Source organism: Pelobates fuscus, chromosome 6, assembly GCF_036172605.1.
Source record: "Pelobates fuscus isolate aPelFus1 chromosome 6, aPelFus1.pri, whole genome shotgun sequence".
NCBI lineage: Eukaryota > Metazoa > Chordata > Amphibia > Anura > Pelobatidae > Pelobates > Pelobates fuscus.
The window spans coordinates 212,637,904-212,926,261 of record NC_086322.1 but is presented as its reverse complement, the minus strand read 5'-3'; the positions used below and the strand labels follow the sequence as shown (position 1 = coordinate 212,926,261).

Here is a 288,358-nt window from a genome sequence, read left to right as displayed (position 1 = left end):
AATAGCCTTTTGTATAACATTTAGCAACCTTTTGTAAGTAATATGTTGTAGTTTTGTATTGTATAATTATTGTGATAAATTGACATTCTGCTAGCATCTGTTTATTTATTATAGTTATATTAAATATACATTTAATATTACAACGTTTTGTGTATTTTCTATCCACATATTCGACCATAATACCATGAACTATAAAAATATTAATGTTGTTCCGTATTGCTCAATTATTATGTATTAAGAGATTAATATTCATTTTTAAGTCACGACCACAACACATACACACATACATACTAACATAAACACAGACATACTGACATACACAAAGACATACTGACATACACAAAGACATACTGACATACATACAGACATACACACACTGACATACATACATACACACATACTGAAATACTGACATACATTCATACATACAGCCATACATACATACATACACACATACATACTGGCATACATACATACTTACATACAGGGCCGGACTGGCCCACCGGGATACCGAGAAATCCCCCGGTGGGCCGGTGCTCCTGGGGCCGGCAGTGCAGCACATTACTCTTTTTTTCCTCCTCTGACATCTTTGTTTGGGGCTGGAGCCTGGGGCAGAAAGTTTGCTGGATGGCTGCCGGTAAGAAAAAAAAAGGTGACAGCTGGTTTGCAGCAGAGAGCAGTGAGAGCACTGAAAGTCTCTCTCACGCTCTCACAAAAGCAGCTTCTTTCCAGCTCTGCATGGACAGTCTGCAGATCCAGCCCCCGCACTGGAGCTCCGCCCCCAGCCTCTCCCTGGTGACCTTTCACACAGGAAGTGGAAGAGCTTCATGAAATACTCACACTGCACTCAAAGTCCAGGTACAGTGAAGGTACATGTACTTATATATCCACTAAGCAGCCCAGGATTGATAGAGAGAGAGAGAGAGAGTATAGAGCTTGTAGTGATCTAGTGTGTGTCAGTGAGTTTGGTGTGTGTGTGTATGTATAGAGCTTGTAGTGAGCTTCTGTGTGTGAATTAATCCCTATGGAAAACACTGGCAGGTTTTTTCATTAAACTGATAATTGACAGGAATTTAACACAGACTTTAAATTTAAAGGGACACTTGTGAATTTCACACAATCCACTGTTTAAATCAGGGCTGCCTAAAATGTAAATCCCCAGATGTTGTAGAACTACAACGTCTGGGGATCTACCTATTGGGCAGCCCTGGTTTAAATAATAAAACTTTGTGGAGTATACACACTAAGCACCAGTTTATAGTAAACTGTAAACTGAAATTCGAAATTGATAAAAAACAATTTAAATACCACAACTACTACAGCATGCTACCATGCAGATTGAGGACAGCACTGATACTCTCAGTTTATGACTCCAGTCATAGTTTGTTCTAAGCAGTGAAATATGGCTTCTCCTGCTGTAGAATACCAGATGTAACAGTTGTGGGATGGGCGCCCACTGCCCAGTAAAACCTAGATAAATATAAATCCATGCTAAAAAAAAAGTTTGACACCTTAGTATGAATGGCAGCAGGGCTCTCCTGGCACCATAACCACTACAGAGGTGTGTAGTTGTTAAAAAGCATTTGTTTATGGTATTAGATGATGTAGACAAATTTTCCAACTTAGCAATAGTCCCAGCGGGCTGTAGTGGTTAGGATGCTTGGAGTGCTCCTTTAAGACACTGATAGATGTAGAAAAACCTAAAAAAGTTAATAATTATTTTCTAATCACCCGTTGGACGCATGTTACCTTTTATATAAGTATTAAGGGGCTTATTTAATAAAAAGTGAGTTGTGCTGATGAATTGTCTTTCAATACTTAGGACAAATATCCAAGTTGTAAAAAAATATATAGATTTTTTTAAATAGAATTGGATTTTTTTCCCCAACTTTGCTATTGTGGTCTTAAAATCACCAATAAACACCTTAGTGAATAGTCCTTTTTTTAATATTAGATAAAAGGTTCAGATGTAGTTCACAATTTTCTGGGATAGTTATCAACCTTAACCCCTTAAGGACACATGACATGTGTGACATGTCATGATTCCCTTTTATTCCAGAAGTTTGGTCCTTAAGGGGTTAAATTTAATGTCACATATTCTTTTCCTAGAGAACATGTGAATAATAATGTCAACCAATAGCTTATGTGTGTGTCAGTGAGCTTGTAGTGAGCATGTCTACTGCGCTTGAGTGTGTGTCAGTGAGCTTAGTGACATTGTGTATGTCAGTGAGCATGTAGTGAGCATGTCTGTAGTGAGGTTGTGTGTCAGAGAGCTTGTAGTGAGCTTATGTGTGTCATTGAGCATGTAGTGAGCATGTGTGTGTCAGTGAGTCTGTAGTGAGTTTATGTGTGTGTGCTTTAGGGAGCTTGTAGTGAGCGTGTCTGTAGTGAGCTTGTGTGTGTCAGTGAGTTTGTAGTGAGCTACTGTGTGTGTGTCAGTGAGCATGTCTGTAGTGAGCTTGTGTGTGTCAGTGAGTTTGTAGTGAGCTTATGTGTGTCAGTGAGCTTGTAGTGAGCATGCCTGTACTGTGCTTGAGTGTGTGTCACTGAGCTTATAGTGAGCTTGTTTGTGTCAGTGTGCTTGCAGTGAGCTTGTCTGTATTATGCTTTTGTGTGTTTTACAGAGCTTGTCTATAGTGAACTTGTGTGTGTCAGTGAGCATGTAGTGAGTGTGTTTGTAGTGAGCATGTCTGTAGTGAGCTTGTGTGTGTCAGTGAGTTTTTAGTGAGCGTATGTGTGTGTGAGCCTGTATGTGTCAGTGAGCATGTCTGTAGTGAGCTTATGTGTATGTGAGCCTGTGTGTGTCAGTGAGCTTGTAGTGAGCTTATGTGTGTGTGAGCCTGTGTGTGTGTCAGTGAGCTTGTAGTGAGCATGTCTGTAGTGAGCTTGTGTGTTTCAGTGTGTTTGTAGTGAGCTTATGTGTGTGTCAGTAAGCTTGTAGTGAGCTTATGTGTGTGTGAGCCTGTGTGAGTGTCAGTGAGCATGTCTGTACTGTGATTGAGTGTGTGTTAGTGAGATTATAGGGACATTGTGTCAGTGAGCATGTCTGTAGTGAGCTTGTGTGTGTCAAATGAGCTTGTCTGTATTTGTGTCAGTGAGCATGTCTGTAGCGTGCTTGTGTGTGTGTCATTGAGCTTGTCTGTAGTGAGCTTGTGTGTGTGTCATTGAGCTTGTCTTTAGTGAGCTTGTGTGTATCAGTGATCTTGACTTGAGTTAGCTTGTGTGTGTCAGCAAGCTTGTCTGTAGTGAACTTGTGTGTATCAGTAAGCTTGTCTGTAGTGAGCATGTGTATGAGTAAGAGAACTTGTGTGCGTTGTGGAGCTTGTCTGTAGTGAGCTTGTGCGTGTCAGCCTGGAGGGTGGGTATTACAGCACTGTAATACCCATGGATCATATGGAGTGAGGGACTGCGGGTAAGAAACAATATTACAGCTCCCAAAGCACATCGAGATAAAAAACATAAACACTCTGTGCACGATGAATTATAAGGCTGGAATATTTTTTTTTCCAGGGCTGCTTTCTGTTCCCAGTCCGGCCCTGCTTACATACATACACACATACATACTGGCATACATACATACTTACATACATACACATACTGACATACATACATACATACACACATACATACATACATACATACACACACATACTGACATACAATCATACATGCTGACATACATACATATTGACATACATACATACATACTTACATACTGACATACATACTGACATACAAACATACTGACATACAAACATACTGACATACGTACATACACACATACTGACATACATACACACAGAAACACATAGCTAATGTTGCTTACCTTTTTTTGCAGGCGGGTGGCTGTGGCTGATGGGAGTCGGTGTGGCTCCCACGGCCTGGCTCTCTTCCCTCCCGTGCAGAGGGAGCTGGGAGGAAGGGACCACCGGCCGTCACTTCCTCCCAGCAGTATTTTGCGGCTGCGATTTTGTAAAAGGGGCCCGGTTGCGCTATTGCACGGCCACAGCGCTGACCGGGCCACTGAAGATATAGGGCCCATCAGGTGGCCCTGGGTGTTTGGGCCAGGTTCCGGACCATGGTGGGCCGGATGCGGCCCCCGCGGGCTGTAGTTTGAGAACCCCTGGACTAGATTATGGGTAGGCAACCTTGTAGAAGCACTATGCCGAAATACGATTGTGATGTCCCATAGCGTGCCTGTCCTATTTTTTTTAAATTGAGATGTGTATGTTGCCGTATTCTGCTTGTGTTATTTATACTGCAGTTGCTTTGTATCTTGTATTTCTGCGTATATAAGCTATTATAGTGTATACGTTCATGAATAGTTTGTGGTATCGTGTATGATGCATATAATTATGGGCTGTGTATGGGGGTGGTTTGTGGAATTGTGTGTATGGATGGATATGTCACATTGTGTGTTTGGTAGTATGTGTATGTGTGGGGCTGTTTGTGGTAATGCATGTGAGAGGCTGCATGTGGGTTTGTGTGCAACTATGTGGATTGTCAGTGGTGTTGTGTTTGTGTGGATTGTGTGTATGTTTGTGTGTGGGTTATTAGGCATTTCTGTGTATATCTAGCAGTGTGGGTGGCTTCCCCTGGGTTCCAGTAGTGTTGTGGATCCAAATAATGATCTTTGTTATATTCAGAGGAAGCCCAAATTATTATTACAAGTGCACTTGGAGAAGCGAGAATTAGACACCAGACACCTGTTGGTATTCAAAATAAGCCTCTGCCGTTTTATTCATCAGCTGGGTTTTATACATTAAAAAGTAAGTGCTTACGTGCAAATACTCATAGAACAGTAATAGGAAGGGAGTACAGATAAGATATAGGGATGAACGTCATGTACACATAACAAATAAGTTCCAAGGTAAGAAAGAACAAATAGATTAGAGAAGAGACACCTCAGGTGGGGTCTCTCTGCTCCCGGAACTAGACATATATGGTCTTAAGTGTTGTGTTACGCATCAAGCATTTCCTGAGTCCAAGTTAGCCAATTTTAATATAGGATATCATTATATGACACCAATAAGCTTGAGCCTTGGAATCAAGATAAATTCTATCACAATCCCCTCTTTTGATTCAAGGGTCACCCAAATGTCCAAGGTATTTCCAGGACTGCTAGCCAAAGCCTGTGGGACTTTCATTTATTGCTTCACCACGGTTCCCTTGGACTGAGAGACCACCAGAATCAACAGAGGAGAGTTCCTTCATTTGTTAGGTGAGGTAACATCATAAAACCCTTCCGAAGTCGAAGCTGGAATGTAAGTTAAGGTACGACAAACAGTAGGTTTGTTGTTGCATAGAGAGTTTAGTAGACATGAGAAAAACCTAAGGTTAGAAAAATGGACATAACAACAAATATAGCTAATAGCAAAAAGTACAAATTTTTCTTAATTAGTAAAGTCAATGGCTGCTCTATTCTCTTATTTGCCTGGTTGTCCATAAGTAGCTCTTCTAGGGCCTGTGAAGGGGCATTTAAACCCTTTGCAAGGGAACAGGCTACAGCATTAATTACTCGGGTAGATATTTATGGGGTCTATGGGTATGTAGGTACTTCCTCAAGAGTGAGATGGGGTAGGGACAGCTATAAGACAAGATTCTATGGCGTTTTCAGTACTGAGGAGAGGGTTGAGGCAAAAGGAGGTTAAATTAAAAGCCTTTGCTATCTGCAATTATATAGGATAAGAACAGCTTCATGTCGGTGGATCAGTCGGGGTGACTTGTTTACAGTGACTGGCGTGTTTCACTGAGGTAGCTGTAGTCAAGAGCACTTGGAATGGACCGTCAAAGCGTGGTTCAAGTCCTTTCCTCACATGCCTCTTTATCACCACCCAATCACCAGGCTGCAGTTTGTGAGTTGCAGAATCAGAGTCTGGATCTGGAATAGAATCAAAGACTTGTTTATGCACCCTGTCTGATCTATGGTGTAGGGCCTGTACATAGGCAGTCATACTACCATGCTGCATCTGGAGGGTCTGGGGAAAATAGAGGCCTGTCTTTGGGGCACATCCAAACAGTATCTCAAAAGGGTTTAGGCCATGTCTGGAATTCGGTCTGAATCTCATAGATAAGAGTGCTAGGGGAAGGCATTCAGTCCAGGGCTTCACTGTGTCTTGCATGGCTTTTGCAATCTTGTTCTTTAAGCATTTGCCCTTTCTACTTTCCCACTATTCTTGGGATGATAGGGGGTGTGGAAGGCCTGACTGATCCCTAAGGCTTTCATAATTTCTTGCATTATTTCCCCAGTGAAATGGCTACCTCTGTCACTTTAAATCATTTCAGGTACTCCATATCTACATACCAGTTCCTTCAGAAGCTTACTTGCTGTGACCTTTCGTTGTGGCTTTCAACACTGGGTAGGCCTCAGGCCAACCTGAAAAGAGATCAATGCACACCATCACATATTCATACACTCCTACCTTAGGCAGTTGAATATAGTCTATCTGCAGTCTTTGAAATGGGTAAAGTGGCCTTGGTGTGCTTACTTGGTGTTTTGACAGCCTGTCCTGGATTGTTTCTAGCACAAATCATGCAAGCTTGGGTGTGTTTAGCTGTAGTGTTGTCGCGAACTTCCGCAAATGTTCGCGAACCGGCGAACCGCGCGAACCGCCATTGACTTCAATGGGCAGGCGAATTTTAAAAACAACAGGGACTCTTTCAGGCCACAATAGTGATGGAAAAGTTGTTTCAAGGGGACTAACACCTGGACTGTGGCATGCCAGAGGGGGATCCATGGCAAAACTCCCATGGAAAATTGCACAGTTGATGCAGAGTCTGCTTTTAATCCATAAAGGGCAGAAATCACCTAACATTGACACCTGTCCTCAAAGCCCAGCCCTGATACACACTGACACAGAGCAGAATAGAGACTGTTCCCCCTACATAGGGTCACTTGGCAGATATGGATTGACACCTGTCCTCAAAGCCCCTGATACACACTGACACAGAGCAGAATAGAGACTGTTCCCTGTCCACAGAGACCATGATACACACTGACACAGAGCAGAATAGAGACTGTTCACCGTCCACAGAGACCATGATACACACTGACACAGAGCAGAATAGGGACTGTTCCCCCTACATAGGGTCACTTGGCAGATATGGATTGACACCTGTCCTCAAAACCCCTGATACACACTGACACAGAGCAGAATAGAGACTGTTCCCTGTCCACAGAGACCATGATACACACTGACACAGAGCAGAATAGAGACTGTTCACCGTCCACAGAGACCATGATACACACTGACACAGAGCAGAATAGGGACTGTACCCCCTACATAGGGTCACTTGGCAGATATGGATTGACACCTGTCCTCAAAACCCCTGATACACACTGACACAGAGCAGAATAGAGACTGTTCCCTGTCCAGAGACCATGATACACACTGACACAGAGCAGAATAGGGACTGTTCCCCCTACATAGGGTCACTTGGCAGATATGGATTGACACCTGTCCTCAAAACCCCTGATACACACTGACACAGAGCAGAATAGGGACTGTTCCCCCTACATAGGGTCACTTGGCAGATATGGATTGACACCTGTCCTCAAAACCCCTGATACACACTGACACAGAGCAGAATAGAGACTGTTCCCTGTCCACAGAGACCATGATACACACTGACACAGAGCAGAATAGGGACTGTTCCCCCTACATAGGGTCACTTGGCAGATATGGATTGACACCTGTCCTCAAAACCCCTGATACACACTGACACAGAGCAGAATAGAGACTGTTCCCTGTCCACAGAGACCATGATACACACTGACACAGAGCAGAATAGAGACTGTTCACCGTCCACAGAGACCATGATACACACTGACACAGAGCAGAATAGGGACTGTACCCCCTACATAGAGTCACTTGGCAGATATGGATTGACACCTGTCCTCAAAACCCCTGATACACACTGACACAGAGCAGAATAGAGACTGTTCCCTGTCCACAGAGACCATGATACACACTGACACAGAGCAGAATAGGGACTGTTCCCCCTACATAGGGTCACTTGGCAGATATGGATTGACACCTGTCCTCAAAACCCCTGATACACACTGACACAGAGCAGAATAGGGACTGTTCCTCCTACGTAGGGTCACTTGGCAGATATGGATTGACACCTGTCCTCAAAACCCCTGATACACACTGACACAGAGCAGAATAGAGACTGTTCCCTGTCCACAGAGACCATGATACACACTGACACAGAGCAGAATAGGGACTGTTCCCCCTACATAGGGTCACTTGGCAGATATGGATTGACACCTGTCCTCAAAACCCCTGATACACACTGACACAGAGCAGAATAGGGACTGTTCCCCCTACATAGGGTCACTTGGCAGATATGGATTGACACCTGTCCTCAAAACCCCTGATACACACTGACACAGAGCAGAATAGAGACTGTTCCCTGTCCACAGAGACCATGATACACACTGACACAGAGCAGAATAGAGACTGTTCACCGTCCACAGAGACCATGATACACACTGACACAGAGCAGAATAGGGACTGTTCCCCCTACATAGGGTCACTTGGCAGATATGGATTGACACCTGTCCTCAAAACCCCTGATACACACTGACACAGAGCAGAATAGAGACTGTTCCCTGTCCACAGAGACCATGATACACACTGACACAGAGCAGAATAGAGACTGTTCACCGTCCACAGAGACCATGATACACACTGACACAGAGCAGAATAGTGACTGTACCTCCTACATAGGGTCACTTGGCAGATATGGATTGACACCTGTCCTCAAAACCCCTGATACACACTGACACAGAGCAGAATAGAGACTGTTCCCTGTCCACAGAGACCATGATACACACTGACACAGAGCAGAATAGGGACTGTTCCCCCTACATAGGGTCACTTGGCAGATATGGATTGACACCTGTCCTCAAAACCCCTGATACACACTGACACAGAGCAGAATAGGGACTGTTCCCCCTACATAGGGTCACTTGGCAGATATGGATTGACACCTGTCCTCAAAACCCCTGATACACACTGACACAGAGCAGAATAGAGACTGTTCCCTGTCCACAGAGACCATGATACACACTGACACAGAGCAGAATAGGGACTGTTCCCCCTACATAGGGTCACTTGGCAGATATGGATTGACACCTGTCCTCAAAACCCCTGATGCACACTGACACAGAGCAGAATAGGGACTGTTCCCCCTACATAGGGTCACTTGGCAGATATGGATTGACACCTGTCCTCAAAACCCCTGATACACACTGACACAGAGCAGAATAGAGACTGTTCCCTGTCCACAGAGACCATGATACACACTGACACAGAGCAGAATAGAGACTGTTCACCGTCCACAGAGACCATGATACACACTGACACAGAGCAGAATAGGGACTGTTCCCCCTACATAGGGTCACTTGGCAGATATGGATTGACACCTGTCCTCAAAACCCCTGATACACACTGACACAGAGCAGAATAGAGACTGTTCCCTGTCCACAGAGACCATGATACACACTGACACAGAGCAGAATAGAGACTGTTCACCGTCCACAGAGACCATGATACACACTGACACAGAGCAGAATAGGGACTGAACCCCCTACATAGGGTCACTTGGCAGATATGGATTGACACCTGTCCTCAAAACCCCTGATACACACTGACACAGAGCAGAATAGAGACTGTTCCCTGTCCACAGAGACCATGATACACACTGACACAGAGCAGAATAGAGACTGTTCCCTGTCCACAGAGACCATGATACACACTGACACAGAGCAGAATAGAGACTGTTCCCTGTCCACAGAGACCATGATACACACTGACACAGAGTGTCCGCGTGAAATAGGGCCGTGAGTAATGACGTCACGGGTAGCCTGCCCATAGTATCGCATAGGGTGGAAGAGCTGATAGGACATCTGAAACGTATTGGGATGGAGATGCTTAATTGTTCTCCAAAATGCTTGACACCACCCCATAGTGAATCTCTGCAAACTTTAATACCATCAGAGGAGAAAGAATGTGGCAGCCCACTGGGATTATTCGAAAAATGTCAAATTGATGATTTTCCAGACCCTGGGGTTGACATTAGTCCAGATTTACATCTTGTGACCCATGAGGATGTTCCAGGCCCTACTTGTGAAATAAAGACAGATAATAAAGTGAATGATCCTTCTCCTTGGGACTTGCACCCTGTCGTTGAAGGTGGAGGAGGCAATGGCAAGAGCATGCTGTGGGTAGTCAGTGCAAACACTCTCTTCCCGGTGAATAATGAGGAGACTAACTATGATGACGTTATTTGCGTTGAAAGTAATGATGCCAGAGATCTTTTGAAACCATATGGAAGGAACGAATTGGTTAAAAGAAAGGCAAGAGACCACCTGCATATAGACAAGAATACGCATAAGAGAAAGAAGAGAACAGGTGAAAAAGAGAAGCTGCAGACTGCCTATCTGCAAATAGTTGAGTTATGTCCTGAAGATGTCCGTGTTACCACAGTGCAGACTCTGTTTGATACACTACTGAGGAGAGTCAGAGAAACCCCAGATCTTCACGTATTGGATGAGTCGGTGCGTGGAGTTGCAGAGAACGTAGAACAAGAAATATTTAAACTTTTCCTGTGTACTGACAGCAGATATAAGAATAAATACCGGATCCTCCTTTTCAATTTGAAGGACCCTAAAAATCAGATCCTGTTCCGTCGTGTGGTCCTTGGTGAAATCACCCCACAGTGTTTGGTTCTAATGAGTGCAACGTAAATTGGCAATGTGCACTGGAACAGTTCTGCAGAGCACACGCTGAAGGAAGGACTGACAGAGCCGCTTGAAGACAAGTAACTGCTATTCAATCTATAACAGTGAAAAACAAATTTTGGTTTTAAAAGCACGCTATAGAGACACCAGATATGATTGGCAATGTGCACTGGAACAGTTCTGCAGAGCACACACTGTAGGCCTGAGACACCCGCTTGAAGACAAGTAACTGCTATTCAATCTATAACAGTGAAAAACAAATTTTGGTTTTAAAAGCACGCTATAGAGACACCAGATATGATTGGCAATGTGCACTGGAACAGTTCTGCAGAGCACACACTGTAGGCCTGAGACACCCGCTTGAAGACAAGTAACTGCTATTCAATCTATAACAGTGAAAAACAAATTTTGGTTTTAAAAGCACGCTATAGAGACACCAAATATGATTGGCAACTGTCAAAGCACGCTGGAACAGGTCTACAGAGCACACGCTGAAGTAGGCCTGACACCCAGACGCTTGCAGACAACTAACTGATCTTCTATTACAGTGAAAAAAAATGATTTCTTTAAAATCTAAAGCTTAAGCTATTGTTAAAACAGATATGAGTGGTGGCACTGGGCAAGTGGGCACAGTATCCAATGTGAACCTCACACAGAAGCTGGCAGGCAGGCAACTGCTCTTCTATTACAGTGAAAAAAAAATATTTATTTTAAATGTAAAGCTTAACCAATTGTTAAAACAGATATGAGTGGTGGCACTGGGCAAGTAGGCACAGTATCCAATGTGAACCTCACACAGAAGCTGGCAGGCAGGCAACTGCTCTTCTATTACAGTGGAAACAAAATTTTGGTTGTAAAAGCACGATATAGAGACACAAGATATGAGTGGCAACTGTCAAAGCACGCTGGCACAGGTCTGCAGAGCACACGCTGAAGTAGGCCTGACACCCAGACGCTTGCAGACAACTAACTGATCTTCTATTACAGTGAAAAAAAAATATTTATTTTAAATGTAAAGCTTAACCAATTGTTAAAACAGATATGAGTGGTGGCACTGGGCAAGTAGGCACAGTATCCAATGTGAACCTCACACAGAAGCTGGCAGGCAGGCAACTGCTCTTCTATTACAGTGGAAACAAAATTTTGGTTGTAAAAGCACGCTATAGAGAAACCAGATATGAGTGGCAACTGTCAAAGTACGCTGGCAGGGTTGTGCAGGGCACACGCTGAAGGAAGACCTGACAGAGCCGCTTGAAGGACACTGACTGTCTGCTATTAGCTTACACTGGAAACCTTTTTTCTTTGTAAAAGCACGCTAAAGAGACACCAGATATGATTGGCAACTGTCAAAGCACGCTGGCACAGGTCTGCAGAGCACACGCTGAAGTAGGCCTGACACCCAGACGCTTGCAGACAACTAACTGATCTTCTATTACAGTGAAAAAAAATGATTTCTTTAAAATCTAAAGCTTAAGCTATTGTTAAAACAGATATGAGTGGTGGCACTGGGCAAGTGGGCACAGTATCCAATGTGAACCTCACACAGAAGCTGGCAGGCAGGCAACTGCTCTTCTATTACAGTGAAAAAAAAATATTTATTTTAAATGTAAAGCTTAACCAATTGTTAAAACAGATATGAGTGGTGGCACTGGGCAAGTAGGCACAGTATCCAATGTGAACCTCACACAGAAGCTGGCAGGCAGGCAACTGCTCTTCTATTACAGTGGAAACAAAATTTTGGTTGTAAAAGCACGCTATAGAGACACAAGATATGAGTGGCAACTGTCAAAGCACGCTGGCACAGGTCTGCAGAGCACACGCTGAAGTAGGCCTGACACCCAGACGCTTGCAGACAACTAACTGCTCTTCTATTACAGTGAAAAAATGTTTTTTATTTTAAATGTAAAGCTTAACCAATTGTTAAAACAGATATGAGTGGTGGCACTGGGCAAGTAGGCACAGTATCCAATGTGAACCTCACACAGAAGCTGGCAGGCAGGCAACTGCTCTTCTATTACAGTGGAAACAAAATTTTGGTTGTAAAAGCACGCTATAGAGAAACCAGATATGAGTGGCAACTGTCAAAGTACGCTGGCAGGGTTGTGCAGGGCACACGCTGAAGGAAGGCCTGACAGAGCCGCTTGAAGGACACTGACTGTCTGCTATTAGCTTACACTGGAAACCTTTTTTCTTTGTAAAAGCACGCTAAAGAGACACCAGATATGATTGGCAACTGTCAAAGCACGCTGGCACAGGTCTGCAGAGCACACGCTGAAGTAGGCCTGACACCCAGACGCTTGCAGACAACTAACTGATCTTCTATTACAGTGAAAAAAAATGATTTCTTTAAAATCTAAAGCTTAAGCTATTGTTAAAACAGATATGAGTGGTGGCACTGGGCAAGTGGGCACAGTATCCAATGTGAACCTCACACAGAAGCTGGCAGGCAGGCAACTGCTCTTCTATTACAGTGAAAAAAAAATATTTATTTTAAATGTAAAGCTTAACCAATTGTTAAAACAGATATGAGTGGTGGCACTGGGCAAGTAGGCACAGTATCCAATGTGAACCTCACACAGAAGCTGGCAGGCAGGCAACTGCTCTTCTATTACAGTGGAAACAAAATTTTGGTTGTAAAAGCACGCTATAGAGACACAAGATATGAGTGGCAACTGTCAAAGCACGCTGGCACAGGTCTGCAGAGTACACGCTGAAGTAGGCCTGACACCCAGACGCTTGCAGACAACTAACTGCTCTTCTATTACAGTGAAAAAAAATAAATTATTTTAAATGTAAAGCTTAACCAATTGTTAAAACAGATATGAGTGGTGGCACTGGGCAAGTAGGCACAGTATCCAATGTGAACCTCACACAGAAGCTGGCAGGCAGGCAACTGCTCTTCTATTACAGTGGAAACAAAATTTTGGTTGTAAAAGCACGCTATAGAGAAACCAGATATGAGTGGCAACTGTCAAAGTACGCTGGCAGGGTTGTGCAGGGCACACGCTGAAGGAAGGCCTGACAGAGCCGCTTGAAGGACACTGACTGTCTGCTATTAGCTTACACTGGAAACCTTTTTTCTTTGTAAAAGCACGCTAAAGAGACACCAGATAGGATTGGCAACTGTCAAAGCACGCTGGCACAGGTCTGCAGAGCACACGCTGAAGTAGGCCTGACACCCAGACGCTTGCAGACAACTAACTGATCTTCTATTACAGTGAAAAAAAATGATTTCTTTAAAATCTAAAGCTTAAGCTATTGTTAAAACAGATATGAGTGGTGGCACTGGGCAAGTGGGCACAGTATCCAATGTGAACCTCACACAGAAGCTGGCAGGCAGGCAACTGCTCTTCTATTACAGTGAAAAAAAAAAATTTATTTTAAATGTAAAGCTTAACCAATTGTTAAAACAGATATGAGTGGTGGCACTGGGCAAGTAGGCACAGTATCCAATGTGAACCTCACACAGAAGCTGGCAGGCAGGCAACTGCTCTTCTATTACAGTGGAAACAAAATTTTGGTTGTAAAAGCACGCTATAGAGACACCAGATATGAGTGGCAACTGTCAAAGAACGCTGGCACAGGTCTGCAGAGCACACGCTGAAGTAGGCCTGACACCCAGACGCTTGCAGACAACTAACTGATCTTCTATTACAGTGAAAAAAAAATATTTATTTTAAATGTAAAGCTTAACCAATTGTTAAAACAGATATGAGTGGTGGCACTGGGCAAGTAGGCACAGTATCCAATGTGAACCTCACACAGAAGCTGGCAGGCAGGCAACTGCTCTTCTATTACAGTGGAAACAAAATTTTGGTTGTAAAAGCACGCTATAGAGACACAAGATATGAGTGGCAACTGTCAAAGCACGCTGGCAGGGTTGTGCAGGGCACACGCTGAAGGAAGGCCTGACAGAGCAGCTTGAAGGACACTGACAGTCTGCTATTAGCTTACACTGGAAACCTTTTTTCTTTGTTAAAGCACTCTAAAGAGACACCAGATATGATTGGCAACTGTCAAAGCACGCTGGCACAGGTCTGCAGAGCACACGCTGAAGTAGGCCTGACACCCAGATGCTTGCAGACAACTAACTGATCTTCTATCACAGTGAAAAAAAATGATTTGTTTAAAATCTAAAGCTTAACCAATTGTTAAAACAGATATGAGTGGTGGCACTGGGCAAGTAGGCACAGTATCCAATGTGAACCTCACACAGAAGCTGGCAGGCAGGCAGGCAACTGCTCTTCTATTACAGTGGAAACAAAATTTTGGTTGTAAAAGCACGCTATAGAGACACAAGATATGAGTGGCAACTGTCAAAGCACGCTGGCAGGGTTGTGCAGGGCACACGCTGAAGGAAGGCCTGACATAGCCGCTTGAAGGACACTGACTGTCTGCTATTAGCTTACACTGGAAACCTTTTTTCTTTGTAAAAGCACGCTAAAGAGACACCAGATATGATTGGCAACTGTCAAAGCACGCTGGCACAGGTCTGCAGAGCACACGCTGAAGTAGGCCTGACACCCAGATGCTTGCAGACAACTAACTGATCTTCTATTACAGTGAAAAAAAAATGATTTCTTTAAAATCTAAAGCTTAAGCTATTGTTAAAACAGATATGAGTGGTGGCACTGACTGTGCAAATGGGCAAGGCATCCAACCTGACACAGAAGCTGGCAGGCAGGCAACTGCTCTTCTATTACAGTGAAAAAAAATTATTTATTTTAAATCTAAAGCTTAACCAATTGTTAAAACAGATATGAGTGGTGGCACTGGGCTAGTGGGCACAGTATCCAATGTGAACCTCACACAGAAGCTGGCAGGCAGGCAACTGCTCTTCTATTACAGTGAAAAAAAATATTTATTTAAAATCTAAAGCTTAACCAATTGTTAAAACAGATATGAGTGGTGGCACTGACTGTGCAAATGGGCAAGGCATCCAACCTGACACAGAAGCTGGCAGGCAGGCAACTGCTCTTCTATTACAGTGAAAAAAAATTATTTATTTTAAATCTAAAGCTTAACCAATTGTTAAAACAGATATGAGTGGTGGCACTGGGCAAGTGGGCACAGTATCCAATGTGAACCTCACACAGAAGCTGGCAGGCAGGCAACTGCTCTTCTATTACAGTGGAAAAAAAAATATTTATTTTAAAGGTAAAGCTTAACCTATTATTAAAACAGATATGAGTGGTGGCACTGGGCAAGTAGGCACAGTATCCAATGTGAACCTCACACAGAAGATGGCAGGCAGGCACCTGCAATTACATTACACAGGAAAAAAAAAAAAAAGCTGCCTGATGTTATAGCCCTAAAAAGGGCTTTTTGGGGTGCTGTCCTTACAGCAGAGATCAGATGAGTCCTTCAGGATTGTAGTGGACACTGAATACCCTAGCCTAGCTATCAATTTCCCTATCTAATCAGCAGCAGCTAAACTTTCCCTCCTCTCACTAAGCATGCATCTTCCGAATGAATCGAAAATGGATGCTGGGAGGGAGGTTGGAGGGTGTGGAAGGGAGGGAGTGCTGCTGATTGGCTGGAATGTGTCTGCTGACCGAGAGGCACAGGGTCAAAGTTTGCCCAATGATGACGAATAGGGGGCGGTTCGAACTGCGCATGTGTCCGCCCGCCGCGGCGAACGCGAACACGCTAATTTCGCCGGGAACTGTTCGCCGGCGGACAGTTCGGTACATCACTATTTAGCTGCTACAACAGTAAATCCAGGTGCTACCCAATGGGTGTTTACTATGCTGTTCATGTGCATCTTGGATAGATGTGTAGGTCCATGGGCAATCTGTGCCATCATGGGGTACAATACTCGTGGCAAACACAGTCTTTTACCTTTCCTCCACATTCTGTCATCATTAGGTTCTGCATCTTGTTTCCTCCAGAGGTCATGTTCTTCCTTGCTTGCCTGTCTTTGTAAGCTCAACAGTAAATTGTAGTCAACGGCGTCATCTGTAAGAACAACTTGTAGGAATGTATTACCTGTAAAGGGATGAACTTGAATTTCTGCTTGCTTGGCAGCTTCGTCTGCTTTGTGGTTTCCTCTTGAGACTTCATCTGTGATCTTCACGTGAGCTGCCACCGTGATGATGCCTACTCGAGTGGGTAGCAGGATAGCGTCCATAAGTGCACTCACAGCTTCAGAGTTCTTGATTGGAGTTCCTGCTGAGGTGAGAAAATCACGAGCCCGCCATATGGGGCCAAAATCATGGGCTATACCGAAAGCATAGCGAGAGTCTGTATAAATATTATAGCAGTCTTACCAGAAGTCATTTTACACGCTTCAGCGAGTGCCTTCAGCTCTGCCTCCTGTGCTTAGCAGTGAGGAGCGAGTGGTTTAGCTTTTATTACCTCATGTGCAGAGACTACAGCATATCCAGTGTGGAAATTACCATTCTCATCAGCATATCTGGAACCATCTACACAAAACTCAAAGTCTGCATTAGATAATGGAGAATCAATTACATGCAAAAAACCTGTTTCTTGTGCCATTAGTGCTGCACAATCATGCCTGGGCGTCATACCTGGGCGTCAGCTAACTCATCTGGTGAAAGTGAATTTACAAAAAGATCAGATGTACAAGTACCATTCCCACTATCTCCACTCCCCTCTTTTAAATCCAGGGGAAGTAATGTAGATGGATTTAACATAAGCAAGGCACATTGCATTCTGAGATGCCTTGCAGTGTGTATGTGTTTTGGCTGAACTTGTGACAGTATGCTGTTGATGTCATGCGGTGTGTATATGGTCACTGGGTCACTGTGTGTGGGTTATTCGGCATTTCTGTGTATATCTAGCAGTGTGGGTGGCTTCTCCTGGGTTCCAGTGGGGACGAAGCTGGTCAGGTACAGATCAACACACAAGCTGCAACAGCAGCTGCGGGCTGCTCTATTACAGTGTGGATTCCCATTCACATTTATCCAATGCATAAATTGAGGATTGACCTTCACCACCTTTTCGTATTAGCAGATATCTGAAGTTTAACTGGGACTCCTGATAGGCCAGAGTCTGTTTTGCTATAGGAGCCTTGAGTGCCGTACAAAGACACCTCGAGTGCCATAGGTTGCCTACCCCTGGACTAGAGCAAGCTTTTAGTCAAGTTCGTTAGTGCTGGCAATCAGCCAGGCTAGTTTTTAAAGGTAATGCCCAAATGTCGTTGAGTTTTCTAAACAGTCAAGAATATATTCAAAGAAATAATAAAAGGTTAATTAACCAGTGCAACAGCTACACCCTGTCCCAAATTATTAGGCAAATTCTATTTACGTACAATAAGTTAGAAGTTTGTACATTTGGTCTCATGGAGACACTAATTATTCTAATAATCAGATTCGCTCTTTCAATAAAAGAAACATCCCAGATAATACCACTTATCAATCCTCTAACACTTATCAAAACGACCATGCATTCAAATCACATTCCAATTATGCTTCCAGAAGAGAATCACAATATCCACCTATTCCTCTTGTAAGAAAACAATCTTTTACTTCATCACGTAATCACTATTCCAACCGATCACATACTATTCATAATAATCATAACTATCAAGCCCCACCTAGGCACCCACACCCACTCCAACAATATCGGAACTCACTTCCAATAACACATAATCTCTCCAATCACACTAGCAATACACCTTACTCTCCTGGGATGTACCAAAATGAGAGAGGAGCAATACCTAAGACTCAAAGACCGAGATATGCACATAGACACTTTTAAGGCACAAAATCCCCTGTGAACTCTGTTCACAATAACAGATACCAAATGTTATCTGTAGATTCTGAAACAGATAATGATGACTATTTTTTAGAGCTGTGTACACAAACCAATGCACAAATACAAACACCACACCCTATAAAAACCAGAAAACGAAGTCTGAGTCTAGAGGAAGGAGAAGTGACAGAAGAGTCCAAAAGAGAAAGGCTAGAACGACAATAAATCAGATAAATGAGAAAGAACTCTGAATTTTTAATCTATCCCAAAAGGCGCTAACATCCACCCAAATATCAGTCCTACAAAAAGGGCTTAAATTTGTCCCTACGAATCCGTTTAAACCATTCAAAGCATTCATAGACGTTAACAAATTTGTCAGGAAAGCCACGCTTAAAAGTTTTTTTGCTTGCAAAAATACAGAAACACCCACTTCACAATCCCCGGCTACTCCACCACTAGGATCCCCCAAAATAAAATCAACCTCACTAAAGAAAAAAAATCTACATTCTATGCTTCAAGTTTTAAATCAGGCCCTTTAGAAGTCTTTGAAAAGTTAGTCACTAAAGATTTAGAAAAAATTCCAAAAAATAAATTTGATCACGATAATCTCACACAATTAGAACGTGAAGCATTACAACAATTGCAAAAAGACGAAAATATTGTTATCAAACCTGCTGATAAAGGGGGAGGTATAGTAATATTAACTAAGGACATGTATTTAGGAGAGGCTATGAGACAACTCAGTGAAACCAATGTCTATGAAAAATTAACACAAGACCCTACCTCAAAAATCCAAACAGGTTTTAACTTCCTTCTTAACTAGTGGCCGCGATCAGAATATTTTAAGTAAACAAGACTTAGATTTTTTTAAATTTTTCTCACCCTATAATTCCTGTTATTTATTTTTTACCCAAAATCCATAAAAATGTTACAAACCCTTCAGGTAGGCCCATTGTGTCAGGGATTAATTCCATTTTATCCAATTTATCTGAATATTTAGATATTCTTTTACAGCCCTCAGTGAAGTGTATGAAGTCGTACTTAAAAGACTCAATGACCCTACTTCGGTTTTTAAAAAAATTTATTTGGAAAAATACATACTTTTTAGTCATATGTGATGTACAATCTTTGTACACAATCATCCCTCACGACAAAGGGTGTTTAGCAGTTGAGAATATTTTAAGAGCCAAAAATAATATTTCAGATCAACAAATAGATTTTATTATCCAAGGTATTAGAATTATTTTAAATAACAACTACTTTTGGTTTTTAGACTCGTTTTACTTGCAAAAACAAGGTACCACTATGGGGACCAGGTTTGCCCCCAGTTATGCCAACCTTTTAATGGCAGATTGGGAATACACTGCCATTCTAGGGGGTCATGACTGGCAGGCAAACCTGGTCACATATTTTAGATATATAGATGATCTGATTTTTATCTGAGAAGGCACTGAGGACTCCCTCAATCAGTTCCTGCAGCACTTAAATCTAAATGATAGAGGTATTATTTTAACTTGGGAGTACAGTAAATCTTCCATCCATTTTTTAGATTTAGAAATTTTCATAAAGAACGACAAAATCAATACAAAAACTTTCTTTAAAAAAGCATGTACGAATAATGTTATTGATGTTTCTAGCTGTCACCATAAGCCTTGGCTCCATGGCATACCTAAAAGTCAGTTTCTTCGTCTTCGAAGAAACTGCTCTCTCACCCAAGACTTTGAAGAACAATCCCAGTTGTTGTTCAACAAATTCTCCCAAAAAAATTATCCCAAGAGTGGTTTAGATCTAACATTAAAAAATATCAGTGAAAAAATAGATCAGAATTATTAGAATACAAAAGAAAAAAAGACACTAAAAGTGCTCCACTATTGCCAATTATTTTCGACTTCAACAACAAAAGTAATGTTATGAAGAAGATTATAAAGAAACATTGGCATATATTAAAACAGGATGAGATTCTAGCTGGAATTATCCCTGACAAACCACATGTTATATTCAGAGGGGCACCCAGCTTCAAGTCTATCCTCACAAGCAATTATACTAAACAAAAATATAATACCCCTTCCCCTAATCTCCCCACTTTTTTTATCTAAACCTAGCGTTTTTTTTTAAATGTATTAGGTGCATAGTATGCAAACGCACGAGTGACACTATTAAATCTAAAACCACCTCTTTCAAATCATCATCCACACAGACAATACATCAGATAAAACATTTCATTCACTGCAACACGAGAAATGTAATTTATTTATTGGAATGTCCGTGTGGGCTACAATATGTGGGTATGACCACTAGGGATTTAAAAACCAGATTGGCCGAACATTATCGAAACATTCTAAAAGGCTATGAGAATCACGCAGTGTCTAAGCACTTTTTAAAGCATGGAAAGAATCCAAAACATCTTAAATGCATTGGTATAGATATCTGTAATGTCCCATGGAGAGGTGGAGACATTAAAAAAGTTTTGGGCAAAAAGGAAATGGAATGGGCTTACAATCTGAAAACCCTTGCCCCGAGAGGTCTTAACATAGACTTCGATCTTTTACATTTTTTATAAACAACACAGTATTAAAAAATCTTTTAGTATAATTGCTTTTGTTTATATATGTACCTTCCATGCCCTTTTATATATTTTTTATTAATATATTTTTATTAATGATCCTTTTATTTAATTTTTTAGCCTAATTTTTAGCCTATTTAATATTTTTTTAATACATATATTTTTTTACTATAATGCTTCCATGTTTCATATAAATCAAATTACCATTTTTTATTTTAATATACACAATACAATATACATTGCCTCTTTAAATATTTAGGTTTTTACATTACTCAATTATACACACCACTATATTAGTTATATTTTTATTTATAAACTCACAGTATGTAAATACCCCTTTTTTAATATTTACTGCATGTGTATTCTTATGAATATTTTTATTTACCATTATTTTTTAACATGCCCTCTCTGTGCTTTGAACTTATGTCCCTCAAAGGGCTGGTACTGTCTTAATGACAGCTTGATTTACACAATTTCATCGCTCCTCTTTAGGAGATGACGATTTTCTTAGGCAGCCCATCCCCTCTGCGTCATCCAAAAGGTTTACACATGTGTCCCATTGAAACGGGACTCATGCGTTCCATTCGGCATCACGTGATGCGGAAGTGTTTTAGCCGCGTGTCACGTGACTTTCTTTTACTTCGAATTACACATGTTTTAAGCTTCGTTTTGCGGCGGAAATGGCCGCAATTTCTTATTATTTCATACTTCTTTACATTACTATGTTCAAAAGTGTTTTTTATTATATGCATTATGCTAATGTGATTATGATGACGTCATTATGGCAGGCAATTCAAATGTTATCAGTATTATTGTACCCTATATAAACTCATGTATGTCAGGTCATGTTCTTTTTATTATTATCTACTTGAAGAAGCCTTTTTAGGCGAAACGCGTTTATATATTGTTTTTTTACTATATTGTAATAAAGGAATTATTTTGGCACCAAAAATTCTGATTGCCATATTCCTTTTTTATTATTCTTTTATATTTAACTTATTTTTACCTGGCTACATTGATATTCAGCACTCAATAAAGACGCATAAAGAATCCATAGGTGGGGATTATACCACCCACACGCTTACATCGAGCAGTATAGCCTGCTCTACATATCGTGAGTACATTTTATATTTCTTAAAATAGTTTTATCCATAAAACAGAGAGCACTATATTTTATTCTTTTTACCTGGATCGTACCAACACTGGACTTCTGATTCACCCTATATACCTGCCAACCAGCGCCACTTCACACATCCTTGAGTGGGGATTATTCCACTTCACGCATCCAATATCAGAGCTGGATTTTAGCTCTGTAAAGTGTGAGTAATACTAATTACTACTATTTTATTATTTTATTTTGCCTACATACTGTACCATTGGAGTCCTGTTCTTGTTTTCTTTCTGCATATGTTTCACCGAATTACAAGTACATATCCGTGAAGACTTGCTCCATTTTTCAAGAGCCCTCCATATAAGCATGGATTGCATCATTCTGGACTTATGATAAGTTACCTGGACGATTATTAATATCTTTACCATTTGTTTTGAGGCGCACCCTCTCTTCTGTTTTGTGTCATTTTTGTATTTCATTTACTACTAGGGGATTAGAGGGAACTCCCCTTCTTCTTTAAGGTGTGCAGCTGTTTACTGGGTATTATATATTTCTCTGTGGCAGTCTAGTGCTGACTCTTCTCTTTGTTTTCTCTCAAATTCTATTTAACCCCTTAAGGACGGAGGACGGTTCAGGACCGTCATCGGCATTTTTGCGTTGCCGACTGGTGACGGTCCTGAACCGTCCTAACCGTCCAATGTACTTACCCGATCGCCGTCGTTCCCCCGGCGGCGATCGGCGGTGCTCCCGGTGTGGGGAGACTGCCTGCAGCCCAGACAGTCTCCCCATGGCGGTTTAGGACCCCTGTGGCCATGTGATCGCCCAACAGGGCGACCACATGGTCACAATAGGTGTCCTAGTCTCTGCCTGCAGGGGGACTGTCCATTGGCGGATCCAGGGGGGGGGCAACGGGGCAATTGCCCCCCCCGAGATTCTCCCCTGCCGGCTAGTGCAGGGCTGGCATTGCCCAAGCGCCAGCCCTGCAATGTGCCTGCGGACCGGGGAGGGAGATCAGTGACCTCCCTCCCCGGTCCGTAGGCACATTACTGACAGCCGACCGGAAGGGGAGGGTGAGAGGACCCGGGAGCTGTTACCAGCAGCTCCTCCGGGTCCTCCTCTCGCGAGCCCTGGAGCGCGGGCTAGAGTTCACTGGAACCACTGGACCACCAGGGATTCCCCACTGGGACCACCAGGGATCCAGAAATGTCCCCCCTCCTCCTCAATAAAGGTAAGAAGGGAGGGGGGACATAATATATTTTATTAAATACATTTTTTTTTTATTTTTTATTAAAAAGCCTCCCTTCCCTCCTCCCCTCCCCCCATACACACTGCCCCCATACACACTGCCCCACATACACTGCCCCCATACACACTGCCCCACATACACTGCCCCCATACACACTGCCCAACATACACTGCCCCCATACACACACTGACCCCATACACACACTACACACACTGACCCCATACACACACTGACCCCATACACACACTACACACACTGACCCCATACACACACTGACCCCATACACACACTACACACACTGCCCCCATACACACACTGCCCCCATACACACACTGCCCCCATACACACACTGTCCCCATGCACACACTGTCCCCATATACACACTGTCCCCATACACACACTGTCCCCATACACACACTGCCCCACACACACACTGCCCCACAAACACTGCCCCATACACACACTTCCCCCTTACACACACTGACCCCATACACACACTGACCCACAAACACTGCCCCACATACAAACACTACACACACTGACCCCATACACACACTGCCCCCATACACACACTGCCCCCACAAACACTGCCTCCATACACACACTGCCCCACAAACACTGTCCCCATACAACACTGTCCCACAAACACTGTCCCCATACAACACTGTCCCACAAACACTGTCCCCATACACACTGCCCCACAAACACTGCCCCATACACATACTGCCCCGCACACACTGCACACCTATACACACACAGTGCCCTACACACCCTGCTGCCCCCCCATACACACATTGCCCCAAACACACACACACACGACCCCCCCATACACACAGTGCCCCCCATACACACACTGCCCCACACATACATACAGTGCCCCCCATACACACACTGCCCCACACAGACATACAGTGCCCCCATACACACACTGCCCCCTAACACACACACTGCCACCCTTACACACTCACACTCACTTCACCGCTCACACACACACTGCACCTTTCACACACACTTCACCCCTAACACACACCACTTCTCCTATGCCCTATATCCCAGCAGACCCCAGGTAAGTTGTCAAACTGTTCTTAAACGGTATGACTACTTACTCCGGGGTGGGATCCTGGCACTACTGGCACCATAACTACTACACTGAGCTGTAGTGGTTATTGTGCTAGGATTATTTTTTTTAAATAATCTTTTTTTTAAATAATCTACAAGTGCCCCTCCCGAGATCAGGCTCTGGATCCGCCACTGGGACTGTCTGTGCTGACAGGCAGTCTCCCTGCAACTGTAAAATAAAAAAAAAAATTTAAGTGAAAGTTAATAAAAAAAAAATATTATTATATATGTGTATATATATGATATATAGACATATATTATACCTATATAATATATGTCTATATATCATATATATAATGTCATAGTAAGTGTATTTTTATATTAATATGTACATATATTAATATAAAAATAAACTTATAATTAATTTACACACGTATATATATAATATATATATTAACTATATATATTGTATATATATATATTATTATAAAATACGAATAATAAATAATTTAAATTAAATTTAAAAAATTAAAAATAATAATAAAAATTAAAAAAAAATTATATTATATATTTATATCAAAATACACTTAGAATGAAATTGTATATATATCTATGTATATATAAATAAATAAAAAGAATGCGAACTATTCATATGTCCATATACAAAATTACATAAATAATTATATAAATATACACGTAGACTTCAAATATATAAATATGCATATATATTTAAATTCTACGTGCGTATTTATGTAATATTTTTACATAATTAAGTTATTTTATTGATTGCAATTTAAGGGACCTGACTGCCAACCCAGGCCGAAAGTCCAGAGAATTTAATTTGCTATCACTGTATTTTACCCTGTAACGTTCTACGACACCCTAAAACCTGTACATGGGGGGTACTGTTTTACTCGGGAGACTTCGCTGAACACAAATATTAGTGATTCAAAACAGTAAAACATATCACAGCGATGATATTGTCAGTGAAAGTGACTTTTTTTGCATTTTTCACACACAAACAGCACTTTTACTGATGATATAATTGTTGTGATACATTTTCCAGTTTTGAAACACTAATATTTGTGTTCAGCAAAGTCTCCTGAGTAGAACAGGACCCCCCATGTACAGGTTTTATAGCGTTTTTGAAAGTTACAGGGTCAAATATATGGGTCAAATATTTTTACATTGAAAATGGCCAGGTTGGTTACGTTGCCTTTGAGAGCGTATGGTAGCCCAGGAATGAGAATTACCCCCATGATAGCATACCATTTGCAAAAGAAGACAACCCAAGGTATTGCAAATGGGGTATGTCCAGTCTTTTTTAGTAACCACTTAGTCACAAACACTGGCCAAAATTAGCGTTCAGTTTAGTTTTTTACTTTTTTCACACACAAACAAATATGAACGCTAACTTTGGCCAGTGTTTGCGACTAAGTGGCTACTAAAAAAGTCTGGACATACCCCATATTGTATACCCTGGGTTGTCTACTTTTAAAAAAATATGTACATGTGGGGTGTTATTTAGCAATTTATGACAGATAATAGTGTTACAATGTCACTATTGATACATTTTAAAAATGTATGTTTTGAAACCGCAATATCCTACTTGTACTTATAGCCCTATAACATGCAAAAAAAATAGCAAAAAGCATGTAAACACTGGGTATTTTTGAACTCAGGACAACATTTTGAATCTATTTAGCAGTTTTTTTCATTCGCTTTTGTAGATGAGTAAAAGATTTTTCACATAAAATTCAAAAAACGTGTATTTTTTTTCAATTTTTCATCATATTTTTTAATTTTTTTAAAATTAAATTACATGAGATTATATAAATAATGGTATGTAAAGAAAGCCCCTTTTGTCCTGAAAAAAACAATATATAATTTGTATGGGAACAGTAAATGAGAGAGCGGAAAATTACAGCTAAACACAAACACCACAAAAGTGTCAAAAAGATGCCTGGTCGCAAATGTACAACATCGCAAAAAAAGTCCGGTCCTTAAGGGGTTAAGTGTCACAAAGTTGAAATATTTTGTTTTTTAGTTTAACTCATGGATGGCATTGTGTCTCAGGGCTCTTTTGATCACTGAAAACAATCTCGGACACCTGTGATAATTAGATTGCCAGGTGAGCCCAATTTAAGGAAAAACTACTAAAGGAGGGTGTTCCACATTATTAAGCAGAGCACCATTTTCATGCAATATGGGGAAGAAAAAGGATCTCTCTGCTGCCGAAAAGAGTGAAATAGTTCAATGCCTTGGACGAGGTATAACAACATTAGATATTTCATGAAAACTTAAGCGTGATCATCGCACTATTAAGAGATTTGTGGCTGATTCAGAGCACAGACGGGTTTGTGCAGATAAATGCACATTGAGGAAGATTTCTGCCAGATCCATGCATCGGATCAAGAGAGCAGCTGCTAAAATACCAATACATATCAGCAAACAGATATTTGAAGCTCCAGAGTCTTGCAACTGTGCATAAAACTTCTATTCGGCCACCACTAACCAATGCTCACAAGCAGAAATGGCTGCATTGGGCAGAAAAATACATGAAGACTAATTTTCAAACAGTCCTATTCACTGATGAGTGCCGTGCAACCCTGGATGGTCTAGATGGATGGAGTAGTGGATGGTTGGTGGACGGCCACCCTGTTCCAACAAGGCTGCAACGTCAGCAAGGTGGTGGTGGAGTCATGTTTTGGGCCGGAATCATGGGAAAAGAGCTGGTCGGCCCCATTAGGGTCCCCGAAGGTGTAAAGATGACCTCTGAAAAGTATGTGGAGTTTCTGACTGACCACTTTCTTCCCTGGTACAGAAGGAAGAACTATGCTTTCCATAATAAAATCATCTTCATGCATGACAATGCACCATCTCATGCTGTAAAGAATACCGCTGCATCAATGCCTGCTATGGGGATAAAAGGAGAGAAAGTCATGGTGTGGCCTCCATCCTCCCCTGACCTCAATCCTATCAAGCATCCTAAAGCAAAAGATCTATGAGGGTAGGAGGCAAACAGCAGCTCTGGAAGGCTATTCTGACATCTTGCAAACAAATTCAAGCATAAACTGTACAAAAACTCACAAGTTCAATGGATGCAAGACTTGTGAAGCTTCTATAAAAAAAAGGGGTCCTATGTTAAAAATGTAACGTGACCTGTTAAAATGTTTAAAAAGTTAAAATGTTGTTATAAGTCTGATTGAAATAGCTTTTGATTTCAATAAATATGCTTCAAACGCAACAAATTACAATTTTTAGTTCTTTACAACCTATAAAGTGTTTTGAAACGTACTGTGCGTAATAATTTGGAACAGTGCATTGTAAGTTTTTTATGTTTAAAAAAAAATACTGTAATCATTAGGAGGTTTGTTCAATAAAATTTGAATTGTACTCTTAATAGTGGATAACATGAGAATTATGCTGACTGTTATTTACATCAATTATTTAGGTAAATGAGAAAAATATCATCTGCATAATAATTTGGAACAGGGTGTAATTAGCTAGAGCGTTAGTGATCCAGATAGTGTTAACGCTAATTTTGGCCTAAAATTTGTGACTAAGTGGCTAATAAAAAAGACTGGACATACCCCATTTGCAATACCTTGGGGTGCCTACATTTGTAAATGATATGCTATCATGAGGGTAATTCTCATTCCTGGGCTACCATACGGTCTCATATATATATATATACACATGATCTAAGTATATATTATTTACTTTTAAACAGTTTTTAAACTTGTCTACAGGCAGCAGAGGGACTGCCTGTCATTCCAGACAGGCCCCCTGCAGGCACGGCTGTAGACGGCTTTTTTGTCTATGTGATCGCGACCTCATCACGAGCACATGGCTCGGGAGGGCCGGATCAGCAGCACTGGGACTCCCTGGGATGCCAGGCAAGTCCCACCATCGCGATCCCCCGCCGGCGAGCAGGTAAGTGCATAGGAAGGTGAGGACGTACTATCTTAAAGGGGTTAATATGTCAAGGTAGTTGGACTGAAACACTGGTTATATGCAAATGCACGTCTCCTTAAAATAAATTTGCTCTTTTGTTTACTTTGAATCCCTACGAGCTTGAGGACATCCAGTGTCAGTTAGGCAGCTTTTTTTATACTGTACTTTTTTAAATAAACCTACGTTTCTATGAAAACTTAAGTTTTGTTTTGTTTTTTGCTGTCCATCAAAATACGGAGAGTCTCATGAAGCCACAACAGCATGTATGAGAGCAACAATACTTGACATAGATAAACAGATTGCATTAAATTTTTTGCTGGGAGCATTAAGTTTTTTTCTGATGATGAAGCACAATTTTTTAATGTAATGATAATGTTAAGCGGAAATGTCCAAGTAGTTAGAGAAACAAAACATTCAAACAGAAAATAACTACTGGACATGGTGAATAACTAATAACTGAGTAGTACCACTGGGAAAATTGATTGGGGGATTGGTATACAAGGTCAAACGGAGAAAGCAACATGGATTACTGCCTGCAGTAAGGTAAAGAGCTGTGGCTACAGACATGATAAAATTAGTTAAAGGGCTCAACCTACTCCTCTCATATAGTGGATTCTACCACGATAAAAGTAAAGACTCATGTCCCACTTATCTTCACCCCACCAGCCCCAGGCTCCCATATAGTCCAGAGCTCTCGTTGCACGGGTTCCTTCCTGGGTGACTATCAGGATCTGTTCTCGAGGCCTTCTTCCAGGATACTGTCTGACATGATGCATGATGGCCGTCCAAGGGTGTGAGATGTACATAGTGCTTTTTCCCTGTCTGGACCGTGGCTCAGGTAGATGGTGGTCCACAGCAGAGCCGAATAAACCAGTACTTGCTGATAATACTCTTAAATTCTTTATTCCTACCTGAATAATTAAACATTAATGGGACTTCATTTGTCTTATTCTTGGTTTGGTTGTTTTTTCTTTTACCGTTTTTTAGGAGATCTTCCCTATTTAATATTTTAACCTCCTTAAATGTCTGCTTTTGGGTAGTGTTTAGCTGTGAAATCGCTAACTAGTTTATTCGCTTGAATCTCATATGATTCAATATTAGTACAATTCCTCATCATTTGTTCCTTAGGGATGTTATCCAACCAGGAACCATAGTGACAGCTATCAAAAAAATAATGTAGTTGTGGTTGAGATTAGAGGTCTCAGATTTGGAGTAGATAGTATGGCTAGAGATACTACTCTACTGGAAATGACAGGGCTCCCACTAAAAAAAAACAAAATGCAGAATGAGAGTAAGGTATTAGCTATAATCTAATTAGTATCCAGGACTAGTGAATAATATCTGCCTTTAAGAGTAAGAGCAGTGTTCCATAAATGTGCACAACAAAATATTTATAAGACGGTATATAACTTAATAAAACTTAATGCAATTCTATTAAAATACCAATGTATGAAATAGTTGCAGTCTCAGTTTGATAGAAGTATTATAACAATATGTTGATACAGTTTGTGCAATGTTAGCTAGTATCAGTTAGCTCCAGCTATTAGACCAGCTGGGGTTTATCTACTGAATGAGCTATTTTTATATAGTACAATAACAGTGATATCTTCTTCAACTGGTGTGGTATCAGCTATCAATTGGGGTGCACAAACTGTATCAACATATTGTTTTGATACTTCTATCAAACTGAGACTGCATCCAGGGCCGGCCTTAGGGGTGTGCGAGCTGTGCGGCCGCACAGGTAACTATGTGTGACTGTCTGTGTGTGACTGTCTGTGTGTGACTTTGTGTGTGTGTGTGACTGACTGTCTGTGTGTGTGACTGTGTGTGTGGGAATGCCTGCCTGTGTGTGTGTGTGACTGTCTACCTGTGTGTGTGTGTGTGTGTGACTGTCTGCCTGTGTGTGTGTGTGTGTGACTGTCTGCCTGTGTGTGTGTGTGACTGTCTGTCTGTGTGTGTGTAACTGTCTGTCTGTGTGTGTGTGTGTGTGTGTGAGACTGTCTGCCTGTGTGTGTGTGTGTGTGTGTGGCTATCTGCCTGTGTGTGTGTGTGTGTGTGTGTGTGGCTATCTGCCTGTGTGTGTGTGTGACTGTCTGCCTGTGTGTGTGTGTGTGACTGTCTGCCTGTGTGTGTTTGACTGTCTGCCTGTGTGTGTTTGACTGTCTGTGTGTGTGTGGCTGTCTGCCTGTGTGTTTGTGTGTGTGTGTGACTGCCTATGTGTAACTGACTGGGCAGACTAGATGGGCCGAATGGTTCTTATCTGCCGTCACATTCTATGTCTGTGTGTGTGTTTGTGTGTGACTGCCTGCGTGTGTTTGTGTGTGTGCGTGTGTATGGCTGTCTGCCTGTGTGTGTGTGTGTGTGTGACAGGGTGTGTGGGAAGGGGGAAGGAGGGAGGAGAAGGGGACGGGAAGGGGGGGCACTGTGAAGATTTTTCGCACAGGGCGCCCAAAGGCCTAAGGCCGGCCCTGACTGCATCTATTGGAATCATTGGGACTTTCATACATTGGTATTTTAATAGAATTGCATTAGGTTTATTAAGTTTTATCAAGTTATATTTAGTCTTATAAATATTTTGTTGTACACATTTATGGAACACTGGTCTTACCCTTAAAGGTAGACATTATTCACTACTCCTGGATACTCATTAGATTATATCTCATACCTTACTATCAAAAAAATAAAAATATTCACGTCCAGGTTTCAGTGCAGATCTTACCAACTGAAAAAAAATCCTTAGATCTAAAAAATTGACCTGGCTTTCACTATAGTCCATGGTGAGTCTAACACTCCAAGAGTTGGAATTGAGATATGTCATAAATAGCAGTAGCTCCTCTTTAGAGCCCCTCCAAATCCAAAATAAATCGTTGATGTAACAGCGATAGGTGACCAGATTATGCACCCAGCTATGGTCCCCATAGATGTACGACTTTTCCCAATGGGACATGAATACATTTGCATATCTAGGTTCAAATTTGGTCCCCATCTACGTTCCAAGGATCTGTAAATAAAAAAAGAATCCAGAAAATGAAAATAATTGTTGGTCAATATAAGGTTAATACCCTCCAAAATAAATGCTTGATGATCAGAAGATATATCTGTGGATGACAATTTACCATTAAGTATGTCTTATTATCATATATTATTTTTTGTCAATCTTTATTGTTATTGTGCAAGTGAATACAAAACAAGCGTGCGGTGCCATAACAGCAACAGCATGCATTCCAAGAGCAAACATAATATAACATTAGAATGGCATGCCGCCACACAATTTTAGTAAAAAGTAAGAAGAGCAGGCTAGAGGTACTTGTCTAAAACCACAGGGTTATGGTAGGCTGCCCTCATATGAGAATGCTTTAGCTGGGCACACATGTGTTTTAGCTGAGCTACATTTATAAACTGTGTAATAAATCCAGATAGTGCAAGTCATAGTAAAAGGCTTAACGATTAAAGCCTAAATGAATAAGACTAGCTAGGCATATAGTGTATAAGGAGTGAATACTGCTGCAAGACAAGTGGAATGATTAGAAGAGGAAATGCCCATTGAAGTCGTACTTGCGTTAAACAAAGCTTAAACGGACTGTATGATAACTGCGTCACATAAAATAAAATATGAAAACATATTGGAAATAAAAATAAAAGACATATAGAAAAACACAGCTTTGGATAACAGTGGTACTCCTCTGCTGATAGCTCTCCATGCCTAGCTCGTTTATCACATATATATTTAGCCTCAGTCCTTGCTCACTGCTAGACATGTTTGACTTAGCCTGCAATAATTTGTTACTACTAAAAACTGAGCTGTTTTCAGGAATGCTCTACACTACACTACTAAGCTATGTACTTTGAAAATCTTGTTGATGTTGTTGGGGCATTGCACAATTGTTTGTATTATCTTTAATGCACAACAAAAATAAAGATTGACTATATATATATATATATATAAGCCTTTGATCCTCCATTAATTCTGAATTATTTTAATTATTAAATGCAAATTTTTCACATTAGTCTAGCAATTTAAACCTGTTATTAAAAACAAACACATATAAATTGGCAGATGGAGACAAAGCACTTTCTAACCGGTAGTAATATTGTATACACATACACACCTCAATCTGCCTGGCCGACAACATTCCAGCCTATCACAGCACAGTGTGCAAATTCACAATTAAACCAACATAAAGATCTAAAGGAGATAGAAAGGGGCACAGTCATCTAAAGGGACAATGTAAGAAAATGTTATTTAGGATACCAAAACAAACAGAATTCAAGTGAGAATTGAAAGTGAATTTTAAATTGGCCAAAATAGCCAAACTGGAAACATTATCTTACTCGAGCTACGATTCCATTTCAGTTACTATGACCTAAAGTTTGAAATTCACTTTGAATTTTCACTTTAGTGAACAACCCTGGAATTTAAATTGAACTTTAAGGGTAAAATCAAGTTATATTTGGTGCCTTTAAACCTGCAGTGATTGTCCTCCTCTGTGACATTCTATGACATCAGAGCTGCACCAAGACTCAGCTACTAGTGCTGTCACTGTGAAAGCTCTGGACCTAGTGTGCAAGGAATTGCTGCAGGTCTGCTGAGAGACAGAGTTATTTCAGGTACCAGACACTAAAACTTGATATTGTACAGAAGAAGAAGGGTTTCCACACCGAGCAATTCACGTTTTTTGTTAAGCGGAATTGATCAGGTAAAACAATGGAGCCTAACTTCCCACTGACAGCGCGTAGCATACGTCTGGCAACCAGACCTGTTAATGCCAAAATTAACCTCTCGGTTCCTATCCCCAAAACAAGGAACCCCAGCATAAGCTCTTCGAGGACTATTTCAGTCAATGTAAGCCAGAAAGTGCTCACAAACAAACACAACATCGATTCTGAGAGGAAATACATCTTATCCAACTCAACTGAAGGTAAAGTGTTGCAGGCTTTCAAACTGCCACTTGCTGCCAAAATGAACCTTTCAGGTCCTACCTCCAACACAAAGGACTCTGAGAGACAGAAAGTGCTCACAAAAAGGACAAAAATCTATTCTGAGAAGAAACACGACTTACCCAGCTTGACTCAAGGTAAAATGTCGCTGATCTCTACACCACCACTTCCTGCCTATAAGGACCTTGTGAGTCCTAACTCCAGCAAAGGGAACACCAGCATTTTCAGCTCAAAGAAACCGTCGGTCAATAATAAACAGAAAGTGCTCACCAATACACCAAAACTTGATTCTGAGAGGGAACATTTTCAACCCAGCTTGACTAAAGATAAAGTGTTGCTGGTCCCCACACCTCCAGGGAAGGGTTATTGTAATCCAAAATTAATGAAGCCTTTAAATTTGAAAAAAGAGAAGGATAAATTTTTCAAATCGAACTTTATGTACAACCCTCAGTTTCAATATAACAAAACTCCTCTGCCATCTGCCTCAGCCCAGCACAGTCATGCCTCCAACAGATTTCTTCAAGTGGCCATTAATATCATACAAAACACACTCAAGAAATATAACAATTATGAAAATTATGAACAAGCTACAGGAGGCAATCTTCTACCAGCAAAGCAGATCTATCAGGAAGTACGCAAATACATGGAGACTGAAGGTTGTCAAGGGGAGATTGCTGTTAATCTCACTGAAGATGTAATTTCACAAGCCTCTATGGGAACTGTGAAAAAGCAACCAACGATGACAATAAATGTCTCTATGGCACGAGAAAAGTGGCTTCAAGGTACACTGAGACATGAGATTGGAACTCATTATTTTAGAACAGTCAACAACAGTAAACAGCCATGGAATAACAGCAAAGGTCGAGAAGAGTATGGTCTGGAACCAGCAAATCCAACTGAAGAAGGACTGGCAACCATCCACAGCCTTTTATATCATCCTGATCCCGATTTGTGCAGAGTTGCCCTCCTGTACTATACCATCTACAAAGCAAGCTCAATGTCCTTCAGTGAACTATTTGAGCATTTGAAAATATTTGTCAGAGACCCAGAAGCCAGATGGTATTATTGTGTCCGAGCAAAGAGGGGTTTGACAGACACATCACAGCCAGGATGTTGTAATAAGGATCAGGTGTACCTTGAAGGTGTTCTACAAATCCTAAGATGCAGACATACCATAGATTTCAAGCTGCTAATGGCAATGGGAAAGGTTTCCTACGAGGATATAAACCGTCTAAAAAAGACTGCCGTGCTTAGTAAGCCGAGGATCCCTCAATTTCTCAAAGACAGGGAACAGTACATGATGCGTCTGGAAAAGATAATGCAAGTCAACGAACTAACAGACACATTACTAAAAACGCTTGTCAATTGAGCGGTGAATGGTGAAGCATAAAGTTTCCCAGGATACTGTCAAATTCCACCATCCTGCAAACCCTGGCCGCCTACCACCAATCATCGAATACCACCATCATGACTACTCAGTAAGAATATTTCCTACATCTACCTTTCTTTCTAATGGCATTTTTTCTTTTCTAATAGTTTCTTACATGTCTATTGTACTTTTTTTTTCTTTACCCTGCTACTTTTTTCTGTATTATATTTTACCTTTATGGTATCTTACCCTTCTTTTCATTTCTTCCAGCCTGCCATCAGGTTAGGACACTCCAATGAAAATAGGAAGTGGAGATTCCCAGGATACTGTCACAATTCCACCATCCTGTAAAACCTGCCTGCAACAAGTCATCGAATCCTACCCTCATGACTACTCAGTGAGTATATTTCCTACATCTTCCTTTTCTTTGTAATGTCTCCTTTTCTTTTTTTAATGGTTTCTTACTGTATCTATTGTCGTTCCCTCCCCCCCCCCCCCCCCCCCCACCCCTTTATTATACTTGACTTTTATGGTATCTTTTTTTTTTCTTCCAGTCTGACATCAGGTTAGAACACGCCAGAGTAGAAGGAAGTGGAAATCTGGAAATTCAGCCACATCCAGGTACGCCATCAGCTAACTATATGTAGAGTTACAATCTCATACAGATCTTAAATGTACCCCGTCTAAAAAAGACTGTCGTGCTTAGTAAGCCAAGGATCCCTCAATTTCTCAAAGACAGGGACCAGTACATGATGCGTCTGGAAAAGATAATGCAAGTCAACGAACTAACAGACACATTACTAAAAACGCTTGTCAATTGAGCGGTGAATGGTGTAGCATAAAGTTTCCCAGGATACTGTCAAATTCCCCCATCCTGCAAACCCTGGCCGCCTACCACCAATCATCGAATCCCACCATCATGACTACAATATTTCCTACATCTACCTCTCTTTCTAATGGCATCTTTTATTTTCTAATAGTTTCTTATATGTCTATTGTACTTTTTTTTCTTTACCCTGCTACTTTTTTCTGTATTATATTTGGCCTTCATGGTATCTTACCCTTTTTCCCATTTCTTCCAGCCTGCCATCAGGTTAGAACACTCCAATGCAAATAGGAAGTGGATATATGCAAATTCAGCCACATCCAGGTAAGCTTTCAGCTAAGTTTATATAGAGTTACAATCTCACAGATATCTTCCATAAAGAAAGCCTTAAAAACATGAAACACGTCTACATAGTGCAAGCAAGTAAATTGTTGAAAGTAACTCACAAAAATACTGGACACTGGGGCATTGCAAATCTTTTGCAATCTTTGCAGCATTTTTCTCGGTTTAAAGAGATAGTCTAATGGTGACTTTTCTATTACAATGGTTTCTTACTGTGTCTACTGACCCTTTTCTCTTTCTCTTTACCCTGCTGCTGGTTTTTTTTTTCCATTATTGTATTAGAATTTTATGGTATCTTAGCATTTTTTTTTTCCCAGTCTGCCATCAGGCTAGAGCAAGCCAGGACATAAGGAAGTGAAAATCTGGAAATTCAACCACATCCAGGTATGCCATCAGCTAAGTGAATATACAGTTACAATCTCAAAGATATCTTAAATGTAGAAAACCTTAAAAACCTTACAAACACATATACAGAATGCAAACCAGTAAACTGTAGTATTTCCTCATATGAACGCAAAACAAAGTGGCTCAGATTAGACGTTGGATATTGGTGCATTGCAAATCCAAATAGAAAAAAAATAATTTGGATACAAGTTTTATCATATTGAAAGTAATTTACTGCAAATACAGATTTCTCACAGTGCTTGTGTATTCCTGGCATGTCCCCTGTGCACTCCTTCCTAGTTGTATATATCCATTGTCCGATCCTCCTTAATATAACCAGCTAACTGATATATTGGTGCAATTACACTCCTTCTGTTACTCAGGAGCAAATAAGGACAGGAAGCAGTACACAATGCATTTGGATCAACAAACTAATAGACGCTTTTCTAAAAACGCTTGTCGATTGAGCTGTGAGTGTTACGCCGTCAGGTAGATTTACATAGTGTAGTATAAAGATTCCCAGGATAGTCTCACAATTCCACCATCCTGTAAAACCTGCCTGCAACAAGTCATCGAATCCCACCCTCATGCCTATTCAGTAAGTATATTTCCTACATCTTCCTTTTCTTTTTTTAATGGTTTCTTACTATATCTACTGTCGTCGATACTTGACTTTTATGGTATCTTTTTTTTTCTTCCAGTCTGACATCAGGTTAGAACACGCCAGAGTAGAAGGAAGTGGAAATCTGGAAATTCAGCCACATCCAGGTACGCCATCAGCTAACTATATGTAGAGTTACAATCTCACACAGATCTTAAATGTAGAAAACCTTGAAAACATGAAAAACACATACAGCTGTGCTCAAAAGATTTCCTGGCAGAAATTGTGACATTTTGGCATTAATTTTTATTGAAGGATAGTGATCATATTAAGCAATGTATTATCATATAGTTGTTTGCCTCCTTTTTAAATCATAATGATAACAGAAATCACCCAAATGGACCTGATCAAACGTTTACATATCCATGTTTGACTTTGTTCCAGCACACAAGGTGACACACACAGGTTAAAATGTCAATTAAAGGTTAATTTCCCACACCTATGGCTTTTTAAATTGCAATTAGTGTATGTGTATAAATAATCAATGAGTTTGTTAGCTCTCACATGGATGCACCGAGCAGGCTAGATACTGAGCCATGGGGAGCAGAAAAGAACTGTCAACAGACCTGCGTAAGAAGGTAGTGGAACTTTATAAAGATGGAAAAGGATATAAAAAGATATCCAAAGCCTTGATCAAATTCCAGTCAGTACTGTTCAATCACTTATTAAGAAGTGGAAAATTTGGGGATCTCTTGATACCAAGCCAAGGTCCGGTAGACCAAGAAAGATTTCTGCCACAACCGCCAGAAGAATTGTTCGACATACAAAGAGAAACCCACAGGTAACCTCAGGAGAAATACAGGCTGTTCTGGAAACCGGTGTGGTTGTTTCAAGGAGCACAATATGACGATACTTGAACAAAAATGAGCTGTATGATCAAGTTGTCAGAAAGAAGCCTTTACTAATGCTACAAAAAAGCCTGGTTACAATATGCATGACAACACCTTGACACGCCTCACAGCTTCTGGCACATTGTAATTTGGAGTGACAAGACCAAAATTGTCAGGATTACAGTTGATTCAGCACGCAGAACTGTGTCACACCTAAGACTAAGGGTAATGTCTAACCGGACCTTAGAATGGACGGACTTAACGTACCTAAGAATAGTCAATATACTAGCTGAGGTCAGGGACACAGAATGGGACACAGCGATAAGGGAAAGCCAATAATCAAGGATACCAGAGAAGTCAGGGAAGTCAAAACAAGCCAAAGTTAATAACCAGAAATAATCGATCAGGAACGCACTCTCGGATAGCCATCTAGGGGAAACCACGACATGGCAATGAGAAAAAGTTAAAATGAGTTTAAATAAGCCTCCTACAAATCCGATTGGATGGTTTTGTGACGTCACACGCACATTGAAGTCGTCATTACTATGGGCGGACGTGGGGCTATAAAATGGCGTGGATCCGTAGCGGCCGGCGTCCACCAACATGTTGCAGGAGTCAGGTATACTGGTGCAGGGCTGCTGAGTGGCACTTTCTTTATTGTCAGGAAGGCAATTACTACCGCAGATACCACAAGGTGAGGATGAATATGTGACATTACCCCCTACCCGATGACCGCCCACGGGACGGGCAGGACCAGGTTTGAGAGGAAACTTGGTGTGGAAAGAACGAATCTTGCGGCCATCATGAATGTTGGAAGCCGGAACCCAAGAACACTTGGCAGGTCCATACCCCCTCCAATCAACTAAATACTGTAAAGAACCACGAGAAAAACCTGGAATCAATTATGGAGGAGACTTCATACTCCTCCTGTCCAGAAATAACCAATGGAGGAGGGGGAACACTTGCGGCAGTATACCTTTTGCAAATAAGCGGTTTGAGTAAGGAAACATGAAATGTATTAGGAATACGTAAGGAGGCAGGAAGTTCCAGAGAATAGGAAGCAGGGTTAATTCTCCGAATGATACGAAATGGACCAAGGAATCTGGGGGCAAAATTCATGCCAGGAACTTTTAGTTTGATTTGGTGCGATGATAACCACACCCTTTTACCCACCTGGTAAACAGGGCTGGCACCCCGCCGTTTATCAGCATGAAATTTGAAACGAGCAGCCACAGTTTCGATAGCGGAGTGAACCTTGGTACAAGTCTCACAAATAGAAGCGAGGTGATCATCCAGAGCAGAAATAGCTGTGTCACAGAAAACAGCCAATAGGACAGCAGGATGACGACCGTTATTGACAAAGAATGGACTATATCCAGATGAGTAATGGGTAGCATTTTTCCTGGCAAATTTGGCCCAGGGCAACAAATCGAACCAGTTATCTTGTGTGCAATTCACAAAACAATGTAAATACAATTCCAACGATTAGTTAGCCCTCTAAGCCGTACCATTGGTTTGGGGATGGTAGGACGAAGAGAATGACAATTCATTACTCAACTGTTTATTGAAAGCTCTCCAAAATCGAGACACAAACTGAGAACCCCTGTCAGACACAATATTTTGAGGAATACCATGTAGTCTGACAATGTCTCGTATGAAAATGAGAACCAGGTCCTGTGAGGATGACAATTTTCGGAGTGGAATAAAATGAGCCATCTTGGAAAAGCAGTCAACCACCATAAGGATTGTGGTGTAGCCATTAGAACTAGGGAGTTCCACAATGAAATCCATGGACATCTTTCCTGAGTGAATCCCACCAAAATGATCTCAAGATAGCGGATATGGACTTATTAATGCCTGGATGCCCAGAAGTTACATTGTTGTGGAACACCCTAATTCCCTCCTCTCTTTTTATCAATTGAACAAACAATTTATCTAGAGGTTTATTGCAAGGTGCCTGAGATTGAGCCTCCATGATAGCACCAAGCAGAGGGGATGATAAGGAAAGGACAGTGGAAGCAATGATACACTGAGGAGGAACACTAGGGGATGTCTCTTGTTCTTGTTGCGATTCAATGTCAAACTATCTAGATAAGGCGTCAGCTTTAACGTTTTTGGGACCAGGTCTGTAAGTTATAACAAAGTTAAAGCGAGATAAGAACAAAGACCATCTAGCCTGTCTAGAAGACAGTCGTTTGGCATCACCTATATATGCCAAATTTTTGTGGTCAGTTATGATCAAAATGGGGTCCTTGGAACCCTCTAAAAGATGTTGCTATTCTTTAAGCGCTAGTATAATGGCCAACAATTCTCTGTTACCAATATCATAATTAAGCTCTGCTGGAGACAACTTTCTAGAGAAGTACCCACACGGATGCATCCTGACTCTCCCTCTGAGAAAGAACAGCCCCCACCCCAGTTGCGGAGGCATCAACCTCCAGTATGAAGGTTTTGCTAGTGTCAGGATGTACCAAAATGTCAGCAGAAGAAAAAAATTTTTAAGAAGTTCAAAAGCTTCTTTAGCTTCCTTAGACCATATCATACAACTAGCCCTCTTACGTGTCATATTGGTGATGGGTGCTATCACAGAAGAGAACCCTTTGATGAATCTCATGTAGTAATTAGCAAAACCAATAAACCTTTGAATGGCTTTTAACCCACTGGGTAATGGCCACTTTCGTTATTGTCAGGAAGGCAATTACTACCGCAGATACCACAAGGTGAGGATGAATATGGGACACAAATAAAGCTTTATGGTCACAACCATGAGGGCTATGTTTGGAGAGGGGTCAACAAAGCCTATAGTGAAAAGAATACCATCCCCACTGTGAAGCATGGTGGTGGCTCACTGATGTTTTGGGGGTGGGTCGAACGCTAAAGGCACTGGGAATCTTGTGAAAATTGATGGCAAGATGAATGCAGCATGTTATCAGAAAAAACTGGCAGACAATTTGCATTCTTCTGCACGAAGGCTGCGCATGGCAAGCTCTTGGACTTTTCAGCATCACAATGACCCTAAGCAAAGGCCAAGTTGACCCTACAGTGGTTACCGCAGAAAAGCATTAACCGCACGTTTGAGAACTCCTCAGAGTGGCTCGATGATATTAAGGTCAGAAGACTGGAGTGGCCCATCACAGTCTTCTGACCTTAATATCAATGAGCCACTCTGGAGATCTCAAACGTGCGGTTCATGCAAGACGACCAAAGACTTTGCATGACCTGCATTTTGCCACAGTGAATGGGCAGCTATACCACCTGCAAGAATTAAGGTCCTCATAGACAACTATTACAAAAGACCTCACACTGTCATTGATGCTAAAAGGGCAATACACAATATTAAAGGGACACTATAGTCACCTGAACAACTTTAGCTTAATGAAGCAGTTTTGGTGTATAGAACATGCCCCTGCAGCCTCACTGCTCAATCCTCTGCCATTTGGGAGTTAAATCCCTTTGTTTATGAACCCTAGTCACACCTCCCTGCATGTGACTTGCACAGCCTTCCATAAACACTTTCTGTAAAGAGAGCCCTATTTAGGCCCTCTTTATTGCAAGTTCTGTTTAATTAAGATTTTCTTATACCCTGCTATGTTAATAACTTGCTAGACCCTGCAAGAGCCTCCTGTATGTGATTAAAGGACCGCTCTAGGCACCCAGACCACTTCAGCTTAATGAAGTGGTCTGGGTGCCAGGTCCAGCTAGGGTTAACCCATTTTTTTTATAAACATAGCAGTTTCAGAGAAACTGCTATGTTTATAAATTGGTTAAGCCTTCCCCCTAATCCTCTAGTGGCTGTCTCACTGACAGCCGCTAGAGGCGCTTGCGTGATTCTCACTGTGAAAATCACAGTGAGAGCACGCAAGTGTCCATAGGAAAGCATTGTAAATGCTTTCCTATGCGACCGGCTGAATGAGCCCAGCACTGGAAAAAGATAAGTTTTACCCCTTTTCCCCTTTCCAGAGCCGGGCGGGAGGGGGACCCTGAGGGTGGGGGCACCCTCAGGGCACTCTAGTGCCAGGAAAACAAGTATGTTTTCCTGGCACTAGAGTGGTCCTTTAAAGTTCAATTTAGAGATTGAGATACAATTATTTAAGGTAAATTACATCTGTTTGAAAGTGAAACCAGTTTTTTTTTTCATGCAGGCTTTGTCAATCATAGCCAGGGGAGGTGTGGCTAGGGCTGCATAAACAGAAACAAAGTGATTTAACTCCTAAATGACAGTGAATTGAGCAGTGACATTGCAGGGGAATGATCTATACACTAAAACTGCTTTATTTAGCTAAAGTAATTTAGGTGACTATAGTGTTCCTTTAAGAACTAAGAACGAAGACTTTTGAACAGCAGTGATTTCATTTTTTTCTTTGTTGCCATGTTTTGTTTTATAATTGTGCCATTCTGTTATAACCTACAGTTTAATTTGAATCCCATAAGAAATAAAAGAAACGTGTTTTGCCTGCTCACTCAGGTTTTCTTTCAAAATTGTACATATATTACCAATTCTCCAAGGGTATGAAAACTTTCGAGCACAACTGTATAGTACTCAGAGTAAAAAATGCCATGATAACATTTCTTTATTTCTCACACTTATTTGGATTTTATTCATATTAAATTATGCTTCATATATAGATGTTTGATGCCAAATGAAACCGATATTTGTCCTCAACAAAATAATATAGAAGTTTGGGTGAACTTAATGTGAAAGAGATAAAATTTGGTTGAACAATCATATAGCTCAAATTCCAGTTTTGTTTCAGAACTTGGACAATTGCCTCTGTCCTTAAAGGGATCCTGTAGTGCCAGGGAAACAAACCCATTTTTTTCCTGGCACTATAGGCTCCTGGGTGCCCCCCACCCTCGAGGGACCCCAGCCGTGGGGCTGCAGGGGATAAAAAAAACTCCTTCAGCCACTTACCTGAATCCAGCGCCGATGTTCCTCGGCGCTGGGTCAGGCTCTGCCCACGGCCGGGCACGCATTAGACCTTTTTTCAATGCTTTCCTACGGGGAAAATCTGACGCTGGAGGTCCGTGGAGGTCAGTGACTAAAAGTCCGTTTGGATTCCAGAAGCCCTCTATTGGCTGTTTGTTAGATAGCCACATAGGGCCGACTTAGAGCTGTAATGTAAACAAGCAAGGGTCACAGCACCCAGACTACTTCAATTAGCTGAATTGGTCTGGGTGCCTACATTGTCTCTTTAAGATGTTAATATCATTTACACATAAAAGATTGTTTGCACAAATACACTTTATTTACTAATACAATATTTTATAGCACCCTCAATTAGCGCCTGTATATCACATAATTCTAAGTGTATATTCGAAAACATTATTTTGGGGCACACATAAACATGCATTATTAATTGTGATGCTGCTAGCGCTTGCAATGACCAAAGTTGAAGGGATTCTATAGTGGCAGGAAAACAAACCTGTCTTCCTGGCACTGTAGAATCCTACAGTTCCCCTCTTCCTGGTGCCACCTCCTCCTGCATAGCTGAAGGGGTTAAAACCCCTTCGGTCACTCACCTAAATCCAGCTCCGATGTCCCTCGGTGCTAGATTAGGCTCCGCCCATGCTCCTTCCCTGCCGACGACAGCCGGCGGGGGAGACCTAATGAGCATTAGTATCTCCCCATAGGAAAGCATTATTCAATGCTTTCCTATTGGGAAAAACTGACGCTGGAGGTCCTCATGCATAGCGTGAGCTCCGTTTGGATTTCGGAAGTCCCTCTAGTGGCTGTCTGGTAGACTGCCACTAGAGGAGGAGTTAGCCCTCAGAGGTAACTGCAATAATTACCACTGTAGGGTTAAGGGACATGGGACATTGCACCCAGGCAACTTGAGCTGAAGTGGTCTGGGTGCCTACAGTGTCCATTTAATATAAAATACACCAATATGGGAGGCGGAGCCTGGCTGTGTAGCTGCTCAGATGCATGTAGCATGAGCTCCCGCCTGAAATCTAACTTTACAAGAAATAAACCTAGCTCTCATGCTGCAAAATCAAACAAAATTGCATCACCCACAAAGGGGCTACAAGCGAGACCAAATAGAGACTACTCCCGAAACGCTGAGCCGCCGAGAACGCTAGCTACATCGCTGGGGCCTACCGCAGCAACAATGAGCCTGTTTAGGGGCCTACACAGAGGTAAGGGCGCGGGTGAGGCGGCCGATCACCCAGCCCGGGACTCCCTGAAAGCCAACACTAAAGCTGCGGAGGACCACTCACGAGCCTTCCCTCCTCCCCCCCCCAGCCGGTGGGGTATATCCCGGCACTAGCAACAGACTCACTGCTGACACCCACGTCCCAGAGACCGCATGCATCAGGAGATACTGACCCTAAAATAGCGGATGCCACACACAAGCCGGCAAACAAGGGGGCGGGCGGGGAGCGGACAACAGACACCCTGACCAAGCTGGACGAAATTCTCGCTGTCTTCTGGGCCAGGATTTCAGAGAAAACAACTGCAGCCAAGCAGACTTCTCCTGAGTCACCACCCCTGGCACTCTCAGGCCCCAGGGGCAAACTCAGACTGATGGGCACCAGAGGCTCCCCAAAAAGGCACCGAAGACGGGACCAGGGGCACAAACAGAAACGCAGAGCCTGCACCACGTCAAGCACTCACCCCCATCTTAAGTCGTCACAACCCCACACCAGACGGGAAGCACCACCGGGACAAAGCCGACCACCCGACAAAACAAGCTTTCACCATCACAAGCAGCGAACCTGGCACCCAGCCAGAGACTTGCCTTTGTTGTTCCAGGCAGCAGGGACTCCAGGAGTCTGCACCTGGCGCCCAGAAGGGATTGGATGAGCTCAAGCAGAACACCGCAGCCTGCCAGGCATGTCCCGCCAAAGCTGATCCTCCACGCCATGCCTGTAATCAAGTGAACTGCTCTCTGAACACTAACTAATTGTAAAGTAGCAAGCGTTTAATAATAAGTGTTGATATGCAAGTGTAGATAATGTCATAATTTCACCTCCTAAAGAGTTTATTGCAGGAGCTCCTCACACGCCTATTACCTTAACCGTTCGTGTGTAACGATTATTCACTAGTCTCATGGGGCAACTCACACTTGATTTTCAACCGGCGGTGGAGCTGCTGATATACATACACAGTTGATAAAATGCAATCTACACCCTAAACATGACCGCTAAATTTCTCAACAGTGTAATGCTATATACTCATAAGCCTCAGTACAACTAGCCATGATATATGCACGTCAGCCTAGCATGCTAGATTAAAACACACTTCTGTCTAATTGCCTGTATCACACATGTTATATAAAAGAAAAATGTGCTGTCTAAACTACAAAATGTTATGAAAAATGCCTGCAGAAGCTGTTGTGGCTCTGCATGATTGTTGTTAATCTAAGCACAGAAAAAGAAAGAATTAAAAAAGAAATAAATACACCAATATGTCTCAGCGTGCACAGACAGACACACAAAATCTTTTAAAAATTCTTACAGACAATCTTTTAAAGTAATATTGAGCACACCTACTTCCAAACTATGGCAATCTAGTCACATAGTATTGTTATATTTGACACTTGAAGCAGCAAAACAACTTTAGCTTAAAGGGAGACTATAGTCACTAGAAGAACTGCAGCTTAATGGTGAGTATAATCGTTTTCATGTAAACACTGTCTTTTACATTGCCCCCTAGGGACACCTCCTGTGGCCACTCATCAGATGGCCACTGGAGGTGCTTCCTCGGGCAGTGCTGTAGTGTCTACACCCTCTGCATGAAGGCGCTGAACTTTCCTCAAGGAGACGCATTGATTCAACGCATCTCTATGAGGAGGCGCTGATTGGCTAACTCTCTGGCAGTCCTGGGCCCCACTTTCCCTCCCTGCACACATAGATAGCGAATATCGCTATCTATGTGTGCAGCCGCGGGCCCCCGGCTCCCTGTTACCGCAGAGGGGGCCCAGGCAGCACACAGCTTCTTCTCTCTTGTAATAACTCTCGCGAGACCCGGTTGCCATGGCAACGCTCCGCGGGTCTCGCGAGAGTTATTGGAACAGAGGAGAGAAGAGAAGCTGTGTGCTGCCTGGGCCCCCTCTGCGGTAAAGGGGAGCCGGGCCCCCCCCCACCGGACCACCAGGGATCATGGAATCTCCCCCCTCCCTGGACAAGGTAAGCAGGGAGGGGGAGAAACATGTAATTAGATACAAAAAAAAAAAGAATTATGCCCGGTGGGCCGCGATGGCCGTGGGGCCGAGGCCGGCAGGGGAGATCACAGGATCTCCCCTGCCAGCCCCAGCAGGGCCAGCGCTATCCGAGCGCCGGCCCTGCTCTGAGCCTCCATGGGCCGGTAGGGAGATCAAAGATCTCCCTCACCGGCCCAGAGACACTGACAGGCGGCCGCCGGCTGTGGGGTGTGAGGGAAGCAGCAGAGAGGACCGGCGGAGCTCAATCCAGCAGCTCCGCCGGGTCCTCTCGCGAGGTCTGAGCGTTGCCGCGGTTACAGCACCCCTCACACTGCACCACCACACACATTACGCTCCAGATACACGCTAGATCCCTTACCCTATATGCACTCTTAATCCTCTATATATATATACACACACACACACACACAATCTCCTATACACACTCTGGGTCCTTTACACACTAGATCTCCTACACACACTACGTCACCTATACACACACACACACTACAGCCTGTATGCACACACTCGCTACATCCCCTATAACACTATGCCCCCTATACACACACACTATCTACAGCCCCTAGCCACACATATTACACCACAAACACAAATGAAATTGACCTATTTACACAATACCACACCACACTCAACACACACGCAATTTCACAAGCAGGCTCCAAACACATGCACCATACACTTTCCTGGCCCAATTGTCCTCTGGTATCCCACTTGTGGAGACACCAGAGACAATTTAAAAGCAAACACAGCGCAAGCCTTTTTCTAATGCCAGAGCTCTTCAGCGCGGCTCTGCGCATTGAACCAACTTGCTCACTTTGAGAGGGGGTGTGCTTGTCATTAGTGATGACAAAACACACCCTCTCTGGCCCCGCCCCCTTTTTAGGGGGCCGCTCTGATTGAAAAATGCCCGGGCCTAATTTTTTTCCCAGTCCGGCCCTGCACACTGCATACACTGACACAACACACACACTGCATACACTAACACAACACACACTGCATACACTAATACAACACACTCTGCATACACTGACACAACACACTCTGCATACACTGACACAAGACACACTCTGCATACACTGACACAAGACACACTCTGCAAACACTGACACAACACACACTCTGCAAATACTGACACAACACACACTCTGCAAACACTGACACAACACACACTCTGCAAACACTGACACAACACACACTCTGCAAACACTGACACAACACACACTGCATACACGAATACAACACACACACACTGCATACACTAACACACACACACTGCATACACTAATACAATACACACACTGCATTCACTAATACAACATGCACTCTGCATACACTACACACTAACACACTCACTGCATCCACTATACTGACACACACTCTGCATTCACTACACTAACACACACTCTGCATCCGCTACACACTAACACACTCTCTGCATTCACTACACATTAACATTCTGCATTCACTACACTAACACACACTCTGCATCCGTTACACATTAACACACACTCTGCATCCGCTACACATTAACACACACTCTGCATTCACTACAAATTTACACACACTACATTAATTACACTGACATACTCTAAATTCACTACACCCTAACACACACTCTGCATTTATTACACACTAACACACACTCTGCATTCACTAAACTATGCACACACTCTGGATTCACTATACTGACACACACTCTGCATTCACTACACTAACATACACTCTGCATTAACTGTACACACAGCATCCACTACACAAACATCCTGTATTCACAGTACACACACTACATCCACCATAAATTGAAACACTCTGCATTCACTATACACAGACACTGTGTCTAATACACACACTACATCCACTACAGACACTGCATCCACTAAACACATTTCATATAGTACATACAAACACTACATCCACTACACAAACACACACTACATCCACTACTCAACACACACTCTATGTTCACTATACACACTGCATCCGCTACACAAACACACACTCTGCATTCACTGCACAAACAGTATCTAATACACACAAACACTACATCCATTACACACATTCTAATTTACTTCCACCATACACACCACATTGAGTCCTGCATCATTGTCAGCGAACTAGGTAGGGCATGGGCGGGCCCGGGAGGGAGGGAGGGAGGGGGGCCCAGACCTTGTGCTTTGTCAGGGGCCCCAAAATTTCTGATGGCAGCCCTGGCTAACTCAGCAATTGGGCCTGCCCCCATCCTACCACCTTGCAGATTTCAGCCAAGCCAATGCTTTGGATTGGCTGAAATCATACAATCTCATGATGTCAGCAAGGAGGCGGATCAGGGGCGGTGTCAGCCCAGACAGATTTGCGTGGGGCTGGAAATAAGGTACTATAAGTTTTATTCCCTTTAACATGGGTTAAGGGAGTTTTAACACTATAGGGTCAGGAATACATGCTTGTGTTCCTGACCCTACGGTGTTTCTTTAATGAAGCAGTTTTACTGTATAGATTATGCCCCTGCATTCTCACTGCTTAATTATCTGCCACTTAGGAGGCAAATCACTTTGTTTATGCAGTCCACACTTCCACTAGCTAACCTACATTTTTAATTTTAACTAAGGAGAAATATAAGCAGCAAACGTGATTACCGGTTTAGAAATGATAAATAAATGAGTTAAAAAAAAAAAAAAAAAATCAAACTATAAAACAATGTTTTCGATTATTTTTGAAAATAACAAATATATTTTCCTGTGCAGGATAGTGAGCCCCATGAATCCTGGCACAAAAGATGATAACGCAGAACGCAGAGAAGTTTTTAAGAATTATTGTATGTTTCAGATAAGGATACGTGTGAAACTGCATAATCTCGTGAGAAGGAGAAATGGAGTGTTGACGGAGGAGTGTGAACTCGAGAAAGACTGTGAAAATGCTCATGGGTACCATCGACCATTGCCCAAAGAGCTCTATTACAAAAATATTTTACTTGCTCAATTAAATAAATATTTCCAATCCTAAATACCTGTGATTGTATCTGGATCAATGTTTGAACATTTGGAAGCCCAGACTAGCCATCAGGCAAACCGGGCAAATGTGCTGGGCTGCGATGGCCGTGGATCGAGGCCAGCAGGGAGATCAGATGACCTCTGCTGTCCCATGCAGAGCTGACACTATCCAAGAGCCGGCCTTGCAGTCTGCCATGACGGACAGTGGAGAGATCAAAGATTTCTTTCTGTGGCCCAAAGGCACTTTAATGCCAGAGCATGCAGTGCAAGGAGAGGACCCAGGGCTGTAGCATGCAGATCCGACCAGATATTCCAAGAGTAAGCTCTAGCCCCAGGAGCTGCAGGCTAGAGTTCAGTCACCACTAGGACCACCAGTACCCCCCAGGTCAATGGTAAGTAGGGAGGGGAGATATATAGTTTAAAATGTTTTTATAACAAAAAAATAATACATTTGTTTGTATTACAGTAGATCCCCTGTATGCAAAAACAAACACACTCTCATCAATCCCTACACACACTACATCACCTATACAGTCCCTAATAACACTCTTGATACATCCCCTTTACACACTATGACTCTTATACACACGCACACACCCTCTCATTCTCTACAACCCCTAGCCACACAACACGGACAAAACTGACCTATTTACAGAAAATACCAAACCACATTCAGCTCACTCTACACACAAATCCCACAAGCAACCTCCAAACAAATATACAATGCACTTTCCTGGCACTTTTGTCCTTTGGTATCCCACTTATGGAGACTCCAGAGACAGGTCACAAGCAAACACAGAGCAAGTGTGTCATTAAATTTGCTTGTGGTGCACAGACCAAATACAGGGCTTTTTCACATCCAAGAGCTTTTCAGCAGGGCCCTGCACATGGTCTGCCCTGGAAGAGCATTGAACAAATATGGTCACATTGAGAGGGGGTGTGATTGTCATTGGTGATGAAAAACACACCCCTCTCTGGCCACAACCCTTCTGACTGGGCCACTGTGATTAAAAAATGCTCGGCCCAAATGTTATTCCCAGTCCGGCCCAGGGAATGAATACATTTATATTAATATATTTAAAACATTAATAATATAAAGAAATAAAATCATAAAGAAATATTCATTTTTAGAAACAACCACCAATTGGTGGGCCACCAGCTGGACTTTGGAACTTTAAAGGTTAAGGAGCACAAACCAATGTGGACAACACGGAGTTAACGTTGAGTGGGACTAGTGTAGTTTACCAAGGTGTACTGTATTTCAAGTGGCAGGACTAAAAGAGTTAATTGTTTACTTCCTCTAAGTTTAAAATACAGTTTACCATCTCACAGTTCTCTGAATGGGTAACCATGATAAGTGCTGCTGACAGTTAGTGCACCTTTCCCGCAGAGCCTCCTGTCACCTATCGGTAAAAGTCCTGTAGCTTTACCAAGGTTCTGTGGATAGCACCAAGCAGCTGCCACGCAGAAAACTTAGCTAGTAATGTTGTGGCTACTTGCAGGGTTGGTGCAACGATATTTGGCTAAACAGGCAAAGATACATTTTATGCTGCGGTAGAGACTGTGTCATGTAAGCTAGTCATGTATCTCTTAGTATGACACACGTCTTACCACAATGTATATATCTACTGAAGCCCCTAGTATAATTATATATTAGTAGCATTTATAAAGTGCAAACCTACTCCACGGCAAATTTGCCACTACCCAAAATTTCTACAGCAGTCCCTTAATACAAACTACACTGGTCGTATCCTAGTCATATCTCATACATACACACATATGTCTACACACTTATACATACATATGGTCATTCCAGCATACTCCCATAGATATACACTATGATATCCATATTCTGATACATACAGATGGTGATACCCACTTGCTACAATAGTTTCAAGGCTTAATATTTCAAGCCCTGTGGTACTAGCTTTGTCTAGAAGTCAATTGCCACCACAATTGAGTATATGTACAGCTTTGCATTCAAATACAGGGATCTGTTGTTGGGAATAAATTCAGGATGCCTTCTTGCCATGTCCATATGTTCACAGGTGTCTACTTCTACTTTGGCAACGTTTGGAAAAAGAAGCAGTGGATGTTACAGGTAATAGGAGATACATTAGAGCAAGCATGTCAAACTCACATGTCAAATTTGCGGCCCACAATGAATATATTTGCTCGTTTTCCTGACACTATATAATCTTTAGTGATTAGGGAATTTGAGAGGGTTGGTAAAAAGAGAACACAAGAGAAAACCCTTAAGTGGAGTGCTGAGTAATATGTACCCCTAAACTTAGGGGTATCAGGTATATCAAATGAAGTTGAATATGCAAAAAAAAGGGGAAAATAATTTTCCAATAGCGGAGTATGTCGGATACTATATATAAACAATGCGATGGTAACAATTTACACTCACAAGTGTAGAGCCAAGTAGAGGACTGGCTCAAATCACATAAGCCTTGGTGTATATTGGGAGACACCTTCCCTCTTTATTTTCTTTCTTCAGTACTCAGAAGAAAACATGTTAACATCTTTCTGGTGAAGTATGGTAAGAAAGATTTATACAAATAAATGTACTTAGTGGTATATTGCTCACCTTTTCCAGAACCAAATTTGTATACCTGGCTCTGGTTTAGACAGCCTTTTACCCACTGAAGGGAGTACACCTTCTTTTGGAGGTAGATGAAGATAGCAGCAGGTATAAGTTAAAAAAAGATCCAATTGATGAATTTATTAATATATAAAAAATTGTACATATATCACAAAATAATAAAAAAAGTCCTTTATGCTGCCAGCCTCTTTGAGACGCGTTTCGCCTTTTCCTCTGGCTTTTTCAATCGAAGTTCATCTCCTCCTTGTTACCTCCATCTTTTTAAATCCCAGGTCTGATATCCCATTCGGCATTTCGGGTCCTAATTACCCAATCATGTCTGCCGTTGTCTTTGGTGTCCTTTTTACAGGTGATTGTGCTTGCTGTACTGATTCCCAGAAGTGACATTGCGTCCATTCCGGTATTCGTATCGCCATCTTACTTACTGGCTTCTCCGACCTGCTTCTCCGTCCTGTGTGGAGGATATCCAATGTCCATACTTTTGGGCATAATCGCCCTTATGTCAGATATAGCTCATATACAAAAATAAGAGATAATGATAGATAATAAAACGTTAGGATATACATAGAATAATACTCTTTCAAGTAAAATTGAAACATTTGTAGTTCAGAATGGATACAATATATATGTGTATAATAGGGGTATATATCTACCCACAATAAAAAGATATACTTTATTTGAATTCTTGTTTCTCACTAACCTAAGTACCTGTTAATTGAATGCTTCAAAGAATCAATAGGAAATACTATGTTAGATATATTTATTAAATCAGTAGCTTGTATAAAATGATGATAAAATTATTAAAGAATACTAAAAGATTGAATGTTATGAAAAAAGATATATATTATTTTTATTAAAAAAATCATTATTTCATAAAAAAAATTAGCTCAAAGTCACTATTAAGGCCATAGGGGAGGAGAGAGTTTAGATTAAAGATCCATCTCATCTCCGCTTTACCCATTGCGGTGATGAGATCTTCTCCCCTCCAATTTGTTACAATTTTTTGTATTCCAAAAAATGTACGTTGGGTTGGGTCCTTATTGTGTTGTAACTTGAAATGATTAGAAAGACTGTGTTTTTCAAACTCTATTCTAATGTTACGAACATGTCCTTGAATTCTCACATACAGTGTCCTAATAGTTCTTCCTACATAAAACAGTCCACACGTACAAACAATTACATAGATAACTCTTTTAGAATGGCATGTAATAAGCTGTTTGGCAGGGAATCTTTCTTTATCATTTTGTGGATGTGCAAATTCCTTAATGTATCTTTTCTTGTTTTTCGTATTAACACATGCCCCACAATTGCCACAACCATAGAAAACTCCTTCCTCATTAAACGGGTTCTTTGGGGGCTGTTTTCTATGTAGATGGCTAGGGACTAAATTGCTTTTTAAATTCGGTACTCCCCTAAAAATTATTTGTGTTTTTTCTGGGAATATTGAGTATAATAATAATTAATAATAATTTTTTTTAAATTGGCCAGTACTTATTTATAATTCTTCGGACATAATTATGTTTACAGTTAAAATCACAAATACATGAAATTTGATTGTTTCTATCATTGTTTTTAGATTTATTCTAAATTAAAAGGTCATTTTTGTTTTTTAAAACAGTCTCCTCAAGGGCCTTATTCAGGAGTTCTTCCTCATATCCTTTATCTCTAAAATCATTTTAAAAAATGTATAGATTGCTGATTAATAGTCATGTCCCGAACGGTTAGCTGGCGAATAGTTCCTGGCGAACATCGCTTGTTAGCGTTCGCCACGGATGGCGAACAAATGCGATGTTCGGTCCGCCCCCTATTCATCATCATTGAGTAAACTTTGACCCTGTACCTCACAGTTAGCAGACACATTCCAGTCAATCAGCAGCAGACCCTCCCTCCCAGACCCTCCCACCTCCGAGACAGCATACAATTTAAATTAATTCTGAAGCTGCATTCATTTTTTTTGTGATCTTTCAGCCAAATTTACTAATACAAAGTAAAAATTACTTAGTATTAGTAGTATTAGTAAATTGTGCCCCTACTCGCAATACTGCGAGTTGGGGCATGTCTATCAAACAGTGAGCAGCCTATGGCTGCTCACTGTTAAAAAAAAAAAGGGTCCCCCCTCCCTGAGCGGGTGGGGGCCCTAAAGTAAAAAAAGGGGGGAGGACCTATTGTCCTCCCCCTGGCCCCCACCCCTGAGCGGTGGGTGGGGGCCCTAAACACAAATTGGGGGGGGACCTAATGTCCTCCCCCTGGCCCCCACCCCTGAGCGGCGGGTGGGGGCCCTAAATACCTATAGGGGGGGGACAGTATTGGTATTTAGGGCCCCCACCCGCCGCTCAGAGGTGGGGGCCGGGGGGGAGGACATTAGGTCCCCCCCTATTGGTATTTAGGGCCCCCACCCGCCGCTCAGGGGTGGGGGCCAGGGGGGAGGACATTAGGTCCCTCCCCCAATTTGTGTTTATGGCCCCCACCCACCGCTCAGGGGTGGGGGCCAGGGGGGAGGACATTAGGTCCCCCTATTGGTATTTAGGGCCCCCACCCGCCGCTCAGGGGTGGGGGCCAGGGGGGAGGACAATAGGTCCCCCCCTATTGGTATTTAGGGCCCCCACCAACCGCTCAAGGGTGGGGGCCAGGGGGGAGGACATTAGGTCCCCCCCACCTATTGGTATTTAGGGCCCCCACCTGCCGCTCAGGGGTGGGGGCCGGGGGGAGGACAGTAGGTTCCCCCCCTATTGGTATTTAGGGCCCCCACCCACCGCTCAGGGGTGGGGGCCGGGGGGGGAGGACAATAGGTCCCCCATTGGTATTTAGGGCCCCCACCCGCCACTCAGGGGTGGGGGCCGGGGGGAGGACAATAGGTCCCCCCCTATTAGTATTTAGGGCCCACACCTGCCGCTCAGGGGTGGGAGCCAGGGGGGAGGACATTAGGTCCCCCCCAATTTGTGTTTAGGGCCCCCACCCACCGCTCAGGGGTGGGGGCCAGGGGGGAGGACATTAGGTCCCCCCTTATTCTTGTTTAGGGCCCCCACCCACCGCTCAGGTGGGTGGGGGCCCATCACTATTGTGGCCAGAAAGAGTCCCTGTGGGTTTTAAAATTCGCCTGCTATTGAAGTCTATGGCGGTTCGCCGGGTTCGCCCGTTCGCGAACATTTGCGGAAGTTCGCATTCGCCATTTGCGAACGGAAAATTTCATGTTCGCGACATCACTACTGATGAAATTCCTTTTCTTCTGTACAATTACGTTTAATCCTTAATAATTGTGACTTCGGTACATTTCTCAGCCATGGAGAGAAATGACAGCTGCCCTCTTCTATATAGCTATTAACATCTACTGGTTTAAAAACCTGAAATTAACTTTTAATTTCGAATAAATCTAAAAACAATAATAGAAACAATCAAATTTAATTTATTTGTGATTTTAACTGTAAACATCGGTAATTCTACCTGTTGGGTTCTGATAGTAGATTTGTGTTTATTTAGTCTCTCTCGGACCTTCATTGTGGTCTCTCCAACGTAGAGGAGATCACAAGGACATTTAATAGTGTATACTACATAAGAGGATTCACATGTGTAATATCCTTTTATGTAGTAAGTGCGACCAGTGTGTGGATAGAAAAATTTGTTACTCTTAATAACTGAATTACATGAACTACAATTATGGCATGGAAAAGTGCCAAAAGTTGGTGTAGACAAAAAAACACTGCTTTTTTTTGTTTTAGAGGACCAATATCTGCTCGAACAAGAAGGTCCCTTATATTTTGTGGTCTTTTATAAGAAAATAGGGGAGAAGTCTGGAATTCAGGGATTTCTGGAAATGATTTCTTTAAAACACCCCATTGTCTCCATAAAATGTGTGCTATTCTATGACTCTGTGGATTAAACTGGGATTCAAAAGGTATTCTAGGTGAATTATTCATAATTTTTCTCTTAGGTATCAGAAGGGAATCTCTCTCTCTATACTAAGTATCTTATTCTTTTCATTATCTAGAAGCTTGGCTGGATAGCCGCGATTCTTAATTATTATTTTTTTTACCCATCCCTTCCAAACGTTCTAAACGTGTGACTGAATTTGATACATTCCTAACCACCCAGGTATATTGACTATGGGGTAAAGATTCAATGGTATTTTTAGGATGGCAGCTTGTTTACTCTAACAGATTATTATTTCTGTTCGTTGGCTTTGAGAAGAGGTCTGTGGAGAAACCATTTCCCTCATGTACAATCCTCAAGTCCAATAAATGGATGGCAATCTCACTGCTATCCATAGTAATTTGGATCTCTCTGCTCACCATGTTCATTTGTGTAAAAAATGTCTCAAGTTCCTCCTTGGTCCCACAACATACGCCAAACACATCATCGATGAATCTCTACCACACACGCACATGTGCAACGCATAAATTGTACGTATACATGTGTGAGGTTTCGAACCCATCCATGAGTAGGTTGTCGTATGATATCCCATTGTGGTACCTCTCAGTTGTCTGTAGTGACTGTCTCCAAACAAAAAATAATTGTTATCCAAAATATTGATATCCAAAATATTCATAAAAAATTATATTTGTTAATGGGTGTATTCACTTTGGTTAACGATGTTTCTAATAGCATGTATGCCTCCCTCATTTGGAATGGAAGTGTATAAACTTCCGGTTTTCAAAGCTTAGTTTTCTAAGTAGCAAGGTAAGTTTTTCTTGTGAAATATATTTCTTTGTACTACTCTACCATAATCATATCTTATATAATATATTATAAATAGTTTCTTTCTCATATTTTTCCTGCCGGTATAGCGAGTAGGGGCAGAATTTACTAATACTAAGTCATTTTTACTTAGTATTAGTAAATTTGGCTGACAGACTTAGGGAGTTATCTACTTACTCATTCTCATCCATTGACTGGCTGAGTAACTTACATTTATATTTATGTGTTACTTGATTGTTGTAAGTGTTGCAAATGCTTACAGCTGAATCCTGGCTGTGTTTATATACTTTTTATTTAAACTGATATACAGTGTGACATTCTTCATTATTCCACTCGGTATATTAGTACTTCGGCAATTCAGCTATTTAGACATTCTGAAGTATCCGGAAGTATTGACATTTGGAACTAAACGAATTGCACATCGAATGATCTCCAGGCACAGAAAACATACATTTTAACAACATCCCAAAAGTACCCCCAACCTCCTACTTGCCTTGTATATCATTGGATCATGGTTTTATTGTAATGGGTTTTATTGTAGTTGCATTGCATAATTATTGTCACACGACTTGTCACATTAATGTTTGTTTCTGTATGACTGCCAATCTACCATTCAAAATACAAAAAATCAAGTAAAAAAAGGGCGCTACTGAATTGATACTAGTGAAAAAACTTATAAAATATCACAAAAAAGCTAGCAAACACTTAAAACAAGTGTGCTGTGCATTTAAATGCTAAATAAACAGTAATATACAACCTTTGAGGAGTAAGTGTTCTTTGTTTATTTTCAGAAAGTGCACAAAATTCACACACAGTGTGCTAAATATTAGATAAATATTTGCACTTTAATTACTGCATTGCATTTTTTCACTGTATTTTTATTGTGTATGGATATATCCATAGGTAGTATATTACTGTTTATTTAGCACTTAAAGGCACAGCACACTTTTTTTTTTCTTATACAATCTACCATTCAGCCCATATTTTCACACATTTTCTTTTCGTTCTAGTGTGAAGTTTCTTCTTGTCCTTCACGGCATTCTTGGTTCGTCTCTTACTTGGTTGACCACACTTTGTGTTTTGCGGACTATTTTCTGGTTTACACGGTTGACTTCAAGTTTCATCTGCATCAAGAAAGAGGAGTTGGGAGGAGTCTCATATTACTGTCTAGATGTCTTCTGATTGGTTGATTTTGTTTTCAATTGTTTAACTGTTTCTTTGCTGCTGGGAGGATTCAGAAAAGAAAGTAAAGCAAATATTTGCCTCCTGTCTTTAATAAAATTTGGATTATTCGGTCACTGAAGCTAGAATAATCCTTAATTAATTCTGTCACTTACTCTTACCTGGAGTCCAGAAGATGCAGTAGGAGGAGTGTCACTTACTCGGCTGCATACATTTCTCAAAGCTCCTATGAGTCTCAGGTCCCTCCTCTCGCACCCTGCACTCTGAAAGCCCCGGCCCTTACACTTAGCAGAAGTAATGCATTGGGAAAGTTTCTCTATATATTGCGCTGTCTGTATTTTACTACTGCCTGCAAATCCCTAGTTTTATAGTTGTCAGAGTTAGCGCCCTCTGCTGGAGTGCCCAAAAGCCTTCTGGTAGCGCCGGCAGTGGATACTTGCTAACACTATGCAGCAGGTCGCTCTAACCCATTAACCGGAATACTTGAAGCTGACAGTATTCCTTATCCAGTGCTGTAGAATGGGTTGCCAGCGTTCAGCTAAAGGCAAGCATTGTTCCCCCTAATCCGGGGACCGTTAGTACTCCTCTTATCCCTTGACAGGCGCCTAGATCGTCTCGCTCCTTCTTCCCGCCTCGTCTCTGTGATGTGTGTGACACTGATAGTGTGTGTCACCACACCTAAAGTAACATGTATAGACTGTACACATTACTTTAGGCGTGAGGTGGATTTTAAAAATTACGTAACCCAACTATCAGTGTCACACTCATCACAGAAACGAGGCGGTAGGGAAGGAGGACTGAGGCTATTTAGGCGCCTCTCACTGGTGTACTAACATAATACCACTTAATAGGCATTTACATAATGCCTACAAATAGTGTGATTTCCCATTTTTAGATAAAGGTGTTATTGTCAAACAGGAAAACACGCTATTGATAGGCATTATGTAATTCACCAATATGAATTACATGGTCAGTCGGGTTATAATTAGCAAGTAAAATACTGTAAAATGTTACTTTATATAACACCTTGTACTGTATAAATACACTGCCTGTTGTTCAATAAACCTTGGTTGTCTTGTCCTTACATTCAGTCTTGTCTACGGTGGGAAGTGCTATTCATCACGCTATCCAATCTCTGTGTGATGATTGGGCAATATCACTGGGGAAGTTCAGGATGCTACTTAAGTAGCCATAAAGTTCCAGGTTGCTGCAGGATCTCCTGGAAGTGCCCAGTGGCTTGGAGAAGGGACAAACACAGTAGCAGGTCCAGGTCTGGGTCTAAAGCCAGGGACCAGGCACATTGTTCCCATTAACATACCTCTCACCCGTTGCCAATGGATGGAAGAGGATAGGAGGGGATATTACATAAATTAGAAGTAGAAAAATTCACATACAGACATATATTTATATATAGGGGTAGGGCAACTTTTTAGCAGACTGTGCCAAAACAAGACTTTGAAATCTCTTGACGTGCCAGTCCTTTTTTTTTTTTTTATTAACATGTATGTACATTGCTGCATGCAGCTTGTGTTATATACACACGATGCTAAACACACAGTCACAATGATAGACAAAAACAAACTAAAAAAGCACAGACACTGTAACACAGACGAGTACATCCATACATTGAAGATGTTATTTTTAGCCACCCTCTTTTTTTGCTTACAATTTAGCAGTAGGAGGGTGACTTTCCTAAGGTTCAAGGGGACCGGTCTGGCCAGGTACATAGCAAGGTGCTTCCGATTGCTCCTGCATGGTTTTACGTTCACAAGTTCTGGAATAGATCTTGGATCACTTCCTCCCAGTGCTGCTACGAGTGAATTTAAAGCTGCCCCTCACCTCCTGCTCCAATCAGGTACTAGCAGATATCTGAAGAGGTCCTTCTGGTAACTCCGCCAGGCCAGCTCTTAGTGATATTCTCATATAATCTCAGCCTGTTTGGGTCTGGCAGCCTTGGGTGCTGTCGAATGATAACTCACGTTATATATACATATACAGTTTTCAATTATGTCTAAATGTTTTGTTTTTTGACCTTATATACCCGCAATGTCCAGTTAGCAAATTAACGGAACTGTATGGGAACCATAACAACTTCATCAAAATTAAGTTGTTATGGTGCCCAAAGGTTTAACTCCAATGGTTGTTCTTCATTTTTATCTTGTTTTGTCACTGATACATCCAATATTTAATAATCCCCCGCCCCCCATAGGCGTGCGCACAGGGTGTGCCTGGGTACACCCTAATCAAGCCTCAAAATTGAGGCTCCATGCTGCACTGCAATGCCGGCGCCAAAAAAAATTTTTCAGCCCCTGCCCACCCCTTCTATAGCACATGTGCCCCTTTGCCTCACACCACAGCCCCTGGCCCCCCTTACAGCTTCTTTGCCTCCCACCATTGCCCCTATCCCCTCTCTCCCTGCCCCCCCCCCAACAGATCTTGTCCCTTCTTGTACATACCCTATTCCCCACCACAGCCCCTGTTCCCCCTTTCCACCAGGAATAAGGTGGTCTCAACCCCTGTGTTTGGGGGGGGGGGGGGGGGGGCAAATGCTACTTTGCCTGTGTAGCTAAATGTTAGTTTATATTGATATTTTATATATATATATATATATATGAGACACACATACACGCAGCATGTGGGTTTGTGCTTTAGGGTTCACACCCTAATGCAATAGGCTGCGCACGCCTATTATCCCCTCTATTCATAGATCCTAAACCTCAATGAGCTACGGGCCACTGTGATTTAATAAGGTGTTTTTTGCCTATTCAACTGCAATTCACCTATTTCATATTAAGTGCACATATTATTGCCATTTATATAGCGCCAACAGATTCCGTAGCGCTTTACAATATTATGAGAGGGGGGGGGGGGGGGAATGTAACTATAAATAGGACAATTATAAGAGAACTTACAGGAACAATAGGTTGAAGAGGACCCTGCTCAAATGAGCTTATAGACACTTATAATATATAATTTTGTTCAGGAGAAACCGGTATTTCATATTACACGCATTTTAACTGTGAACGTCATAACACTGTTAGTTTTTACTGCAATAAAATACACATATTTGCATTCAGCGATGTCTCATTAGTACAACAGTAGCCCCCATACCCAGGTTTTCTGGCATTTTGGAAAGTTACAGGGTCAAATGTAAGGCTTGCCCATTTTAGTTTTTACACATCACAATTTCCCAGATTGGTAATGTTATCGTTGAGACCGTATGGCAGTCCAGGAATGAGAATTACCCCCATCATGGTATACCATTTGCAAAAGTAGAAAATCCAGGATATTCAAAATGGGGTATGTCCTTTCTTTTTTTTTTTTTAAGTATCCACATTTGTTTTTTTGTCTTTTTCTAGCACATGCACTGCACTTTTACGGTTATTGTTGTGATACCGGAGAAACTGACGGAAGCAAAGCACAGAGAGATGGACACAGGTTTCTTCAGGAAGGAAGAGATTCTTTATTGGATCACCGATCGGGACTCAGAGGGACTAATGTCACCAAAAATACAGCAAGTTCTGAGCCCCGGACAATAGTGCAGGCTCCTTATATAGGCACATAACTCCTCCCATATTAAGCTCCACCCGCACATTCTCTTGACCAATCAATACAAATAATAATTAACTTCCTGCTTGACCGCATGGCTTGTCCAGCACAATGGAGGAGGGGAATACTACATCCTGTATTCTTGCACATGCTCCGTACACTACTGATCGTATCTTGCCTCGTGCAACCAACTGATCGATACGTCAGCATATGCACGTACACATGCCACGTGGTAATCTCGGCCTACTAAATTTATTTTTACCGAGATTCCACCACATTCCCCCCTTTGATGCCTCTTGATATTTCACAATTACTTGAGGCATCACTTAACCTTAGTTTGCATACACCGCAAGTTACCTTGAACCAGACCAGACTTATCTTATGATGTGAATCTTCAACACTCATCTTCCTGCATTGGTTCTCCCTGATCTAAAACCTTATATTTATAAATTGCCATTATCTGTGCAGCAGCCTTCCTCTCTGCTATATTTTCTATCAGGCTTTGCACAGACCTAACTACTAAGGGTATAAGACACGGCAGGAGTAGACACAAAATTAAAATCAGTAAGACTCCACCTACCACTGCCTTAAGCCCTCCAAACCACTCATACCAGCTACCAAACCAACTCCTTGGATTATACCCTTTCCATACCTGAGTAGGCACATGCGCTAGTTTAACCATATGGCTAGTAAGCTCAGCTATTGCTTGCCCTTCGTCATCTATTTGAAGACAGCAATTGCTCAGGTTAAACTTCCCACATACACCTCCCTCTACTGCCAAAAGGTAATCCAAGGCTAATCTATTCTGGTAGACTGCTGTCCTCATCCTGGTATTATGCTTCGCTAGACGATTGAGCGCTTGTGATGTCTCGTTAGTAATAATCTCAACCACCGCCTGTAATCGTATAATACGGTTGAGCATATAAATAGGGGTTCTATAACCAAAAGTACCATCCTCTGCCCACGTGGCTGGCCCATAATAATCTATAATACGCTGGGGAGGCCATTCATTATCTTCCCAGGCGCCTATTTCTATGGGTCCCCTTTTCTTCCTATGATTCACATCATACACTTTAACACCTAAAGTCTCACCTGTTTCAATAGGTAACAAGAAGAAGGATGGTTTGAGCATACCCAACACACATGCCCCTTCCCAGTCCTGTGGCAACTCCGAATAGGCTTTCTTACCACAGATCCAGTACAAATTTGCTGGGGCTCTCCAGGTAGATGTGATGGATAGGTCAAACCACACATCCTTTAAATTGGCGTATCTAGCAAACGGGTTAGATGGTTCTGAGACATTTGAAGCCGACCACCAAGTTGTATTCTTTGTATCATCATCATAAGCTTTTTGCCCTAGACAAGTTAATTCTCCTACAGAAGTATTATACATCATTCCTTTCCTTGCTATGCAAACATAACCTATGATGGAGGTCTTTAATCTCCACTCAGATTTACCTCTAACACTCATATGATAATCGGCTTGCGTAGATATTAATTGGTCAACTGCCTCAGAACCGGACATTACCTCCTTTGCTTCCCAAGGCCATTGGTCTCCCATGTTAGTACCTCCACACACATAGCAGTTGGTAACATTAAGACTACCGGCAATACTTTTGGCTAAATCAATGAACAGGTTTTTAGCATTATGGGGGATCTTATTATCTATACTCATCTCTTCATAAAAGGAATGGTATACTTGATGAGACAGTGGAGTTGGTATACTCCATTGAGACAGTGGAGTTGGTATAAGAGCAGCTATATGCCCCACATACTCCTGTCTTCCCGATTCAGCGGCACGCTTAGCTGTACTGTCTGCCATCCGATTTCCTTTAGTTACATCACCATCTCCTCTCAGATGCGCTCGACAATGTATGATACCGACTTCTTTCGGCTCCCACACTGCTTCCAATAGTTGTAGGATTTCAGCTGCATACTTGATTTCTTTGCCTTCTGAATTCAATAATCCTCTTTCTTTATACAAAGCTCCGTGGGCATGAGTGGTTAAAAAACGCATATTTGGAGTCCGTGTAGATGTTCACTCTTAAACCTTCAGCCAATTGTAACGCTCGTATCAGTGCTATCAATTCTGCCTTTTGTGCTGATGTTCCTTTCGCCAGTGGCCGAGCTTCTATCACCTTGTCTATTGTTGTTACTGCATATCCTGCATAGCGGATCCCTTCTTTCACATAACTACTGCCGTCGGTGTAATATTGAACATCTGGGTTCTGGATGGGAAAATCACGAAGATCTGGTCTACTTGAAAATACTTCATCCATTACTTCCAAACAATCATGTTGACTTTCAGTAGGTTGTGGCAAAAGGGTAGCTGGATTTAAGGTGTTTACAGTCTCTAAATGCACTCTTGGGTTTTCACACAACATTGCTTGATACTTGGTCATACGGCTATTACTAAACCAATGATTTCCTTTGTAATCCAACAACGTCTGTACTGCATGTGGGACTCGTACATAAAGTTCTTGACCCAGAGTGAGTTTATCGGCTTCAGCTACTAGCAGGGCGGCTGCAGCTACGGGTTCTTAGACAAGGTGGAAGTCCGCTGGCCACTGCATCCAGTTGCTTAGACATGTAGGCAACAGGTCTTTGCCATGATCCCAAGTACTGTGTCAATACTCCCACAGCCATTCTTCTTTGCTCATGTACATACAGGTAGAATGGTCGTGTGTGATCAGGTAGACCTAATGCTGGGGCACTCATCAAAGCCTTCTTCACATCTTCAAATGCCGTTTGCTGTTCTTGAGTCCATAAGAAGGGGTCGTGCTCTGTACCTTTGATAGCTGCATACAGAGGTTTTGCCAGTATCGCGTAGCTGGGAATCCTTATCCTACAGAAGCCTGCTGCCCCCAAGAATTCTCGCACTTGTCTTCTATTCTTGGGTATCGGTATTTGGCACACAGCTTCTTTTCTCTCTGGCCCCATAATTCTTTGACCTTCAGAGATATGGAATCCCAGATATTTGACAGTTGGCAAACACAACTGAGCCTTCTTTCTAGACACCTTGTATCCTGCCTTCCAAAGAATGTGTAGTAGATTGTGCGTTGCTTGCTGACATATTTCCTTTGTAACTGCTGCTATCAACAAGTCATCTACATATTGTAACAATACACACTCTCCTGGGATGGACTCGAAATCCAGTAGATCTTGACTTAGAGCTGAACCAAATAGGGTAGGTGAATTTTTAAACCCTTGGGGCAGTCTTGTCCAGGTCATTTGGCGTTTTGAGCCCGTTACAGCGTTTTCCCATTGGAAAGCGAAGATACATTGACTTTCTGCGGCAATTCGGAGGCAAAAGAAGGCATCTTTGAGGTCTAAGACTGTAAAATAAGTAGCCCCGCCCGGAATTAAAGCAAGCAGGTTATATGGATTGGGTACAACTGGATGTATACTAACAACCGCATCATTGACTGCTCTCAAGTCCTGCACAGGTCGATACTCATCTGTACCGGGCTTTTGAACAGGCAGCAATGGGGTGTTCCAGGGGGAAGTACAGAATTTTAGGATACCATACCGTATGAACTTATCCAGATAAGATTGGATGTTCTTCTTAGCCTTCTGCGGGATGTGATATTGTCTTAGGCTCACTGGATAAACCCCAAGTTTTAGTTCGATTTTAATAGGTGGAATATTGCGGGCCAGTCCTGGTGGGTTGTTCTCTGCCCAAACTCCTGGTATGTTGAATAAGGACTCATCACTCCTAGGGTTTTGGCTAGTCAACGCTGTATAAAGTTGCCACTCTTCTTCCTTTGGTACGGATAATGTCATAATACCTGAAGGTCCATTAAACTTTAAGGATGTTGTTCCATTTGGTAGGAACGTAATCTGCGCTTGTAATTTAGATAGCATATCACGTCCCAGCAATTGGACTGGACATTCAGGCATATAAAGGAATTGATGTTTTTTTTTTTTTTTTTTTTAAATTCTTTATTTTTGCGTGCATATGATTCACAGACATTCTGTCAATGCCCCAACAGCAGTGACAAACAAGTGATTAGTAGACATAGCGTAACATTCAGAAGGCATTTAAGTATGTAGCACATTTTTTTTGTATAATGTAGATATCAGGTGAGATCTAACTTGCACATTTTGTTTATGTAGTGGTTCAGGATCTCCATAGGATTACTTAAGCGAGTATTGGGATGTATGTTTAACTGTTTGTACAAACCATCAGTAGAGTAGTGTAGTCTAGAGTTAATCTTATGTGTCAGGTTAGCGTTGTGGTACATGAGGTGTAACTGCAGATTTACTTACTGACATTTTGTGGAGCGATAGGGTAGCAAGCTTAGCTAAGGTAAGTGTGTAGGTAAGGTACAACCAGGCAGAGTGGAGCGTACTAGGTTGTCAGCATTAGGCATAAAAAGAAAACTTATATTTAATTCAAGCAGTCCGCAGCAGATGATATGTTCAGCGGTGACAGCAGCTTGGGTGCTGTGAAGGAGCTGTGAAGTGGCGTAAGTCCTCGTGGGAAGTGGGCTACGGGCCCCTGGTATCGTGAGAGTCAGCCCATGCCCTGTGTCGGTGCAGTCGGGGTTGCAAGATCAGAATGCTAAGGGAGTCTCTGGGGACTTAGAGTTGGTACAGCAGACACCGAGGTGGGAAGTTGATGTGAGCCCTCTGCCGCCATTTCAGGGGTGCCTCTGTGTGGCTGCTGCAGGGCTGTTAGTCGACAGGCCTTGCTTTGCTCGGGCCGCTTGTTTATTTTCTGCCTAAATCTGCCGCTCCCATCACGCTGATGTCTTCCCCGCGTGGTTGTTCGTTTCGGTGAGCGGCTTGATTGCTCTTCTCTGGAGCCCCATTGCGTAGGAGCTGGTGGAGCCGGACTCAGCGGGGCCGCCATCTTAAGGGGTAGGCCTCTGGTGCGCTCCGTTGTCCATCCTCCACACCTCTCGGGCCCCTTGTAGTGGGGACCGGGATGACCCCCCCGGTCCAAGGGGGGGGAAACGGGGCCGGCAGGCGTCTCAAGATGTCGGCTTGCAGTGTCCGGGAAGGGAGACAGGGCAGCGGCCGTCTACCCCGCATCCCACCCGAGTAGGCCGCGGCCCCCAAAGCCTCTTACCCCCTTCTGGGGTCCTGAAGCTCCCGATCTCGGGGTCCGCCACCCCGTCCACAGCCGTGGGCAGGTCTCCTGGGCTCTTTGCGAGTGTCCGGGCTGTGTTAGTAGCCTGAGAGGCCAGATTGCTCCAGAGCCTCTCCTGCATGCGACCGGTCAGCATGGCGGGCCGGCCCCGCCCCCGGAATTGATGTTTTACTACGTGGCCTCCCAATGTACAGAGTCGACTTTTAAGAACCGGTTTTTCAGCACTTCTTCCAGTTGCTCCTATTACAGTAATAGTCCTTCCAGATGGAGGAGCAACTAGATTAGTCACCACTGAATGTTCAGCACCAGTGTCGATCATGAACGCACTCCTTTTTCCCCCTATTGATACATCGACCATAGGCTCCGCTCGACCAAGGGGGATGGAGCCCGGTCGGTATCAATAGTCCTCCATGACCGTGTCAGCCAATCCTACAAAGTCCCTGCCTTCTCTATCGCGGGACCTTTGCGCTGCTGGAAAATACCTATCTTCCCTAACACTTCCTCTGTTCCCATTGCTCCCTCTATTACCATTACTCCCTCCGGGGCCTCCTCTACCTCTCGCTCTGCCTCTAAAGTTTCCATAACCTGTCCTAGGTCTGTCCCTCTCATACTGTTCTCTTCGCGGATACTCATTTCTCCAATGCCCTTCTTCCCTACAGTATGCGCACTGATTTCTACTCAGAGGTTCCTCATTCCACTTACTGTCGCCTCTATCTGGGCCCCGTCTATCTAAGCCTGCGATCGCTACCGCTAGCATATCTGCCTTTCTACGCATCTTGCGCTCTTCCTCTTTCTTACTTTCTGTTTCCCTGTTCATGTATACTTTATTCACTACCTCCATTAGTTGGGTGATAGACATACCTGCAAACCCTTCTAACTTCTGTAGCTTGCGCTTAATATCTCTGTAAGCTTGGCTGACAAAGGCGGAGTTCACCATTCGGGAATTATCTGCGTCTTCCGGATTAAAAGGGGTATACAAGCGGTATGCCTCCAATAATCGGTCATAAAAGACACTGGGCGCTTCATCACTTTTCTGAATCACCTCAACTGTCTTCGACATGTTAATAGCTTTCTTTCCTCCGGCTTTCATGCCAGCAATTATAGCGTCTCTATAGGCTCTGAGTTGAACCATATCAGCACCATTTACATTCCAGTCGGGATCGGTGTTAGGATAATGTGTTGCGGCCCATGCTGCTGGATTGGCTTGATTCAAAGCACGGGCTCTATCCTCTAGCGCTTTAATGGCCGCTTGATTAATCCTTGTCCTTTCCTCATTGTTAAACAAAGTCATTAATAACTGCTGGCAATCAGCCCATGTCGGTTTATGTGTCTGAACTATCGAGGTGAACAGATCAGTCATAGCTTGTGGTTTCTCAGTATACGAGGAATTATGGGTCTTCCAATTCAAGAGATCAGCAGTCGTGAACGGGACATATACGAAGACTGGGTCAGCATGTGCCATTTGACCTGCGGCATCAATATAGGCTGACCCGGGATTCAGACGAAGAGGCATCTGATAATGTTTTAATTGTTGGGTACCGGTCAGTTGTCGGGTTAGTATGGGGCTACGTAGAGGGGCGTCAGTTAGAGGTTCCGGTCGGGGGGTAATAAAGCATGAGGATGTGGGAGCTTGGTTTTGGGAAAAGTTAGTAAATAGAACACTTCGAGCCGAGCTAGAAGAAGCTTGACCGGAAGTCTGAAGTGGCGCCAAATCAGGATATTCAGATCTAATGGGGGTTGGTTCTGGTTCCGGAAGGGGAGATTTAGTACGAGAGGGGGTGGATTCTGTACTGGAGGAGGAAGCGTAAGTGGATGGGGGCAATGGGGGAAGGGGTGCAGGACTTCCTGCATTCGCGTCACTTCCTCTTAAAGGAAAGTAAGGGGGCGGCAAAGGGATCTCGGACTCAGGGGGCGTGTCCAAAATGGGCCTAACGCCAGTCCTAGTGGACAAACAAGTCCTAGCCACCATGAGGCGACATTTCTCCTCGTGGCATGTCTGAATCCATTTTGGCGAGTCATTTACGGCCTGTCTCCAACAATCAATATAAGGAAACTGCCCGTAAAGTTCAGGCCTACCTGATACAGCCACGTGTAAGCGCTGTACCAGAGTTGGATCCAAACTGCCACGTGGCGGCCATGCCGCAACCAAAGTAGGCCACTCCCTAGTACACAAAGTGACCAAACGTACAGGAGACATTTTAACCCCAAAATCACATGTTTTGAATCCCTTTTTAAAATTCTTCACCATACAACCTAAGGGATCCGGAATCGTTGACTCCGACGCGCCCATACTTATCAATGGAACGTCGTTGACAACGAATACTATGGACGCGTACTATTCAACAGTCACACCCGTTTCCTCTGGCAACAGCACCACGTGGTACGGTTACCAAGTGAAACGTACACAATAACACAATAAACACTCAGGGAATTCCCGTACACGCACAGCTGTTACACCAGTCACTAAATAATCAATATTATGCCCTTTGGCGAAACTATACAGTCACCCACGCTATAATTCTCTATATATGAATTACCCGTCTATAACACACCCCAGTAACATCGTCTTTTACAAATAGCGGTTACAGTACGGTTAGCATAGGTCAAAGCACAATTTAAGGTCACAATACAATTATTAGTGGTTATGGTGTTAAACATGCAATGGACGACAATGATTAGTAATTATATACAGTGTCAGTAAATATACAGGGTTATGGTACCGTGCACTATAATACAGCAACACACTATTAACACTCTCGCTAGACGGCTGAGCTTGCGCTATCTAACAAGATATACACTTTACTAAACAATCTTTAACACATTTACAATTCCCAACTAAACTATTGGCCAGTACCTTGAATGGACTACCTAAAACTATGTACACCCGTTTTGGTTAGCCACACTGCCCAAGCACCACATATAGCGAGCTAGAGGACCGAATTTACACAGACGCCTCTTAGTCGATTACTATCAAAAATCTAGTGGGTTCCAAATTTACACGCCTTCCCACTTAGCCAAGATAGGTTGAGAGCTAGCGAACCGAATTTACACAGACGCCGCTTAGTCTCCCGGTCCCTCCGACCTAGCGAACAAAATATACACCCTAGAACGCTAGTCTAGACAAGACACCGGTGTCCGGCTAGGGCTATTTACACCAGAACCCCGCCTGACTAAAAATCAAACGGTCTGACTAAAGAGCGTTCGATCGAGCGGTGCGCCTTCGCTCCTTCCCTCCGACAGAGGGGGCAGATTCCATACACAAATAACCCCTTATGGGCCTACCGCACAATCGGTATACCCCTAGTGGGTCTGCCGTCTACAACAGCAGTTGTCTTACCTCCTCGTTCCTGAACCTGAGTTCACACTCATCGACGGGGACACCCCAGCACTTCTTACGTAGAGGCCGATGATCTCCTGGACAACAGACCAGTGGCGCCGAGACAAAGGGATGTCCACGCAGAAGTTCAGGGGTGCAGCCGTAGAGAACGTGGGCAAAGATAGACCGTCTCACGCCTCTGCCTCTCAGCTACCGTTGAACGATGAGCTTCCCGGCCAATGCACCAAATGATACCGGAGAAACTGACGGAAGCAAAGCACAGAGAGATGGACACAGGTTTCTTCAGGAAGGAAGGAGATTCTTTATTGGATCACCGATCGGGACTCAGAGGGACTAATGTCACCAAAAATACAGCAAGTTCTGAGCCCCGGACAATAGTGCAGGCTCCTTATATAGGCACATAACTCCTCCCATATTAAGCTCCACCCGCACATTCTCTTGACCAATCAATACAAATAAGAATTAACTTCCTGCTTGACCGCATGGCTTGTCCAGCACAATGGAGGAGGGGAATACTACATCCTGTATTCTTGCACATGCTCCGTACACTACTGATCGATACGTCAGCATATGCACGTACACATGCCACGTGGTAATCTCGGCCTACTAAATTTATTTTTACCGAGATTCCACCACAGTTGTGATAAGCTTTATTGTTTGGAAAAACTCATTTGTGTTCAGCAAAGTCTCCAGAGTACAAGAGTACCCCCCATGTATAAGTTTGTAAATTACTACCAACGAAAACTGGACAAAACCATTTTGAACACCTTGGGTTGTCTACTTATGAAAATGGTATTCCATGATAGAGGTAATTTTCATTTCTGGGCTACCCTATGTTCTTAAAGGCAACATAGGCCCATCAAACCAAACTGAAATGGGCAAGCTGTTTATTTGACCCTGTAACTTTTCAAAACACTATGAAACCATTGTTGTTCTCGTCGGACATCACAGCATACATATGTGTTTAGTTGCAGTTAAAGCAAACAATAGTATGACATTAACAGTTAAAATGCCATGCAGAATTTGGAAAATTGATTTCTCACAAAGTTTTTTTTAGATTTTATTCAAATTACATTGTTTCATATATAAATATTTGGTGTGAAATGAAAGTCATTTCTCCTGAACAAAATGATATATGTGGGTGTGCACTTCATACAAAGAGGTAAAATTATGGTTGAACAAACCAATAGTTCAAAATCTAGGTTTTGTTTTGGTTCATGTTTTTGGACATTTGCCCAAGTCCTTAGGAGGTTAAACTAAGCTTGTTTTTAAAGTTGTACATACAGAACTGTAGTAACTATTTTCCTTATGAATAACCTTCATATTTGGCTCAAACTGGGGACTATTCTAGCCACAGTCTTAGATTTCCCCTGTCAAAACTAAAGTAGATGGAGATATGCTTCAAGTATTGGTAAATATTTATTCAAAATACTCTTAAGTGGTGCACACTGTGTGTGTGTTACTCATTGTAGTCTCTAGGTTTCAGCAGTTAAACAAAACAAACAGGACAACACACACGCGCAAAAATTACTTTTGCTTATTTATTCCACTGTGATGAACATATAAAACAATGAAAGTACACTCTTGAAAAAAAAAAAGAAAATAAAATGGTACATTGAAAACCGTTTTGGAAAATGCTGCAGTTATATAGAAAAAAGGGCCCGTTTAAACCATCAGTTTTAGATGTGCATATGTTTTCAGTGCTATTATGGCTCCCATAATAGTTTGGCATCAAACCTTGATATACCCTAAGTAAGGAGAGGCCCTACATCTGAAAAACTGACAGGAGTCCTTATATTTTTATATGTAATATGAATCCAATGATCTAGCTTGTAACAGGCTGCAGACTCAGCAGACTATGGAGTAATCGTGCCAGCTTCTTTGTAGAATGACATTGCTCAAGGTGTTCAAATGATTTAGCTTCAAGAGAATCAATGCCCTCACATACCTCTGACATACCAACCAGAAAACACTACACATTGCTGCATCACTGGCTGGCTCTAATCAGAGGGCAACATAAAAAAAAAAAAGTCTGACCACATATTTAAACTGCTGTGGTCCAGAAAAGAAAAACTGGCAAAGAGACTTTCTTTCTAATTAATCAAGCCTTTAACGGTTACGTGAGTAGCATTTGTTTAACGTACATATGCATACACACATCTCCTGAAATGCTGATTTACCTGTATGTACCTGAGAATGCAGTAAAGCAAAAAAAATAAATAAAAGGAAGATAAGACCCATGAGTCCTGCCGTTATTTCTTGCTTATGGATGAGCACCTGGGCGTAAACAAGGTATTAATGCCATTGAGTTTTCGGTTTGTGTACTATATAATCATAATAATAATATTACACAGACACTGCTTAAAAATTCAAGTGCTACACCATTATTTAGGCCTTAAACGTTCCTCACCACTTTGAAGCCTGGAGTGTGAACACCCCAATAGACAGAATTAATATATCGCTTCTGAATATAGTCGTAATCATTAAAGAAATGCACAAACCAGAGATTCCGTGTTCTTTCCAATTAAAATTGAGTTGTTTGTACAATAGAACGTCTGCTCTGTTTAAAATTAGCTTTAAGGTGGTGCGTTATGTTCCTTTAGCAGTTAATTTTTAGATGTTTATTTGTTCTTATTCAATACAACCTTTCCGAACATAAAAGAAATAGCTAGAAAAACAGATACAAATACATCAGCACAAAAAGTTAAATTTACCAATAAAATAGGAAATATCCACATTCTGCTGGCATTTCTTATCACCGTTAGACCTTGAGCAATTCCATTCCAATGTAGTTCCACAGGATTAAAAATAAAAGTCACACACATTCATATTTAAGACAGACAAGTAAAAAAGCCCCCCTATTTACAATGGCAGTATTAAATTAATGTTTTCGTAAACAGGACCGTGCACAACTGCTTACTCTGTTAATGTAACAACCCTTCTCACATGATGAAATTTAAGGCTGGAGAAAGGTCCAAGTGTGAAAATGTCTTATTACACTGAGTTGCTTGGTCTTTGGCACTGAAAATTACATGCAAAAAGGCCGGAAGCCTGTTCCAGCACAGGACACGAAGACTGAAAGACGTTCTAGAATTCACGAGTGATGGCGCAGCCAACGAATGGTTTCAAGAAAATCTGAAAAAGTGCTTTCTTTCAGACATAAAAAGTACTACAAATTCTCATTTACGGTTGAATTGAAAACGGAATCTTTGCCGGACTTCTTTGTGATGGCCTCCTGCAAACAGATTGAGAGAAACATTTAATTACAGTGACATTTAGCAAAGAATTACAAAGATTCAGTTACAGGCATGCAAAAAAGAGTTTATTGGGAAGTCATTTCTTATTAAGTTCTGTTAATAAAAAGCACAGTAATAAACATGCACTTATGTCAATAGATGGCATGCAAGTAGAACAATTGCAAAAGAGAAGGCTGGTAAAGTGCGATTTTTTCCAAAAGGTGACACATTGGAGAGCTTGCCATAGCATACATTTCCTGGAAGTTCATCTCAGTAGTGTAACATAGGTGTTTGTTTTTTTCCCTCCCCTCTTCTTACTTAAAAAGAAAATACAAAAAACACTTTCTGCCAATAGGTGAAAGTGATGCTTCATATGAATAAAATAAAACACATTTTATTTGGATATACAACCTATGTCAGACTAATCACACTTTCATACAAAGTAAATCACAAGACCAAAAAGCAGAAAAAAAAAAAAAAGAAAAAAAACTTCACACAGTTTCAACGACTCCCAGCAGATTCCTATAAGGCGTGAGCAGTCATTTAACACCTGCACAGCTAATCATGAACCGAGAGATAATTTTAGACTTTGGATTGTACAACAGTCTACTAAAGGACATATATAAATCATAAAAGCCACATAAACATATAGGCGCAACCTGACTTTTCTTAAAGAAATGCTCTAAGCACCAAAACAACTTTCACCTAATGAAGTGGTTTTGGTGTATAGATCATGCCTCTGCAATTGAGTGAAGTCACTTTGTGCAGCCCTAGATATACTTTCCTTTGCTCAGGCTCGGCCTCCATGGGAGAAAGAAGAAAATAAAAAGTTTTGTTTTTATCGCACAGCCCGTTTACTTTACAATACATTTTCTCCTTGGTCTGATAAATGGTGGCTCCTGGAGGGACTCTGCAATAAAGGGAGTTAAAAATATATAAACCTTTTCAGCATCTGTGTAGAGAGGCTATGAGAGTCTTATCCATAGTAGGTGTCGCTAGGGCTTACTTCCATTAAAGGAAAATAATTGATCAGTGAGTGTGCACAGGCATAATCTATACATCAAAACAGCTTAGTTAAACTAAAGTTATTTTGGTATTTCAAGTAATTCCCTTTAAATTAACACTATAGCATTAGGAATACAAAGCTGTATTCCCATCCCTATCGGGTGCCTTTATCACCCTCCTTCTCCCCCCAACCTCAGTCAGGAAAGTGTTAAAAATCCCTTTTCCACTTACCTCTTTCCAACGTTGAAGTCCCCACGCATTAGAGCTCCCCCATAGGAAAGCATTGAATCAATGCTTTCATATGGAGAATTTGAAGACGTCAGACTTGCTCATGCAAAGTGTGAGGACGTCTAACATAATTTCATGGAATAAACTGTGGTAGACAGCCACTAGAGATGGTTTTAACCCTGCAATGTAAACAGTGCAGTTTCTCTGAAAACATTGCGAGGTTAAGGGGACATGGCCTCTGCACCCAGACCACTTCAATGAGATCAAGTGGTCTGGATGCCGATAGAGTCCCTTTAAGGAGACAGAAAAGGCATTTATATTAGCTACAACAAAAATGTGGACATGGAAATTTCTAGCAGTAATGACTCCCTGGTGTTTGTTAGGCCTTAAAGCTTTGGATCCTACTGTATGAATGACCGATTCCCTGAAATCCCTGATTGCAGATATATTTTCACAAATCATGTTCACATAGGAGCATATACATACAACAAAAAAACAACAACGCAATGGTGTAGACAAAATATTGGTTCAAAAAACAAAACAAAAAAAAACTAAATAATTCCACAAGGAGAAATTAAATGAATGGTAATTTATACAATTGCCCAATCTTTTGGAGTTCTGGGCAAGAAAAACTGCCATGTTACAATGTGTTTCTTCTGGTCACAGTTTTATGGAATGAACCCTGTGACCAAGAAAAGATATCAGCAGCACTGCCCTTATTCATGTGCGGACCAGGTTTAGTACATTCAAAGGGTCAGTCCAACCACTATGATCACTTCAGTGATTCTGCTCGAAACGCTGCACATACAGGAGTCATCTGCACTTTTATTTTTTTTTTGAAGGCGGCTCATTATAACCCCCAAACCATTGTCCTGGAATGACACATGTGCTACCGTTGCCCATTGCTGCTCAGGCCAATTCTGGGGCTGCTGGGGATTCAGTTTAAAGCTGAATAGAGGAAAGGCACCAGGAGAAAAAAAAGCAGAAACTAACCACTTCAATGTGAAAGCAGTTAGAGTGTCTACAGTATACCATTAAATGCCTACAATAGGAGTATACTCATCTGATGCTGTGCACGAGGTATTTGTGCTTTGCCATTTGCAGAACACAACCCAGTTTTCAAAACGGTTCTGCTGCTTTCAGTGTATAAAACAGATCCACTAATCCTACGTGACATGTAGACAGCTGCAGGAAAGGAGCGTATGTGTGAGGTGCATTTTATAGTATTGTAGCAGTTACAGACCACATGATCTAGAGTAAAGGTGCTCCTTTAGCATACATGCTCATGGCATTAATTAAAATCACCACTGGTGCTGGTGGAACAAATGATTAATTTACGAAACAATGGGGAGATTTGAAGGACAAAATTAAGTCAGATATTTAAAAAAATAATAATAATAAAAAAAAAAAAAATCACAAGTTCCACAAAAGGAGAAAACTGTGCATTTAAAGAAACCATATGGGTCAACACAGTTTGGAAAGATGTGGCAGGCCCAAAGTGGTCCAGATATCTCAAGTTGCTAATCTCAAAATACGGTACTACAAACGTTATGATAAAGATGTTTTATTTCTCCTCCACACGAACTTAGTATCTACACTAACAATAATTATGTTCCCTCCCCCACCCCCATGTTAGTACTGCACGTGTTCCCCCCCATTACCTTTAGAGATAATGTTATCTTACAAGCTGTAGTTTTCAAAGATCCTTTAATTGTAATTCTATATTCCTCGTATGAAATTTTAACCAACAGATGATTTTTGCTTTTTATTCTAAACTTTAAATAAATTAGTGCTTGCTCATAATACCCCATATATATTATGCAGATATTTTTTTTTTTTACATGATAAAGGGACATTGTTTCAAAGTAGAATTAATTTTACAGCCATCATGCTAAAGATGACTGAAACATTTTGAATCATGTCAGATGCAGAGCTTATGCAAAAGATACAGAAACCACTTTAGCCGTTCTTCCTTCTCTCTCACTTCCAAGAAGACTACCCAAAGAGAGAAGTACAGGGTTTTAAGAAAACCGTTTATAAAACACATCTTATTTGGGACAGCTTCTCCTTCAGGTAAGCTATAGATCAAGCTAGCACAATATGCAGAAATGGCATAGATCTAAATATATATATGGAGATTACAAATACAAAAATATAAGTCCTGCGCTCACTCCCATCACTCCCGGGCAGCAGCAATGACCACAGTACACATCAATCCCAATATATAGTAAAAACCAAAGAAAAATAAAGTTACCTGCACTCTCTCCTTAATCCCTATGTATATTTAGACAAATGGAGGTCATTTAGTTACTCCAATGGCCATTGGAAGGAATACCCGCCTGCCAACGTCAAGGCAGACCATCCCATGTGTTCCCTATAAAGTGTTCCCTATATAAGTATATAAGGGTGCATATAAAAAAAAAAATACCCCTCTCTGTCTCATTAGAGATATCTTTGCCAGAAGCTCAGGGAAGCAAGGTGAAAGGTCAATGTAGGACTTGCTTAGGGGAGTCTGCCTTGACGTTGCAGGCGAGCATTCCCTCCAATGGCCATTGGAGTAACTAAATGATCTCCATTTGTCTAAATATACATCGGGATTAACGAGATATATGGAGATTAATTAACCCATACTGAGCATGGTGTCATGGCATAGATCAGGGGTGCCCAAAAGGTAGATCCCCAGATGTTGTAGAACATGCCTTTAGAATGACAAAGCATCTTGGAAGCTGTAGTTTTAAAATATCTGGGGATTCACCTTTTTGGGCAACCCTCGCATATATAATGCGGCTGCACCTGTTTAAGATGTACCTCCAAATTTAGTGGCATGTACCTTCTCCCCCCCACTACCTACATATCTGTTACATTTTATTATCGATCATTAAATTCCCATCATACAGGATTTTGCCAATGATTGCGGATAACCGGTGCGGATGTTCTGAACAATTTAAGTTTTGAAATAGCAACACGATTTCTACAAATCTGGCTTTCACTGAACATTCTCACACTTCTATCACTCTCAGGCAGACAGTACATGCTGAAGTATCTGGATGTGAAATATGGCAAGCTGTGAGTTATCGGTGAATTACAAGACCAATACAGTTTATAGGAAAAATGCAAAATATTGGCTCTAATAAACCGCAGAACCAATAAAATTTCAATCCCTAGTATTCACACAATTCGCTAAAATAAAAGTGCATATATTGGTCTAACAAATGTATAGATTTTTAAATAAATCTGAGTAAAAACATGTGCTGATAGTATACTGATCAACAACTGAATAACAGGAAAGCACAAGAATACAGTTCATGTGCTCTCTGACTGTGCAATACATCTAGAGCAAACATGTCAGACTTGCGACCCGCTGGCCGCATGCAGCACACAATTAATATATTTGCGGCACGCCTGGCGTGGGGCCGCGTTGTGCTGTGGCTGCAACCAGCCGCAAAACAGTAAAGATATTTCCTGTCTCATTCTGGCCTTCCCTCCTGCGGCCACAAGAGGGCAGAGTAGCTTCTGTCTGCAGAGCAAGCCACTCCCCCTTTCCTCCTGCTCATTCCCAGAGGAGCTTCTGGTCTGCTGGAGCAGAGCAGGGCTGGAACTGGGGCACGGTAGCTCATTTTAAGGTAGGACCTTCCTGTGCATTGTGTTAAATTGGGGAAAGGTATTAATTTGAGGGAGTGGGCAATATACTAATTTGGGAAGGGTGGGGCCCAGTGTATTAAATTTAGGGAGGGAGTGGGCAGTGTATTAATTTGAAGGAAGGGGGGAGAGGAGGAGAGGGCAGTGTATTCATTTGAGGGAAGGAGGGTGAGCAGTGTATTCATTTGAGGGAGAGAGGGGGCAGTGTATTCATTTGAGGGAGAGAGGGGGCAGTGTATTCATTTGAGGGAAGGAGGGTGAGCAGTGTATTCATTTGAGGGAGAGAGGGGGCAGTGTATTCATTTGAGGGAAGGAGGGTGAGCAGTGTATTCATTTGAGGGAGAGAGGGGGCAGTGTATTCATTTGAGGGAGAGAGGGGGCAGTGTATTCATTTGAGGGAGAGAGGGGGCAGTGTATTCATTTGAGGGAGAGAGGGGGCAGTGTATTCATTTGAGGGAGAGAGGGGGGAGAGAGGGGGCAGTGTAGTCATTTGAGGGAGAGAGGGGGCAGTATATTCATTTGAGGGAGAGAGGGGGCAGTATATTCATTTGAGGGAGAGAGGGGGCAGTATATTCATTTGAGGGAGCAGCATATTCATTTGAGGGAGAGGGTAAGTATTGAATTGGGGGATGGAGAGGGGCTGTGTATTAGAGTCGTGGGAGTGGGGGCAGTGTGTTAAATTAGGGGGAGGGCAGTGTAATAATTTAGGGAGGGAGGGGGCCAGGTATTAGAGTGGTGGGAGGGGCAGTGTGCTAAATTGGGGGAGGGCAGTGTATTAAATTACGGGAGGGAGGGGGCAGTGTATTAAATTGGGGGGATGGAGAAGGGGCAATGTATAAAATTGGATTTGGGAAAATGTATTGGATTTGTGGGCAGTGTGTTACAATGGAGGAAAAGGCAGTATATTCGATTGGATCTGCATGGAGGTGCTGAACGCTTCCCATGGAGATGCGGATTGGCCTCGTAGCTTTTTGCCATACATGCACAATAGCCTCACAATGTTTTGTTTTTATACAGGAAAGCATTGGATTGGCTGAGATTATCAAGTTTGATGATGATCTCAGTCAAAGTGAAGAACACACTCATAGGAGTTTAAAATCAACAAGTCATTTGTTTTTTACAGCTGTGCGACAGCATACATTCATCATTTCAGTCCCATTACCAAACTTTTCGTAATATGTCAAGGTAGCAGGACTGAAACATTGGTTACCGTATATACTCGAGTATAAGCCAAGTTTTTCAGCACATTTTTTGTGTTGAAAAACCCCAACTCGGCTTATACTCTAGTCAATTGTCTGTATTATGGCAATTTACATTGCCATAATACAAACTGGGGGCTGGCAGCGAGCGCTTACCTCTCTTGCAGCTCCTGTCAGCTCCCTCCTCCTCCGCGCCGGTCCGTTCAGCACCTCTGTCAGCTCCCAGTGTAAGTCTCGTGAGAGCCGCGGGGTCATAGTGCGGCTCTCGCAAGACTTACAGTGTGAGCTGGCAGAGGTGCTGAACGGACCGGCGCGGAGGAGAAGGGAGCTGACAGGAGCTGCAAGAGAGGTAAGCGCTCTCTGCCAGCCCCCCCCCCACTGAACTGCCAATGCCACTGGACCACCAGGGAGTGAGAGCGCCCCTCCCTGCCATGTATCAAGCAGGGAGGGGGGGATGAAAAAAAATAAAATAAAATATTAAAAATAATCTAATAATATTAAATATAATAATAAAAAAATATATATATACATATATAACAAAAAAATTATAAAAATGCCCACCCCCCACCAAGGCTCTGCATCACACACACACTGCACTCATTATATACACACACTGTAAATAAATATTCAATTAACAATTTTTTTAGGGTCTAATTTTATTTAGAAATTTACCAGTAATTACCAGAAATTTTCCCACCCTAGTCTTATACTCGAGTCAATAAGTTTTCCCAGTTTCTTGTGGTAAAATTAGGGGCCTCGGCTTATATTCGGGTCGGCTTATACTCGAGTATATACGGTATATGCAAATGCTCGTCTCCTTAAAATAAATTCACTCTCGTTTACTTTGAAGCCCTACGAGCATGATGATGTGTGTCAGTTAGGCAACTTTTTTATACTGTACTTTTCTATAAAAACTGAAAGGTTATTTTTTGCGGACTACATAAACTTAAAGGACCACTATAATGCCAGGAAAACACACTTGTTTTCCTGGCTCTATAGAGTCCATGGGTCCCCCTCACCCTCTGGGCCCCCCTCCCGCCGGGTTCTAGGGGGAGGAAGGGGTTAATCCCTTACCGTTTTTCCCAGCGCCGGGCTCCCTCAACGCTGGGGGAATCTCCTCCTCCTTTCCAGTCATCGACTGAATGCGCATACGCGGCAAGAGCCGCGCGCGCATTCAGCCAGTCTCATAGGAAAGCATTCTCAATGAAAATCACAGTGAGAAGCGCGGAAGCGCCTGTCAATGAGACAGCCACTAGAGGCTGGATTAACCCATTTGTAAACATAGCAGTTTCTTTGAAACTGCTATGTTTACAGCAGAAAGGGTTAATTAAGCTGAAGTGGTCTGGGTGCCTATAGTGGTCCTTTAAACCTTGTTTATTTGGCCCGTGTTAGCCTTTCAGTTTGACATGCTTGATTTAGGGGAAAACAGAAATGAAAAAATTGACATCACTCTGTTCACACTACTATGCAGGCACTGAAGTCAATGTGTCAGTGTCACAGGGGAAGATGGCCCTGCTCTGGGAAGTATTCCCAAGCAAGGCAAATCAAGCAGGAGAGGGGTGAGAGCAGGAGAAGAAGATGGTTGTTACATAATTCTCATGGTTTTAATATTTCCATGATTGGTAATATAACCGCTCCTAAAGCAATAAAATTAAATTTTTATCTTTTTGATAAATTATATAGTCATTGCTTTGTTATAGGTTTAGATTAACATTTGGTGACTGGGTCCCTTTAAAGACATGCAAACAGGAAATATCAACAGGTTCAATTTAAAGGGACACCAAGTCGTGTTAGGCCTGTTATTTAAAGCTGTATGCTTACATTAAAGCAGACTAGTGTGTACAAGGAACAATTACGCTCACCAATAACAAGTCAAAGCAGGCAGCTGAAACCATGATAACTGTAGGTGGCTAACATTAGGCAGGAAAGGAGCAAGCAGTCAATACGAAGTGAAGGAGGAGGGTATGGAAGTATGGAATTGTAAACAGTGAAGCCTATGAGGCTTTTAGGGAAATAATAAGCAATTTATAATGGCATCCTAACACTGGAACAACTTATTTAACCGATGAAGCCTTTTTTGCAATTATTGCCTATATTGGTTTTATTTAATCATGCAAGCATTTTATCCATCAGAAAATTGCCTCCTATTCCAGTTTTCATACTGAGAATTCTGAACAGTGATTACCCAACATTGGCACTGCATACGATCGTGAATTACATTTTGTCATCCAGCCCTTAGAAAGGTTAGCAATCAGTCTGCGACACCAATCTTGTCCAGATCTAATCTATTCACACGTGGTCAGCTGCCCTCTAGTGGCAAGCACACTAATCAGATGTCATTTGTATGGAGTAGGTGAGGATCTTGCTTAAAGAAGCTAGTATATAGAAGCGTACAAAAGAGTAAGCCATACCTTAAATTCTGAATAGGTGCCAGGGTGAGTGGAAAACACACTTGTTTGTTTGTTACTGTCCTGTAAAGGTGTTCCTACAGGAGTTTCTCTAGCTTTCGATGGAGTCTGCAAAGCAAACTGCATCATTACACTTTGCTCACAAGTAGAATTCAAATTGCTTACTGTACAGCAGATACATTAATTTGATGAGCCAATTACTGATCATAACTAACCACACAAACTATGATTAAATGATAACTAAATATTTGTTTAATAAATTATAGAGGGGAACAGGGAAACAACAAACACACAGGAAAGTGAGTCACAAGACATACAAACTAAGGATTTAGTAGATCTGCACCCCATTAACAGCTTCATCGGCAATAGTTTACATTTAACGGAAACAAAAGACAGAACAAAATAAATAAATAAATACAATTAAATTAATGGCACCCAAGAGAATCTTGGAAAAAATTAAAATCACTTGTAGTTTAATTTTTAAATGTGAATGTTGTGAACATTTATATTTTCTTTTATAGCTCAAGACCCTGTCAACATGAATAAAAAAAAAAAAAAAAAAAAAAAAAAAATGTAAAAAAGCCTTTAGTGATTTCTATGGAGAATACATCCTACAGTTGGAACAAACATAAATCGCAAATAATTCAGAAAAACTTGCTATGAATATGATCTGAGGACTCGATTAAAACAGTCAAATAAGACTACATGTAAGGAGATAAAAATGAATATGCCAGGACAGCAGTTTTGTTTCCCCACTGGTAGATGTTATAAGCTCAAAAACAGCAATTTTACTTACCGTAAATTCCTTTTTTCTTTGTATAGTGGCAGTACTCACAGCTGGGATGTTCCTTCCAATCTGGGACAAGAAGCTCCCCCTTCTTCCGGGTTTTATGCCTGTGCTCCGCCTGCTGTCTCCATAAATCCTGTATGCCCTGTACACATGCCAGTAATAAAAAAAGAACCCAAACGGAGACCGAATCATGCAAAATTCATTTAATCTATACAAAAAGCGGAGGGAAAGCCAGTACTGCCACTATACAAAGAAAAAAGGAATTTACGGTAAGTAAAATTGCTGTTTTTCCCTTCGTATAGTGGCAGTACTCACAGTTGGGATATATCAAGATCCCTGTACAAAATAAAGGGTGGGGACTCAGCAGGCCACAGCTTGCAACACCTTACGCCCAAAATCAGCCTCAGATGATGAGAATATGTCCAGCCTATAATGCTTGATAAAGGTATGCAATGAAGACCAAGTAGCCGCCTTGCAGATGTCTTCAGGCGAAGCCGCAGCTCTTTCAGCCCATGAGGTAGCCATAGCCCTAGTTGAATGAGCCCTTAATGGGAATTTAAGGGGAATCCCTTTGGAGCGATAGGCCAACCTGATGGTATTTGTCAGCCATCTAGCTAATGAGGGTCCAGAGACAGCATTACCCGCACATTTGCCTTGAAAGTAGATGAAAAAATGATCTGAGGATCTAAACTCCTGAGTTTTCCGAAGGTAGCATTTCAGGGATCTCCTAACATCTAGGAGATGCCATTTTCTTTCTAGCTCAGATGTGGGTGATTGACAAAAGGTTGGCAGAACAATAGGCTGGTTGATCGTAGCACTCGAAATAACCTTAGGCAAAAAAGAAGGTCTGGGATGTAGTACCACTTTTTCTTGATGAAAAATGGTGAACTCCGGCGAAGATGATAGAGCTCGGATTTCACCTATTCTCCTAGCGGAGGTAACCGCCACCAGGAAGGCCGTCTTAAAGGTAAGGAATTTGATGGAGACTTGAAACAAAGGTTCAAATGGTGGTTCACAAAGGGCCTGAAGAACCAGAGACAAATCCCATGTAGGAAAGGAAACCAGCCTGGGAGGCCTCTTCAACCGTACGGACTTAATAAACCTTCGAACAAGAGGGTTAGATGCAATATCCTGAACCAGGAAGTGACTAAGAGCAGAAATCTGGCCCTTGAGGGTAGATACCCCTAGGCCGGCTTCAAACCCATCTTGCAAAAAAGAAAGAATTTTCGGAACTGAGGCTTTGGGACAAATTTTCCTGAAACCAGCCCAGGAAGGATGCCATATCCGACTGTTTTGTTTTTTCAAGTAATTCAGAAGCGTCACTGGTTACATGTCTTTTTGCGACATCCGTCAGGTAGAGGAACAGCACATTCCAGACAACTTAAGTGCTTAGACTTGCTTGTGGCTTTTTTGGGCACAGAAGTAGACATCTTGTCCTTATCTGCCTTGTCCGGAGCTATAGGGCTGGACATATCTGTGAACCAGAATAAGGAAGCAATTAATAATAATTTAAAGAAAATTAACGCATGCATTATAATAGGTGATAAAGAGGAGAGTTTAAAAAGTTAAACCTCACCTTTATCCACCTGAGATCCGTGTAGGAGGGCTGGTGACACGGAGAAACCGAACTGTACACCCACCCTTGGGGTCAGAAGGGTTCAGCACCGCTTATATACCCATTTTGAAATGTCGCGCCAAAACTCCGGATCGCGCATGCGCAGTAGCGAGATATCGGGTTTGGTGGAACGCAACGCCACCCGGGCGTGCGTTCCACTGCTGTGCGCATGCGTAAAGTCCCACGAGGAGGACCGCCCGGGAACTCCTGAGGAAAACCACATAAATTGCCCTACCTGGTCGCGTTCCGTAACGCCAGACCGGAAAACACTCTGCCACTCAGCTCCCGCCCGGGGAGCTATCGGGCGCACACCTCCTCGATCAGCAGCCTGTGCTAATCGCACCTTCTCCACCAGACTGGGGAACCTGTCCGTCCCGTTGTCAGGACAAGAAGAACTGGCATGTTTACAGGGCATACAGGATTTATGGAGGCAGCAGGCGGAGCACAGGCATAAAAACCGGAAGAAGGGGGAGCTTCTTGTCCCAGATTGGAAGGAACATCCCAGCTGTGAGTATTGCCACTATACGAAGGGAAAAACATTTGATTCAAAAGATGCATAGACCACAGTTTGACATATTTTCCTAGAAATCAGCAGTCTGGTAAACTTTTCAGTTAGCAGCACACATACATTAACCAGTTGCCTCTATATGTATAACCATGTGTCTCTTTGTGAATGATTGACTAGTTAGCTATTCACACATAAGATATAGGCACAGGAGTGCAAAGGGTGCCTGGAGTGGTCTGTTGCTAGACCACATGATTCTTGCATAGGGTAAGATTTTTATCTGTCTCCTGAAGAACAGGGAGACAGATTTTCATTTATGTCAGGTAAAATTTCTATATCACCATGATATAGTGAGCCCTGACAAACACGATAAGTGGCACTAAAACCGATTATTTTACCAACCTTGATGGTGGGAAGAGGGGTCTTTGCGGATGCAGTCGTTTTTGTACTTGCAAGTGTACTTGTTCCAGTAAGCTGGAAGAAAAAATAAAAAAAATATATATATATATCCACACACACACACTTATTTTAACACAAACAGGATCTTCCCATCTAAAGGGTTAATTGGGCATTCAATCAACAGGATGCGTAAGGCAGGTTGAAAGGACATTCTGTGCACCATAACTGCTTCAGAATTGTTTATGGTGCAAAGAAACTGTCCTTGCAGTTGCTTTTTCAAAAATGTTTCATTCCCAAGATCAATACATTTTCGTATCCTCGGTTTGTAGTTGCAGACTGGCAACATCAGCTTTGTGCATCTTTTGTATATGGTGTACACAAACATGCCAACTACCTCAGGAGGGAGGAACAGATACCCTGCTGGGAATTTATATCCCATCAAAAGGAAGAGTTGTCTGCCCCTGCCCAGTGATATTACTGATGAGCTAAGATATAAAATCGGAAGCAAAGGGTAGTGAGATAACCATTTATTAACCAGCTTACGTGGAATATAACTCCAATCAACATCATCCAGTGGTTGGCTGAGCTAGATAAGAACGTTAGCTTTATATAGCAGGACACCGTTTTCATGGACACATACTAAGGAATACTTAAAAATCGTAATTGGACCAATACAACTTTATAAAATGACTGGACAATCCCAGCACTAACGATGATTTATGTACTGGGCAAAAAAAGGACAGAGCGTCATTAGCTGTAGAGACCAGTTCTAATGAAAAGCTTTTAGTGCAGATTTCCGTTAAATAAAAATATGCCCTTTTGAACAGAGTTTCTCTTTAACTACTGGTAGTTATACATTTAAATAACATGAACATACCTGAAAACAAAAGAAAATTCTATAAATTCGTAAAGGTAAAGACCGTATATAAAGTAAAAGCTATGCACATTTGAAAAGACATTTCATTACACCTGCCTTTCTAGTCTTGTTTAATGGAGTTCCTTGTGAACAAGATAATGCTGGACGTTTTACTGGTGTCTTAAACGGCATATTGTCCTCCTTTTTCGGATTCTGCAAGAAAACCAAACAAATGTAGAAGTGAATACATACAGAGTTACTTTTAACTTTTCATTGAATCAAGCAATATTAAGTAAATATAAATGTTACATATAAAATTGTGTGGCTGCACTTAAATACAAACATAGTAAAGCCAGAATGAAGATACTGGCAAAATGAATACAGATGAAATAATTGAAGGTCCAAAAAGCTGGCAGCAACATATAACTAGAAAAAAATGGGCCGGCTGTCATCCACAAAATACGTTCTAAAGTGTGCTGGTACAAAGATACCAAGCTGCCAATGTGACTGTTTTAAAGTAGCTGCGGTATTGGCAGCCAGAAAGAAGCATGCACAATCCTGCAAAGTTTCTGCATACTAGGAATTAAGGTGGGTGGGTTCACAAGCAGGATAACGCAAACTAAAGAAGGTCAATTTGCAATTTAAACCTACATTTACAAACAGTGCGGCTATCACAAAGTATAGATGACAGTGTCACTGGTATTCTTTTTCATCAAAATATAAGCGGCTATTTTATAACCATCTATTCTGCCTGGTTACATTACATAATCCACATTTCCTGGAGAAATGTGAGATGGGCAGCAGTTGAGTAACAGGTTTCTTTTGCCTTGTGCTAGTGTACAAGTAAGGGTTAAGACTGTACTTTCATTAGGGAGTTCCCCCCAAAAAACAGAAAAAAAAAAAAAAAGGATTTTCGGTCACAGGAGGGATACACACCCGAACTTGCTTTTCACGATCTTTTTGGAGTTTGTGGTTCTCCCACTGATCTGCCACATAATCCATAAACTTGCGCCCCTTAAATAGAAACGGACATCCTTGCTCTGCCTCCCATGATCCGATCCAGGATTTTAGTTCCTCTTCAAGCTAACGAAGCAGACAAAATGAGCACATGAAATAAAACCGCAAATTTATAAGCTCCATTATACCCATCTTGACACGGAAATCTCACCTTTGAAAGAAGCTTTTGGAGTTTCATACGTTCCTTCTCTTCTTTAAGCAAACTCCCACCTCGATTGGAAAATCGGTTGGGGTCTGTTGCCTTCTTCTATAGAAATTTATGAAAGAGGAAAAATTGATATCTTGGCATTTTCAAATTGAGAAAAACTGGGTACTGGCAAGGTGGCTCTGTGGCATGCATCTACACACAGATAGCCCATTAATATTATAGCTTCTTATATGAGCACTTCAGGCTCACATTTATTAACGGCACACACACTGACCAAATACATTATTTAAATATATACATTCATCCACACAAGAATATAGACATGGAATCAGGAAATAACTTGCAATAACTTGCAACACAATCATTAATAAAAATGTTTCAAATACACATGCATCAACTTATTTACTTTACTAAAGCAATACTGGGCGATACTCAATATACCAGGTGCAGTGACAATTTGTTTTAATAAAGATGTTAAAGGGACACTCAAGGCACCCAGACCATTTCTGCCCATTGGAGTGGTCTGGGTGCCAACTCCCACTACCCTTAACCCTGCAACTGTAAATTGCAGTTTTCTTAAACTGCAATATTTACCTTGCAGGGTTAACTCCTCCTCTAGTGGCTGTCTATCAGACAGCCACTAGAGGGACTTCCGTGTTCTTAGAACACGAAAGGTGTTTTAAGCAACGCTGGACGTCCTCACACTATGTGAGGACCTCCAGCGTCGCCGAAATCCCCATAGGAAAGCATTGAATAATGCTTTCCTATGGGGAGGTCTAATGCGCGTGACACAAAATCAATGCATGTAAACAATTAAAAATAAAAGAACTGCCCAAAGACAAGGCAACGGTTATGTCTGTATGTAATGAAACGTTAGGGCAATTTGGTGGGTAGCTATGCAACTGTTTAAAGGGGTTTCTTGTAATCATTGTGTCGACTCATTTAAATATCACAATTCTCAACAACCACTTTAGCCCCAAGCCACCTGATCCTAAAGTGTGAGGTACACTGCTGTTCGTTGTGCATGTTAAACACAAGATAGATGACAAAACAAAATCACAAGCACATCACCTCCAGCACAAGAAACTGCTCCCAGCTTGATTCCCATTTATTTACTGCATCAAGCATATCCTTGCATTTTTCATAGTGGTGCTTGAGTCTCACCAGCTCTTCATCATGCTCACTGAGCAGTTCTTCAGTAAAGTCATCTACAGTACAAAAGAAAATGGAGATTTTTGCCAAAACCTTTTCACAATAATGTAATGTCTTTGCCTGCCTATGAATAAAATATTGTTTCACCATAGACAACTTGAATCAACAATTACATCTTTGTAAACAAATTAGATCAAGCATCTATTTTTCTCTTTTTTTAAAAAAAAAAAGCAGTTTCTGCTGCCATAATATCAACCCTTCTAATCACCATAGCAAAATTTCAAGTTTTAAATAGACACTACACTGCCCAAATTAAAACAACCATTTTTAGATCTACCTTTAGAGAAGAAAAAAAAAAAAAGGGCCTAATCTAATGCATGCATGTTTTCACTGGGGGTATATGTACTTAACAGCTTTCAAAAGCTGCAGATTTCTGATGTGAAGACTTTGAAAAGACTTCAAACCCCACCTAAAACTTCTGAGGCTGTCCAATCTCTAACTTCCCAATGAAGCTTACATTGAAGCATTCGGATTGGCTGAGATCATCACTTTTGATGAAGTCTGGCTGATCAGGGGCAGAGCAAGCACCAGCAGACCGGAATAAAGGTAAGATTTTACTAGATTAAGAGGCGCAGATAATGTTTTTAAAAATTGTATCTATCATTTGTGCCCCTTAAGTCCTGCAAGGTTGGGCCTCCATGGATCAGACTTGTTGTCCCAGCACATCCAACAGATGCTCAACTGGATTAACATATGGGGTATTTGAGGAACATGACAAAGAGTTCAAAATGGTGCATTTGACTCCAAACCATTCGTGAACAATATTTAGCTCTGTATCAGAGTGCACTATCCTGCGGAAATAAGCCATCAGGGAAGACCATTGCCATGAAGGGATGCACATGGTCTGCAACAATCTCTAGGTAGGTGTCAAACGGACATCCAAACGAATGCCAGGACCCAAGGTTTCCCAACAGAACATTGCCCAGAGCATAATACTGCCTCTGCCGGTCTGCCTTCTTCCCATAATGCATCCTGCTGCCATCTCTTCCTCAGGTAAATGATGCACATGCACCTAGCCCTCCACTTGATCTCAAAGAAAAAGTGACTTAAGCATCAGAACTGGACCACTGCTCCATGGTCCAGTTCTGATGCTTAAGTCCCCATTAAAGGCATTTTTGGTGGTAGACAGGGGTCGTCATGGGCACTCTGACTGGTCTGCTGCCATATACAGCAAACTGTGATGCACGGTGTGTTCTGACACCTATCATAGCCAGCATTAAAGTTGTCAGCAATTTGAGCTTCAGTAGCTCTTCTGTTTGATAAGTGCAGATGGGCTAGCCTTTGCTCCCAGAGTGCTTCAATGAGGCTTGGGCACTCATGACCCAGATGCCAGTTCACCGGTCAAATAAAGACAATTAAATTATAAACCAGACACAGAATTGAAAAGTTGAACAGAGGGATGTTAAAATAAAAATGCAGACAGAGAGTTAATAAGTGAACTGTGGATTAATGGGATTTTAAAGAGTAAGGGAAATAAAATGAAAGAAATGCATTAAGGGTCAAAGAACAGATGGAAAATAAGGGTATGAGAATTTGCAGTGCAGCAGTATAAGTTTTAAAGCACAGTTATTAACAGGGTAGTTAGGGGGTTAATTTAACTCTTATCTGTGCTGGCTGCTTCCTGAGCAGTTTATAAAATTTGTGTCTGTTATCACTTTGGGTAAGGCGCTCAGACTAACTTGCCTTGCAGATAGCTTGAATGTGCTTCTGGCACATAACCCCTGGAACACTGGCAAGGCATACTCAACACACTCCAGGAACAGATAGATGTCCCTTTCAGTCCCTCCCAGAGATGTAGCAGGAGGGAGGGGTGAAGCAAACTGCACATTCTGCTTAATTTCTACTGTTTTAACCTTAAATTTGAAGTTCACCTTGAATTCTCACTTTAGTGAATAATCCTGTATATTGGAAGACCTTTAAAAAAAATAAAATATTCTGCATGGAAATTAATTTTCTTGAAAGGGACACTAACTGCTTCTTCTCATTAAAGTAGTTATATCATCTGTAGTCCCCTGGTGCTGTTTTTGTGACAAACTGAACCTCATCACGGGTTCTTGGAGGGGCCTGCTGGCCAGCCTCTTGCCTCAGGACTATAGGCCTGGCAATATATCTTGCCCAATGCACATGAAAAGGCTCTGTATGTGAGTTATGTACTTTTGTACTACAGACAGAGACCGATTGTTATCCCTGATTCCCTAGAACTGTTTTGGGCATAGGGTCATGTGCACGGTCGGTAAAAAATAAGACTTCCAGGAAATTCCAAAAATCACCCATATGGGTTCAGGATATGTTGGTCACCCAGATCAGGGATACCAGGCGATGTAATGTTTGTGGGGGTTTTGTGTGTTTAAAGTATTTTTGGGGCTTTGTAGAAATTTGTGTTTTTTCTGTGCTTGGAGATAATTGGATTAGATTAATACATCCAATTATCTCCCAGGCACAGAGGAGGGTGTATCTGTTTTTGTATGGGAGTGTCCTGCACCTGACAGCCAATGTGCTTGTGTATTTATTAATACTGTGGTTTACTCTCAGGTCCAGAGGGGAGTGCCCCTTGCATGGGGACTGTCATAAAAGACCAGTTGTTGCTACCATTAAACGGAGATTCGTTTTACCCTTCATGAAGTCTAGGCTCATGTTTGGGAGATTGGAGAGCTATATTCACACTCTAGGGGTTTGCAATAATCACTATACTCCCTTGGATCAAAACGATTGCTCTTGTAAGAGCAGGCTGCTTCGCTCTCTGGACTAGGAGAGGTCTACCCACTGGAAGCTGGATCCTGGTCTTGGGTCCAGGGTGGGTGGAGGACAGCGAGACCCCAACCAAGCTGCGGCGGTTTGTGAGATTTACGGTGGTTATGGTGTTCCAGTGCAGTGCTTATGGTGCTCGCAAGTACTAGGAAGCAGCGATTGACGGAGGTACCCGGTTGGGGTGCCAGGCAGACCACCACAGTATTTGTCATGTTTTAATGCATGACAATACAGCTCATCCCACTATTTTACATGGCCTAATGGGAAATTAGTAGCACTGGGTGGTTGTGATTTGCCAAGTGTCAGCTGACCCTTTTTAGCCTATCAGAGCACAGATTGCTGGTATGACGTGGCTTTACCTATAACGGCAGTAGGGGGGCAGGCCGTAGCTGGCCAAGGACCCTTACTTAGTTGAAACTACTCACAAATAGTTTAACACTAAATGAATGGACAGCACCAGGACTCCACACACTGTATCCAATATTTAATGAGATGAAATGGTTACAGTACTTACAGTCTCTGTTTAAAGGGTATAGAGTTGCATTCCATTGATAAATATAGAACATGTTTTGCAAAGGTTAGAAAACAAAAACCTAAAAATAAACAGTAATAAATGCTTACCACTGAAGTATGGAGAGAAAGCATTTCTTTGCTCTGCACTATAAAAGCATTTGTCCCAGTACATTGCCAACTCCTCTCTTATTTTCAGAATGATATCCTTAATGCTTGCTTTCTTCAGCTCATCTAGACGAGCAAGTTCAGTTTCCCACTGAAAGTAGAGATATTGCATGCATTACAACACAATATAGAATAAAGTTTAATCAATGCTATGAGTAGCAATAGTTAAATAAGTTACATTTAGTCTGGAAACAAGGCATGACTCCAGTATGCTGTGGAATTTGACTTTTACATTATTATAAGAAAAAACAAAACGCATGATGTCTAAAAAAAATGTCTTGGTATTAGTACAAAATCACACAGCATTAACCTCGTTGGTGTGACAGATCTGCCTCCGAGCACTAGACAAAGCAAAACACAGCTCCATTCTGTCAAACAGAAATCAATGCTGTAATTTTGGGGGTCTGGAACAGATTAATCTAATGTACATAAATTAATATGGAAAATTTTGTAAATGTTATTTTTATTGGTGTATCAAAAGGTAGTATGCGAACATATAGCAGGATATGGATACTCGCAGTTCTCTCATATTTCAAACAGCAAAAATAGCAGTAGTAGATGCATGGGTAGACTCGCAGGTCTGTAAGAGTAGAAACAATTAGGAGACAAGCGAATCCCAAACCATATATTAAGCAACTTTTAGTAACTGGGATTATGAGGTGTAACTCGGGATCTAATGCAGTTACAGTATCGAGACATTGGTATATAGTCAATATGCTGTGTTAACGTATCCGGTTTGTCTATACAGTTATGGGGATTGTATACATGGTGTCTCCCTGAGCTCGGGTGTCAACATGACAGGTCTTTCCACATCCAATGTGTGTGTTTTCCAGAAACTTCTTTACATTTTTGACTTAGTTGACTGTTAGAAGTTATATAGATCAGACTCTCAAAATCTACATTAAAAAAAATAAAAAATGGCTGGCTTGTCTTTTATGAATGGATTTCAAACAGTAATTTTTGTTTTCATTCAAGAATGGAAAATACTGATTAACCCCTTAAGGACTGAGCCAGTTGTACAAGTTGTGATCAAAACAAAACGTAAACAAAACCTGGCATCTGTGCTATACGTCTGTCCAACCGTAATACACCCCTTTCATATTAAATGCACCCACACTTATTATATATAATATTGTTCAGGAGAAACAGGACTTTCATGTCACATTAAATATTTATATATTAAACATTATTTAATATGAATAAAATGTAAAAAAAAAATAAAAAATGAAAATTTAAGATTTCTTTTTCTTTAGTACTGCATGGCATTTTAACTGTGAATGTCATAATGCGGTTAGCAGTTACTGCAATAAAATGCACGTTTGTGCACTCGTGAAGTCTCACGAGTAAAATAGTATCCCCCCCCCAGTGGTCAGTGTTTGTGACCAAGTGGCAACTAAAAAAGACTGAACACACCCAGTTTGCAATAACTTGGGTTGTCTACTTTAGCAAATGGTATGCCATCATGGGGGTGATTCTCATTCCTAGGCTACCATACGGTCCCAAAGGCAACATAACTAATCTGGCGACGTTTAATGTGAAAAAATGGAAATGCAAGACTTATATTACACTCTAACTTTTGAATACACCACAAGACCTGTACATGGTGGGTAATGTTATACTCGAGAGACTTCGCTGAACACAAATATTAGTGTTTCCAAACATTACAACAATATTGTCCGTGAAAGTGCCGTGTGAGACTTTTTGTAGGTTGAGGTACAGAGTTTGGTATGATGGAGCATGAGTGGGGCCAAGCATCAGAAAATGTTTGAATAATTTTATAAAGCTTTTTCCAAAATGGGCATATCAGTTCACAGCTCCTACCTCCCATTCACACCTCCAGATGTTCTCATCAATAGATGGTATTATGGCGTGTAGTACCTGTGGGCTTTTGTACCAGAAAGTTAACAGCTTATATGCAGATTCCTGGATCCTACTAAATATCGTGCAGTGTTGCGTTAGATCAATTTTTTTGCTATGCAGGTGTGAAAGTCTTCCCTAGAGCCAGCTCCCATTTTGCCATAAAGTTGGGTGGCGGTTGCCTCCTGTGTCATGAGTAGGGTGTATAGAAAGAAAATCCCATGCTCCAGTGGGTCCTCGTCCAAACAAATGGTCTCCAGGTAGGTGAGGTCATAGAATATTATAATTTCGTTAGATCTTGCCACCGTGCAATATGTGACCAATTTGAGGGAAAGCTCCCATCTTCAATTTTTGAATGCCTGTCATTTCAGACCAGGTGTAAAGGCTGAATTGTGGGTTATAGGGTAGAGGGGTGAGGGGAAAGATGTGAGCTTCAGCTTCAGGGCCTGTGTGTACCATATGTGTAGTGTCAATTTTATGAAGGGGTGTTCAATTGCTAATCTGGAACCGGTAAGTGGGTCTTAGCCACAGGATAACTCATCGGTTTACCCATTTATGTGGCCACTATCTGCTTCGAGAGTTTGGGTCACTCCAGGTTTGGACCATTTCACCACCCTTTGCAGGTGGGTGGCTTGGTAGTAGAGCTTGAAATCTGGCAGTGCCAGCCCGCCCTCAGACTTCAGCAGAGTGAGGACATCATGTCGGAGGTGCAGGCATGCCTTCTGCCAAACAAACCACAAAATAAACCTAGACTTAAGTTTGGGCCCGAGACTAACTACAAGTTTTTAGAAAATTGGGGAGACTAGATGGGCCAAATGGTTATCTGCCGTCACATTCTATGTTTCTCTGTTCTAAATCAGCGTTCGTAGCGAAGCAAAGAAGGCATTGGGAATGTAAATCAGTAAGGCCTGGAATATATATGAAGCTTGTGGGAGGAGGTGCATCTTGATGATCCCCATCCTTCCGAACCAGTAGATGTGCGTCATGACCATTCCTCAACTTCTCTCCCTATCAGTGTCATTAGCCGTTTGAAGTTGGCTTTGTATAGCTGAGAGAGGTCTCGAGTTATCCAGACTCCCAGGTATTTTTGGGCGGTTTCTGTATTGTCGTTTGAGTAGTCTAGCCTGTTGTGTGGGCAGAGAGATGTGGATTTAGAGTAGTTTATCTTAAAATTCGAGATCTCATGTGTGGTAGGGAGTGGGTTGGGTCAATCACAAAAAAAAATAGATCATCTGTGTACGAAGCTATGCAGTGTTCTATCTTCCCCACTGTCACCCCTCTAATCTCAGGATTGTGTTGAATCACATGAAGGAGAGGTTCGAGGGCAAGGACAAGGAGCAGGGCAATAGCGGGCAGTCCTGTCTGGTGCCATTGCATATGGGGAACTGTTCTGTGAGTGCCCCGTTGACACAGTCTGGCTGTCGGCATCAAGTAGAGGGCTCTTATCCAGCACAGTAGGTTAAGTCCCATACCCAGCGACTGCAAACAAGAAGTCCCACACCACCCTGTCAAAGGCCTTCTCCGCGTCTATGGAGAGTAGGAGAAGGCCGCCCGACAGTCTGGTCCGGATGGAATATGGCTAGTGTCCTAATCATATCATCATGTGCAAAACCCACTTGGACTCCATGAATCGATCCGGTAGGTACTGTTGGATCCGTAAGGAGAAGATTTTAGTGAAGAGTTTCCGGTCACAGTTTAGTAGAAAAATATGTCGGTAGTTCGCACATTGCTCAGAGTCCTTGCCCTCTTTAGGGATCAGTGATGTTTGCGGCCAGGGAGGCCATGTCACTCTCGGATGGAGTTGAATTTTTTTTTTGTAATTTTTGGGAGAGGATGTCAGCATATTTTTTATAATAGCTCACAGGGAAGCAGTCAGGGCGTGTGCTTTTCCCAGTCTTGGCGGATTTTATTATCACCGCCACTTTGTCAGCAGTGAGAGGGTCATCTAGAGTCTGGATTGCCACTTTAGGAAGGCGGGTGTGTAAGTGTCTCTCCAAGTAGTCGCCTATACTTTCTGTTCGGCATCGAATAGTATAGGTTGGTGTAATACGTGCGTAGGGTAGTCGCGATGTCTGTTGGCAAGTGTTTCAAGTGGTTGTCTTTGGTGCGAATCTTGGCAATGTAAGAGTATGGCTTTTTTTTTTTTTTTTCCCCCAAAGGGGCCAGCAATGAGCCCCACTTGTTATCATTGGAATAAAAGAACGTTTCAGTGCGGGCGAACGCCCTTTGGTACGATCTAGTCATTAGAACCGAGAGCTCTCTCCGTAGGACTGTCAATTTGTGGCAGTTTGCCAAAGGGCCGTTGTATGTCTTTGAGTAAGTGGATGAATTGTGCAGCACGCTCCTTTTTGACCGCTGAGCTCTTGGCTATAAGAAATCTCCATAGTGTGCATTTATGTGCCTCCCATGAATCGGAATGGTGTAGTTTGTGTCATTGTCGGAGAAGTATTGCGTGAGATGCGTGCAAACCTACTGGTCTATGATGGGGTCTGTTAAGAGGGCTTCGTTAAGTCACCAGTTGAGTGTGTTCGGTGGAAAATTTTGATTCAGTTTTCGAACAAATCAGTTCTCAAACAGCCTTCTGGAACGGATTAAGCTTGAGTTCTGAGGATCCACTGTATTTTTTTTATTATTATAATACACACAATTCTCCAATATTAAAATTAGATTTTACACATAAAGATGGATAAATACATGAAAGTTTACATTAGTCATCTCTGTTTTAGTGCACAGTTAGTGATACGCATGTGTAACTCTCCAAACAATGTACGTTAATTAAAGTTTTGGGAGTTTTCTTCTATATACGTTGGAAATAGCGAATTGGAAAGCTCATCTAATTGACTAAAATGGCCAACTTGAGACACAAAGCTACCATTATCCGGCACTCCTCTTTAGTGAACCCAGTAGGTTTTAGATTTAATAAGGGTGATGAGCAAGTGTGTGACATTCAATACTTTTGATTGCCACTCTTTTGTAAGCAGGATTATCATTTTCAGTAAAATTATTTACATATAAAAATACACACAATGTATAGTACTGTATTTTGAACATTTCTTGAGGAAAACTGTAGGATTATAAATTATATGTGGAAACATCAAAAAGTCATTCATGACTTCTGTAGCTCTGGCTTTGTCTGATTTGCTATACAAATTGGATTGTTATGTGTACCAATTTAATAGAAAGTCAATTTGAGATGGGATGAAGAGATGCTTCACTGTTAGAGAAAATTGAATCCAACTTGGATACACGTTTTCTACCAACACAGTCAATGATTGCCATAACATCCTTTCATACAGACACATGTCTACTTCCTTTTGGCTACAGTGTATTTACATAAATATCCTTGAGAAGTTAGATTTTTATCCTAAAAATTAGATTTAAAAAAAAACAACATTCTATGCACCCTAACCATTTTAACTCAGTGTAGTAGTTATAGTTCAAAGAGTCTGTGGATGTTGCCTCCATTTTTTGTAAAAACATTTGGGCACAGTCTGACAAAACCTAAATTCTCTTCAGCAGGCAGACTGCTATTTCCTCACCTGCAATAATCATGAAGCATTTACACTCATGCATTATCAATGTCTATTTTATCAAACCTATGTGGCAGTGGTAGGTTGAAAATGCAGGGCTAACCCAACCCATTAGCAGAATTCTTTACATAAATAGTTGTGTACCAGCAGTCTAGCTTTTAGAAAGTTGGGTCCCATAATAAACATATCTGATCAATTCTAATGCATAACTTGGCAGAAAAAAAGTTGAGCATTGCATTGAAAAGCATGGGGATGTAGGTTTGTGTGTGATTAATAAATCAGGTTGGCAGCAGAAAAATATTAAAGCGGTGTTCTCTCAGAAAAGGATTACCTTCTTAATTGAAGTAGAAAGTGGATATGTAGACATATTGAGATATGGCTCCAGGTCTTCCCGGGGAACCTGCAGACGACTCCATAATACCTGCACCTTCTCTTTAAGTATATTCAGTGTTGACAGAAGAGAGTCTTTCTTCTGCTTAAGCTGGAACATAAACCAAATGTAAAAGTTACAACAAAAGATACCAAAGATACCTAAACCCCCTGCACTTTCTGGCGATCAAGAGGAATGGTTATGGAGGATTGAAAAACACCATCAAAATTAGGAGGTTATTAAGAAAGATGTAGACTAGGCATCGTGTTGAAACTGAGATTTTTAAAGGACGTATCCACTAACAAAAATTATACGTTTGTTGTTTACAATGGTGTTTAATAAAGTCACATCTACATGTAAGCAAATATGCAATTGTATGAAATATATTTAGCTTTTTACATTCCATGTGTAAGTGATCAGGATTGGGAAAATGAATATGAAATATGAATGATCACAAGAAGTTTGTTTGTTTCTCTACATAGGTCACTGAATATCATAATTCATGTAGCCGTAAAATGTAATATCTGTGTAGTCCTGACATGGCTGGTCTGAAAAGTTAGATTTTAAATGCAACACTAACATGATCTTTCAGAAATTGAAGAGCTTTCATGTTTTCTGAAGTAAGGCTTAGATTTTCTTCATCCACACTGACTGCGTCTTGTTCTAAGCCGGAGAGAGGCTGCCGTCCCATTTCTGATAAACATATCCGGATATCAGCTCGAAGGGTGGAAAAAATAAGTGTTCGTTTTTTCTATGGTAAAAATATAGGAAAAGAAAACATTTCAACCACTAAATAAAATAAATAGTTTAGCAATACGTTAAGAGAGCTAATGCTCTCCAGCATTAGTAGTAGAGACAGGGAGCAGCATCTAGCAGACCCTGGTAAGAAGTCAAGAGGGTTGACTTTATTGGGCAGGCACCAGGGTACTGCTGGCACCATAAATACTACAAAAAGCTGCAGTGGTTATGGTGCTTGGAGTGTTCATTCAACTTGTTAGTCATAGCTTATAACAGTGTTGCAACAGAAAGTATATATCACATGCAATTTTATGAAAACATCAGGCCTCAAATTTTGTAAGTTAAAAGTTTCTGATACCACTATGAATGTACACTTTTTTTCACCACGGTCAGCCCCCACCCTCAGGGTCCCACTCCCGCCGGGCTGAAGGGGGAGGAAGGGGGTTAAACACTTACCTTTCTCCAGCGCCGGGCGACTCACACAGTGAGAAGCCTGTCAATGAGACAGCCACTAGAGGCTGGATTAACCCATATGTAAACGTAGAAGTTTCTCTGAAACTGCTGTTTACAGCAGGCAGGGTTAATCCTAGATGGACCTGGCACCCAGACCACTTCATTGAGCTGAAGTGGTCTGGGTGCCTATAGTGGTCCTTTAATGGATAGAGAGACAGAGCTCTGTTACATAACATCTGTATGTAGCATAATTCATAGCTGCGTGTGTACAATGTCATTGGTAACACATGGATGTACGTTGTAACTTTGCAGGATCAGAGTACATGGGTGCACTTGTTCATGTATTGTTACTTTTAAAGTTTGAGTGTTCATTTGGAACACCTATACCCTGCCTTACATTTCTATGATGGATACAGCTTAGCCAACAACTAAAAGCTTTAACTTCACATAACATTTCTTTTATTATTTACCTTTTCTTCAGTCTGAACCCTTATGTGTTCTTTGAGTTCTACCAGCTGTTGATGAGTGGGCATCATCCCAGTTGGTACATAATAAGGGGTCACAAAAAGCTCAGTACATAGATCTTGGTCCTCTTGCTGCAGCTGCCTCAGTTCTTCAAGACGCTTACGTTTTTCAGCCTTCAGACAATCTAATTTTACTCTCAAATCTTTCTCCATTTGAAGGACAGTCAAGTCTTCATCCAACTGCAAATGAAGAGAAGCAGTTTAGGAAAAACAAATTATATTACACTATACATAATCTAAGCTATTTTTGTCTATCCAATATGACTAAATTAAAGGAACGCAAAAATGTATTCCAAACTCTATAGTGTTTTACCAACTCATTAGAGGTTCCGTCCCAGTCTCTCCCCCCAAAACTTAAAATTAGATTTGACCTTTAACCCCTTTTGTGGGCGTGCCACATCCCTGGCTGAGATCATCATTCTTGACATCAGCCACTACAAAGCTTAATCAATTATATAGCGCCAACATATTCCACAGCGCTTTACAATTATAAAATGGGGATATTTAGAGGTGAAGGCTTCCCTGTTCAAACAAGCTTACACTCTGAGGATTTTAACCCCTTAAGGACCAAACTTCTGGAATAAAAGGGAATCATGACATGTCACACATGTCATGTGTCCTTAAGGGGTTAAGGCAGTATTTATGTTTCTACAGTAATATTTCAGATGAACTATAAAATGATGCAAGGTAAAGTATAGCAATAATATACAGCTTATAATTCTTTATCGCCAACAAAGTATACATGTCACAAGAGAACAGGACAAAGTTAATCTAGAGACACCAAGTCAGACAATTTTTATAACAAGAAGCACACTGTCTATAAACAAAAATGAAGGAAAGAAAAATGTGGAAGAAGTTGTGTTGGATACAAACATCATATAGGTATTACACTCAGTTGTTTGAATACAATTCCCAATATTTTTTTTTTTTTTTTTTAAATGGACAATCTGATGGACAAAAATCAGACATTTATTCATAAGCATAATATGACAAACAGACTTAAAGAAACATAACATTAGAAATAAAAACATACATTCTTATTAAATATTAGCATTTATACAGCACCAACATATTCTGCAGTAGCTTACAAACTATGAGGATTTGAGGTAGGCAGATATTCATTGATTGGCGTCTTGCCCAAGGACACTTATTGGTGAAATCTTACTGTTCTGATCAGGATTCGAACCTGGGTTTGCCATTCCTGGGGCAGTGATTTTATCACCACCCTGACCAGTTGATATAACTGGATCCACAAAAATGTGTCATGATGCTTAGAGCATAACAGGTGTTATGGTGTTTAGAGCATCCCTTTAAATTATACAGTGGGATGTAGTAGTTATGGTGCTTAGAGTGTTCCGTTGATAACAAGCTAAAAAAACATAATCAAAGCAATGAATGACATGCAGAGTTTTGGAGGTCCTAATCAAGTCATTTAGTATAATTGATCCTAAGCATTCTTTATACAGGTAAAATTTAACACAGTCTCATTAAAAGGGAAATAAATCAAAGATAAGAACGGAACATTGTCGTAAGAAGGTTCTCACCATGTATGCACCAAGAGATAACTCCTCACACAGTATTGCCATCTCTTTTTTAGAGTTCTGGATACTTTTCTTAATACGTTCTTTCAGTGCCTCCTCTTCTTCAATCATACGGTTTAGTAGATCCTAAAATACAAAATATGTTAAGCAGTTATTATCCACATAGTGATTTACTTTTTAACCAATCTCTCTGTAAAAAAGACATTATCTTGTGGATTAAAATGATTAGCTACCATACAGAAACAAACCAATGATCCCTAAAACAGTTTTCCAAACCTCCAGTAGTTGCTCATTACCCAATTCCATTCAAACTAGGAGATAAATAAAGCCTGAAACATGTTAGTTTTGAGGACTGGTTTTAAAATTACCGGTATTGAACAGTACTTCTCAAACTGTTGTGTTTAGATGCCCAAGCATTCTTGAGGAATTTTATGATACTTCCTAGGCTGAAGACAGAGGAATTCAATACACATGGCAGTTTGAGAAAGATTAAAGGATCCCTATAGTGTCAGGAAAGCAAACTCGTTTTCCTGGCACTATGTAGTTCTTTGGTCCCCCCCACCCTCAGGGCCCCCCTCCCGCTGGGCTGAAGGGGTTAAAATCCCTTCAGCCACTTAACTTCATCCAGCGCCAGGCTCCCTCGGGGCTGGTGACCTCTCCTCCCGAGGAGAGCCGAATGCGCATTAAAAACGCCCATAGGAAAGCATTTCTCAATGCTTTCCTATGGACGTTCTGCGTGCTCAATGCGTCACAGAAGCACCTATAGCGGCGGTCAGGAAGACAGTTACTAGAGGCTGGATTAACCCTGCAATGTAAACATAGCAGTTTCTCTGAAACTGCTATGTTTACATCTGAAGGGTTAAAACCTGGGGGACCATGCACCCAGACCACTTCATTGAGCTGAAGTGGTCTGGGTTACTGTTGTGGTCCTTTAAGCCCACGAAGGTGGCTACTTTCAAATATTTTAATATTATACTGGCAATAATTGATAGAATTTTGCATTTTTGTAACAATGTACAGTAATGACAGTTTGTTATGTCAATGTGTCTATTAGGAAAGTACAGTGTCTCCATGCAGATACTGAATGGCAGTGCACACTGTGCTGCACTGCCCCAGGAAGCATCAATGGAGTTATAACTAGGCTGTAATGTAAACACTGCATTTTCTCTGAAAAAAGCCTATAAGCCTTAAGGGAAAGATTTGTTATGGTGACTATAGTGTCACTTTAATGTGAAAGAGATGACATTTAATTGAACAATCATACAGCTCAAATTCCAATGTGCCCATCAATAAATGCAGATCAAGATTACTACTACTACAGTTTAAGGCAACAAATCAATCATTATAGAGCCACAATGTTTAATTAGTTTGGCAGTAAGCCAAATATTACATTTTTTTCTCCTTCAAGGAGGCAAACAATTTTGACAAAGAAACGGTGTGAATAGAAAATGTCTATATACAATAATATTGTGTATAGACATTTTCTATTCACACAGTTTCTTTGTATACAAGAGGTTGGGAGTGACCCTAGGACAGAGGCCAGCCTGTTGACACTGTGTGCTCCACCCATCTATATACAGTAATCTTTCTGCAGTAATTCACAATTTGCTACCCTCTTAATAAAACTTGGAAAAACTACAAGGCCTCACCTTGATCTTTGATGGCATCTTTTGACTCTGATCTTAACATCTTAGAGGATCACTATAGGGTCAGGAACACAAACATGTATCCCTGACCCTATAGTGTTAAAACACCACCATCTAGCCCCCCTGGGCCCCTCATGCCTCCATAAATATAGCAGACTCTTACTGTATTCAAGCCTGAAGCTGTAACTCTGCATGCTGTTTGTATCAGAAAACACAAGCAGTCTGCTGACATCATCAGAAGTGGTAGCCTCATAAAATCACAATGCTTCCCCATAGGATTGGCTGAGACTGACAAGGAGGCAGATCAGGGGCAGAGCCAGCATGATTCAAACACAGCCCTGGCCAATCAGCATCTCCTCATAGAGATGAATGGAATCAATGAATCTCTATGAGGAAAGTTCAGTGTCTGCAGGCAGAGGGAGGAGACACTGAATGTTTGAATGCATTTTAGGCAGCCATGGCCCAGTTAGGATCTCTAACAGCCATCTGAGGAGTGGCCAGTGAAGGTATCACTAGGCTGTAATGTAAATACTGCATTTTCTCTGAAAAGATAGTGTTTACAGCAAAAAGCCGGAAGGTAATGATTCTACTCACCAGAACAAATTCAATAAGCTGTAGTTGTTCTGGTGACTATAGTGTCCCTTTAAGGGAAGTTCTCTTTTTCTACCTCCCTACAATGTCATCAGTGCTCTTCTAGTGTACAAGTTACAAAATATTTCAGATTTGACCAAATCATTTTATATATAAACAACATTATATCTGAGCATAAAGAATTGAAAATAAATTAAATAGTGCTAGTCATATCTATTACTAAGAAAATTGTTATGAAAAGAAAGATTAACAGGTACAGACCTCAATACAATCTCTGACTTCTTCCATTCGTAACATCCGCTTCTCCTCTGGGATACCCAGCTCGTCCCAGATATCCATAAGGCTAGCAAATGTATGGTTCATAGTGTTGATCAGTGAGGATGCCAAGAGCTCACTAAAAGTGAAAAGAGCAGATAAGATGTTAGCAATTCAAATTTAATACAGCAATTAGAAAATTAACTTATGAACACCCACCAATTGTTATCCATGATCAATAAAGTAGGTGGGAGAAGTAAACATACAGACCAAAAATATAAATAAAAAGTGTAAATTTTTGGGTCAAATTATGTCATTTTCATTTTGACGAATGAAATTCCACGATCTGCACCTCGGCCTCTTGCAGCCTTTTAAGCAGATAACTCCCTAAATTGGAACCCTTGTTAGATGTCAGTGTCGCTGTATATGGGCCATAGAATCCCACTGGGCCCAAGTACACAAACTGCACCAGCTGCTCTGGATACCAGCGGAAAGGAGACCGGATGCTCCCTCTCTGCTTCCCACCACAAAAACCATGCTACGGACATGGGATGCGGTGAGAGTTTGTCTATGCTCTGACCCCAACTGGTCCAATGAGACACTCACCTAAATATACAAGACTCATGTGCAACTAAAGCCAGAAATGGCTTTTTATTTATCAACTTAAAGTGATTCCCCAGAGGTGAGGGCATCTTAATACACCATACACTTATAGCCGCCCTTACACTCTTGGCCAGGGCTATTTGTGACATGTTATTTTGGGCACATTCATGCACACTGACATCAGCCTAGAAGATGGTGCACAAAAGTATGCACACACTGGAATTCCTGGCGTCCAACGTGAATTAAAACACTTGAAATAAGAGAAAATGTCACAACCCACAGATAAAACCAGCAAATAGCTGGTGAACTGAATATCTACTAAATTATATATATATATATATATATATATATATATATATATATATATATATATATACACACACCAAATGTAAGGTGTTACTGCAAAAAACAACCTGTTTTCATAAAATACTGTTTTGGTAATAGTAACCTTGCTCCAGCGCAGAGGCCAAGTTCTCCTGGCAACCCAATCCTGATCCACTGATGTTACTTGGGAGGTGGGTGTCAGGAAGAGTGGGCTGAGGGAACAACATGACTGCACACAGGGGGACCTGATAGCTACAAGACAACATCAGTCACCCAATGTGCATAGAAATGCAAAGAAGCACCAATGACAACGCAATTGGGGATTTACACAGGCAGCAGAGTGGTTAACCAAGGGTAGGTAACTTTTGACACTCCACACTTTGCGAACTACATCTCTTCTGAGGCATTGTCAGCATTATGGCTGTTAAAGCAATTTGGGAGATGTAGTTCACAACATCTGGAGTACGAAATGTTTGCCAGCTCATGGGGTTATCTTTGTATGTGCAATATTCCATAGCGAAATTCTGCACATACCGATTCCAGGCATCACAACCAAATCTTTGTTATTTTACGCTGACATGGGACACTGAACATCTAAACATGCAGGAGTAAACTTTAATTTTCGAAATGCATTATTGTATTATTAATTTAGAATTTCTAAATATACTTTTTAAAAGAAATGTGCTGTAGTAATGCAAAGAGTGCCCTGGCACTCCCCTATTGTACGCAGACTGACTGGTTTAGAATGGTTTGGCTTCTTACTTTGGGTCGGCTGTTCAATGCTCCCCGCTTCCGATCAGCAGCCGGGAGAGCTGCTTTTTTCCCCAAGCTAAACTCTGCAGTGCAGGGCTCTCTCACGGGTAAGCATCTGCTCATCGTTCTCAGCCTGTGGCCGAAGCCCTGAACTGCCGGTCTTAACTCAGAGAGCTTTTAGCTCTTCTGAATATTGTAGTCGAGACAGCAAGTGGCAGTGATACAGACACAGAAAAACCACATACTGACAAACATGCTAGTTAAAATTTACAAATTTTGAGCCACCTTCCTGTTTCCTACTTTTTGGGTGCAGGAGGGTGGCTTCCCTGGGGTCCAGTTGGGTTGGCTGGCTTAGGCTGTTAGAAGTCAGTAGCTGGCTCTCAGTTCGCACCCCCCTCCTCAGCTACCACGCACGGATCAGCCGCTGTTATCTGTGACACTCTCTCCCTCCCAGCGCTGTCAATAAGAAAGGGACACAGTCACACTTTTAAAGGGCCGCAGGCACAGGCACTTTGAGTGCTTTTGATTGCATGGGACACCCAATGGGCTTGATCAGGGTGCTAGCCACAGTGCAACTGTGCCGGCAGCAGTTCCTACTCTTGGGTGAGATGTTGTTAACATTTGGAGCGCCCATGGTTGCCTAACATGGCAGGTTTTGGTTTATACACATAGGCTGTATGTGCTATGACGGTCATGGAGGGATTACGTGTGAAGATATGAATAACTGGTTCAGTAAGAGCACACAGCAGCGTGTCCCCTCTACGCGTCCAGTTACATGTCCGTGTGCAACCGCTAACGTGGCAGTGTCGCGCCATGCAACCGCTAACGTGGCAGTGTCGCGCCATGCAACCGCTAACGTGGCAGTGTCGCGCCATGCAACCGCTAACGTGGCAGTGTCGCGCCATGCAACCGCTAACGTGGCAGTGTCGCGCCATGCAACCGCTAACGTGGCAGTGTCGCTCCATGCAACCGCTAACGTGGCAGTGTCGCTCCATGCAACCGCTAACGTGGCAGTGTCGCTCCATGCAACCGCTAACGTGGCAGTGTCGCTCCATGTAACTGGTAACGCGTCAGTGTCGCTCCACGTAACCGGTAACGCGTCAGTGTCGCTCCACGTAACCGGTAACGCGTCAGTGTCGCTCTATATAGTTCTCTCTTCACACATGACCTCAGCAAACTGTAGTGCCCAGCCCCTGACGTCATGAAATGAGCAGGGTGACGTCACTCTGCAGCCTAGGGTCTCACCTTTTCCTCGGCCCGCGGGACATGATGGCGGCTCTCTCTGCTGACCGCTGCCTATCGCGGAATGGGCTTTTTGTTTATAATTTGTCCTCGTTTGTTTCCAAAACACAGGTGGGCAGCGTGCTCCGGATACGCACACAGTCAGGCCGCCCGCCGCTGGAGGATTCAAACTGCGCTCCAGGACGTGTCGCCGACTCCGATTGGAAGAGAGAAAGACGGGGGACGTGTCACGTGACAGCCGGCAGCGAATGAGGGCGACCAGGGAATGCGGCGACAGGACTGGCTATATCAGATCACATGACCATTGCCGTGCCTCCTATAGCAGTGTGCATAGGCAGTGTGCCCACAGTAGAAATGGCCGTTTTACGTCACCGCCATTTGGAAGCCGTCATAGTTCTACGTTAGCGTTCATAGCTAGTTATTCACTAATACAAAATCCTTCTAACTGAGAGCAGCTCAGGGCAGCTAAGCTAGGGCGATGTTTACAGTTTATTGTCATGTCTGAGATTCACAGTAATTAACTTCCTACTCATTAATGCTCAAACACTCAGTATGCACCATTTATAATAAGGACCCATCACCTGGTTTCTATACACTATATACATTAATGGCACACGAAGTGTCCCTCCCATATCCTATAACCGTGTGGGAACATGTCCCCAGGATTCCAAATAGACTGAGTTTAGGGGGTTTGTAGCCAGGAGCTGGGCTGTGCTGAGATATTTCAGATGATTTACTAATAACTATGTATACAACTAAAATGTAATTTAGAACAAGAACAATGTGCCTTATTTACACATTATTTATTAATCACAGACTGATTTCTAAACAGATTTATTGTAGTTTAAAGAAACACTATAGTGCTAGGTATACAAATATTACAGTCATTGGCAAATTAGATATATATTAAAAAAAAAAAAAAAGATTTACTTAGCTTGTTCCAGCGCTGACGCTCCCTTGGCGATGTCACGGAGGAGGCACGGAGGAGGCGATGGTCCAATCCAAGTGCGCATGGATTACACATAGAACACACTAAATTGAATGCTTTCCTGTTGGGGCTTCCAAGTTATGTGACAGAGTTTTACTTGGACAATGCCATGGAAGTGCCACTAGTGGCTCTCAGTAAGACAGCTTCTGATACCGGAGAAACTGACGGAAGCAAAGCACAGAGAGATGGACACAGGTTTCTTCAGGAAGGAAGAGATTCTTTATTGGATCACCGATCGGGACTCAGAGGGACTAATGTCACCAAAATACAGCAAGTTCTGAGCCCTGGACAATAGTGCAGGCTCCTTATATAGGCACATAACTCCTCCCATATTAAGCTCCACCCGCACATTCTCTTGACCAATCAATACAAATAAGAATTAACTTCCTGCTTGACCGCATGGCCTGTCCAGCACAATGGAGGAGGGGAATACTATATCCTGTATTCTTGCACATGCTCCGTACACTACTGATCGTATCTTGCCTCGTGCAACCAACTGATCGATACGTCAGCATATGCACGTACACATGCCACGTGGTAATCTCGGCCTACTAAATTTATTTTTACCGAGATTCCACCACATTCCCCCCTTTGATGCCTCTTGATATTTCACAATTACTTGAGGCATCACTTAACCTTAGTTTGCATACACCGCAAGTTACCTTGAACCAGACCAGACTTATCTTATGATGTGAATCTTCAACACTCATCTTCCTGCATTGGTTCTCCCTGATCTAGAGCCTTATATTTATAAATTGCCATTATCTGTGCAGCAGCCTTCCTCTCTGCTATATTTTCTATCAGGCTTTGCACAGACCTAACTACTAAGGGTATAAGACACGGCAGGAGTAGACACAACATTAAAATCAGTAGGACTCCACCTACCACTGCCTTAAGCCCTCCAAACCACTCATACCAGCTACCAAACCAACTACTTGGATTATACCCTTTCCATACCTGAGTAGGCACATGCGCTAGTTTAACCATATGGCTAGTAAGCTCAGCTATTGCTTGCCCTTCGTCATCTATTTGAAGACAGCAATTGCTCAGGTTAAACTTCCCACATACACCTCCCTCTACTGCCAAAAGGTAATCCAAGGCTAATCTATTTTGGTAGACTGCTGTCCTCATCCTGGTATTATGCTTCGCTAGAAGATTGAGCGCTTGTGATGTCTCGTTAGTAATGATCTCAACCACCGCCTGTAATCTTATAATACGGTTGAGCATATAAATAGGGGTTCTATAACCAAAGGTACCATCTTCTGCCCACGTGGCTGGCCCATAATAATCTATAATACGCTGGGGAGGCCATTCATTATCTTCCCAGGCGCCTATTTCTATGGGTCCCCTTTTCTTCCTATGATTCACATCATACACTTTAACACCTAAAGTCTCACCTGTTTCAATAGGTAACAAGAAGAAGGATGGTTTGAGCATACCCAACACACATGCCCCTTCCCAGTCCTGTGGCAACTCCGAATAGGCTTTCTTACCACAGATCCAGTACAAATTTGCTGGGGCTCTCCAGGTAGATGTGATAGATAGGTCAAACCACACATCCTTTAAATTGGCGTATCTAGCAAACGGGTTAGATGGTTCTGAGACATTTGAAGCCGACCACCAAGTTGTATTCTTTGTATCATCATCATAAGCTTTTTGCCCTAGACAAGTTAATTCTCCTACAGAAGTATTATACATCATTCCTTTCCTTGCTATGCAAACATAACCTATGATGGAGGTCTTTAATCTCCACTCAGATTTACCTCTAACACTCATATGATAATCGGCTTGTGTAGATATTAATTGGTCAACTGCCTCAGAACCGGACATTACCTCCTTTGCTTCCCAAGGCCATTGGTCTCCCATGTTAGTACCTCCACACACATAGCAGTTGGTAACATTATGACTACCGGCAATACTTTCGGCTAAATCAATGAACAGGTTTTTAGCATTATGGGGGATCTTATTATCTATACTCATCTCTTCATAAAAGGAATGGTATACTTGATGAGTTTGGGAGGATACCGTATCAGTCTCTATCCCTTAAAACAATACTGTCCCAGGATCTAAACCCGTCCCATATATTTGAAACCCAAATAAATTACCATATGTATCTAAGAACTTGTCGGGGTTATTTATAAGTATATGGACTGGGTTGCATTCCATAGACTTACAATATGGGCTGGTAGGCAACTTAGTCACAATCATGTCCTTGTCTACTGTCTGTCCCCAAGTTGCCTACCCCACACAAGACCAATATGGGCAAAAGTTATAATCTCTATTTGGGCATCTAGGACTCACATATTTATTTTTACTACTGGGACAAATATATTTATCGTTAGACCCATACGTCCTCTCCCATCTAAGATCCCCACATACATTCCACGGCTTTCTACCACTTGATATCGCCTTACACGCATCAAATAGCAGAACACCCGAAGAATGTACGGATTCTAATACTGTCTTGTTAATTAGGGTCCCCTGAGGTTCTCCATTCCTGAGAGTCAACCAAATTGTACGAGGTTGATACTCTGGACTGAAGCACTTAGGTTCTCCTACTCCTAAATGGCACACACTATATTCTATATTTAGGTATCTACATCTTGATACATCTCCTTTACACTCGTATTGTGAATGCCAAATTAGGGTTTGGGGAATATGGTTACCTGTTCTTGTAGTCTTAATGCATACCTCACAGCTAGGAGTGTCGGTACCTCTACCTTCCTGAATATAAAAATACACATAAATAAACATTATCATAAACACATCTTTCGTCGTCATCCTCAGTCTTCGTCCGTGCGAAGGCACCTCAGCTTCCAGGATGTAAGGGCTGCAGGGAATGGAGTTCTGCTCGTCTTCACAGGAGTCCCTTCGAGACTTTCCTGGCTTATACACTATACGTCGGTGGGCGGACAGGCTTTATTATGGCCCTCTCACTCACGTACCAAATCTCTGAAACAATAAAATTTTGTAATCCACAAAGTTCCTCGTCACTCCGACTGAGTCGTGCGTTTTAACCGGATCTTGCAGGGATTCTCTGGATCTGCTGTAACTTGCCAAGAATCGACAGCTGCTGGTTTAACCCTGGAGTGATGTATCCACGGAGTCACTTCGGCTACTTTTATCGCTGTAGGGGTAGACAAAAGAACAACATAAGGACCTCTCCACTTGGGCCCTAACGGTACATTATTCCACTCTTTAATCCACACTTGGTCTCCTGGGTGGTAACTATGAACTGGGGGATAAATATTCACAGGTAATCTATCTTGTACCCATTTCTGTACCTCCTCCATAGTCTTACCCAACTCTACAACCTGCTGCCGGGTAATTCCTTCTCCCAACTGACTCAAATCCCCCCTTAAGTTACCAAGTACGGGAGGTGGTCGCCCATACATAATTTCAAAAGGAGAGAGGCCCATCCTTCTGGTAGGGGTACTGCGGATTCGCAATAGAGCTATGAGTAAGAGAACGTTCCACTTAAGTTGGGTTTCCTGACACATTTTAGCCAACTGATTCTTAATAGTTCTATTCATTCTCTCTACCTTACTAGAACTCTGGGGTCTATATGCCGTATGAAGCCTCCACTTTATACCAAGCATATGAGTCAGTTGTTGTAGGCACTGATGAACAAAAGCTGGACCATTGTCCGATCCTATAGAGCAGGGTAGTCCATATCGGGGTATTATTTCTCGTAGCAGGAATCTCACAACTTCTCCTGCTTTCTCTGTACGAGTAGGACATGCTTCTACCCAGCCTGAATAGGTGCACACAATTACCAGCAGGTAACGATGTCCACCCGATTTAGGCATTACTGTATAGTCAATTTGTAAATCGGACATGGGGAGTCCCCCCATAAACTGGACTCCTGGTGGCTTTACTGGTCCTTGCCTTGCATTATTTTTAGCACACGTTACACATCTTCGTACAATGGCCTGAGTCAAGTTGGACAATCTTGGTATGTAGAAATGTTTTCTGAGAGATTCTTCTGTGCTGTCTCTCCCAGAATGTGTCCCGTTGTGATAATTTTGGACAATTTCTACCGCTAGTGATGCTGGAATGACTATTCTTCCATCTTCTAACTGATACCACTTGTTCTCCAAATACTTTCCAGGTTCAGTCTTTAACCACTCCTCTTCTTGAGCTGTATAAACTGGAGTCCATTGAGACAGTGGAGTTGGTATAAGAGCAGCTATATGCCCCACATACTCCTGTCTTCCTGATTCAGCGGCACGCTTAGCTGTACTGTCTGCCATCCGATTTCCTTTGGTTACATCACCATCTCCTCTCAGATGCGCTCGACAATGAATAATACCGACTTCTTTCGGCTCCCACACTGCTTCCAATAGTTGTAGGATTTCAGCTGCATATTTGATTTCTTTGCCTTCTGAATTCAATAGTCCTCTTTCTTTATACAAAGTTCCGTGGGCATGAGTGGTTAAAAACGCATATTTGGAGTCCGTGTAGATGTTCACTCTTAAACCTTCAGCCAATTGTAACGCTCGTGTCAGTGCTATCAATTCTGCCTTTTGTGCTGATGTTCCTTTCGCCAGTGGCCGAGCTTCTATCACCTTGTCTATTGTTGTTACTGCATATCCTGCATAGCGGATCCCTTCTTTCACATAACTACTGCCGTCGGTGTAATATTGAACATCGGGGTTCTGGATGGGAAAATCACGAAGATCTGGTCTACTTGAAAATACTTCATCCATTACTTCCAAACAATCATGTTGACTTTCAGTAGGTTGTGGCAAAAGGGTAGCTGGATTTAAGGTGTTTACAGTCTCTAAATGCACTCTTGGGTTTTCACACAACATTGCTTGATACTTGGTCATACGGCTGTTACTAAACCAATGATTTCCTTTGTAATCCAACAACGTCTGTACTGCATGTGGGACTCGTACATAAAGTTCTTGACCCAGAGTGAGTTTATCGGCTTCAGCTACTAGCAGGGCGGCTGCAGCTACGGCTCTTAGACAAGGTGGAAGTCCGCTGGCCACTGCATCCAGTTGCTTAGACATGTAGGCAAAAGGTCTTTGCCATGATCCCAAGTACTGTGTCAATACTCCCACAGCCATTCTTCTTTGCTCATGTACATACAGGTAGAATGGTCGTGTGTGATCAGGTAGACCTAATGCTGGGGCACTCATCAAAGCCTTCTTCACATCTTCAAATGCCGTTTGCTGTTCTTGAGTCCATAAGATGGGGTCATGCTCTGTACCTTTGATAGCTGCATACAGAGGTTTTGCCAGTATCGCGTAGCTGGGAATCCATATCCTACAGAAGCCTGCTGCCCCCAAGAATTCTCGCACTTGTCTTCTATTCTTGGGTATCGGTATTTGGCACACAGCTTCTTTTCTCTCTGGCCCCATAATTCTTTGACCTTCAGAGATATGGAATCCCAGATATTTGACAGTTGGCAAACACAACTGAGCCTTCTTTCTAGACACCTTGTATCCTGCCTTCCAGAGAATGTGTAGTAGATCGTGCGTTGCTTGCTGACATATTTCCTTTGTAACTGCTGCTATCAACAAGTCATCTACATACTGTAACAATACACACTCTCCTGGGATGGACTCGGAATCCAGTAGATCTTGACTTAGAGCTGAACCAAATAGGGTAGGTGAATTTTTAAACCCTTGGGGCAGTCTTGTCCAGGTCATTTGGCGTTTTGAGCCCGTTACAGCGCTTTCCCATTGGAAAGCGAAGATACATTGACTTTCTGCGGCAATTCGGAGGCAAAAGAAGGCATCTTTGAGGTCTAAGACTGTAAAGTAAGTAGCCCCGCCCGGAATTAAAGCAAGCAGGTTATATGGATTGGGTACAACTGGATGTATACTAACAACCGCATCATTGACTGCTCTCAAGTCCTGCACAGGTCGATACTCATCTGTACCGGGCTTTTGAACAGGCAGCAATGGGGTGTTCCAGGGGGAAGTACAGAATTTTAGGATACCATACCGTATGAACTTATCCAGATAAGATTGGATGTTCTTCTTAGCCTTCTGCGGGATGTGATATTGTCTTAGGCTCACTGGATAAACCCCAAGTTTTAGTTCAATTTTAATAGGTGGAATATTGCGGGCCAGTCCTGGTGGGTTGTTCTCTGCCCAAACTCCTGGTATGTTGAATAAGGACTCATCACTCCTAGGGTTTTGGCTAGTCAACGCTGTATAAAGTCGCCACTCTTCTTCCTTTGGTACGGATAATGTCATAATACCTGAAGGTCCATTAAACTTTAAGGATGTTGTTCCATTTGGTAGGAACGTAATCTGCGCTTGTAACTTAGATAGCATATCACGTCCCAGCAATTGGACTGGACATTCAGGCATATAAAGGAATTGATGTTTTACTACGTGGCCTCCCAATGTACAGAGTCGACTTTTAAGAACCGGTTTTTCAGCACTTCTTCCAGTTGCTCCTATTACAGTAATAGTCCTTCCAGATGGAGGAGCAACTAGATTAGTCACCACTGAATGTTCAGCACCAGTGTCGATCATGAACGCACTCCTTTTTCCCCCTATTGATACATCGACCATAGGCTCCGCTCGACCAAGGGGGATGGAGCCCGGTCGGTATCAATAGTCCTCCATGACCATGTCAGCCAATCCTACAAAGTCCCTACCTTCTCTATCGCGGGACCTTTGCGCTGCTGGAAAATACCTATCTTCCCTAACACTTCCTCTGTTCCCATTGCTCCCTCTATTACCATTACTCCCTCCGGGGCCTCCTCTACCTCTCGCTCTGCCTCTAAAGTTTCCATAACCTGTCCTAGGTCTGTCTCTCTCATACTGTTCTCTTCGCGGACACTCATTTCTCCAATGCCCTTCTTCCCTACAGTATGCGCACTGATTTCTACTTAGAGGTTCCTCATTCCACTTACTATCGCCTCTATCTGCGCCCCGTCTATCTACGCCTGCGATCGCTACCGCTAGCATATCTGCCTTTCTACGCATCTTGCGCTCTTCCTCTTTCTTACTTTCTGTTTCCCTGTTCATTTATACTTTATTCACTACCTCCATTAGTTGGGTGATAGACATACCTGCAAACCCTTCTAACTTCTGTAGCTTGCGCTTAATATCTCCGTAAGCTTGGCTGACAAAGGCGGAGTTCACCATTCGGGAATTATCTGCGTCTTCCGGATTAAAGGGGGTATACAAGCGGTATGCCTCCAATAATCGGTCATAAAAGACACTGGGCGCTTCATCACTTTTCTGAATCACCTCAACTGTCTTCGACATATTAATGGCTTTCTTTCCTCCGGCTTTCATGCCAGCAATTATAGCGTCTCTATAGGCTCTGAGTTGAACCATATCAGCACCATTTACATTCCAGTCGGGATCGGTGTTAGGATAATGTGTTGCGGCCCATGCTGCTGGATTGGCTTGATTCAAAACACGGGCTCTATCCTCTAGCGCTTTAATGGCAGCTTGATTAATCCTTGTCCTTTCCTCATTGTTAAACAAAGTCATTAATAACTGCTGGCAATCAGCCCATGTCGGGTTATGTGTCTGAACTATTGAGGTGAACAGATCGGTCATAGCTTGTGGTTTCTCAGTGTACGAGGAATTGTGGGTCTTCCAATTCAAGAGATCGGTAGTCGTGAACGGGACATATACGAAGACTGGGTCAGCATGTGCCATTTGACCTGCGGCATCGATATAGGCTGACCCGGGATTCAGACGAAGAGGCATCTGATAATGTTTTAATTGTTGGGTACCGGTCAGTTGTCGGGTTAGTATGGGGCTACGTAGAGGGGCGTCAGTTAGAGGTTCCGGTCGGGGGGTAATAAAGCATGAGGATGTAAGAGCTTGGTTTTGGGAAAAGTTAGTAAATAGAACACTTCGAGCCGAGCTAGAAGAAGCTTGACCGGAAGTCTGAAGTGGCGCCAAATCAGGATATTCAGATCTAATGGGGGTTGGTTCTGGTTCCGGAAGGGGAGATTTAGTACGAGAGGGGGTGGATTCTGTACTGGAGGAGGAAGCGGAAGTGGATGGGGGCAATGGGGGAAGGGGTGCAGGACTTCCTGCATTCGCGTCACTTCCTCTTAAAGGAAAGTAAGAGGGCGGCAAAGGGATCTCGGACTCAGGGGGCATGTCCAAAATGGGCCTAACACCAGTCCTAGTGGACAAACAAGTCCTAGCCACCATGAGGCGACATTGCTCCTCGTGGCATGTCTGAATCCATTTTGGCGAGTCATTTACGGCCTGTCTCCAACAATCAATATAAGGAAACTGCCCGTAAAGTTCAGGCCTACCCGATACAGCCACGTGTAAGCGCTGTACCAGAGTTGGATCCAAACTGCCACGTGGCGGCCATGCCGCAACCAAAGTAGGCCACTCCCTAGTACACAAAGTGACCAAACGTACAGGAGACATTTTAACCCCAAAATCACATGTTTTGAATCCCTTTTTAAAATTCTTCACCATACAACCTAAGGGATCCGGAATCGTTGACTCCGACGCGCCCATACTTATCAATGGAACGTCGTTGACAACGAATACTATGCACGCGTACTATTCAACAGTCACACCCGTTTCCTCTGGCAACAGCACCACGTGGTACGGTTACCAAGTGAAACGTACACAATAACACAATAAACACTCAGGGAATTCCCGTACACGCACAGCTGTTACACCAGTCACTAGATAATCAATATTATGCCCTTTGGCGAAACTATACAGTCACCCACGCTATAATTCTCTATATATGAATTACCCGTCTATAACACACCCCAGTAACATCGTCTTTTACAAATAGCGGTTACAGTACGGTTAGCATAGGTCAAAGCACAATTTAAGGTCACAATACAATTATTAGTGGTTATGGTGTTAAACATGCAATAGACGACAATGATTAGTACTTATATACAGTGTCAGTAAATATACAGGGTTATGGTACCGTGCACTATAATACAGCAACACACTATTAACACTCTCGCTAGACGGCTGAGCTCGCGCTATCTAACAAGATATACACTTTACTAAACAATCTTTAACACATTTACAATTCCCAACTAAACTATTGGCCAGTACCTTGAATGGACTACCTAAAACTATCTACATCCGTTTTGGTTAGCCACACTGCCCAAGCACCACATATAGCGAGCTAGAGGACCGAATTTACACAGACGCTTCTTAGTCGATTACTATCAAAAATCTAGTGGGTTCCAAATTTACACGCCTTCCCACTTAGCCAAGATAGGTTGAGAGCTAGCGAACCGAATTTACACAGACGCCGCTTAGTCTCCCGGTCCCTCCGACCTAGCGAACAAAATATACACCCTAGAACGCTAGTCTAGACAAGACACCGGTGTCCGGCTAGGGCTATTTACACCAGAACCCCGCCTGACTAACAAAATCAAACGGTCTGACTAAAGAGCGTTCGATCGAGCGGTGCGCCTTCGCTCCTTCCCTCCGACAGAAGGGGCAGATTCCATACACAAATAACCCCTTATGGGCCTACCGCACAATCGGTATACCCCTAGTGGGTCTGCCGTCTAAAACAGCAGTTGTCTTACCTCCTCGTTCCTGAACCTGAGTTCACACTCATCGACGGGGACACCCCAGCACTTCTTACGTAGAGGCCGATGATCTCCTGGACAACAGACCAGTGGCGCCGAGACGAAGGGAGGTCCACGCAGAAGTTCAGGGGTGCAGCCGTAGAGAACGTGGGCAAAGATAGACCGTCTCACGCCTCTGCCTCTCAGCTACCGTTGAACGATGAGCTTCCCGGCCAATGCACCAAATGATACCGGAGAAACTGACGGAAGCAAAGCACAGAGAGATGGACACAGGTTTCTTCAGGAAGGAAGAGATTCTTTATTGGATCACCGATCGGGACTCAGAGGGACTAATGTCACCAAAATACAGCAAGTTCTGAGCCCTGGACAATAGTGCAGGCTCCTTATATAGGCACATAACTCCTCCCATATTAAGCTCCACCTGCACATTCTCTTGACCAATCAATACAAATAAGAATTAACTTCCTGCTTGACCGCATGGCCTGTCCAGCACAATGGAGGAGGGGAATACTATATCCTGTATTCTTGCACATGCTCCGTACACTACTGATCGTATCTTGCCTCGTGCAACCAACTGATCGATACGTCAGCATATGCACGTACACATGCCACGTGGTAATCTCGGCCTACTAAATTTATTTTTACCGAGATTCCACCACACTTCCAGAGGTGGATTCAACAATGCAATATAATGTGCAGCTTCTAAAAAAAACTTAATGTTTTACATTGCAGGGTTAAAAGGATAGGACCATTGGAAAACAAATGGATAAATGCAGATTACAATGGATGAAACAAAGAACAAATTGCTTGTTGGATGAAATTTCATCCATGCAAGCAGGGCCGGTGCTAGGATTTTTAGTTACACAGGCGAAGATGCATTTTGGCGCCCCCAACCCTCATTAAAAAAAAAAAAATGCATCTTCACCTGTGTGTCTTTCCTCCCAAGCCACAGGCACACATGCATCATTTTTCAGTCACACAGTCAAAGTCATACAGGTACACTGTCATACAAAGACAGAAATAATCATACAGAGACATACAGACACATACAGTTAGAGACATACAAGCAGAGACATACATGCATACAGAGACATGCAGGCATATCAAGACATGCATGCATACAGAGGCATACCGTCATACAGACACATACATACAGACAGGCATACAGAAACATACATACAAAGACATTCAGGCACATACATACAGACATACAGGCATAAAGAAACATACATACAGAAACATACAGGCATGCAGACACATACATACATACATACAGTCATACAAAGACATACACATGATGTAGAATTATTAAAAAATGTTTATTGAACCTGTATTGAATTATTGCACTAACTCCATTTTAATCCCATACTGACACAAATCCTCCATTTTGTCCTCATGACCTGACTTCTCCATTTTAAAACTACATTACATGACAGAATTTCCCAGCACATCTAACACAATGGACAAAGACTGTATTTTCTATAAAGACATGACTAACTCAGGAACTGCTGAATTTCCCCTAACTCGCAACATAGTATAAATTGAAGGCCATGAGAACACTGTAGTAATGAAATGTTCTATTCATAAGAGACCTTGCACCTGACCACAAGACCTGACATCACTGACCGTGTAAAATGACGCTCAAGCCCCCCTTTCCACCGAGTAAGCCTCATGCTAAGGAAAATGGCGCTTGAGCCCCTTGTCCCCACCCGTGTCCAAAACAATACCACCTCTCGGTGGGTGGACACTTAGCTAACCACTTAGTTTTTGAGCCAATTAATTATATTGATAGGTGGGCACTAACCCAGACACTTAACAATTAATCCAATTAATGATGTTTATTTACTGATATCTTGATGATCAATGATGACGCAAAATGCCTCTTAAAAGGGCCTGCGAGCCCGTTCTTGCTTCACTTGCCAATAAATTTCCTCGAAGTTATTTTAACCTGAACTCCGTGTGTCAGACTGAATTACTTCAGCGCATATACGCAATTCAATTTTCTTTAATTTGGACAGGAACAGATAGACATTTAAACATTTTGGTTTACTGCTAAAAAGTACCATAACAACTTTGGCGCCCAACGTGGGGCCCTGGGCTATGTCTGGCCGGTGAGCCGTCCTAAGGAAGACGCTGTTGGACGGAGGAATCCGGGGGGAAGGAAAGGAGATTGATCACCTCCAGGTACACGGTAGAGACTTCTGCAGAGCCACCGGTATGTTCCGGCCCCTTTGATTGACCCGTCCACGTGTCTGTGACTGCTTCCCGGGAGGACATCAAAGACAGGTAATATCTTGCCCGGGGTCTCGTTACTCACTTGTTTACCTGCATTTAGTCTATCTGTTGCCTGGGTGTGTTTGAATTGTTTGCCTGTTTCCCCTTTTTGGGATAAAGGGGGGGTGGACCTGCGGGGGTTTTGCCTGGGGTCCTTTGTTTGCCTGTTTTCCCCTTTTTGGGATAAAGGGGGGTGGACCTGCGGGGGTTTTGCCTGGGGTCCTCTGTTCGCCTGTTTGCTTGTTTACCCCTTTTGGGTTAAAGGGGGGGTGGACCCGGGGGATTTGCCTGGAGTCCTGTTGCCTGTTTACTCCTTTTAGGAGCCACGTGGCTGTGGCTGTAGGGAAAAAGGGGGGTTGACCTGTGGAAGTTTTCCTGGGGGTCTTCTTTGCCTGTTTACCTCTTTTAGGAGCCTCGTGGCTGTGGCTGTATGGAAAAAGAGGAGTGTTGGAACTGTGGATTTTGTGTAGACTCATAATTTCCTGTGATCCTTCTTGTGTCACTTTGACAGCCTAGCTAGCTCCATTGTGCACGTAACTCTGCTTGCAGAGAGGTGGTAACCCACAGCTTCGAGCGCTGAGGCTGGTGGAATTCCAATTTTCTTTTATTTGTGGCGGGCGGATTCAAGCAGGCATTGCTTGTCTCCAGCACCACGTAGTAGTGTGACTTATGAGTGGGTTTCATAGGGGCACTACGGGAGTGTCACGGTAATATACCCCAACACGCAGGAATAGTTCAATAGTCAAGAGACAAGAAACCAGGGTTCGTCTTACCGGACCTTAGAATGGCCGGACTAGGACGAGTAAGAAAGACAGAGTCTAGAACAAGCCGAGGTCAAGGGAACTGAGAGACAGCGTAACGTAGAACAAGCCGAGGACTGGTACACAGAGGACAAAACAGCGGATAAGCAAGCAAGGATAAGGAGAGAGCGGAGTCAGGAACAAAGCCAAGGTCAAGCACCAAAAAACCAACTGAACGATACAAGCACTAAAGGGAACTGGACAGAAACCACGATAGGGCAAGGAGCAAGGGAAACAGGTGAGTATAAATACCCTAAAGTTCACTTTGATTGGCCCCTATCATATCCACGCCCCCAAAACGTTAGTGTATGGGGAACGTGGCATGACAGGGGCCAATGGGAGACTGATTCTAATTTAGTCTCCCACTGTCCCTTTAAGAGCGCGCCCGAGACGCGCGGCGCGCTCTTAGTGTCGGGCGGGACACGTGACCGCTTCTCGCGGTCACTGCCCGCCTGACTGATCTTATCGTTGGCTGAGCCGCGCGCGGCTCGTGCAGGAGCAGGGCCGCGCGCGGCGAGAAGAGAGGACCCCGGCCGGCCCCTGGAGAGGGGAAGTACCGCTACAGGGAGTGAGGATAGAGGTGGCCACTGTTAGTGGACTGCTGTAACGAGGGAGGCTAGACAGGATTCGGGTCGGAGAGGATTGCTGTTTCCTGTGGCCACTGGTAGTGAGATTTGAGGAAGTCGTTCTCCGAGCGGGGACACTACGAGGTTGAGGGAGGTGACTTAGGTCACGCGAGTAAAGGAAAGGTTTACTGTTGATTTTATTTGAACTGTGATGCATGCACTGTATTTCAATTGTATTGTTGTCTTGTTTGTTTAATAAGGAGTCATTCAAACTCCTGTGTCTGTCTGCCACAGGCCTATTGGATATTTCTCATGTCAACTGGACATTGTGGCCAGAGGGACCCCTTCCTGCCTTAGGGCTGTTTTTGCTGCAAGAGAACTCATTGAAAGAACTGCAGACCTAGTCCTTGGCCACCCTCTGGTTGTTTTGGCCCCTCATGACATCTCTGCCATTATCAACCAAGTCCAGCTCAAGCACGTGTCTCCAGCCAGACACCTGCGCCTACAATGTCATCTTCTTCTGCCTGACAACATTTCCATACAAAGATGTCAAGTTCTTAATCCATCCACTCTTCTTCCACTCCCTGAGGGGGGTATCTACTATGGATTTATCACGGATGAAACCTACATCTACCTTCTCTGTGGATGTATCAAGAAAATAATGCATCCACATTTAACATTTTACGAAGACAAGACACCTCTCTGTGAAGGCCCGGATTATGCCTTCTGTACCATGTGGTACAAGCCAAACATTACTCCTGAACCTTGCTACGAAGATGAGCTTTACCACTGGATTGATGTGAAGCTCACTGCTCAAGATTTCTATTGTGACTCTGAAGGTAATAGCATGGTCCTGATCCAACTACCTCCAGAACTCAATTACCTGTACCGTCATTGGGATACTGCTATTCCACATATTCCCGTTACCAAGTTGAAAACAAGGTCATGGAATGATCTTGGGCCCATGGCAAAATTATGGGCCACCATGGATGAAACACAGCTACAGGAAAATGGTATTGCCAAATACCCAACAACTGATCTTCTTGAAGCATGGCCACGCCATTTCCTGGAAAAGGAATTTCAAGATCTGGTCGTAGTGAATGATTATGACCCAGAAACACCTCACGACTGTTTTGAACAGATGAAAATGGAGACAGTGCACTTACCAACTGTGCATGAGAATCCATTACCAGATCCAGATTTTACCCTGTTTGTGGACGGTTCAAGGTATGCTGATGAAGAAGGAAAATACCATACAGGGTATGCCGTAACCACAACAGATGAAGTTATCAAATCATCATCTTTACCGCCAGCAATGTCTGCACAAGAAGCTGAATTACAAGCCCTGACTTCAGCATGCAAAATTTCTGAAGGAAAACGTGCCAACATCTATACAGATTCAAGATATGCTCTGGGTGTGGCACATGACTTCGGCCTCATTTGGAAGACAAGAGGATTTCTTACCACCGCCGGTACACCAGTCAAATACAGCTCTGCAATCAAGGAACTAATGGATGCCCTCCTACTCCCTGAAGAAGTGGCCGTTTTGAAAGTCAAGGCACATGGGAAGTTGGATACGGATGAAGCAAAGGGCAACCATTTGGCTGACCAGGCCACTAAGCAAGCAGCCAGAGATTTGCAGGAAGTGGATGAAGAAGTGTCCGGACAAGAAGAAGAAGTTCCTATTTTTGCTCTGCAAACCCTTCCTACTGATTTAAGAATTTTGCGAGAACAGCAAGCTGCAATCACCCCTGAAGAAATCCAGAAATGGAAGAAGAAAGGAGCTATCCTAAAAGACGGAATATATTACAACAACTTTAAATTCTGCCTTCCAAAAAATTTATATCCAGCAGTTGTCCAATGGGCACATGGGCCTGCACACCTGTCAAAAGACTTGATGGCCGCCCTCATACAAAAGTATTATGAAGCACCTGGAATCACAACATTGATCAACAGCTTCTGCTGGGCCTGTGTCATTTGTGCAAAATGTAATCCAGGAAAACCAACCAAAGTGCCTTCAAAACACCTGGCAAAACCCATGTACCCATTCCAGAGAATTCAAATTGACCATATCCAAATGCCCAAGAGTGGGCCTCATGAATATGCACTAGTAATAGTGGACATGTTCTCAGGCTGGCCAGAAGCCTACCCAGTGGCCAATATCACTGCAAAAACAACCGCAAGACGCCTACTTACAGATATTGTATGTAGATTTGGACTTCCAGAAGTCATTGAAAGTGATCAGGGCCCAGCCTTTACAGCAACAGTGACTAAAGAAATTTGGACTGCTCTGGGGGTGACCCTAGCCTTTCACACCCCTTACCACCCACAAAGTAGTGGTAAATTAGAGCGCATGAACGGCACTTTAAAAGCCAGAATGTTAAAAATGTCACAAGAAACAAAGATGCCCTGGCCAGAAAGCCTGTCAATAGCTTTATTCAGCGTTAGGCACACACCTAGAGGGAAGCACTCATTATCCCCATATGAGATTCTATTTGGGACAGCACCCAGACTAGGTTGTTATTATCCGCAACAGTTACAGCTTCAATCAGATGTTTTAGTAGACTATGTAACTGAACTTGCAAGTGCCTTAAACAAAATACATGCCCAAGTTTTCTCTTCAATTCCAGATCCCGATTTGGATACAGGTACCCACAACCTGCTTCCCGGAGATTGGGTTCTGGTTAAGAAATTTGTGCGGAAAAATACCCTGGAACCAAGATTTGACGGTCCATTCCAAGTTCTCCTGATCACCGCAACCTCCGTCAAATTGGCCGGCAGGCCACATTGGATCCACGCTTCCCACTGCAAGAAGTCTCCTGCCCCAGAGGAAGCAGATACCGCACAAGCATGTACCTCTGGTACATCATCTCCTTAATTAGTTCAATTAAGGCCCAGCAAGTAGCCATCACCAAAGATGTTAGTGGGTACACCTTCTGGTATAATTCATCATGTACCCACGTGGCTACTTATACCTTTGATTATTGTGACATCGTAGAATGCCCATTCCCTACATCACAAATTCAGAATATCTATAGAGATATCCCTCATGCAAAAGACCCATATGTTTGTGTAGTTGACAAACAATGGGGGCACAATTGTGACCATTGGGGGGCGGCGGGATGGAATGCCGGGCCTGCCTGGGGTTACAAACCAAAAAGTGCCTTATCTAAAGTAGATGATCATGGTAGATCCCTTCTCCAGAGAATGACTTTGAGAAAGCCTGGGGGGGGGGGGGGGGGGGTACACCAATGAAATGAATCCTTAATATTGAGCATCCAAGTCCAACAGATGCAGACCAATATGTAATGGGAATGTATTGGAAAAAGGGTTCCTACCACAAGTTAGGGCATTTCTACCTCAAAGATATGTGCAACTCTTCTGAGTGGCAAGGGGCCACCCATATGGTCCCTAACCCATTAAAACCACACATCCAGACCTTTCAAGACATGATGGCCATTGCTAACCCCACCTTTGAAGATACCATGGCCGCTGAAACAGGTTTTAATGATGTTAACCTATGGTTAGAATGGATGAAATATAATGCTAATAAGCATAACAAGACCGCATGTTATGTGTGTGGCGGTGCCCGGCCTCATCTGGGCACTGTGCCTTTAACCCTGCCAGTAGATATAGAAGAATGTGTTTTGAGTCTTTTTGCCTATCACTACGATTTCAACAGGTCCATATGTAAAGCATGGACAGTAGAGTATCCTCTTCTAACCAAGGATGTCAAACCCCCAGATGGTATTACAGTATATAAAGGTAATTACACTTGTTATGCTAATTATGATGGAATTGGTAAATTCTTGGGTAACTTCTCTAAGGGGTATTGTGCTACCTACAGAAATGTCTCCATGAACTTGTTGCAGTTTCATACTAGGTCATTAGGGGATATTTACTGGTTGTGTGGGGATTTACAGCTAAGATCCAGAATGGACAAAGAGTGGTGGGGGGAGTGTACTTTGGCTAAAGCCATTATGCCCATACACATTATCTCTGACACACACCTCAACACCCATGAGTCCAGTCACACTAAGGTTAAGCGCGAAGCCCCAGTGAAAGGAAGTTTTGATCCTCACGTTTATATTGATGCCGTTGGGGTGCCTAGGGGGGTGCCCAATGAATTTAAAGCAAGAGATGAAGTTGCTGCAGGATTTGAATCACTTTTTACCATAGTAACCGCAAACAAGAATTTAAATTGGATAAATTACATTTATTATAACCAACAGCGTTTTGTTAATTATACCAGAGATGCCCTCCAGGGATTAGCCGAACAGTTGCAGGCCACATCCCAAATGGCCTTCCAGAATAGAATGGCCTTAGACATGATTCTAGCTGAAAAAGGAGGAGTATGTAAAATTTTGCCCGACACCATGACATGTTGTACCTACATCCCAGAAAACACAGGCCCTAATGGTAAAGTTACATTAGCCATAGAAAAATTAAATGAACTCTCTGAAGAGTTAAAAAGGAATTCTGGGATAAAAGATCCCTGGGAAAGATGGTTTGTGTCATGCCTTAACTATGGTATCCTCTTACTTCCTGGTTCCACGGAGCCTAGCCACACCCCTTTATGACACGGTCTCCTTATTTAATCCGACCGCACCAGCTGATCGACGCTGGATTATTGAACTACGTTCCGTACTCACGAACCGGCTACAACTTCGTTGTGAAAGCCATCTGTTACTGGACCGGACTGGAAGACACTTCAAGTTCCCTTCACCTCTCCTCATCCACGACTAAAGCTGAACTCTCTTCACTTATGATAACCGCCTCTGAGGAGATCTCGGGAACCAGTGTTCTATGTGCCGGAAGCTAAGTAAAACCTCTGTGATAAGCGTTACATCTCAAAGCCGTTATTTCCTGTAACCAAAGTACTTCTATAAAACAACCCAGTTACAGCTATCTTTAACTCATTCACTATACAAGTTAGCTGCATCTGTCTTGCTTCAGTTAAATGCTATGGAACAGCTATTGTAACTTCTTATCACCTAATTCGTTAATACTACTAAGAGACTCTTTCTGATTCAGTGTCTGCTAATTACTACCGTTTACTACTTAAAGCTACAGTGCCTGTAATTGTGGACTTCAGTTATCGTTTACTACTTAAAGCTACAGTGCCTGTAATTGTGGACTTCAGTTATCGTTTACTACTTAAAGCTACAGTGCCTGTAATTGTGGACTTCAGTTATCGTTTACTACTTAAAGCTACAGTGCCTGTAATTGTGGACTTCAGTTATCATTTACTACTTAAAGCTACAGTGCCTGTAATTGTGGACTTCAGTTATCGTTTACTAATTAAAGCTACAGTACCTGTAAATTGGACTTAACGTCACAATATCTTCTACTTTTTATAATAAATATTCAAACTATAAGAAACTATAAAAAGTCTGCAGTTGTGTTCCTTCATAACAAATGTTTAAACGTGACAGTTTGGTTGGATGACAGGATGGCAAAAGGCTTTAATGCATATTGGTATGGCAATACTAATTTTTCTTTTTATCTTTGCTCTTCTCTCTTGTTGTGTCCTCCCTTGTCTGAGGAAATCCCTCATGAAGACTGTTGACCAAGCGGCACCCACTTTCACACATCTCGAAGTTGATGACCAAGATTTCCAGGATCTCAACTCACCCTGTTTACCGCTGCAAACTATCCCTTTTGTTGATAAAGTGCGAGAATTCTAGGAAGGGACCAGCTTAGGGACAGCATCTGTCAGTGAATGGTAAAGACCCCGTGTGGAGAAGTGGTGGGCAAGCCACCATGGGCCACCCATGGGAGTGAAGTGTTCGAGGGCCATACTGACGATGAGTTAGCCTATTAGGGTCAGATTTAGGGACAGACTTGCACTTTGCATTAACACCTAGCTAGCGGCCACGGGGTTTCTGTGCCTTTGGGCTAACACGTCTTCTGGTATTAACAAATAAAGTTTTATCTCTTAGAATCTAACATTTCATAGGGGGGACTGATGTAGAATTATTAAAAAAAATTTATTGAACCTGTATTGAATTATTGCACTAACTCCATTTTAATCCCATACTGACACAAATCCTCCATTTTGTCCTCATGACCTGACTTCTCCATTTTAAAACTACATTACATGACAGAATTTCCCAGCACATCTAACACAATGGACAAAGACTGTATTTTCTATAAAGACATGACTAACTCAGGAATTGCTGAATTTCCCCTAACTCGCAACATAGTATAAATTGAAGGCCATGAGAACACTGTAGTAATGAAATAAGAGACCTATTCATAAGAGACCTTGCACCTGACCACAAGACCTGACATCACTGACCGTGTAAAATGACGCTCAAGCCCCCCTTTCCACCGATTAAGCCTCATGCTAAGGGAAATGGCGCTTGAGCCCCTTGTCCCCACCCGTGTCCAAAACAATACCACCTCTCGGTGGGTGGACACTTAGCTAACCACTTAGTTTTTGAGCCAATTAATTATATTGATAGGTGGGCACTAACCCAGACACTTAACAATTAATCCAATTAATGATGTTTATTTACTGATATCTTGATGATCAATGATGACGCAAAATGCCTCTTAAAAGGGCCTGCGAGCCCGTTCTTGCTTCACTTGCCAATAAATTTTCTCGAAGTTATTTTAACCTGAACTCCGTGTGTCAGACTGAATTACTTCAGCGTATATACGCAATTCAATTTTCTTTAATTTGGACAGGAACAGATAGACATTTAAACATTTTGGTTTACTGCTAAAAAGTACCATAACACACACATACAGATACATGCATGCATACAGAGACATAACGTCATACAGACACATACATATAGACAGGCATACAGACACATACATACATACAGAGGCATACCGTCATACAGACACATACATACATACAGAGGCATACCGTCATACAGACGCATACATACATACAGAAACATGCATACAAAGACATACAGGCATACAGAGACACACAGACACACACATACAGAGACATAAAGGCATACAGTTACATACATGCATACAGAGACATATATACAGACATTCAGAGACAAACATACATCCAGTTACATACATGCATACAGAGACATACAGAAACATACGTACAAGACATACAGGCATACGGACACATACATACATACAGAGGCATACCGTCATACAGATACATACATACAGACAGGCATGCAGAAAAATACATACTCACACACACACACAAACTCACAGACACATACTCGAACACACACACACTGACAGACACACATACTCACATGCGCACACACACACTGACATGCTCACACACACCGACAGACACACTCACTCACACACAAACTCATAGACACACTTACACACACACTGACACACACACACTGACAGACACACACACACTCTCACTCACACACACACACACACACACACACACACACTGACAGACACACACAAACTCACAGACACACATACACACTGACATACACACTCACACACACCGACAGACACACTCACTCACACACAAACTCATAGACACACTTACACACACACTGACAGACACACACACTGACAGACACACACACACTCACTCACACACATACACACTCACACTCACATGCACACACACAGTAATTAATAAAGTAATTAACAATAAATTAAATTTAAATTTCCCACCCAGCCTCCCTACCTGGAGTGCTGGCGTGGGTCTTTCATTGGTGGTCCAGTGGGGCTGCTGGGAGGCGTGCGGCTGACTGGATTAGGAGGCGGCGAGGGAGCTCTCTGATCTCTCTGACCGGCTCCCTCGCAGGCGGTTTTCTGATGCCGCGGGAGCCGGAATATGACGTCATATTCCGGCTCCCGCGGCATCAGCAAAAGGCGCGCGAGGGAGCCGGTCAGAGAGATCAGAGAGCTCCCTCGCCGCCTCCTAATCCAGTCAGCCGCACGCCTCCCAGCAGCTCCGGGGATCCAGGAGGTGACCAGGCAGGAGGGAGCACTTCCCTCCTGCCGGTCACTGGAATTTTGCGCCCCCAGAGCCGGTGCGCCCTAAGGCGGCCGCCTGTGCCGCCTTATGGACGCGCCGGCCCTGCATGCAAGTCATTTCTTTGTAATAGTAACAAGGAGAGAGGTCGCGGCTCCATCCTTCTAATAATTAAAAATAGAAGCATTGTGTAACTGCATGCATGGCGAGTGCCGCATGGCCTTTCAAACTTTCCCAGAGGAAAGCATTGAATCAATGATTATCTATGGGGTTTCCACATCTTGTGACCATTTTTTCTAGATCAGTGCAGCAAAAGCGCCCCTAGTGGCTGTCATACTGGCAGCTACTTGAGGATGACTTAAAGGAACACTGCATTGCCCAAATGGGCAAAACTAAAATCACTGTTTGGTAGATATACCCCCAATGAATGCAATTAATTTTTAATGTATTAATTGGGGGTATATCTTAAAGACCTTTCACAGGCTGTAGATCTTATGAATTGCAGCGTTAGCAAGCCCTCCCCTTTTTTTTAGAAAGATACTTTCTCTTTTTATTGAGAAGCATCTGAATTGGATCCCCCATGCACCATTGCATGAGAGCACCCTGTCTTGTGCAAGGCCAGCCTGAGGCGCCCTGTGCAAAAAATTATCACAGCGCCCCTCCCTGGTCACACCCATTCATCCATGTATGGTGTATGTATAAGGATGTAGTGCTTGTATAGGGGCATTTAATTCAGATTTTTAAAAATGCATGTAGGCCCATGTGTGAATACTGGTGTGTATTTTTTCAGTGCTACATGCACACAGCCCCACAGTCAGACATACAGTCAGATGCACACAATTATACACATATACTTTTAAATATAGCCATATGCACATAGTCCCAGGTGCACAGCCACTCGCACACTTTTATAGTTTTTAAATCGCACACATAGAGCCATATACAGTCAAAGGCAGACAGTCAAAGACAGTCACACACACAGTTACAGGCAGACAGTCACATACACAGTCAGTCATACACACAGTTACAGGAAGTCACGCACACGATCAAAGGCAGACAGACACACACACACCCCCACTCTCTCTTTCAGGCAGACTGTCACATACACAGTCACACACACACACAGAGAGACAGGCAGAAATTCACACATTGTCACAGACAGGCTGTCATGTGCACACAGTTACAGACAGTCACACACACACACAGTTTCAGGCAGACAGTCACATACACAGTTACACACACAGCTACAGGCGCACACACACACACACACAGTCACACACACAGAGTCAGAGGCACACACACACAATTACAGGCATACAGTCACACACAGTAACAGACAGACAGACAGACACACACACACAGACATAATCACAGGCAGACAGTCACACACACACACACAGTTAAAGGCAGACACTTACACAGTCACAGGCAGACAGTCACACACAGTTACAGACAGACACACACACACATAATTACAGGCAGACAGTAACACACAGTTACAGGCAAACAGTTACATACACAGTCACAGGCAGACAGTCACACACAGTTACAGACAGTCAGTCATAGAAACATAGAATAAGAACCATTCGGCCCATCTAGTCTGCCCAATTTTCTAAATACTTTCATTAGTCCCTTATCTTATAGTTAGAATAGCCTTATGCCTATCCCACGTATGCTTAAACTCCTTTACTGTGTTAACCCTACCATTTCAGCTGGAAGGCTATTCCATGCATCCACTACCCTCTCAGTAAAGTAATACTTCCTGACAGGGGCGGACTGACCGGTCGGGCACTTCGGACATGGTCTGAGGGCCCTGCCGGGAGGGGGGCCCGCCATCAGGGGGCCCGGCCGCCCCTTTAAATGCTGCAGCCGCCTGAGCGCTCTCTTAAGAGCCTCAGGCGGCTGCAGCTTCTCACCTCCCCTGTAGCGTGACCGAGCTGCACTCCGGTCCGCGGTGCCCGGCCGGAGTGATAGGAAGGTGCACAAACACTGTGCACCTTCCTGTCAGTCCGTCCGGGTACAGGAAACAGAAACTCCTGTTCCGCGCGGAACAGGAGTTTCTGTTTCCTGTACCCGGCTGGACTGACAGGAAGGTGCACACTCAGTGTGCACCTTCTTATCACTCCGGCCGGTCAGTGCAGCTCGGCCACGCTACAGGGGGGGGGGGGGGTTAAAAGAGAGAGGGAGGGGTGGGGGGTTAAAAGAGAGGGGGGGTTAAAAGAGAGAGGGGGTTAAAAGAGAGGGGGGGTTAAAATAGAGGGGGGGTTAAAATAGAGGGGGGTTAAAAGAGAGGGGGGGTTAAAAGAGAGAGGGAGGGGGGTTAAAAGAGAGGGGGGGGTTAAAAGAGAGGGGGGGTTAAAAGATAGGGGGTTAAAAGAGAGGGGGGTTAAAAGAGAAAGGGGGTTAAAAGAGAGGGGGGTTAAAAGAGAGGGGGGTTAAAAGAGAGGGGGGGTAAAAGAGAGAGGGAGGGGGGTTAAAAGAGAGAGGGGGGGTTAAAAGAGAGAGGGAGGGGGGGTTAAAAGAGAGGGGGGGTTAAAAGATAGGGGGTTAAAAGAAAGAGGGGGGTTAAAAGAGAGGGGGTTAAAAGAGAGAGGGGGGGTTAAAAGAGGGGGGGTTAAAAGAGTGAGGGAGGGGGGTTAAAAGAGGGAGGGGGGTTTAAAAGAGAGAGGGGGGTTAAAAGAGAGAGGGGGTTAAAAGAGAGAGAGGGGGGTAAAAAGAGAGAGGGAGGGGGTGGTAAAAAGAGAGGGGGTAAAAGAGAGGGGGTAAAAAGAGAGAGGGAGGGGGGTAAAAAGAGAGAGGGAGGGGGGTAAAAAGAGAGAGGATGGGGTAAAAAGAGAGGGAGGGGAGTAAGAAGAGAGAGGGAGGGGGTAAGAAGAGAGAGGGAGGGGGGTAAGAAGAGGGTGGGGGTAAGAAGAGAGAGGGAGGGGGTAAGAGGAGGGGGGTAAGAAGAGAGGGAGGGGGGTGGTAAAAAGAGGGGGAAGGGGAGTAAGAAGAGAGAGAGGGGATAAGAAGAGAGGAGGGTGGGAGTAAGAAGGGAGGGGGGGAGTAAGAAGGGGTAAGAAGAGGGGGAGGGGGGAGTAAGAAGAGGGGAGGGGGGAGTAAGAAGAGGGGGAGGGAAGAGTAAGAAGAAGGGGAGGGGGGTAATAAGAGGGGGGAGTAAGAAGAGAGGGAGGGGGGTAAGAAGAGGGGAGAGTAAGAAGAGAGGGGGGAGTAAGAAGGGGGTAAGAAGAGGGGAAGGGGGAGTAAAAAGAGGAAGGGTGGTAAGAAGAGGGGGGAGGGGATAAGAAGAGGGAGGAGTAAGAAGAGGTGGGAGTAAGAAGAGGGGGAGGGGGGAGTAAGAAGAGGGTGAGAGTAAGAAGGGGGAGTAAGACGAGGGGGAGGCGGGAGTAAGAAGAGGGGGAGGGGGGTAAGAAGAGGGGGAGTAAGAGGAGGGCAATTGCCCCCTCCCCTGTCCGCAGGCACCGTGCGGGCAGCCGGCAGGGGAGGGAGGAAGAGAGGACCCGGGAGCTCAGCCTGCAGCTCCTCTGGGTCCTTCTTGCGCGAGCACAGATCGTTGCCGCGGTTACCACGGCAACGTTACGGCTCTTGCGAGAGTAAACTCTAGCCCTGGAGCTACGGGCTACAGTTCACTCTCAACACTGTGACCACCAGGTATTCCTGGTGGTCGCAGTGGTGAGAGTGAACTCTAGCCCCATAAACACACTGCCCCCACACACCATACACATTCACACACTGCCCCCCATACACACACACTGCCCCCACACACCATACACATTTACACACATTGCCTCACACACACATACACTGCCCACCCATACACACACAGCCCCCCATACTAACATTGCCACACACATACACAGCCCCCTCGTACACACATTGCCCCACACACCCTACACATTCACACACTACACCCCCTCACACACACTGAACCTTTCACACACACTGCACCCCTTACACATTGCACCACTGCTCATATACCCTACTACAGCCTCATATCCCAGCAGACCCCAGATAAGTTGTCAAACTGTTCTTAAACGGTTTGACTACTTACTCTGGGAGGGGGGCCCGGCCCTCCTGGCACCATAACGACTACACAGAGCAGTAGTGGTTATTGTGCATGGATTATTTCTTTAAATAATCTATGAGTGCCCCAGTAGCTAGCAAGCCAGCCAGCCCACAGGCCGGCCAGCCAGCCAGCCCACAGCTTGGCCTAGGTATCAGCGAGCTATGTTGTGTTGCTATATTGTGAATAGGAACCAGAGTGTTGGAGAGACCCCCCTCCAGGCCCCATTAGACTCCATTGTAGTCTCAAATGGGACCTGGAGGAAATTCTTTCTAACACACTCTCTAAAGGACACTGAGATAGCCTCTGCTAGAATGCTCCCCCCCTCCATGGCCCATTAGCCCTCAATTGTAGTCCCTACTGGGGCCTGGAGGTGACTGTTTCCCGCAGGGACACTGAGATGGCCTCTGTTAGAAAGACCCCCTTCCAAGCCTATTAGACTCCATTGTAGTCTCTAATAGGGCCTGGAGGGGATTCTTTCTAACACACTCTCTAAAGGACACTGAGATAGCCTCTGCTAGAAAGACCCCCCTCCATGGCCCATTAGCCCTCAATTGTAGTCTCTACTGGGGCCTTGAAGGGATTATTGCACTTTTGTTCCTTGTGTCTAAAGATTGTGTAGGGTGTGGCTGGAGGCGGTGCATGGAGGCGGGACATGGGTGGCGCTTGCTGCAGAGTATGGGTGGGGCCTGTAAGGGGGCCCTTGATTTATTTTGCCTGGGGGCCCTGAGGGTTCTCAGTCCGCCCCTGCTTCCTGATATTATTTTTAAACCTTTGCCCCTCTAAATTAAGACAGTCACACACACACACAGTTACACAGAGTGGGCTTTAATGTTTTTAGGATTAGAACACCCTGCAGTTTTTGTATAAGCAACTCCCTCCAGGGAGCCCCAGGTATCAATTGATACATGTGGCTCTGCGTTGTCAGCTGGGGCCATTTTTAGTGATTGATGAGCTGCATGCAGCCTATCAAGCAGCTCTTTAAATAGGCATTTAAATGCCTATAACTTGATCACGAGGTGAATAGGGTTAAATCCCTGATCACACCAGGAGACACAGGTATCAGTGGGTACCTGGGACTCCCCTCTGTCAGCTGGCCCTTGATGTACAGTTGATCTGTATGCAGCGCTGGATATCAGTGCTCCACAGAGTCCTTTAATTCATTAATAGCACCCTGAGTGAGCAATCGCGCTTAGCCTATATGTTTCTGGACTGTAGGCTTGTTAAGGGAGACCCACGAGGGTCTGAATAGACACTAGAAGGGTCTCCCTGTCCCTAACTGTCTGTTATCAGTGCTGGGCTGTGCCAGATTAAAACAGCCAGTAGATGGTAGTAACTAACCACTATCTAATGTTTTACCTAGGAAACCCATTTTCTAATGTTATAATTTATATTTGTAGAGGTTGCCTAAGGGTTAGGTTTGGGATTAGTGGTGGGGTCAGGATAAGACTTAGGGATAATGGTAGAGTAGGGTTAGAGTTAGTCTTAATTTAGGGTAAGGTAAGGGTTAATGTTGGGTTTGGGTTAATTCTGTTTTACTGTTAGGGAATAGTGTAGGGTTGTGGTTAAGGATGAGATCAGGGTAGGTAAGGTTATATTGAACATAAGCATTGGGTAAGGGATATGGTTAGTATAGTGTTAGTGTAGGGCAGTGGCCCGTCCCTCCCCTCTCTCCCCCGATCCGTGGGCCCCCCCCTGAGACATACATACAGACACACACACACAAGCACATATACACAGACAGACACACACCCCCGACAGACACATACATACACACATACAGACACACACATACATACATACAGACACACACACATACACACAGACACACACACACATACACACATACAGACACATACATACACAGACAAACACACATACATATAGAGACACAGACATAGACACACATACAGAGACAGAGAGACACACACATACATACAGAGACAGAAACACATACAGAGACACACGCACATACAGAGACACAGAGACACACACATACAGAGACACACACACATACAGGGAGTGCAGAATTATTAGGCAAGTTGCATTTTTGAGGATTAATTTTATTATTGAACAACAACCATGTTCTCAATGAAGCCAAAAAACTCATTAATATCAAAGCTGAATATTTTTGGAAGTAGTTTTTAGTTTGTTTTTAGTTTTAGCTATTTTAGGGGGATATCTGTGTGTGCAGGTGACTATTACTGTGCATAATTATTAGGCAACTTAACAAAAAACAAATATATACCCATTTCAATTATTTATTTTTACCAGTGAAACCAATATAACATCTCAACATTCACAAATATACATTTCTGACATTCAAAAACAAAACAAAAACAAATCAGTGACCAATATAGCCACCTTTCTTTGCAAAGACACTCAAAAGACTGCCATCCATGGATTCTGTCAGTGTTTTGATCTGTTCACCATCAACATTGCGTGCAACAGCAACCACAGCCTCCCAGACACTGTTCAGAGAGGTGTACTGTTTTCCCTCCTTGTAAATCTCACATTTGATGATGGACCACAGGTTCTCAATGGGGTTCAGATCAGGGGCCATGTCATTAGATTTTCTTCTTTTATACCCTTTCTTGCCAGCCATGCTGTGGAGTACTTGGACGCGTGTGATGGAGCATTGTCCTGCATGAAAATCATGTTTTTCTTGAAGGATGCAGACTTCTTCCTGTACCACTGCTTGAAGAAGGTGTCTTCCAGAAACTGGCAGTAGGACTGGGAGTTGAGCTTGACTCCATCCTCAACCCGAAAAGGCCCCACAAGCTCATCTTTGATGATACCAGCCCAAACCAGTACTCCACCTCCACCTTGCTGGCGTCTGAGTCGGACTGGAGCTCTCTGCCCTTTACCAATCCAGCCATGGGCCCATCCATCTGGCCCATCAAGACTCAGTCTCATTTCATCAGTCCATAAAACCTTAGAAAAATCAGTCTTGAGATATTTCTTGGCCCAGTCTTGACGTTTCAGCTTGTGTGTCTTGTTCAGTGGTGGTCGTCTTTCAGCCTTTCTTACCTTGGCCATGTCTCTGAGTATTGCACACCTTGTGCTTTTGGGCACTCCAGTGATGTTGAAGCTCTGAAATATGGCCAAACTGGTGGCAAGTGGCATCTTGGCAGCTGCACGCTTGACTTTTCTCAGTTCATGGGCAGTTATTTTGCGCCTTGATTTTTCCACACGCTTCTTGAGACCCTGTTGACTATTTTGAATGAAACGCTTGATTGTTCGATGATCACGTTTCAGAAGCTTTGCAATTTTAAGAGTGCTGCATCCCTCTGCAAGATATCTCACTATTTTTGACTTTTCTGAGCCTGTCAAGTCCATCTTTTGACCCATTTTGCCAAAGGAAAGGAAGTTGCCTAATAATTATGCACACCTGATATAGGGTGTTGATGTCATTAGACCACACCCCTTCTCATTACAGAGATGCACATCACCTAATATGCTTAATTGGTAGTAGGCTTTCGAGCCTATACAGCTTGGAGTAAGACAACATGCATAAAGAGGATGATGTGGTCAAAATACTAATTTGCCTAATAATTCTGCACTCCCTGTACAGAGACACAGACAAACACACACATACAGATACACACAGACACATGCATACAAAGACACAGACACACACATACAGAGACACAAACACAGACACATACATATACCTGGTTTCCTGGTTCCTACATTTTGTGACTTTCCCTGGGGTCCAGTGGGGGCCAAGCCTGATGGAAGTCAGAGTTCTCACTCTGACTCCCTCCACCTTCCTCCTGCGCGGGCTCTGATAGCTGGGAGGAGTGACCAGGGAGTCATCACAGGGTGCCCAGCCGCGCTGTTAAAGCGCCCAGCGCTGACCGGGCCCCATGATAACCCCAACCAAAGATGGTTTGCTGCGTGGGCCGGGGCCGCAAAACGTGGCAGCTGATACCCGGTCGCAGGCGTCCGCAGGGCGTCCGGGCCCCCTGGAGTGACAGGCCTGGTCGCAGCTGCGACCCCTGCGACCGCGGTATGTACGCCACTGGTGTAGGGGTAGGTGTGGGATTAACATTAACTACCAAAATTTTATTTAGATCCTAGACATATTTATTAGGCATTAAACAAGCATGACTGATATGTGAATCTATTTTGAGCTCCATTTTTTTTGTTGCACATTTTTAACATTATATTCACACGTAATGTTGTTTGGGGTATACATATATAAATTTTAAGTGAAAGCCCTTTCTGTCTTTTAAAAAATAATATATAATATGTACATAAAGAAAAACCCTTAAATCACGGTGCAACACACACATTATAGGTTTTGTTTTGGTTCTGAACATTTATCTCTAATTTGGAGGGTGCACATTTCAGTTTACCAACTTTGAATTTTTACAGCTGGTCATCATGCAACAATTGTTGAAGCCAGTAATTTACCCCCATCAAACCATATATTTTTGAAAAGTAGACACCCTAGGGCAGTGATGGCGAACCTATGGCACGCGTGCCACAGGTGGCACGCCAAGCCCTCTCTGTGGGCACGCGGCCACAGGTCCGCCATCACTGCAGAATAGGCGCCTGCCTGCCCGAAACGGCAGGCGCCTATTCTGCTTCCGGGTCGGGAGGCAGGGGGAGGGATCTGTGTAGCAGCTCCCCCTGTCCTCCCGCGCGATGCTGTGTGGAGCGTTGCCGAGCGTTACCATGGCAACGCTCCACACAGCATCGCGCGGGAGGACAGGGGGAGCTGCTACACAGATCCCTCCCCCTGCAGTACTTACCACCACCGGACCACCAGGGATGGCTGTGTCCCCCCCCCACACTTCATTGAAGGTAAGAAGGAGGGGGGTGGGATACTAACACACCACCCCTACCCCCCCAGCACCACCCCTACCCACCACAGCACCCTACCCACCACAGCACCACCCCTACCCCCCCAGAAGTACCCTTACCCCCCCTGCAGCACCCCACCCCCCAGCACCACCCCTACCCACCACAGCACCCTACTCACCACAGCACCACCCCTACCCCCCACAGCACCACCCCACCCCCCCAGCAGCACCCTACCCCCCCAGCACCACCCTACCCCCCCAGCACCACCCCTACCCACCACAGCACCCTACCCACCACAGCACCACCCCTACAGCACCACCCCTACCCCCCAGCAGCACCACCCTACCCCCCCAGCAGCACCCTACCCCCCCAGCACCACCCCTACCCACCACAGCACCACCCCTACCCCCCACAGCACCCTACCCACCACAGCACCCTACCCACCCCCCCAGCAGCACCCTACCCCCCAGCACCCTACCCACCACAGCACCACCCCTACCCCCACAGCACCACCCTACCCCCCCAGCGCCACCCCTACCCCCCACAGCAGCACCCTACCCCCCCAGCACCCTACCCACCACAGCACCACCCCTACCCCCCACAGCACCACCCCTACCCCCCACAGCACCACCCCTACCCCCCACAGCACCACCCCTACCCCCCCAGCACCACCCCTACCCCCCCAGCACCACCTTACCCCCCCAGCACCACCCCTACCCACCACAGCACCCTACCCCCCCCAGCACCACCCCTACCTACCACAGCACCCTACCCCCCCCCAGCACCACCCCACCCCCCAGCACCACCCTACCCCCAGCACCACCCCACCCCCCCAGCAGCACCGTACCCCCCCAGCACCACCCCACCCCCCCAGCACCACCCCTACCCACCACAGCACCACCCCTACCCACCACAGCACCACCCCTACCCATCACAGCAACACCCCACCCCACCCCCAGCAGCACCCTACTCCCCCAGCACCACCCCTACCCACCACAGCACCACCCTACCCCCCACAGCACCCTACCCACCCCCCAGCAGCACCCTACCCCCCCAGCATCCTACACACCACAGCACCACCCCTACCCCCCACAGCACCACCCTACCCCCCCAGCGCCACCCCTACCCCCCACAGCAGCACCCTACCCCCCCAGCACCCTACCCACCACAGCACCACCCCTACCCACCACAGCACCCTACCCCCCAGCACCACCCCTACCCACCACAGCACCCTACCCCCCAGCACCACCCCACCCCCCAGCACCACCCTACCCCCCAGCACCACCCCAACCCCCCAGCAGCACCGTACCCCCCCAGCACCACCCCACCCCCCCAGCAGCACCCTACCCCCCAGCACCCCCCCCACCCCCCCAGCACCACCCCTACCCACCACAGCACCACCCCTACCCACCACAGCACCACCCCACCCCACCCCCCCCAGCAGCACCCCACCCCCCCAGCAGCACCCCTACCCCCCAGAAGTACCCCTACCCCCCAGCAGTACCCCTACTCCCCCACACACAGTACCCCTACTCCCCCACACACAGTACCCCTACCCCCCCACACAGTACCCCTTACCCCCACATACAGCACCCCTCTCACACACATACAGCACCCATCCCACACACACACAGCACCCCCCCAAACACACACACAGCACCCCCCCAAACACACAGCACCCCCCTTTCAACACACCTCACCCCCCCAAACACACAGCACCCCCCCAAACACCCAGCACTCCCCCCACACACAGCACCCCCCCCACACACAGCACCCCCCACACACACACAGCACCCCCCCACACACACACAGCACCCCCCCCCACACACACACAGCACCCCCCCACACACAGCACCCCCCACACACACAGCACCCCCCACACACACACACACAGCAGCCCCCCCCCCCCCCCCCACACACACACAGCACCCCTCATTTACACATACAACACGCACCCTCCCCCACACACACGCACCCCCCCCCCCACACACACACACGCAATTGCCGTGTTGGCACTTTAAGGAAAAAAAGTTGTCATGTATTGCGGTTTGGGCACTCGGGCTCAAAAAGGTTCGCCATCACTGCCCTAGGGTATTTCAAATGGTGGTATTTTAACACTTTCCATGCACTAATTCTAGCACCAGTCTTTTAGGTAGTCATTTTTTTGTGTTATTTTTCTCTCACATTGTACTTTAGTCATGGATTCTCACCCATGTCCTATTTGAGAATTTTTTTAAGCCGGTCATAGAACAAATCGGTCAGTAAGTGAGGAGTTAAGGGATTCCTTGCTGTGGTGCGTTCGTCTATGTTCGGGGCACATAGATTTGAGGGATTCCTTGCTCTGGTGCGGTCGTCTATGTTTGGGGAAGATTCCCTGAACATAGACATGCGCATCAGAGCTTGGAATCCCCACGACGTCATGCACTTATGCCTGGTTGTAAGTGCGAGCTGTCATAAAACAGGTAGGTTGCTAAATGAGGACCACCTGTATATGTTATATATATATATAAATAGCAGTAAGAAATGGCTGCTCACCGGACTTTAAAAAGCCAAAAAAAATTATTGAATAATGTTAAAAAACAACCAACGTTTCAGTCCCAGTTCGGGACTTTCTTCAGGGTCTAAATAGCAGGATGTTCACAGTTAAAATGTCACGTAGAACTAAAAAAACTTTAAAAATGTTCGTTTAAAAATGTTAAACGAAAGCCCTATTTCCCCTGAATAACATGATATATAATAAGTGTGGGTGCATTTAATATGAAAGGGGTGAATTACGGTTGGACAGACATATAGCGCAAATGCCAGGTTTTGTTTACGTTTTGTTTGGATCACAACTTGTACATTTGGCTGCGGTCTTAAGGAGTTAAAGAAACACAATAGCATTAGGAATACAAAACTATATTCATAATGCTATATTGGCCCTCTGTGTATTTTTTAGGTCCCTCCCAACCATCTGGTGATTAAAGGGTTAAAAACACTTTTTACTTATGATTAAGTGCAGTCCTATTAATTACAGGGTTAAAATTAGGTGAACATTTTGTTTATAAGTCTTTTAGCCCTTGCAGCGTATTCATCACCGCTGAACCTATTTTTTTTTTTTACATAATATATTTGTTTCACATATTCCATTGGTATGATCGAGCCACTCAGACTGCACAGCTTTGAATCTAGTCTTAAGCAATGTTCAGGACAAGACTGGAGAAAACCACTTCATGAAAGAAGGGGAAACCACATTTTTCTCTGTCATCTCATTGGAAGGCTGCTTGCATTGCACAGTTCCTCCCCCTACTGAGTAACATAGGAAGTAGGTCTTTAAAAAAAAAAAAAAGTATCCACAGAATACATGCTTGCTAGTCTTGCTAAAGTTATACATTTCTTTGCTCTCGCTGTGTAAAAAAGTTTCTGTATTTTTATATGCATGGAAGCATTAAGCATTGCTTTAGTCCTGGGACTACTACAAGGTATATGGTGTGATAGTTATGTTATTAAAATAGACCCAACAAAAAATAGAAAGCCAATGAAACATTTCTGGAAAAGCACTGGATTTTGGTAAGTTTTACCTAGCATATAACACAGGGAAATAATAAATGCATGTTTAAGAAATAGTAGTTAATGTGATGGCAGCATCGATTGAGAATACAACTTTACGATGGTATTAGCAAACTTGATAAATAACTTTTTTTTTCTTGAACGAAACACAAGTTGCTTTTTTTTACTGCTTTCTGAACGGGGTATTACTGTAGAAATTGACAATGAGCGTAAGAATATAAAGTTATTTTCTAATGTTAGGCCAGAGGAGCCGAAATGAATGCATAGCTGACTTGGAGGATTTTTCCCGTTTTGGCTATTCTGGCCTTAAATTTGAAATTCACTTTGACTTCTCACTTTAGTTAATAACCCTCTCACAGATTTACACACAGTACAGCTGCTGCCTAACTGAGCGTGTCATTTTACAACCCAGCCAATCAGCAGTGTTCAGTTATTAATCTTTTGACTGTCCAATTGAGAGCCCCATGTTTAAACGTGTAACAACACCTACTTCCCTTTTTTCCAGGTATAGATATGGAGACCCTTGTTAATGTACTCTGTGAATAAATTCACATATGAAATGAGAGAATCTTAAAGCAGGATGATCAATGAATACCACTGTGAATTTAATATTGTGGAAAATAGTTGCAAGTATCTTAGAAGGTACAGGATATATTTTTTTGGTGGTACTGTAAAGGCTGAGGCTGTAAAAGTTTGAGGAAACCTCTGCACCATAACTATGAAACACTGCGATGACTAAATAAATATGCATTTATTCATGACTTAGGAGTGTTTTGTAGTCCATTTAGATACAGAGCCTCACTGTACCTGTAAAAAAAAGCTACTACTTCCAAACCATTGTGTGTAAATCTATTCACAAACAGGACTATACATAGGACACAAGGTCATGCATTTAGACTGGAAGAAAGAAGATTTAGTCTAAGGCAAAGGAAAGGTTTTTTTTTTTAACCGTAAGAACAATAAGGATGTGGAATTCTCTGCCTGAAGGAGTGGTTTTATCAGAGTCCGTACAGATGTTTAAACAACAACTAGATGCATACTTGCAAAAAACAGAATATTCAAGTATATAATTTTTCAATGTAGGGTAATAGCTTCTTGATCCTAGGATAAAATCTGACTGCCAAATTTGGTGTCAAGAGGGAATTTTTTATTCCTAGCTTGTTGCAAAAAGTGCTTCAAACTGTTTTTTTTTTTTTGCCTTCTTTTGGATCAACAGCAAAACCAAATGTGAGGAAGGCTGAACTTGATGGACACATGTCTCTTTACAGCCTATGTAACTATATAACTGTCAATAAGAGGACTTAATCACTGCAGCTCTGCTACTCCTGCTGATAGGTCTACACTATCTAAATCAGGGTTGCCCAAAAAGTAGGTTAGCAGATGTTTTAACACTACAGCTTCCATGGTGCTTTGCAATTCTGAAGGCATTCCAAAGGCATGCAAAGCATCATGGGAGTTGTAGTACAAAATCTGGGGATCTACCTTTTGGGCACCACTAATCTAAACAATCTAATGTTTTTCACAGAGAAGCACTGGGCATTAGGGTGCATACACAACAGTATGGACGACAGGTGGAAGAGATTGAGTTTCAGAAATGTAAGTGGCAGCAAAATGAGCATGTTACATATGAGGTGTAAATGAATTATTATTTTACAGCCCGCCCCAACCACATGATAAATCTGAAGCATATTTTCTTGGAAAGGATCAAAGACTGAATTTGGCCTACATTTCTTCTGTACCCCAGAGTGGTATTGTACAGGTCAGAATCCACTGGCTACTGTATCTTATCACCGTTTCGTAAGTATCTAAACCTCTTTATTTATTTTTATTTGATTTGGGGAAATGTATTCGCTTAGGCGAGCCGGACAATGATTACTTTTCTCAAGTATCCAAAACATTATTTTGTTGGGGAGTCCTTCAGTTTAGATATTAATAATTTATGTTCAAAAGCATTTTTATATTATTGTTCAACTGGAAACAGAAATGCATAATTTCAAAACAGAGAAATGTTGCTCTTTCAGCAGTTTATCAGATAACTTTAGCAGTTCGTTCTTCTTATTATTGTTTAGTTGCATTTTTAGTCCCAATGTAACATTCCTGCTTAGGTCTCTGTTTTTTGTCATCCAACTCAAGTTCCTGTTTCCCTGTGCTATCCTGTAGTACATTCTGATATCACCTGTTGATAGTTTGTACCTGTTCTTGTAATGTACTTTATTTTATTTATTTTAAACTGCTTTCCATATACACGCAGCAAGTTCTCCTAGGTTTTGTGTGCCAATCTTTTTTGTGTCTCATGTTTTTATTTACCTGTGTTTCCATTTTTTTCATGTTTACTTGGTCGTCCTCATTCCCCTCTAACCTGTTTGATAACAATTATTCCAATTACATTACATTCTGGCTCTTGACGTTTGTACCTGGTATTTGTACCTCTCTATTATATGAACATGACACCAAACTTGTTACCCTGCAATGATGACTTTTCTATCACTAGCCCTGTGTTATTCTGCACTGGCTGTCCAATGTCTGTCATGAACATCAACTATGGACCCCCATACATATATTCCAATAACAAGACCTGGTAGTGGCTCGACCCAAAGGAGGAAACTTTCCCTATATTACAAATAAATACATATACTATCTACTAACACCCAAAGCAACTTCATCTGTCTGAAGGTGTGACATACCTTCCATCATTGGAAGTTATAAAATCGGAATGTATGCGCAGTCCTTCAAGGGGAAGCTGCCAGTGATACAATTTATGTCAGTGGCCACATTCATGTCCCCGTAAAAGTGGGTGTACTCACACGCTAGTCTGAAGTGCTCTCTGCATGGTCCTACTGCGTGCATCACAGCGCGAGTGCTTCTAATCATGCACTCGCTATGTACTTCAAAGGACCAGTTCCCTGATGTCCCTGGATGTGGGACACCAGGGAACTAAATAGGGATAACAGGACAGTACTAAAAAATGAGGCAAACCTCAAACATTAGGTTCCTCTCAACCGGTAATTAGAATATTAATTGCCCTGTCAGCAATGGATAGTGGCTGGGAAGGACCTTAGGATGCCTCCCCCAATTTTTTATGGGTGGGATGGGGTCTTTCCAGTGTGTGGGCAGCAATGACTGCCCAGTCGCTAGTGTATAGGTACACTGGCTGCCCACTGTTAAGTGGATATGCCCCCTCTTTCCTCTTAATCTTTTTAATGTGGAAGCTGGTTAGAAAAAGCTTGCTAGCAGCCACCTGACTACCGATCATCACAGCACTAAGGTTTTTTTTTTTTTTAAAGGAACGCTATAACTATGCAGACCGATTCTCAACGTAGTGGTCTAGGTGCCATGCCCCTGTCATTTTAACCCTGCCTTTTTAACAGCTACTAGAGGTGCTACCCACAAAACAGCTGACTTAAAAACTTGACTATTTCAATTAGATGGTCTCTGGTCAACTGGTTGTATTCAGTCCCGTATGAGTTTAAATTGACTGGTTTGTAAATATTCTGAATTCTATGCTTTGTATAGTGTTTGGATGCAAAAATGACTGACACCAAACGCTTTTGATTGATTGACACAGAACTGGTCGGATCGACAGAGTTTCAACTGGAATAGGTGTTAGTAAATCTGAAAATCGACATTCCTCTTGGTATTTGGACATTTTTATAGAAATGTCAATTTGGACAAAATCCAGTGTTTAGTGAAATGTCAAAGCTTCTGTTGCTGGCAGTTTAACTCTCAAACTCATGGATAAAGAATAAACTTGGAAGTGAAAAGAATGTTTTTAGGGCATATGAAATATTTGTCCAAAATATAGTAAATGCATTTTTTTTAATTATATGCATTAAGAAATTGGCATTTTTGGACATAGTTTTCCATTAAAATCTCTTCAATAAATAAAGAAGTCAATGTAAAAACATTTAGGCATACATTTTATTTAAAAAATATTTTCTGGTATCAATGTAACGCATACAAGATACAGAAATCATAATGGGTTAAAGAGTAAAGGTTTTTCTCTATACATTGTTATTTTTTTATCATTTACAACACACTTATTCAGAGTTTAGAAGTGCTGTTTGGTCAGGACTGGCTTGCCCGTACAGATGATCTAGCAGGCTGGCTAGGGTACCAGTCTGCAACTTTTCAAACAAAATTAAGAGATGTACATGAAAACAGTTGGGAAGATAGATGTCGAAAGCACAATTCTGTCATGGCAGCATTAACTCCTGGCTTGGTCCTGCTTCTGTCCTATTTTTACAGTGGTAAATATATAACTGTAGTCAATCTTTTTCACCTAAACATTTGTGTCTGTTGTTGAAAACTCTTGCTCTTTAGCAAACTGAACAGCATCATGTACAGTATGAAAGAGCAATTTGTGCATATCATTGTTTCCCTTCCCAAAGTACTCACCCCTACACAAAGAATCAATGACAGAAGTATTACAACAAGCCAAAATAACACTGATTTGAACTTCCTGGTAATCTTTCAATAATCCTTTTAAGGCACTGATGCCAGAAGTGTCTAAGAAAGTAATGGACGAGCAATCAACAATAATGGTTTGAATATCATTTCTCTTGTGGACTAGTTGTATGCGGCTATCCCCATTATCCCTGTCGTTTGTGGTGTCCGCTTGCTTCCTTTTCATTTCCTTTTTCATCTTCTTCTCCATTTTCTTACGTCGTATCATTTCCAAGGATGGGTCCATGCCAACGATTTTGTACACTGATTTTAAAAAGTACGTCTTGTTTGCATAGTAAAGGGGTGACTCAAAGCGGAATATTTTAATCTTGGGAATAGGGAAGAGATTTTCATATCTCTCTCCATCTTCATAAAAGACCGTGTTCTGAATGTGGCTAAGTGAGGCTGTGTGCGGTACTTGAGTACGTATAACGAGGCATAGCATTGAAAAGACTATCCCAACCAAAAGCCCTATTTCTGTACTGATGAGGGCAGATGAGCAGACGGTGACACTCCATATGATGGCATCTATTTTGTTGAGGTGCCACTGGGCTGGCAAATCCTTAAATTTCCTGAGAGCTCCTCGCAAACTGACAATGATTATACAGGCCAACACACATTTCTGTAGTGAATAAAACAGTGGTGCGAAGAAAAGAAGAACCAGTAGTACAACTATCGCACTTACGACACTAGATACTTGTGTCTTGCACCCAGTAGAGGTTTTCACAAGAGTTTTTGCAAGAGCTGCACTTGTGGCAAAACAGTGGAAAAATGACGGGAGGATGTTGCAGAATCCTATGGCAAACATCTCCTGGTTGGCTTTCACGCTATATGCGTATTTCTTTGCAAACATTTCAGATAAGGAAATTGTGAACGCAAAACTGACAATAGCTAAGGGCACAGCGTCCACAGCAATTTTGCCCATGAGACTAAAGTCAGGGACTTTAGGAGGTATAAATCCAGTTGGAATTACACCCGAAACACTGGTACCATAAAGTTCATTTAGATTACAGTAATGCGATACCAGAGTGGCAACAACAATTACAATTAATTCTGTTGGTAGAGGAATCTTAATTTTGTCTTTGTAACGATCTCCTAGTTCCTTAGCAGCAACCATTACAGAAATACAAATAGCGCTTGTAATGACATCACAAACATTTGTATGATGAATATTTTTAAATATATTAATCCATGTTATTACTAGCATTCCTACACCTGGACTGCGTGGGATTTTTATTCCAAGAAGGTACTTCACTTGGGCTGTTAATATTGTCAGGGAAGCTCCAGTTGCAAATCCATCCAGCATGGGCTCTGAGAGATACACAGACAGGAAACCCAAGCGAAATATACCCATCAGAAGCTGTTGAATAAAAGACATGATGTTAAAACAAAAGTAATTCATCTTTAAGCTACTATCTCTGTTTTGTTGATATAAAAAACCTGAAAACAAATGATCACGATCGTTTTTCTTTATTAAAGCGATCGGTCACAAAGGAACGTTGGTAAGCAATGACTTTAACAGTAGCTCTGCCTTCCTTTCTCCTCTTTGTGATCTTAAGACAGTGTCTGACATCGGTACTATACAAAAGTGTTCATTTTTTCAATACATTTTAGTCACCTATGTCCTCACATAATATGTCTGGTACACCATTGTTTTATAGAGTGAACTCACGTGGCCGAACAATAGTACTGATCTACACTTATTTCTTACTCATTAAGGTCAATTTTAATTCAGCATTAATTTTAAACATATTTTGTTGACTGAGACTTTTTAGTAACTTTGAGTGGCAAATATGTGGGAACATCACAACATGTAAAGTTTTCTTCTGTTATGGAACATGAAACATTAAATGGACACTACAGGCACAAAAACAACTTTAGCTTAATGAAGCAGTTTTTGTGTATAGATCATGCTCCATACAGTCTCACTGTTCAATACTCTGCCACTTAGGCGTTAAATCACTATGTTTATGCAGCCCTGGTCACACCTCCCTGCATGTGACTTGCATATCCTTCCTAAACACTTCCTGTAAATATAAATACTTTTTTAAAACGTCCTTTATTGTTTAATCTAGAATGTATTATCTACTGCTCTGTTAATAGCCTGCTAAAACCTGCAGGAGACTTGTATGTGATTTAAAGTTCAATTTACAAAGCCACCATGCAACAGTGTGCAACATTATGACTGTTCTGGTTGCCAAAAGTTACTCCATGTTTCTCATGGATTGAGAAACCATTGATTATATTGGTTTTGCTTTCATGTTCCTCTTTAATTATTGTGCTCAAGATAAATTGTTGCATAACAAGAAATAACTATTTAGTAGATGTAAACACCAATGAAAACATGTATGCATTTAACTTTGCATTTTTTCATAGCATGCAAAGGCTGCAGCCCAAGTGCAAAGTTTCTATGGCTGTCCAATCATGAACTTCTCAACTCAGCTCAATGAGAAATCTTTGGACCATTGCTGCCTCTTGAGGAAGTAACAGTGCCTGATTGACAGACAGTGGGTGGGGGAGTGGGGGAGGGAGGGCAGGACAGACGAGGTTAATTCTTAGAAGTGCCAATTTCAATTGAAATCTGCACTTTTTGTAAAATTAAAAAGATATAAGGTACTTCAGCAATTCAGAAAGCTAAAATGTTTTACGAGTCTGGAGTGTTCCTTTAAGGTCACCTCTATATAGTTATACATTTAATCTACACTGCATCAACAGATTATTTTTGATGACTGGTATATTTGAAACATTGCTCTACTATTGGCTCCATGAAATTTGCAGCATAACTGAAAGCACCCGGGTTATTACTTTATAATTCAGCCAATCACTGCAGTTGGGAATCTAGTCAATACTTGTTCTGGTGCCCCCGATTACATGGCCTTCCAGTGCTGCAACAGTTTTAAAAACTGAAACAAAGTGTTCCACTACAGAATCTGGGTATGAAATTTAGTAGTTAGGTTGCCTAGAGTCCCTCCCTGGTTAATACCAAACAGTTTAAGAATCGTTTGATATACATTGGAGCTCTCCCTGGTGCCAACTGACTGCTCCATATCAGCTGCATTGATAATACAGAATTACCACTTCCGCTAGTGTCAATTTTGTTCAACCTGGATGACATTTAACCAGGGCTGCCACCAGAAATTTTGGGGCCCCTAACTCAGCACAGGGTCTGGGCCCCCGGGGGCCCACCTCCCAGCCCCCCCCCCCACAGAGACCGCCTCCAAATCCCACCCACAGGAATACAGACACAGACACAAACACACACACTGATACAAAAGTACACAGATACATACTAACAGACATACACGCATATAGGCATACATACTGACACACACATACTGAGACATACACACAGGCATACATAGTGACAGACAGACACACATGCATAAGGACATACAGACACATACATACATACTGACATACATACAGACACCGACATACATACATACTTTCATAATGATATACAGACATACATACATACAGACATACATGCATACAGACACTGATATCCATACACACATTCAGAATGACAGACATACATTGAAACTGGCATACATACATACAGACATACATTCATACAGACATTCAGACACTGACATCCATACATACATACATACGTACATTCATACCGACATACATATATACATACATACATACTGACAGACATACATGCATGCATACGGACATACACACATACTGACATATATACATACACACACAGACATACATTCATAATGACATACAGACCTACATTGATACTGGCATACATACATATAGACAGACATTCATACAGACAGACATACTAACATACATACACACACACAGACATACTGACATATATACATACATACACACTGACATACTAACATACACACACAGAGCTAATTTTCCATCCACCCTCCTGTTTCTTACCTTTTCTTTGCAGGAGGGTGGCTGGGGCTGATGGGAGTCGGCGCGACTCTCCCTCTTCACTGCCTGGCTGGCTCTCCTCCCGTGCGCAGTGAGCTGGGAGGAAGTGACCACTTCCTCCCAGCAGCACTTGCGCTGTGGCTACATTTTTATTTTTATTTTTTAAAGGGGCCCGGTCGCGCTATTACACGGCCACAGCGCTGACCGGGCCCCTGAAGATATAGGGCCCGTCAGGTGGCCCTAAGTGCGTGAGCCACCCGATAGACCCCATCAACGTGCGGGCCCGAGTGCAACTGCACCGGCGGCAGTTCCGCCGCTACACGTGGGGCCCGGGCGCATGACAACAATCATGGTTGTCACCCCCTGATGGCGGCCCTGCATTTAACAGCTGAGAGAGCTGCATTACCCTGAGCCCAAACATCGTCAACCAAACAATGTCTCCAGGATGGATGGAATTGACATGGATAGTGCAAAAGTGTTACTTTCAGTTTGCCTTTTTTTTTTGTCTGTAACATTTAAAATTTATTTAAAATTTTCATCAATTCAGTCTTTAGAGAAAAACCCTATTTGAATAACCTGTTTGTATGTGCCCTTGAAAAAAGAATCAAGGATAGAAAAAAATATGGTAGAGTGCATGCTAAAAATGCAAAAACTTTGAATTTAGGATTTTAATTTGCTACATTTCGGAGCTTAGTAAATAACCCGCTTGAAGATTTGTTGTTAATCAAAAAGTCAAATGTTAATATTTTTTTTACAACCCTAGAAGTTAGTGTTTGCTTGATTATTTAGTTTCTTTTGTCTCATTGATTTTCTAATAAGTGTTTGCGATGACAGTCAGTCTGTAGAGGCAAAGTGGACATCCAAGATGTGATATTAAAGATGTTATACCAGTATAGAACCTTACCTGATAAATCCCAGCAATAAATGTCAGTGCCGCTGCAATACTGATTGCATAGCATTCTTTTCCACATTCCAGATCCACCACTCCCAAACTGATGTTAACACTTGTGATTCCCATTATGTCACTTTCGTTCAAACCATGTACTTTATGGGCAACGTCATCATCCAGGTCAAAACCAGCCAATAGTACTTCTCGATCCACCACCTGACCAACCATCAAACTTAACAAACTGAAAATGCCTACTGACACATGGCGAGAGGTTCCCATTATGAAATAAATTAAATTTGCAAAAAAAGATGTATACAGGCTGTAAATAGGTTTTAGACCTGCAAGAAGTGAGTAGGCTATGGCTTGAGGCACTAATATGATGCCAATTATTAGACCCGACATGATATCCCCCCATGTGTTTTCTTTAAAGTTGTATTTTGGAAGCCATTGTATCACAGGAAAAAATCCAATGAATGACTTCTTTGCCCTGGTAGTAGTGCAGGTACATTTCTTCTTTAATGATGTTTTTAAATACGTCCAAATTTTTATTGAGGTCTTTTGTTTCCTTTGTAGATTAATTTGGACATAGGACTTGCTTTTATCCATCTGGCTTTCTTCATAATCGTTTCTCATCTTTGTTTAGGCTGTCATTGGTTTCTAAAAATAAAAATAAAGTTGATATCAGGACATGTTTTATTTAGATATATATTAAGAAACTGCTACAAATGTATTCTCAATCAACACTCATACTGAGGATGGCGTGGTGCTTCAGCCTGTGAAAATAAGGCTTATTATACCAGTGGTTGCCAAACCTTTTTGCACCAAAGCACACTTCCATGAGACAACATTTTTAAAGGCGCACCTTCAATTTTATCACATGACAGGAGGCTTTGTATTTTGCATAATCTTTCTTTACTATCTCCATAGCAGCAAAGAAAAGAGTGACAAAACTTTGAACCAATCACAATGTAGTATAGGGTATAAGAGGTGTGTTATATGACATCATTTCCTCTTTCTTTGCTGCTCCATCACAAGCTAAGTAGAAATTTTGAGTTATCAATATTCAGTATATATTTATTCTCTATCCTACATTTAGTTCTATCACTGTGTCTTTATATACTTACCCTAGTATTTTTCTCACCTTATCTGTATACCGTGGGACCTTGCCTCTGGCTGCCCAGGTGTCTCTCACGGATTCCCCGCCATCTGTACTTTCTCCATACCCTTGTCTTCTGTCAACGTTTTTTTCTGTGCGCTCGCGCAGAACCGTTTCGTTTTTTTTCTACCGAACGCTTTCGTTCGGTAGTTTTGCGCGATCGCCATTTTGACATGAATGCCCATGGTCGTTTTCTGTGCGACCGCACATTGACTATTTGTTTTTTTCTACCAAACGCTTCTCATTCGGCAGTTTGACGCGATCGCCTTTTTTTGGCGTTAGCGACCATTTTACTATACGCGCGTTCGGCAGTTTAATTACACAAACGGCAAGCATCTAGTTTTGCCGCCTAAACTGGGGGAGGTACTATCCTCCCCATACTAATGGCTGTCAGTCCGGCGGCCATCTTAAAGAGATAGACACTGCCTGTTTTTCTGCTCCAGCTAATCCACTGCAAGCAACTGGAAATCCTCTTGTATCTTGCCTTTTTCACTCAGTGGGACCAAGTCAGGTTAGTGCCTTGCACTTGGGGTTGGTTTTAGCCAGTTGGTCTGTACCTTATTCTGGCCAGGGTGAGCTCCCATTTTGTGCTGCTAAACGGAAATGTTCATGCAGGATTCCGATTACCTGGGTGAGCCCCAGTGAAACAGCCCTCTTCATCCTACTACAACCTACCGGTCTCTAGTCTCAGGTTATTCATTCCTGATACCATACCACCTCTGTCCACTAATTGTGCCTAAGTGCCCTCACGCAATTTATCGGGTGAGCCCTGAATACTGATTCCATATCATGGAGGAATTGCAAACCTCAGACCTCCAGGCCATGATAACAGCAGCTGTGGCTGCAGCTATGGAACAGGCTGCTTCCAAGTCATTACCAACAGACTCTGAAGTCCCCGCGGACTCCGAAAACTCTGACTCCTCCAGAGAACGCTCCCATCGGCCTAATTGCCATTGGAAGGGCGAAGCCACTGCGCCACGCAAATCTAAAGGTAAAGCCCCTGCTAAGCGCAGAAAAGCCACGGTTCGTGCTACCCATGACCTCACACAACTTTCCTCAGGTGAGGAAGACGTAGAACCCACTCATGCACTAGCTGTGCTGGATGAATGGCAGGCTGCAGTCTCCGACCAGGAGGACTCCGACAGGGATTCCGCGGCCAACTTTGACCCTTACTTCATAAGGGAACAGTGTCTGGGTGAGCCCCAGGACTCCATGGCGACATCCATGGATAACCCACAAGAGGGCACGGAGATTTTCCTTGACAATTCGGGCCTCCAAATGTTTGACCCAAGAAACATCTGGCATCCCCGTTCGGAAGAATGGTCACCACCCGAGCATTTGGCAAGGTTTATGCACTTCTGACTCAGGAAATCTCTGGACAAAGGAGTGAGGAAACGGATGAGATCCGAATGCCCTCGGCCTAGCCTACCAGACAAAGTGAAGCACACCCCCGAGTTTGACTTGCTCATGACTACGTTCATGTCCCGAGGGGGTCGGGACCCGCGCAATGGCATAGAGTGCGGTTTTAAAGGAGCACAGGACAAACTGCTAGACGCCATTGGGCCACTAGCTAGAATCATGGATGTGGCGGATGACGCCTATGAAAGGGCTGACACTTTTACCCCAAATACGGTGCATGGGCATGAGATACCCGGGAATGGGCACAGAGGTGTTTCTGTTTCCTAGGGAACACCAACGTAGCCCTCTCTTCGGAGAGGCGCCGAGCAGCACCTTACCGTATCGACGAAAAACTGGTCGAACGGGGGGATAAAGAATTAGGACCCTTTGCACAGGGTAAATTGTTTGGAGAGGCCTTCCTTAAGGAATTGAATAAAAGGGTCAATATATTCACATCCCTTAATAAGGCACAAACTTCAATGCGGAAAGTCTTCCGCGGTTCTCACACCCGTGGTGTTTTTGGAAGGGCTGGACGGCAGAGGAGCCGTGCCGCCAGCCGTTTTTTTGGCCATCCGGCCTCCGTACAACAAGGACTCAACCGTTCTACCCAGACTCATCTACCCGACATAGATTCCACCAATTCAGGGGATCTGATCGTGGCCGAGGCAGCCGAGGACGCTCACGGGCAAGATTCTCCAACGGTAAGTCGAAGTCATACTCTGCCTCTAACCTCCTGTCATATCGCAGGTCGTGTTTCTCTTTTTTTCCAGAACTGGGCAGAACTATCTTCAGACGCGTGGATACTCCAAACGGTGCAGGGCTATCGAATAGAGTTCGACTTGACCCCGCTCCAGCTGGCCTCTCCACGTCCGATCCAGACTACACGGACAGACGCCCGCCTCATAGACGCAGAGCTACGAGAATTTCACTCCAAGGGTGCCATCCAACCAGCTCCGGATTCCACCGGTTTCTACAGCAATATCTTCCTGATCAGGAAGAAAACCGGTGAATTTCGCCCCGTTATCAATCTCCTAGAGCTCAATTCTCACGTTGTATACCGACATTTCAAAATGGAAGGTATCCATCTTCTCCGGGACTTACTTTGACGCGATGACTGGTTCACTTGTCTGGACCTCAAAGACGCGTACCTGACCATTCCGGTACACAGAAGCAGCCGTCCCTACCTCCGTTTCTTCTGGCACGGGACCCCCTGGCAGTTCACCTGCCTCCCGTTTGGCCTCAGTTCAGCCCCGTGGTGCTTCACCAAGATTATGAAGCCAGTAGTGGCGAAGCTCAGAGCCCAAGGCATAAGATGCATTATCTACCTCGACGACATCCTGATCTTCGACGAGGATGCAGAGACTCTGCGGAGACACACGAATCACACAGTACACCTTTTGGAGTCTCTAGGTTTCGTCGTCAATCGCCCCAAGTCCGCAATGACCCCGGCTCAATCAGTTCAATTCCTCGGATTCGTAATAGACTCCACATCATGCACTCTCCACCTCCCGGCTAACAAAATTACGGCCATCCGCAGGGAGATCCGGAAAGTCCTTCGTCGGACAACCATACCCCTACGATTACTGGCACGGATCGTAGGCCTTCTCTCCGCATCCATCCAGGCCATTTTCCCCGGACCCCTGCACTACAGGGCCATGCAACGCCTCAAGGCAAGATTCCTTCGCAGACAATCGACATACGACCAACCGGTTCTAATGTCGGCCGAAGTTCGGGAGGAGCTACACTGGTGGCTGAACTGCATGCAGGCTTGGAATGGCAGGGCCATATTCGGGAACCAGCCAGACTTCGTACTGGAATCGGATGCCAGTCGTTCAGGCTGGGGAGCAACAGACGGAACCACGTCCACAGGAGGAGTCTGGACTTCCGAAGAGCTCTCGATGCACATCAATTGCCCGGAACTCTTGGCTGGGTCATTCACCATTCGCAGTCTGGCAAAGGACCGATCCAACTGCTGCATCCTACTCTGCATGGACAACGTCTCAGCGGTAAGATACATCAACCGCCTTGGAGGCACTCGTTCTCAAGCACTGGTGGATCTCACGAAAGAGATCTTCGATTACTGCCTACCACGCAACATCACCTTGCTGGCAGAGCACTTACCAGGAGACTCCAACACGACGGCGGATTGGTATTCACGCCAATGGCGGGATGCCAGCGATTGGCAACTAGACCCTCATATTTTCGCACTACTGGATGTACAGAGGTGACCTCTCTCCATAGACCTATTCGTGTCCCACAACAATCGACAGACAGATGCTTACTTCAGCTGGCTCCCAGACCCGGAGAGCCTCGCAACGGACACTTTCCTCCAACAATGGCCACGGGACGGTGCTTAAGCATTCCGACCTTCTGCAATAACGAGGGTCCTTCACCGGATCCGTCTACAGGGAGTGAGAATAATTCTCATCACGCCGCTCTGGCAGAGTCAGCCATGGTACCTGGACCTTCTGGAACTTTCAATCAAGGATCACCTCCTCCTACCAGATGCCCCAACCATCCTCAGGAACCCATTGGGCCTACCTCACCCGCTAGTCCTGCAGGAACGCTTGCCCCTTGTGGCCTGGACTCTTTCCGGGGCTCCTGGCGAACTGAGGAATTATCGCAGGAAACTAAGGACCTTCTATGGGATTCATGGGCACCAGGAACAAGGAGGTACTACTTATCAGCATGGCACTCCTGGACAAGTTGATGTGTGGGACGGAACCTCAATCCCTTTACTGCACCTACTCACTCCATCATGAATTTCCTGACCTCACTTTTCACTGCCGGAAAATCATAATGGTCCATCAATGTGGTACGGTCAGCCATCTCAGCGGCCCATACTCTGACCCAGGGGACACCTGTTGATAAGGACCCGCTCATCTGCAGACTTCTCCGCAGCATGCGCCTGCGGCACCCCCTGGAACCCAAATACTCTAGTCTTTGGGACGTTGGCGTGGTCCTGCAATTCTTACGAAATTGGCCTCCCAACGAGGAACTGTCACTCCGCCAGCTTACCACAAAATTCACCTTCCTGCTCTGTCTGGTTTCTTTTCGACGGGTATCGGACGTACGCGCCTTTGACGCCAACGCGTTTACTTTCTGTCCGGCGGGTGTTACTTTTCAGGTCTCACGTCGCACTAAGTCCAACTCTCACTCGGTCTTCTACCCTTTCTTCCCTTCTGACCCTCAACTCTGCGTGGTCTCAACTCTCCGTCAATACGTGGAAGCCACCGCGACGTTGCGGCAGTCTTCCACTCATCAACTTCTCATCTCTTACGTCCGCCCTTACGGTCCGGTTTCGGTTACTACACTGGCCAGATGGGTTAGATGGCTACTATCCCTCGCCGGTATTGACCAAACTTTTGGAGCACACTCCATACGTGGGGCAGCAGCCTCTTCCGCTTATGCGGCAGGCGCGTCCCTTTTCGGACATTTTACAAGCGGCGGACTGGACCAGAGAATCTACCTTTAGGACATTCTACTTTTGTCCTCGTGATAATCCGGCGTTTTCTCTTCTTTCACAGCGTTGAAATTGCAAAATACGAAGCCTCCTGTCATGTGATAAAATTGAAGATTATGCTAGCTTTAGTGTACAGATAATCTCAATTTTAATAATGACAGGAGTCGAGTATTTTCCCTCCCTGCTCTCTTTCGTTCTTCCCTCCCTATTAATTTAATATCCACCTATGGCACTTTGTTTTCTCATGTTGTTGTATAAATACCTAACTTGGTAGCACTTGTTTGAATGCCTTATTTACATTCATTTGAAGATTTATAAATATATATTCCTTATGGGTGGGATATTTATTTAACACCATTAGTCGGGAGGACGTTTAGTTATTATTATCATTATACTAGACGATATTAAATTAAATTAAATTAAGGGACAGACACTCATTGTTTTAAACAATAATTTCTGGACTCTAACACACTTTATACTCTCGTTTCAGCTTAATCAGAAGCCACATGGAATCATTAAGGTCTCCATACAAGATGTCGTCATCATCGCATCATGGACCTTATCATCAGGTCTTGGGAGATCATAGTTTGAAAACAGGATGCCTTCGTCTGCATTCTACCTGTTCCTGTTCAATTTATTCTGATTAGTTTCCATTCTCTTGTTCTATCGACTTTTTTTCAGTTGTTCTGTTATTTTTCTGCATTTATGACCTTGTGATGTCGCAATTTTAAAGAGGAAATTATGTCATATGTCACACCTCTTATACCCTATACTACATTGTGATTGGTTCAAAGTTTTGTCACTTTTTTTTTTTTTTGCTGCTATGGAGATAGTAAAGAAAGATTATGCAAAATACTCGCCTCCTGTCATTATTAAAATTAAGATTATCTGTACACTAAAGCTAGCATAATCTTCAATTGTTATTCTTGATCAGCAACTTATAAGTATCACAGATATTTAATGCCTTACTGTAAAGATAAGCATACATCTAGTTAAACTAACTTACCTTTAATTTAATTTTCTATGAATAAAATCTAAAAACGTGGGAAATTAAGAAATGTTATTTTCTTAGTTCTGTGTGGCATTTTAATGGTGAATGTCATAATACTGTTTGCTTTTACTGCAATAAAATACACATATTTGTATTCGGTGATGTCTCATGAGTACAACGGTATCCCCCATGTACAGTTTTATGGGGTTTTGGAAAGTTACATTCTCTTTTTTTAGTTTTTACACATTGTAATTAACAAGATTGGTTTTGTTGCATTTGAGACCGTATAGCAGCCCAGGAATGAAAATTACCCACATCATGGCATACCATTTTAAAAGTAGACAACCCATGGTATTGAAAATGGGGTATGTCCAGTCTTTTCTAGTACTTCTTAGTTACAAACACTGGCCAGAGTTCATTTTTGTGTTTTTGCATTTTTCACAAATAAACTGCCATTTCACTGATGATACCATCAACATTATAAGTTTTACTGCTCTAAAACACTCATATTTGTCTTCAGTAATGTCTCACGAGTACAACAGTGCCCCCTATGTCCAGATTTTATGGTGTTTTGGAAAGTTACAATGTCAAAAATAAGACTTGCCCATTTACGGTTTTGCAATTTGAAATTTGCCAGATCAGTTATATTAATTTAGAGACCGTATGGCAGCCCAGGAATGATAATTACCCCCACCATAGCATACCATTGGAAAAGGTAGAAACCCAGGGTATTCAGAATGGTGTATGTGTAAGTAGCCACTTAGTCACAAACCCTGGCCAAAGTTAGCATTCATTTATTCTTTTGCACTTTTTACACAAAAACTGTACTTTCACTGATTATATCATTATGATGATATCTTTTAATCTTTAAAACACTAATATTTGTGTTCAGCGAAGTCTCCTGAGTAAAACAGTACCCCCAATGTATAGGATTCATGGTGTTTTAGAAAGTTACAGGGTTAAATATATGACTTGCACATCGCATTCTCTGGACCTTCTGCCTGTGTTGTCAGCAGGGCCGGTGCTAGGATTTTTAGTTACACAGGCGAAGATGCATTTTGGCGCTCCCAACCCTCATTTAAAAAAAAAAAAAATGCATCTTCACCTGTGTGTCTTTCCTCCAAAGCCACAGGCACACAGGCATCATTTTTCAGTCACACAGTCAAAGTCATACAGGTACACTGTCATACAAAGACAGCAATAATCATACAGAGACATGCAGACACATACAGTCAGAGACATACAAGCAGAGACATACATGCATACAGAGACATGCAGGCATATAAAGACATACATGCATACAGAGGCATACCGTCATACAGACACATACATACAGACAGGCATACAGAAACATACATACAAAGACATTCAGGCACATACATACAGACATACAGGCATAAAGAAACATACATACAGAGACATACAGGCATGCAGACACATACATACATACATACAGGCATACAAAGACATACACACATACAGATACATGCATGCATACAGAGACATAACGTCATACAGACACATACATATAGACAGGCATACAGACACATACATACATACAGAGGCATACCGTCATACAGACACATACATACATACAGAGGCATACCGTCATACAGACACATACATACATACAGAAACATGCATACAAAGACATACAGGCATACAGAGACACACAGACACACACATACGTACATACAGAGACATAAAGGCATACAGTTACATACATGCATACAGAGACATATATACAGACATTCAGAGACAAACATACATCCAGTTACATACATGCATACAGAGACATACAGAAACATACGTACAAGACATACAGGCATACAGACACATACATACATACAGAGGCATACCGTCATACAGATACATGCATACAGACAGGCATACAGAAAAATACATACTCACACACACACAAACTCACAGACACATACTCGAACACACACACACTGACAGACACACATACTCACATGCGCACACACACACTGACATACTCACACACACCGACAGACACACTTACACACAAACTCATAGACACACTTACACACACACTGACAGACACACATACTGACAGACACACACACACACACACACTGACAGACACACTGACATACACACTCACACACAAACTCATAGACACACTTACACACACACTGACAGACACACACACTGCCAGACACACACACACGCTCACACACACACACACACACTGACAGACACACTGACATACACACTCACACACAAACTCATAGACACACTTACACACACACTGACAGACACACACACTGACAGACACACACAAACTCACATACACACTCACTCACACACAAACTCATAGACACACTTACACACACACTGACAGACACATACACTGACAGACACACACACACTGACATACACACTCACTCATAGACACACTTACACACACACACTCACACACATACACACTGACATACACACTCACACTCACATGCACACACACAGTAATTAATAAAGTAATTAATAATAATTTACATTTAAATGTCCCACCCAGCCTCCCTACCTGGAGAGCTGGCGTGGGTCTTTCATTGGTGGTCCAGTGGGGCTGCTGGGAGGCGTGCGGCTGAAGTTGATTAGGAGGCGGCGAGGGAGCTCTCTCATCTCTCTGACCGGCTCCCTCGCAGGCTGTTTTCTGATGCAGCGGGAGCCGGAATATGACGTCATATTCCGGCTCCCGCGGCATCAGCAAAAGGCGCGCGAGGGAGCCGGTCAGAGAGATCAGAGCTCCCTCGCCGCCTCCTAATCAACTTCAGCCGCACGCCTCCCAGCAGCTCCGGGGATCCAGGAGGTGACCAGGCAGGAGGGAGCACTTCCCTCCTGCCGGTCACTGGAATTTTGCACCCCCAGAGCCGGTGCGCCCTAAGGCCGCCTGTGCCGCCTTATGGACGCGCCGGCCCTGGTTGTCAGGCAGGTCCCGCAAATTGTAATTAATAAAATGACCTGATTATGTAAAATTATTACATAAATATATACGTAGAATTATTTATATATATATATATATATATATATGTATGTATGTATGTATGTATAATTTTTTAAATTATTTTTATTTACATATAGGTATAGTGATATATACCTATATAGTTATGTATATAGATATATATTTTATTCTACGTGTATTTTGATGTCTATATATATATATATATTAATATCAAAATACAGTTAGAATGAAATTACACATATATATTATTTATTTATTAATTTTTATTTTTACTTTTTTCAGGCAGCAGGGGGAGTACCTGTCATTTCAGGCACTCCCCCTGCTGGCACTGCTATGGACGGCTATGCAAGGACCTGGCGATCACATGGCCCAGGGAGGCCCTGAATAGTATATTGCAGTAATTCATCAACAATAATCTTCCATAGTCTCTGAATAGAACACAGTAAATTAAAAAAATTATAAAAGTTGTGTACAAACAAACATATATACAAAAATAATTACAAAAATTGTAAAAATATCTGAAATAACTTTTCTAAAAATTTATATTAATAAATGTATATATTTGATAATTAGCAAATGGCCATAAGCCCAAAGTCTCTCAATGTGTATTGAGTAACATAACGTTTTAAACATAGCCTAATAGCTATGTGATATCATGTGCAATAATATAATTAAAGTGCATATTTGTAGACAAAGTGCATATAAATAGAAAATGTTGAATATAAAGTGCCACTGCAAGTAACTATAATAACAGAAATAAACAAAATAAGTATATTATGTAAATTCATTATAACGAAATCTCACCAGTTAGTTGTGAGTATTAGGTGTAAAAACGTATTATTATAAGAATAATAAAGTGCATATCGTGTTTGCTGTGAAATCAAGACCAGTTTATGAAAATTCACACATCGGTCTATACTTATGTGTCAGAGATAAAGAAGTATATGGAACTTCATACTAGATTCGCTAGAACATTGGGGATATAAAAACCTGAGCAGCCCAGAATTGATGTGCATCTAATAGAAAAATCACAAGCCCCAACACCACAGATTGAAAATAATCTGGGTTTAATACATTTTCCGTTTTCTATTTTTTCAATAAGAGACAGAACTCAGTATTGAGGGTGAAGTAGAACAGAAAGTTTAATGGCACACACTGGTCTTTTATACAAGTTTTACAGCAAAGGTGCCACCGATGTGGACCTAGTTGGGCACCGAGACACAAAACATGTAAACTAAAAAAACAGTGTAACATGGAACGACACTCCCATATACATTACACAATCCCTCCCAACTGCCTGGGATATAATTAAAGTAGCTAATACAATAACCTGATTATCCACAGGCAGGAAAACACACATTTTCCCCAAAATACAGAAAACACCCTGACAGCCCTGATCTGGGTGAACAACATATCCAAAAATCACCCAGATCAGAGCAGGGTATTCAGGAAATTCCTTGAAGTCTATTTTGACCGACCGCACGTACATTTTCATGCACAAAACAGTTCCAGAGAATTCGGCTGTGCAGCCGGTCTATTTTCAATGTTAACAGTTCACTTCGAATGCACGAACGGGTGCTGTTCGTGCACAAAGTCCATTTTGAAGTGCCGTTTGAATTGTCGAATTGTGTTCGACTCCAGTCGAAGAGTCAAAGTCCAGAGAAGGTAAAGTTTCAGCGGTGTTCGTGCCATCGCGTGTCCGATTTGAGTTCCATGAACTCGACGACAAAACACCACTGACCTCGTTCAACTGAATAAAATGGCCGCCGCCAAATGTTCGAATGTCGAATGGCGGCCATTTCGACTACTTCGGCTGTTTCCGAAGTGCCACCTCGAAAGTGTAAATCCTTTCCGATAGTATTTAAAGTGGCAGAAACAGTACTTTAAAACCCAATAAGTCACAGGGCCATAATCCCAAAGCAAAAGGCTGTCCATGAGTCCTCTCCAAAACCAGTGGCGAAGTGGCTTTCGCCACACACCTTCCCTCCTGGGGTTGACTAATCAGGTACCTGAACTCCTGTCAGTCGGTGCCTGAGTTAGTTGAGTAACCCACCCACGACAACCAATTGCTGGACCTGGTGGCCCCTGTAGCCCATCTCTGTCCGGTATGGCCTAGCGACCAAGTGGGCATCTGGTACTCCTGGTCTCTCTGTAACACCAAGGCATGGAGCTGAAGGTATGTGGTGGGCAGAGGCCAACTGCGCTCTGCCCCGGTGCCAGCACTTCTGCTGGCATGGCCTGCAGGTATTCAGGCCCTAGACAAGGAGAAGGGGGAGGGCAGAGGTCAGCTGCTCTCTGCCCAGGTGCCAGCTCTTCCGCTGGGATGGGGTCAGCGGGTACCACCCCCAGGACCTGGCTAAGGATCTGCTGTGGAGAGGAGGGATCACCTACCTCCTCCTCCTCACCTTCCTGCGGGGTTGGTTGGGGATCTGGACCGGCCGTCCAGCATCCCTGTAGGTCTGGTGCAGAGACTGCGGTCCCATCTGCACCATCGGGTTTAGGACTGGGGTTTTGGGAAAAGGATTAGTGGTCTCCTCTCCCAGTATCTCTAGCTGCTGTTGGAGAGAGAGACCGGTTGTCTCCTCTCCCTGCAAGGAAAATTGTCGCCGGGGGGGAGGACAACTCCTTCGGCCTACTGGGATGCACACTGCCGCTGGGGAGAGAGACCAGTTGTCTCCTCTCCCTGCAAGGAAAACTGTCGCTGAGGGGAAAGGACAACACCTTTGGCCCATTTTCATGCCCAAAACCGTTCCAGAGAATTAGGCTGTGCTGCCGGTCTATTTTCAATGTTAACAGTTCACTTCGAATGCACGAACGGGTGCCATCCATGCACAAAGTCCATGTTGAAGTGCCATTCGAATTGTCGGACGGCGTTCAACTCCAGTCGAATAGTCAAAGTCAAGAGAAGGTAAAGTTTCAGCGGTGTTCATGCCGTTGCATGTCTGATTTGAGTTCCATGAACTCGATGACAAAACACTGCTGACCTTGTTCAACTGAATAAAATGGCCGCCGCCACATGTTCGAATGTCGAATGGCGGCCACTTTGACTGTTTCCAAAGTGCCACTTCAAAAGTGCAAATCCTTTCCAATAGTATGGAAAGGGGCATAAACAGTGCTTTAAAACCTAATAACGCACAGGTCCATAATCCTAAGGCAAAAGGCTGACCATGAGTCCTCTCCAAAAACCAGTGGCGAAGTGGCTTTTGCCACATCAGATATCTCCACTTTTGCTCTGACACAAAAGACAGAGATCATCACCTGAGTACACTGTCAGAGTCATTTAGGCAAAAGGGCTACAAGGAAAAGACAATATCTAAAAAAATAAAATCTGCTTAAAAACAAAGATTTACCTTAGGCCAGGGAGGGGTGAGACAGGAGCTGGAGCCTGCATCCAGCAGACATTAAAGTTTGCCAGCTCTCCTGATATTGTCAGGAGGAGGGGGCGTGACTTCCTCTGCTCTTCTACACTTGTGGTTCCCATTATGTCACTTTCATTCAGACCATTTACAGTTGCAAGAAAAAGTATGTGAACCCTTTGGAATGATATGGATTTCTGCACAAATTGGTCATAAAATGTGATCTGATTATCATCTAAGTCACAACAATAGACAATCACAGTCTGCTTAAACTAATAACACACAAATAATGAAATATTGCCATGTTTTTATTGACCACACCATGTAAATATTCACAGTGCAGGTGGAAAAAGTATGTGAACCCTTGGATTTAATAACTGGTTGAACCTCCTTTGGCAGCAATAACTTCAACCAAACGTTTCCTGTAGTTGCAGATCAGACGTGCACAACGGTCAGGAGTAATTCTTGACCATTCCTCTTTACAGAACTGATTCAGTTCAGCAATATTCTTGGGATGTCTGGTGTGAATCGCTTTCTTGAGGTCATGCCACAGCATCTCAAATGGGTTGAGGTCAGGACTCTGACTGGGCCACTTCAGAAGGCGTATTTTCTTCTGTTTAAACCCTTCTGTTGTTAATTTACTTCTATGCTTTGGGTCATTGTCCTGTTGCAACACCCATCTTCTGTTGAGCTTCAGCTGGTAGACAGATGGCCTTAAGTTCTCCTGCAAAATGTCTTGATAAACTTGGGAATTCATTTTTCCTTCGATGATAGCAGTCCATCCAGGCCCTGACGCAGCAAAGCAGCCCCAAACCATGATGCCCCCATCACCATAGTTCACAGTTGGGATGAAGTTTTGATGTTGGTGTGCTGTGCCTCTTTCTCTCCACACATAGTGTTGTGTGTTTCTTCCAAACAACTCAACTTTGGTTTCATCTGTCCACAGAATATTTTGCCAGTACTGCTGTGGAACATCCAGGTGCTCTTGTGCAAACTGTAAACGTGCAGCAATGTTTTGTTTGGACAGCAGTGGCTTCCTCTGGGGTATCCTCCCATGAAATCCATTCTTGTTTAGTATTTGACGTATTGTAGATTCGCTAACAGGGATGTTAGCATTTGCCAGTGACTTTTGTAAGTCTTTAGCTGACACTCTAGGATTCTTCTTCACCTCATTGAGCAGTCTGCGCTGTGCTCTTGCAGTCATCTTTACAGGACGACCACTCCTAGGGAGAGTAGTAGCAGTGCTGAACTTTCTCCATTTATAGACAATTTGTCTTACCGTGGACTGATGAACAGCAAGGCTTTTGGAGATACTTTTATAACCCTTTCCAGCTTTATGCAAGTCAACAATTCTTAATCGTAATTCTTCTGAGAGCTGTTTTGTGCGAGGCATCATTCACATCAGTAAGTATTGGTTTTCTATTGCACAAAATTGTTGCACTAAAAGATTTTTTGCACATATTGTATAGTTATATTTATATTTGTAAGTGTGTTGCACATTTGATGCACTTAATCACTTTATTTGTACAATATTGCACTTATTGTCTTCACTGTCTAAAAATATTTTGGGTCTTAAAGGCACAGCGCACTTTTTTTCTGTATTATCATTCACATCAGGCAATGCTTCTTGTGAAAAGCAAACCCAGAACTGGTGTGTGTTTTTTATAGGGCAGGGCAGCTGTAACCAACACCTCCAATCTCATCTCATTGATTGGACTCCAGTTGGCTGACATCTCACTCCAATTAGCTAAAAACATGGCAACATTTCATTATTTGTGTGTTATTAGTTTAAGCAGACTGTGATTGTCTATTGTTGTGACTTAGATGATGATCAGATCACATTTTATGACCAATTTGTGCAGAAATCCATATCATTCCACAGGGTTCACATACTTTTTCTTGCAACTGTACTTTATGGGCAACGTCATCATCCAGGTCAAAACCTGCCAATAGTACTTCTTAATCCATCCCTTGACAAACCATCAAACTTAACAAACTGAAAATGCCTACTGACACATGGCGAGAGGTTCCAATTATGAAATAAACCACTAGAAATGAAGGACTTAAGGTAAACTCTGGCTTTCTCACACACACTACCAAAACGTTTTATAAACACACATCTTAATGTCTTTTATAGTTCTTTTTCAATATTCTCACTTTACCTTTATTGGTTCAATTTATATGCATCTACATACTTGCATGCCCTGCTCATTGTTTTTTTTATTTTTTTTTTATTACTTTCTTTTTAACTAGCTTATTGACTCTACTCTGTTTATTTACATTTTCTCTCACAACCCCCCTTGTTTACCTGTTGCTTTCCCCAGCCTCTTTGTGTTTCTCTTTCTCCCCTCCAGGGGCTGATAGGAATGGACAGGGGCACATGGGCTGTAGAGGTTGGACAGGAGCTGGATAGGGGGGTGGGCAGGAGCTGGAGAGGAGGGTGGACAGGAGCTGGAGAGGAGGGTGGACAGGAGCTGGAGAGGAGGGTGGACAGGAGCTGGAGAGGAGGGTGGACAGGAGCTGGAGAGGAGGGTGGACAGGAGCTGGAGAGGAGGGTGGACAGGAGCTGGAGAGGAGGGGACACAGGAGCTGGAGAGATGAGGGGACACAGGAGCTGGAGAGATGAGGGGACACAGGAGCTGGAGAGATGAGGGGACACAGGAGCTGGAGAGATGAGGGGACACAGGAGCTGGAGAGATGAGGGGACACAGGAGCTGGATAGGTGAGGGGGCACAGGAGCTGGGGAAGTGAGGGAGCACAGGGGCTGGGGTGAGGAGGGGGCACAGGGACTGAGAGAGGGGGCACAGGAGCTCTAGAAGGGTGATAGGAGTTCTGGTGGGGGGACAGGGGCTCTGGTGGGGGGACAGGGGCTCTAGAGGGGGTGTCTCTAGAGGAAGGAACAGGGCTGTTGTGGGAAGCACAGGGGCTGTGGTGAGTGGTGCACAAGGGTTGAGAGGGGAACACACAGGGACTGAGAGGGAGACACATGAGCTGGAGAGGGACACTGGAGGGACACAGAAGCTGGACAGGAGTTGGACAGGAGTTGGAGAGGGGGCACAGGGGCTGAGTGGGGTCAGGAGCTCTAGCGGGGTGATAAGATATGTGGAGGGGGGACAGGGGCTGTGTTGGGGTGGACATGGGGCTCTAAAAGGGGGTCAGAGCTGTGGTGAGTGTAGCACAGCACACTACACAGGGTTTGAAGGGGGCAGGAGCTAGAGGGAGGTGACAGGATATGTGGATAGGGCAGGGGCTATGGGGGCTACAGGGGCTCTAGAGGGGGATACAGGGGCTGCTTAAAAACAAAGATTTATCTTAGGCCAGGGAGGGGTGAGACAGGAGCTGGAGCCTGCATCCAGCAGACATTGAAGTTTGCCAGCTCTCCTGATATTGTCAGGAGGAGGGGGCGTGACTTCCTCTGCTCTTCTATAGTACTGAATGAGGAGCACAACCAACTAAAATAGCTGGAAGCCGGTGTGCCTACCATTTTCTTGTTAAATACATATGTTTATTCCCCAGCGGTCCTGGGAGAAGAGCAGTCAAAGTCACTCCCCCTCCTCCTGAGGTCCTGGGAGAAGAGCAGTCAAAGTCACTCCCCCTCCTCCTGACATCATCAGGAGAGGCCGGCCGACTTCCCCGGCTGCTGGATGCAGGGAGAGTGAGGTGGGTTGAGAAATCCAAGTCCCCGGCCAGAGGCAGGGGATTCTGATTTTTGCGCCACCCGCTTGTGCCGCCTTATGGATGCACTGGCCCTGCCCACTCACCCCTTCTCCCTCCCCTTCTCTAACATCAGTTGTTTTAAGTGTTAACCTCTATCAGATTGATCAGTATTTCTTCAGACCTGAGGAAGAGCGAAAACCTCTTGAAAGCTTGTCTTTGAAATATTATGTTAGTCCAATAAAAAAGGTATCATTGCATACTGCAATACTCTGGTATTTTGGCATCTTGAGATACATTTAGGATAAAATTATATATATATTTGTGTGATTTACTGTTGTTGTTTTTTTTTTCTTTCCTTTTACAACATCAGGGGGACTGCTTGACAACCAAGGCAGCACTGTGGACCGCTATTGGGGCCATGTGATAACATTGCCCCCGGGGGCCTGCTTTGCCAGGGAGCACTGCCTGGGCTGTCAGGCAGTCCCCCTGAAGCGCATTACGGCGGGGGTGAGTAAGCTGCAGCTCCTGTGCTCCTGGGTTTTAAAATCCATTATTGGCATTCCATGCCGCTGCAACAGCTTTAAAGCCCATTAATTTGGGGGGCAGCATGGAACGCCGTAACTGCATAAAGGGGTTCATGTGATGCCAGAAGGTGGGATAAAGGGGCACAGACATGAATTATGTCCGTTACACCACCCAAAGGAGGCAGACTTGCCTGGAAATGGCCCGGGATGGTGGGACAGGAGCCTGAAATAGGGATGTCCCCCCGAAAACGGCACTGTTGGGCAGCCTGCATCCATCCTATTCCAGCTCTGCAGACAATGTGTTTCTGACACACTATAAGGTGGCTTCAGACACACCAGTGTAGCACAGCACACTACATTGGGAAAATGAAAACACAGATACATTTTATTAGACTGCTCGCTTTTAGCATACACAACCACTCCATTTAGCTTTTTTATATAATTACTTGCAAAAAGGGAAACCAAAGGGTATGACCATTATGTTATATTCATTATATTTCAAAATAATAAAAAAAACTATTTTATTTTAACCCCTTAAGGACCAAACTTCTGGAATAAAAGGGAATCATGACATGTCACACATGTCATGTGTCCTTAAGGGGTTAAAATTATATTTTTAAAGGAACATGGTAGCGTTAGGAGTACATATCTGTTATATCATTTTTTATGTTCGCAATCAGTAAAATGGAGGGCACTCAAGTACAAGCTAAAAAGATCTATAGGGTCACTATGAATATCCTGTTTTACTTCACGGCTAAATAAATACATGAAGCAAAACAATATTATAGGAGCACGCTATATAAAAAAAATCAATATACATTATATATAATACAACTTGGTATGTGCACAATATGGAAGTGAGTAAAAGAAAGTGCTCAAACACCTAAAAAGTAGTATCCCCTATACCACTTAAAAACACAGTTATACATACATATAAAAAGGTGGAGCTCTTAAATATTCGGGCAATGTTCTGTAAAACAAAATTGTACAACATATAGTGCAACACAGTAAATATAGAGGTTCAAGTATAATTAGTAAGGTATTATAACTCACAAGCCTAGAGTCATACCCTCATATGACTCAGGTGGTATGCGTTTCTGGACCATTCAAGGATGTCCAAATCCCTTTTCTTCCTTTAGGGCTTGATACTTTCTTTAAAAAGCGCTTTGTGCTTTTCTTCTTAATAATAAAAATCTAAACATAAAATCAAAAAATAAAATAATTTTACCAGATAGATGTCTGGATAGACTTATAGTCCTTAACAGTACTGATGTCTGGATAGACTTATAGTCCTTAACAGTACTGATGTCTGGATAGACTTATAGTCCTTAACAGTACTGTTAAGGACTATAAGTCTATCCAGACATCTATCTGGTAAAATTCTTTTATTTTTTGATTTTAGGTTTAGATTTTTATTATTAATAAAGCACCCTTTTGGAACCCATCTCTCTGGACCTGGCATTTTTTACATTCTAAACCGGCCAAAGGGAGTAAGGGAGCACTGAGCACTTTAAGAAGAAAAGCACAAAGCTCTTTTTAAAGAAAGTATCAAGCCCTAAAGGAAGAAAAAGGATTTGGACATCCTTGAATGGTCCAGAAGCGCATACCACCTGATTAATGGGAAAAGCATTGGATTGGCTAAAATGGCAAATTCTGATGATGTCACCAAGAAGGCAGGTCAGGGGCATGGCAGGGAGGAGGGGGGTGGGAAGTCACCTAAATGATTTTAACCTTATAGGGTTCCTTTAACTGTATCTCCATAGACAGACTAGATTTGTTTTTTTGTCCAGTACTTTTATAAACTGTGTAAGAAGCACCCTATGGAAATCTACAATCGCATTACATTAGTCTCCCTGTCTCAGAATTTTTTTTTGTTTTTGCCATTCTTTAGTATTATTTGTAAGTCTTTTTAGATGTAATCAGTGAATGAACATGGCATAAAGTCAGTGTAGATTTATACACGGCAATGTTAGAATGATAACTAAAAAGAACAAAGGCCAGGTTTTTCTCATTTGATGCCATAGATAGACCATAGAGAAAAGAATGAAGGGAAACAGGAGGGGAGAGTTAAGAGAGTAAAGAAAAGTTGTATCAAGTATTAAATAACAGACATGAAAGAGGTTTAACTGAATAAAGAAAAAAATATATTATATCTGTATAATTGTGGTTCTATAGAAAGGAAGATGCAGAAAACCAGAATAACTTGTTTGGCATACCAAGGAAGAGACGATGTTTGGAATACTCATTTCAGATGATAAGCAAAACCTCACAACCCACAAACAAATTGCATGTTAAAATGGTAAATGGTAAAACCTTATGACAAGTAAAATACATGGTGTGTGGTATGCTAGGGTTACATACAGTAGTTTAAAAAGAGGCCATCGAGATCAACCTTGAAAACCCAGGGCTTGTCCAGTCTAAGTCTCATGCTTTATTATCATCTTTCCTTCTGCTTTTAGTACTTTTATTTGTTTGTTTGGCTTCTATAACCCTTGTACAGCTCTGTTTATACTCCATAAAAATACTCAACCTCCTTTAGGCTTTTGGTTGATTTAGAATTTTAAAGGAACACTCAATTTCTTTCACAATTTAGTACATATACCCCCAAATAAAACATAAATTATTTTTTTCCCTGTATGTTTACTTTGTGGGTACAAACTTGAAAAAGCTGCAGATCTTCACTCTGTGCCTGGGGAGAAACCAATCATTGAGAAGTTTGTGCTGAAGCTGTGAACGCATGCGCACACTATCTTGGCTTTGCTGTGCTTCTCAATGACCAGGGAGGAAGATAGGCATGTACAAGCTATGCTCAACTGCCACTTCCGTTAACTATGTCAGAGAAAAACTAATTTCTTCTGAGAAAGAAAACTTCCCTGGCTACCTGATTGTCACCTATCTTTAGCAACCTTTCTTAATCATCTTTATTCTGGTTTTTGCATCCTTAGTTCTATTTAAGGAGCCTCAACAAAAGTCTTTATTGGCTTGATTTATGCAAGAAAAATTGCTGCTTTCCTGGCTGGCTAATTTTCTTGCATCTCTCTTTTGCATTGCACACTGTGAATTACCAGACCTGTTTTACATGTCTGTCTTGTTTTTTCCATCCCATCAAGGATAATCTAAAAATCTGTTGTCCTCACCTACCAAGTCTTCCACAGTTCTGCTCATTCTTACATTCTGGGCATTGTTAATAAATACACAACTATATAGCCTCTTTGCATTTATTTTCATCTGAAGTTCTAAACATCCTTTATCAAACTTTGCCTTTTACTATCGACTGTTGAATATCTTTGGAACCCACTAAAATGTTGACTTGGACTTTATACTTTCTTACTTTGCATCTAATTGTGACTCAGCAGGCTGTCAAGAATCCTAGATATTTATTAACATAGATTATGTATGATAATGTAAACGATAACTTAAGTCATCCTAAATGTTTTACAGACAACCTAAAACTATACACGATACTATGGTTATTTATTATTTGATTACTCAAAGCAATAGAAAATTTGGGGTCAGAAGTATAGTGCATGTTTGCTGAATCACAGTGATACATCAATCTGTATTGGCCTTGGAACAAATATTTTATATTTCTGCAGTTGCAGTGACACGAGCTATATTTGAATAATCATACTGTAAAATCTTTGCTTTGTAAACTTTAACACACATAACCATTGACTCCTACCATTCCTTTTTTTGTCAAGCAAGAATTAATTTGTTGGGGTTTTTTTTTAAACAAAAAGTCAACAGCAAAACACATCATAAATTGGAAGTATTAATAGGGTCTCTGACAAACACCAAAGTAATTTCTCATCATGAAATGAAAAATACAATAACAAAAGAAGAGCTGTATGAATAGATGACACAATAGGGCACAGACACATACATACATGTATAAACCTGGTCTGATCTTTTTGTTGAGGCTTGTCATGCTACAGTGTTCCTAATGTGTCTCCTTATTTTTTGTCATAATCTCTTAACCTAGTTGTGTCTAATTTCAGGTTCCATTGTTATATTCCTGGCTATTCTCCACATTGGTCCTAGTTCATGGTCTCTATTCAAGAATAATCAGATATCCTAATTCCTGTATGTTCCTGGTTCCTAGATGATAACTAAAATATTTCTTATCTTTAGTTTTCTGAAATGTAGGATGCCTTGAATTATCCTTCCTGGTCTCAATCCTTGTACATGTCTAATTTGTCTGTACAAAGACCCTGGCAGAGCAGCCATCCAGAGTTAGGAGCCCAACCCTTGGTGACCAATTTGAACTATTTAACATTTGTAAGCTGCATATTTATTTTAACACTGATGCAGTACTTGGCTCAAACATTTTTTTAAAATTTATTAAGGTGGACCATATATTTTATCATACTAGAGTCACTAAACCAAAAGCATGCTGAGGGCTTAGGTGTATAATAATACAAAAATTCAACATAGTTTCTAAAATGGTTTAATAATTAGCTAGGTTACGCTATTAATACCAATACCCTACAAATCTCTTGCTATTTATCAGTTTGCATAGTTTATAAAATAATTCCTGACCACACCGGATTATTTATCTTTAACCATGGGCAACAGGACATTATTGATAACAAAATAAGGTTGAGGTTGATTGGCCCTAAATCACAAATGAGGAACACTTAATCAAGTTGGCAATTCATTGCTTTTTGTGTCAAAAATAAAGCACATTTTAGACTACATGAAATACTAATATTGTGGCATTAAACTTATGGTCCGTAGGCTGTATATGGCCCTGTTGGAATTATAGTTAGGTATATACCTTTCTCTTTGTGTGTGCATGGGGAAAACTCATTCTCAGTTCTTGGTCATGTCTCAGACACACTTGTCTACAAGGTCTCACAATTGGTGAAGCAGGCATAGGAATGAGGTTATATTAGTGCCATCCCTTTTTAAAGAGGTATGGGCAACGATCGAGTACTGAGGCAGGTCTATTGCTCATGATTGCCTGATAAATTCATCCCTAGGAAAAAGATAGGTAAGCTGTGATTGGGTAGAGAGGCTGGTTGAGACATGCATTGGGGAAGTCTGGAGGGACCAATACACTGGATATTACTGGATATTACATTTAGTGCTCTGTGAAGCACTCCTACACACTATACACTCTGAATTGTATTTATGTCAAAAACTGTGACTACTGTAAAGGTTATTGCTGTTAAGCTTTTTCATAAACAGTAGTTTTATTGTTTCGGAGCTCTGTAATATTCTCTTAATTTTCACACTTTACTATAAGAGTGGCAGCTGAGAGACAAATAGTAGAAAAGTGGAGATAGGACTGGAATAGTTAATGGGAGAGACAAAATAACAGTATGAAACGTTGACAACAAGGTTTTAGATTTTATTGGACTTTTGCATCTCAAATCAATCTCCTTATGGCTGAGATAAATATAGAGAGAGATAATGAGATAAAATTAAAATAAACACTGAGACACACCGACAACGTGGGAAAAAGACACAAAAAGATGGGAGTATTTATATAGAACTGAAAGAGAGCGAATTAGTGTTTTGCCCATCTGCTTTTATCATCAAAGATAGGAGCAGGAAATTAAAACTTTTTTTATTTATTTAATTGCTCAATTATGGTTTATTCTAACTATGATGACCAAATTATCTAAATTTTAATAAAGACAAGAGGCAAATATTTGCTTGACCTTCTTTACCGAAGAACCTCCCAGCAGCAAAGAAACAGTTAAAAACATTTAGGAAGAAACAACTAATCAGAATATACATAAAATGGACCATAATGCAATGAGACTCGTCTCGATTCCTCTTTCTTGATGCAGCTAGGCTAACAATAGGTAATATTCAATACAACTGAAGAACAAGACCCACCAATTTAGAAACAGTAGAATGAAGATCTCTTGCAACTTGGACTGAATCTTCATACTAAAAAATAAAAGAAAAGTTGCGAGAGTATCATCCAGTGGACGTTAAAAAAATAAAAACACAACAGTGCATTAAAATGATATAGCATATAAATATATAATGTAATAGAAACAAATTTAAGCAAATAGGAGAAAATATTGAAGATAATAACAGTAATGACCATGAATGAACACAGAGTCAATGTAAATAGAAAGAAAATCATACCATGAGAAAATTCCATAGCAGGGTTGTAGGAAATAAGATAAAAGAAAGAAGGGAAGGAAAATATTCACCTCCTGTCTTTAAGAAAAATTTGATTATTCAGTCACCGTAGTTAGAATAATCCCTAATTTTATGACAAGACAGAAGGCTTCATATTTACTGTTTCAACACTGTTAGAAAAAAGAGAAAAGGAAGCATGAGAGGACCGAGATAAAAAATCCAAAAAGTAGATTCTCTCAACCATTCCGCTGATGACAAAATGTCCATAATCAAATCACCTGCTATAAAGGCAGACGAGGCTAAATCACTTCGAACTGAAAGTGCTCCAAAAGATGCGTCAGCATCCGCCAAAGATAGAAGCCAATGGATCCAGCAAGCAATAGCAGGACAAAAATGGGTTTGTTTGGATGTACATAGGAAATAAAGAGAGGGCCTGAAGCAGACACACATAATGGGTTTGTCACCTAGATGTAGTGATGAACATAACGGCAATACAAAGTTTAGGTTTGTCAGGGAAATAAGGGCAAAAAACTGAGGATGAATGAGACTTTGCACAATGGGTTATTGTAAAAGAGATGGCTTGAGCGTCAAAGGCCTAAACATCAGAAACTCTACGATAAAAGATCAGACATAGCAGAGTTGTCACAGAGAAAGGTAGGCATTATCTAATCAATTCTCAAGAAAAGAGAAAGGGCATCCCAAAATTTAGATTGTAGAGTGTAGAGTATGATGAATGAGAGGGAAAGGGAGAAATGCATAGGCTACCTCAATTGGCCACAAATGGAGGAAAGATCTAGGAACCAGCTGAAAAACCATTTGACTGGTGTCTGGTGAGATGCAAAAATATCCAGTGAGAGGGAGGGCCCTAGGTGATCTAGGCTGAGAACTAATTGTTGATCCAAACTTAAGTCCCTCCAGTGGCAAGAGAATCAATCCACCACGAGTTTATCTGAGGCAGGAAGGTGTTCTACTCGAATGGGAAGATTCCGCTTCATATCCTATAGTAATTTTGAATGCAATCTTTCCACCTGAGTCACATACTGGACTGCTGAGATGATGTCCATAGGTAGAACAAGGGAGCAATTGGAGATGTGGTTGGTGAAGCTAGCACACAAAGGAGCCTGCAATCAATTCAAAACAACTGATGTGAAGTAAGCATTTGTCTGGAAACCAAAGACCGCCTGTGCAGGATCCGGAGCATGTCACACTTCAGACCAATTGGATAGAGTCTGATTGCAAGATGAAGTATGGTTGCTGAAAATTCTCTTCCCATTCCATGCTTCAACACTGTTCAATTCTAGGTGAATTGCAAATATTGTGTCTTTAGCCTTTGCATAGCTCTGTAGTTCAGAGGACCTGAAACTCTATGGGGGAACGTAAAAGGGGAGTCACTTGCAATATATACAAAATTGGTTATGGTGAAGTAGAGAGTAGTACTCTTAAGGAAGGGTGATGATATCTGTGAGAAAAAAGTGTCTAATGGCCTAGAATAAAAGCTGCAGGGTCAGGCAGGGAGTCTGAAGAAAAAATGGCTGCTGATATGTTATGCTCATGCACCTCTCCCGGATGCGACACATGTAGAGCCATTGTCACACGTTCGGAGTCAATGTGCACAGTATGCAGAGATTGGACAAAACACAACCCCTTAACTTAATGTCTTTATTGGTTAAACAAACGGTATAAACTGTAGGGTCCAAGGACAAAACCATATAGAGTGAAGCCAGAACTAGCAAAACAAATGTAAAATCTCTGGCTGGTTTAACAAGTAGGTGGCATTTAGTCAGTTGCTCCAGGATAGGATAAGATTGACAGAGGTTAACCTAGTAATCCAGACAGGATCAGACAGATAAGGGTTTACAAAAACAGGTTCAGGCAGACAAGGATTAACCAAGGCAGGTTCAATCAGGCATGGGTTAATCAAGGCAGATGAGGCTTGTAACCTCTAGGAAGTTCACAAAAAAACTGAGCAAAGAACCCGGTGGGGTTTGGATTTAAATAGGGGAGAGGGAATGGAAACCCTCCCACAAGGAGGGTTTAATGGGCCTATGTAATCTCTAGTGTGAATAGGTCCACACTCCCAATATGTGAGATGCTATGTCCGTTTCGCAAATCAACTAGTTGTATCTCAACACTTCCCCTAAAAATTTCATCATGGAGCCACCAAGGTTCTGACACCTTGGTACCAACAGGGATTAAACCCTAATGATGCTTTTAATGCATGATGGACTATGCAGTCAACATTTATTCATTGGTAACAATATCTTGCTCAGACGAGAACAAGGAAGAATATTTCACCCGCTCCTGCCTACAGGTGCATGTCATTTTTGTTTTCCATATATTAAATGTTATCACCTTAAACTCCTTAATTTTAGTGGTGATTGCAGAAAAGTAATTGGGGAAGGGCATGGGTTCTATTGCCTTGTTTTACCTTGCACCCTGTGCGGTTTGTCTGATGATTTCAGAAATGTTATGGGCATTGCACTGTTTTATTGCAGGTAAAGCAAAAGTAAGCCTCTGGACCCTGTGTACATATGCCTAAACACTCTGGTTATATTGTGCAGTTAAAATCATTACACTTAAATGGCTTTTATGGATGTTTAGTGAAAAACGATCGTCCACCTGATCTTTAATATGACAGATGTCCTATGTAGGAAAAGTAAGAATATCAGTTAGGCAAAAAGAATGAGAGCTTAACGTCAGAGTTAGATTACATGGGACATTATATCTTGAGAGGAGTTAAAGCTTTGGTGTAAGTGGTGTTTAAAATGATTGGGTTTTAGGGTTAGAGTGGGGTTAAATTTAGCATTTTGGTGTACGTGGTGTTGAGGATTATCGAGTTTAGGTTTAGAATTGGGTTAAATTTAGTATCCAGGTACATGGTATGCTTAGTTTTTAAGAGAAATTAAATTTAGGATTACAGTAAACATTTTCAGTTTTAGGCTTTGGTTGTTTAAATTTGGCATTAAGTTTGCATTGGTTTTGGGAGGAAATTAATGTTTTGGATATAGGCAATTTTGAGTTTAAAGTTACTTTATTTGCAAAGTAATGATATATTAATATATATATATTCCTAGCATACTGTTATACATTATGTTTAAAATATGTACACAAATATTAATATACATGTATATATGCATAATACAGATCTCACAAACATACACTAATATAAAATTTAAAAAGTGCTTTGTATTCCTCACAGGGTTATTGGAGGTAATGAAAATCCAAGTTGCATAAATTCTCAATCTCGGCTATAGTGTCATCGTAACTGTTTTAGCATAGATTTTGCAAATCAGATTCTCATTATCAAAAATTCTCAGTTTACTGAATAACGCTGCCTGTCTTCCAGTGTTCTTGCGCTGGTATCAAACCCCAGCCCTTTAGTTTATCCAACAAAGAGCACACTTATGGGATTTAAGAATAAATTAATTTACTTCTTTATTTTAATCAGGTGTGCAACAGCATACAGTTCTTTCAATCCTATTAACAGACTTTTTACAAAACAGCAAGATAATGGGACTGAAACATTGACTATACTGTTGGTCATATCTACCTATTCTCCCTTAAGAATGGAGGTAATTGTACAAGTTCTGATAAAAACAAAACAAAAAAAACAACGAAACCTAGAATTTTAGCTATTTGTCTGTTCAACCATAATTTATCTCTTTCATATTAAGTGCACCCACACTTCTTATATATAATTTTGTTCAGAAGAAGTAGGACTTTGATTTCACATCAAACAATTATATATGGAACACAATTTAATAAGAATAGAATCTAAAAACATGTGAGAAATGTTGCCATGTTCTGCACGGCCTTTTAACTGTGAATGTTCATTTTAGCTTTTACTGTAATAAACTACAGGTATATGTGTTCGGCGAGGTCTCCCGAGTAAAATAGTAGTCCCGATGTACAGGTTTTATGGGGTTTGGAACGTTACAGGGCCAAATATAGGGCTTTGAATATAGGGCATTGAAATTTGCCAGATTGGTTTGCTGGGTCTATGATGCCTTTGAGACCGTATGGCAGCCCAGGAGTGAAAATTATCCCTATCATGGCATACCATTTGCAAAAGTAGATAACTCTGAGTATTCAAAATGGGGTATGTCCAGTCGTTTTTATTAACCACTTATTCACACACCCAGGCCAAAGTTAGTGCTCATATTTTGCAGTTTGCAATACTCACACAAAAACTGCACTTTTACTGATGATATCATTGTCATTATTATACATTTTGCTGATCTAAAACACTCATATTTGTTTTTAGGGATATCTCACGAGTACAACAGCACCACACCATGTAAAGTTTTATGTGGTTTTGGAAAGTCACAGGATCAAATATAGGGCTAGCCCATTTCAGTTTTTACACATTGAAATTTGCCATATTTGTACTTTGACAAAGTGATTTTCTGGGCCAATGTCCCCTTTGAGACAGTATGGCAGCCCATAAAAGAACATGACCCACTTTATGGCATATCATTTTTAAAAATAGGCAACCCAGAGTATTCTAAATGGCAGAATCTGCATTATATTTTTATTAAACATTGTCATGGGGGGAGTACCCCTCATGTACCGTTTTTTTCAGGGTTTTTTTGGTATGTGACTGCATGTTAGATGCTCTTTTCAACATGGACAACTAGAGGGCGCCATAAAGCATCTCTCTGCTTCATATGAACTGTACCAGACTACAAGCAATAAATATAAAACTATTCTGCAAAACATTAACACTGAGGAATCATTAGAGCAACTTAACAATGTCCAGCTTCTTAACATGGAAAGAGAAAGCTTTATCCTGCTAACTAAAGCAAAGGCAGAAGCAAAATTAACGCAGCCACAGGACACTGTATCTCACAGATCCGTATCCACCAGACATTCTAAAAGTTCCTCTAGATCCCGAAGTTCAAGGCACTCAACGCTTAGTGAACAGCTTATAAACGCCCGAGCCGAAGCAGAGGCTAGCAAAGTACAGGCCGCATATGCAAAAAAGAGAGCAGACATGGAGGCTGAGGCTGCAGCAATGCAAGCCGAAGCGGCAGCAATGGAAGCTCAGACAGCACGTCAAAGGGCAGCAATTGAAGCTTTAAAGGTACAGAGCAACTACGAGGCAGCTGCAGCAAAACTAAAGATTTTGGAACAAGCTATCGGTGCAGAGGAAAATGCTAGTGAAAGGGTCAGCATCAAGGCAGATATGGAAGATCCTTTCGAACGCACTAAGAACTATGTTCTAAACCACAGCAGCGAGCACTCAATTGCCTCCATTCTTCACGACAACGCAAGGACTTCACCACACCACCAGGCAAAAGCTGTTCCAGCAACTTCCTACATGCAAAACCACCCCAGTACAGCGTCTGACTGTCATGCTGATTCTGCATATGTCACAGAATTGCACACTAATCTGCAAGCAAGTCACCAAGCTCCTGCTAATAGTACCGTTCCAGACTTTAACCCAACAACTCAGCTGAACGCCCTTGCTGCACCATATCTTCCGTCTCTTTACAACAATACCATAAACAACGCAATGCACAACATCCAACCAGCGACCTCCTACGTAAAGTCAGAGACAACTGATACAGCAGAGTTTGTAAAGTATATACTTCGAAGAGAGCTCACCAAGTCAGGCCTAGTAAGCTTCGATGACCATCCTGAAAATTACAGAAGCTGGAAAGCTGCCTTCAAAACTACCATAGGTGATCTTGGTATTTCTGCTGCTGAGGAGCTGGATCTGCTGATCAGGTGGCTTGGCCCACAATCTACAGAACGTGTCAAGAGCCTCAGGTCAGTCTACATCGACAATCCAACAGCAGGTCTCACCGCTGCATGGGAACGTCTAGAACAGAGTTATGGTAGTCCTGAAGCCATAGAGAATGCATTGCTTAAACGATTGGAAAATTTCCCAACGATATCCGGTAAGGACAATAAAGAGTTCCAGAGACTCAGTGACCTTCTTCTCGAAGTCCAGCTTGCCAAAACCGACCCTAAACTACCGGGTCTCAGTTACCTGGACACTGCTCGAGGAGTTAACCCTATCATTTACAAGCTTCCGTATAGCCTACGTGAAAAGTGGATCCAAATTGGGTCAAAATACAAACGGGAAAACAAGGTTTCATTTCCCCCTTTCTCCTACTTCTGCGAATTTGTCAGGAACATTGCTGACACCAAGAACGATCCTAGTTTTGCATTTGGTGAGTTCAGTACTCCCTCACTGAAAGGTGACAACCTACAAATCAGCTACAAGAACCGTAGAGGTCCCGTGTGTCAGGGTACCTGGAGTCTCTACCTTTGAGAGAGGTAGAGACTTAGAAGGTTATCCGTCCGGACGCCATGTCTCCTCGGTCTCCCGCGGTTCACTCGGTCTTGCTAACGCCGGCCGCGAGGGAGTCACTTCCTTTTATAACAGAAGGACCGGAGGTAGACGTCATGACGCTAACCCGAAACATCCTGCCACTCAAATCTCGGGAGACGAATCAGGACTCGCCGGAGGCGTGTCCCCTCTCCCTAGCCAGGATACTTAACGGTGGTTCTCTCATTCACTCATTGCCCTGTCGTGGTTCTAGTCCGCCTAGTCACACAGTGCTTTATTATTCACTTGTCTTTTGGTTCTGACCCGGCTTTGTTGTTTACTCTCCTGCCTTTCTGTTATCCTTGACCCGGCTTGTCTCTCGCTTACCTGTCCTCTGTTATCCTCGACCTCGGCTTGTCTCTGACCATTCTATTGTAGTTATACGTTAGTCCGGCCATTCTAAGGACCGGTATACGTATCAGCTACTCTTTGTACTCTGCGTGTTGGATCCCTGACCCGATCCTGACATTACGACAGGGCCATGGATCCTGCAGGTACAAATTGTCAGCTTGGTTCTCCTGATCCTAGGTTTGACGCCATGGATCATAGGATGGATCAGATGGCTCTGGCACTACAGGCGCTGCTGTCTCGCCCTATTAATCCACCTGAGGAGAGGCGTAACACTTCTGCTTCTTCTGTGGGTTCAGGGTTAGAGGTAGCTACTGTAGGTGCTTCTTCCCGAGTTACCCCACCTGTACGTTATGCTGGTTCCCCTGAGAGGTGTCGTGGCTTTTTGAACCAGATCAGTATTCATTTCGAGCTACAGCCCCGTTCATACCCTACTGATAGGGCAAAGGTGGGATTTATTATTACCTTACTCATTGAGAAAGCTCTGAGATGGGCGAATCCGTTGTGGGAGAATGATAATCCATTAGTCTATAACTATAATTCCTTTGTAGCTGCTTTTAAAAGAACTTTTGACCCTCCTGGCAGGAAGGCCAATGCAGCCAGATTACTGTTGCGCCTTAGACAAGACAACCAAACACTTGTGGATTATGCACTAGAGTTCAGGTCTTTGGCGGCAGAGGTAAAATGGAATGAACAGGCCTATATAGACGTATTCTTAAATGGATTATCTGATGTAATACTTGATGAGGTAGCTACAAGAGAACTTCCCGAGAATCTGGAGGACTTAATTTCCTTTATCTCCCGTATTGACGAACGCCTAAGGGAGAGACAGAATACTCGAGATAGAACCGCTAAATCTTTCTCTAGACTAGTACCATCATTTCAAGTTACTGAAACCAAAGATCCACAGGTTTCAGAACCTATGCAGTTAGGCCTTACTCGTCTCTCAGAGGAGGAGAGACAGTACAGGAGAAGAGAGGGATTGTGTATGTATTGTGGGTTCAGAGGTCATGTACGTTTGAGCTGTCCCAGCCGTCCGGGAAACGCTCGCACCTAAGTTTCTCTAGAGGACAGACCTTGGGTGTTTCGATTTTGTCCTCTACTCATAACTACAAAGAACATAGACTCCTATTACCGGTCTCTTTAACTTGGGAGAAGGGAACTTTAGAAACTATGGCATTGATAGACTCCGGCGCTGCTGAGAGTTTTATCGACCAAAAGTTTCTCACCAAACACACTATCCCATCCCAGTTAAGGAAGACACCCTTGGCTGTTGAAGCCATTGATGGTAGACCTTTAGTTGAGCCTGTGATTTCCCGGGAGACCACACCTCTTTACTTAACTATTGGTATTCTACACAAGGAGGAAATATCCCTACTACTCATTTCATCCCCTTCTGTTCCCATAGTCCTGGGATACTCCTGGCTTAAGAAACATAACCCCGTTATAGATTGGAGATCAGGGGAAATAGTTTCTTGGGGCCAGAATTGTCAAGAGAGTTGTTTAAAGAAAGTGTCACCTCTTTGTAGTGTCAACCCACTTAATAACGCTACTGACTCTACCAAAGTACAGATACCGTCCTTGTATCAAGATTTAAAGGCAGTATTTGACAAAAGAAAGGCTGATACCTTACCACCACATAGGCCTTTTGATTGCAAAATTAATTTACTTTCTGGTACCATGCCCCCCAGGGGTCATGTATATCCTTTGTCCACGAATGAAAACTTAGTTCTAGAAGAGTATATTCGTGAAAACCTAGACAAGGGGTTCATTAGAAGATCCTCCTCTCCTGCTGGGGCTGGATTCTTTTTTGTTAAAAAGAAGGATGGTTCTTTAAGACCTTGCATTGACTACCGAGGTCTTAACAAGATAACCATCAGAAATGTTTATCCGATTCCCTTGATCACCGAACTTTTTGACCGATTAAAAAGTTCTAAAATTTTCACTAAGTTAGACCTTAGAGGTGCTTATAATTTGGTGAGAATCCACGACGGTGACGAGTGGAAAACTGCATTCAATACTCGATATGGGCACTATGAGTATACTGTAATGCCTTTTGGTCTCTGCAATGCTCCGGCAGTATTTCAGGACCTTATTAATGAGGTTCTTAGGGAGTTTCAAGATGACTGTGTAATTGTATACCTTGATGATATTCTTATACATTCCAGGGATATTGAGACTCACCACAGGCAAGTCAGGAGGGTTTTACACAAACTTCTTCAGCATGGCTTGTACTGCAAACTAGAGAAATGCAGCTTTGACCAATCCCAAACTACGTTTCTTGGTTATGTGATTTCTGGGGAAGGGTTTGAAATGGATCCGGAGAAGCTCCAATCCATACTAGACTGGCCTTTACCTCAGGGTCTCAAGGCTATCCAGAGATTCATTGGTTTCTCTAATTACTACAGACGTTTCATTAAGGGATACTCCTCTATCATTGCTCCCATCACTAACATGACCAAACAAGGGGCTGAGACTAAGAATTGGTCTACTGAAGCTCTTCGGGCTTTTGAGACACTCAAAGAGCTGTTTGCTTCCGCACCAATTTTAGTTCACCCTGATACTACTCTACCTTTCCTACTCGAAGTAGACGCTTCTGAGACAGGTATAGGTGCTGTTCTGTCCCAAAGGTTGGGTGTAGATAAACCATTACATCCTTGTGGATACTTTTCCAAAAAATTGTCCGGTACTGAAAGCAGATATGACATTGGTGACAGGGAACTACTAGCGGTTATAATGGCCTTGAAGGAGTGGAGACATTTATTGGAGGGTACTTTGCATCCTGTTACTATTTTGACGGATCATAAAAACTTATCCTATATTGGGGAGGCTAAACGACTATCATCTAGACAGGTTCGTTGGTCCATATTTCTCACTCACTTCAACTACGTACTCACATATAGGCCAGGTTCTAAGAATTCTAAAGCCGACGCCTTATCTCGCCAATATGAACCTGCTGCCGTATCTGAGCCGGTTTTGTCCTCTATAGTACCCAAGTGTAACATTATCGCTAACACTACTCTCAAAGTTCATTCCCCGCTACTTGATCAGATAAGGAACTTGCAGCATCTGGCACCTAGACTGACTCCGGTTTCCAGACTTTTCGTTCCTCCTGAACTTCAATTGGAGCTCTTACAGTGTCTTCACGAGAGTAAGGTGGCTGGTCATCCGGGTGTCCGCAAGACGTATTCTTTGATCTCCAAGGATTTCTGGTGGCCGTCGTTACGGAAGGATATTAAGGATTTTATCGGGGTTTGTGTGGTCTGTACTAAAACCAAACTACCGCATACGCTTCCTTGTGGCCTTCTACAACCGCTGGAAATTCCTGACAAACCTTGGTCCTGTGTGGCAATGGACTTTATTGTGGATCTGCCGGTTTCTAAAAAACACACTGTTATCCTCACCGTAGTCGATAGGTTTACCAAGATGGCACATTTCGTACCTTTGCCTAAACTCCCGACTTCTCCTGAATTGGCGGAGGTCTTTGCTAAAGAGATTTTTCGTTTACATGGGATTCCTTCTGAGATCACTTCTGATAGAGGCTCCCAATTTGTTTCACGTTTTTGGAGGTCGTTCTGTTCTCAATTAGGCATCAAATTGAATTTTTCGTCCGCCTATCATCCTCAGTCTAACGGAGCTGCTGAACGAACTAACCAGAAGATTGAGCAATACTTACGTTGTTTTGTTTCCGAACACCAGGACGATTGGGTCGGTTTGATTCCTTGGGCAGAGTTTGCGCACAACAATCTTGTTTGTGACTCCACGCATTCAAGTCCCTTCTTCATGAACTATGGCTTTCATCCATCCATTCTTCCCCCGGTTTCTCCTTCCCAAGGAGTGCCGTCGGTTGATGTCCATGTGGCCAACTTGAGGAAGTTGTGGGATCAGACTCGACAGATTCTTCTACACAATTCTGTACTGGTAAAGAGACATGCTGACAAACGTAGAAGGGCGGCTCCGAATTTTGTTCCAGGCGATAGAGTGTGGTTGAGCACTAGGAATATTCGTCTTAAAGTTCCTTCCATGAAATTCGCTCCTCGTTATATTGGTCCCTACAGGATCTTGACTCGAATTAACCCAGTGGCATATCGTTTAGCTCTTCCAGCTACTTTACGCATCCCGAACTCCTTTCACGTGTCATTGTTGAAACCTCTAATCTGTAACAGATTCTCCTCCACAATCGCCCCTCCGCGCCCTGTTCAGGTGGAGGGTCAGGAGGAATATGAGGTTAACTCCATTATTGATTCTCGTGTCTCCCGGGGACGAGTACAATATTTAGTTGACTGGAAGGGATATGGTCCTGAGGAGAGGAGTTGGGTACCACAAGAGGATGTTCATGCTCCTCGTCTTCGCAGGGCATTTCACTCCCGCTTTCCATCTCGCCCCGGCTCCTTCCGCCCGGTGGGCGTATCTGAGGGGGGGGGTACTGTCAGGGTACCTGGAGTCTCTACCTTTGAGAGAGGTAGAGACTTAGAAGGTTATCCGTCCGGACGCCATGTCTCCTCGGTCTCCCGCGGTTCACTCGGTCTTGCTAACGCCGGCCGCGAGGGAGTCACTTCCTTTTATAACAGAAGGACCGGAGGTAGACGTCATGACGCTAACCCGAAACATCCTGCCACTCAAATCTCGGGAGACGAATCAGGACTCGCCGGAGGCGTGTCCCCTCTCCCTAGCCAGGATACTTAACGGTGGTTCTCTCATTCACTCATTGCCCTGTCGTGGTTCTAGTCCGCCTAGTCACACAGTGCTTTATTATTCACTTGTCTTTTGGTTCTGACCCGGCTTTGTTGTTTACTCTCCTGCCTTTCTGTTATCCTTGACCCGGCTTGTCTCTCGCTTACCTGTCCTCTGTTATCCTCGACCTCGGCTTGTCTCTGACCATTCTATTGTAGTTATACGTTAGTCCGGCCATTCTAAGGACCGGTATACGTATCAGCTACTCTTTGTACTCTGCGTGTTGGATCCCTGACCCGATCCTGACACCGTGTCTGTTAAGAAGACAGACATTATTCCCGCTCCCACATCAGCTCCCGCCTCAAACAAGAGCGGCAAGATCGAAAACCCAAACCAATTATGTCCTATCCACAAGAAGCCACATCCCCTCAAAAAATGTATCGGTTTTAGGAAGAAGCCCCTACAAGAACGAAAGGAACTCCTAAAGACCTTTGGGGTATGTTATAGATGCTGTGCTTCCACTGATCACTTTGCCAAGGAATGTAAAATCCCCATCAAGTGCATAGGGTGCGGTTCCGAGGACCATGTTCAAGCTCTCCATCCACTCGAGCCCAACCCTTCACAATCTGCAAACCTTTCTCCCAGACCAATTCACGATGGGAAGAGTACAGATCAGGTGCCTAATTCCACTATGATATTTTCCTCATGCACTGAAGTCTGTGGGGAAGACCACTGTGACAAGTCTTGTGCTAAAATATGCCTAGTGAACGTTCACCACAAGGATCAGCCAGAAAAGACTTTAAAGGTGTATGCTATCTTAGATGATCAAAGCAATCGATCACTTGCCCGACCTGAACTGTTTGATCTATTTTGCATAAGAGGAGAGGTTCACCCTTACACCCTAAGCACATGTAGCGGCACTACAGAGGTCTTTGGAAGAAGGGCACATGGCTTTATTGTGTCCTCTCTAGGAGATAACTTACAATTACCCTTACCTACACTTGTAGAGTGCAACCAGATACCAGCCAACAAAGAAGAAATACCTACACCAGAAGTTGCCTTCTACCACCCTCACCTAAAGTCAATAGCAAGTGAAATCCCACCACTTGACAAAGATGCTAAAATCCTTCTTCTGCTGGGAAGAGATATTCTAAGGGTCCACAAGGTGCACAGGCAGGTCAGCGGACCCCCAGATGCTCCATTTGCCCAGTACCTGGACTTGGGCTGGGTCATCATAGGTAATGTCTGTATAGGCAAAATGAAAAGGCCTACTAACATTTCTTCATTTAAGACAAATATATTGCCGAATGGTCGTAGTACTCACTTTGAGCCATGCCCACATCACTACTGGGTAAAGGAGAAGGTAACTAGCTGCAAGTTGCAACATGGCAACACAAACCTTTCCCGCACAAACGATGACAGGTTTGGCTCTACAGTTTTCAATGCAAGCAGCGAAGACAACATGTTAGCTCCTTCAGTAGAAGGCAAAGAATTCCTTAAAGTAATGGACAACAAGTTCTTTCAGGAAGATTCCAATAATTGGGTAGCACCCCTACCCTTTCGCCTCCCGAGAGAGAAGCTGCCGAACAATCTACATCAAGCCATTAAAAGGTTCTCTCTGCTAAAGCAATGGCATTATATTCCCACTGACCTTAATCCCGCTGATTGTGGGACAAGACCTATATCCCCAGCAGCTCTCCATAGCTGCTTGTGGCTGACGGCTCCAAGATTTCTTCACGAAAACTCCTACTCAAATTCCACCGATGTCGCCTTTGAACTAGTACATCCTGATGATGATAAAGAAATCAGGTCTATGAACACCACATTGCATACTTCTACAAGTCCAGAACCAAAACTCAAGTCACACCGCTTTGAACGTTTCTCAACCTGGTCATCAGCTGTTAGGGCTGTTGCTTATTTGATTCACGTTGCCCATTGTTTTAAAAGGAGCTCAATATCAGAGTGTCATGGTTGGCATATCTGTACCAACCATCTTACCGCAACGGAAATTGAGCGTGCCGAAAAGGTTATCATTCGCTGTGTACAACAAGAAGTGTACATGGAAGAATTCCACAGATTCAAAGGTGGAATACCTTTATCAAAGGATAGTTCACTATTTAATCTAAACCCTGTGGTCGATGACAATCAGTTGCTGCGAGTTGGAGGTCGAATAGAGAAATCTGACCTGTGCAGCAAGGAACAAAACCCTATCATCATACCAGGTCAGCACCACATCGCCACTCTTCTAATCCGGCACTATCATGAACTAACACAACACCAAGGTAGACAATTTACAGAAGGCGCTATCAGGTCAGCCGGCTTGTGGATTGTTGGAATGAAAAGATGTGTTTCTTCCCTGCTTTTCAAATGCGTCAAGTGTCGCAAGTTAAGAGGTAGACACCAACTACAACAAATGGCAAGCCTGCCAGCTGATCGTTTAAGCACAGATCCACCCTTCACCTACGTTGGAGTTGACGTCTTCGGTCCGTGGACCGTGGTAACTCGAAAGACTCGTGGTGGAGCAGCCAACAGCAAAAGGTGGGCCGTGTTGTTTACTTGTCTCACCATACGAGCTGTACACATCGAAGTGATTGAGTCAATGGATTCTTCTTGTTTCATCAACGCTTTACGAAGATTCTTCTCCATCCGAGGACCTGTCAAGCAGCTAAGATCCAACTGTGGTTCCAACTTTGTTGGAGCCTGTAAAGAACTTCAACTAGACAATTTCTTAGCAAACAATGGATGTACTTGGCTGTTTAATCCACCACATTCTTCACATATGGGAGGATCCTGGGAGCGAATGATTGGGATCGCTCGAAGAATTCTTGATTCCATGTTGCAGGACCGCAAGTCTTCACTATTGACTCATGAGACTTTGAGTACCTTTCTCTCGGAAGTATCCGCCATCATTAATGCAAGGCCTCTAGTACCAGTATCTTCTGATTCTGATTCTCCAGTGATTCTTACCCCAGCCACACTCCTTACTCAGAAGGTTGGGACTACCGTGATATCTCCTGCTGAGATCGACGCGAAGGATATTTACAGGCGTCAATGGAAACCGGTACAACACCTAGCCAACATGTTTTGGCACCGCTGGAGAAAGGAGTACCTGCCTATCCTTCAAAGCCGTTCCAAATGGCAAACTCCCAAGCCCAACCTCAAAGTAGGCGACCTTGTTCTTCTGAAAGATAGAGAAGTCTGTCGCAATGAGTGGCCTATGGGTCTTGTAACAAGTGTAATGCCCAGCGATGATGGAAAGGTTCGCAAGGTTGAGATTAAGAAAACCAAAGGAGGTTTAGCTCGGACTTTCTCACGACCAATCACAGAATTGGTACTTCTTCTCCCAAGTGAGTGACTTATGCAAGAGTACAAGACTGTACGGTTCTATGGCGGGGAGAACGCCATAACTGTTAGCTACGCCACTGTTGAAGCTCCATGGCTATAAACTGTAGACTACAGGACTTTAGCCATCTGTTATTGGACTTCATGTTTTATTGTTTATTTACTGCATACCTTCTCTGTTTTGCAGGTATCTTGTATTTATGGTTTACACACCAGTATTATTTTACAATGTTTTCTTCACTTACAGGTTCAAGTTGGACTTTTAGACATTTGGACTTATCTTTATATATATAATAGGCTTTGAAATCTAAAGATTTCAGGCGGGGAGTGTCATGTTACATGATATTGTTTTATTATAATGTACTGTTTCTTTAATGTGCATCTTAAGTTTGTCTCTTGGGCCACTCCATAGTTTGCATGATGCTTCAGATTCTCCCCTCCCCCTTTCCTGTTCCAGTGTATTCTATGCTGTACATCTAAATGTGACTTGTGATATCTCTCCTACCTGTTTGGAAGAATCGTTCTTTTACCTGTTGTAACTTCACATTCTACAGATCATACGACTAATAAACAGCGCCAGATCTTCTTACATGTGAGTTGTGACTGAGTAAACTATCTGGGAAGGTGATTTGGTATGGATAATCTCATCAGGGCAATGAGCGCCATGTGCTCCTGAAAACCACATTCATAGCCTTTGCAGCCGTTCCAGAATACATGTTCCTGGCTCAAACTGGAGGGAGAGTGCGGCCGACACAGCTCACACATGGCCGGCCGGGATTTAAAAAAAATAAAGAAAGAAATTTGCGGCGGGGCGGAGGAACTTACCGTGCAACGGGGCGGAGCTTCACATGCGGCGGGGGCGGAGCGAAACTGACGGCAGGGGCAGAGCTAAAAGTGCTGGATAACTGCTGCAGGGAAAGCAGGAAGGAGTCCCTGCTTCCCCAACAAACAGTCTCCAGGAGCTGCACTGCCTCCACAATGAACAGAGGTAGTGTGATTGTCAGTGTGACAATGTGACTGTCTGTTTGTGTGTTTGTGTGACTCGCTGCCTGTGTGTGTGTGACTGTCTGCCTGTGTGTGTCTCTGTGTGTGTGTGACTGCCTCTGTGTGTCTGTATGTGTGTATGACTGTCTGCCTGTGTGTGTTTGTGTGACTGTCTGCCTGTGTGTGACTGTCTGCCTGTGTGTGTGTGTCTGTGTGTGTGACTGTCTGCGCGTGTGTGTGTGTGTTTGTGTGTGTGTGTGTGACTGTCTGCCTGTGTGCGTGTGTGTGCCTGTGTGTGTGTGGCTGTCTGCCTGTAATTATGTGTGAGTGTGTTTATCTACCTGTAACTGTGTATGTGTGTTACTGCCTGTACCTGCCTGTGTGTTTCTGCCTGATCCTGTGTATGTTACTATCTGCCTGCGACTATGTGCATGTGGTGGATTTGACAGTGTATATGTATAACTGTGTGCATCTGACTGTGGGACTGTGCACATAACTTTGCAAAAATATACACCTGCACTCACACACAGGCCTAAATGCATGTTTTTATCTGAATTAAATAACCATCACACACAGCCAATAAACCCAGCACAAATATCACATACAGCCAATACACGCATATCACACACTGTTAATACACCCATTACAAAAATCACACACAGCCAACACATAGCATACATATCACACCTATCACATACACAGACAACACAAACATTACATCATACATGGATGACGGGGGGAGAGCGCTGTGAAGATTTTTCGCACAGGGCACATAAGGCCTAAGGCCGGCCCTAAATGCCGTCATAGTGAGGGGCATTACTCACATTGGCTGTAGGCCCCCTGAGCGTGCACTATCTTTCATGGAGTAATGTGGCTGGGCAACTGTTTGGTTCACTCACTTTTTTTTGTAAATTTCCGTGCAAAAGTTATTTTTATCTTATTTCATCTCACTTTCATATAATGTATTTAACCCTTCCATCTCTTATCCTTAGAGTCCCTTATGGTGGAACCATCGTTACACACTTCACATGTTCTATCTTCTAGTACTTCTTTAAAAAAAAAAAAAAAAAAAAAAAGTTTTATAATATTGACTGCCATAGAATTATTTTACAATGTAGATTGATTAGCTTGCTCTTGCTGTGTGGCGTTGCAAGCCTGTTTGTACCACTTATGCACAACTAAAATAAAGAATTTAAAAAAGCAAACAAATTTAAGAGTACCCCCACATACTGTTTTTTCAGGTTTTTCTGGTAAGTCATGGGGCTCAGTATATTAAATGCACTTTAAAAAAACACTTGTACAATTCACAAAGTGATTTTCTGTGCCTATGTTGCCTTTGAGAGAACATGGCACCCTGAGAAAGAAAATTACCCCCATGATGGCATGCCATTTTAAGTATTCTAAATGTAGTATTTTGAGTTGTTTGGTGTAGCAAATTTATAATGGCTGGGCTTAACGTAAAAAGGGACAGACCGAGGTCAGGTGGCCAAAGTAGTTGGTAAAACAAGCCAATAAGTTGGCACAGGCAGCTCACAAAGTGTAATCAGGATAAGCAGAGGTTAGAAATGCAAAAAAATCAAACAAACTAAAAAAAATCCCATACACAGTGATTCAGCTCTGTATGCTAGACTCTGAAACAGTCTTTTATTTATTTATAAAATAATTTACCAGGATGCATACGTTGAGATTTCTCTCGTTTTCAAGTATGTCCTGGGTCCACAAAACATTGCATTGTTACAATGGGGTACAATACTAAAACAAATATGTGTGTATATATATATATATATATATATATATATATATATATATATATATAAAATATACACACACATATAAATGTAACCCCTTAAGGACGCGGGACGGTTCAGGACCGTCATCGGCATTTTCCCATTGCCGACCGACGACGGTCCTGAACCGTCCTTAATTTAAAATGTACTTACCCGATCGCCGTCGTTCCCCCGGCGGCGATCGGCGGTGCTCCCGTTGTGGGGAGACTGCCTGCAGCCCAGACAGTCTCCCCATGGCAAATTAGGACCCCTGTGGCCATGTGATCGCCCAACAGGGCGACCACATGGTCACAATAGGTGTCCTAGTGTCTGCCTGCAGGGGGACTGTCTGTGCTGACAGGCAGTCTCCCTGCTGCTGTAAAATCATTAAAAAAATTAAAAGTTAAAGTTAATAAAAAAAAATATTATTATATATGTGTATATATATGATATATAGACATATATTATACCTATATAATATATGTCTATATATCATATATATAATGTCATGCTAAGTGTATTTTTATATTAATATGTACATATATTAATATAAAAATACACTTATAATTAAATTACACACGTATATATATAATATATATAATAACTATATATATTGTATATATATATTATTATAAAATACAAATAATAAGTAAATTAAATTAAATAAAAATTAAAAATAATAATAAAAAATTTAAAAAAATTATATATCTATACGAAATTTTATTCTAACTGTATTTTGATATTAATATATATATATTTATATCAAAATACACTTAGAATGAAATTGTATATATATCTATGTATATATAAATAAATAAAAAGAATACGAACTATTCATATGTCCATATAAAAAATTACATAAATAATTATATAAATATACACGTAGACTTCAAATATATAAATATGCATATATATTTAAATTCTACGTGCGTATTTATGTAATATTTTTACATAATGAAGTTATTTTATTGATTGCAATTTAAGGGACCTGCCTGCCAACCCAGGCCGAAAGTCCAGAGAATTTAATTTGCTATCACTGTATTTTACCCTGTAACGTTCTACGACATCCTAAAACCTGTACATGGGGGGTACTGTTTTACTCGGGAGACTTCGCTGAACACAAATATTAGTGATTCAAAACAGTAAAACATATCACAGCGATGATATTGTCAGTGAAAGTTACTTTTTTTGCATTTTTCACACACAAACAGCACTTTTACTGATGATATAATTGTTGTGATACATTTTCCAGTTTTGAAACACTAATATTTGTGTTCAGCAAAGTCTCCTGAGTATAACAGTACGCCCCATGTACAGGTTTTATAGCGTTTTTGAAAGTTACAGGGTCAAATATATGGGTCAAATATTTTTACATTGAAAATGGCCAGGTTGGTTACGTTGCCTTTGAGAGCGTATGGTAGCCCAGGAATGAGAATTACCCCCATGATGGCATACCATTTGCAAAAGAAGACAACCCAAGGTATTGCAAATGGGGTATGTCCAGTCTTTTTTAGTAACCACTTAGTCACAAACACTGGCCAAAATTAGCGTTCAATTTAGTTTTTTAACTTTTTTCACACACAAACAAATATGAACGCTAACTTTGGCCAGTGTTTGCGACTAACTGGCTACTAAAAAAGTCTGGACATACCCCATATTGAATACCCTGTGTTGTCTTCTTTAAAAAAATATGTACATGTGGGATGTTATTCAGAGATTTATGACAGATAATAGTGTTACAATGTCACTATTGATACATTTTAAAAATGTATGTTTTGAAACCGCAATATCCTACTTGTACTTATAGCCCTATAACATGCAAAAAAATAGCAAAAAGCATGTAAACACTGGGTATTTTTAAACTCAGGACAAAATTTTGAATCTATTTAGCAGTTTTTTTCATTCGCTTTTGTTGATGAGTAAAAGATTTTTCACATAAAAGTCAAAAAACATGTATTTTTTTCAATTTTTCATCATATTTTTTCATTTTTAAAAAATTCAATTACATGAGATTATATAAATAATGGTATGTAACGAAAGCCCCTTTTGTCCTGAAAAAAACAATATATAATTTGTATGGGAACAGTAAATGAGAGAGCGGAAAATTACAGCTAAACACAAACACCACAAAAGTGTAAAAAGATGCCTGGTCGCAAATGTACAACATCGCAAAAAAAGTCCGGTCCTTAAGGGGTTAATACATAACAGGTAATATATTCAACCATGACAGGTGCATTCTGTGTTGAGGTATATTGCCATAGATCTCTTAAAATATTTTTAGATTGAATGAAGATTTGACTGTGTCCCTGAGGTTATTCCATAATGGCAGTGCTCTGTAGGAAAAGGAGGATCAAGCCACTTTATTTTTTTTATTATGGTATGCTAAATAAAGTGCTGGTACTGGATCAGAGGTTATAGGAGGTGGGGACAGATGGGGAGAGCATTCTACTCAAGTAGGGTGGAAGCTTCCCAGAAAAAAAGTTATGCTGGAAAGATGAGGTCGGGATTCCAGCGATAGCCAGCTTATCTCTTTTAACATGTCACAATGGTGGGCCAAGTAATTGCATTCTAGTACAAAGCGGCAGAATTAATTATATAATGTATTAAGTTAATTAAGGTGGGTTTGCAGTGCGTGTGCATACACTACATCCATCCCCATAATCAGTAACTGGCATTAGCATTTGTTGCACTATCTGTTTCCTTAATGTAGGGCTTAGGCAGGATTTGTTTCTGTACAGGGCACCTAGTTTTGGGTAAAGTTTTAAAGAGATTTTTTCAATGTGAAGGCCAAAGGCTAGATTGGGGTCTAGCAACATACCTAGATATTTAAAAGAGCAGACTGCTGTCAGAGTGCTATTTGAATTTGTTCTGATACACAATTGTTGATTTTGTAGTTTACGTAATTTAGGTACACTTCCAAAGATCATTGTAACGGTTTTGTCAGTGTTTAGGAAGAGTTTGTTATCCGATATCCACTTTTCTACCTCAAATCTTCATTCAATCTAAAATATTTTAAGAGATCTATGGCAATATACCTCAGCACAGAATGCACCTGTCATGGTTGAATATATTACCTGTTATGTATTACATTTATATATGTGTGTGTATGTATATGTATATGTATATATATATATATATATATATATATATACATATATATACCGTATATACTCGAGTATAAGCCGAGTTTTTCAGCACATTTTTTGTGCTGAAAAACCCCAACTCGGCTTATACTCGAGTCAATAGTCTGTATTATGGCAATTTGCATTGCCATAATACAGACTGGGGCTGTCAGAGAGTTTACTTACCTCTCCTGCAGCTCCTGTCAGCTCTCTCCTCCTCCGCGCCGTCCGTTCAGCACCTCGCGAGACTTACACTGTGAGCTGGCAGAAGAGCTGACAGGAGCTGCAGGAGAGGTAAGTAAACTCTCTGCAGCCCCCACAGCCCCCCACTGAACTACCAATGCTGGACCACCAGGGAAGGAGAGCCCCCCTTCCTGCCATGTATCAAGCAGGGAGGGGGGACGAAAAAATATTATAATACAATTTTAAAAAATAATAAAATATGAAATTAAATAAAAAAATAAGGAAGAAATAATAATAATAAAAAATATTAACATAATTAAAAAAATAATAATAAAATTGCCCACCCCCCACCAAGGCTCTGCATCACACACACACACACACACACACACACACACACACACACACACCACATTCATACACACACCCTGCATTCATACACACACACTGCATTCATACACACACACACTGCACTCATACACACACACTGCACTCATACACACACACTGCACTCATACACACACACACTGCACTCATACACACACACTGCACTCATATACACACACACTGCACTCATACACACACACTGCACTCATACACACACTGCACTCAAACACACACTGCACTCATACACACACTGCACTCATACACACACTGCACACATACACACACTGCACACATACACATACTGCACTCATACACACTGCACACATACACACACTGCATTCATACACACACACTGCATTCATACACACACACTGCACTCATACACACACTGCACTCATACACACACACTGCACTCATACACACACTGCACTCATACACACACTGCACTCATTATACACACACTGCATTCATTATACACACACTGTAAATAAATATTCAATTAATATATTTTTTTTAGGATCTAATTTTATTTAGAAATTTACCAGTAGCTGCTGCATTTTCCACCCTAGTCTTATACTTGAGTCAATAAGTTTTCCCAGTTTTTTGGGGGTAAAATTAGGGGCCTCGGCTTATATTCGGGTCGGCTTATACTCGAGTATATACGGTATATATAATGAGACAATGCAATGTTTTGTGGACCCAGGACATACCTGAAAACAAGAGAAATCTCAATGTATTCATCCTGGCAAAATATTTTATAAATAAATAAATATGTACCCAGGATTACATTGTTTGCCTGAGAATAATACACGTAATTTTAGTTTGTGTTGGTCTAGGTCAAACTTTTTTATTTTAATTTTTTTGTGCGGCCCACTTAAACTTAAACCTGGTTTATTTGGCCTGTGTTAGCCGTTGAGGTTGACATGCCTGCTATACAGTACATTGATCAGGCAGCAAGGAAGAGGTTGAAAAATGTAAAAGCTGCTGCAGCTGACAAAAGGGTAAAAAAAAATTTGACCCTAAAAAAACAACGAATAGTACCAAGGTACTAATAACCCTAATCTGACTGATCACAGGGTTAAAGCTGTGATCAGCACTGAAAGGAATATATATGTTTATATCATATATTGTAGAACACTATTTAAAGTCTTTACACATTTAGCACAGTTTAGTCAATAATAAACTCAGCTCAAAGTGAGAAGCAGAGAGGAGCAGAGACAATGTCACAAATCTTTGGCTGATAAATTGTAACAGTGATCGTGGTGACAGGCTGCCGTCGCGATCACATGCTGCAGATTATCGCAATTACCTACAGGGGGGCTGCCTCGGATGCCAGGCATACACACAGACAGTGATCGGCAACATGGGTATGGAGGCGAACCAGATGAAGGACTAAAATGTTAGGGTGTGCTATGCCGCCCTAACGATGTTTAAGCCCCACCCACTGCACGATGGCATACTGAAGCAGTTATTTTGAAGATCTATGTATGCTCTTATGCATGCTGGATCATTTTCAGATTGTTTACATTTTTTTTTAACCTGTATAACTACACACTATGTTGGTACATTCCGTTATAAGATACATATTGATTCGTGTCGCTTTGGTGGTTTGCTTACTTGATTCTCAAAAGTCAAAAACATTGCTTGCTCTTTATTTTGGTTAATGTATGTTTGCTTATATATCAGATTAAAATGTTCTATAATTATTATTTATTTTCAACAGTATTAAAATATGACTGAGTCCAACTGCACTGAGTCCAACTGAGAAATATTTCATGACGTATGATAAAACAATTAAGTATACACGCCAGGCACCCAACAGATATATAGATACACTGTATAGGTGAGGTTACTGGTACTGGATGCTGTATTTAATTAGATTGGATTTTTTTTCTTCTAATTATCTTTGTAGGTAGTGGGCCAGCAAAAGTGCCAGTCAGCCTGGTGCAAAAACCCTTTTCTTTGTAAGGATGTAATACTGACATACCCCCAAATGCCTTGTCCTCCCCCCTGCTTTAATTAGAGGTACTCAATTAGTAAAATGTAATGAGTTATTCAAAGCCTTGCTTCTTTTTCTCAGTCACAATATCTATCTATCTATCTATCTATCTATCTATCTATCTATCTATCTATCTATCTATCTATCGTCTATCTATCTATCTATTATCTATCTATCTATCTATCTATCTATCTATCTATCTATCTGTCTGTCTGTCTGTCTATTATCTATCTGTCTATTATCTGTCTGTCTATCTGTCTGTCTGTCTGTCTGTCCTGTCTGTCTGTCTGTCTATCTATCTATCTATCTATATATCTGCCTATTATCTATCTATCTATCTATTATCTATCGTCTATCTATATCTCTATTATCTATCTATCTATCTGTCTGTCTATTATCTATCTATCTATCGTCTATCTATCTGTCTATCTAGCTATGTCTGTCTATTATCTATCTATCTGTCTATTATATATCTATCTGTCAATTATCTAACTATCTATCTATCTTTATGTCTATTATCTATCTATCTATGTCTGTCTATTATCTATCTATCTATCTATCTATGTCTGTCTATTATCTATCTATCTATCTATCTATCTATCTATATGTCTGTCTATTATATAACTATCTATCTATCTATCTATCTATCTATCTTAATAGAAAGTTCCGTGTAAGTAATTTAAATAAATACCATGTAATCATACATTCCAGGCTTTGGATAACTCATTAAGTTTTTATATATATATACATTATGGATCACTTTTTGAAATGTACACATGCAAAATAAAATGTTCACTAGTTAACCTAATTGGTTTTCTTAATTCATTCTAAGTAAAAACAAATAACCTAAAAACACACCATGCAACTTATTACAAGTAGAAAGATACTTTCATTTATCTTTCAGCATTTTTAGCATGTGGGATTTATCTTAACAGAATGTATAATCCTCACTTTTAAGATACAATAAAATATATCAAAGTATGTTTTCTCAAGGTCTTACCTACCCTGATGCCTGTCTGCTGTATCTGCTGTAGGGTGTTTTATTGCCGTTCGTTTTAGAAGAAAATATGCAACAAGAAGTGTAGGCTTCTTTAATAGTAACTCATTTGTGGGCAGGTCTTCCAACAAACACAGAATGGATTGACAAGTTTTCTGTCACCTGTAAATATTTTAAGGAAGTTACTTTACTATTGTCGTTCTGAGAATTTTCCCAGCAGGTTTACAATGGCATGTATATAAATGGTAGAATGTATATACATTAAATATGTTTAACTTGTAATGTTCATGTTAAATATATTAAAATACATCAGAAATGACACTGAAAAAAAGGAGTGAAAACGTGGTATGTTTTTGATTCTTGTTTATTTTTGTTGGTTAAATTTTATTTGCTTTGTTAGAACATTCCATAAGAGAACAGTGCAGGATAGAGTCCGACACATGCCTTCCCTTAGTTCCCAAGTAGAGTCCCATTTTCATATCCCAGGCTTTTCCTTCCAACTATCTTTGTGTTTTGTTTTATTTCGTTTTTTTAGTAGCTTTAGGGGCTACCGCTCCGGATGTGGGTTTCGTCAGCTCCGAACTCTTTTCAGGTGGAAAAATGCCAGCACTCTTTTCATTTTATATTTGGTAGGCGACTTTGGAGAAGAGTCGGCAGCCCCTACTAGTATATGCTGGCTAATCTTTATAAAGACAAGAGTCTAAGTAGTTATAGCTTTTCTCCCTACATTTCTCCCACCTCCAAATGCCAAGGCACAAGGATGAGGCCAAGCTTCTGGGAACAAATGTAAACACTTAATTTGAGAAAAGTTGGTCACATATCTGTTCTGTGCTAGTCTTAGTAGCACCTAGTCACATGGTTACTTAGTAATATCGACTGATAAAAGACTCAAGTCCAACCGTTAACATATCTGTATTAATATCTATGTAGTAGACACGGGGGTGAGGAGTTTAGGCTGTATAGTTGAAGGAGGTTGAAAGACATACTGTCACAGTAACTGAGAACCTTAAACACACAAACCTCCACTAACAACAATGTAGGACAAGGATAGCCCGTATTACCGGTCTTTAGAGTGGCTGGACTTAACAGATAAAATAGTCAGAGTAGAAGTCAAGGTCAAGAGTAGGAGAAAACAGGATTATCGGTAGACAAAAGTCAGGAGCACAGAAATCAGTAATATCAAAGAACAAGCCAAGGTCAAACCACAATACAGACAACTACAACAAGTGTGCTACTGGGTCAGCAAGAATCACAACATGGCAACTAGGCCTTGTCAGGATGCGTTTATATAAAAAAATATGTAGTGAAACAAATAAGTAATCAACAAAGTATACTTCTATGTAAACTTGTTAGTAAAGCATTCATTTTTAAAAGTATCACTTTTAAAAATGATTAACAAAACACATAGTGCAGAGCATCTGTACAGTAGATATTGAGGAATTAAAGCAAGAAACCTTAAGTATTAAACTCACAGGGTTCAAGTGGATTGTGTGCCATTCTCACTTTTACATCCCTGGAGGGATCAAGCTCCTTGTGATTGGTGGATCTACCAAGAACGTACCAGATATGATCACGAACTGCTGATATCTTACTGTGTAAAACTTTTATTTACTCGAGTAGAGATAAAATAAGTTAAAACAAGAAGTCCATTGCCAGTGGAGTCAATGTGCAAGGAAAAAACTTGAATGAGTCCTAAATCAATTCCAGCAATACGAAATTTCTCATCAGCGTTTGTCTTCCTGTTCGCAGTGTTGTGTCAGTTCCGCATGGCGGGTTTTGCTCTGCCCTTCGGAGATTTGTCAAATGCAATAAGCTTAGTCCGGTGGATAATTGGACAAGATCCATCAACATGGCAGCTTTGGAACGATCAGCTGCTGCAAAGTTACAATTAGAAATCGGATATACTGTGTTCGGAAAAGACTATTGCACTCATAATCTGTATAACTTTTCAATGTAAATAAAAAGTATCCCTCTAATTATAACTTCCTAGTGCCCAATGAGATGCTTCATTAGGTAAAAGAGTATATTGCACTTGGTATCTATCATATCATGGTCCAAAGAAAAATGTTATTTTAAGTAATAAATCACTCAATTTCCTATTGATTACTCTGCATGCAAAGTTCACTGTTCTCAGGTTTTCTTAAAAGACTGATTGCATAATAAAAGTCAACGATAATCCATAAAATAGCTTAGTATGTTCTGTTTCCATTGAGCTTCTTACTGCTGTGACATGGATTTTTATTTGTGCTCATTTATTGATTGTGATATTTGCGTTACACCTATACCAAGCTTTTACAAGTATTTTTCTGGAAGTGTCTAGTTATGTCTGTGTGAGAAGTTTGGAAGAAAAATTTGTGTGTTAAGGTAGTTGATCAACCAAAGTTTTCTGCCCCCAGTCTGCATTTTATGTAGTTGCACAGATAGAATACTGCTTAACTGAGAAACAGATCGGATATAAGGAATTCTTGATAAATGTCAACCGGAATTGTTGAATAGTTCTAACGAAGGCAGCTTCATATGGAACTCTTAAAGGAGCAGTATATTCTTATGAATATGAGAACTCTGAGAATGGTCAAAAGCTGAGAGGAACTCAGTAGTTTGCTCTTCTATAAATCCCCGCTCAGGTCTCAAAATAGTTTTTGCTCACTTGTGCCATTATACAGAGAACCAGTTTCAAATCACATCAGACTGATCCCAACCATAAGGGCAGTCCAGAACCGAAATGCTGGCACGAGTGATACTGCAACCTTGGATGATGGTTTCGGCCTTCTATGGGCCTTGTCAGTGAGGTGTAGCTGATACACCTCTAGGCACAGTGATACCCCTCTAGGCACAGTGAGCACAGAGTCCACATCTGGATTACGCTTTTAACTCTAGGAGAGCCATGTCAGTGAGAACTTGAAGAGAGCCAGGTCAGTGAGAACTCTGAGAATGGACAAAAGCTAAGAGGAACTCAGTAGCTTGTACTTCGGTAAGTCCCCACTCAGGCCTCAAAATATTTTTGCTCACTTGTGCCATTACAGAGAGAACTAGTTCCAACGCACATTAGACCTATCCCACCAATAAGGGCAGTTCAGAACTGAAATGCAGGCAAGGTCTCTGTGCACGAGACCTACAGCAACCCCAGACAATCATTTCAGTCTTCTTTGGGCCTCATCAGCTAGGTGTAGCTGATACCCCTCTAAGCACAGAGAGCAATGGTTCCATGTCTGGATTACCCTTTTAACTTTTTCTTAATCATCAACAAGGGCTTGCACATATGGGCACAAGTAGCAACCACTCTTTCAGACTTTCAAAGTGACAAAATGGTGCCTGGGCATATTCAGTGCAGCCTTATTGGATGAGATTGTTAGAAACCCTGACTCTAAATGCTGCAGCTTGCCGGGGACACATGATTTTAACAATTGATGTTTACAATTTTTCTTTAACATTTTTTACATTTCTCTATAACCATTACTGTTTAGCTATAAACACATGTATACATTCATATACATTTGCTTATTGATTTGCACAGTTGCTGGCACTCTAGCCAAGATATACCAATTTGTAAGAGATCCATGATAATATACTGTTTTATTTAAAGAAAGCAAGTGCACATGCATAATAGGACAGAATGGGGACACCTGTTCATTCTACAGAGGTATGTGTTTCTATGCATGCCTCATATAGCCCAAGTTCAACATACCTGACATGACCATATAATAGGCCAAGATCGGCATATACCAGGGCTCCTAGAGGCCACTATTGTTGCCCACAGGAATAGGTAACCAATGCGGCATCATCGTTTCATACCTCCCAACATTTGGAATGGACAAAGTGGGACACTTTAGTTTTAAGGGTGTGAGTGGGGGTGTAGCCAGGGAAGGGGCTCTTCTTAGAAAGTTTAGATAACTTTCTAATAACACTTAATGCAACTGAAATTTAATTTAGCACAAGAACAATGTATCATATTTAAGCAGATTGATTTCTAAATATATTTGTTGTAGTTTAAAGACACATTACTGTGAGCACTCTTATACACTCAGAAACACCAACAATATGGAGTTCCTAGAAAATAGGGACATTAGGATAGAAAAGAATGACAGAGAGATTTGGGCCCAAAATAGGGACAGTCCCTCCTGAAAAAGGGACACTTGGGAGGTATGTATTGGAGCATTAAACCTAATTCACCTGTTGACAGATATGTATCTACCCCCTACAATTTCTATTTTTTTTTTCTTCATGAAAATTGGTAAGCATAATTGTGGAGATCTATTTTGTCCCTTTAACTCAGCAACTGTTAAGGTTGCAATGCTTTGCATATAATAACATGTTTTATAATAATAACCGAACTGGTGCAAACAAAACAGTTCCTATCCCTCAACAAGATAGCAGTCTTAATAACCATGTCTACTTTTCTCTACAGACATAATAAGATTACAGTTTAAAATACTGCTGTGTACACTGCAAAGAGATTAGACTTGGATCAAAACACTGTATTTTAGAATTATTTGTATGAAAAGGCTGACACAATATAGGTAAAGTCTAATATTTCCTCATGGCGTAAAAGATGTGTTTTATCAGAAACATTAACAAGTGTTTGTACATAAAACGCAAGGTTGCATCATGTGCTATACAAATAAAGCATTGTTTTTTTCCTTTAGATAGTGCGCATGTTGATAGACGGGTGTATTAAATCTAATCTGCTAATAGCACAATGTGACAATGTGTGTGTCACTGACCTCTGGTTAAACTAAGGTGCGTGTTTATGAGGACTATGAGATACGGTGACCACTTATGGTTCAATTAACAGGGAGTTTCTTAAATTTGACCTGTCACTTTCGTTTGTTGGCATAGTGCCTTGATATAAGCATTTTAACATTAACCAGAAGCCTGTGCAACATTTAGTTTCAGAGTACATATAATAAATGGTTCAATCTGCCATAAATCCTCCTCCCTGCCTCCCCCCCTCCCCCCCCCCCCCCCCATTCTTTAAAGCCGATTCGCTCAATTCAAAGTTAAGGTTAATAGCTTAATGTAGCATTTATCAGGCAAGTAAATGAAACATAAGGTGATCACAAATGTAAGATGTGTATTTCTATTTTTATCAATTTATTTATTTAGATAACAGATCTACACATTTTTATTCTATTAAAATCTAAAAATGAGTATATACCACATTTACTGGAAAACACAGGTTTATTTATTGAAGTGAGAATTGTCTGGAGTTCAAAGTAAATTCAAAGTGAATTAAAAATTTTAGACCAATTAGCCAAACTGGAATGCATAGCTGACTTGACATGTTATTATATGCTATTTTGTCCTTAAATTTAAAATTTACTTTGAAATCAATTTGAATTTCTGGCAATTATCACTTTAGTAAATAGCCCTGCTGAACTTTTTTTCACTGTTGGCATATGACAGTGCATTCAAAGGGAATTTCACATTTAAAGGCCTGAAGTACCTGAAATGGAAGCATAGCTGACTTGGAGGACTTTTCCAGTTCAGCTATTGTGACCTTAAAAGTTGAAATTAATTTGAAATACCTTCTTAATGGAAGATATTTCTCATCTCATAGTCTGCATTAAACACCTTAAAGGGATACTTTCAGCAGAATACCATTACTTATTGAACAGATCATGAGTATTGTCACTGTATCAACAGACACTTTGCACATAAAAGCTCATAACTATGACATTGTGCAGATATTACTACAGCTATAATACTGCCCCTACTCCCTCTATACAGTGTCAAAGGTGTAAATTATACATTACCACCAAAATATACCCAACAAACCCATGATAGGTGTGGCATGACTGCTTTCAGATTTTGAGCAGGTCCGTTCATCATATCTAATGAGTGAAGCTGCAGCTAGGAGCTGAACTATATAATACATTACATATGCATCAAATATACATAAGTATTACATTCACATATTACAAATCGTATGTAAGCTTATTTAACATATATTTGAAGCTCATATAAACCACACACATTAACCACACTTTACAAATACTGGTAAGTTCATACACAGATTTCTATGCAAAATACTGTGAACACACTTTACTCATACATATGTAAAACACTTGCATCACACACTATATCCTCCTGAGATCCAGAAATCACGTAAAAAAGGAATTGGAAGATGATTTTTTTCCTCTGTTCCCAGGAGGATATATAGTATTCTCAAGGACACATTATGAACACACATCACCCATACATTATACAAACAAACACACACACACACATATAGATTATTTTCTTTTGTCCCTGGAATGTGATGAAAAAATGACAGCAATCCAAATCTGATTTAGGTCTCAATCTTCCAAATCGTATGGACTAAAGTTTGGCGGCTCAGTGTACTGCCATGTTCTGGACTAGATTAAGGCACGACCAAGCAGCCCTTGCTTTTGGCCGATTTTTGTTTTTTGTTTTTTTTAATATCGTTTCATAAAAAGAGAACTCTTTCCACCATAACTTATCATGCAGAAACATTAGTTGTTTTGGTGCATGTTGTATTTTGTAGTGGCTGGAGTGGATTAAAAATATATATATGATAAAAATAAATCATATATATTCTGGGTGGGCCAAAATTCAGAGTACGGTTTAAGGAGTCAATAATTTTCTTATTAATGAACCAATTTCAATGATATTACATATAATGAATGTGTAATGTATGGAGATTTGTTTGACTAGGTACGGAAGATGACAACCTTTAAATGAGCTCCATTTGCCTCCTCACTTTGGTTCTTTTGATTGCATTGTTCATAACATTAGTTAGTATTTGAGGCTCAAATTTATGCACGGATATTCTCCTTGAGCTGCTCAAGTGTACTCGGTTTATTCACGCACACCTGCTCCTTCAGATATCCACAGAGGAAGTTATCGGGAGCTGAAAGATTTGGCAATCATGGCGGCCAATTAATCTGGGAATTTCTTGAAATTATCCACTTGCCGAACACTTGTCTCAAGAGGTTCATTGTTGCCCTGGCTCTATGGGCAGTAGGCCCATCCTGTTGTTCAGAACAATTTTCTCCTACAGGGTGTAAAACATTTTCATTCATATCCTGGTATCTCACACCAATAAAATTCCACTATTTTCACTCATTGTTCCTTTATGAAACTACCCATGAGCAAACGTCCAAGACTCAATTATAATATGTACCTGCAGCAAAAAAAAAAATGAACTACTAACAAATGATTTACCTGTCAAATCTTACTCTGAATTATGGCCCATCCTGTGTAAATATATAGTACATTCAAAAAATATTCAGGCCCCTTGAATTTTATTACAATTTTTATGTTGCCGTTTTATGCTGCTGTATATATCATGGTCCGCCACAAATTACAGTATTGAAAAAAGTATTTGCTCTGAATAGTTTATACTCAAAATTGTTCTTTTGTCCTTATTTCATTTCACATTTTGTTTATATGCAAAACATCCCTATAACCAACACACAGTTCATGATTTTTCCTTTATTCAATAGCAAAAATTGAGTTTTATTTTAAAAAATAAGAGTTGCATATACATTTATTTCCCCTTGCATGCTCAAAATATGAAAAACGAAAATATCACCAAGTATGAAATCTGATCAAGAGATGCCATGTTACTTAAAACATTTGAATGTCAAATAAACACGGAACACACTTACCTTAATTTGCAAATTTGGTTTGCCACAATTATTGAAGAGGTTTTGTTAGAGGCAAGTCCTTGTCGTTGTGGGCTCTACCTAGATGTTCTTTCGCTAAAAGAAACCTGCAAAGTTTTTGCAGAAATTGTGCAATAAACTTTTAAGTTGTCCAAAGTGCACAGGCTGATTTACTACGTACTTTCTGATTGCTCGCATAACAGGAAGACATGCATAAAAATGTACAATGTCCCAAGAAGCTGAGTTTAAATACGGTGAGAGATTGTATATTAACTGTTCATGGGATGGAAATTGTGCTGAGACATACTCATAACTCAAGTGAACTTTGAAACTAGTACATAGAAGATTTTGGATTTGTTGTCTTGAAAACAGCAGTCATGCAGCCCTGACGTAAAATATCAGACATTTCTGTTATGTATTTTTTTGAGTTTGTGTAAGAGGAATTCGATTGACCCTTATTGATTTAACCTATTCAGTAGGCGAAGCAGCAAAGTATCATGCATTAGACTTGCGCAAAGTGGAAAAATTTGATTTGGCCTATCCACGTTGTCCTACAATTAAACATTTTTCTGGATAGACGAATTTCATGCACGTGTTGGTTCAGCTTGTCAGAATTTCATCCTCCAAAAAAGATTCTGTAAAACAAATCAATGAACCAGAAGGGTGCAAAAATGGACAAATTCATGTTCTGCAAAATATATACATAATTTAAATATTGTATTGTTTTTATTTTTGGCATTATACCAATAGGCTCATTTCCCATCACATGGTTCAGGGACGGATGTAGTTTTATCACCGGGGCCCATTCATATATGCAAAACTGTCATAGAAAACAAAATGCTTAATCAATATTCTTTGTTAGGGATTTATTTTTTTTATTTAACAGTTCTCATATAGTGTTCTTATCCATCGAGCTATACAATTTATGCAACAATATCACTGGTACATACACAAACAGGCATTTTAGACACATTGGAAGAAAAACCTGTTCCTTAGCTTACAATCTAGAGAGGAATTGTACTGAGACAACAGGTTGTGGGGAGTAAATGCAATTATAAAGTAACAGAAATGTCGAGATGGCCCGTTGGTCATTGACCTACAGAAGAGGGAAGGTGGTTTTGAAAATAGAGGTTTTTATTGCAGAAAAGATTGATCCAGTTGGAACTTATGCCTGGAATAAATTTGCATGTGTATGAAACAGTTGTATCCAAGGGACAGAAAGAAGCCTGGGTGATGGCCACACCGAGGAAGATCAGGGAATATGGAAGGGTAATATGGACAGATATGTTGAGCTGTGAGGGACGAGAAAGGATTTGCATTATGGAGTCACTAGGAAGCCTTCAGAAGTTTGCAGAAAGATGAAAGAAAGGTGGCAGGTTCGATGCGAGGAGGGTACTTGTTCCCGTGGAAGGGGGCTGAGAGGGAAAATTAGTTGTGAAGGTGCGCATGGATGTAGGGGTTGGGTAAGAGAGAAAGAGTTGAGGGAGCAAAGAGGACAGTTTGCAGTGTAGCGAGAGATGAGTGAGGAGAGGTTGGAAGGGACAAGGTTATGAAGGAATTTGAGCATGAGGCTAAGGGATTTTAAGTGAGGCTGCTAGTGTAATGGAAGCCAGTTGAATGTTTTGAGGGATTGGGCATGAGTAGAATGGAGCATGTTAAGGTGTATGCAGGCAGCAGCTTTTTGGATTTGTTGAAGAGGAGTAATGTAGTGTTGAGGAAGACCAAGTAGAGTTACAGTGTTTTGCAGAACAGAATGTCAACAGGGGCAGGTTTTCTGAATATTAAATACTTGAAAATGACATACAAAAGTGAGAGTGGCTATGTGTTTTTCAAAGAGTAATGGGGAGACAAAGATAACCCTGAGGTTACAAGCTAGAAATAGTGAGAAGGGGAACGTGGAGAGTGGGTTTTGGAATGGGAAATGTAGTGAATGGTGCAGAGAAGAAGAGCACTTCAGTTTTTTTATGGGTTATTTTGAAGAAGATGTGGTGACAACCATTTGGCAATGTCAGAGAGCTATGAAGAGATGTGAGATTAAAGATCAGATGCAAAGAGAAAAAGAAGACCTGTCATCTGCCAAGAATTAAAGCCACACCAGGAGATGAGGTCAGACAAAGGGGACATATAGAGTCAAAAGTGTCAAAGGTAGCAGTAAAATAATGAATGGTGAGGGCGGACGAGAGTTTAGAGTGGTGCTCTAAAGTTATAGAATAAGAGGAATGCTGTTTACGTCGAGTGGGCAGACTGGGAATCAGATTGGGTGGCTGAGGGGATAGAATGAGAGTGAATGAAGGCAGATTCCTTCAATGGGAAGCACTCACATGCTGCAGCATTGAGAATATTTGCATGTAACATGACTGCACTAGATAATTGTACGTTTCCTAGATCTCAGTTTGTATATGCAAAATTATAACATATCTTTCTTTTTATGGATAAGCAGAGCAAGCTTACTTCTACCTGCGTAGGAACCTATGAGAGAAAGTGACATCAGAGAAAGATATTAGAAGAAAGAGAGATATAGTAGTGGTTACTGGTACTAATGACTTAGAATTCAAAGAAGCATTACTTGCAGAATACAGTATAATGCTTCCTCTTGTTTAGATATGGATTGTAATGTTTCATCATCCATTTGTTAGCAGGGGTGAAGAATATTGATTTAACCTGCATAAAACCAATCTATACAAGTTAATAATATGCCCAAGATAGATAACATTTGAATAGGAGATTTTTGAATGCATTGGAAAGATTTGAAGCTAAAACTGCCCAAACTATCGAAAGTGATTATCTGGCTACAAAAAATGGGCATATAATGTGATAAACTACACAATAAAGAATACAGAATAGATTTCTCATGGGGCTCTTTCTAACTTCCTGGGAGTCTGGCCCGTATTTGAAGGGCAGTGTATTAGGTGAATACTCTGTGTTCTAGCGAGTCAGGCTACGTGCAAAGTGTCTCAAAGTAGACGAGAGGTCAATAAAGTAGATGTTGTTGGGATATAGATTGCAAATATGCCTGAAGATGCTGATAACATTAAATAGACATGAATTTTTGAGATGATGAACCCATAAGGGTCTGTGTCACTGCAAGCTTAGGACATCAGTGAGGTGGCGTACCTAAGGAAGGAAGACTGGTGTTAGAAGTCTAAGGATTCTCGGGTCTAGTCCTGGAAAAAAGGACAGGTAATGAGTCAGCGGCAGGACAGGTGATGGAAATGAAGAAAGTCCCATCCACTAGGCCACTCCATGTCAAGTGTTGCTCTTAGGAACAGTTGTGTGACCGCAGAGGCTCTACTGACCTTCATATCCATCCAAACCAGTGACTCCCCGTTTGCACCTCCTTAATACCTTAAAATGACAAAGAGCACTGTGATTGGTGGGCTTGGAATCTAACCAATCAGAGTGCTCTGTGTCATTTTACACAGCGTGGGAAAATTCCAAAGAACCTTCCCACGCTGTGTAAAAGGACACAGAACACTCTGGTTAGATTCCAAGCCCACCAATCAGAGTTCTCTTTGTCATTTTACACAGCGTGGAAAAGTTCTTTGGAATTTTACCACGCTGTGTAAAATGACACAGAGCACTCTGATTGGTTAGATTCCAAGCCCACCAATCAGAGTGTTCTGTGTCATTTTACACAGCGTGGGAAAGTTCTTTGGAATTTTCCCACGCTGTGTAAAATGACAAAGAGCACTCTGATTGGTGGGCTTGGAATCTAACCAATCAGAGTGTTCTGTGTCATTTTACACAGCGTGGGTAAATTCCAAAGAACTTTCCCACGCTGTGTAAAATGACACAGAACACTCTGATTGGTTAGATTCCAAGCCCACCAATCCGAGTTCTCTTTGTCATTTTACACAGCGTGCGTAAATTCCAAAGAACTTTACCACGCTGTGTAAAATGACACAGAACACTCTGATTGGTTAGATTCCAAGCCCACCAATCAGAGTAAATAGTAAGTTGAATTTTTCTTTACAGGTTAGTTATTTTATTCCACCTTCACTATTTTTTAGGGTGAGGGGGGTAGGTAGGGGATAACTTTTTTTGGGGTGGGGGGGGTGGGTGACTAGGGGCTTGGGGACCCCTAGTCACCTTTGATTGGGGGGGAAATTTTTATTTAGGGCCCCCACCCACCACTAAGGGGTGAGGGCTGGGGGGGGACAGTAGGTCCCCCCCTTATTGTTTTTTTAGGGCCCCCACCCACCGCTCAGGGGTGGGGGCTAGAGGGGAGGACAGTAGGTCCCCGCCCTCATTATTTTATGACCCCCACCCACCGCGCAGGTCCCCCCCTCATTATTTTTATGGCTCCCACCCACCACGCAGGGGTGGGGACGGGGGGAGGACAGTAGGTCCTCCCCCCATTGTGATTTATGGCCCCCACCCACCGTGCAGGGGTGGGGTCCGGGGGGAGGACAGTAGGTCTCTCCCCTCATTATTTTTATGGCCCCCATCCACCAGGCAGGGGTGGGGGCGGGGGGAGGACAGTAGGTCCTCCCCCCACTGTGATTTATGGCCCCCACCCACCGTGCAGGGGTGGGGGCCGGGGGGGAGGACAGTAGGTCCCCACTCATTATTTTTATGGCGGTAGGTGGGGGCGGTGGGAGGACAGTAGGTCCTCCCCCATTGTGATTTATGGCCCCCACCCACCGCGCAGGGGTGGGGGTTGGGGGGGGAGGACAGTAGGTCCCTCCCTCATTATTTTTACGGCCCCCACCCACCGCGCAGGGGTGGGGGCGGGGAGAGGACAGTAGGTCCTCCCCCATTGTGATTTATGGCCCCCACCCACCGTGCAGAGGTGGGGGCCGGGGGGAGGACAGTAGGTCCCCCCCCTCATTATTTTTATGGCCCCCACCCTCCACGCAGGAGGAACAGTCCCTATTCTGCTCTGTGTCAGTGTGTATCAGGGATCCTTAGGATAGGTGTCAATCCATATCTGCCACGTGACCCTATGTAGGGGGAACAGTCCCTATTCTGCTCTGTGTCACTGTCTGCGGGGAGTATCTGCAGTAACACAGAGTGTCTGGAGTGAGTATCTGCAGTAATACAGAGTGTCTGGAGTGAGTATCTGCAGTAATACAGAGTGTCTGGAGGGAGTATCTGCAGTAACACAGTGTCTGGAGGGAGTATCTGCAGTAACACAGGATGTCTGGAGGGAGTATCTGCAGTAACACAGGATGTCTGGAGGGAGTATCTGCAGTAACACAGAGTGTCTGGGGGGAGTATCTGCAGTAACACAGAGTGTCTGGAGGGAGTATTTGCAGTAACACAGGGTGTCTGGAGGGAGTATGTGCATTAACGCAGAGTGTCTGGAGGGAGTATCTGCAGTAACACAGAGTGTCTCGAGGGGGTATCTGCAGTAACACAGAGTGTTTGGAGGGAGTATCTGCAGTAACACAGGGTGTCTGTGGTGAGTATCTGCAGTAATACTGGGTGTCTGGGGGGAGTATCTGCTTGTAACATTTATATGCACTGAAAAAAAATAAAAAAAAAAATAATAAATTGAAAAAAATTAAATAAAATGGTTGCAGCTTCCGAATGAATCTAAAATGGATGCTGTCCAGTAGGTGGGAGGGTCTGCTAGGGAGGGTGTGCTGCTGATTGGCTGGAATGTGTCTGCTGACTGTGAGGTACAGGGTCAAAGTTTACTCAATGATAAAGAATAGGGGGCGGACCGAACATCGCATGTGCTCGCCCGCGGTGGTGGACGCGAACATGCTATGTTCGCCAGGAACTATTCACCGGTGAACCATTCGGGACATCACTATTTACATACTATTATTTTTATCATGTCATATAATTTAATTTAAAAATAATAATAAAATGTGGTGAAAAAAAAAAAGTTTTTTTGACTTCTACTTAAAAAATCTTTTGCTGATCTACAAAATCAAATGAAACAAACTGCTACATTTTGTCCTGAGTTTAAAAACACCCAATGTTTGTGTTTTTTTGCTTTTATTTGCAAATACAAGTTTTCAAAAGTATCAATAGTGACATTGTAACACTGTTATGTCATAAATCTCCAAAAAAAAAAACACCCCACATGTATAGATTTTTCTTAAACTAGATAACCCAGGGTATTCATCTTAGAATATTTTGATACTTTCTATGCAGCCATTTTACCACAAACCTTTGCCAAACTTTGCATAGGTAGTTTATTTTTCTTTAATTTTTTTCATATACATTGCAATTCAGGTATAAATTCACAGATTCTGTTAGGTGTCACTGCCAAACAACATCCCAATATGTGTTCAGCAACATCTCCCGAGTACAGGGATACCCCCCATGTATAGGTGTGTCGGGTTGTTGGGGGGCTAAAAGGCCACATTTGGCAGGTGCGCATATCAGTTGCCCAGCTTGGAATTTTGACATGTAGTCAATCTGCACGCATGTCCTATTTGGGACATTTTTGAAGCCGGCCAATGTATTTTACCCATATCAAACCATATATTTTTGAAAAGTAGACACCCTAGGGTATTTCACATGGTGGTATTTTAACACTTTCCATGCACTAATTCTACCACCAGGCTTTGTCAAACATTGAGGTAGTAATTTTTTTTTCAGTTTTTTTCACACACATTGTACTTTAGGCATGAATTAACAGATCCTGGTATGTGTCACTGCCAAACAATACCCCAATATGTGTTCAGCAAGATCTCCTGAGTACAGTGATACCACACATGCATAGGCCTGTCGGGTTCTTTGGGGGCTAAAAGGCTACATTTGGCAGGTGCGCTTATCAGTTTCCCAACTTGGAATTTTGACATGTAATCAACCTTCGCCCATGTCCCATTTGAGCCAATGTATTTTACCCCCATCAAACCATATATTTTTGAAAAGTAGACAACCCAGGGTATTTTAAATGGTGGTATTTTAACACTTTTCATGCACTGAATTCTACCACCAGCCTTTATCAAACTTTTGGGTAGTAATCTTTTTTTTGTTTCTTTGTCACACACATTGTACTTTAGGCATGAATTAACAGATCCTGTTATGTGTCACTGCCAAACAACACCCCAATATGTTCAGCAACATCCCCCGAGTACTGGGATACACCCCATGTATAGGGTTGCTGGGTAATTTGGGGGCCAAAAGGCAACAATCAGAACTTGTACATGTCAGTTTTTCAACTTGATATATAGGTATGCTTGGTGTATCTTCAGTTTGACATTTTTTTGCACCCCCCAGTTAATGTTACCATCATGAAAGTATATATAATATATATTTTTATAAAGTAGACATCAAAGGTTATAGAAGATGGGGTGTTTTGACTTCTTTCCCCCAACCGTTTTGCCCCCTCCCCCAACCCCCAAAACAGAGAAAGTGTAGTGGTAATTTTTAAATTCTGGTTTTTATGCACACGTCATCTGGTTTTGGCCAGCTGGTTATGTGTTACTGCCAGAAAACTTGTTAGGCCAATGTGCAGGTAGCAAATGTGCATTTAGCAGCAATCTTTAAACTGACTCCTGCAAATAGAATCTAACTGCAGATTTGGGGGAAGGAAACTGACTAACAAAAAATGGCTGCTTTCCAAAGAAACAAAAAATAAAATAAAACTTCAGGAACACTTCTTACAACTGTTCTGTGTGGTACAGCTTGAAACATGTTCCTACACAGAGTCCTGGTTTTGAAGGGCAATCAGGACAGTGAAAAGGGGTGTCTGTACTTTTCCCGTTTTTAAAACAGACCCGGCAATGTTTCTGGGTTGTTTTTTTTCTAGCAGTTGGCGTTAACTTAAAAATAAAATGCCTGGACTCAGCTTGCACCATTGTTGGAACTTATCCATCTCCATAAATTGTTAAAGAAATTATTTTCAACTGAAATTGGAGAAAGGTGGTTTTCCCTGGATTATTTTTTTTAAAAAGCAAAAATGAGTTATGGGTTGCTATTTGCATCAGATAGATAGCCAGCTTTTTATACCATGCTCTGGTTTTTCGTAAAAAAAGATATGGCTGCATCAGCTGATCAGCCAAATCAAAACCCCCCATGTACTTATTATACGCCCTGATGCAAACCGGTTTGGACTCTACTCTGCCTCAGACAAAGACGTCTGACATGCGTTCGTCATGGATGGTGGTTAGCATGTTGACATCCTTCCTGTCCCTAAATTGTTTTTTTTTTTTTATTGACAGTTTTTTTATTTTGTCATAAGTCTTAAGTCAAAACATGGGGATACAGAACGAGGAAAAGGAGGGTGGGGGTATATTGCAGGCTGAATACACAGACATTAGCTATATGTAAACATATACATACATATACGACATGGATTTCCCTGGTTCCAGAGAGTCATTAATATTTTGATATTTTACATGAGTTTTACAGTTACAGGTACAGATTGTGTTATTAACCAGTTCACTTCTTGTTGGTCCTGATCGTGATTATGGTGCTAGGTTGTGTAATGTTTCTTGTTTATGCCCAGTTGTCTCTGTGGGGCTTCTTTGTATGCAGGCTCGGAGTGTTGGCTGTGTGGGTTCCAGGGTGTTTTGAGGGGAGCCTTGGGTCTACACATCCCTCTCCCCTTGTCCTCCCCCCATTTGCAGGTCCCTCCTACAGCGTTCAAGGGGTGTGGGCACTTATGCATGCATCTGGCTCTGTGGTCTACCCTTGTCAAGCATTGCGGTTCCCACCTGCCACTAGGCATTTTTTTTTCAGGAACCAAGTCGTAAAATGGCTACTTCTGGGTGGCGTACCTTGGGTTAGATATACATTGCTTGAGTGCTGTGTTTTTGTTTGTTGGCACTCCTCGTGGTACATCTTAACCTATTATTTGAGGGCCATTATATCACGCTTGAGTGATTATGGTTGGGGGTGTGGTGGGTGGACTTGTAATATGTTTTACCCACAGGTCATGTGCCTCCAGTACTCCTTTACGTGTTCCAAATTGCGTGTTAGCCATTCTTTCATATGCCCAGTTTCGGTCTACCTGCTGTATAAGATCCTCTATAGGCGGGGGCACCGCTTTTTTTCAATGTCTGGATATCACTAGATTAGCTGAAATTAATGTGTGGTATACTACCAGCTTGACTTGTTTTGGTAGTTTTTCTGGTAAGATGAACAGGAGACATACCTGTGGGTCATCTATCTTTGGGGTGGGCAGTATCTTCTGTATTAGATTTGCTACAGCTTCCCAAAATGGTCTGAGTGTGGTACATGTCCACCAGACATGTATCATTGTACCCACCTACCCCACACACCTCCAGCATTTATTGCTGGTTGTTGGCCATATTTTGTGCAATTTGTCCGGTACTAGATACCAGCGGTATAAGATTTTGCGCTGTAGTTCCAGGTGTGTGGCGCATGCTGTGAGCCCCTTGTGGGCCATGTAGGCTCTCTCCCAGTCCCTATCTGATATTGTTCTGCCTATATCCCGCTGCCATGACACTTTTATCTCTCCTCCTAAATTTAAATGGCAACACTGATCCTTCATCTTTTACCCAAACACAAAGATGAAGGATCAGTGTTGCCATTTAAATATAATGCACGAAAATGTGGTGGTGAGTGAATATCCTGACCATCTTCCTTTCCCCTACTCTATACTTAAAGTATCTGGACTTCTTCTACTTACGGGATGTATTGATTTAATTCCTTTTGAATTATGCATTTTAGCATTTTATTTATATTTTAAAGAGATCTGTACATATAATTGCTAAATCTTTTAACATTAAAGGAGCACTATAGGGTCAGGAACACAAACATGTATTCCTGACCCTATATGGTTAAAACCACCATCTAGCCACCCTGGTCCCCTCATGCCTCCCTAAATATAGTAAAATCTTACTTGTATTCAAGTCTGCAGCTGCTTATTTTGTCCCTGTTTCCTTTAGACCTGCCCACTGCCTGCTGACATCATCAGAAGTGGTAGCCTGATCCAATCACAATGCTTCACCATAGGATTGACTGAGACTGACAAGGAGGCAGATCAGGGGCAGAGCCAGCATGATTCCAACACAGCCCTGGCCAATCAACATCTCCTCATAGAGATGAATTGAATCAATGAATCTCTATGAGGAAAGTTCAGTGTCTGCATGCAGAGGGTGGAGACACTGAATGTTTGGTTGCATTTTAGGCAGCAATGACCCAGGAAGGATCTCTAACAGCTATCTGAGGAGTGGCCAGTGAAGGTATCACTAGGCTGTAATGTAAACACTGCATTTTCTCTGAAAAGACAGTGTTTACAGCAAAAAGCCTGACGGTAATGATTCTACTCACCAGAACATATTCAATAAGCTGTAGTTGTTCTGGTGACTATATTGTCTCTTTAAACCCTGACTTTAAAAAATTTCCATTTTAATGTGTCTGATGAATCGTCTTATTTTATTCCTTAGAGTTTCTAATGGAAAACCTCAGTATGACTTCTCAAAACTTGATTCATTTATTGATCTTCTTCTGAAGAATGGATTGATACCAGGTCAGAGTATGCTTTCATTAAGTTCCTGTAATCCAAATGACATGTTTATGATATGGTATCCAGTGTGCTTAATATAGATTAATATAGATTAATAATGATACATTCAACAATTAGCACATTACACAGCAGAAGTGGAGAACAAGGTGTCAGGGTAAAAGGTAGGCTAGTGACAATATGTAAAGAAAGAATGGATGTAATGAGATTAGACAGACATGAGTAGTGAATGGGACCTATGAGGAGATAGTCTGTTGGATTTGGCTATTTACTGTGGCTTCTCAGGAGTTTGCGGAGTACTGAGAGACTGGGCTGGAGGGATGTGAAGGAGACTTTGAATCAGTAGTAGCTTTCCAAAATAAAGATTAAATGCAACTCAGGAAGAGCACAAGTAGAACAGTCTTAGATAAGAATTGTAAAAGTAAGTGATCGTAGACATAATTTAAGGGATGGGTGAGGTATAATAGCGAAAAGAGTAGAATAATGGAATGTTGAGTTGAGGGGATGGATTATGGATGAACAAGAACCAGGAAAGAGGGATGGATTTCAAAAATGGTAGGTGGGAAATGGGCAGTAATTGAGCTGTGAATAAAGATGTCACTCAGCTCGCTGCTCAGGCATGAGCACAGTATGTGCAGCTGTTGAGTCGCAGGATTCACTGCTTCTATAGAAAGGCATTTGGTTGCGAAAGTGCACCACTTGCCATACATGTGCTTTTAATCGAAAAGTCTTGTCTAAGAGAAGCATTTGATTGGACAAGATGTTGGCAAGAAGGCTGTAGGCATGCTGACAAAATAGGAGGCAGAATGGGCTGCTACAAGGACTGTGTCTCTGCGGTTAAGAAAAAGTAAGAAAAGGGTGATTCAATTGAAATATTTAGAAGTAAATGGAGGGGTGGAAGGGGAGAGTGGTCATAATGATGCCATGGACTGGCTTAAAAAAAAAACAACAACTAAAAAAAAAAATATATTGTTTTTGGCAGAATAGTTTCCCTTTAACCTGAGAATATAACACCATCTTGGGTTTCTGCAGACATTTCTAAAATACTCGAGCTTTGGTCTTGTTTTGTATTTTAATATGATAAATGTCAGTTCAGTTGCTATATATAGTTGAAATTGTTATAATTCTTCAGTAAAGAGTGCAGTTCTTGCCAGAATGAAATTGATTTGTGTACAATGAATGTGATGTAATAAACGTATCATACAGTTATGTAGAGCGATCATAAACAGTCATCTACAAAGAGTATATGTTTACTGATTGTTCATCATTCCTTGCACAGTTACTCCAGTAATGCCATGATCAATATAGCCTGTTGTACAGAGATATTTAAAAAAAAAAAAAAAACATAATAATGTTCCTGGTAAAAATAGCATTTTTTGTTCTCATCTGAGTAACTGATATTTGTTCCTTTACAAAAAAAATAAAAAATCTAAAGTTTTTAAACGCAGATGGCTAAATGTTAATTTGCTTTGCTTGTTTTATTTTTTTAATAATGTATTTGACCCGCTTGCTGGTGCATTTAAGTACTATAACCTAAAATGTCATTATAATTTGAAGGTTTTGAAATGATGGGGAGTCCGTCTGGCTATTTTACTGACTTTGAAGATAAAAGACAAGTGATAGAATGGCGGGATTTCACCTTCCTAATAGCTACAAGGTACATAGGTAAGTGATCTATACTCTTACAGGGTTATTTACTAAAGTGGATTTCTAATTTAAGTTCAGAGAAGCTGGAAAGCATAGCTGACTTAGAGAATTTTTCCAGTTTTTATAAATTTCAAATTCACTTTGAAGCCACCTTGAATCCTCACTCTAATGAATAACCTTGTTGGTTATGTTCACTGATTCAAACATTGGACATTAACAGAGAAGGGGATTACTTTATTTACTGAATAGCAATTCCTTCATTGATGTCTATGGAAAAATGGCTATTTAGTAAGCAGAGTAAAACTTTACTTTGATAAGAGAATCCTGCGAAAATTTTAATCTAAACAAAATAGCCTATCCACTGTAGCCACTATCCACCACTGATGGTAGCCACTAGATCTCCACTGTAGCTTCTATCCCCCAACTACAGCCTCTTTCTGTGCACTTCAGCCCCTGTCCTCTCACTAAAGCCACTAGCCCCCACCATATTCGCCCCATGCCACTACAGCCCCAATCCCCAGAAACACTCCCTCCTATTATAGCCCATATCCTCAAACAATATTCTATATCCCATGTACTATTTTCTCTAATCCCTCACTACAGCCACTACCCCGCCGCACTATAGCCCATATCCCCACACTACAGCACCTTTCTCCCCCTGAACATATACACAACAGCCCCTACCATCTCCAAATGGTCACTAAATCCCCTATCCACTGCACTTATACACTACAACCTATTATTACCCCTTTACACATACACAATATCCCCACATACACTCTGCACACTATAGTCTATATTCCCCCAAAAGCACTCTACTGCCCTTATCCCCATATATACCCTTCTGCCATTATTCACCAAACACACTCAATGCCCCCTTTTCTCAACAATACACATTACAGCCCCTATCTACATACTGCCCCATTTACATGCACACACATATACTACACCACAAACAGACCTACCAACTAACAACCCCACAACAAACCTGTAACATCACAAGCAGCTTCTCCCCACAATTACAACACCACAAGCACACTCCACACATTTATACACACACCCTCTCACAGCACTTATCATTCAACCACCCACCTAACTACATTCACCATTCAATCATACCACAAACTAGTTGCATTAATGCATATATAGCAGGGGGGTGCATTGAGAAAACTGGTGTTGGGACAGTAACGAGTCTATATGCCCCCAAATGCACCCTACTGCACCTATCCCCCTATATACAGCAGAAAAAGGGGACAGACAATTTCACTTTTGCCTAAATACCTTGATTTACAGATTCACTCCAGGAATCACATGTTGTAAGGTGATACATGTTCTAACTAGTCATGTGTTAATGTATAAGGAAAAAGAACATAAAGTAACGACAAAGTCCAAAATGTCAGAAAAGTCAAATGGAAATTTTAGACTAGTGTTTCCCAGTCCTTAGATGCTGGGCTTAGCTTGTTGGATTAGAGTGATCAACCAATGAACTAAAGGAAGTTCCTGCTTAGGAATTTCTAGCTCTCTGACATTTGTAGTAGAGATGGGGAGCATATACATATTATTACTACCTCCCAGTTTACCTGAGGCATGTAAGAATTCAATTTGTAAGCCTTGCCCTCCCATCCCAGGTTTATATTTTGTAGTTTAGCTTGTGATGTACACACAGTGTGACAAAGACCTTTTGTGCTAATATGACAGTGCTTCTGTGGGTCTGGTTGTCTGGCTGGCAGGGCTACATGTTACTATTGTGTCACTGCTACACCTTCTCTTTGCCTCTGCACCTTCCTGCCCTCTCCTCTGAAATGGTATCACAAACTGCTGACAGGGGAAAATGTATTGTTCTGTCTTTCCAAGTGAATGTTCAGGACAAATTTGAGTGAAATTGATTTAAAATTTTATTGAGGTTTTAATGCATAATACAGAAAGGAAAAGGAATCGGGTATGCAGTAGTTGCGGATAAAATTATTCCATAACATTGGTACAACAATATCATTGCATAGCATAAACAGGTTGATTCCTTTTTTCTTGTATGAATGTACAGTGGATTAAGATGTCGATAATTTCGGAAGGTAGAGCATACCGTCGATCACAACCTTTTTGGTGTAGAAGCGAGACCACTAGGCATCTCAGATAGTGTGGCAGTTCCTCCATTGTAATAGCTTTATGTACCCCTGTGATTTTCAGGTTATTGCGTCTGGAGCGTTCATCCATTGTGGTAAGTTGTATGGAGAATGCTTGTTGGGCTTTCTGCACTTCTTGAAGCTAGTCTCTCATGGTGGACATTGCCTGTTTCATGTCCATGATGTCTTCTTCAGTGGCACGGACCCTGTCAGTCACCATCTGCAAATCTGTCTGGATCATTGCTATATCTGCTGCTAAGGTCTGTCGAAAGTCAGCCAAGAGTGCCTTAATGGTTTGCTTAGTTGCCAGGTTTGAGACTCCTGGGCAGTTTGGAGCTGCTTGCTCATAGCCCTGCTGCTCAGCATGGGACCGATCTTCCTCCTGTGTGTGGGCCTCAAGTGCAGTAGTAGCTGTACATGCCTCGGGGGCTGCCATCTTGCTTTTGGCTTGTCACTGAAGCATGGACTCAATATCTTGGTAGTAGCATGGCGTACCTGGCGGTGGTCTCTGTGATCTCCTACCCTTTTCAGGTATTAATCCTGGTGTAGTGGCGTTAGTTGTCCTGACCCTCGTGTCCAGTGTCTGGAACAGATTCCACCACTCCCCGAGTCCAAGGCCTCGGGGGAGATGGTAGGTTTCAAGTTTATTTTATTCACTGTTTCAGCCTGGATTGCTGCAAGAATGGCATGTACAGGTTTCGAGTGTTGCCCTTGGGTAAGCATGCGAGTAGTGGTAGTCGGGTGATCAGTTATACCCGAGATTCTTGAGGAATTTAGCTGTTTGTCTCGGGAGCTGCGGGAAATGGCGACCGCTCCGTTCTGAAGTTAAGCCCTGCTAAAATATATTTTAATCTTTGCTTTTCCAGTTTTAAATTTTATTTTATTATTTGTCTATTATAGATGAGAAAAGGAACCTGTTAATTAATTCAATAAATATGTATAAATGTATTTTATTACGTAGCCTATCATTTACTGTATCATGTTAGGTCAGTGACTTGTCATTTTATTTAGTTATAATACTTTGGTGCAAAAAGCATTTTTAATGACAAATTCACTTTAACCTAAATACCTTGATTTACAGATTCACTCCAGGAATCACATGTTATAAGGTTATACATGTTCTAACTAGTCATGTGTTAATGTATTAGGAAAAAGAGTAGGTAAAATGAACATAAAGTCACGACAAAGTCCAAAATGTCAGAATAAGTTTGCTACAGTTTATTGATTTATTTTGCCTCCGCACTTTTTCGAAATCTGACACACCAAAAGAACCTCCAAGGAGTTAAAGTAAACTTACTATCCAAATTAAATGGACAAATCCAAATGCAACTTGCTGATAATTAATGCAACTTATAATGACTTCTCCAGTCTCAAAATTATTTAACCCCTTCATGGCAAGCATCTTTAGTACTTAGTTGAGAACCCATTTGCTGTTATGACCTGCTGCAAATGAAATGCATAGCCAGACACCAGCTTCTGGCAGCGTTCCTGAGGAATTTTAGCCCATTGCTCATTAGCAATGGCCTCCAGTTCAGTAATATTCCTGGGTTTGCATGCTACAACCGCCTTCTTCACATTTTTCTGAGATTTCTATGGGGTTCAAGTTAGGTGACTGTGATCACCACTATATGTAGAATTTTCCAGCAATTCTTCTGCAACAAAGCCTTGGTAGAATTTCTGGCATGGAAACTTTCTGCGTTCAGTACGTGCCTTACTGTACTTACTGAAAGCTCAGTGTTTGTTGTCACCAAGTCTTGCTGCAGGTCTTTAGTGGTCATGCAAGGGTTTTTTACAACCTGCCTTCTCAGAAATCTGGTTGTAGTCATTGATGGCTTTCTTTTTCTGCAACGTCCAGGTAGTGTAACCATTGTTCCTTCCAGTTTGCACTGCAAACTATGCTTCCAACAGGGGGCTCTAGAAACAATCAGTGCCTTCTCTATCTTATTTGTATTCTGTTACTTGTTTGTGAAGGGTTATGATCTCTTCTCTTAATTTGTGAACCATTCTTTTGACTTAGCCATATTTTATACATGCAGTCAAACATGACACTCAACAAACCCTAAGCCATTTCAGGTATTTCAAGTGTTAAAACTCAAGCACACCTGGTACAACTAATGGAGCCTTGATTAGTAGTATAAGGTGTGCTTGAGACAATACCTATTTGGCATATTTGTGCTGTTGTGGGGGATTCTATTCAGGGGGTTAAATCATTTTGAGATTGGAAAAGTCATTATAAGTTGCATTTTAAGTTGATTTTGTGGAAACCATTTGAAGTATTTGTTGTGTTGAGCTATTTCAATAGTTTTTTGTTTGATTTGTTCATTGCAAACAGCTTAAAGTCTGTAAATGATTACAATAAACCTGATTTTCAAAGGGGGTTGGATAATTTATTATTACAACTGTGTAGATGTAGATATCTTCATAACATTTTTAAGAAAGGGAATGTAACAATTTTCAAAGAATATCAACAGGTAACTTTAACTCTAATAACATCAGTCCTTAAAGGACCACTATAGTTCCAGGAAAACATACTCGTTTTCCTGGCACTATAGTGCCCTGAGGGTGCCCCCACACTCAGGGTCCCACTCCCGCCGGGCTGGAGGGAGAGGAAGGGGTTAAACTTACTTCTTTTTCCAGCGCCGGGCGGGGAGCTCTCCTCTTCCTCTCCGCCTCCTCGGCTGAACGCGCATGCGCGGCAAGAGCCGTGCGCGCATTCAGACAGTCTCATAGGAAAACATTTACAATGATTTCCTATGGACGCTGGCGTCTTTTCACTGTGATTTTCACAGTGAGAAGCACTCAAGCGCCTCTAGCGGCTGTCAATGAGACAGCCACTAGAGGCTGCATTACCCCTAATATAAACATAGAAGTTTCTCTGAAAAAAGAAATTAGCACTTTTATGAGAGTCCTTAGTCTCATTGGTCTGACTGACAGATGAGAGAGTTTTCTACCTCTTTTGCTTTGAACGCTCATTCAAAGCAGAAGGCAATGCTCCTCATTTAGATACAAATGCTTCTGTGAAAGAAACATCATTGATACAAATGCTTCTGTGGAAGAAACATCTGACAGGTGGAACGCTGTGGTTGTCTTTCATGTGCTGTAGGTCACCATTACTTCTTTCTGAGAAGCATTTGATTGGAGTGGAAATCATCACAAGTGGTGATCTCGGCAAGCGTGGATCAAGCTGTTTCAAGGAAACATGGAAATCTGGGGCTGAATTTTATTTATTTTTTTAATGAAACAGGGGCAGCTCTAAATCTAAAACAGAAAATGAACACTCCAACATTAAAAATGAATATGTTTAATAGAGTATTCACTTAATTATTTGAATCCAGTAAATTATATACTTCTTTCAGAAGACTTTATAGTAACTGTAGCATTATTTTCCTTTTATGTAGCCAAACCTGTTACAAAGATTAAAAAAACCCAAAAAAACACACCTTTTATTATGACACATACATATTATACACTTCAAACAAAACAACGAGTAAGCGCTAGATAACACAGTATGGCAGCAACCCTATAAGGGAAACCCTCAAAGACCCTTAGAAATGACACAGAGAGAAGAAATAAAGGTAAGGACTGCACCTGATAAAAACTAAATAAATAGTCCAAATAAAATAAATGTATAAAAAGAGAAAGTCTTATCTAAAGACGTCTGTTGGAGTCGTATAATACGGTAATATTCAATCCGGAACAATTTTCCTTATTGTGTTCTTCCTTATGAATCAGCTCATATGCAAAAAGCTTTTCCCCATATTGATAACGCCGTACTGGCGAAACGCGTTTATGGTTATAAAATTTGTGTATTTTATATATTAAAGTATATTCTGTTACTTTTAATTGTACTATTTATCTTTTAATATACATTTATCCACTTTTTACCTGGCATTTTCTTACTACATCGGACTCCAAGTAATCCTAGGTGGGGATTATACCACCAGCGCTATCAACAAGGAGCAGTTGATCTGCTCCCATCTTGTGAGTACCCATTTTATTTTATTATTTTATTCAATAGTTTTTACCCAGTGTACACTATTGGCTGTTTCTCTCTACCCGAGTGTTTATCATATTACAGACGGAGGAAACACACCACAGACGCAGGATATTTACCTCATATCCCATAAGCGGGGATCAAACCGCTGTACGCCTTTCACACCAGAGCGGGTTCTAGCTCTTTTAAATGTGAGTTTGCATTCAAGATTTCTACATTTTTATCTCACCTACCATCAAACATACTACACTATTTGGCTTCCTATGTATTTTTCTTGTCTTTTGCATATGAACTGATTCATAAGGAAGAACACAATAAGGAAAATTGTTCCGGATTGAATACTACCGTATTATACGACTCCAACAGACGTCTTTAGATAAGACTTTCTCTTTTTATACATTTATTTTATTTGGACTATTTATTTAGTTTTTATCAGGCGCAGCCCTTACCTTTTATTTCTTATCTCTATATTATACACTTCGCTATTATCACATCTCTAAATAGTCCTAGTGTGTTAATGAAAAACAATAACGTTAGACCTTACCAATATTGAATTCATCAACATTAACTTACACATTGCTTTTGATATCACCATAACATCAGTACGTAACATGAACAATGTGTGCAGTTATGCTCAACCTTGTTTGGTATCAAGATAGTTTTTGGTGCCCGAGGCCATTGCTCAATCAAACTTGCAAAGTGTGAATGTCCCTATCTGTGTTCGGCATACCTTTACAAACGATAATGTAAACATTAGACGTTTCTGTTGTTTCTATAACAATAGCCTCTAATACTGCCTAACATGTGAAGTTAGATACATTTGTGAACAAAACCAAATGAAATGTTCTTTTACTGTTCAACGTGTGTTTACTGACAACATGGCCATGTTCAAAGGCATACTAAACAGTGAACTCTATGCAAAATAACTTGATGTGCACTTTGGATAAGGTCATGTTCAATTGTCTTCTCCAAAGATCTTCATTGCTCTTTCTCCATTGATTTACAAATGTAATATAATAATACAATCATGGTAAAAAAGCTAAAGTTACTCATAGTATGTGTGTGTGTATAAAATCATTTTTTCCATCTTTTGTTATATGCTGCTAGGAGTTAACATGGTCAAAACATGTTTTAGGTTTGATGGCCAGCTGAGTTTAATAGGAGAGACAATCAGACAATGCTAGTACATGAATCTGTATAACACAGTAAGGCAATTGTACAGGGTGGGCCACAATTCAGAGTAGTATTTGTTAGTAGTTTTTTTTTTTTTTTTTTTTTTGCATATACATATTATAACTGCGTCTTGGGAGATTCTTCATGGGTAATTCCATGAAAGAGCAACAAGTAAAAAATAGTGGAATTTTGTTTTCAAAACTGAAACAACTGTTCAGCAATTAGATAAGTTCAAGAAATTCCCAGATTAAATGACCCAACCTTTCAGCTCCCAATCAGTTCCTGTGGGGATATCTGAAGGAGTGGGTATACAAAAACAAACCGCGTTCACTCACTCAAGGAGAATATCTGTGCAGAAATTTGAGTGCTAGAGCCTCAAACAATAACTAACGCAGTGGCGGATCCAGGGGAGGGGGAATGGGGAAATTGCCCCCTCGAGAAAATCAGAGATCTCCCTCCCTGGTCTGCAGGCACTATGCTAGGGGAGGGAGAGACGACCCGAGAGCTCATCCTGCACCTCCTCCGGGGTCCTTCTCTCGCGAGCACGGAGCGTTGCTGCGGTTACCACGGCAATGCTCCAGATCTCGCGAGAGCGAACTCTAGCCCTGGAGTTGCGGGCTTGTGTTCACTCTCACCACTGGGACCACCAGGGATTCCCCATGGACCACCAGGTATCGAGAAATGCCCCTCCCTCCCTCAGTATAGGTAAGAAGGAAGGGGGGACATAATGTATATTTGTTTTAATTAAAATAAAAAACAACAACACATATTAGAAGGGTATGGGGGATTTTTTTTAATAATATGTGTTGTTGTTTTTACTTTAATTTAATCAATATGTATGGGGCAGTGTATGTATGTGTGTGTGTGTGTGATAAGAAGGGTAGTGTTTTTTTTTATAATCCCACACACACACACTCATACACTGCCCCCCATACACACACACTGCCCCACATACATACATTGCCCTCCACACACACACACACTGCCCCCACACTCACATACTGCACCCATACACACATTGCCCTACACATACACTGCCTCCCCATACACACACATTGCCCCACACTCACACATACACTGCAATCCTCACACACACTGCAACTGTCACACACACATACTGACCCACACATACACTGCCCCCCTAAAACACACACACTGCACCCCTGACATACACTGCCACCCTCACTCACACACTGCAACCTTCAAACACACACTGCTCACACACTGTCCCCCCCACACACACACACACTGCACCCCTTACACATTGTACCACTCATACACACCACTGGTCCTTTGCCCTACTACAGCCCCATTTCTCAGCAGACCTCAGGTAAGTTGTCAAACTGTTCTTAAACGGTTTGATTACTTCCTCTGGGAGGGGTTCCTGGCACTATTAACCCCATAACCACTACACTGAGCTGTGGTGGTTATTGTGTCTGAATTATTTCTTTAAATAATCTACAAGTGCCCCGCCCGAGATCAGGCTCTGGATCCACCACTGAACTAATGAACAATGCAATTTGAAAGTTTTTGCGATACAGCAAAAGAAGCTCATTTAAAAGATGACCTTTTACTTACTTAGTCAAACAAATATCCATACAATACGCATTCATTGTAATATTAGTGAAATTGGTTCAAAAAATTGTATTGATTCCTCAAACTCTACCTCTGAATTTTGGCCCACCCTGTATTTGAAGAATCGATAACTCAATGAGATGAAATGGTTATAGTACCCTTAGTGATCCTTTAACCCCTTAAGGACACATGACATGTGTGACATGTCATGATTCCCTTTTATTCCAGAAGTTTGGTCCTTAAGGGGTTAAATGCTGCCGTCAGTTCTCCACAATTTTTGGTTTTGTTGTTTATTAGATAAGGAGTTTTGTAGTAGACAAAGTGACATATATTTTTTGCCCTAATTTTTTATTTTGTGAGTAAACGTCAGAGTAATCTGGCAAAAATCCTTTATCCAGACGAAGGACAGGCAGATACTGACTGACTTGGCTTTCATCATTGTTCTGTTTTACAATGGAAACACACGTCTCCTTCATCTATTTAAATCCATTATACTAAAAATATCCCAGGTAAATATTGGTGGTTGACTTGGAGAATGATTTTGAAGAGTTTCCTGCTGATGAGCACATTGTGTGATCAGGTGTTGGAGTAGCTTCAGACATTAGTTGCCATTTCGTACCTTAGTGCTGACATACAAGCAATGAATTGTCTCTATTCAGATAAAATGTTATCAAAACATTCTACAAACCGATTGGGGCGGAGCCTAGCATCCAACCTGAACGGTCGCATCTCCTCTGAGCTCCGGCAAACTCGGCCTGAAATAAGCACTAAACTCGGCAAATTCTCACAAAAAGCAAAACTACGGGACCCCCGATCACACACAACATTATGGGACGCAAAACCAAGAAGCAAAAGGCGGAAAAACCCAACATGAGCATGAATATTGGAGACTTATGGCGGCAGGCACATGGAACCTCACAAGCCAAGATGGCGTCTTACCCCGACAACAGCTCCGACTTCTTAGATGATCACACCCTGGAGTCCGGTGACCACCTACTACCGGACCCTCCACGACCAAAAGTGACCCCAGCACCACCCCCGATTAAAAATGGCTCATCGCCAGTAACCAAAGCCGACATGCAAGAGCTGCTGGCGGGCCTTCGGCGAGACATACAAGCGGACGTGGCAGCACTCCGCGCCGACCTTCAAGGCCTGACAGGCCGCATGGGAGCTCTGGAAACAGACTCCCACAATGCCAAACAACAGGCAACTCGCCTGGAATCAGAGCTGCAGTCCCTGAGGGCACACCATACCGCTCAGGAAAGAAAAGTCACGTCCATGGAGGACGCAAGGCGATCCACGAACCTCAAGATCAGTGGGGTAGTGGAGACGGTGCCAGACACAGAATTACCGCACTTTGTGAGACGCCTCCTGTGCTCAATACTACCCCCCAAAACAGGCAAAACTGATAACTCTTGAGAGCCTATTCAGAATTCCCAAAACACAGAGAGCTCCTAACGAAGCTCCCAGGGATCTAATAGTCTGCTTCCAGTCCAAACAGGAAAAAGCGGCGGTCATGACTGCCCTACGAGGACACTCACCTTATACTTTTGAAACCTCTTCCCTCACTTTTTATGCGGACTTATTCGGGGAAACGCTAAAGTGGCGGAGATCTCTGCAGCCTCTCACAATGCTGCTTTGCTCACACACCATCACCTACCGGTGGCGGGCAGCCCAAACCCTGCTGATCACCCACGAGGGGAACGCTTACCCAGTTCATAAGCTGGAGGACGCAGCGGCAATCCTAGGGAATCTGGGCCTCCTGCCCGACTCAATCCTCAAAGCCGTGCACCAACTGACGAATGCTCAGCATAACTGGGACCCGGCGAATACCACAGTCTTCGTACCACGGAGAACACAGGAGACCGCCTCTCACACGGTCCCGACATGAATACACATCGAGACGGAGAGACGACAGCCTACAGTTGCAGGACAGTTACTGCCAAAACTGACAATTAATGACTGAACTAAGCCTACCAGACAATGCTCTCAAAGTGGCGACGATATGCCTACACCTCACCGCTCTTACTGCCAATTGCCACGGACACTACATACCCTGAGCTATGGTTCTATTTCATTATGTTTTTATTCACTATACTCGTTTATTGTTGGGATATAATGATGTGTGAAATGTAGACCCTCCTCACAAGCATTCTGATGCTGGACCAGCGGTCCAAACCTCCTCCGTCCCGACACTACCTTTCCGGACACCAGGGCGCAAAGTTATCTATGTCCCTCTAGTGGTTTCACATTGCCTATTGGGGCCAATTTTGTTTTGTTTATGTTCTTTCCATTATTTCATTTTCTTTTTTCATAACTTGTATGACCCTCGACTGTATACATACATTGGGCCTTGTGAGCCCCTTCCGATTGCTCCTACAGGAGCTCACAGTCCCTATATAGCCTCACTCGAGATCAAATGACCAAATGATAGCTCAAACATACCCATGTATAACTTAGATCAATCCTATGTATGCTGCCTTGGTTCTGCAACACACGCAGAGCTTATACCTTACCCTCTATAGACAGGCAGCCTACAAAACTCATGTTAAATTTTATGTTCCCTGTACATTTTTATCTTACACAAATCGCTGCACGCATACCCATTGCTTGTAATCTACCACATTGCAATAGACTGTTTTTGAGGCCGAGCAAGCTATCAGTAATTCTTATGTGTTTTCACCCTATGACGTGCCTTGTCTTAAACCTGTATTATACTTAAAAATTGTGCACAACAATCTTTATGCCATGTTATTACTCGTTGTTGAATGGTCTCTTGCAGCTATTGTGGCTTAACAGACCAAATGTTCTTTTATCGTACACAAACAAAAATAAAGAATTAAAAAAAAAAAAAACATTCTACAAACCAACTATTGTTTTAAAAACAAATGCTTGATTTTTCATCAAGTTTTTGTTTTTCCTAAAATAATACTGTGCTATGCCGGAATAAAAGCTGCGGTAATTTTATATACAGCTTCCTTCTTTTTCATCTGCCGTTAAAGGACTGTTAAAGCCACCAATCTCACTTTATCTTAATGAAGTGGTCTGGGTGCATGGGCCTTTTAGTTTTATCCCTGCAATGTAAAATTGACTTCTAGTACATATAGTAATGCTATGATTTAAATGGTAAATATACCCTGTAGTGGCTCTCTTTGTGGCAACCATTAGAGGTGCTTTCACTTCAATAACCAAGTTGGACTTGATTATTCAATCAAATGCCACTCATAGAGGCTGTTTAATTGGCGCATCACAGCATTGTTCATATGGGGAAGGTAGGCTGGGCACCCGCGGTGTAGTCTGCACAGCGAGTGTGTAAAGATAAGTAAAAACGTCCTTTTAAACCCTCATGAAGTAGACAGCGTCCTAAATAGTTACAATAACACTATAGAGCTATAGAACGCGGTAGTGTTCCATTAAAATTCATGTAAAGTGCTACAGAATCTGTTGGCACTATACAAAAGGCAATAATAATAATAATAATAATAATAATAACAATGAAGTAAATTTGCCCCAGCTTTGGTGAGGACTCTTCCATTCATAGTTTTGCTTTTGACAGTTATATTTGTCTTGTATATAGGTAGGTCTGTAGACCAGAGGATGCATATTTAATTAAGGTGGTTGGAGAATCAATAAGTGATGTACCACAATCACAGTTTGCAGTGCTGGGCACCAGTAACACTTGGAGAGACGCTGTCCATAACAAACAGAAGTCACAGCATTGCTGCTTTGCACAGATTAGATTGTCAAGGGAACACTTCTCGGTAATGAGCTCAGTACAAATAGAGGATTTAAAGTCATATCAGTTCAGATTGTTTTAATTAGAAAAACAAAATAAATGCATTGTCCCCTCCAGTAAATCTGGCATTAACCGCTTAAAGGACCACTCTAGTGCCAGGAAAACATACTAGTTTTCCTGGCACTAGAGTGCCCTGAGGGTGCCCCCACCCTCAGGGACCCCCTCCCGCCCGGCTCTGGAAAGGGGTAAAAACTTACCTTTTTCCAGCGGTGGGCGGAGAGCTCTCCTCCTCCGATCCTCCCCTTCTCCTCCCCGTCGGCTGAATGCGCACGCGCGGCAAGAGCTGCGCGCGCATTCAGCCGGTCACATAGGAAAGCATTCATAATGCTTTCCTATGGACGCTTGCGTGCTCTCACTGTGATTTTCACAGTGAGAATCATGCAAGCGCCTCTAGCGGCTGTCAGTGAGACAGCCACTAGAGGAAATAGGGGAAGGCTTAACCCATTCACAAACATAGCAGTTTCTCTGAAACTGCTATGTTTATGAAAAAATGGGTTAACCCTAGAAGGACCTGGCACCCAGACCACTTCATTAGCTTCTATTATCTACTTGAAGAAGCCTCTTTAGGCGAAACGCGTCTAGATATTATACATTTTATATTTTATATTTTATATTTGTAATAAACGAATTTTTGGCACCAAAATATCTTGTTTGCCATATTCCTTTAAATATCCTTTTTTTTTTTTACCTTTTCTAACCTGACCTTACTTATAATTTATAACCCACGCAATAGCGCAAAGAATCCATAGGTGGGGATTATACCACCCATACGCTTACACCGAGCAGTTCAGCCTGCTCTATATACTGTGAGTATATTTTTATTTTCTTCTAGCATTTTTATCTGCCATACAGAGAGCACTATATTTTATTTTCTCTTATTATCGGCCGAGCCGGATCATCGCTGGACTTTTCACCTGCACTACTTGCTGACCAGCGTCACCCTATATATCCTTGAGTGGGGATCATTCCACTTCACGCATATAATATCAGAGCTGTATTTTAGCTCTGAAAATTGTGAGTAATTTTCATTATCACTATTTTATCCCCTTTCACCTTGCTGACATACTGTACCATTGGGATTTTTGTTTTCCTGCTTTTATCTTCACATATCATCACCGAACTACAAGTGCATAGGCGTAAAGACTGACATCATCCTCAAGCATCCTCCATACTTTGTGGAACTTACCACTTCGGACTTATTGTAGGACTTTGGACTATTATTTTATTATTATTTTATTTATGCATAATATTATTTTTATGTAAGTTAGGCGCACCCTTTTCATTTCTGTTTTCGTGTTTTATGAAGTGGTCTGGGTGCCTAGAGTGGTCCTTTAAGGATGAAGGCAATAGTCCGACTTCTGAATCAAAACAAAACTTAAATGTATGCAATATGTTTTTTTTTTCACTGTAACTTAAGGGTTTTCTTTTAGTGCACATTTTATATAATGTTTTCTAAAAAAAACAAATGTCTTTCTTTTTATATCCTTTATGCATATCTTCCACAACATTAAGTATGAATAAAATGTAAAAATGGAGAAAAAAGACAAACATGTTTTTATAGTTTTACTTATAATAAGTTTTACACATTAAGAGCAACTAAAGAAAAGGAACTCCAATAAGTAACCCTATACCAACCCTACACCGCCTTATATAGTGCAGAGTACTCAATGAGTGTCCTGTACTATGTGGTGCTATGTGATGGCAGCATCCGAGAGACATCTTCCTCTCATGCTGCAGCTCCTGCACATAGTGATCAGTGCTGGACAGCTGGCAAAGACCAACACTGTCCATCACCATCGGCAGAACCACTGCTTATTTGTGTGTTTTCCACTTGTGTTGTGTGTGTCCCCTTGTATTTTGTGTAGTGTACCCTGTTTCCCTGCACGGGGGAACTTGGGGACACCGCCAAGTGAACACCCGAGCGGCTGGGGCTCCATCTTAACTGGGAACCCCCTGTGATACCTCACCTGCCTGCCCTCACCCACCGCGATGGCCACCTGGAACACCAGCCCTGACAAGCCTATGACAAGTACATGAGAAAGTGCGACCCCCACCCTCTCTAACTCTTTTCTCCCACTCCTGCTCCCTCCCCCCTCATTTTCTCCCCCCCCCTCTCCCCTTCCCCAGCATCACCTTTCCCCTTTCCTCAACCTCCCCCTCCTCACCCCTTACCCCTTCATCGTCCTCCCCCCCCCACCCCTTTTTATCCTCCCTCACCCTTCCCCCTCCTTTCTTCTCCCCCTTCCTAGCCCCCTTTCCTTTCTCCTCCCCCCTCATTACCCTACCCCCTTCCTCATCCTCACTACCTCCCGACCCCATCCCTCCTACCTATTCCCACCGCATCCTTCCCCCCAACCCATACCCTCCCCAGCTCATTCAGCCCCCTTCCTCTTCCCTCCCCTTCGCTCACCCACCCCCATCTATCCTACCCTTCATCGCCTTCTCCCTTTTACCTCTTCCTGCCCACTCTCCCCCTCCTTATTACCCCCTCCCCTCCTCCACCTACCTTCCCCTCTCAATACCCCCATCCTCCCACCCCCACCCTTCCACGTCCTCCCCCTCTTCTTCCCCACCTCATCCTCGCTGCTCATACCCAATTCCCTCCTTCTTCCGTCCACCATCCCCCCTTTCCCCTCCTTTTACCCCTTCCTCCTTCTCACCTTCCCTTCCCGACGCAGCAGAAGATTGGAAGACCATGGTTCCTTACAGGACGAAAGAGACATGCTACTCTGCAATCAACAGGCATCACTCTTTAGTCAACAGCTGAGACTGTAGCAGAACACAGTGGATCAAAGTGGATCCCGGCACTGTATGGTGACCCATCGGCGAAGGTATGCATTAGCGGAGCTTACACGGACACGTTCCACATCCGCAACGGGACCAGACAAGGCTGCCCACCATCACCTCTGCTGTTTGTCTTAGCCCTGGAACAATTTTTACAGGTGATTAGGAGAAACCCAGATATAGGAGGAGTCGAGGCATAAGGTGGCCGCTTACGCGGACGACCTGATCTTCTTCGTCTCTCTACCTGAGATAACCCTTCCCAACATTATATGAGAATTTGAACTCTATGGAAGGATCTCTAACTTCAAGATCAACCTCACAAAATCCAACCTGCTGAATATCAATCTACTGGCAGACAGGGCCGATGTACTACGCCAGAGCTTCCACTTTTACTGTTCCGACAGAGTAATCAAATATCTGGGAACATGGATATCCAGAGACCTCACCCAACTATACAGACTCAACTTCACTCCGATGCTCAACAACTTCAAGAAAAACCTGGAAGAATGGAAGTTGCCTCACTTGTCTTGGCTTTGCCGCATTGCTGTGATAAAAATAAATCTCTTGCCCAGGATATTGTACCTGTTCCAAGCACTTCCCATACAGATCCCAACAGCGTACTTTATGTCTTTGAGGTCTCTGATGATTAAGTACATATGGGGTCAGGGCACACCGAGATTAAAATATCAAATGCTAACGCGACTTGAAGGCGGTCTGGCGGTCCCTAAATTCCACTTTTACTACCAGGCTTTTCACTTACAATCAATACTGGAATGGGTGAAGGACAGTGTAGTTAAGCCTTGGAAGGAGATTCGAATTAGTTCAATCTGGTGGTTCCCTGAAAGCATTGACATGGATGAATCCAACAATTGGCAGACGCATCTGGCACCATCAACCACTGGTGAAGGCCATCCTGGATATATGGCACAGAACGGCCTCGCAGATGGGCCTCTCTTCCTTCCCTCCCTCTCTCTTCCCAATCACGTACAACACATAATTCACCCTGGGCATGAACCCATGAGCATTTACATGCCTGCCACAACTGACACACATTCAAGTTAGACACATGATGAAGGATGTGAAAAGAAAATGTGAACTTAGTGGATCATACTGCCACAACAAAGATTACTCAGTGGAGCGCTAAAGATAAATATCTTACCCCTATTGAGATAACATATATTTCACTTTAAGGGGTAAACAGCATAATATAATCTAAAACAAGAAAATACACATCATGGTGCAGTATGCTTGTAAAATCTGGATGGAGTGGAAAAAGATGTATATCCAACTCACATGGTAAAGAGCCTGGGGATTGGCTCAAATCACAACAGCTTGGGTATATTTGTTAATACATTCTACAGACCTTCTCCATATACGCAGCTCACAAAATATGTGGATACAAAAAAGACAGAAATCCTGGTGAAACTACGTATAAAGAAAGGTAAAGAAGTGATCACATTTAAAGATGCATAGATATGCTCACCTGGTATAGAGCCAGTTATACTAGGCTCTATGTATATACACCTATGTGCCTTTAAGGGAGGCACTACCCTTCTTTATGAAGATACAGGAAGCAGTTGAAGATCCACTACCAGATATATATGGTAAAAGTAACAATTTATTAAAACTACAGTGTATATACCGATACCAAATAAAAGTCACTGAAGTGGTCTTCCTTGAGGCATACTGCACCATGATGTGTATTTTCTTGTTTTAAATTATATTATGCTGTTTACCCCTTAAAGTGAAATATATGTTATCTCAATAGGGGTAAGATATTTATCTTTAGCGCTCCACTGAGTGATCTTTGTGGTGGCAGTATGATCCACTAAGTTCACATTTTCTTTTCACATATTTGTTTGTGTAGGATTGGGAAACCTGCTCGTGTGTTTGAGCTGCTGTTTTATATTTGTATTATCACTAAGTGCCTATTTGCACAGAGCACTTTTTTCTTGTACATGATGAAGGATGACAAAATCAAACCCCTCAGTGACTTCCTGGATGGCCCACACATTACTTACACCGACTGAAATACAAACAAATCCGAACAACATTACACAGAAACCCGACCTCAACAGGGCTTTGACCTCATTTGAATACATGGGGACAGACCTGGACCCACTTTTACATGGCATCTCCTACCTATACACTCTGCTCCTACACAATAGGAATCTGCCGCCACCTCCCGCCACATGGGTAAATGGGAAACAATAACGGGTGACACTTTCACAGAACAGCAATGGGTCAAAACATGCAACCGTACACACCACTGCGCACTGGCAAGTAAAACCCAAGAGACAGCATACATATTTTTGACCCTGGGGTATAGAACAACGCACATTTTGCAGAAAATGAACCCAGACCTGAGTGACAGGTGCTGGCGATGCCACACCTTTAAGCACATTTCTGCACATATGGGGGGAATGCCCAAAAAAGGTCACCTACTGGCGAACTATAGTAGCGTGCTATAAAAGTTCTTCAACAAACCCCCCTTTAAGCCTACCGCATATCTCTTATGCCGCACTACAACCCCGACAGCCAAATGTAAAAAATCTTTAACTATACGGATACTGAACACAGCAAAACACATATTGACATTCTTTGGAAGACAGACCCCCCCTCCGTTAACGACCTGGTTTGAGAAACTACATGGACTGGAAGACTTGACATTTACAGCACAGGGCCGCTCACAAATGTACTTAGACATATGGACACATTGGCTAGTAGAAGTCTACAGCCCAGACCTCTTAAGCATGCTGACATATAGGTGACAAGGGGACGACACAGGGGATGAGAATTAGATGAAATCCTCGGGTGACTGGTCCACAGAAGATGGTGAACGCCACTCCTCCACCCTGGCTCACGGGCCTGCGAGTCCTACCTCTTTACTGCGATCTAAAAAGATATGAAACATTTAATGAAAAATGACAATAAAACTTTAAATTAAAAAAAAAAAATGAGGAACCTATTTTTGTTTAACCATTCATGTATATTAAAATGGGTTGCCTAATACAAACTAATGTAGTTTGTGTAAAATCAACATTTCTTAGCATTTGCCTTGACTGAGGAAATTGGACATGCGTTATCATCTAAAAATTGGAAGAAGAAACACTGCTTTACAGTAAAGGCAAATAAATAAAACCAGTTGTAAATCTAATGACTACTTTACAGCTGGGAACTTGGGAAAAAATAGTTTAAATTATGATCTGTTATTATTCCGTTTCTCATTAATAATACTCATTCAATGAGAGAATGGAAATCCTAAATGGCTGTGATAATTTACTGACTCTGTTGAAATGCAGCCAATGAGCTCCTCAAAATGTGCAAGGGCATTCCGGATAACTAAAAAATACTGCTTTACTGCGACATAATAAAAGAACTCCGTCTAAAACGGAGAAAATCAATGGCAATCAAAGCTGGACAGGCCAAATCAGCCCAAGAGACTAACGGGCAGAGCAAGAGGGTAACGCCAATGACCGACCGATGCCTTTTTTATACCCGCAGATGGGCGGGAAAGTACGCCGCAAAGCCAAGGCCTACCATGCCCACGGGGCCTTTGAATCAGCGCTACTCAACGCAGTGTACTCTGTCACCGCACCATCCACGGAGAACGGGACATCCGACCCGGCAAACATGGGACGGAAATCCCAGCGAATAGCTACTGGTGCGTGTAAAGACACCCGCGATATAAGCACGATGTTGCCACGTGGCCTCAAAGATGGCTGCCACACCTGACCCAAACTCCGGGGGAAACCATAGACCCACAGTAACCCCTGGACGCGCAAACAGACCCCGCTGCGCTGACACCAGCCACCAAATTGGACATTAAGAACCTCCTGTTACTACTGTTAGAGCTGAATCAAATGTCCGCGGCAGACGTTGCCATGATGAGAACGGAGGTCCAAGCAGTAACTGACCGCATGAAAACCTCAGAGGAGGACATTATAGACGTACAACAAGGAGTGAGAGGCCTTAAAGAAACAGTGCTGCAACTGCAGACCTCCCACTAAGTCCTGATTAATAAGCTAGATGCTGCAGAAGACAGAAGCCGCAGAATAAATGTAAAGATCAGGGTATCCCTGATGTAATCAGCCAGTCGTAATTACCACACTACCTCAGATGCCTCTTTGCTACCTTACTACCACACACGCAGGCAAAAAAGCTGGACTTTGCAGGAATCTTCCGCATCAGCAAACAGAGACAGGCACCTCTCTTAGCAACCAGAGATGTGATCATTCGGTGCCAAACTCTAACAGACAGAAACCACATCTTCGCTGCTATAAAAGTCAAAACACAGCTGGACTTCGAATCCGCCAGTCTCACCTTCTATCAGGACCTGACCAGGTCCACCCTCTAGTGGAGGAGAACTCTGGGCCCAGTGACCCGCCGCCTACATGACGCCAATATGACCTACCGTTGGACAATGCCTAAAACCCTGTCGGTTGACCACAACGGCACCACTCTGAAACTCACCTCTATAAAGGAGGCAGACTCCTTCCACTGGGAACTGGACCACCTGACATACCTACCACCTCTCACACATGGGACCCCACACGGACTGTCCCCTTCGTACCCCGAAGGAGAGGCGGCCCGATAGCAGCCACTTGATTCCAACTTATTTTAAAAGTCCACAGGCACAAATGTTATTATTTTTCCATTTCTTTAGCTAATATATAAGAAGTTCTGAATAGCACACGTTTATGTTCCATCTCCCAGTTTTATAGTGTCATCCCCTCGGGGTGCGTTAAACCACAGGTTGACACGATCACCAGTGAGTATCCCACAACCTACACCGGTCACCACCGCAAAAGGGTTAATACAGTGGCCACCACCATCTATCTCCCTCCCTCCGTGACCCACTTGGTTAGGGGTGATAGACCACACTCATACCCCACACGCAAATACATGGCACATAGGGCACGTAACTGATAAGGAAGAGAATGCCCAAACACAACGTACTTGGCCCCTATGCCCAAGCCAGTGTCACAACTGAAGGCTATGTGGTACATTTCCTCATCACTGTCGCTGCCACTAGTGTCCACCTACGCATTAAAATTGCTAGTTGTCATTAATTAATGTTTAAAGCCTAGATGTGTAGGACCTACCAAACGACAATGTTTTTTCTCTTGTGATTACAGAATAACTACGATAGGCCTAGTTAGTTTGTCATAGCCTACAAGACTAAAATTAAAATGTGCAATGTTCTCAAATGCCACATATATGTCTGTATCTACTGTATGAAAGCTTGTGATAACTGTTGTGGCATCTCAAGCATATCTGTAACGCAAACGCACAACAAAAATAAAGAATACAAAAAAAATCCTCTTCTAATCTAGAGACAGCTATTTGTTTGCTTTATTGGGCTTTTATGTATCCCTTTAAGAGCCTAAGATACGTTATAACACAATAATAGTCTATATTTAAGGATCCTATTCTACTGTATAATAATGCGACCCATTCAATTAGTGGCTGATGGTAGTACAGACCAAACATTTCTAATATGTTGAACATTCCATGGTGGCATATGGTCTGTAAACGGTCAGTCTAAGAGCTGCCACAGAAATAATTTGTTACATGTAATTATTAGTAAAAAATAAACAGAGCCAGTGTTCTCATTAACTGAATATTTAATTACCTTAATTTGTATTGTATTGCATATAAGAGTTGTCTATTGTGTGGTTCATGACAATACCAAATTTATTTTTGAACACCCCTGCTGTAAAATCACTTTTGTTATCTTTATATATATATATATATATATATATATATATATATAAATTTTTGAATATTATACTGTGCTTTTTTGTATTTGGGGATTGTTTTAGTAAAAAACTTCTTAACCACACACTATGATTTGTATGTGTCTCTTTGCAGAAAAATACGGATTACCAACTGTTGCCAAGTGGAATTTTGAAACTTGGAATGAACCAGATAATCACGATTTTGATAATGTTTCTATGAGTGATAAAGGTATGTTTTTGTAGCTTTTTATTTAAATTCATACTATTTAAAGGAACATAGTAGTGTTACAAATACAAAGCTGTATTCCTAACACTATAGTGTCCTCCCCCACTTGGCAATTAAAGGGGTAAAAATCCTTTAGAACATATCTTATTCCAGTGTTGAAGTCCCTTGGTGCTGGCTCCTTCTCCGCCTCCTCCGATGACAACACCGAGGAGGAACACAATGTGCATGCACTGCAATGCACACGCATTGGGCCTTCTCTATAGTAAAGCATTGAATAAATGCTTTCTTGTAGGGGATTTGAAGATGCTAAACGTCCTCATGCAAACTGCCACTAAAGCTAAATGTAACTATCTGAAACTGTTTTTAATTGCAGGATTAAGGGGACAGGGATATTGCACCCATACCTCTTCAATGAGAGTATATGTCTGTCCATATTCATAAAGAATACAAATAAAAAAAAGTAAAGATATTCCAAATCCCTAAGTATGCACAATTAAATAACAGAGGTTTTGGTACCACTGAAATGGTCATTGAAGTGTAAATTCACCTACAAGTATCAAGGCAAACCGGCTCTGACATTTCATCTTATAGCTTTTAGCTAAAAGGCAAAATCGCAACCAAAAAAAGAAAAAACACCCAAAAAACAAAAGAGGGTTCAATAATGCATTCCTACAGCTATTTAAACCTCATGTTTGTAGCTGGAATATTGCTTTTGAGGTTTGAAAAATGTAGTTTTAGTGAGATTGGCCTTTGATGGGTTAGGTTGATCTTTGGGCAATTATGTTTTGGTCACAGTTGGCTTTCCAGTTTAACTCAAAGTTGTTTGATAGGATTAAAGTAAGGACACTTTGCAGCAAATTATCATCCTCCTTATCAATCCAACAAGATATATCTTTATGGACATTATTGGTACTATGGGGCATTATCATACTGAAACAGAAAAGGACACTTCCCAAAATGTTAACAGAAAGTTGGATGTAAAATTATATAGGATGTCACTGAAACTAAAAGTTCTAGGTCACAAGATAAAAAAAATAACCTTGTGACCATAGTTCCTTCTACCGTAAAATGTATATCAGTTACTATGCAACCAAGCATTACACCTTCCTGGCATTCACCAAATCCAGTATAGTCCACTAAATTATTAGATGGTGATGCATGGTCAACTCACCAAACTAATTTGTACTGCACTGGACCCCAGCCATGGACCATAGCCATGCTTTCGTTTAACAAAAGGTGCATTTAAAACAGTGTCCATTGCTAAGGGTTTCTGCAGAAATGTATGAAGTCTGAAATTCAAGGCCTGTCAGTGCTCATTTGCATGTCCTGCTGGGAACTCTGGGACAGTTGTGTAAACACAATTTAATGAGTATTTATGCCAAAGAAGGACCCCAATTTGAGATATGCAGGTGATGCATAATACACCTTATGTATGTGCACTGTGGGGAGTTTGATCGTATTTGACCTCATCGCAAGCTTATTGGTACCTATTTATGCAAAGGCAGATTGAATAAAGTTAACATTAGACTAGCCTAACTTTACATTATTTGAATTTTGCAAGGTAATCCGGAACAGTACCATATGCTGGAAATACTGTTTTGTGCTAAGTAAATGTGCAAGTCATGTATCTTATGTTTCCAACTAAGGCTGCACATTTTTTTTTTTATTTTATTAACTTGTAGAGTAGAGGTTAACAGTATTCTAAAATAATGTTATTTCAAATAGGTTTCCAGAACTACTATGATGCCTGCTCTCAAGGTCTGAAACAAGCAAGTGCACTATTAAAATTTGGGGGTCCTGGAGACTCGTGCAGATCACCACCAAAGTCACCCATATGCTGGGGTCTTTTGGCACATTGCTTTAATGGAACCAACTATTTTACACAGGAGACTGGTGTGCGGTTGGACTATATAGCTTTGCATAAAAAGGTTAGTTATAAAGGACAAGTATGTTGGCATTCATGGAACTGTGTAATTTATTCAGACTTTGTCAGCGCAGATACAATAGACATCCCGAAATGTCTCAAAATAACACAAGAAAGTTTGGAAGACAACATTATCATAAGGAACACAAAAGTGTGTATAAAACAATGAGCAGTTTTCTTAAGGGCTCTCTATGTGGTCAGTTTTTTAGACATTTGTCTGTTTAAGATTCTTTACACAGTTAAATCATATGAAATAAATTTGTGTGGTCCAATCTTTTTAGGCATCAAGAATGTGAGAAGGGTTTTAATATGATTACCTATCCCCTGTATTTAACAAGTATGTGATTGTGAGGTGTGATCAGCTAATCACTCTCAGCCAGTGAGCTAGCCCTGCCACTGTGGAGCATAGCCCAGGACGGCTGACAAAAGCTCCTGCTTAACCCCTTAAGGACGGTGGCAATTTTCCAAGTTCTGAACCAAAACAAAATCTGGAATTTGAGCTATATGTCTGTTCAATAGGGCTTTCATCTTACATCAGATATTTATATAGTAAACATAATGTAATGGGAATAAAATCTAAAAAAGTGAGAAATTAGGACATTTTGTTATTTTCCTGCAACTGTTAATATTATAATACTGTTAGCTTTTACTGCAATAACATACACATATTTGTATGCTGTGATGTCCCACAAGTAAAATATATAGTATTATATATAATACTATAGTTCATAACAGCCCAGCAGAAATACCAGAACATTACATTTGGATATATTTGACCCTGTAAGTTCCAAAATCCCATAAAACCTGCACATTGGGGGAGTGGAGGGGGGGACATCACAGTGATCACGTGACTGGGATCGGCATTACAGCACTCCTTGTGTAGGATGACACAGCACACCCTAACGTCAGGAACGGGTTAAAAACTTTTACATGTCCGACTTTAGTAGTAGAGTTGGGGAGCAGCACATGGTCAACCTCAGGTAAGATGTCAAAATTGTTTTACTACTTACAATGAGCAGGCATCAGGGCATTCCTGGCACCATAAACATTACAGCAAGCTGTCCTAGCTCTGGTGCTTGGAGTGTGTCTTTTTTTTATACTCCAACTGGGCGCCTCCATGGTGGTACCCTGTCAGTGATTGTTATAAGCTCTGTACATTGACCTGGCAGTCAGCATAGAGAGGAGGTAAAATGAAACACTAATTGAGGATTATACTTTTTATGATGATTACACTAATTGACACTTTTACGTTTATATTTCAGGAGATTTTTTTTAATGCAATTTATTAAGTCTTTCAGATTTTTTCACCTGTTGCTTCTTTTGCAGCCTATTACTTTCTGAATGACAGCAATGCAATCGATTTATCAATCCTTCCTCCACTTTTCCACAGAAAATTGTATAATTTCACTTCTTTGTGAAAAAATTCTGTGTGGAGTTTTTACTAAGATGAAACCTGTTACTGTTTTGATTGCTTTTAGAACACTTTAATAAATATAATCAAAATAACGATGGAATTTTCATGTCACTTTCCAGTTATATCTGTTAATCTTTCTATTTCTCCTCCTCATTTGAAATCTGCATGGACTGAAGTGGATTGTAATGATATTTGCTAAATCTTTAGTAAGCTTGCGCGTACTAGAAGCCTCTTGACAGGCTGCAATGTTGATTATTATGGCCTCCGGGCTAGATCAGAGGCTGCCTTACTGGGTCGGTAGCTGGGGAAGCCAGGGACCTCCCTTCTTGCCCAATAATGTGCACTTATCTTGTCAAATGCCTCCAACATCTTTTGAGGGTTCCCGAGCATCACTGACTCTTCCTTCGTACAAATGGCAGTCGTCTTGTATGCAGAATACGGTGTGTTCTATAATGTTTCTTAGTGAGCTTTACAGACTTGAATTTCACAGCGGGGTGGGGATCAAGATAACCTCGCCAATCCAGGACCACCACATATAACTGAGTGGTAGCATGTACAGCACATGAGCAGATCAGCACCTGCACAGCCAGCTAGGCTATGGACTTTGCTAACCGGATTAAGGAACAGACAGAAGATAGGTACATGTGTACCGGCTTAAAGTGTGTTCAGAAATGTCCTTTACTGATTTGCCATCAGCCAATGTCAAGATTTGAGGTTAAAATACAGCAATTATCATCAAAATAGCTTTAAATCATGAGGACCTCTCATGCCCTCCGTTGCATTGTGTTTGTAAATATATGTAGTATATGTGAAGTGTACATAGTAAATGCTGTTCGTATATTTCATTTTGCTCCTCTACTCTGATTATTGCAGAACCAGCAATATGTCTTTATTTTATTTTTTTTGTCCTGAATGCCATCATGTGGTGCTCTAAAGGCATTGCAGTACAATATGTTTTTCTTTAATATTAGCAGTATCTGACTATAATGGATAATCACAATTCTTCTGTTTTATTTAGCAGTATCGGACATTGTTGAATAATGGTAATATTGCCATAAAGATTAACTGTAGTTAGTTTTTGTGTATCACAGATGCTTGAACTTACATTGAAGCATTTCATAACAAAAGCATTTTTCTGGAATACTTATTAATGTGGACTGGTATTTTATAGTATTGAGTGATAGTATCCCTTGCACATTTTGTATTCTGATTCAGAGGGAATAGAAAAATCTGCAGTACTGTTAAATTGGTATTTATTTTATTTCGCTACGAAAAAATGACTTAAAGAAAATATAAATCACATGTTGATTTCAGTTCCTGTAAACAGGCATATCACCTGAAAAAAACTCCTCTTCATTTTATGAAAATAGTCACTGATAGGGAGCTGAGCTATCATTCGAAAACATCCCAAATGTATTCTTCTAGATTACTGTGAATACTATAGGGATATGATCTTAAGAAATTTAAGCTAGCAGTGGCCACCTGCTCTGGACATATATTAATTTACCAGTAAAGAATTATAGTGTATCCAGAGGGCAAGATGGTTTTAGTCAAATAGCCAATTCCCTCTGAAAAGCCTTTTCCTATTAGCCAGTCAGAGGCTAGAATAGAGCAGGTATAGGATCATGTCTTTATTACAATAGAGAAGGAGTCAAAACTGGTTCTGAGAGCATTAAGATCTTGAATATTTACATGATATCCATTGTAAAGCGCTGCAGAATTTTTTGGCGCTATATAAATAATAATAATAATATCATTGAAAGAAAAAAAAAAAGAAAAAACAAAGGAATTTTATCTTGGCAGGCTTAGCATACACCGTTCTTTTTCTATTCTCTTAACAGGAAAGCAGACTCTTCTAATTGAGAGGAGGGTGACTCCACGCGTTGGGTATACATTAACTCTTCACGCACGTGCTGGCCTTGAAAATAGATACAAACAGTGAAAGTTTTGTTACAAAATAATTATACTGCTAATCAATTATACTTCTGAACATGCACTTTTGCCTATTAACTATTCTATTACCAGACAGCAAGTAATATATAGTTGGATTGTACTGGATTGCATTTTAATGTTACATAACTATATGTGTATATATACCTTATCATTAAGGCTCTTAATATGATGTTCGCCTGAGTGGTAACAGCATTTAATTCTCAGTTAACTCTCGCTGGTGATGGAGGCCTGAACAATTTAGATATTTACCTACTCAAAGCTATATCCACCATTCTGGTCCAATAATCACACTATCCCGCTTTGCCAAAGCAGACGTTAAAGCAATGGTGCAGGGTATATGGTCCCATTTCGAAGCTGATCAAGCTGTGCATCAGGTACACAAGTATCTTGTGAATGATATAAGGCAAACACAGACACACAGACATTCACAAGTATCTTGTGAATGATATAAGGCAAACACAGACACATTGGTGTCTGTGTTTGCCTTATATCATTCACAAGATACTTGTGTACCTGATGCACAGCTTGATCAGCTTCGAAATGGGACCATATACCCTGCACCATTGCTTTAACGTCAGCTTTGGCAAAGGGGGATAGTGTGATTATTGGACCAGAATGGTGGCTTTAGCTTTGAGTAGGTAAATATCTAAATTGTTCAGGCCTCCATCACCAGCGAGAGTTAACTGAGAATTAAATGCTGTTACCACTCAGGCGAACATCATATTAAGAGCCTTAACTACAAGGATCTAGCAATTCATGTTCCGAATTAGGAAAACAGAACACTTGACATATCAGGTGAATACCCACAGATGTTACCTTGGAACAGCGGCTTTCTTTTCTGTGTTACTTGTTGGCTTCTCTCCTACAGCTAACACAATACCAAATTGATGTTGGTTTTAGTACTCCCAACTTCCCCAGAGTAGCATGTGGACGAGTACGGGGCGTTTTGATTACATATAAGAGCAAAGGCTAGCCCGTCTATACCAATCACACAGAAGGGCTATTGTACAAATTGCTGAAAAACGTAATGCTGCTTATGATAGAAATGTGTCAGAACACACAGTGCACTGCATACCAACAGACTGGTGAGAGTGCCCATGATGATCCCTGTCCACTTACGACAGCGCCTTCAGTAGGGACATGAGCATCAAAACTGGACCATTTTGCAATGGACGAAGGTTCCCTGTTCTAATGAATCACATTTTCTATTAAAACAGGTGTGTGTGCATAATTTACTGGGGTAGAGATGGTAGCAGGAAGTACTAAAGGAAGAGGGCAGGAAGTCAGGAGTTATGCTTTGGGCAATGTTCTGTTGGGAAACCTTGTGTGTTTCTTGATGTCAGCAGGCCCGGACTGGCCATCGGGCACACCGGGCAAATGCCCGGTGGGCCGCGGTGGGCGTGGGCCGAGGCCGGCAGGGGAAGTCCCAGGGTCTCCCCTGCCGGTCTATGCAGGGCCGGCACTATCCGAGCGCCGGCCCCGCTGTATTCCATGGCGGGCCGGTGGGGAGATCAAAGATCTCCCTCACCGGCCCACATGCTATCCAATGCGGCCGCCGGCGGGGAGAGAGAGGGAGGGAGCCAGCCTGCACGGAGAGAGGACCCAGCGGAGCTCTAACTTGCAGCTCCGCCGGGTTCCTCTCGCGAGATCCGGAGCGTTGGCAACGACCATGGCAACGACCGGATCTCGCGAGAGTGAACTCTAGCCCGCAGGCTAGAGTTCACTCACCACGAGGACCACCAGGCGAACACTGCCACTCTGCCTCCCAGTCCCAGGTACCAGTCCCCCCCTCCCAGGCTAAAGGTAAGAAGGGAGGGGGGGGGGAAATAATGCCCTTTATTTATTTGTTTATTTACAGCCCCCCCCCTTTACACACAATCCATTCTAACATTTATACACAGCAGCACTCTCACACCCATCACACTCAGCACTTTCACACCCATCACACTCAGCACTCTCACACCCATCACACTCAGCACTCTCACACCCATCACACTCAGCACTCTCACACCCATCACACTCAGCACTCTCACACACATCACACACAGCACTCTCACACACAGCACTCTCACACACATCACACACATCACTCACACACATCACTCACACACAGCACTCACACACATAGCATACACAGCACTCACACACACAGCATACACAGCACTCTGACACACAGCACTGTCACACACATCACACACAGCACTCACACACAGCACTCACACACAGCACTCACACACAGCACTCACACACAGCACTCACACACAGCACTCTCACACACAGCACTCACACACACAGCATACACAGCACTCTGACACACAGCACTGTCACACACAGCATACACATCACTCTGACACACAGTACTGTCACACACATCACACACAGCATCCATCACACACACATACTGCACCCCTTACATACACACAGAACCCCCCCAACACACTGCACCACACACATACACAATACTTCCAAATATATATATATATATATATATATATATATATACATATATACACATACACATATACACACACACACTACACTCTTAACACACACACTCTGGATCCCCTATACACACACTAGATTCCTTGTAAGCAAACGCATACTACACCCCTAAACCCACACTTTCTACAAACACTACACCACCTATACACACACACTATAGCCTGTATGCACACACTTGCTATATCCCCTATACACACATTCTCTACAGCCCCTAGCCACATATGCATCACATAACACCACAAACACAACATGACTAAAACCAACCTTATTACACAATACCACACCACAATCAGCTCACTCTACACACACGCAATACCACAAGCAGGCTCCAAACACATGAACAGTACTCTTTCCTAGCATTTTTGTCTCCGGGTATCCATTTATAGAGACACCAGAGACAAATTGCAAGGAGAGACAGTGCAAGCATGTTATTAAATTTGCTTGCGCTGTGCAGAACAAATACAGGGCTTTTTTTCTCATGCTAGAGCTCTTCAGCAGAGCTCTGTGCATGGTCTGCCCTGGAAGAGCTTTGAACCAACATGCTCACTTTGAGAGGGGGCGTGCTTGTCATTGGTGATGACAAAACACACCTTCTCTGCCCCGCCCCCTTTGTGGGCCGCTGTTATAGAAAAATGCCCGGGCCGAATTTTTCTCCCAGTCCGGCCCTGGATGTCAGTGGGCTCTTTCAGCTGTATAATGCAGTATAATGCACCCTGCCACACTGTAAACATTGTTCAGGAATGGTTTGAGGTAAATTATTATTATTTTTATAGTGCCAACAAATTACGTATCGCTTTATAATGGGTGGACTAACAAACATGTCATTGCAACCAGACAAGTTGGACACACAGGAACAGAGGGGGTAAAAGCCCTGCTCAATGAGCTTACATGCTAGAGGGAGTGGGGTACAGTGACACAAAAGGTAAGGGAAGTATAAGGGAAGTAGATTAATAGAATAGTATTCCCTGAAGACAGTGAGTTGTTTTTTTGTTTTTTTTTTGTTGCTTTTTTTTAAAATGACAGTAGCAGGAGAGGAATCAGCTGGGAACCATTACCAGTTTGATTGATACGGTTTTGTGAAAAAGTGAGTTTTTAATGATTTTTTGAAAGAGTGGAGACCGGGTGAGCGTTGGACGGAAAAGGTAAGGGTGACAAAGAGTTCAAGGTGTTGCCTTGGCCTCCAAATTCCCCAGATTTCAATCCAATTATCATCTGTGGGATGTGCTGGAAGAACAAATCTGATCCATGGAGGACCCACCTCGCAACTGGCAGGAATTAAAAGATCTGCTGCTAATATCTTGGTGTCAGATACCACAGGACGTGTTCAAAGGTCTTGTGGAGTCCATGCCTCAACGCATCAGAGCTGTTTTGGCAGCACAAGAAGGACCTAAATGATATTAGGCAGGGGGATTTAATGTTGTGGCTGATCAGAGTATGGCTGATCTTACTAGTCTGCTAATCAGACTTTAGTTTATTTGTTGGTCGTTATCTTCGTTTAAACATATCTACTTATGTCCTACCAGAATGTTTTTATATATTACAAAAAATGGCAGCATATTTGTCCTTTTTGTTTTATTTATACTTATACCTATATTTCATGTAAGCAACTAGGTGATCCTCTTTATGAGGAAGTGTGTTTAGTGATTAGTGCTTAAAATACTTGTGAGTAAAAGCAGCTCTAAAAAAACACTCATGGGGGAATACCTCCTCCCTACTTTTTAGATAAAATGCGCATGAAATACAGGAAAATGTGCAATGGTGTTATACAGGTTTTTAGGCCAATATAAATATATAGTGGAGCGCTTACAACAACTAGTAAATACAAAAAATAAATAAAAAACATAACCCTAATAAGGGTTAAGCCAATTGCATTTTGTATTTATTTTCTGTATTCACTAGTTGCTGTAAGCGCCACACTATATATATATATGTCTAAAAACCTGTATAACACCATTGCACATTCACACATGCATACCTACTAGAAAGAAAAATAATAAAATATTAAAAGAATCACATAAAATGACACATTTAAAAGAACACTCCGAGCACCATAACCACTACAGAAGTTCCCCCATGGAGTTCCCTGGGCGCCACTCCATGTCGCTTGCCTTCTGATTTGAGAGCTTGTGCTCCGTTTCTATTAGCTTTTCTGAACTATGCTCTCCAGTGCAGGTCCAGCTTAATGGCTGAGAGCATCAGCTGTTCACTCGCAGCCAATGAACTCCCCTGGGCTTAGCTTAGGCAGAGCAGCATGCTGTAGTGGTTATGGTGCTTGAGTGTTTCCTTAGCAATGAATACAGTTTTGCTAAATTATTGTATTCCGTAAGGTGAACATTGCATTTCAATGTATGATGTCTTTTGTTTTATAGGGAGGAGGGAGTTCTTTCCATATCTTAGAGCAAGAGATTGACACAGTCAATGAAATTCAAGAGCGTTTTCCGCAGTTCAAATCTGTTCCAATTTACAATGATGAGGCAGATCCACTGGTTGGATGGTCCACTCCACAGCCATGGAGAGGTGATGTTACCTATGCAGCCATGGTAGTAAAGGTAAGCATATATACACATTTTGTAGTAGATTCCACCCCTAAGTGGTCCTCCATAAGATACAAATCCAACAATGTTGTGTTCCTCTCTTGAACAAGCGTATCATTTTTGATTGGTATGAGTGTATCATTGAACCTACTAGCAATAAATCCCACAGTAACGCTTCTCTAAAATGCACTAAACGTGTTTAGCTATTTTTTGCCCAGTTAATACTTTAGTTTTGCTTTAACATTTAGCAAACTATACATTTGCTATTTACATTTGATGTTCTTTTAATTAGCGCAATATAAATATGACATTTCAGACTGGCTCAAAGCTAAACTTATTACCAACACACTTTGGGAATAACAGTTTAACTTGGACACAGGGTTCACTTAATTTTACACATCTTGCCTCTCAAGTACTATTGTTAGCCTTTTTTTATGCAGCATTACATTACCTAACTTATAAAATACTTGTTGCACACTTGAGTCCAAATCAACTTAAATAATGGTGGTGGACATATCAAGGTGTCCCTCCCTTCTGCCTCCACAATGGGGCTCTAATTAAATAATGCTTGGGGGACATAGTGGGGGTGGGGTCTATAATTAAAATTAAACGGGGGTGCCTTCCTGGCACCCACCTGTGGTTAAAGGAACACTATAGTCACTATAACAACTACAGCTTATTGCATTTGTTCTGGTAAGTATAATAATTTCCTTGAGTTTTTTTGCAGTAAACACCGTCTTTTTAGAGAAAATGAAGTGTTTACATTACAGCCTAGAGATACCTTCACTGGCTACTCCTGGCTACTAGGAGTGCCTCCTGGGGCAGTGCTGCACACTGTGCTGCACTGACATTCAGTGTCTCCACTCTCAGCATGGAGACACTGAACTTTCCTCATAGAGATATATTGATTCAATGCAGATCTATGAGGAGATGCTGATTGGCAAGGGCTGTGTTTGGCTTGGGCTGGCTCTGCCCTGATCTGCCTCCTTGACAAGCTCAGCTAATCCATTCTTTTCTTATGGGAAAGCTTTGTAATTAGCTTCAACACCATGTCTGATGATGTCAGCCAAGCAGGCAGATTAGAGGTGGACCCAGCAGCAGCAGACTGAAACAAAGGTAAGATTGTTCTATATATTTAGGGGGGGCAAGGGAGAGAAGGGGGGATAGATGGTGTTTCTATTGCTATAGGTTTAGGAATATGTTTGTGTTCTTTATAGCGTTCCTTAAAGGGAAACTCCAGTGCCAGGAAAACAATCCGTTTTGGCACTGCAGGTCCCCCCTCCCTCCCACCTCCCAATCCCCGGTTGCTGAAAGGGTGCAAACCCCTTCAGGTCACTTACCTGCTTTTCAATGCTTTCCTATGGGGAATTGAGCGACGCTGGAGGTCCTCACACAGTAGACAGCCACTAGAGGTGGAGTTAACCCTGCAAGGTAATTATTGCAGTTTATAAAAAACTGCAATAATTACAGTTGCAGGGTTAAGGGTAGTGGGAGTTGGCACCCAGACCACTCCAATGGGCAGAAGTGGTCTGGGTGCCTGGAGTGTCCCTTTAAATGTTAGTTATTATGAACAGCGGGGACAAATGGACAACCCTCCCATAGGCTGCAGATGGGGGCTCTAATTATAATGATGGGGGAACCCAGTGTCTCCCTATATGGGTATATTTCATATGCTGCAGGAAAACAAGCACATGCTTCCAAAAACTTGTTGCATATTTAAAGGTAGCACTTTTCACATGTTGTTCACCAGCATGACAAAGTGTGGATCTGACAATCCTTGTAATCTGTTGCTAGGCAACCAATTACGTTTCCACTAACTGGAGTTAATTTGTGCTTTTTTAGGAAAACGTTAATAGCTATACGTAAATCATTTCTTTTTTGGACACACACGCACACACCACGAAAAATAAATATTCATGTTGAGGATGGAGTATTATAGATTTGGTTACAGTTATTTTTGTATTTTTGCTATACAGGTGAAATCTATCCATATGATCCAATGATGTATATCTGACTTTTGTATGGCCATGAAAGTATTTTAAGTAACTGTACACAGTAGGTTGACACATTTAATTATATCTGCGAGCATGCCATTGGTACTTATTGTAAGGCTTAGATTATATCCATGATCCACTTAGACAGTAAGCCTACTAACATTCTAATATTAGTACGCTATAGTACTTACTTTCAGAACATAATAACTTCATGGTGAGCAACACGTTTTAATGAAGCACACCTCTGTGACATCTGAATATATGCATACCTTAATAAAATATAAGTTATTCCTAAGTTAAACTGGCTCTAACATTTATAGAAGGATTGCCTTCAATGGAATGGCTGTATCAATAATCGTTTCATAGATTTGCTGCTAAAAGGGCCTCTGAATCAACATCTACAAGAAAGGTTTGTTTAGTAAGCTACTTTTCTAATATGATGGGCTTGAGTTTCATGTCTAACTGGACTGAATGGTTCTTACCTGCCGTTACATTCTATGCTTTTATGTTTTAAGTGGCTTATTTACTAAACAGTGAATTGTGACAAACTGACGACAAGTTCCAAAAGTTGGACCAAAATATATAATTTTTTCCCACATTTTGAAGGTGGAGAGTTCATCATTAATGATAGATAAAATGGTGAGATTTCTGGCACTTGTCTGTTACATTTATGGCAACCTGGACTTCCCAAACCAATCTCTGTCTTTCTTTGAGTAGATACTGTATGAAAAAGCAGGGAAGCAGCGCCTTAAACGTGTCCTCAAATCTGAGTAGGAGTAGTGCAATAAAAAAGACAAGAGGACAAAGGAACATAATATAATGTAGTATATCCAGTTACTAGTGAAATAAATAGGAGTACTTACAATTTCCTGGAGCTTCTGGTCAGCTTCAGGTATGTACACATGAACTGTGCAATCCACCCCTATGCTGATGGTCTTGTTACTTTGTTAGAAATTGTTCTAAGGCCAGTAGGTAGCTTTTGATGGTAAGCGTTGGTAAGTGTTCTCCACATAATTGGACAGAACTTTTGTCCTTCATGTCAAACTAAGCTGTTTATTAGACGTGCAATTCGTTTCGTTCCGAATGTTACTTCGGACGAATTTCGGGCAATTCGGACATTCGGAGACTTCCGAATGTCCAAATAGCTGAATTGCTGAATTTCCAAAGTGCCGGAATTCCGAAGTGGAAGAATGAAGAATGTTACACTGTATACCAGTTTAAATAAAAAGTATACAAACATAGCCAGGATTCAGCTGTAAGCATTTGCAACACTTACAACAATCAAGTAACACACATTCATATAAAATGTGTTACTTCCATTACAGTCAATGGATGGGGATGAGTAAGTAGATAACTCCCTAATTCCCACGGTATTAGGGAACTATCTACCAAAAGGCTGAAAGACCTAAATTGGTCTTTCAGCCAAATTTACTAATAATTACTTAGTATTAGTAAATAATCTGCCCCTACTCGCTATACCGTGAGTAGTTGCATGTCTATTAAACAGTGAGCAGCTTGTGGCTGCTCACTGTTAAAAAACAAAAACCGTGTCCCCCCTCCCGAGCCCACACCCGTGATGCGCGAGTGGGGGTTTTTAAACTAAAGGGGGGACCTATTGCCCCCCCCCCCCGGCCCCCATCCCTGAGCGGTGGGTGTGGGCCCTAAAATACTTCAAAGGGGGGGACTTATTGTCCTCCTCCCCCCTGGCACCCACCGCTGAGCAGCGGGAGGGGGCCCTAAAGAAGAATAAGGGGTGGGGACCTATTGTCCTACCCACCCGGCCCCCACCCCTGAGCGGTGGGTGGGGGCCCAAAAATACTTTAAAAAAAAACAAAAAAAAAAACAGAGTGCAAAAAAAAATCAGAAGGGAAAAAAAAAAACACGCTGAAAAAATAATCCATCCAAACCAACAGTTTTTTTTTTTTTTTTTAACAGTGAGCAGCCACAGGCGGTTTAGCGAGTAGGGGCAGAATGTACTAATACTAACTAATTTTTACTTAGTATTAGTAAATTTGGCTGAAAGAACAATTTAGGTCTTTTAGCCTTTTGGTAGATAGCTCCCTAATACCGTGGGAATTAGGGAATTATCTACTAAGCGGCTGCAAGAGAACATCCGAAGTGTCGAAATACCGAATATTTTCCCCATGCACATCCCTACTGCTTATTTGCCCCCATCAACAAGAAAAGACTGTTCTCTATTCCACAGTCTTTTTTCTGGCACCAGGAATGATATTCTGAGTCACAAATCAAAACAAGCATGTTTGGGTTTACGCAGGTCGGTTTTCCAAAGATTCTAATTCGGAAGTCAGAATTTCGGCCAAACATCCAATTGACCTAAAGTCAACTGAATTCAGCTTGAAAGGAATCTCCAAGTCTATGTCATTACACCAGGATTTGTTGGAAATTTACCATTAAATAATAAATAGCTAAGCTATATGTATGGTAGGCAATATTTCGCATAAATAACTTGGACCACACAATAAACACAAACACAGTTTATTTATGTTTCAGTGGGCTTGGCCGTGGTATTTATTTAAAGCTTTAAAGTGGCATACCACCATAACTTGATAACGGTAACATATATACATAAACCTTTTACTTTACTTCCAAAACTTTAACTTTCAAAATTACTTAATTGCTAGTCAGTCATAGCTAACCTGACCACCTTTTTATATACAACCATTTAACACATATCATTCCTTGGAACTTGAACCTGAGGATGACTTTGCCCCACCGCCTCAGCTGAGGTAGAACTACCCCAGCTTAGGCCCCCATAGCAAAGGCCCTTTCTATCATGTTTCGCAAATCCACATTAAAATGTCCACACCGATAAATGACAAATGAACTTGGTCCTTACTAAACAGGCCTTGTTCTTTCTGATCTAATTCTAAATGCCTGTATGAAACAAGGCAAAATCTTGACATTGCTTACTTCAATTCTTTACACACTCTCTCCCGTGCCTTTAACTCTTGGTTTACTGTCCATCGCCAGCACTGTACCATCTCTGACCAAACTAGAATGGTCTAAGGGAATAACTTTCTCAATTCCAAAAGAACACCTTAAACATTACGTAATAACTGAACAGATTTAACAACACCTATATCATGACCCCCTATATGAATTATTAAAATATCTGGAGAAGGCCAGTTGATGCGCACTCTAATCTGAGCTCCATTAACTGATGTATTCGCAGACGACCTACACCTTTCCAATATAGTGCAACGTCATCACGATTGAAGTCCAAATTCAGGCCATATATCCTTGCTCCTGCTCTTTGCATGGCCCGTTTTACAAGGAATGACCTACAACCCAAACATTCGTTACGATACCTGAAGAAATAATAAGAGTGAAAGGAGGAAAGAAAAAAAAAATTACATCATGTCATCTCACAAATATAACATCAATTTTTTTACTCCCACCTTCCAATCTTCTTAATTGCCTCTGTTCCAAAACCTAATTTAGCTGCTTCAGTTTCTGCCCCAAATCTGAAAGAATGTGTTAACAAATATGCCTTTATAACCAAGCCTTTCAAAGCCTAACTGCAAAACCCTCTGGAATTGAAACCGTGATATATGCACCAACAGAGGACGATGTACCACAGGGGAGACAGCTAAGAATGCACGCAATGTCTCCACTGGGCAAACTCTGCCTTCCTTGATACTTGACAAATTAATCCATCGGCTTTTGAAGATTACAAACAAATATCTACCTGTGACTCTACTGAAATAAACCAACTCACTGATCCTAAATGCTGCAAAAGCCTAAAGAAAAGCTGCTGAAAACAAATATACTTTGGGACGCCTACCATCAGCAACTCGAACCCCTTTAGAATAACCTTATAACAACTGTTTAATCACAAATGCATTCCCCACTACTGGCTTACCTAAAAAACGCAAAATTATGTTACACCTGCTAAGCGTCTGGAGATGGTGTGTTTAGATATACCATTATTAATACATTGAATCACAAAAGAGAAGGCAGCTTCTATATTACCACCTACTGGATCAACTCGTCCAGATTAATTGCCAAAGGCATTTTTTGCAATTCCCAGTACTTTTCTTCTGCTTTCAGCGCTAAACTTCTGAAAGCTCTGAGCTGACAGCGAGAGATAGCCTCAGCTATTTTATTTCTAATACCCGGAATATGCACAGCCCTCAACCAAATATGTTTAAAACATAACTATACTAGCTTTCACAACAAATTAATAACAAAGCCACCTATAGAATGCAATGAATTAATGAAATGTACCACGACTTATTGTCACAGTGGAGCAAATTTGTTTACTCTGCAGTTGTTTGTCTAAATTGCTGATACAATTGGTAACAGTTGCAGCAGGGTTAAATTTGTGGTTAAACCTCGCTCCACCCATTCATCTGGCCACTGCGCAAAGGCCCATTTTTTGTTCCAGAATATGCCAAAACCAACTGACCCTGCGACATCCACAAATAATCCTGAAGCTTCATTTTCCTGAAATTCTGTTTGCAATAATGAACAGCCATTGTATTCTTGTAATAATTGATCCCAAACGTTAAGTTTTCTTTAACCCCTTAAGACCGCAGGGCGTTCTATGCCGTCCTTATTTTGGTGGCTCTAAACGCCGCAGGGTGGCATAGAACGCCCTGCGATCTATTGTACTTACTCGGTCGCCGGCGATCGCGGTATGGGGACTTACCTGGGAGCCCAGGGAGTCCCCCTCCGTCCTCTTCAGCCCTCCTTATGTGATCATAAGGTCCTTGCGAGGACCCTGCGATCACATGGACGGCATAGCCGTCCATGTCAATGCTAGCAGGGGGAGTGCCTGTAATGACAGGAACTCCCCCTGCTGCTTGAAAATAAAATAAGTTAAATCAGTGTATAAGTAAATAATATATACTTAGATCATATACCGTATATACTCGAGTATAAGACGAGTTTTTCAGCCCATTTTTTGGGCTGAAAAACCCCAACTCGGCTTATACTCGAGTCATAGTCTGTATTATGGCAATTTGCATTGCCATAATACAGACTGGGGGGAGAGGGGGGCTGGCAGAGCTGTAACTTACCTTTCCTGCAGCTCCTGTCAGCTCTCTCCTCCTCTGCGCCGTCCGGTCAGCACCTCGGTCAGCTCCCAGTGTAAATCTCGCGAGAGCCGCGGCTCTCGCGAGACTTACAGTGTAAGCTGACAGAAGAGCTGACCGGACGGCGCAGAGGAGGAGAGAGCTGACAGGAGCTGCAGGAAAGGTAAGTTACAGCTCTGCCAGCCCCCCTCTCCCCCCCACTGAACTGCCACTGGACCACCAGGGAAGGAGAGCCCCCCTCCCTGCCATATATCAAGCAGGGAGGGGGGACGAAAAAAATAAAAAAAAAATAAAATAAGAAATAATAATAAAAAATAATAAATAATAAAAAAAAAATGTATAACAAAAAAAAGGGGTATAAGGACCACTATGGGAGGGGAGGGGGGGGGGTATAAGGACCACTATGGGAGGGATGGGGTGGGTTAAGGACCACTATGGGAGGGAGGGGGGTATAAGGACCACTTTGGGAGGGAGGGGGGTATAAGGACCACTATGGGAGGGAGGGGGGGGGATGAGGACCACTATTGGAGGGAGGGGGGTATAAGGACCACTATGGGAGGGAGGGGGGGATAAGGACCACTATGGGAGGGAGGGGGGGGGATAAGGACCACTATTGGAGGGAGGGGGGTATAAGGACCACTATGGGAGGGAGGGGGGGGATAAGGACCACTATGGGAGGGAGGGGGGGGGATAAGGACCACTATTGGAGGGAGGGGGGTATAAGGACCACTATGGGAGGGAGGGGGGGGGATAAGGACCACTATTGGAGGGAGGGGGGTATAAGGACCACTATGGGAGGGGGTGGGATAAGGACCACTATGGGAGGGATGGGGGGTATAAGGACCACTATGGGAGGGATGGGGGGGATAAGGAACACTATGGGAGGGAGAAGGGCGATAAGGACCACTATGAGAGGGAGGGGGTGGGATAAGGACCACTATGGGAGGGGAGGGGGAAGTAAGGACCACTAGGGGAGGGAAGGGTAAGGACCACTAGGGGAGGGGTGAGTCAGGACCACTGGGGGGGGGTGAAGGAACACGGGGGTGGGGAGGTAAGGACCACTGAGGGAGGAGGAGGGGAAGTCAGGACATATGGGGGGGGGAGGGGGCGGCAACATTTTTTTGCCTACGGCGGCAAATATCCTTGCACCGGCCCTGCACACACTGCATTCACACACTGCATTCATACACACACACACTGCATTCATGCACACACACACTGCATTCATGCACACACACGCTGCACTCATACACACACGCTGCACTCATACACACACACATACGCACACACTGCATTCATTATACACACACTGTAAATAAATATTCAATTAATATATTTTTTTTAGGATCTAATTTTATTTAGAAATTTACCAGTAGCTGCTGCATTTCCCACCCTAGTCTTATACTCGAGTCAATACGTTTTCCCAGTTTTTTGGGATAAAATTAGGGGCCTCGGCTTATATTCGGGTCGGCTTATACTCGAGTATATACGGTATATATTTATTATATATATGATCTAAGTATATATACACATATACACACATACACATAAATATACATACACTGTCTATGTGTATTTTAATATTAATATATACATAATTCTATATATATTAATTTAAAAATACACGTACAATGATATTGATTAAATATATATATAATTTTCATTATATATATATATTTATATATAATAAATAAATAAATATATAAATACGTTAAAAAATAAAATAAAAAATAATAAAAAATAGATAAAAAATATATATACATGCGTAATTTCGTTCTAACTTTATTTTAAAATCAATATATATATATTGATATCAAAATACATGTAGAACAAAATAATATATATATCTATATACATAAGTAAACAAATGAAAGCTTGGCACTCTCCTCCAAAAATAATTAATTATATCACATGTGCCTGGGTGCAAATTGCTGGCGTCAGATATATATACTCATAAATGAAAAAAATCAAAATGCACTCACAGGTCTTCAAATTAGTGGACAAATTGGTGCTTTATTTGGTCATCAAAAAAGTGTACAAAAATCAATCGACGTTTCGACCCTGCCGGGTCTTTTTCAAGATCATAGAGTACATGACAGTACTGTGTTTATATATCAAATACAAATCTAAAAGAAAGTGCACTTACCCAATGGTGAAGTGAGGAGGAGTGAGTCTGTCCGTTACAACCCGGAAGTGATTGGAAGCCGTATAGGACGTCACGTGATCGGGACGTCAGGCGGAGTCAAAGTGGTTGCCGAGGCAACAATATACACAGAACATGATTACATGCCGGGCACAAGTGAAGCATTAGGGAGGACTAAGTGAAAACTGCTGAAGGGTCTACTTAACCCTGATGCCAGAAAAGAGCACTGGTAGACAATAACTAGTGGTGTGCAATACTGTGCGTGGTGTAAAAAAACACACAAGTGATAAAGTGTAGCCACCAAGTGAATGCAAAGTAGTGAGAAAATATATATACATGACATCCTAAATAAAATGAAATAAAATAAAATCAAGAGCAGAGAACAACATATATTCATACATTGCTGTATATGTAAGATTTGTGCAAGGGTACTGGATCTTGCATGTTCTATGCACTAAAGCATATTATAAGATGTACTAATAAAATGTTAGTACTAATGAGTATGTACTGGACTGCACAGATGACACTGACTTGTTCAACTGTATACATGTACTATCTGAGTATATTTCCTTTCTAGAGGACTAGGATGATCAGAAGGACGACCTACTAAATATCTAACTACCCACAAATAGAATAATCTGAAATTCCATGTAGACAGAAAAAATAAAAATAAAAGAGAAGTAAATAAAATAGATGACTGGAAGCCACAAGTAGGAAAATTTAGCATAGTACCTGATATAGACACACGATGAACTGAAAAGCATGTGATTGCTGTATACAGAAGGAAAAACTTGTAGTATATAAAGAAACAGCAGTACAACATGGGTCTAATGTATATGAAAGCTAGACTCCAGCCACAAACTAAAAAGACACCTGTCTCTAAATATTGTCCTCAAAAGGATTGATTCCTCAAAAAATCATAATTATAGCATGCTTATAGCATGTGATTGCTGTATACAGAAGGAAAAACTTGTAATATATAAAAAACAACAGAAAATACATGGGTCTAATGAAAGCTAGACTCCAGCCACAAACTAAAAAGACACCTGTCTCTAGATATTATCCTCAAAAGGATTGATTCCTCAAAAAATCATAATTATAGCATGTGTTTGCTGTATACATATCAAAATGCCACAAGTGAATGAAAACACAGGGACTAACCATACGCAACACTCCTGGTTCTCTGAACCATGATAGGAGGCCTTTAGGGAAAACATTTGTTAATATACTAAACATGCTATAAGCATATCATTACTACCTACATCAGTTCAGGTATGTGACAGTAGTATCCGCCTGAGCTTAAACAAAAAGAAACTGTGTTACAGGCTTACGCCAGTAATTGTAACGTATGTTTGCTTTATACATATCAAAATGCCAAAAGTAAATAAAAACACAGGGATTAACCATACGCGACACTCCTGATTATCTAAACCATAATCAGTGGCCTTTAGGAAAAACATTTGTTAATATACTAAACAAGCTGGAAGCATATTATTGCTACCTACATCAATTCTGGAATGAAGCGGTAATATCTGCCTGAGCTGAGCAAAAGGAAACTCCATGCTTCCGCCAATCATTGACATAAAGCCACTGGTGAAAAGAAATAAAAATAAAAAATAAAACCCATGAAAAAAATAATAAATGAAGAGTATATGAAAAATATAACAGAAAAAATGAAAATGAAGGAATCTTAATACTACAAGGCTCACATGAACATTGAATATACATTGTTTTCATTTAGTCCCTTGGGTGTAACTGTGTCCAAGTAGTGGATCCAATAGGATTCTCTCTGTAGAAGGATTTTAGAATGATCACCACCACGGACAAGAGGAGGTACATGATCAATTCCGATAAATTTAAGTGTGGGAAGATGGTGCTGCATAGCCCAAAAATGTTTAGCCACAGGTTTTTCTGTGGTCTGGTCCCTATATGCCGTCATTATTCCGGATCGATGACCCCGCATCCTATCACGTAATGTGAGGTCTGTCTTCCCGACATACGATAGTCCACATGGACAGGTCACCATGTAGATGACATGGTCTGTCGTGCAAGTGATGTAATGCTTGATCGGTATCCGTTTGCCCGTGTGTGGATGGGCAAATGAAGTGCTGGTCAGCATATGGCTGCATGTTACACAACCAGTGAAATTAAAACAGCCCTTCTTTTTGATCCATGTTTTCTTAGTATAACATTGAATGGGGTCATTGCGAACTAGTAGGTCCCTCAGATTACGGTTTCTCTTGTAGCTAATCAAGGGACGTTGTTGGAAGATTGAAGGGAGATTCTTATCAGCTTGTATCACGTCCCAGTGTCTGTATATCGTGTTTCTTATTTTTGTAGTTGCTGTATGGTAGGTCATAGGGAGAAACAATTGTGTTTTCATGGTTTTGGTGTTGGCACTGGAAGCTAGGCGTACTCTGGCTCTTTGTTCAGCAATCTCCAATGTGCGGGGGGCATAGCCTCTGTCGATAAAACGTTGTTTCATTTCTGCCAGCTGGATGTTCATGTTAGAAGTATCACTATTGTAACGTAGGACTCTGAGGAACTGAGAAATGGGTAAAGAGTCTTTTAAATGTTGAGGGTGAAAACTGGTGGCTGATAGAATGGTATTTCTATCTGTGTCTTTGCGGTATAAAGTGTAGCCAATGTTACCAGTTTTTTTGTACAATAGAACATCCAAAAAATGGATTTGGTCACAATGGTGATTAAGAGTAAATTTTATAGTAGTAGGCAACGTATTCAGATGTTGTACCATCTCTTCCAGTTCCTGATGTGTAGTGGTCCATAGGAGAAGGATGTCATCCACAAATCTAAAATACTTTAGTATTTTATTTGCATATGTGGAAAAAATATATTGCTGTTCAAACCATGACATGAAGATGTTGGCATATGATGGAGCCATGGCCGCCCCCATAGCGGTCCCAGACGTTTGCAAATAAAAATTACCCTCGAATTTGAAATAGTTGCAAGAGAGTGCGATAGTAAGTAATTCCAAAATAAACTCGATGGGGGGGCCTTTGTATGATGTACATTTGGACAAGTTAATGCGGACAGCTTCAATACCGTCTGCTTGTGGTATTGCTGTATATAAATTCTGAACGTCTAAAGTTGCAAACAGAAATTCACTTGGTATATTCTGACCTAGTTCTCTAAGTTGGTCTAGAAGATCCTGGGTGTCTTTAAGGCAAAATGGCAGCTCTTTGACACAATCTTGTAGGTAATGATCCACGTATTTGGCAATAGGTTCTAATAAACCACCTCTGGCCGAGACTATGGGTCTGCCAGGTGGATTATGACTGGACTTGTGGATCTTTGGCAGGGTGTACAATACAGGATGTATAGGATGGGTCACTTTGAGATATTTTGCTGTGTTTGAATCGATATAACCGGCCTGAAGGCCGATGTCGATGAGTTGTTGGATCTTTTGTTTAAATAACTGAACAGGATCATATGTGAGTTTCCGATATGTGGATATATCATTCAGTTGTCGCATAATTTCGCACTTGTATTGCTGGTATGATTGGATCACAACGCCTCCGCCTTTATCTGCGGGGCGAATTACAATATTCACATCATCACGGAGATCTTGAAGTGCAGCTTTTTCATCCATGGTCAAATTAGGTCTGTGTTTAGGTGGTGTTTTTATAATTTTTAGCGCATCATTGTGTATAGTCTGTATAAAGGTTTTAATAGTCATGTTGTTTGATTTAATGTCTTTTTTCTCCTTCTGAATAAAAGGCTGTGATTGATGTGTAGAATCTTCCTTCCTATATTCATTGGCATATAGAGTACGTTGTACTTTGTACATATCAATTTCTACTGAAAATGACTGTGGTTTTTGAACCGGTATGAACGTCAAACCTTTACCTAAGAGGCTAAGATGTGCTTCTGTTAGTACTTTGTTAGAAAGATTAAATACTACAGACGTTTCTTCTGTGATGGGGGTTTTGCGGCTATGTTGGTATATCTGGTGACCCTTTTTCCCTCGCCTGGGGGGTCTCTTTTTCTTAACTTAAGTATATACGTATATATCAATATATATTTAACTATATATAAATAAAAATAATTGAACAAAATTATATACATATATATATATATACACACACATATATATATATATATAATAATTCTACGTATATATTTATGTAAGAAATTTACATAATTAGGTCGTTTTATTGATTACAATTTGCAGGACCTGCATGACAACCCAGGCCGAAAGTTCAGGGAATTTAATTTTCTAGCACTATATTTAACCCTGTAACTTTCCAAGACACCATAAAACCTGTACATGGGGGGTACTGTTTTACTCGGAAGATTTCGCTGAACACAAATATTAGTTTTTCAAAACAGTAAAATATATTACAACAACGATATCGTCAGTGACAGTGACATTTTTTGCATTTTTCACACACAAATGGCACTTACACTGACGATATAATTGTTGTGATACGTTTTACTGTTTTGAAACACTAATATTTGTGTTCAGCGAAGTCTCCTGAGTACAACAGTACCCCTCATGTACAGGTTTTATGGTGTTTTCAAAAGTTACAGAGTCAAATATAAGGCTTGTGTTTCAGTTTTTTCACATTAAAATTCGCCAGGTTGCCTTTGAGACCGTATGGTAGCCCAGGAATGAAAATTACCCCCATGATGGCATACCATTTGCAATAGTAGACAACCCAGGGTATTGCAAATAGGGTATGTTCAGTTTTTTAGTAGCCACTTAGTCACAAACACTGGCCAAAATGTGCGTTCAAATTAGTTTTTTGCATTTTCAAATATTAACACTAACTTTTGCCAGTGTTTGTGACCAAGTGGCTACTGAAAAAGACTGGACATACTCCATTTGCAATACCTTGGGATGTCTACTTTTGCAAATGGTATGCCATCATGGGGGTAATTCTTATTCCTGGGCTACCATATGGTCTCAAAGGCAACATAACCAATCTGGCGAATTTCAATGTGAAAAAACTGAAATATGTAACACGCTATATTTGACCCTGTAACTTCCCAAAACACCATAAAACCTGTACATAGGGGGTACTGTTTTACACGTGAGACATCGCTGAATACAAATATGTGTATTGTATTGCAGTACAAGCAAACAGTATTTTGACATTCACAGTTAAAATGTCAAGTAGAACTAAAAAAATTAAAAATAAATCTTATTTTCTCCCATATTTTTTTTCATATCAAATTATGTTCCATACCTAAATATTTGATGTTAAACAAAAGCCCTGTTTCCCCTGAATAAAATGATATATAATAAGTGTGGGTGCATTTAATATGAAAGAGGTGCATTACGGTTGGACAGACATATAGCGCAAATGCCAGGTTTTGTTTACGTTTGTTTTGATCACAACTTGTACATTTGGCTGCGGTCTTAAGGGGTTAATTGCTGCAGAAATCTTTACAAAACTGTGAATTGATTTCTTTTTACACAAGCCAAAGCCATTCGCCTACAACATTTCTTCCTATAGGCATAATACAACCTGCAAATGCTAACAGGCCAAATAACGAAATGTATCAATCTTTTTGCTAGCAGCTTTCATTCAAAGGCAACAGGGTCGATTGTTATCCCTAAGAATTGAATACATGTCCCTGATATTGTCTTCTCCACTGCTAACGGAATACCAAACCATCCGGCTAAACTACAGAAAACTTTAACAACATAACAAATTCTGAACCTGAACTAGGACTAATTAACAAAATCATCCAGATAATGTACAATAGAATAGGCTCAACAACCCATTCCAAAATGAAGAAAAGCTTTGAAATAAAAACAAGAAATGGAGCAACCCATTGGTGAACATTTATCAAAATAAAACTTGATGAGGGATGCACTGGCAATAACCTAAAATGCTTACTCAATGTCCACCTTACCAATCATTGCACCCGGTCCAAATTCATGTACCCATCCGAGTGCATCATCAGAATATGCATAGGACACTGAAATTAACCTGAATAACCCTCTTCGAATAAAGTCTCTTTTTTAGGAATTAAACCTAAAGGAGAAAATTAGCAAAAGGAGGGCGGTCAAAAGGGCCCGCTATTCTATAGACATGTGCAATTCGTTTTGTTCCGAATGCAAATTCGGCCGAATTTTGGCAATTCGGACCTTTAGATGCTTATGAATGTCCGATTTTCCGAAGTGCTGAACCAAATTGCCGAAGTGCAGAATTTCGGAAGTGCAGAAGTGCTTTGGATTTCTGAAAAGTGGCAAAACAGGAGAGGGAGGGAAATTTAAGGGACTGATGACAGGAATCTAACCCTACCCCTTACGCCTAACCCTACCTCTAACCCTAACCCTAACCCATATCCTTCCCCAGCCACTCACAGGTCACATACACACATGCCCAGCGGCGTACATACTGCGGTCGCAGGGGTCGCTTGAGAGCATTCGGATGCTTCTCCGGTTCGGTGGTTGTGGTGTCTGCTGCAGTGCTCGGAGTCCTCAGGAAGCGCTAGGAGCATCCTTCAATGGAGGTACCCAGCTGGGGTGCCCATCAATCCGTTACATACATCACACCAGGAAATCATCAATCAATTTGGAATACCTATATAAACGGACAGAATTAGGACTTCAACCACACTTCCGAGGAAGCATTTTTAAGGTGAAACGCGTCAAGTGGGACTTTTTTACTATTTGTATGATACTTTTTTGTTACTTTTGTTAATAAATAGTATATATTTTACATATTACTATTTTATTGATTTTACTTATCTTGGACACCTGATTCCACTCAAATTCCTGGTTACCTTCATATTCCCCGGTGGGGATGATACCACCTATGCCATACTGACTAGAGCAGGTTGTGCTCTAGCAAATGTGAGTACGCTACTATTGTTTTTTTATTTTTTATATACTCTATCAATATATATTGCACTATTGGATTTCTATTTCCCTACATATTACGTGTATCCGGCTCGGAACTACTAAGATGCACTCTGCAGTATATCCTGAGACGGGGATTGTACCGTCCACAGCTGAGCTCTGGGATAGCTCTGGGAAATGGGAGTGTAACTGCTTTAAAAGTATTCACATTACCTGCTGGTTATATCTACGATATTGCACTATTGTTTTTTTTCTATGTCCTTGTATTTTGAGGTCAATTGGACATAGACCATCGCATATACACTTTTGTACGTATACAATTTATTTGTATCACACTGTTTAGGGCGCGGTTTCCTAATTCTATCTGCTCACACTGTATGTGTGTGTGTCTGTGTCTCTATCTGTGTGTGTGTTTCTGTGTGTGTCTGTATGTTTGTCTGTGTCTCTGTATGTGTGCCTGTGTCTCTGTATGTGTGTGCCTGTGTCTCTGTCTGTGTCTCTGTATGCGTGTCTGTGTCTCTGTATGTACGTGTGTGTCTATGTATGCAGTGGCGTACACACAATCCATGGGGCCCCATATGTATGTGCGTGTGTCTCTGTGTGTGTGTCTCTGTGTCTCTGTATGTGTGTGTGTGTCTCTGTATGTGTGTGTGTCTGTATGTATGTGTCTGTCGAGGGGTGCATGTATGTGTGTCTGTCTGTGTGTATGTGTGTGTGTGTGTCTGTATATATGTGTTGAGGGGGATGGGGGGGCACGGATCAGTTTCGCACCGGGGCCCCATGGATTGTGTGTACGCCACTGCACATGACACCCGACAAAGCCGGCAATGCACCCACACATAATTCCCAGCATAATTCCTAGTTTACACATAAGTTAATTTAAAAAGAAAACAGCCAAAAGGCTGCTTGCTCCTGATGTAGTTAATAAATCCTAATATAATTATATACAGAAGTAATTGGACTTCTATTTTAAATTATTGGTAACGTCTAAAAAGAAAATGAGTCAACATGTGTGAATCCACACTGACCAATGATTAAATATAGGTTATTGCTTATGGGATTGTTGGTGTTATTTACTTATTTTTTTATTTTTATTATTCATTTCATTTTTATTTTAGGTGATAGACCAGCACCAGGATTTTCTGCTTTGGAATGACAGTAGAAGCTTCAACTACACATTGCTAAGCAACGATAATGGATTCATGAACTATTACCCCCACAACTTTACTCAGAGGACTCTGACGGCAAGATTCCAGATGAACAATACAAAGCCATCTCATGTACAGATGGTTAGAAAACCGGTGTTGACCGTTATGGGCTTGCTGGCATTATTAGGTACTTGTCAATGTTTACTGTAGTAATAATTCTTGAATTTTTAACATGCCTTAAACAAAACTTTGCACCTTCCTAATCCGACGGCCAACTCCAAGGTTAAACAGTTTGAAAGTAAGATGGCTCTTTGACTAGCAGAACAGCAAGCTATCAAGTTTTTTTTCCAAGTACTGATCAACTTTTCTTATAAACTCATGTTTGCTCTTTGTTTATACATTTTGCAGGTGATGTATCGATTTTCACAGACGTAGTAAAGGAAGGAGAAAAGACTAGCAATAATCATATCATTGGGGTAATGGCAAGTACACGTGACCCAAAGAAAAGTAAAAAGTCTGACAGCTGGCAATCATCAATACTCCTTTATGCCTCAGATGATAACAGAACGTCATCTGATATACATTATGTAACTGTGAATTTCACAAATTTCCCAAAGTCAAAAGGTAATGCTCTTGGATATTATAAAGTAGATATTTCTTCTAATTTGTGACTTTAAATGAAATTGCTCAGATAATTTCACAAGAATATATCTGATACAGCTCTTTTCATTCATGGGGACAAATACATGGAATGCTTTGGTTTCCATATACTCAGACATGTACTTCTATTCTTTACTAGTATGAAATAGAGTAAGCTGATAAAACTGTATTAGAGTGACATTCTATACAAATATTAAAATCTGAGATTTTGATATCTTCAGATCTCCTGTAGGAAGTGCTTGTCATAGACTTCTATGCTGAGAACTGATTGACTAGAGTAAGAAGCAGAAGACTTCTGCTGTCTTCTGCTCTATCACAGCCAATCCTCACCCATGACTGCACATACCCCCATCCACTACCAACATTATTAGACTCTAGGAACGCTAATCACACGGGGAGGGCTGGAGGGTAGGCAGAGACAGGGGCGGGTGCTATATTAGTGTTACACCAAAACATCCAGGTGCAACCACAGATTGACTTTAACTGTTGAAATGCCCCATTAAAAACATACCATACTCATTTAGTTTTTCAATTAATCATACTCCTAGCATCTTTTTAATTAGCCATTTCCCCGCCATAGCATACTTTTTGCATTATATGTATATTTCTATTTAGTGCTTCTGTGCTTCCTCATCAGTTGTTATATTATATTTTTATCCGCACTGGAAAATATAAATGTTGTCTTCACTAAACGAAAGTCTTATATTTGTTGCTCTGCAGATCCTGTGTATGTTACATATTACATTGATAATAATCTCACAAACCCATATTTAGCATGGCAGAAGACTGGCGGTCCAGACTTTCCTACAATTAAACAATTTAAGCAAATTCGGGATGCAGAGGTGAGTTAATTGTATGTCTGTCTCTCTCATACTCTACAGGATTATTTAATTATTATGCATGTATGTTGCAACTTAATAGGTTTACAGTATATAGTATATGTATACAGTTTATATTTTATACAATGAGGAGGAACACTCATTTTAGTGTTTATTTTCTATCCTGGCTGTCATTTTTCCAGTCTATTACATATGCATATTTGCAACTTTTGGCTTTCAAACTTGAGGCTAGATTTTCTAGATTTGGGTCTTTTCTGACTTGTGGGATGATTCAGCAAAGTAAATGCTGATGGTTGGAAATGCCTTGCCTTACTGCAAAACTCCTTGTTTTAACGTAACAAAGCAGAATGCTTTGATGCATTCTATGCATAGGCGTGCGCAGAATATTGTATAAGGGTGTGCACCCTAAAGCACAAACACACGCCGCGTGTGTATATATATATATATATGTGTGTATATATATATATATATACACACATGCATACACACATACAGGGTGTGTGAGGGTGCTGTGTGTAGGTGCTGTGTGTGTGGGCGCTGTCTGTGTGTATGAAGGCGCTGTGTGTGTGTAAGGGCGCTGTGTGTGAGGGTGCTGTGTGGTTAGGCCTTGTGTGTGTGTGAAGGCGCTGTATGTGTGTGGGTGATGTTAGTGTGTGCGTGTGTATATGTAAGGGTGCTGTGTGTGTAATGGTGCTGTTTGTGTGAGCTGTGTGTGCTGTGTGTGTAAGGGTGATGTATGTGTGTGTGCTGTTTGTGTGTATTGTATGGGGTGGGGTGGCCTTTTAGTTAATAACCCCCTTCCTTCTTACATTATGTAGGGAGGGGGGGTCGTGCTGCTGCCATCCCTGGTGGTCCAGTGGTGAGTGAACTCTAGCCTGCGGGGCTAGAGTAAATTCTCGCGAGATCTGAGCGTCTGCGGCAATGCTCTGACCTCGCGAGAGGAACCTGGCGGAGCTGCTGGCTAGAGCTCCCCGGGTCCTCTCCTGTCTCCCTCCCTGCTGCTGTGGGCCAGTGAGGGAGATCTTTGATCCCCCCTACTGGCTAATGGAGGCTTAGAGCAGAGCCGGCGCTCGGATACCGCCGGCTCTGCATGAGTCAACAGGGGAGATCTCCCCTGCCGGTCTCAATCCATAGGCGTGCCGCGGGGATTATGGTGTGCCCCGGCACACCCCGTGCGCATGTCTATGATTCTATGACGCAATAAATGTACATATCTTTTTTATAAATGGGGAGCTATTGATTGGCTTAGGGCATCAGCTGTGCCCCAGCCTGACATCACTCTGCACTTTCTGTAACTCAGATTTAGAAGTCGGATGTCGCCCGGGGAACATTGAGATCGGCACTGGAGGCAACCTTTGGGGTTAAACCATTCAAGCACAGTGTGACATCAATAAATGTGTATAGAATGCAGTCTGTGTAAATAAGACTCATTCTTTTTGTCCTATTTGACATTTTAGTAGCATAACTTATTAGTTATTAGTAAATCACCTACACTTTCTTAGAACAGCTCTGCCCTTGGCCACACCCTCAATCACAGCCCTAAAATTAAAGTTGCCTTCTTTGTCCATTTAAAATGTTAGAATACAGAGAATGGGGGGCGGAGCTTGACCAGCGAGCAGAGAAGACGTGCTCTGCAACAGCTCCTGGAAAACCAGCACGAAAAAATTGAATAAATCGGGATAAAGTGCGCTCACCCTCCTGTAAGTGGGCTCACTGGACCACGGCGGCAGACCCGAACCCTGAGATGCCAAATCCGATGTCTGGGACAACCGGGTACCGCATCAGCGGATTGAGGCCTACCGAGGGAGGAGGCAGACCGGTGGAGGACATCCTGGTCCCCGCCAGTCGGAGAACCAAGCACCCGGCACTCTCCGAACAAGCCTGCGGCCTCCACAAGCAGTACGGGGGCAGGGGACTCCGAAATGGCAGACACGCGCACCTCAACCCTGCGACTCAGAAATTAGCCTGCATGGTCGGACACTACATCCCGATCCCCGCCGGAAGAGTTGACCCCCACAAGACTAAAGGGAAAGACACAACCTGTGATGAACTGCACGCTCCACCAACCGCCCAACATAGAGGAGCTCTATGACAAGCTATATGCCAATCTGTGGACCAAACTTTATGCCCGAAGACAGGCCTTCAAGATGGCGATAAAAGAAGTGGCGGCATGGATCCTCCCGGCAACCCAGCGCCACATAGGCAAGACTCCCCCTCGCACCCCCAAAGCGGCCACTAGACGGAGCAGAAAACAGAGACCTACACAGAGGGAAAAAACACCACAGTTAATAGGCGCCAATACTCACATCCCACTGCCTCAGAACGGGACTTACCAACAAGCACGAACTGCTTATCCCTCAGCGGCTCCAAACACTCTCACCAAGCAAGGCGCTACCCCACGCTGGAGAAGCGGACGGAGATCCCTCTCATGGCCCAGGGGGAAGAGAGCATGTCCCGATGGACGAGAGGTCCTACCACTGAGACCCCCACAACTGGACTTATTGCTCTTACAGAACAACTGGCCACAACACATTGCCGAGCGGACTCTTGCTGCCGGGCGGTGGGCCTCGAGGACTGGCGTGGGTTGAGGGCCTAAGGCGGACTGGCTACATGTGTCCCATACCTACCTTACACTTCACCGGGACGCCTGTTGCTTCTGCCTGCACGGCTGTCATGCTTAATACTGGACTGCCGAGGACTCTGTTTCTTTTTGTTCTGCAGATGAGCTAAACTATTAACTGAGGCGCACCTCACCTGACTACTCATGCACCGGCCTACTCACCTCAGCCATAGCAGAGCGGAGCAGGTACCAGTGGACTGTTGAACTCCTCCTGTTACACTTTTCATAGTTTGCTTTAATCGCATGCATTTCACCATTTTAATGCCAAATATGGCAATGTAGCCAGTAAGCCTAGCGCATATTGTTTTGTTTAAATACACCCAATGCCAGCCCACTAATATAACAGGGTTCTCAACAGCATGTTTCCCCTTGAGTGACGCTAGGTATCACATAGTCACTACGTTACCAACGCTGCTCATCGCGGTATTGAACCTTGTCTCACTGTTATTCATTCTGCAGGCTTACTTTAATACACTCCTCCAGTGAAAACCACAGCAGACGCACCAGTCTAATATTCCCAAGCACTAGATAAACCTATCCTGTATTCATCTGCTTACCATTGTAAATATGTGGTAATCTCTCTTTTGTATAAGCCTGTTCCACACTCAACTTATTCTATGCCTGGACTCTCAAAAAACAAAAATGTGCACTGTTTTTGATGCCATACCAATGTTCTAAGATGTTTACGTATTTGTCTGCACCAGCTGTTGTGGCAGTGCAAACAGTTGTTCCCACTATGCACAAATAAAATAAAGAATTACAAAAAAATGGTCTGGCCTCAAGCTGCATGGCACTGTGGAGAAGGAGCTAGTCTGAGATTTGCCCCACATACAGTTATTTCTAACAAACAGAGCTGATGCACAGTCCTGGGTAATGACTCAACAATAAGGGAAAGCGCAACACAGAATTAAAGGACAACACAAGCTTCATCGTGGCTAGACAAGCCCAAATTAAGTAGATGGTTCCATCTGATTCCATCCAAGATGGCGGAGACAAGGACTGGGAGGGAGAAAAGGCATGAGATTCTCCTATGCTAGATGAGACTGCCCTTACACACTTCATGCTCAAAGCAATGCTGGACTACATGTCTGAAAACCCACAGCCTATCCTGCAACAAGCCAACAGTGATATTAGAAAAGATATCCAAAACCTGGGCACAAATACATCCTACATGGAAATTAAGATGGGAGAATTTGGAGGCGCACAATGAATTGGCGGATCGGGTCCAAAAACGTGGAGTTAAACTGGCTACTCTAGAAAATTCTGATGACTTCCTGGAGACACCCTGCTAGTAGACAGAAATTAGTTTATGCTTTTTTTTTTTATGTTTCCAGAAATATTAGTGAAACTATTTCAAACATTTGGAGTTGAGGCTTGAAGTCCTATCTCTTTTAATTAATTTTGTTGAGCCACACAAATACTTGTGTATGTTGGAATGTTAAAGATAGAAGTAGGCATATATAATTTTTTCAATGCCCTAGGGCACAATGTTAAGGCTTGACTAAATGGTCTTATCTTTATTTAAGACATAAAAATAGAAATTATACTAAAATTCATACACTGTTCAATGTTTTTTTCTTAAAGATTACATATGGCCATAGCACTTATACAAGGGGTTAACTATTCCCAAGATGATGATAGGGCTTTGGTGGCAATTTGTGTTTGGATCCCCCTTCCCCGTGGAGTTTGCTGATCAGTTAAAATGATATCAAATGTTATTTTATCTCTAATGTTATTTATACAATGTCTTCATGTTTGTCCTTTTGTAACTCTTTTGTTACTCTCCTTTGGCCTAGTCACAGTGCATGGCCATCTTCCCTTTCCCTGGGAGTAGAGGAGCTGACCCTTCACAATGCATCGCAGGAGACACATTCTGACGTCTCTCCTTTATTATTTGACAGCTTGCCAACAATTGAATTGATTTGGTTGGACAAATCAGACACAAGCCAGAACATTATATACGACCGCTATATAGTGCAGAAAATACACTTTGAAATGCACTGGTCTGCTCGTAATCGAGAGCAGTCATGAAAGATTTAGACAGACGTTTCCACCGAAGGGCCGCCAGCATAATACTAAACATTATCATAAAATACATATAATGAAAACAATTTAAACTCAAAAACCTACAGGTCTAAACTACCCTATTAAAAGATACTCACTTCTCAAAGATATTTTAAAAAAAACTATGTTTGGAAGAAACACAGTTCCTAAAGGACCAACACTCCTCCATTCAACAGAGAGAATGAATGCCCTTTACAATTTTATGCAACAGCTCCAAACAAAGCTAGAGGTGTCACCATCATTATTCATCACCACTTGGTATTTTCTGCCCATAGGGAAGATATCTAATATAAACATGTTCCTTAAATAATGCTATATATACCATAATGAACGTCTATTCCCCTAATATCCAACAAATAATTTTTTTGCACTATGTTCTCATGAAACTGTAACCTATCCAACTGGGAATAGTTATTTTTTGTGGAGACTTTAACCATATCTGGGACCAGTCGTTGGACACGTCTTTTCCATCACATGCAATGCTAAGCTATTCAGGCTTCACTACACAAACACCATTTTTTATGTGTGGCACATTTTACACCCGTGTACCTACTACCTACTACCTACACCCATTTTTCACATGTCCACAACTCCTATTCAAGAATTTATGGATTTTCTACACATGGCTCATATACTTCAATGCAAAATTTGATTACAAACTTGGTCAGATCACACCCCAACAATACTATGTCTCTGGGATCAATATGGTTACAGGGGCCGCAGCCTGTGAAGGTTGAATGAGCCTGCAAGACCCAAATTTTGTCTGAGAAGTAACATTGGCCATGACTCAGTATTTTGAACTTAACCAGAGCTCAGAAACAGACCCAATAACATTATGGTTAGCTCACAAACTGGTAGTCAGGTGGAAACTAATAAAGAGGGAATCATGCTTGAAAAGAAAATCCAACAAAAATCCTCTAGAGTGACAAAAGCAACTGTATAACTTGCACGTTCAAAATCAAATACCAGAAACATATAACATATGTTCAAAACAACATTAAGAGCTTTAACCTGCAAAAAACTAGATTTAACCTAACAAAAACTGAATACAGCACACTGTGTACAAGGAAACAAAGCAGGTTAACTCTTGGCCAATAGGCTCAATATAGGATCGCCAAGCACAATCCCCTATTTACTGTCCTCATCAGGGCACAAAATACAAACACCAAAAGACATCTCTAAGAAATTTGATAGCTACTACACTACCCTATACAGTCTCAACCAAAACACAACCCACCAAGATGGAAATTAGAATCTATCTAAACAATATACCCTTGACAGTTCTAAATTCAGGCCAAGCAGACCCAATAACAGTAGAGGTACTCAACAGCCAGATTAACTAACTTCCTTTACACAAAGCACCAGGCCCAGATGGATTGTCTCATGTCTATTATAAGAAATTCAACCAGATTCTAGCCCAGTGATGGCTAACCTTGACACCATGAATTGTTTCTGGATGACATTTCCCATGATGCTCAGCTAGCTTTTAGAGTCTAAAAGCTAGCTGAGCATCATGGGTAATGTAGTCCAGAAACTATTTATGGTGTCAACGTTAGCCATCACCATTCCAGCCCTACATATTACCCAAATTCTTAAACATACCGCAGAAAAAGGTTCAAATCCATCAGAAGTTTTCATGGCAAACATTGTCATGGTGCCGAAACCTGACAAATGAATAGACAGCCAATTCCAAAACCAAATAGCGAGTGACAAGTCACAAGTGAGAAACAAACTAATTATTTTTTTTTACTGTTGACATTTGAAAGCAATGGTTTACTTGTGTGTAGTGTTTGCCTTTGAATGTAGGGGTGTGTCATACAGTTACACAGAGATACTGATACAAACACTGACACACATACAGATACACAGGTACACACACTAATACACATACAGATACAGATACACAGACACAGATATTCACACAGATACACAGACACACAGATAAACACAGTAACACACATACAAATACACACACTGATACACATGCAAACACAGTAACACACATACAAATACACACACTGACACTTGCAAACACAGTAACACACATACAAATACACACACTGACACATGCAAACACTGACACACCTACAGATACACACTCTGGCACACATGCAGATTCACAGACATACAGAGGTTCCGCCAGTGGTGTAGGCATCCCAAAATAACAAGGAGTCTCTACCAAGGCCCAGCTCCCACTTGTGTGACTGCTAGAAGATATTGCAGCTTGAAACTGGATAGCATACAATGCTAGAAAGGATAGCAGAGCCTTGATCAGCACTGCGGGCCCAGGGGTGCAAGAGTTCAGACATCAAACAATGCAAAAGCCAAACTAGCATGGTAACAGGGTTCATGGTAACAGCGAGTGAGAAACAAAGTATCAGGGCAATCTATACACAGAGGATGAGCATGCAAAGGTGTGGCATATAAACAACCAGGGAACTGGGGTAGGCTTTTGATTGGAAGGTTGTGCAGCACTTTTGAAACATAATTAAAAAACATAACAGAAACCGATATAGAATATGAATGATACCTTGTGTGCATAGCATGTAATACCACATATTATAGTATTCTATGTAACATTACATAAGTAAAACATGACTGCCATAACATTAAACACAATATGCTTTATGCAGTAAATGACAAATTTAAAACGACTAGCCCTTTCATATTGCAGGCTGATTCTGGTGCTTATGACACCATTTTAACCAAGCTGGCTCTAATCCCTGGCATAGTAATTCAGTAATGGTCCTGACGATTTACAGGGGGGTATTGGCAAATATACCAGTGAAAAGGCCTAAACATATTCTTAACATTGAGCTCTGTATTAATGAAAATGGCAATAAAACATAAGCAATTGCCCAATGTTCTTCACATTTTTAGACACCTGTGGCGAAATGTCCAAATACATAGTGCTCTAATGAAATGTTTGTTACTTCACAGATTCATAAATCAGACATAGGCTTTAATATTTTTGGATACGCTTTTCAAATGATTTAATATTTTTGGATAAACTTTAAAAATTATTTTTTTCAGTATGTTAGAATATCAAAAACTATCTAGATATCAAAATATATATTGATATTTGAAAATATTAAAATATTTGTCATAGTTTTAAATAATTTTAAAAGCTTATCCAAAAATATTAAATAGAGGCCATAGTGATATCAGTAATTGTCTTTCCTCAACATAATATTTTTTGGATAAGTTACTGAAATAATCACAATGAAATGATTTGTGTACAGAAGTCCCCATTAAAGTCTATGCCGATTTTTGAACATAAATCATGTGATCTTTTAAACACTTTCTCCAAAAATAATAAATTGAGGCCAGTGTTTGTTTGTTTATGAAAGGACTTTGTTAATTGTAATCTTCTGATGTTCTATTTTAAGGATCCTGTTGTGAGAGGGCCTACTGCTTTTCCAAAAGATGGAAATATGATTTTAAAGCTAAAGCTTCCTGTTCCCTCTGTGCTGCTCATTCACATCTGTGAAAGACCTCAAGGTCCTCCTAACAAGGTGAGGATTACCCACATGTTAGAATGAAACCTATTTTGTGATTTTACTGACAATTCAAGGGTACAATAAGCAGGTCAACAGCCATGAGCTCATCATATACAGCTATTTTGAACTTAAAGTAAAGAAGAACTTGAGTGGAATGTGTGGTGTGCGTTTTGGAAGGATAAGGAAATTATTATTTTAAACTTCTTCAATTGAACATGACCTATTCCTAAAAGGATTATTTGCAGTCTGCAATAACGGCTAGCAATTGGCCTTGTTTGTACCTTCTGATAAATTTTCATTTATTTTCCCAAATCATAATACAGAATGAATACCAACTTTTTAAAGCATTTTTTTTTTCTGGTCAATTTAAAAACCAAAATTGCATAATTTAGCTCTAAACTGCTGAAGTATAAATAGTAAATAGTCTACAAATATTGTTGGCTCTTGAATTTTAACCTGATTATTTGGGGTAAAACTTCACACGTTGTATTTACAATTCACCGTTTAGCAAATGTTTTAAGAGTATGTGGAAGTATTTAAGTTTTTCCCTTTTTTTTTTTTTTAAGGTAACTGGTCTTTATATTATTTCCCTTACTAAGGGGCAGATAGCAGTAGTGTGGAATGATGAACATGTAAATTCCAGGTAAATATATGGTTTAGAAACTGTTTTATTTTTAGCCGTAAAACAGAATTGGTTTTTAATATTCCACCCTAGAAATGAAGTAACTAAGCTGAAAGTAATGAAGCTATTGATGGATGTAAATTTGTTAGGATATATCTAAAACAATGAATAACTAAGAAAAGGAAATTTAAATGTATTTCTGAAACATAAATCCTAGGTTTCTACATGGTGAATGCCATTACCATGTCTGCATACACTTCTGCCTGCACTAGGCACCCCTAGATCAATGCTGTCTTATCACAGTAGGTTCCATGTTTAACTTTCTGGCTGTATAGGAAATATAGCAAGACCATTCTGTTGACTGATGTAGTCTTGGCAACAATAAAATAAATTCTTATGGCATCATACTTAAACGTCACGCAAAACTTCATCTAGCATTTGGAATTGTCATGCGAATATGTCGTATTATAGTAGCATAGTATATCCAAAATGAGACTTCAGGCACTCAGTGGGTACAAATTCTAGTTTATATGTGGATCATCACGTGCACATCAACGTTTCGACCTCCACAAAGGTCTTTGTCAAGCTTTTGGATGAGTGCGGTCCTTTCTTTTTCATGTGGAAATAATACAGTAGCATTGATCTTCTTGGGGGAATTTAATGGCTAAAATTTAGATATTAAGGGTTTGATAACTGTCAAAAAATTTCACAAACCTCATCTTTGCAACTACTAAAACTATAACACCCGCCCACCTTGGTTGCTGTCTACTTTATAGTTTGATCCTCCAGATGCCTGCGGTTTTTTACCTACAACCTCCATAGGCCATCTCAACCTAAGCAGTGCTTGCGATGACACTCTTTATGTCTCTGGCCATCATTCTCAATATCCCCTGCATCATTTTGTCTAATTGCCTCCTTCCTCTGGATTGCAAGCTCTCAATCTGTCTCTCTAGAACCTCTCAAAATTGACCTAATCTCTCCTCACACATACCCCTCCTGCCTTCTGCTTCTCTACATTGTTTCATCACCTTTTCTGGTCTCTCTTTTTTCTTGCTCTTATTCTATCTCTTCATTATTCTTTTGTAATTCATTGTTTTATTGAGCATTGCGAACACAGGACAATATTGCCTATAATGTTGCTACAGGCAAGACACAAAGATAAGATTGATAGCTGGATATGAAACAGGGGCTTTACTGTGACTAAATTTCAATAAGATTTCTTATTTTTCAGGTGTTTAAAAACATATGAGGTTGAATTTTCACTGGATAGGTCAATATTCCAAAGGATAAATATACATGACTCAATATTTACCTTGTTTATATACAGTCCAGGTAACTATGATATTTTGTTTTCAAATTTGTATATTTGTTACACAGGTAGAGTGCTAAAACCAACTGGCATGTTATGATAAAAACTAAACAATATCTGTGCATTTTTAGAAGCAGCAGACAGATGAGAAACTGCTATCATAGTATGAATTCAACAATAATATAGATAGCATAATAAAAGTTTTTTTTAAAAAATCTCTCGATGATATAGAAACTAAATCTGGTAGACACGCAGCCTTGAAAATATAAGAATCTTTTAACTTGAAGTCAGTCCCTCTGCCCCAGTGGAGCCAAGCAAATACTACAGATAATACATAGAAAGGTGAATGGTCCACTGTGCTTGGACATCTGTATCTCTTCTTTTAGCAAAACGTATGAGATTTGAATGTGAAAACAAAAAAACACAGCATGACTATGAGGCAAAAATATATTAAATGTATGCCCAATAAATATTAAACGAAAAACAATTAAATGCACTTAGGTTATTTTTGTGTCTGGAATATGACAGGACTGTAATGCAAAAATGGAAGTGCAAACATAACTTAAAACCATTTTATACGGTCTATAATCACATAGTGTCCATCAGGAACTGGCTTCTCGCAGTAAATATAGCTTCCTATTTAAATCAAATAACATAAATGATAAATAGTATGGCATACATAATAAATGTTAATTTTAAACAACAACACTCACACTTTTGATATTTATAGTACAGAAAATGAATATAATACATTATCATTGATTCAGTCCAAATATCTCTCACCCTACTTATTGAACCACATAAATTCCCTTTAAAATGAAACATGTGTCTGGCTCACACCCTAATGCATGGCCAAATTACCCTCTCTTGCCATTGATTTGCTCTCTATTGTTCCTTTTGCATTATGTCGGTATAGCTTGCGATGTCATTGGTGACTTTTTTCCCCCTTTTATTTGACATTCTTTTTTTTTGTGCTATGAATCACAAACAAGCTTGACACATCCCCAGGTTGAAATAAAACATGCAATATTACATTGGAAATACAGGACATGTCAGGAATGGAGCACATTTTATTAAAAATAAAAAAGAAAGAAAAGAAAACAGTGTGGACATTTTCTAGTCAGGGCTAAAGTAGAATCAGGAATTATATGTTCAGCTAGGCAAACTGACTAGATTACTAGAAGAGAAAACAAAACGCTGGAACTCGATATACGACTGAGCTACCACATTACACAGCCTAAAATTGCAAGAAAGAGTAACAAGTGGGATGCTAGCAACTGCAGGCAAAATGGCCTCCATGTATCATTTAGGGCAGGCATAGACAACCTTCTGCACTGCAGATGTTTTGGACTACACCTCCCATGATGCTTTTCCAGCATTATGGGAGTAAGAGCATAATGGGGATGTAGTCCACAACATCTGGAGTGCCGAAGGTTGCCTTCCCCTGATCTAGGGGGTGCAAACTCCAGGTGACATACATTGAACTAGGAGCCTATGCCGTGTAAAACTATACTCACCTCTGGGATGAGGCCTATTGTCAGGAGGTTATTGCAGAGATAGGAAAATGAAAGCAATAAAGGAAGCAGATCAAAATAAAACAAAAGTATGCAGAACAAAGGTGGGTGCAGATGGCACAGTGACACTTTTAGCTAGTAGAAGATAACCTCTTAGTTAAGGCTTAGTTATCAGCCTACTCCTATGCATGGCAGTCTTGATATATATTTGGACAGTCCACCACGGTGTTCCGTATTGAAGATTTTTTTTCATGGCGATCTCCGTATACATCTACTCACCAAAGCGAAACATTGTACTTTATATCTTATTTTGAAACTGGTATTTTTAAAGTCAATTTTATATGATATTTTTCTCTCTGTTCACACCTTGATGTAATGTGCTGCACACATCGATGAGTGAGGCCTGGAAATATCTTTCATAAGAAAAATGTTACCTTATGGGGAACTGTCTGCCCTAAAATACTTGGACCTGACTTTATGAAGAAAGAAAATGTACAAATATTGCATTCTTGTTCCAATCAGTGATCTCAATGTCTTCATTGTCCAATCATCTGCTGGTATAGATTTCATCCAAAGACAAGCTTTTCTTTGGGAAAATTGTCAGTTTGTCTTGTCATGCGCTTTATATGCTGTTTGTACACATTACCGTTATTTCATGAATTTTCACTTGCAACGTTCAAGTGAAACTCTAACCAAATGCATTGAATGTGCGTTTCATTGCTTTCTAATTACAGAGCGAAGGTATATGGAATATGCATTACATTTTCAATTTAAAATACATGGAACTCTTATGTATTTCCGATGACTTACACCTGCATTTTTTTTTCTTTTTTCCTAGAAAGTGCAAAAGTATCTGGTTCATACAGAGTCCGTGCTGTCAATTACTGGGGTATACCAGGACCTTACTGTCACCCCAAAAAATACAAAGAACAATTCCAAAAACCTTACTAAAAGTTAGAGGGGGGCTGTCATACGTTGGGTCAGGTATGACAAACTTCCATTGACACTTTAGTGACCTTTAAATGTGAAGCTGAAATGTCAGCAAGTCAATAATTGCAAACAGCCCCCCGGTTCTACAAGGATACTTGTATTGTGAGTGCGTTATGTGTGTCTTTCTCCACACTGTGCTGCTCTTCACTGTGTCACAGAAAAGGTTAATATTAACTTATTGTATGCTAAGTAAAACTTTGGTACTAGAGTGCTAAAGAAATTATCTTAAGTAACTAATGCTGTGACACTTTCAATGCTTTCCTAATGGAGTACTTTACTTCAGTCAGACACATTTTGTTTTGTGCTGATGAATCACAGATAATATTTTTTTTTGTATAAGTTTAAAATGGACAACAAGCCATTTTGTAAATTGACCCCAATGAATTTAGCATCACCTGCACTATTACTGCCTGCCAAACCTTTCCAACTTGCTCCAAAGCAGAAACATTTTTGACACATGATGGCATTTCCCTTACACATTGCTTCTAAACAATGCAACATAATAGAACATGGGTAGCTCTGGCATGGAGGTAACAATGTTTTATAGACTATACATATTTGTTACATTTTTGTTAATATTTTATTAATATATTGGTACAAATATAATATTTGTTTCCGATTTTACATTTCGGTATATAATCCTCATTAAAGGAACACTCCAAGCACAAACACAACTGGAGTGCCCTGGCACCCCCCATTGTAATGAGTAGAATGGTTTCAGAACAATTTAAATTCTTAGGGTCTGCTGGTTGCAACTCTCTGCCTTCACTACTGCGCAGTCGAGGCTATTTTCACTGAGCTAAGCCCAGTAATGTGGGGGTGCATTACAGTTCTGAAGGGCAAACAGAAGCTCTTACGCAGAAGCATCTGGTTCTAACAGAGAAGCATAGGAGGCAGGAGCTATGTCTGGTGAACACAAAATTAAGAAGTTAAATTATTCTAAAAAAGTTTGACTCCTTACAGTGGGGGTGTGGTGACACAGTGCACTTTGTGTACCTAACATTGGATTGTTCCTTTAAATGATGTTTGACTGCTTTGCCACATTATATTTCACGGCATCCTTTTTTTTTTTCAAACTAATGGAATGCTTGACATTTTAATGGATATATTTGGTAGCAAATCTGATTTAGGTACATAGCAATAGTAAGAATAAAATATACTTTCATGGAACATATCACTTATTTGGGGAAAATTATAACTTAATGTCTGATATATACCATAATGCTTATCATGTTTATTAGCTGTTAACAATGCTGACAAGATCGCTATTGCTTTACCTTTTGACCCCACATTTTTACCTTTTTTGGATCAGTGAAAATGGACACTATATCTAATGTTACGCACTCAAGTTTCGTCAATCTTTCTGCAGTTGTGCTGTTGGGAATAAAACACTTTATCTATACAATGCTTAGTGAATATTCCTCTAGGCACATAACTATTCACTTTTCTGTCCCAGGGTGTTGGTCTTATTTTCTGTTTTTCACTTCTGTATTTCTACCTGTGTAGTAACATGTCTATTTCTAACTCTGTAGTGCATGGCAAGATTACTACCCCAACACACCTGCAAGCTGGCTATAGATTAAGATATGTTAAAATAAGATAGATGAAATATGTAATTATTGGATAATGCTCATAAAACCACCTCTGTTTCCTTTTTTAATATAACCTGTTGTACCACCTATTAAATGTCAGAAGTCACATTGAACCTTATATTGTGTTGTCTTGTTCATTGGGGCTCCTCACCAACTTGTTGGAGATAAAGAGAACTATAGAGAGTTCCAAATTGATAAGAAAGATCATGGCATAAGAGAGTATACTTGCTGACCCAGAGAATCATCACTTGCTTTCAAATGAGGGCTCGTCCGAGATGAAGGAGAATAGTTGGTGAGTACGACAGTTGAATTTCTGTCCTTTTGCAACTCCCAACTCTGGCTCTCTGCGATCCTGAACTTTAGAAGTGAAGTGGTAGTTTCAGTGTACTGAAGTCTCCATTATAGGAGATGTCTCTGGTGTAGGGGAGGGTATGGGGTCAGCTGTATAGTTTTCGGGAGAAAGTAGGAGAAAGTGTATGGTCAGAGATGAGCAGTATGCTGAATTCTTTGGTAAAGGAGAAGCTTCCTTGTTTAGAGGAGGGAAAGTTTTACTATTGTTTTTTTTCTCCCAATATATATATATATATATATATATATATATATATGTGTGTGTGTATATATATAGATGTAAAAAACAGATACAATTTGTATCTTGTAATACCTTTCTTATTGGACTAACAGAATTTTTTAATGACAAGCTTTCGGGAGAACCTCTCTTTCTCAAGTCTGAAGTTTTTCTGAGCAAGACAACACATAGAATTCAAAGTTGAGTTGTAATACAGGGGTTAAAGCGACATGAGTTTAGATAAGACACAGGTTTGTTAGAAAATAGACACCATCTTTGCAGAGGGTCATAAATATCTTTATGAAGAGCAGAGTGAGGGGGAGAGATGGAAAAAACAAAAAAACAAGCAGACAGTGCAGAGGATGGTACACTTTATACATGCACACACACAAAAATATGTATATGTGAACGCATAAACAGATGTACATATACATAAACACAGATACATACATGCACATGAACTCATATACACAAATATAAATGCACAGTAATATATATAAGCATACATGCATACGAGTATGGGAAAGCATAGGTCTACACATAGTACTTTGTATATAGATAGAATAAACATATAGGAATGCATTTTAAAGTGTTGGTACATATGATAGAACAGTAAGATAATGCTGGGAGAGTGTATTCCTATATGTTTATTCTATCTATATACAAAGTACTATGTGTAGACCTATGCTTTCACCTCAACCAACTTTGTTCCTACTCTACATTCCATTAACATAATAGAGATTCCAAGTTGGAAGGCCAATTGGCCTGAATTTGTGGGAGGAGTTATGACCCTATATAAACCCTCCCCCCCTACTTACCTTTGCCGTTCAAGCTGTTTTGACCCCACCCACCTACACCCTCCTTTACACATTTCTCTTTGTGGGCCCTCTTTTTTACAGGCCTACTCGTACGTTGGTTTCGGCACACCTCAACCAACTTTGCTCCTACTCTACATTCCATTAACATAATAGAGATTCCGAGCACAAATATATATATATATATATATATATACACATATATATATATATATATATATATATATATAAACACTAGGATATAACCATTACTCCACTTATCATTAGTTAATAATTGATCCTTTTTCAAATAGGCATCTTTAAACCTGCATCATCCCTCCAGCTTTCTACTCAGGTTCTATCTCATCCTGTTATTAGGTACGTACGGTTATGTTTACGCTGCTTTTCCATAAGACAAGCCCCAAACAGGGATAGAGAACTGGCTGCAAGGGACAAGAGCTGCCCCTAATACCTTTGTTCTAGTTCCCATGAGGCCAACATCCCGCCACATCGTTCGGTGGCCACATTTCCCCACGGGCCAAATCATAGGAAGAGCCTCTCCGTGCCACTTGGCAATTAGCAGGGATTCACCTATCACCGGCACTAGCTAGCAAGCCAGTTCTATATACGGTATTTCACCATTGGCTCAAAGTTTTGTATTTACTAATCTCTTCATAGGATGTCGCAAAAATCACTCCATAAAGACAACTTGTCTCTCCAGGGCTCCCTCTTTGGGCCCAGTACACCTATTAGACCTATCTCACCAGCTGTATCTCTCATAACCACTACCCCTGGGTCTCTGAGATCTTGGACCATTCCTAAATTGGCAGCAGAACTACGCCGTAGGAACGTTCCTTTCCCGGCCACAGCTAGGAAAGCAGAATTCTGGTCCGACGATCCTAGGCCTGGCACAAGTTCTCAGGAGCCCAATGTCAGCTGTTTGGGACAGTTTCAAGAGACTTTGTCATCCATCTTGTCCACCCTTCAGTCACTTAATGAGAGAATGACCAAGATAGAAACCATAAACCCTATGGTTACCAGCGCACCTCATACTGCAGGGCCAGCACCTGCACCTTCAAACACACAAGGTAGGGAAATTACTATCACTCCCACCACTTAACACGGTATCAACCCTGTAAATTCTGTTCCAGCTTCCATTAGGAAAGACATTCTGGATGGCAAGGATGTCAGTCTAGTCTCTCTCCTTATAGCTTTGCAAGATATTCTAGACGAAGGGTAGGCAACCTTTTGGTAGTGCTGTGCCAAAATAAAACTATGACGTCCCTTGGTGTGCCGGCAATAAATTCAATGAGGAATGCATGTTTAAGAAAGTTTAATATTTTATTAATGATAACAACAAATAAAGAAGGTCTGTTTTAAGAGAACAACTAATCGTATTGATTTGTCTTTTGCTTTTTAATGTAATTTCTAATTACATTTACACGTGCTGAAAATATTTTTAAAACGTAATAACAAAGAACATACAACAGCTTTTTTTTATTTTTTACAGGACAAACTTAGTCAGATCCCTGTCCTTGCTTTTCCTTGCTTAGTTCCTCTATGTCAGGAACATACTGTGTAACTTTAAGCTTCACACAGGCTTCTGAATGAGCAGTTGTGAGACGGCTTCGATGCAGATTCAAAATGATCTTCATGTGTGAAAAGATTGGGAAAATACTTGTATGTCTCAGTAGTGATATCCCGACAATACACATTCAGTTTTTCCATGAATCCTTTCCAGTATTCATAAAGATGAAGAACAGTTTGTCCTTCTCCTTCTAACTGTAAATTCAGGTCATTCAGGTGTGCAGTTATATCAGCCAGGAACATAACCTTGCAAAGCCAGTTAATATCACTTGGCTCTGGGTAATTATGACCTTTTTCACTGGTGAAACTCTTGATCTCCTCCAAGCATGCTACAAATCTGCTCAATACCTTGCCACGACTGAGCCAACGAACGTTATTATAAAGAGGGAGATCAGAATACAAACTCTCCAGTTCCTCCAGTAAGGACCTGAACTGTCTGTGGGTTAATGCAGGGCGGCTAACTAAAAAATTTTCAATTTTAACAACTGTTTCCATCACAAAGTTCAAGGATGAAGATGAGATTTTTGCACACAAGTTCTCTTGGTGAATTATGCAATGGATGTTCAGTGCAGGACGACCGATGCGTTCTTGGAGAAGTTTTACAAATCCTTTGTTTTTTCCAACCATGGCAGGGGCTCCATCTATAGTTATACAGAATATTTTATTGATATCTATACTCTGCTTTTCAAAATAATCTGCAAATGCAGACATAATATCCTCTCCTTTTTTTCCTTCAAGTGATTTGAGACAACACAATTCTTCATAAATGCGATCATTTTCACAGTAGCGAGCAACTACTGCAAGGCGAGCCATGTCATTTACATCAACACTTTCATCCACAGCGACACTAAAGACAAGAGCATCTTTTAAACTTCTTCTTTGCTTATCTTGTATATTGTCTGTCATTTCGGTCACTCGTCTTTCTATTGTTCTTGCCGATACTGGTATATCTTTTATCCGTGATAACATTGTATATTTATTAGGCAAATCGCCAAATAAAACTTCAGCACCGTTTATAAAGGCTTCTTTAATATATTCACCATCTGTGAAAGGTTTCCCTTTTCTTGCTACACACTGAGCAATTTTATAACTACATTCAGTAGCTTTATCCTTTGCTTCAATTACTTGGCTGAATATACTTGTTTGTTTTTTATATCTACAAACTGCACTTTTTATGGCTTCCATTTTGTCCTCCATGTTATTAAATGACGATTCATGTTTAGTTTGAAAATGTCTTTTGACACTTGATGTTCGGCAAACAATACTTTCACAGCATAATGCACACACACAGCACAATCCTTCTGCTGTACATATTCCTCAGTCCATGAAGGCTGAAAAGCGCGGATGTCAAGCTTTTGCTTTTTGGCGGTAGACATTTTAGCAAGTGGAAGTAGGACCTGCAATCTAAAGCTGAGAAGGCTGAGAAAAGCTGTTCATTCAAACAATATGATTGCTCCCTGTGGATCCTGCAAATAAGCAAAAATACCCCTTTTCTATAATGTGCCACACTAATCCATATTTCTGATACTTTTGATTCCTCTTTTGGATTTTTTATTTGTTCTTCTATTTTTAACATTGATTACATCCCCAAAACAAATGAACATCATAAAAGCTGCCTTTCTTTCTCCGAAAACCGCCACCCTGACAGTGGTTGGAAATATTGTTGGGTGCATTTGTGCACCACTCTTTTATACACTGGAACCAACAAATTTGTGAACCAATCTCCCATCCCCTCAAAACGAAAATTGAACATAAAAAGAAGATGAATCGAGAGGCGCAGTAAGGAATATTAAAGGAGGTGTAAATGTCCCATTTTGTCAGAAATGACTAGTACAGTGTACATGCCACAGACAGGCTTGTAGAGTTCAGCCCCAATCTAATAACACCAGAAAATAACAAATGACACAGCAACAAAATGGGCTTCAATAAGAGGGTGAACAAGTACAAAGATCCTCTTTCCTTTTTTATTTTTTATAATTCTTTATTTTTCTTGTGCATGAGATTACATTTCAACCTTTATTGCCACAACAGCGAGAAGTAAAACACATACAAGGCACCGGTTCCTCCAAAAAGGTACTGGTACTCGGCCGGATCTCCAGTCTCTACCATCCCATGTGTTCCCTATTAAGGATTAATAAGTATATAGGGGTGTATATAAAAAATACCCCTCTCCTTAAAGGGTTTTAACAAAATACTAGCGCTTGAAAAGAATAATAAGAAATAATAGTCTGCAATATATTATAGTACACGAATTAGGGTTGTGCTTAGCGTAAATGTAGTAGTCGGCTGCCTAGGGCAAGAGGGATAGCATAATAACTATTCATGTTTTTTTTTTTTTCTCTCTCCTTCCCGTCTTTTTTTTCTTTCTCTCCGTTATTAAGATTGATGTAAATAAATGTAACAGTTACAAATTTAGATTTATAGTAATCCTTGGGTAACCCTTGGGTAACAGTTACAAATACAAATTTAAAACAATATCTTGGGTAAAACAAAAAGGAAAATATAAAAATTAGGTATATTTAGTAATAGATTAATTATAATTAAAAAGTGAGAGAGGGAAGGGGGGGGGGGAAGAGGGGAAATGAGTATGATAGCTGGTTTTTGGTTTTGACATTTGCTACTAGCTTGGCCTTGCATTGAGTGGGTCGTTCTACTCACGCCCCCTGGCCGTTACAGGAAATATGGGTATTCCTGAACAGGCCATTAATTTATCCTTTTCAATAAGGGTGTATATGTATTTGATGTTTTTTTTGGATGGTTTTTCTTTCTTGGTTGTGATTCTTTTTATTTTTTTATTTATTGTGTTTTATTTTTCATTATTTGAAGTCAGAGAGTATTGCTGGTTATTTTTGTTTTCTTTCTCTCAAACGGAAGCACAGCATAAATATTAGGAATACACAGGTAATTAATAGTGACTTAGGCCCAAATATGGCGACATTTTTAAGGGTTATAAAGATGTAATTGAAAAATAAAAACACATTAAAAGTAACTATGGATACAAGATTTAGAATATTTACCATGAATGTTAATGGATTAAATAGTCCACATAAGAGACAGTTGGTGCATCAGGAATTGAGGAAATCTAAGGCAGCTGTAATATGTTTACAGGAAACACACTTCAGATCTCAAGAGGCCTTTAGATTAAAAATAAGACAATACCCACAGGAATTTCATGCATATTCAGCCAATAAAACTAAAGGAGTAGCAATTTTAGTTCATGCAGATTGGGGTTTTCAAGTGAATATACAATATACAGATGAGGCGTAATGGTTATTAATATTAGTAGGCTCCTTGAACGGGATTGAAATTACATTGGTTTCTTTATATGCCCCAAATACTTTCCAGATAAAATTTATAAAGGCAGCATTAAAAAATTTTTTGGAGTTGCGTGTGGGCAATTTGATAATATGTGGCGATTATAACACAACTCTAGATCCAACACTGGATATTTCTAGAACAGAAGAAAAAAGCCCTCATCCCTTGGCCGTTAGTAATAGTGAGAAATTAAGGAAATTGATCAATAATTACGACTTATATGACACCTGGCGATGTCTGTATCCATCGGGTAAAGATTATACGTTTTATTCTTCTGCACATATGACATACTCAAGGTTAGATATGTGCATAGTAGATAAACCTACTTTGAATAATATATTAGAAGTGCACATCGGCCTTAGAACTTGGTCAGACCATTCACCGGTTATAGTTACATTTCAAGCTAAATACCCGGGACGGGGAATGGGGTCGTGGAGAATGAACGAGGCAGTGTTGGACGATGATAAAAATTTTTTAGAAGCTAAGGAGGCTCTCATTAAATATTTTCAGGAAAATGACAAGGATGATATAGCAGCCTCCTCGTTATGGTTGGCACAAAAGGTTGTAATGAGGGGCTTTTTTATAAAATCAGGGGCTAGCAGTAAAAAGAAAATGGATGCTGAACGTTTAAGATTACTTCAGGTACTATCCAAATTGGAAGAGGAAAATAAAATTAAACCAAATAGATTGTATGGTAGTCAAATAGCTAAAGTAAGAAAGGAACTCGATGTATTGGCATTAGCAGAAACGGAAAAATATATGAGAGAATTAAAATTGAAATTTTATATTCATGGCAATAAAGCAGGAAAAATTT

The 288,358-nt window shown here is 41.7% G+C and overlaps 4 protein-coding genes across 9 annotated transcripts; 2 read left to right on the top strand and 2 right to left on the bottom strand.

Annotated features, from left to right (window-relative positions):
- The first annotated feature begins 33,722 nt into the window (after positions 1-33,722).
- Positions 33,723-34,709, top strand: LOC134565692 (putative tyrosine carboxypeptidase MATCAP2). The gene has a single exon (XM_063425332.1). It carries the CDS (start codon positions 33,723-33,725, stop codon positions 34,707-34,709), a length of 987 nt encoding a protein of 328 aa, XP_063281402.1.
- Positions 34,710-71,317: 36,608 nt separating this feature from the next.
- Positions 71,318-105,790, bottom strand: LOC134565691 (protein regulator of cytokinesis 1-like). Of its 2 annotated transcripts, XM_063425330.1 has the most exons (14): positions 105,481-105,790; positions 102,562-102,694; positions 100,067-100,189; positions 98,469-98,702; positions 97,388-97,558; positions 96,769-96,918; positions 90,994-91,141; positions 87,484-87,620; positions 86,416-86,511; positions 86,184-86,330; positions 85,365-85,460; positions 84,395-84,466; positions 81,086-81,190; positions 71,318-72,602 (listed from the first exon to the last, which is right to left on the bottom strand). In XM_063425330.1, the coding sequence occupies exons 1-14, from the start codon at positions 105,501-105,503 to the stop codon at positions 72,537-72,539; spliced, it is 1,701 nt and encodes a 566-aa protein (XP_063281400.1). In that variant the 5' UTR covers positions 105,504-105,790; the 3' UTR covers positions 71,318-72,536. The 2 variants fall into 2 exon arrangements, with proteins under 2 accessions (XP_063281400.1, XP_063281401.1); XM_063425331.1 differs by lacking the exon at positions 81,086-81,190.
- A 33,997-nt stretch (positions 105,791-139,787) lies between these two features.
- IDUA (alpha-L-iduronidase) lies at positions 139,788-279,861 on the top strand. 2 transcript variants are annotated; one of them, XM_063458719.1, is made up of 14 exons: positions 139,788-139,985; positions 141,642-141,782; positions 214,937-215,019; positions 216,571-216,678; positions 237,977-238,072; positions 239,795-239,997; positions 248,232-248,411; positions 265,544-265,760; positions 265,982-266,197; positions 266,954-267,075; positions 275,146-275,271; positions 275,823-275,899; positions 277,110-277,210; positions 279,540-279,861. In XM_063458719.1, the coding sequence occupies exons 1-14, from the start codon at positions 139,855-139,857 to the stop codon at positions 279,650-279,652; spliced, it is 1,914 nt and encodes a 637-aa protein (XP_063314789.1). In that variant the 5' UTR covers positions 139,788-139,854; the 3' UTR covers positions 279,653-279,861. The 2 variants fall into 2 exon arrangements, with proteins under 2 accessions (XP_063314789.1, XP_063314791.1); XM_063458721.1 differs by lacking the exons at positions 277,110-277,210; positions 279,540-279,861 and adding an exon at positions 277,256-277,336.
- Positions 143,886-204,831, bottom strand: SLC26A1 (solute carrier family 26 member 1). Of its 4 annotated transcripts, none has more exons than XM_063458715.1 (4): positions 204,621-204,831; positions 196,993-197,151; positions 149,239-149,880; positions 143,886-145,788 (listed from the first exon to the last, which is right to left on the bottom strand). In XM_063458715.1, exons 3-4 carry the CDS (start codon positions 149,854-149,856, stop codon positions 144,265-144,267), a joined length of 2,142 nt encoding a protein of 713 aa, XP_063314785.1. In that variant the 5' UTR covers positions 149,857-149,880; positions 196,993-197,151; positions 204,621-204,831; the 3' UTR covers positions 143,886-144,264. The 4 variants fall into 4 exon arrangements, with proteins under 4 accessions (XP_063314785.1, XP_063314786.1, XP_063314788.1 ...); XM_063458716.1 differs by having other exon boundaries at positions 196,997-197,151; XM_063458718.1 differs by lacking the exon at positions 204,621-204,831 and adding an exon at positions 198,493-198,658.
- Positions 279,862-288,358: the final 8,497 nt, after the last annotated feature.

What these genes read in the sequence shown, in the direction of transcription:
- LOC134565692 (XM_063425332.1), top strand. Translation starts at nt 33,723, where the DNA reads ATGAAGCCTTTAAATTTGAAAAAAGAGAAGGATAAATTTTTCAAATCG.
- LOC134565691 (XM_063425330.1), bottom strand. Translation starts at nt 105,503, where the DNA reads ATGTCCCGCGGGCCGAGGAAAAG. An exon ending in TATCTCTTGGTGCATACATG is followed by an intron (nt 98,703 to 100,066) that starts GTGAGAACCTTC and finishes CTTCATTTGCAG; the next exon opens with TTGGATGAAGACTTGACTGT. An exon ending in TTTCTACTTCAATTAAGAAG is followed by an intron (nt 91,142 to 96,768) that starts GTAATCCTTTTC and finishes CTCTACTTTCAG; the next exon opens with TGGGAAACTGAACTTGCTCG.
- IDUA (XM_063458719.1), top strand. Translation starts at nt 139,855, where the DNA reads ATGGAAGCATTAAGCATTGCTTTAGTCCTGGGACTACTACAAGGTATA. An exon ending in GAAGAATGGATTGATACCAG is followed by an intron (nt 215,020 to 216,570) that starts GTCAGAGTATGC and finishes TATAATTTGAAG; the next exon opens with GTTTTGAAATGATGGGGAGT. An exon ending in AAATTTCCCAAAGTCAAAAG is followed by an intron (nt 266,198 to 266,953) that starts GTAATGCTCTTG and finishes GTTGCTCTGCAG; the next exon opens with ATCCTGTGTATGTTACATAT.
- SLC26A1 (XM_063458715.1), bottom strand. Translation starts at nt 149,856, where the DNA reads ATGAGAAACGATTATGAAGAAAGCCAGATGGATAAAAGCAAGTCCTAT. An exon ending in TTATTGCTGGGATTTATCAG is followed by an intron (nt 145,789 to 149,238) that starts GTAAGGTTCTAT and finishes TTTATTCAACAG; the next exon opens with CTTCTGATGGGTATATTTCG.